The 253,983-nt window shown below is 44.3% G+C and overlaps 2 protein-coding genes and 2 long non-coding RNA genes across 11 annotated transcripts; all 4 read right to left on the bottom strand.

Moving 5' to 3' along the window:
• Positions 1–36,777: 36,777 nt before the first annotated feature.
• Positions 36,778–150,060, bottom strand: FBLN2 (fibulin 2). Of its 3 annotated transcripts, none has more exons than XM_051627463.1 (17): positions 149,899–150,060; positions 113,901–115,366; positions 72,436–72,547; positions 68,297–68,426; positions 64,855–65,041; positions 63,243–63,449; positions 60,662–60,775; positions 60,104–60,205; positions 52,351–52,485; positions 50,117–50,254; positions 49,660–49,803; positions 45,705–45,833; positions 45,075–45,200; positions 44,337–44,453; positions 43,459–43,587; positions 39,148–39,271; positions 36,778–37,513 (listed from the first exon to the last, which is right to left on the bottom strand). In XM_051627463.1, the coding sequence occupies exons 2-17, from the start codon at positions 115,282–115,284 to the stop codon at positions 37,156–37,158; spliced, it is 3,636 nt and encodes a 1,211-aa protein (XP_051483423.1). In that variant the 5' UTR covers positions 115,285–115,366; positions 149,899–150,060; the 3' UTR covers positions 36,778–37,155. The 3 variants fall into 3 exon arrangements, with proteins under 3 accessions (XP_051483423.1, XP_051483424.1, XP_051483425.1); XM_051627464.1 differs by lacking the exon at positions 149,899–150,060 and adding an exon at positions 141,401–141,441; XM_051627465.1 differs by lacking the exon at positions 43,459–43,587.
• A 6,492-nt stretch (positions 150,061–156,552) lies between these two features.
• On the bottom strand, positions 156,553–168,022 carry LOC127388212 (uncharacterized). Of its 4 annotated transcripts, XR_007890336.1 has the most exons (5): positions 161,530–161,933; positions 161,321–161,406; positions 160,322–160,367; positions 158,727–158,949; positions 156,553–158,000 (listed from the first exon to the last, which is right to left on the bottom strand). It is a non-coding gene; the product is annotated as an uncharacterized LOC127388212 (long non-coding RNA). The 4 variants fall into 4 exon arrangements; XR_007890335.1 differs by lacking the exons at positions 160,322–160,367; positions 161,530–161,933 and adding an exon at positions 167,983–168,022; XR_007890334.1 differs by lacking the exons at positions 160,322–160,367; positions 161,530–161,933 and adding an exon at positions 161,974–162,543.
• A 4,949-nt stretch (positions 168,023–172,971) lies between these two features.
• LOC127388213 (uncharacterized) lies at positions 172,972–182,048 on the bottom strand. Of its 2 annotated transcripts, none has more exons than XR_007890338.1 (6): positions 181,902–182,048; positions 181,115–181,185; positions 176,204–176,394; positions 174,450–175,786; positions 173,356–173,512; positions 172,972–173,178 (listed from the first exon to the last, which is right to left on the bottom strand). It is a non-coding gene; the product is annotated as an uncharacterized LOC127388213 (long non-coding RNA). The 2 variants fall into 2 exon arrangements; XR_007890337.1 differs by having other exon boundaries at positions 181,115–181,188.
• A 21,630-nt stretch (positions 182,049–203,678) lies between these two features.
• Positions 203,679–233,130, bottom strand: HDAC11 (histone deacetylase 11). Of its 2 annotated transcripts, XM_051627476.1 has the most exons (10): positions 233,073–233,130; positions 231,600–231,748; positions 228,650–228,750; positions 222,987–223,103; positions 217,997–218,039; positions 216,544–216,620; positions 214,673–214,735; positions 212,478–212,574; positions 209,350–209,528; positions 203,679–205,664 (listed from the first exon to the last, which is right to left on the bottom strand). In XM_051627476.1, coding segments are annotated over exons 1-10 (1,071 nt in total). In that variant the 5' UTR covers positions 233,075–233,130; the 3' UTR covers positions 203,679–205,421. The 2 variants fall into 2 exon arrangements, with proteins under 2 accessions (XP_051483436.1, XP_051483437.1); XM_051627477.1 differs by lacking the exon at positions 222,987–223,103.
• Between the last annotated feature and the right edge of the window lie 20,853 nt (positions 233,131–253,983).

Below are 253,983 nucleotides of genomic sequence, written 5' to 3' on the forward strand. Positions count from 1 at the left end.
GGCTGGGAACAGGTGGGCCAGAACTTGCCTCTGTTTTTTCACCTACATTGTAAGGTAACTGCTTTTGACTAGTCCAACCTGAAACAGCCTGGGTCTGACCCACCTGAGTTACTGCTTTTCTTCTCATGGCTTCTTGCCAGAGTTGCTGAACCCTCTGATTATAAAAAAAGCAAGGAATGGGTGTTCTTTGGGTGGACTCCAGGATGTTGGAATTAGTTCTTTATCTTGGCCCACACCACTGAATTTGTTTCCCTGCTAGGCATACTGGGAATAAAAAGGTTTGAAGCAGGTCCAGTGCTGTACCCCCAAAGATTCAGAGTAAAAAGGCCTGAAGAGTCTTTGAGCTGTCATCGTCCACCCACTTCAACCCAGGTTAGTAACAGCATTTTGTAAGATAAATGCTAAGAGGGAAGGGCAGGCACTGACAGGGTGGGTTCATGCAGCAGGGCACAGGGCCCAGCACCTCTCCCAGGTCAATAAGCTACTCATAAGACTAAGACAGCAGGCATTAACCAACTGAATGGTACCAGGGGGGTTTTATTTGTGTTGTTATTGCTGAAACTAACACTCTGCGTTTGAAACCTGGAATAGCTTGGAACCTGTATCATTCTGAACAGATTCCTACTTGGCATGAGTCTGAGCGAGTCTAGATTGCATAAATACTGAAGGAACTGGGTAGAAGCAACAGGCTGGGGGTCCCTGAGGCTGTGCAGTGTGGCTGGGTTTGCGTGTCTCGGAGCGACTTCTGAAACCTCTGACGTGACCAGATGTAATCTGGCTTGTTCTGGTGATGCATGCTCACAGGTCACATCTTGTGCGTAGCACAAGGTGACAGTTTTAAGGAAGCAGGACATATTAATTATCCCAAATCAGCAGATTTCATTTTTAAAGTTTATAATGAAAGTTTCCTTTAGAAATACCTCCTTTTTCCCCTCACTATTTTCATTTGGTAGTGAAAAATATTATGTGCTAGGGTCAGCAGTGAACTTGGCACATGCCTGTCCCAAAGAAAAGGATGATGGAATCATAAACACAGCCTCCCAGCATGGAAAGGACCAGATTACAGCCCAGTTCTGAGAAGACCTGTGTGGCCATTTTGCTCTGAGTCAAGCATCTCTATGGCCATACTCATTGAAACTAACTTTCCCTATAGTCAACACAATAGCATTAAAAGCATGGCTAAGGTTGAAAAGTGCTCCAGAAATACCAAATGCCTCAGTCCCAGTCAGTGTGTTGCACAAGTCAAGGGGAAGAGACACCACTGGTTTTGGCAGGGTTTTGAGGAGTGTGGTGGTGAGACAGCATTAGGACCCCAGCTGTCAGGGCAGGGTGGTGCATGCCAGCATACCCTGCCTCAAATCTGTTAGCCTAGGATCTCTTTTAGCCACTCAGAAGATAAATTTATAGCACTTTTTCTCTAAGCTCTCAGCTGCCCATGGCCCCCTCTCTCCTGCTCCCCAGCCAGGCCCTCCCATTACACAGCCCCAAGCTGCTCTTTCCTCAACCCACCACCATTTTGGTCATTCCCTCATGTGCTGTGTCCCCACTGAGGGGGCACCTCACACAGAGAGGGGACCCAACACCCCTCATTGAGGGGACACCTCACATGGAGGGATGGAGGGATGTACCCAACACCCTTCGCTGAGAGGACACAGCACAAGTCCTCAACTGGGAGCACATGAGGGAATGACCAAAAACACCAGAAAGAGTCCAAAAAAAACCCAACCACCACCAAATAAAAACCCCGAACCAAAAGTAACAGAAGAGAGCCAAAACAAACACCAAAACCTCAACACCCACCCCCCCCCCCCCATTACAGAAACGTGTGGTTTGAGGGTTTAAAATAACAGACTTAGCATAAATACAATATTCTCTGTTCCTTCCTCTTAAAAATCCACACAAGATGCCATGTGGGTGGCAGGCAGGTACGTTACCCATCCTCATCCCTGGTGCAGAATTACTGAGAAAACCCCGTGGGGACTATAGAACTTTTGCAAGCTGCAGGAAGGTGCTAGGGACCTGCACTAACAGCAGAAACCACCAGATGTCACGGCTGGTGCACAAAAACCCCAAGTATGGCCAGTTAGTGTTTTAGCTGAAAATGCTCTACTGCTTTAAGCTACTGCCCGTGTTGGTAACATTATTAGAGGCCACCCAAGGACATCTCTGCTTCCAGGAGTCCTCTCCACACACCAGTCGATGCTTTTGCCACCTCTGTGCTCCTGCACGGGTCTGGGAGCAAAGGGGAGTTTTGAGTGTTTCTGGACTGCTTAGCTGAATGTGTTCTGGCAAGACTGAAATTATCACTCAGGCTTTAAATGGAGTTGGCCATCAGGTAAAAAAGCAATGTACCTTCTTGGGGTCTCAGGTACTTCAGAGGAGGTTGCCTCTCCTTCCCTAGCTGGGGCCCTGAGCCACCTAAACCCCTCCTGCCACCCCAATCAAGCACGTATTTAATTTGTTTCAGTGGGGGTAAGCACTTCTTCCCCCAGGGATGTATATTACATCAGGGATGCTGAGGAAACTCTTCTTGATTTCTTCTTTTCTAGAGTACAGCTGAGGAAGAGGACACTTGCAGAAAGAAGGTCTCAAAGAGAGCCCAAAACCAAATGGCATATCCGTGCACCAAGGAGCAGAAAAGAAGCAGAGGGGGGGAAAAAAGGGGGGTGTGGGGAAGAGATTTTGAGGGATAAAATGAGAGAAGGATGCTGCTGAGCAGAGAGGCAGGTTAGGAGTGAAAGCTGACAAAGTGATACACGCTGGCAACCCCTCTGATAGTTTGACATGGGAAGCAAGGATAAGGTGGCACTTGATGTGTCTCATGACAGTGAAATGCTCCAAATAGTAAAGGCTAAGATTGGCATCTCAGTGAGATAAGAATCCGTCAGCTGGGAGAGAGACCTGCATCTGGAGGCTAGATGTGCTTGGAAAGACAAAGAGGGACAGGATGATTCCTTTATCTTCCTGATAAAGGAGGTGAGGAGATGGCAGCAGTGGCAGTGAAGAGCAGCAGCAGAGCTTGTGGGCACAGGCAGCTCATGGGAGACCAATGCACAGACCACAGGTTCAAACTAGAGACTGGAGAAAGCAGAGGTCACCTCAGGCCAGTCTACAGGGAGCAAAAAGGATGAGTCAAAACATGATGATAAAAAAAGGAGGCAAGTACTGTCCTTCACATGCTGTTCATCGAGGGGTGGAAAACAGGAGCTACACCCATAAAAGGGACATTTTCCTGCACAACTAAAGTGTTCATAGTTACAAGTGTTCCAAGCCCCAAAAGCTAAACTGGGACTGACTGGGACTATCTCCATCTTACAGAGGCACAGCACCACATAGGGTAACAGGTCTGCAGTTTCTACATAAGAAGGTCCAAACTGAATTTTAGTTCTCAAGCATGGGGGCATCTCTGAATCAATGCAAGTCCTTGGCCTCATCTGGAAGAGATCCTGTGACTCGTTGAAGCAATATGCTTCAAGAGGCTGAAGCAGTAAGAACTCAAAGCAAAATATTCCCATTAAGTCAAGAAAATATATTACAATTCATGCTGCAGAAAGGGAGCAAAGACCTTTCTATATTCATTTACACTGATAATTCACATTTGAGAACTACGCTGATATAAAACTTTCAGTGAGAGAACTGGCCTTGTATTTTGGTAACCTTTTTTCTTTAAGTTAGATTTCTATTGCTTGTCTAATTGTTCTGCTTCCTTTTCACCCCTGAAGTCTGATTGGCTTCACATTAATTTGCTGAAAGCCAGAAATCTAGTAAGATGTACTTTTACCCTTGTTAACAGCTGGAGAACCAAAATCAATCTCAGCAGCTTACTGAGTAATGAAATTAGAAGACTCAAACCTGACAGAAACCTCACATGACTGAGTTGAAGAGCAGTGCCATCTCTTTTATTTCACCCCCTGAAATCAGACACCCTTCAGACACAGCTCAGAAGGCAGCATGAAGCACATCTTCTTAATCTTAAAAGAAGTTTCTATTAAAAGAATATGCAATGGCAGGTCACAGAAAGCCTGGTTTGAACTAACTTATGATCTAACATCTGCACAGCTTGCATCTAACTCCAGGAGCAGGAAAGGTTCACTGGGTGAGCAGTGGTCATCAACAGTGTCACCTATTAACTGAGTCAGCCATTTTTAAAGTTAGTACCTGCATTTTTTCTTCCCCCAAATTATTTCAGAAGAAATTGGATAACCTGCACCATTAAGGCAGAGTGCAATTCTGTCGTTCCTTCTGGGGGAAGCTGCAATGATATCCTCCTCTAGAAGACAACTGACTTGAGTGAAACAGCTCTCACAGTCACAGCTGTCACTGGACTTCACATTGCTACTGACCTACCACCCTCCATAAAGTTTATGAGAAAAATTGATTAATTCTCTATTCAGCAGTGGTCACACAGCCTGAAGTGAAGGATTTGCCTTCAGTCACCCAGGGCGATGAACAGATAGAGTAAAAATATCCCCCTGAGCAAAGACAAAGGTGTCTCCATCACTGATTCAAGAACATTTTTTTGTATTTTTTTTTTAAAGACCCATGATTTGCAGATATGAGATTGCTGATGTTATCGCTGCCAGGTGAATATAATTACTCTGAGAAGAGGGAAGGCTGATATTCAGACCTGTCATCTCCACTCTGCAAAGTTGAAAGCTGAGCTCAGAGCTCTTCAAATGCGAGGCCTAGAAAGTCAACAAAAGCTTTGGTGCTTGTACTGCTCATTTGGCTCATCCCCCTCCATCCAGAGGATCCCAAAGCCTTTGCAAGGATGAGCAGAATAAAACCCTCAGCTGTCTGGGATGGGTAGATACATAAAAACCTGGTTGAGACCGGCAGAAGCAAGAGAAATGGCTCACAGAGAAACAAGTCTGACACACCCTTGCTGCAAGATCCTGGTTATTTGGAAAGGCAGGGGAATACAAAGGTTTTTACCTGTCGTGACCCCCAGGAACTGCAGTTCTCTCCCACCACCCTCGTGCTCTCTGGGACGAGGTTTTGCAGAGCAGGGCAGCCACCCACACCTCAGCCACCAGCCTTCCGGAGAGAAGAGCGGGAAGACGTGTCGGTCAGAGGCAAGAATGCAGCCTGGGCTTTCCCTCTGCCTTCCTGGGTATTTGGCTTTTTGGTGTTTTTCAGGGAATGTAGGAAGGTTTGTGTTTTTGAGCAGCTGGGGCATCCTGGCTAGGCCTTGCTGCCGACCGGCTTGTGCTCAGCCTTAACGCAAGAGCCACTGCTTTTAGAAGCATCTCAAGTACAATTCATTTGGAAGAGGGTGCTGAAAGTAATGAGCAACTTCAACTTTCATGCCTTGGAAAGTAACTGAGCTTTATCTAGCATATCTAGTGTGAGATGTGATCACCTGATTCGTGTTAAAATGGAAAATCACAGGGTGAAGAATAATCTTTTATGGAACAATGTTAGAGTCATAGAATGAAGAATAATCCTTTGTATATAGTATCTTTGCTTGTGCTGCCTGCTTTTGTATAGTGTGACAAAATTTGTATCTTCTGCTTGCATTGCATGAGATTTTTGTATTGTGTAGCAGACATTGGGCAAACATCTTAAAGTTATTTTTTAGCATAGACCGGCTTTGTTGTAAAACAATGAGAATAGTATAAAACAGATTCTTGGAAATAATTAACATATGCCGACCCTTTTCTCGAAATAGTAATGCATAATTATTAGTCAAAAAGGATAAAAACTGAGAGATGAACTGTTTGGTGCAGGTCTTGGTGGAGCAGAGACTCCCGGCGCGCCCAGCGCTGTTTGCTGCTTCTGTTCACTTAATAAATTACTAACTTGAATAAAGATCCCACTTGGGAACGAGTCATTTATCACGCTAGTATCTTAAAGACTACAGAAAATGGCTGCTGTCAGGGTATGGCCTGTGCTGCAAGCAGCTGCCCTGTCCTTCCACATAAAAAGAAATAAAGGGACATCCAAAGATGATTTTTTTCTTCTTCAGCAAAGAAACCCTTCAGAGCCAGCAGTTAGCACAGCGGTGCCTTCTTGCCTTCCCTCCAAACACTAGAGCCAACACCCTAGCAGCTCAGCAAACAGGGCTAACAAAACACGCCGCTGGTACCAGCAGGACTGCCACTCTGGGGGCTGGTTTTAGTTTATCCTCACCTAGAGTTTATCTTCACCTAGAGCATGACGTGCCACATACTTGGTAATACGATTTTTACAGCTGCTTTATTTTGTACTGACCACAGTAAAATGTGATATTCTGGTTGGCAGCCTCTTAGGAAATGAGGAGGAAGGAGCTGATGTTCTGTAAAAGGATTAAGGGATTTAAATGCAGAAAGGGACACTAAAATATGATGGCTTTTATTATTCTCCTGGTTGTATAGCGGGAAAGGCTCAAGGACTGGTTTAGGGATTAGAAAATCTGCTATTTGAAAGTGGCTGATGAGTTTGTTAATTTTTTTTAAAAGCAGCTTCTGCATTTGCATCTTTCTACAGGCAGCTGAAAGCAGCCTCACAACTACAGTCCTTGGTCCTCATGGGAGATTTTAACTATCCCGATATCTGCTGGAAGACTTACACAGCCAGCCTTGCCCAGTCTAGGAGGTTCCTCCAATGCATTGATGACAACTTCTTAATGCAAGTGGTGGACAAGCCAACTAGAAGAGGAGCGCTGCTGGATCTTTTGCTCACCAACAAGGAGGGCCTTATTGAAGCAGTGGTGGTCAATGGCAGCCTTGGCTGCAGTGACCACGAGATGGTGGAGTTCAGGATCCTGTGTGGGAGGAACAGAATTTCCAGCAGGACCAGAACCCTGGACTTCCACAGAGCAAACTTTAGCCTCCTCAACCAATTGTTAAGGGAAGTCCCATGGGACAGAGTGCTAGAAGGTAAAGGGGCTCAAGATAGCTGGACAATATTCAAGGACCACTTCTTGCAAGCACAGCATCAGTGTGTCCCAATGGGTAGAAAATCTAGTAAGGGAGCTAGGAGACCAGCGTGGTTAAAAAAGGAACTGCTGGGGAAACTCAAGTGGAAGAGGAAAATCTATAGATCATGGAAGGAGGGGCTGGTCACTTGGGAGGAATATAGGAATGTTGTCAGGGAATGTAGGGAGGCAACTAGGAAAGCTAAGGCCTCCTTGGAACTTAACCTTGCAAGTCGGGTTAAGGACAGTAGAAAGGGCTTTTTCAAATACATAGCCAACAAAACTAATACCAGAGGCAATATAGGCCCACTGCTGAATGAGGTGGGTGCCCTGGTGACAGAGGATATGAAGAAGGCAGAGGTGCTGAATGCCTTCTTTGCCTCTGTCTTTACTCCTGCAGGCTTTTCCCATGAGCCCCAGATTCATATAACCCCAGAAGTAGTCAAGATAGGTGAGGACATAGTAGATGAGGATTGGGTTAGGGATCAGTTGCATAATCTGGACATCCATAAATCGATGGGTCCGGATGAAATGCATCCAAGGGTGCTGAGGGAGCTGGCGGAGGTCATTGCTAGGCCACTCTCCATCATCTTCGGTAAGTCATGGGTAACTGGAGAGGTGCCTGAGGACTGGAGGATAGCAAATGTCACTCCAGTCTACAAGAAGGGCAAGAAGGAGGACCCGGGTAACTATAGACCGGTCAGCCTCACCTCCATCCCTGGAAAGGTAATGGAACAACTTGTCCTTGGCACTATCTCTAGACATATCAAGGAGATGGGGGTCATCAAGAGCAGTCAACATGGTTTTACCAAGGGTAAGTCATGTTTGACTAACCTCATAGCCTTCTATGAGGAAATTACTAGGTGGATAGATGATGGTAGAGCGGTAGATGTGGTCTATCTTGATTTCAGTAAAGCATTTGACACCGTCTCCCACAGCATCCTTGTAGATAAGTTGATCAAGTATGGGTTTGATGATCAGGCAGTGAGGTGGATCAAGAACTGGTTGAAAGGAAGAAGTCAGAGAGTTGTAGTCAATGGGGCAGAATCTAGTTGGAGGCCTGTGACTAGTGGAGTCCCTCAGGGGTCGGTACTGGGACCGGTGTTGTTCAATATCTTCATCAACGACCTGGATGAGGGCACAGAATGTACCCTCAGCAAGTTTGCTGATGACACCAAGCTGGGAGGAGTGGCTGACACACCAGAAGGCTGTGCTGCCATTCAGAGAGACTTAGACAGGCTGGAGACTTGGGCGGGGAAAAACCTGATGAAGTTTAACAAGAGCAAGTGTAGAGTTTTGCATTTGGGGAAGAAAAACGCCATGTACCAGTACAGGTTGGGGGCTGACCTGCTGGAGAGCAGGGTAGGTGAAAGGGACCTGGGGGTCATGGTAGACAGGAGGATGACCATGAGCCAGCAATGTGCCCTTGTGGCCAAGAAGGCCAATGGCATCCTGGGGTGTATTAGAAAGGGTGTGGTTAGTAGGTCAAGAGAGGTTCTCCTCCCCCTCTATTCTGCATTGGTGAGGCCACATCTGGAATATTGTGTCCAGTTCTGGGCCCCTCAGTTCAAGAAGGACAGGGAAGTGCTTGAAAGAGTCCAGCGCAGAGCCACAAGGATGATTAAGGGAGTGGAACATCTCCCTTATGAGGAAAGGTTGAGGGAGCTGGGTCTCTTTAGTTTGGAGAAAAGGAGACTGAGGGGGGACCTCATCAATGTTTACAAATATGTAAAGGGTGAGTGTCAAGACGATGGAGTTAAGTTTTTTTCAGTGAAGACCAGTGATAGGACAAGGGGTAATGGATACAAGTTGGAGCATAGGAGGTTTAAGATGAATATCAGGAAAAATTTTTTTACTGTAAGAGTGACAGAGCACTGGAACAGGCTGCCCAGAGAGGTTGTGGAGTCTCCTTCGCTGGAGACATTCAAAACCCGCCTGGATGCCTTCCTGTGTGATGTACTCTAGGTGACCCTGCTCTGGCAGGGGGGTTGGACTAGATGATCTTTCGAGGTCCCTTCCAACCCCTAGGATTCTATGATTCTATGATTCTATGATTTGAACTAACTGTTTTATATGGCAGATTATTAATTTACCAGCAACATGCGAGAACCTCCTTTTTACATCATCAATTAGTGATCTTGACAAAGTATGTACTGAGAGACATGCTCTTTGCAGGAGAAGTATGTTTACAAATGGGAAGAAACCCAGCACTTTGTCAATTACCATCTTGTGAACTGATGAGCATCAGCAGCAATGTTACTTCCAGACATCTGATTTATGTGGCCATGGAACTGCTCATTATAACCCATAATGTTTATTTGCAATATGCAGCTGGCAAGGATTCCCTGAGACTCCGTTCTGCCAGCAGGTATAGTTTTCTGCTGCCTAAGAGCTGCCTGTCATTAGCAGGCTGAACCCAGTCAGTTTTCTATGCACCTGAAAGGCAGACGAGCAGCGTCTTTATAGGGAGAAAAAAAAAATAGTAAAAAGTAATCTGTGCAGCTATAAAGGCCTCACCATTTTGCCCCCACCTCCTTCCTCAATATTGAGCAAAACGAGACTTCTCAAAAAAAGTTCTCTGCTGCCTTCACTCCTAGTGCAGATGGGTGAAGTAAAGGCAAGTGCAGCACCCAAAGAGACAGAAATTTCCTCAATGACGTATTTATATTTTGATTTCATTCAGGTCCTAACTTAACTGGATGTTACACCTTGCTCCCTGTCCCTAATTCCCTGAATTATGTTTTCCTCTTCTGCAGAACAGATGGATTCCCAAATCCTCTGAGCTCATCTCTTGGCACTAGCGCATGCAAAGTGCACAGAACAGCACAAGCTTTATGCTGTGCAGAGCACTGTGCTCCTCAGGGGTTCATTTTCCCCACACAAAACAACTTTAAACACAACGTATCTCAGGCTATTCAGGCAGACAGACCCTGAGAGAGGGCACAATATGGGTTTCAAATATCAAGTTTTTACTGCAGCGCAGAATTTGATCAAGGGAAAAAAGTCCATGAGGGAGCACAACCCCTTTACTGCTAACGAATGCATTGGAGGTACAGGATAAGACTTAGCTGCAAGAGACTGGAGTGCCCAAGTACTGACCATCTCCACAGCAAATGCTACTACGTGGTGGCAAGCAGAACACAAACACAAACAGCATGAAGTTCTGTGCAGGCTCCAAAACCCTTCCAGGACTTTGTGGATTCAGCCACGTGTGACTGACCTCCATGGAGCTCCATGCTGCTCTGCTCAAGCTGCCCAGTTAGAAGCTGGCCGAGGATGAGGTGTGTGTGTGGCTGTCACACTTTTGATTGCAATTTAAACTTAACCATCCATACCATTTTTAGCAGAAGCCCAATGTTTGAACTCTTGAAAGAAAAGCCTTGCCAACAAAAACCTTTCATATGAAAGAGGAAAGAGGATAAGCAGTTCTAAAGAACATTAATGCTAACACTACTCACTCTATCAGCCTCAGTGTTCTCTCCAGCCTTGTTCCTGCCTGTTTCCTTACTCCAGCACCTTCTCTCCTGCCCTTTGCTTGCCTGTATGTGTGGAGGGAGGACACTGCCTCATGGGTTTATGTCACCAGCAACACCAGTCTGTTGGAGAAAGGCCTCTTACTCTTCCTGGAGTTTGTCTTACTGTGGGGAGGAGATTCAAAACTAATCAAACAAAAAACCCTACCTGGCCAGTGCACCTGTCCTGGTCTCATGCCTCTACAAGGGATAAAAAAGAGGCTCTGAGTAAAAATCAAGTTTTAACCTAAGATAAAAAAGCACAGAAAAGCACTTTCACCCTCCAGCAAAAGCACTGGTACAAAGCAAAATCCTACGTGACAAACTCTGGCTTCAAAGAAAGCACAGTCAGACTACTTCTAGTACTTACTTTAAAACTATTACCAGGCAGTAGCTTAGTGTAAGTGTAATGCAAGTCTAAGCATTTGCATTAACTTCTTGTGCCTGGAGGAAGAAAAATAAAGGTACTAAACAGCATTCTGAAGGGTATCAGAACAACCTTACCATGACAACAGTGATTCTGTCTCAGTATCACCAACAGAAATCCTTAAGTAAGGAACTCTGTCTCTAGGGCATCTCCCATGTGCACCAAAAAAAAAAAAAGACACCAAACAAACACAAACCAATGATAACTACAACAAAATATATTTAAAAAAACACCCTCAAAATCCCAAAACAAAAAAAAACCCAACTCAAAACCAAAATACATCCCACAAAACCTGTAAAAATCCACCTCCCAAAAAACAAGCAACCCAGAACAAAATACCCCCCTCCACCCAAAAAAACCCCAGACAACTATCATACCAGACAGTGGATTAAGTGCACATGTGGGCCACTTAAATCTAAGGGGGAAGAAACAAGTAGAATAGAGCAGAAGTAAGAAATTAACTCACAAAAAGCATGGAAGTGTTTATGCCTTTTTAAGAGAGTACAACACACTCAGGTATTTCCTTCAGACATGGCCCTTATTTATTTTAATGAAATTTCCATTCTTTGTAGGCAAGAGCACCTTGCAAAATTTGGGATGTTTTCCCAGTTTAATTCAAACCACTTCAGCATTTATTTTCTAAATGTTTTTTTTTCAAGATCGATGCAGATGTATTTATTTTTTAACAATTAAAAAAAAAAATAATTAAAAAAATTAAAAAGGAGCTTGTCATTCTGGCTCTCAGCCCAGGAGCTCCTAAAAATGCTTAAAAACAAGAATCCCTTGACTCTGTAGGTTGTAAGCATGTACAAATACAGAAGTTTACAAATAAGAAGGGAAATCTGTGAGGCCCTTCAGATCATTTCCTTCATTTATATACCTTTACAGTAACAAGGAGGTAGCCAACAGGGCCCTGAGCACAGAGGCTTGTCTCTGAGGAGCTGGACTCACACTGAACCCTGGACACGGGCAGCTCATCTGGCAAGGCAGAAAGCTCTGCCTGCTGCATTGTTCTCCCTTTTCTTGCCCAAACTTACAGCTAGATTCCACATCCAAGCACGCTAGGAGTTGGGAGGGGATATGCAGTGTGAACTGACAGCTATTCCTTGGAATAATGTTGGAATAGGAGGGCTGTGAGCAGGAAGAGCAGGAGGCAGCTTCAGGCCTGCAAGGCAAGGCAGAGCTGCAGTTCCCAACTCTAATAACTGGCACCAAGAACGTTCACCCAACAGCCCAAGTGCTGTTCAGTCGGCATCTTTATTCACGCACGGGGGGCAGCTCCTCCAAAAATGTGCACCTGACAGGGTAAGGTGAGAGAGATACATATTGCTGAGACTTCATTATGTGTAGCATTTCTAAGAACCAGCTTACACACTCATTAGTTTCCCGATAAGTCATTTACATAAGTGTCCGCCCATTATCGCATGCGTGTTAAATTCATTATGGTCTCCTGGGGGTCGTTTTCTTCATCCTTGAGTCTTCCTCACAGGAACCTCTGGCCGAGCTCTGTCTCTTCTCCCGTTTATCTCTGCTGACTCCACCTGAGAATTGGTTACATCCCTAGTTGCAGCTGAATGGCTTCTTTCTTCTTCAAGGACCCTTGTATTTCTTCCCTAAAACTACAGAGGAGCTCACGCAAAAGGCTTTTACAACTCACGAGCAGCAGGCCCAGATGAGAGATTTACACCCTACAAGCAGTTAACTAGTTGAAGTCAGAGTTTGGTTAATGCTCTGTTTCATAACTGACCACTCTGCTGCGAATGGCACATTTCTAAAGCTGTCCCACCTTCAGGGCTGCTCGAGTCTCCGTCCTGCCCAACAGGGCAGATTCTCTTGGGGGATTTATTTCAGCAAAGTGGCCTGAGGAGAGAGATGGAGCAGCTTCTGGCACACAGCAAGCTGTCTTTGTTTTGAGTTACTGTGGAGGTGGGCCTGCTTAAGATGCACATACCTTGTAAACTACGGATTTATGGGGAGCACAGGGTGTAAATGAGCATTATGTTTTCATGAGCATGAACTTTATATTCATTGTGATTTAAGCGTGTTTTAATATGCATATTTGAAAAGTTTCCAAGAGGAAGTTGGATTGATTTTGCACCATTTGTGATTCTCTGTGCATCACTCACCCTAGCAGCCAACGTCTGCCAAATTTTAATCTGCCTGGGATTTTCAAAACTAAGTTTTGAATAAGTAAGGAACTCAATAATCAGATTGGATGGGCAACATCCCAAGGCATGATTAACCTGCCTGAACCATGAAGCAGAACTGGAAGTACTGAGCTGCATCCTGCACTGGTCTGATCTCCTCCCTTGCCCCCCCCCACTCAAGAAAATCTTTCAGCAATGAGATTTAGGTGACTCTTGTTTAATGAGTTAATATAAATTCCTCATCATCTTAGCATGAAAATCAGCATGCCTTGTGCCTCCTTGTGTCTCAGAGGAGCACGTACCTCAGCCCATCCTCACTCTTTAAGATACAATTTCAGTTTAACTTTTCAGTGGAAAAAAAATGACCAGGAGTGCACATCTGCAGTTAAACCCCACCCCATGCACACACTTGTTGGGCAACTTATCTTGAAACACAGTTAGATTGAGAGAGAAAGATTTCAAATTCACAAACCAGGCTTTTGGAGCTTCTTTTCTTACCAAATCACTTCATCTCTGTGGCAGTTTCCCATCAGACTCATCTAAACAGACCTGCATGTCTTTTGGAGCAGGACAGTCTCTAACCATCTTTTAGAGATGGTGATAACCTAGCCTAGTTATTCACAAATTTTAGTTGACAATGATGTTATAATACTAATAACAGGAAATGCAGTCCTACAAAATAACCTTCCACTTGTTTCTAAAGAAGAAAGAAAAGCCATTCCAAACTGTTCTAACATTTTCACTGAAGTGTGATTTCAAAAGCTTTTCATATTGATTTGTCAGCCTTGTAGCAAGTAAAGTCAATTCTGTTTTAGCAGTAAATCACAGCTTTCCTCTCATAGCTTCCCCTTCTCATTTTTCCACACTAACAATACCTGTAAAATTACTAGGCAGATAGTCCTTACTAACCTGCTTCTGCTATTAACACACCACTTGAAGTCAAAAACTGTCCTCTGTGCTTTATTCTGCTTGCAGCTCTGAAAGTCACTACAGACACATAAGCAGGATGTAGGAGCATAATCATAGAATCATAGAATCATAGAATCATAGAATCATAGGGGTTGGAAGGGACCTCAAAAGATCATCTAGTCCAACCCCCCTGCATATTTTTAGTGCTTAATCCATCCAGCCTGGAAGTGACCCCTAGTCCCTAAAACAGCATTTCATGGGCACTGCTCAGGGCTGGCCCACTTTAGGCCAGGTGTCCAAGTCTTCTGTGGGCTTCTCAAGATGATCACATGGTTATAGGACATTCCTACAGTTTGTTTCTGGATTTAGCTATTGTTGTGAGAATTTTATTTCTTTTTCCAAAGCATTTGAAACAACATGCTGCCTTCCTGGCAGGCCAAAAGGGTGATAGGTTTTTGGCATGAATCTGAATATGGGTACTGTGTGCTTTGCACTTGAAGGTGCAAGTCTTGCCAGGAGAGCAAGAACTGTGCAGGGCAGAAAAAGCCAGACCTGGTCTGGTCTCCTGCACTCTGCACACTGAGGAGGGTACCTGCAGTGAGATGCACCCAGGCCTGCACAGTGTCCATCTCAGAAAGAGCTAAATGGTTCACAGCAAAAGCAGCACCCAAGAGTGAACACGTGCACAAGAACCTCAAAACAAACAGGAAGATTAAGATCTTGCCTGTACAGACATTCCCCAAGGTCACTCCTGGTGTTTTGTAGCAATGCTCACAGGTTTTGCACCATCTGGATTTGAACAGGTAAAGGACTGAGCACCACAGCAAAATAACACCTGAGAACAAAAAAATAGTATTATTTAGAGCACATTTCTACAGAGACAAATACTGATCTGCCCAAGAAAAACCCAACACACGTGCCCTTACAGGTCTTAGGTCTCCTAAAACGCTGCTGCACACAAGACTGAGCTTTCTTCTGAAGGGAGCAGTGGAGCAGGACTGCTCACTAGGTGGTGGTCGTGAACCACCACAAGAGCCCAGCTACCGCCTGGTGAATCTTGAGCTCCAAAGCACAGTAGAGGGGAGGGGAATCTAAGTATTTAAGGTAATAACATTTAGCTGGTAGGTGTAGAGCTTTATTTCAGGATCCGTTGTACATGCTGGTGAGCTTGTCCTCCCCATGCTCACTAGTACCCACCGGTAGGGAGGGTGGCTCAAGGCTCAGCCAGGAGCTCAGCTGAGAAAGATCTCCAGGAGGGATCACGGTCTGCAGGCTCTCTGGAAGAAGAGGAGGCACATGCTCTGAGCACCATCTTTAAACCAGCAGCTTGAAGGGCCTCTCTTAGCATCACAGCAGCACCAGTAGTTGGGGTGAGGGGAAGAAGGCAGGGCCTTCTCACTGCTTCATGGCCAAACATCTACTGGACATGATGACAAAAGAAATGCTGGTGTGGTGGCTACATGAGGCGGGGTTACACCTCCCACAGCTGGAGATCAGCTGTGTGTTAGTGTTTTCCTAGCAGCCCTGGTTTAGGAAGGAATAGACTCAGCTTTTTGTGGAATCCCTCAGCCTTTCATTCAGAGTAACAAACTATGTTTCTTTGTCAGATAGAAAATTATTTTTCCACCATTAGCTTTTTCACACTAAAACTGTTGTTTATTTAAGACTGCCCTGTAAACCTTGCGTTCTTCAAGGAAAAAATGTGTAGACCATACTTGTCAGCAAGCCCTTCAAAAAACCTCTGCTCTCTTCCTATTTCTAGAAGCAATGTGGTTTTTTAAAACGTACTTTTCCCTAACTCATTTGGGCAATCAGTGCAACATGAAAAAAAAAAAAAAAGAGGGTACAGGTGCAAGCGATGCAGTAAGACTGCAGCATGAAGTTAAATGACAAAAGCAATCTGTTTGGCTTGATTTACATTTCAGTCCTCATTAGAGAAAACAATAAAGCTGAAGGTCAGGAGCTGATGAGCGCAGCTGAAGGGCAGCCTGTGCCCTGCCCATGACACAGCAGCAAGGTTAGAGCAGCAAAGTGGTGTGGCAGCCATGCCATCCCTCCCCAGAGCAGCTGCTTCAGCAGTGCCTGTAAGAGGGGCAGGAAGGACACCAGATGGGGACAGCCAGGTGCTTTCCTCACTCACCCACTGGGGCATCTTCCACCCTACTTGTTTTTTTTCTCCACGTAGGTGCTGGGTTGTCTTTCTAGCTTAGTGACAGTGCTCCCTGCTGCAGGAGCTTTCACTTCCTAGCCATCTGCCCACTGAAGCCAGCTGAGAAGACAGCAGACATCTGGATGTCTCAAAGCCCAGCGAGGATTTTCAGCAAAACAGTTTTTCACACACTCCTATTCTGTCTTCTGATGAAAGAAATTCTGAAGCAGAGCCCGTTTAACAGCAGGAGTAGTAATGGGAGTAATAGGGTAGCACGGTGCTAACTGTGGTGCTTACTGACTGTGACACTGCCTGACATTGATTGATTAAGAGGCTGAAACTCTGACTGTGGCACTGGGCTGTTCAGAATAAAATGAACTTTCACTTCTCATTGGTACAAATCCATCAGCAGCAGACAAGTGTTAGCTTCTGTAGTAATGACTGTGGTTCCTTCTGTGAGAGAGATGCACGAGTAGGAGATGGAAATGCAGCTTCCTCTGTGCTTTCCAAAGCATTTTAATTCATCAGCATTTTTTTTGAAAGGATCTTTAAAGAAGAAATAAAACTCTTTGGTAACACAGCTGGGTTTCAGCACGTTCAGCTTGTTCAGCATCTCAGTTATCAAAGACTGCTCCTTGTGTGGCTGAGAAGCCGGCGGGAGATCTTGAAGCAAGTGGCTATCTGCTCCTGGTCCCTGGGGATGCAGCAATGCAGGACATCTCAGCACCTACCAAAACACCAGCCTCTTGTCTGGGTGTTCAGAGTTACAAATACTCTGAAACCCTGCCTTGAACAGAGGGCAAATATGGATACTATAAGGGCGCATCTATGGGATGAGCTGGTGTGTTACAGGGTGAGGGTGCTCTCCTGCTTCTGTGCTACCCTAGCTGTGCATCTCCAACTGTCTTGGCTTCAGGATTGACTATGATGGTAGCCATCTGATACAGGGCTTGGCTAAGGAGAGTGCAAGTGAGGAAGGACTGTTTATCAGATGTTGCCAATTTGAAGACAGAAGGAGGCTCCCCCTTACTTTGGCCTTAGGGGACCCTCATGCTAGCAATTCTTCCTGTGACTAATGTGGCCATGGTATCTTGTGGGAAGATGCCCGAGAGCTTCAAGACAGCAAGTCATGCCAATGAATCAACAGCAACAAGTCAAACCATGCTTCTAGAATATAAGGATTATCTTTAGCAATAATGACACTACCACAAATTTCTGAAGAGGTAATTGTCCTTGGTAGACTTAGGAAGACCATATTGCAAAGTGATTTAATGCTGCCATTTGAAAGGGTGACTAAATAGAGACAGTGAGTATGAAAGCACAAAGTCCAACTCAGCTAAATGTTTAAACAAACACAGTCATCAGTTGAACCATATACTGCCTAGACTGGCTCATATGCAAATGATTTGCTGAACCAACCCTCTCTGCACAGTTGGCATTGCCATGTAGGAGCCATGCTACAGTTCCCAGCACTGATCTCTCTTCTTCAGGTCATAAAACGACTTGGGTTTTTGCAAATTAGCTTCATATTTGCCTCAGCTGCATTTGGCTGCAGTCAGCTTTGACCTCTCCCTCTTTCTATGTCTATCCCAAGCTTAGCCTATCTTCCAAAAAATAGAGCTTTAGATTGCAGTCAATTGAAGGCACATTGAAACATGACTTCTTGGCATTACCAAAAATAGCAAAAAAACCCCAAACCTGCTTAGTTTCCCACTTCATCCTCCTCAGTTCCTCATTCAATCTTTCTCATCCACTTGCTGTATCTTGTCATAACCTGTACTCCAGCTGCTCCAGCAATGAGCAGCCTGTCTCATAACCCCATCAGATATCATGATGCTCCAAAACCCCCTGCTGGTACTAACGAGCACATGAGCTGCACTGCAAGTGAAAAATGGAAGCTCCCAAAGGTGAAATGCTGCTTCATTCAGACCTCTATTAGCCTCAGACCATACGCCATACAAATGTAGATGTCAACTAACAGCATTTGAACAATTAATTTATTTGCCATGTTTCACTACTGTACTAATGAGCTACCCAAACAGGTAACAGCAGCCTCAGCTCTTCCCAAGACACACACGTTACTCTAGTTTCCTAACAAGATGAGCATAACTTTTCATATTCTTGATCAAAACAGACCTCAAAAGCAAAATTAGCAGCCAGATTTTGCTGCTGCCCATACTCCCAAACTAAAATTAGCTTGCAGCAAGTGTACCCACAGCAAAAAAAAAACCAACAACACCCTAAAGCCTGTATGTTCATACAAGGGGAAAATACAAAGGGAGTGTGAGCACAGCCAGAGCTTACCCATTCAGAAAGTTGAACAGCTGTCTGCAGAATGCTTGTTTGCAGCAGTGGATCAGCACAGACAGCTACAATGTTTTCCCCTTCAAAGAATGCCAGCCTTTCATGTAGGCTGGCTTTGTGCATAAGGGAGTATTTTTAGCAATGCATTGAATTATTTGACATTGAGAGAACTGAGGGACATTGTCAAACTGGGAAAACTTGGATTGTTAGTACTTGTCTTGTACTGAAGACTTTCTGGGCCTAGGGAACAGTTTTGTCCTCTGGTACCAGTCTGGAAGCATTGGTAGATATTATAATTACATTTCTACATCAAACATAAACTCCCACCTCAACCCCTTACTCTCAGAACATTGTCCAGTCTTCCCAGAGACTGCTAAAATATTCCTGGGTGAGCACCCCTCCTTCTATTTCAGATTCAGGATTTAGGTAGACACAAGGTCAAAGATGCTGGAATGGGAAATTGGCCTGGTGCTTTAGTGGGTATAAAGCACAAATAGAACCAAATTTGTCTGCAAATAGAATCCACCTCCCAGGGGAATACAAAGCCAGCACAGTAGCTGCACCCTTGTGACACCTGCAGTCTCTGCTACTGAAGATTTCATGAGTAAAGGTGGTTTCCACAGAAAACCTCTGTTCCCTGGGCATCCCTATTGCAGGAAACAAACCTTTGGAGCCACAGCAAACAGGGAGCTTGACCTGGTGTGGGCAAGAAGCTGCCTCATCCCAGCAGCCTCCCGAGGTGGAATATAGAGAGGTGGGGCTGGAGGGTCTCCTTCCCTCACTGCCCTGCTCAGCACCACTTCCCACTCCCAGAGATTCCTGACCTGTGCCTGGAACTAAGCAGGTGCCACAGGGATACCACTGCACACTCATACTTTACAGTCTTAAACGAGATACCAGGTAGATGTAGACAGCTTCTACAGTTACAAAATTATCTTTTCACCTTCACCACCAAAGCTTTTACCTATGACATTAATATTCTGCCACTGCAAATCCTGAATTCTGTACTTAGCTAATTAGGAGCCAAGTGTTATCTATACCATATAAAACAGATGTATGCCTTTGCTTGCTGTTACATGATTAAAACCTACAGTCCTTAAAAAAAAAAGCAACAAACCTCTTCAAAGCACAATGTGCTTAATGCAGAACTGAAAAATAAGAGAGGACTAATCAATATGCACAGCCTTTCACGAACCAGAAGTTTCAAATTATGATTGGTATTAATTTTATATAATTGAAATTATAAACTCCATGATAAATCATGCCTCACTTGTAAATCTTACCAGTATTTTATCCTAACACTTATAAATAAACTCCCATTCACAGATTAATGCAGAGCTATGGATGTAATTTCTTTGCAAATGAAGCTATGTCAATGTCACTGTTATTTATAAATCTCTAGACTCCATTTTTTTTAATCAAGTGTAACAGGCTATGAATCAAGGCATTTTTTGGTGTGTTTGGTGTGTAGGCCTCAAGAATCAGGCTCTATAATCTCATTTCCCCAGAGATTAGGTAAGAAAAGTGATAAACTTACAGTTAGTGCAGCAATGCTTTTAGCAGCTGTCATTTTTTTGCCCTCAGAAGAAAGTAATTTGAATTTAGATTATAAGGAAAGTTATAGTGATGTGTCTTAAACTGTTGGAGTAAGTTTCTTGATTGCTCTGTATGAACATTTGCCAGAGTGAATCAAAATGTGGAAATAAAAAATGTAGGAAGAGAGGAGCTTATGCATTCCATTGACCTTTATATTAGTTAAGCATTCGAATTTTAATGTATGGATGATACACACTTTAATTAAACTGTAAATCAGAACTCTGAATCCCTCAGATTTATGAGCCATGTATCACTGAAGCTTCATTCTAGAACCTTGCAGCCAGCAGGCTCCTTTGTGGCAGAAGCACCGTTGCCATATGACACACTGATAGATGCTGAGAGTAGAAGAGCATCTGAGTTAAAGATGAGAACCTCTGGATAGTTGTTTAATTTAAATTTGAATACAATAAAAAAAATTCTGGCTCGCTGTGCAAACTGACAGGCACAAAAGAGGTGTTGTGTTCTCTTTCTGCCTATACTTAAGAGTGTTATGGTCTGGTGCTTCCCCCAGCCACAGGGTAATGCACAAGTGCTCATCTTCTTGATGTAGTGTTTACTCAGCTCTTAGTGCTGTGCTTAAGTATATTGAGGTAACAGGGGGTCTGCTGGCTTCCTTGCTGCCATGGAAGGGACATTGGGAAGGGACATTCCTCCTGCTTTCAACACCATTTCATAGAAAGCTATTCAGAAAAAGACAAAAAAAACCCAAACAAAAAAACCACCAAACAGACCCCCAATCCCCCTGCCAAAGCCCCCAGCCCCAAGCCAAAAAAACATGCCCACAGCACAAACGTGTGGAGTACATGAGGCTCAGAAGCCTGCCTAAATACAGCCTCTAGAGAAGTGGAACACAATGAGCACATCTTTCACAAATAACCACTCTGAGGGATGCTAAAAAAATAAAATTGTTCCTCAGATCAGCTGTTTATTACCTTCCCTTGCAGATCTTTCAAAGCTGTATATTAAGGTGTATATTTATAGCAGCTGAAACACATTCAGCACAATTACTGTTACTCACTACAGCGTTTCCAGCATTTTCCTTGTCTCTCCCACATTTTGTTGCACTGCAAACCTGCACAGAGCTCAAGGTGCTAAAAATTAACTCTGCTGGAGGAGACCTCATTCTGCATTCCCATTGACTTTAATTAGATTACTCACACGAACAACTGAGTTCTAGAACAGCAGTTGGGGTGGAAGGATTCCAACAAATTGGTTTCTTGTTTGGATGGCACCTCTCAAGAGAGCAGCCAGGTTTATGCAGGACACAGCACCCTTGAACCCCACTGCTCCCAAAGAAAGGGCTGCATGGCTTACACAGACCCCAGGGGCTGAAGTACCCTGCCCTGAAAGCCCTGTGAGCAGCTGTGTTGTGCCAGGAACTCAAGATCACAACAGAAAGGGATCTCTGGTTGGAAATACCTGGAAGTTTGCCTAATTCTGAAAGCAACCCCTGAGGCAGAGTTTGCTATTGCTTGTACTTCCTGGGCACAGTGGGGGAACCCATCATCTTGCTGGCAATTTCTGCTGATGAGTGTAACGTAGTGCTGTAAATTTTATCTAGTTTTAGATCAGCTGATGTTCCTCTTTAAAAAGAAGCCTTTATCCTCTGAAGCTGAGAAACAGTGCCCCAATTTATCACGAAATTACAAAATCTTTCTCAATACTGTTCTCATCTGGCCTATCTGTAATACTGAGATGTTGTTTTGCCTCAAAACGACGTTACCTGAGAACCACAGAACCCTTTGGTTGTGGTGCTTTGAGGGCAGACCCAGCAGCTGAGCCCCCCAGTCCAGCTGCTGCCCCAGCAGCCTGGTCCTGCCCCTCAGGCCAGGAGATCATGTGGGGAAGGGACAATGGTCTGTGGGCAGAACTTTGGGGATGAAGGAACTGTATGGAAACGTATGCTACCAGGAGTTAAATGACAAGTAACAACTGGCACTGCCCCTCGCCTTTGTTGCCCCTGGTGCCTCCTGCAGGTTTTGCCTGCTTGGTTCACAAAACAGCAGTGGCTCAGCACGTGCCCTGCCCTGCACGTTGCTCCACCTCAGCAGCTTCATGTCTGCTGCCAGGCTCCTCTGGTTACATCCATTTATGCCATCCCTGAAGGCAGTGGCCATCAGCCACACTTTTATTTTTGACTTGTAAACCACACACTTTCACACAGCCAGAGGGAATGATGGAAGTAGAAGGGGAAGGACAGCGGGAACGTTGCCTTCTCATATTCCTGTGCAGTACAGGAGCACGCCGTGAGAGCATCACTAACTGCCCACGTGTGAAATCTACCTCAAAAGTTAGTGCAGCACCGGTTGGCTTGCAGAGTCTGATTTAGCACCAGTTTATGCAACACAGGGAGATAATTAAGCAAGGTCATTGTGGGTATGACCCTGGAAAGAGGGTGGGTTACATCAGGACTGACTCGGTGTGAGCAGCTCTGGCACACGCCAGGGCTGACTAAGGGACTGGGGCTGCAGCCAGAAAAGGTGAAGAGGTGCAGGTGCAGGATGCAGCTCCTGTGAAAGCGCTGCTGGAAGAGAACTGCTCATTAGTTCAATACCAAAAGACTTGCTTAGGTGGAAGGCTGCTTCTGTAATCCCTAGAGATTGAAAGAGCCAAACTGCAGCTTCGACATTGCTCTGAGGTTCAGGCTCTTTGCTGAAAGACTCCAAGATTGTCATCTTAGCACACAGTGAGATAACTGCAGATCAGCTCTCCTCTCAGCCATCTGTGCTGTGCCTGCTCAGCCCACGCAGCAGAGCTCCTGCCCTCACAGACAACTTCTCTCTAGGAACTGTCCCACTACCCACCTCCCTGTCTCGTTCATGAGAGCCCCTCCAGATTCTCATCTGAAGGGAGCAGAAAACGTTACTTTCCCTTCCCATACCTGTGGGTAAAGAGCAGGTCACTGACACTGGCTGATGGCAAGCCCCCAGGAAAGTAAAATAAATTGATGAGCTCTGGTGTGCTCAAAGCCTTGAGAAATTTATTTTATGTAACAAGTCTCACTTGTCTCTGACATCTGAAGGTCAAAGTCCTCTTGTATATTAAGGTGTAAGGCTTGTTTCCTTGGGCAGGTCAGTTTTCCCTGCTATCCTGTTCCTTCCTTCCCACCCACCCAGTCTGCTATCCCTGCTCTGCTGGCAGAGCAGTCCCATCTCATCTGCAGCCACTGTTTCTTTCCTTCCAGTTCCCAGAATCCAGTTTTGTCCTGGAAAACCCTGGGTGGCTCAGCTGCACCAAACACCCCTTCAAGAGCTGAAATACAAACCATTATTTATTTTTTTAAATTGATTTCTTCCCAAGTCACCTTTCCCCAGGCTAGTGCAGAGGTACAGGCAGTGTTTCAGAAGGGCTCAGCTCGGGCACGGTTATTCCTTCCATTTCCCACAGCCAGGGAGGAAACCCCAGTGCAGTGACCCTGGTCTCTGCCCTGGGGCCACTGGGAGCTCCCGACTGGCACCAACCCCTGTGCCTTGTGCCTTGCCCTACCTGGGCTCAGAGCCACTGCAGAATCCACCCAGCTCTGAAACCCAGAAAATGCAGGAGACTTCTGTCAGGTTTGCACCTTGCTACCTGCTAATGCTTCACACAAAGATGGAGTTTTGAAAACTAATGCAAAACATCTAGTGAGTCCCACATTTTTCCCCTCAAGTTTTGGAAACATACCTGACGTAGAGAGTCCCTGAGGCTCTCAGCTCAATCACTTAGTTTGGGTATGCATTTTTATTCCTTATTACTATTAATTCCACTTCTGTTCTGTGGAAGATGGATAACATCAGGTTCAACTCTTACAACTGTACAATTCTGGAGCTTAACATCCAGCCTGAGTGGATTTTTACAGCACTTGTACAAGACATTATTATATTTCACTGTGTCTGAAATAGTGAGGCTGAGGGAGCTGACAGACAATGAACACTTTTCAGTCTGAACCTTTTATCTAACTGGAGGGGGAGAAGAAAGAAAGAATCCATCTTGAAAATACTCTACCCTCATAAGCTAGTTGCCTAAGGTTGCACAGGATCCAATCTTCTGTAAGAAGGAATCCAACCCAAGTCTCCCAAACCTTGTGAGCATCTTGTAAGCTGTCCAGCCTGACAATCCTCTGTGTAAAGAGCAAATAAACACACATTGCCTAGACAGCAACCATCACCTCAGGGACAGCATTTAAAGGAGAGAAAGGAAAAACAAAAACGAAGAGGCAATTGAGTTCCTTCCTTACTTATTCCTTGAAAGAAAAAAGAAAAAGAAAAAAATAAAAGCAGCCTCTTTTTCACTGTCATTTTACCCATCTGTTCTGAAATCCCCCAGGAAAGCTGCTGATTGTCCTTGATGGCACAGGCATTTATTTTTGGTCCCAGCTCACCCAGCAAGATCAGGGACTGCTCCAAGGGGCTAGAATGGATGTGGCCCCTAGCAGGGAGCAGCACAACTCACAGCAGTGCTCAGGGGCAAACAGGTGAAGACAGGAGTGTTCACCATTTGTGTTTGTGTTTTTACTGTACAACACATTCTTTCTAAAGATTCTGCATGTTTGCCACAGGGAAGACAAGTCATGCTAAAACTGGAGCCAACTTTGTCTCCAAGAAAACACAAACACTCTCTGCATCCCTCATTGCCCAGGGAGGCCTGTAGGACAAAGCCCAGGATTCAGGAGAAACTGGAGGGGGCTGAGGGACAATCACCCTGGAGTACAGAAAAGGTCAGCCTGACCCATTGCTCTTCCAATGAGGCTCATGTCTTCCATCAGGAAAGCAATGAAGGAAAAAACTAAGCATTCTTGTTCTTTGAATATATTGTGTTGCTCTGTGTGATGAAGATGATATGATCATTAAGCCAGTTTCTCTTCTTGTCACTTGACATTACCCAGTGCAGCCCTAACTCTGTTCTACCCACAGATTTGGTGGGAAATAAAGACAACAACAAAGTGGAGGAACGTTGAGCAGAGCTCCTGCAAGGGTCCCAGTTGCTCCTGCAAGGGTCCCAGTTGCTCCTGCAAGGGTCCCAGTTGCTCCTGCAAGCCTGACTGTGCTCTGAAGACTGATATTTTGCACAGTCTTATTTAGAAACATCCCAACATACAGCTGACATTAAATGCATCTATTTAAGTTAGAGCTTCAGTGTTTTTCAACTCTTCCACAAAAAAATAATTAGATTGGTGTCCATCATTCAGCATCCTATCTCTGCCTGTCCTAATAAGCAACACACTGCATTTATCACCACCTTCTGTCAGCCTTTATCATGGTGCAGGCCATTATCAGCCATGGGCAAACCTCTCCTGAGCACTGAGGAGCTGCAGGATTTGGACCACTTAAATTGAATAACACATTCTTTCTGAAGTCTTTAATGTTGGTGACTCAAACAGTTTTCTTAAGATTTGGCCTTATTGCCTTGTTTTTAAGGCTCAGATAATGAATTAGATTTATATTGTCTTACTTTTAAATTTATGCCTGTTACTTAAAACCTAACAATAAACAATGACATTATTCCTCAAGTACTTAAGGTATCCATAATCCAGATTAAGATCCAGTACAAATGATTGCTTATTCTGACCCATGGATAAACAAACATTCAGCAATCAAAACAAAGAGGACAGCAAAGAAGCCCTTACTCTCCCATCCTTTGCCAAGTGTCAGGACAGACAGCATGTCTCATAGGTGGGTAAGTGCAGAGACATCAATATCAACTCTGAGAAGGCAAGAGAGGAAGTCAAATCTTACTCCTATAATTTTGGACATGAAAGTCCTGGAATACAAGATGTGGTGAAGAGATAACATCTTTATTGCACATCAGGATAAACTGGTAAAAAGAAATAAGTATTCAGGCTCAAAATGCTTTTTCAGGTTGCTTGCTCTGAAGCTTGTCTGCTTTTTTCAAGTATATCATTGTAACTCAGGAGTGATATTATCTCTCCCTACAGACTCTACAGTGCTTAAAATGTCAGCTCTTCTTGAAGTTGTCTGCTTTGCACCTTCCATCTGTTCCCAGAGATGAAGCTGCTGCCCATCACTGCTTCTCACCCCTCCCACAGCAGCGTGGGGAAAGGTAACACTTGTAGATAAGAGTTTCTAAATAAATTACAGCTTTTAGACTAACATTAACCTCATTCCCACAGCTGAAACTAGTGGCAGAGAGCAGAAAGCAGGGGAATTACACACTTACCATACAAAATCCTATTTATAGGGCCCAGCTCTCAGAGTAGGCACAAGAAAAAGTTAGCAGTTGTTCCAGTGCAATATGTACACAGTCAAACCAGTCTGAAATCCTTAAAACAAGTCTTTTACTATTTAAAAAAAAAAAAAAGGGGAGTTAAGAGGTAAGAGTTGGTGGGTGTAACAAAATTAGTTTCATTTCTTCCCCAAAGAAATAAGAAAAACTAAAGCAAACAGGAAATACCTTGAAGTTATATTTCAGATGCTTCAGGAACATTTCTTTCTACTTGAACTGGAAAAAAATAAAATCAGCCTTTTCTGCTCATGCCATGTGGGTTGAGGGACTCCCATGTTGGAGAGGAAAGCAAGGCAGAGGAAGTGGAGCTGATTGGCCCAGTCCCATCAAGTCCAGAGTGGCACAGGGAATTAAACCTTTATCTCTTCCCAAGGAGGTACCCACACCACAGCTGGTCTCTGTCCCGTGGACAGGGCATCCCCAGGAAGGGTCAGAGCATAAACCACTCTCTTGGGTAAAGTCCCACCATGTTTCTAGAGAGGACAGAAGGGATGAGAAGACTTCTGGCCAATAAGGCATCTTTTACACTGAAACCATTTTGCATCATTCCAGCAGGGTGAGGAGGCCTCATGGAGAGGACAGGTACAATTTATATCCACTGAAATCCATTTACACGTGACAAGGTGGGGCATGGTGGCCTCAGCATCAAGGGAAATGAGGCTCAAAAGCTCTGTTGCCATCTTCTGGGCTGACCTCCATCCCAGCAGCACACGGGCAGTGCCACCATCCCAACATAAGGTGATGAGGTCACAGACAATCACAGGCTGGCTTGGGTTGGAAGGGACCTTAAAGATCATCTAGATCCAACCCCCTGCATGGGCAGGGACACCTCCCACCAGCCCAGGCTGCTCCAAGCCCCATCCAACCTGCCCTTCAACACTGCCAGGGATGGGGCAGCCACAGCTTCCCTGGGCAACCTGGGCCAGGCTCTCACCACCCTCACAGCAAAGAATTTCCTCCTCGTGTCCAACCTCAATCTCCCCTCTTCCAGTTTTAATCCATTCCCCCTCGTCCTCTCACTACAAGCCCTTGTCCCAGGTCCCTCCCCAGCTTTCCTGTAGTGTTCCTGCCAGGCACAGATGGAAAAGATGCAGCCTCCAGGCCACGGCTGCTACCTGGGGCAGCCCAGTCTGAGCAGCCCCTCAGGCTGTGCACTCCCCTCACAAACACCAGCCACGCTGCAGCAAAACACCCACCCACTCTGCTGGCTCCTCTCTCCAGCACCAGCCCAGCCAGGCAGGCAGGGGTGAAGCCAGCAAGCCCCAACAGAGCCTTGTCTGCTCCTGCCAGCTTTCAGCAAGGGGCAGTTGTGCTCTGCTCCATTCCTGAAGCCAGCACGTGCCACCCTGCCAGGACTTCACCAAGTCTATAGAAGCATCTTGCCAAGAGCCCAGAACTAAACTGCATCTGCCGAGCCAGGTAAACCTGGGCACTCAGGGACTGAGGGATGTCATTCCTGGCAGTGAGGTCCTAAAATGGTGCTTTCCAAGTCTCTGCAGTGGAAAGCCTCCAAGAGCAGGTCTGTCCCAGCACTCAGCCTGGCTGTGCACAGCAGGAGCTGGCGCTGCCTGCCTGGTGAACAACCCATCCCTCTGCCCAGGCTCCCCCGACCTGCGGCTCCCCTCTCTGAGGCTGAGAAAATGTGGGCACTGCAGAATGGAAGGGAATGCCTGGAGGGTGCTGCTTCCCCGACTGGTGCTAATTAAAAGCAGGTTATGAACCATTCAGTTCATGGGTTTAAGGTCCTTAAAATGTGACACAGTTAAGGCCAGTTTTGAACATGTATCATGCCTGCTAGCTGGTCGTTAGCTGCCAGCATGGCCAGGGGAACTGCAGCTGGGTCAGTCAGTGCTTTCACCAGCTGCACTTAAAAGAAAGTCTTCGTTTTTCCATGGGTGACACCCCCTATTTGTTTTCCTTTTTATGGGGTTCTTCCATTTACTCCTTTATGCTGTTCCTCTCTGGCAAACTGATCATGTTCAGGTAAACCATCCCAGGGAGCAATTTTGCTTCCTCTGCTGTTTTTCCATGCACCAAGGCTAAGACTGAGAGTGCTCAGAGATCCAACCTATTCCCAGGTGTTTGCCTCTTTATAAAGTAGAAATGCTGCACTGATTTAATCCCTGTCACAAGTTTGTTGCCTTCAGCAATATCATATTGGAAAGGAGATTGACCCTCTGCTTTCCCAGGATACCCACAGAGGAATATTCCTATTCATCCGTGCAGCTCCCAGGCAGGGAGGACTGCCAGGCTCTGAGCTCTGCTGCTGCTGCAGGGGAAGGGATCACTGTTCAGGCCACAGCAGAACTGTGCCACAACACCCCAAAGAAGGCAGGAGCCAACTGGAACTGTGGGGCAGGGCAGGTACAGAGGGTGCTCATGATTCCAGCTGGAGTGGAGTCAGGTCATCAAACCAACGTCCTCCATCCTCAGAGAAAAACATGGCACCACCTTGAATGACTGAGACTTTCAATGCCCCTTCTCTTCCAGTAACTAGGTATTAACACTTGCAGACACTTTCCCCCTTTGTTCTCAGTCGAGTAGTTGCTCATTGTTCCTAAGATGGCTCTTAAAGTGCACGAATGAAGAACAGGAGTAATTTCCCCAGGAAGTTCAAAAATCCTCTTTTTGTCTATTCCAGAAGACTACTCCAAGAAATAAGAAGTGACTCAGAGCATCTCCCACATTTCTGGGAATCTTTACAAGTATCATGGATCTTCAGATGATTAAATGCTACTCAACAAGGAGGCTTCTACCAAAAGAGCCAAGCTTTATTGGAGGTAAGTTACCTTTCACCTCAGCCTCAAATTAAAAAGTGAGGCTCATCGAAGGTGCCAACTTTTCTGTGAATCTGGAGTGCATGACATGAGAAGGGGAAGGCTGCAGTGCACAGGGGGGACCAGCACCTTTGGGCAGAGGCTGCTCTGCTGTCCTCATCACCCAGCCCAAACTTTCCCTGGGAACTTCACCCCCTCCCAAGGGGTTGTGGGGAGTTCCTGGCCCTTTGCCACCAGCACAGGATTTTCTTGGCACAGTGATAAGGGCACTTGCTCCAAATAAGGAGAAATCTAGAAACTGGTTTATCTCTGCACTCTTGGAGCCAAGCAAATCCACCAAAACTCATGGAGCTGGACAAAGCAGAGGGGGAAACCCACAAAAAAACCACAAACACACCCAAATGAAGTAACAAAGTGAACTTATGACTGTCTGTCCAACCAGTACCAGAAAAATCTCATTATAGAGCAACCAAGATGAAGTACACTGACAGGAAGCAAAACAGATCTGATGAAAGACCTTGAAATGTTTGTGCAGTTTCAAATTCCATACAAGCATTTCAGTCAAGAACAGTGCCAGAAAACATGGAAGAATGATCTTCAGTTTTATATTTAAAAAAAAAAAATAACAAAACCCAAACCCGAACACCAAAGCCCTGCTCTCCAGTGCTTCATTACAGCCTGTGGAGTTTGCAGGACAGGTTAAAAAGGTTTCATAACTGGGAAAAAAAACCCCAGCCCGTTGCTTCTGAGATAAAAACCTTCCTGAGAGCCCCGTGCTCACATGGCCATGCTCTGCATCGTGGAGGAACCACCCTGCTCCCTCCACAGCTACCACATCTGTGCACCAGCAAGGCACCCGGGTGCAGAGTGAATAATTTAGCATTTTGAAAACAAAACAAAAACCCCAAGAAAGCTCTAGTCCTGGTTCTGCTCCAAACATCTATTATTTAGTCTGCCTGTCCCCATTTCATTTCCTCCACTTTGATCAACTAACGGCCAAGAAAAGCAATTACCAGCACAAGAAAAATATATTCCTGCTATCTTTGAACTGCTGTGGCAAGTGTAAATGCATTACTTTCTATGAGAACTGAGAAAATATTTCTTCAGTGGCTAAAATGAGAAATGAGGGGGGAAAAAGGCTAGGAGGAGGTGAGGGAGAAGCTATTATTTTATTAACTAATTAGATCAGTGTTAAAAGAAAATGAGCCTGCCTGCAAATCTCTGCGTTATTGATTCTGAAGAGGAAGATGTAGCACAATGGAGATAATGAAACACTTTGATTTGCATTTTCAAATGGCTGGTCCTGCCTGGGCGGGGTGATAGAGAGATCCACAAAACCATCTAGTTGGTGTAATGAGGGGAGGGGACACACTCACACAATAATAATTTAAAAAAAAAATCACTGCCAACTGACAGGTCCAAACCTGTGACTGAAAACAGTGACTGGTCAGGAACTCTGTTTTTCCAAAGTCTTCCAGGGCCAGCACAGGAAAGAAAAAAGGAAATTCCTCCGTAATTCCCTTAGGTTTTCTGACCAGCTTATGAACCAACTGTTACTTCTCCTCCTGCTCCCCACGAATGTCCCACCTGCCCTGGTGTAGGCAGCCAGCTAAGCACCCACCAAGCAGGTCTGCAGTGACAACAGGGCCAAAACTGACTCAACTAACTTGAACACCAACTGTGGGTTGGGCAAGACCCTGCCCTGGCAAAGCCCCCCAGCCTGCCCTGAACTGTCCCCTTTTGTTGGCCCAGGGAGAAGATGATGCTTCAAGAGAGAAACTGAAAAATCCAACAGCCTCTCAAAAACAATGTACCTGTAAACATGTGGAAACAAATAGTTAACACTAAAGTCTACATTCGAGTTCTTCTGCACGAGCACTCCCAGAAAGAAGGAAACATAATGCTGTAAAAACAAGTAAATAAATAAATAAAAAATCATCAGTGGAATTTGGGAAAGTAGAAATAATCTTATATGAATGATTTCCCAGGGTGCTCACTCAGCACCACACTCTGCCAAGTCCCAGGAAGCAGAAAAGCTGCCTCCCAAACCTGCAGCTCTGCCCGGCTTCGAGCCCTCGTGTCGTTTGGAACCACCTTGTTCTCCAGCTGCTGGGCTGGCAGCTCAGTGAGCTGCTGCCCTGGGGCAGGCTCTGAGGCAGCAAGGAAAGAGGGTTGACGGATTTTTGGGCGTTTCTCCTTTTGACCTGTGTCCTTTTAAAAGGGAGAGAAGTGATGAAACAAAAACCTCCCGGCACCAGGGGGGAAAGCAAAACAACCCACAGGAGGCAGCTACGGAAGAGGAGAGGCTGCAAGTGGAACTCAGAGAGGTGAAGATCATTGCTGGGTTGAAAGCACCAGAGTTACCAAATACACTGGGAGCTTCAGGGATTCCCAAGGAGGGGAACGTTGGGAAGCTGGGCTGAAAGGGGCTTTCACAGTCCTGAGCTGGTAAATACTACATGTCTGCCAGCTCCAAGTGTCCTTCCAGACCCGTGGCCTGGCCCTCACCCTCTTCTGATTTACAGGCTGAAAGAACCTCTGAACAGTCCCTATATGGACTAATCATAGTTTTAAATGGCCTTCACCACTATAGATGTCAGAGTCAGATGTGACTCAGGCAACAGTACAAACATCTGATGCTTGTGTCTTTGTTCCTCTCCCCAGAGGAAAGTTAAGTTCTGATGAAAGCTGTGTCTTCACCTCAGCCCGGCTGCCATGGAGCTCTGCATCAGCAGCTGCTGGGAAACCACAGAAAACTCCTCCTTAAGAAAATAAGGTATTGTTCCTAGGAAATCAATTATTTTCAAGTTTGTTGAGGTTAGTTAGGTGGGTTTTTCCGTTTCTGCCTGGGGGCACACAGCACAGCCCACAACAGCTGTGTGCTTGCCACCTTCATCCATTGGGCAGATCCTTTGCTTTGTTATCACTAAAAAGCAAGCCTTTCATCATGGTGTGTTCCCTTCAAAAGATCACTCTCTGTTTATCAGCCCAGTATCACCAGTGTACAGAGTTTGTTCAGACTCCAAAAATGGCAACACTCCAGTTCAGATGCAGCCCATGGAAGATTATCAGTCTTGCCCATACTGCCCATATTCCACATACCTTTTTTCCCTCCTGGCCATCAATGCTGGGGAGGATCTGTCCTCTTCTACCATGCATCTGGCTGCAGCCAGTAACCCTGTGACCACAGTGAGACACAAACCGCCTCTAGAGCTCAGCCTGGTAGAGTCCATGTTGCTCTGAGGCACCATCATTGACACAGAGAAAGGCATCTCCACCCTCCCCTTCTCTCAGATGTCTCCATTTTAGATGTATTTCCCTTAAATCACATCACCTGCTGGTACCACCATGTTTCACAATTAGTTTCTAGAAACGGTGGCAAGGAGGAAAGCTTAACACTCTGCACATTTTGCTATTATTAAAAAAATAAGATTTTAGACCTTTTTCCTTCCCTTCCTCCTTCCTCCCCAAGGACAGCATTCACCACATGCTATTGGGACCTATTTCTTAAAGAACTTGTCCTTCAGATGGCCCTTCCCACAACCAGAATTTCTCTTCAGAAACTTGGTATTTCACAGAGAAATTCGATGTAAGACTTCAGTGAGAGACCATTACTGAAGCACCTCTCCAGGAACCCCAGACAGAACTGCTGTCCATCTGCTTCCCTCACATTGTACACTGACCAACCTACCCCAGATGACTTGTAAACAGAAGGTCTCTCACCCATGGGCAGCTCTGCACCTGGGGTGAGCCTGGGGTCACTTCCCCCAGGGCTGGGCTGGCTCTGTTGAATCAGACCCCAGGTTCTGTTGCAGCAGCTCCCTGAGCCCTGCAGCCCCAGCTCAGTCCCTGCAGCCCACCCTCCCCACGACACCATCCAAGCTCCAATTAAACCCCCTCCTGTTAATTTGTGCAGCTAGCACAGTTCCTGGCTGCCAGGCAGGAGACTCACTAAGGCAGGGAGGATCTCCTCTGGTCCCCTCACAGCAGGCAGGGCACCACCACAGCAGCCTCTTCCACCCCAGCCCCAGCTAGAAAAGTAAATTCCCCAGCAGATGTTAGAATCTCTAATCCCTCCATCATGGGCCCTTCAGCTCACAGGGAGTCATTGTCACCTCCTTCCCTGGAAAGCCACCTGGGCTGAGGGAGGCTCTGCACTGGGGTGCAGCTGGAGGAAGCTCCCACTGGGGAGTGAGGCTCAACCATCCCTATGGGTCCCTGCCAACTTAAGACATTCCACGATTCCCACACATCCAGCAGCAACAAGAGGAGCCTGTGAGGAAATGGGGGGACAAGGAGGACACCAAGCTGGCCTGCTGCTGCCAGCCAGCTCCTCCAGCAGCATGTGGGACATGAGGCAGGAGCCCTGGAAGTGTGAAGCTTATCTAAAGGGCTCCAAAGCTCTGGAGCAGTCCCACACAGGGGTCACTATTTACAGAGAACGTGCAAGAGACAGGGTTGTGTTTCAGAAAAACAAAAGGCTCAAGTTTGTGACTTAAGTTTCACATCACTGAAACTACATATAATTAAATCCTGCTTTTCAGAACCCACTTCAAAACAAACATCTCTGTGATGCAGAGAACACTAAATGTGAGAAGATACTTTTTATTTATCCTCAAAATCTATTTTTACTCCAGAATCCTCATTCTCCCTGGCTGGAACTTTCACATCCTTCTGGCATGGGTGGGAACAATGGGAAAATGAAGAGGGGAAAAAAAGAAAAATGAATGGGGAAGAACAGCCAGGACCTCTCACACAGGCTAGAGAGAATGAGGGAGACAAAGAACATGCAACAGAGCCCCTGCATCCTGGAAACCAGATGAAAACAACTCACCCTGCAAAGCTCTGAGGGGAAGTACAAGTCTTACCCACAAAAGACACCAATTTTATCACATATACTCAACTCTTTACCCCAGGACCACACAAAAACCCACATTCAGTTCTACAACCATTATCACAGCACCAGAGAACTGGAAATTCTTGCTTCATTTTTGTTGCTTTACTCTTCTTCTCCTTGGCTTTCCACCCTGTGCAGACAGAGCCCAGCACTCCTGCTGCTGGCCAGGCTGTGGGGAGCAGCACAATTCCCAGCAGCAGAGCCCCCAGGGCTGGGGGAGGCAGGGAAGGTGCAGAGGAGAAATGTCCCCTCAGCAGGACCCAGCTACAACCCAGGGTCACCAGGTGGATCATGTGTGAAGCTCTGGCAGCTGGGGCAGGGAGGCAGCCCAGTGCCTGCCCCCCCAGCAGGCTGGGGCTGCTGGAGCCTTTCTCTGCTCAGGGGGTCTCCAAGGGAGCTGCCTCCCCCAGCAGACCCCAGGGAAGAGGGGCTCAGCTGTTCCCCTTCCTGAAATGCCAAGATTTGTGCTGACAGAGGAGTTCTGAGTGGGACCTTTGCAGAGACTGAAATCTGCTTCTGTCCTAAATCAGGAATAACTAATGTGAAGAAGAAGAAAAAGAAACATGGATTAAGTTCTGTTTGTGGGATCTTGGAGCTAATATAACAACTCTGGCCTGTTACAGTTGAGTGCAACTGGCCCTGTCCTGCAGCTCCTGCTGAGCTGGGCTGGGCTGCTCTGGGGGGTAAGAGGGAAAAGATTCCTCTGGTTATTTTGGGAAGAGGACAATGTGAAATGATCTACCCTAAGACTTTGCTTTGACCAGTTGCACCAAGCAACTATTTCTAACCCCCCTGGACACCCACAGGACACGGTGCTGATGAAGACACAGGTTTTTGTAACAGTGTTTGTCTTGCAATGATCTGCAAAGCCCTTCCTAAAACTTTCCTCATCAATTACCCGACTAGAAAATGAGGAGTCTGTGTTACAAACTGCCAGTTCCTTAATGTGATTGACTGGGGCTGATTTTAGTCAGCAGAAGGTCTCCAAGTAAGAAATGGCTTGTCCGTTTGTTCTCTGACAAGAAAGACTCTCGAGGCTTGAACATCATTTACAGTCAGTCACTAATGGTGATGGAAAACTCGGGGTGTTGGTGACTCCTGATGCCCCATGGGGACATGGAGGAACGTGCCACCACGGGCACTGCACCCTGGGCTGGAAAGGCTCTGCTCTTGCTGCCACCCTGCAGCTGTAAGATGGGCCCTCAGTGAAAAGACTGCATCAACAGGTGCTTCTCAGTTGGCCCTTCCCTGCCAAATGCTTATGAAACTGTTAACTATGGAAAAACAAAAGATGGATGGAAGAAGATCACATTTACAAAATTATTTTTATAGAAAAAAAAAAAAAAAAAACAACAACAAAGAGAGGCCTGATGTATGCAAACTCACCAACATCCTGTGTTTTACAGCAAGAATTCTTCCCTGGTGATGGGTCTTTATGGTACCAGATACAGAAAGATTTGCACTTCATTATCACTGAGAGTCCAAATGAAAGAATTATGGAACCCTAGAGTGCTTTGGGTTGGAAGAGACCTTAAAGATCATCCAGATCCAACCCCCTGCATGGGCAGGGACACCTCCCACCAGCCCAGGCTGCTCCAAGCCCCATCCAACCTGCCCTTCAACACTGCCAGGGATGGGGCAGCCACAGCTTCCCTGGGCAACCTGGGCCAGGCTCTCACCACCCTCACACTCAAGAATTTCCTCCTAAGAAGAAGTGACTTGAAGTGGCAGGAATTCACCTTGAGACACAGAGAATACAGAACATCTCCCCTTTCACCACAGAGGTGGTGTTTACAAGATTTTTGGGTGCAGTTCAAACAAATGTTTTAAAATAGAATAACATGTACAAGTGTGGCATAAAAAGCCATAAGATTTTATTTCTCCATTCTTTGAGTGTCCACACTGGTCAAAATAAGATCAACTGTAGAAAAGAACAGCCTATTATTTTGTCATGAAAGGTCAGACCAGATGATCCTTGAGGTCCCTTCCAACCTGGTATTCTATGATTCTGTGATTATTGAACTGCAGTGCAGTAAACACCAATATATCGTAGCTATGTTTTTCCTTTAAAACATGTTGCAGAATAATTATAGCTGGAACAAGGGAAGCTCAGAACATTTCAACATTGGAGCTTTTTTGCTTTTTGGGAGAAGGGGAAAGAAAAAAAAAAAAAAGGAAACAGACAAAAAGAAGTTCTGATCTTCATTTCTAAATTCTAACAAATACTTCCATTATACTGTGCTCTGCCACGTCTGGCCTTCAGCTCTGGACCTCATCCAGGTTCCTGTAGAACTAGAGGAAATCCAGCTCAAAACTTGGGTCGTGTTATTTTCTGAAGGGCATCATGCAAACCACCAACTGAACCAGCCTTTTCCTCTGCCTCATTCTGCAACACCACTGAAGTAATTTTCCTGAAGAAGAGAAGCAACTCCCCTTGTTCTTTATTTAAAAAGGCAAGTGGTTCCTCAGTGGCACACCCAAGCTTCAAAATAAGGAGCAGTAATTGATTCTTTCATTTTTTTTCCTCTTGGACATTCCTTTAAAAATTATAAAGCATCTAATCTGCACTTACAGTTACCTAAACAGAAGGAGTTTGTACCAAGAGGAATCCCAGCACCTACAAGGACAACTACTAAAAACATGAGCTTTTACATGGTCTTGCAAATACCTGGTATATGAGCAGTCCTACTAAAGCAAGACTCATTCATAGGGGTTTTTTTTCACTGGTGGAGTTTTCTTTTATTTGTAGATATATTTTAGGCAACATATTATGCAAGTTGGAAGGAGGAAGGAGGAAAACAAAGGGGTGCTCTGAGGTGAGCCAGCAGTGGCCACCTACAGCCTTCAACACAGCATCTTAACACAGAGGAACCTCAGAGAAGCCTTTGCCTCAACACCAAGAAACCTTGGGCTGAGCCAAACCATCAGCTTGTGGAATTCCTCAGGGTTTATTCCCTTAGTGGCAAAAAACCAGCACTCCCAAGTGAACACCTTTTCTCCCTAGTGCAATACCCTGCAGGTGTGACTAAACCTAAAAGTAATTTCTAAGAGAAGGTTCCAGCATTTAGCACAACGTATGTGCTGCCTTTCTAACCCTTCCTTCACTCATTGTCAAATGTTGATGTGAAGAATTACGTAAGAAAACCAACAAAAGGTAAAAATTAACTTAATTTACACAACCAATAAAAAAAAGTTTAAAGCAACGACAGAAAAAATAATACACGGGCTAGATAGATTAAATGCCAGTTCAACAGTATTAAGCTTTGGTAGGAGTTAAAAGAGCATAGCACCAATAAAATCCCATCTCAGAACAGGCCTCAGTACGCGTGAGCTGTGATGAAAATGTAAATTTTGGCAAGAAAAGTGGTGTAAGTTCCCTGGCGCCAGAGCTTCATCTCCACATCCAGCAGGAAGTCCTTGGGCTCCTTCACCTGCCGCTGCAGGAAGACGATGCCCGTGTAGGAGTTGAGCCTCCGAGTGCTGAAGTAGTTCTCTTCGTTGCCCTTGTTGATGGTCAGGATGATGTTGTCCCCAGCATAGGCAGGGGATGGGCCGATACGGAAGATGTGAGCTGGGACCACGATGTTGGTCTGGAAGTTGAGCTGGTAGTAGGTAACGCGCACCGGGGTGTTCTGGCAGTCCAGGTAGTTGAAACAACTGATCCGTTCACACCTCCTGAGAGATGAGAAATGAAGCACCTTGAGTGGCCGGTGTGACAGCAGGGAACACACAGGTATTTCTGAGTAGGCAAAGGTGTGTGCTCAGGTGTCCAAGAAGGCCACCAGCATCCTGGCCTGCATCAGGAGCGGTGTGGCCAGCAGGAGCAGGGAGGTGATCCTGCCCCTGTGCTGGGCACTGGTGGGGCTGCACCTCGAGTGCTGTGTGCAGCTCTGGGCCCCTCAATGCAGGAAGGACACTGGGGGCCTGGAATGTGTCCAGAGAAGAGCCACCAAGCTGGGGAAAGGTCTGGAGAACAAGTCCTATGAGGACAGGCTGAGGGAACTTTGTTTAGTTTGAAGAAGAGGAGGCTGAGGGGAGACCTCATTGCTCTCTGCAGCTGCCTGAAAGGAGGTTGTAGGGAGGTGGGAGGTGGGCTCTTCTCCCAAGAGAATAAGGACAGGACCAGAGCAAATGGCCTGAAGCTGCACCAGGGGAGGGTTAGACTGGAGATTAGAAATAATTTCTTTACCCAAAGAGTGGCTGGACACTGGAACAGCTGCCCAGGGAGGTGGTGGAGTCACCATCCCTGGAAGTGTTTAGAAGAAATACAGATGAGGTGCTCAGGGACATGATTTAAGCACTGAATGGGTAGATTAGGTTATGGGAGGGGGATTTAGGTTATGGTTGGACTTGATGATCTTCAAGATCTTTTCCAACCAGGATGATTCTGTGATTCTGTATCAGACAAACAGGAGTCCCAGACTTCAGCTAATTACCAGCTGCTTGTGCTGCTTTTACAGTGCCCAGAAAGCATTTATAAATGACACAATTGTCAGAGTACAACAGGGTAAGAAAAAGATCATGGACACAGAGAGCTGTGCTGGGAAGCTCCACCATGAAGAAAGAGCCAGAGTCATGCTGCAAGCAGCAGAGAGCTTGGAAGAGGGGTCTGGGATTCATCACTGACAGCACAAGCTTGGGACAGCACTCCAAGAAAAGAAATTAAAAAATAAAAAAAATCACACTTCAAAAGGTAGCTAAAATGTGGGGATGGGAAACAAGCTCCTCAAATTGTAAAGCTGCTCAGTTCTGCAAGGCAGGACAAGTATGGTCTGAGTCATAAGCAGGTAACTATGGCCTCTCAAAGCACTGGCTGCCATTGAGGCAGGAAAGGGCAGGGAGACTTTGGGGCTCCCCAGCCTGAGCTGCTGAGGAGCTGGGACCTGTGGGGGATGTGCCATTCATCCATGGCAAGCCCATCAACCCACCCTCTTCAACAGTTCAGCAGTCTCTCAGGAACTGCAATCCAAATATTTCTCAGGGAGCCCCAAACCCACTGTACGAGTGGTGCACTGAGCAGCCTGGCAGTCACTGCAAGGATAGAACCAGCAGAGAACATCTTACTTTTTAAAATTGCAATTACAAACAGAGCCCTTTCAGAGCTGCAGGCTCTGGTGGCTGCTGTTACAGCAGCTGGTGAGGTCAAGGGGGGCTCCAGGGCTTGGAAGGAGGAAGAGGCAAAACCAGACAGGAGCTGTGTACAGGGGAGGTCTGTGTGAAGCCTCCAGGTGGGGCTCTGGGCACTGACACCCACCCGTGGCTCTGCCTGTCACCTGGGGCTGCAGCTCCTGGGCCACAGCCATACTCACATGTCAGACACCTTCCTGTAGTTGGAAGGACACTCGAAGGACAGGCAGCGGAAGCTGCCCTGGATGTTATAGCAGGTCTCTGCTGTTGAGCAGTTATGGGTTCCCAGGGCACATTCATCCACATCTAATGGGAAACACAAGGAAAGAGACACACCGAGTTAAAAAACAACAAACGCAATTTATGGGCTGTAATGTCATAGAATCATCAAGGTTGGAAGTGACCCTACAGATCATCCAGTTCCAACCCCCCTGCCATGAGCAGGGAACCACCAGATCAGGTTGCACAAAACCTCATCCAACCTGGCCTTGAAAACCTCCAGGGATGGGGCATCAACAACCTCCCTGGGCAACCCATCCCAGTTCCTCACCACCCTGATAGTGAAGAATTTCTTCCTAAGTGTAGAATATCTTCCTTATGAGACTCTGTGTGCATGAGAACAACAGGAGTCTGTGGCTCTGGCTCTGCAAGCTGTGGGCTCTTGTCTGACCCCCCAGTGGCTGTGTCACCACTGCCTGTGCCTGCAAGAACCCCAGAGCAAACACATGGGGTGTGAACTGCACACTCCAGTGAGGTGTGTCAGGTTCACCTCTGCACACAGACCCTTCTTGGCACTAGGAGTGGCAGGGTAAAGCACCTTGAATCCAATCTGCTCAAACTCCTATGTCTTCTGCAGAAATAAAGGTGCTTCCTTGACATTCCCAGTTAGTGAGAGATGACAGCACCACTGGGCAGTGTGTGCAACAACCAGGGAAGCCCTTCCCAACAGGCAGCCCCTGATCCTCCTCATGCTGCCTGACAGTCCTTCCCCTGCCTGGCAGAGCACAAGGCCAGGGCTGGCTGTCTTCACCTGGGCTTTGCAAACATTGGCCTCCTCCTCTGAACCCAGCTGTTCTCAACCCAAACACATCTGATGCAACAACATAGGGCTTAACTTTCAGTGGAGAATGAATATGAGAAGAAAAAGAAGTTCTCAGAACCCAAGATCCTCCTGCCCTGCCCCTTCCCACTGCAATAAAAACCAAGCATGAACATGTTTGGTTGAAACCAATTACAAACATCTCTACAGAACTGCCTGTGTTGTCATATCCTCCCTTGCTCCTGTGGAGTCACAGATGTGTTGGAAGGAATATTATAAACTAGGCTGAAAGGCAACTGAATGAAGTAACTAGATAGTGGTTGTCTAAGGCAGTGGAGCCCTGAACTTCTCCGAGCAGCCAACCTGTCCATCCCTGAGCTGCTGTGTCAGCTTTCCACAGCTCTTCTGATTCAAGGTCGTTTTTAAATAGTTTCCTGAAAGAGATGGGCCAATTTTTACAGCTTCACAGGTCACCGGTGCTCCCTGAACCACAGTTTCATGCTCAGAGCTCACCTGTGTCACACCAGGTGTTTCTAAACAAGCGTGGTGCTCAGCAGGTGAGCACAGCACATGGGCAGTGACAAGCTCAGTGGCTGGGGAAGCATCTCCCAGGTTCCAAGCGGCAGAGCACGTGCAGGCAGGAGGGACAGTCCTTGCTGACAGGTGGCCACTGCTACAGATCACTCCTACCCTGCATGGCACGTGTGGTGGCCATGGCTCCTTCTTCATAGACAAGGCCAACCAAACCAACACTCCCCCATCCCCAGTCTGCAGAGGGGCTGTCCCCTCCCCAGCGCCAGCACATGTCAGGGATGGAGGGACACCCTGTGTCTGCCCACACGTGGGCCACTTGCAGCCTACTGTGGCAGAAGCCACCCCTCAAGAATGAACAAGCCCATCACAAAATGACCAAGCCCTATTAAAAGCCAACAGGACCCTCTGAGGTCCTTTGAGAACTGAGAAAGCAGGGCTACCATCAGGGGAAGGATGTATCTAGACATGGAGGGTGCTCTGGATTAAAGCAGGGGGCAAAGACAAAGCAAAGGAGCCAGTGCTGTACAGCTGCATGACCCTAAGCTCCACCAGGCTACTGTGAAGCATGGGAATTTAAGAACAACACTTCAGAACAGGGCACACACAATCGAAAATTTAAGTTAAATATAAATATCTCCCCACAACGAGGAGTAATGTTGCAGAAGACAAAAAAATAACACTTCAGAGTTCAAAACCACTTCCTGGCCTAAAGCAAAAACACGGTTACCTACAGAACACACGTGCCTAAGCCCATGCCATGGGCCCTAAAATGCTGAAAACCAGATGCAGTAACAAGGATCCAGCTTGAGCAGAAAATATTGGCAAAGATCTCGGAGTCACATTGTGTACTCCCAAATGTCTAGACAACGCACGGAGGCTTTAAAATGAAATAAACGCTAACAGACAAACCATGTGGGCTGTGAGGGCTCTGCAGCTCTGCCAATTGTCACAGAGGAGAGAGACTCTTAGAGGAAATCCACAACCTCCCACTCCCTCCGTTCCCCTGGGATGCGAGCTGAACTTGTGCACTGAACTGACTGGTTTAAAAGTCTTGCAAAGAAAAGTACACATCAGGGAGTAGGAGAGAACCAGAGGAAACGTCATCTCTTGTGGCTCTCAGAAGTGCCCCAGGTGAAAAGACAACTTCTCCCATCTTGCAGTGGTTGCATGAAAGCAGCCCTGTCCCCCTGTGGCTCAGCTCACCACACCACAGGCAGCTCCTCCAAAAGATCCACATGCTGAGCAGCTATTACATGTGAGGCTGTTTGGAAAAAAAAAAAAAAAGGTGCAAAGAATGTACCCCCAGTAACTCTTAAGAACTGGTCAGATGATGAGCAACTGGAGCCAGATCTTTTGCTGGTGGAAAGCAGTATCATCTCCTTGAGTTCAGGGCAGCTGACATCAATTTGGACTGTTCCTCTCACCACGTTTGCAGACACCTCAGCATACAAGCCTGCCCAAACTTGTAACTACAAACTTGCAGAGCTCAGAAGAGGGCACATACCAGGGGTTACTTCCAGCACCTGAGTAACTGCAGTGCAGCCAGGGCACCCAGCCCTGCACAGAGCTGCCACTCACCAGCCAGGTTCTGCAAGTAGAACAATTCTCCCCTTGAAGGAAGGTACAGGCACCAGGTGGCACAGGGACTGGAACAGTTCTTCCAAGCATCCCTGTAGCTTCCTTGGCAGGGCTAGTCTATCCAGCAGGAACCCTCCAGGCAGGGTGAGAAAGCAGGGAGGATTTCACAACACACACACAACCACAGGGCTGTGCGGTGGGACCTTCTCCCTGCAGCACCTGGAGCACACTTGGGTGCCTCCAGCTGAGAGGGCTGGGCTGGCCAGGTGCCTCACACGATGAACTCTGGATGTCCTCAGCTCAAATCTCACTGCTGGCAACTAACATGCCAGCACTCCAAGTTAGCAGGGCAAAAATAAAAAGCCCCTGGAGAGTTACAGCTGCAGCTTTCTGAAGGTGGCTTGTACAGAAGAATGTAAATGCACGTGGATATGGCTGCATTCTGAAGTCATGCTTAAAAACACATTTTAAAAAGCAGCTTTTAACATCTTTTAAAAATATTTGCATTTTCATTCAAGTCTGTTGCTCTGCTCCAAGGTCAGGTTCAAGTATGCTAATGCCATTTGTGATTCACACAGTGTAAATGCACTGCCACTAGCACTGAGAAGGGAATTTAAGCCTAGGAGATAGAGAACCAAAAGTTACTGAAGGGTTTCTGAAAAACGAAGAGCAGGAAATGCCTGCTAGTGACTGTAACTGCTGCAGGGATGCAAGCAGAGTGCTTGAAGGTAATCAGATCCTCAATCATCCTTACACAGTCCTGCATCTTTTGGAGCTGGGGGGTTGTTACTTCAAAACCAGACAGCTGTGCACCAGATGAAAACCAGCAGACACCCAGAGAACATTTCTATGATTCTGAAGAAAAGGTGCTGGGGGGGAGGAGGATACATGTCATTTACACTAACGTTTACTAATGACAACATATTTAAGCTTAGGTGGCAGATTTTGGGATGTCCAAATCCCACATCTACTCTCCCAGACTTCTGGGGCAGGAAAGTGCAGCTCCTAAGGAAGCCAAGGATTTCTCCATCTGGCACCTCCAGACAAGCAGCTCGCTGGCTGCTGTGCCAGGGGCACACACAGCTCCCGTGCCCCAGCCTGGATGATGAAGGGGGCTCCCTTAGGAATTCACTTTAACAATTAGTCACCACAGCACATTTCCTAACCCGGGATAAAGCTGACACTGCAGATACCAGTACTTGGCAGGTTTGTCAAATTCTGGCTTCTTAACAGAGACTAATGCAGGAAATGGAGACTTGACTGAATAACCATAATGGCTTAGATCTTTCCAAGGATTAAAGCTTCAGGATAGAATTCTTTCAGTTCCTAAACTCCTCATTACCTCGACAGGTTCTTCCATTTGCTGCCATGGTGTATCCCTGCTCAGGACAGGCACACTGGTAACTACCAGGAACATTGACGCAGCGGAAGGTGCAGAGGATGCCTGCACTCTGTGTGCACTCATCAATATCTGGGGAAGGAACACAGTTGCAAACACATGACAAAAAGAAAGGCAGCAATCTGAAAAGGGAGGCTGAAGAGCACAAAGGAATTCTTATCTGACACGTTTATGATATATTCTTAAACAAGAATGCAGCCATGGAAGTTTGACCTCGGCCAATGACCAAGGATGGTGCTTTCTGAAAGGCTGAACACAGATGGCTCCCAAAAATACTGGTTCCAAGGAGTATGGATTGATGGAAAAGAACAGTAAGTCTAGGGCACATCTGAGTTTGAAGAAGTCTCTCTGGTACCTCTGTAATTCTTGCAGGATGGTTGTGGGGGCTTCCTTGTGATACTGGCACCCTCAAGAAAGAGGCACAAGCCGTCCCTTCTCCATTCTGATTGCTCTGCTCCTCATCCACCCAGCACCAGCAGCAGTTACAGCAACCTTTCACTCAACTCTGGCTGAGTGGAGGCTTTAATTGGTGCAATACAGGTAAACACATCTTCCCTTCTGTTTTTTTCAGTCATAAACTCCAGCCCCACGAAACAATAACCTCACTGGTTCTGCAGTCACACAAGCATGTTTCAGCCCCAAGGAGGAGGCATGAAAATCAACTGAATTTTCCAGTAGCTGAAGTTACCTTTTGCAGCAGGGTAACTCAGACTCATCCTTAGGCATCCCCCACACAGTCAGGTGCTGCTAAGAGTTTGACAGCACTGCCTGTTAATGAGAATGCAGATACTGAACTTCAGCTGACAAAGCAGCAGCCTTACCTTTACAAGAATGTCCATCTTCTGCCAGCTGGAAACCTTGCCTGCAGTAACACTGATAGGAACCATAAACATTGGCACACTCCTGGCTGCAGGGACTGGTATCACATTCATTCACATCTGTATCAAAAAACAAACCCACAGACATTGCGACAATGGTTCAGAGCAGGATCTTCCACCATTTCTTGCCTCTGAGAACAGCTATGACATTCTTCCATTCTTCTGGTCAGAGGGAAAAAGGATGGACTCATTTCTCCCACGATCTGTCTGCTCCCTAGGCAGCATGCCAACAAGCATGAGGATGTCTCTTGCACCTGATTTTTATTTCTATATATGCCAATCAAAACACATGCACATGCAAGCACGTGTTTCAGACCTTATATGTTACAGTTGATTAAAACCAGGTAATCATTGCCTTAAAAAAAAAAAATCACAGAGAGCTTAAAAAATTTCCATTGAACTCCAAATACATTTTTTCAAGTTTTGTCACTACCAAATTTCGCCTTTATTAAAATTTGAATGAAAAGTCTCCTGTTCTAACTTTGCTATGTTCTGCTTTTCTCCCATCTGAAAGGAAAAAGTATGTGAAGAAAAGGAAGAAAGAGGAGAAACTTGTCAGCTCTTCTCTGGCAGTCTGAGTGTCCCATTGAATATCTGCAAATCTCAGCACCCACAAACTCCTTCTCTAAAGTCCCTTAATTCCCACTGCAATTTCTTCTTGATGGAAGAAATGCTGGGTACCTTCACAGTGCTTCCCATCATAGGACAAGCGGAAACCAGAAGAACAAGTGCAGTGGTAGGAGCCAGGGGTGTTCTCACACGTGTGCTGACACAGGCGGCCCGGGTAGTTCCAGCACTCATTTATATCTGCCAGCATAACAAGCACACAAACCATCAACTGAGAAACAAAAGCATCAAACAAGGTACAGGAGGGTATTTTTAAAAGTGTCAGAGATTAATTTGTAGAGCTGCAACCTCAGGTTTTGTGCTGACTTGGTGCTCTAACTGGGGTACAGTAATGATAAAATACAAAGTGCTGCATCCTAATCCCTTAGGAGGAAATTTGTGAAACCTTCAGGAAGATGAATTCTGCAGCAGAACAAGCATAACTTGTAGCAAAGCACTTTGCAGATGATTCTAACTGATAACCTGCAGCTAAACCACACCAAGGGCACCTGGTCTGAAATCCCAGCATGGAGTGGCAGAGCTCTAACTGGCCCTGCTGCACAACGGCTGCTTTGGAGGTGACTCTGCTACCTTCTGAGGCACTGCACTGCAGAACTGCACACCCCAGTGGGACTAAACACTGCCTTGAGGTCCAAGGCTCAGTCAATCAATCAGTCCTTCCATCTCCTCTCACCCTGTACATACCAATGCAGCTCCTGCTGAAGGCATCGTACTGGTAGCCCAGCTTGCAGTCGCAGCGATAAGTCCCAGGGAGATTATGACAAATCTGCCCTTCGCCACAACGGTGGACACCAGTCTGGCACTCATCCACATCTGCAGAACCAGAGAAAGCCATTAGCTTCAACAGAGCTGCCTGAAAATCAACCTTTCCACAGAGAAAAGAATTAGTAACAGGAATAGAAACTGTTAAGGTTGTTTCCCGGACAGAGCAAAGAAGATCGGCTTTTCCCACACTGCTCTCCTCAGAGTCCCCTTTACACACCTCTTAAGTCAAACTTTTGAAAAGCATCACATTATCCTAGAAGTGAAAATAGTAACTGTATCTGCAGTGGAGCCTTCCCAGCACATTCTGCATTTCAAGGTAAACACATTTTGATTCTGATCAAACAGTGACATTTAAACACCCTGTTCTGCTGTTCTGCCATTACGTGAGTCACAGCAAGCCACTGACAGCAAAACCAGAACTAGCCAGGAATTCTGCTCATCCCTTCAATTAAAGCAATTGCTATTTTCATCTCCAGTTGCCCTTTCAATCTCGCTTCTGCTGTCTACCTTTTGCTCTTTCCCAATGTTAATCTTTTTTCTTCTTTCAATCAACTCACAGTTTGATATTCCTCATGGCCCCTCATCCAAAACCAACACTGACAAATTAGCTGCTTCTCCACTCACATGCATCATTTCCAATCTCATTTTAAAAATCCTCAGATGAAGATGAGAGTTTTCAATACATGCTGATTTACAAGACTTGCAACATGACTAAATAGCTCATCAGTATCTAACAAATCCCTGTTACCATCTGTGACAAGAAGCATCAAAAAAGTCTGATTAACCCTCAGAAACTTGTGCTTCTTCAAGTACTCTGAGTTCTGCCATCTCCTAAGACAGCAGATCCTACTTCCTTCCTGTTACTTCAACTACTTTTACAACCCAAACCCCTGTTCATGTAATTTAATTAGGACAGTGGTCTAAGGCTGGAGGTCTAAGGCTGCCCCACTTGAAGTGCTAAATTTCAGCACTATTTCATCTCAGAGTGTTCCTGGGCAGTTCTTCATCACTTAACAGCCTTGGAGAGGGCTCTGGACAAGCAGTCACAGACTGAAAAAATGATAGGGAAGTGAGAGCAAGTTCATTATCATGGAAACTTAGGCCTGGAAAAGTGGAGGTTGTATCAAGCCCGATGAGAGGCACCAGCAAAGACTTTGTTCAGTATTTCAGAACAGGTTCCCACCAACACAGTCCCTGCTGGCACCAGGGCTGTGGATGGCAGGGAATGCCACTTGCCAAGCAAGGAATTCCTGACAGGCCCATGGATTGCTGCTGAAACACTCCTCATTTTCTTTTAAGGTCAGAGGTAGCATCAAAACAAGGAAGTTTCTGATGCAGATACAAATTTGTAAAGTAGCAGTTCTATTTGCAGTGAATTAACGTGTGCAGCCATTTCATTAGTTTGTCCAAAATTATATATTCCATTGTGTTCAGACTTCAACAGTTCCAGGGCACTATTTTCTCAGAACTGTGCTACATTTCACCATAGCTACAATAGTTTTCAGTTAAAGGTAAGAGGTATTCTTTAAAAACTCATGTACTAAATCAGAAAATATGGCCATTTTCAGGAGAGATGAATCCTCTAACCAGAGGAGATGGCCACACAAGTGTAGTTTTGCTGGAGAGACATGTGCAGATGATGTATTTACTGCTGTGGAAGAATCTGAATCAGGAATCTAATTAACTATTGTAATGCCTAAAGAAACGAGTCTTTATCATAGAGGGGAAATTAGGACCATATGCTTTTCTTCTCCATGCTGTCTGCCTACTTACAGAAAGTCACAGCACAAAACCACCAAAAGATACAGACTGCAAACAGTGCATGCAGCACAGACAGAGCAATCATCAATTAATATTAAACATTTGTTTTCCCAAAATCAAAATAGAGAAGCTTCTGTAAAGCTGCTCCTTAACAGCATTGTCAGTCGTGTGAAGTAGAGACAAAGTATCATCAGTAATTACCACACATTGTGTTATCTCATCATGCTTTAAAGACAGAAATGCTGTCTGAATAATGGCAATTTCCTCTTCCATCACATGTTTACACACAGTCACTCTCTTTTAGCAACAACTCGGGGGAAAAAAAGCTGGATTCTTTCTATAAATCATCAGCTGGAAAATTCAGAGCATCATTTGCCCTAGCCATTAGCAGGGCCTGAAAAGAAAGACCATGGGAACTACAGCCAGGAGCTCTGAGCTGGATGGTGGCTGCTGACTTGTCAGAAAATGGCACTGATGGAGCTGCTGCATGGTGGTAACCCTAAAAACTAACTCAGGGTCACCACACTTCCACTAGTGCAAACTTCCTTAACCCAGTTGACTTTGCTGAAACAGGACTGACCATAGAGTACCAGACTGAAACCAGCTGAAGGACTGTGTATTCACTACAAGAGAAGACAGGACTTTGAGATCTTCCCTTTGCAACAGTCAAAACATTCCAGGCTGCTACACAATAAAGCAGCAAATGAGACTGCACTTTTTTGCTTAGGAACCTTTCTGTTTCCTCAGTTACACACATGAACTGTCCCCATCTCCTGCTACTTCCAGATCTTCCCCACTGGCCAAGCATGGTCTGGACAGTCCTGGGGGTAAGATCATGCAGGAAGATGCAGCATAACAAAGTGCAAAAGGGAGAATCTGGAAATTTATGAGAAACTGGATCTTCTAGCTATGCTGAAACTTTACTCTGTGACTTGCTAGTCGTGACCAACAGAGCTTCCACCCACCTGCAGCATCACAAAAGCATCTTTTATTTTTTCAGCCTTCCTAACATAACCAGGAATTATTAGGATATCAACAGTAACCAAAATACTGAGGTGTCATTTCTTTCCTATTTTTTTCCTACTGTTGTTTTATGATTTCCTACTTCATAGGTAACAGAACTTTGGGAATGTTTCACAGACCACAGGGAATACAGAAATATATAGCCATGCCAAGGACCAAGCTTTCCATTCCTTTGTGCCTAGCGTGCTCATTTAGAGAGCAAGTCACAGAATCCCACACTGGTTTGGGTTGGAAGGACCTTAAAGACCACCCAGTTGCAACCCCCCTGCATGGGCAGGGACACCTCCCACCAGCCCAGGCTGCTCCAAGCCCCATCCAACCTGCCCTTCAACACTGCCAGGCATGGGGCAGCCACAGCTTCCCTGGGCAACCTGGGCCAGGGTCTCACCACCCTCACACTAAAGAGTTTCTTCCTAATGTCCAACCTCAATCTCCCCTCCTCCAGTTTAAAGCCATTTAGCCCTTGCTAGAGATGCAATCTGCTCTTCCAAGTCAGCAACTCCATAAACACATTGGAACAAGCACCAATCAGTATCAAGCTGCACGCCAGCCTAAATGAGTATTTCAACATTCTTTCAACAGAGAAAGCAATAACTTCTCCTGAACATACACACAACTGGGTGTGTGTGGGGAACACCTTCCACAGTGCTACAAAGAACATCCCCTTAATTCTACTTTCCTGAGTTCACAAACCCAGTGCTTCTCATTTGCTGCATCCCGTGGCTTCAGATCACATCCCTTACAGTGAGATACTGTAAAAAATTGCCAAGGATCATGGTTTTGACTGACAGCGTGAGGCTGAAAAGTAACTAAATCACATTTACTCTAGAACAGAAGCCAGTAAATCCCATATGTGGACTAATGTCACCTCGTGCACCCAGAGGAACTCCATGCAGCCACCAGGGGATCAGTGCAGCATCCTCTAGTGCAGGGAAACCACCGAGCTGCTTGGACAGCAAATGCATACAGCAAATTCCCATTCCTCAAGTAAATTTAGGAATCTGGACGTAGCTCAAAACCTCTTTCTAGAAATGAAATGTCCTTTTGCCTCTGAGAAGGCACCTGACCAGACTCTGGGGTCTGCCCTTACCGACGCATCGAGTTCCCTCCTCGTTGGAGTGGTAGCCTCTGCTGCAGGTCAGCATGTTCCTTTGGCAGGTGTAAGACCCAACAGTATTGATGCAGTTGAATCCTGGTTTACATGGCTCAGGGAGAGAGGTGCATTCATTAATATCTGGCAAAGAAAAATTGATTAGAAGAGTGAGAGAAGCTATTTAACCTTTCTAGTCCATTTTCTTCCAGCTGTCACTTCTTTTTTCCTTCAGGTCTATTTATTGTGCTACAAAGATGAGGCTGATGAAGGTCTGCTGTGGTAGCACCTTTGAATTCAACATGCAAATCTTTAAAAGGACATTTAATGTAATGCCTACATTAAATTCACAGCAGGATTTAGGGAAAATTGCAGGTGATCAATATACACCCCTCGGACAGGCTAAAATGAAGAGGAGCTGGCAAGTGCTGCTGCACGTGTTACTGGGCACACTTACCCACACAGTTTCCCTCAGGATCTTGTAAAAACCCATCCATGCAGCGCTGCTTGGACTCACAGTAGAAGGACCCTTCTGTGTTCTGACAAACAAAGTTCACTTTACAGCTATGAGTTCCCCTCTCGCATTCATCAATATCTGTTAATCAGATCAAAATACCAAATCAAGAATTCATTAAGCTGTGATTTTCAGTCGTTTTCATGACTAGTTTATAAGTTGTTTCCTCAGAGAGGAAGTTAGGAAGCATTTAAACCTGACACCCAACATAGCCTTTGGGAAATCTGCTCTTGGAGATCTACTTCAGCACAGGCTCTGCAGTTTGTGGGGTCCTGCAGCAAATCTAGCTCAGGCCCCTACTGCTGTGTTCACAGCATCTCTGGTAAACCACAAACACTCACACCTCTGCAGCCTTCAAATCCTACAGGCCCAAACTGAAACCAGGAATAAGGTACACATAATAAAATATGCACCACATTCTTTCAAAAGGAGAATGGTCTCTTATTCCTTGTCCACCTCAGGAATTCTAGCATCACTGAACTTGATACTAAAAGGGCACCTGAGCTGAACAGGGCTGGGACTTCCCTGTGTACACAGGCACACGTGGATGCACAGATGTACTCAGGTACACAGAACAAACACCCAACTCTGAAAACTGTTCTGGAAAAAATCTCCACAACAGGTAGTATTAGTAACGAACTTTGCTTTTTTGCTTACTCTGCAGCCAGAGCTCAACACAGCTTTCTCAGTTTTTATCCTGTATATGAAATCATTTCTCAAATTATGCTCACCAACTTGAGGCTTGCTTTCGAGGCACACAGAAAACACCTCCTGCAAGTTTCAAACTTGGAAAGTTACACCCAACTGATCTGTGTGGAGCAACTGCATGGATGAGCTGGGACAGTGGCACTGCGTCCATTTTCCAGCTGAAGAAACCCCACCTAGGAACAGGCTTCAGCTGCAAAGATGTTCAAAGTTCAGGGCCTGTGAATATTTTCAAATGCTACTTTGACTTACGCAGGTCCCTGAGAAAACAATGAACATCATTACTGGAATATAAGGACACAAGGAGGAAAGTCCCTGCCTGAGGAGTCCCAGCTCCCCAGGCAGACAAGGTCAGAACTGCTGGCACTGCTCTTTCTATTCTAACCCCTCCATTAAATGTCAAGGCCATGAGGGAACATCTCCAGAAGGTTCTGTGTTAGGAAGTCTTCCTACATATTTATTGACTGAGACCAAAAAATGTGGAATTCAGTATTTCATAAACCTCTGCAAATTCAATAGTGATGTGTAGGCAGTGTTACACAGTTCTGGAATTTTAGTCTTTCTTATAAGCAATTAATGTAAAGGCTACTTTAAAACAATTTGTACATTTTACAATCTGTTATAATGTAACTTTGAGATTAGAAAGCAATTTAGATTAGCAATAAATGTCAGAAATGCTGTGGAACCAGACAAGAGAACAAGACATTCACAAAGAGGCTCCTCAAGTAAACCAGGGTTTATTCATGACAGCTGTATACTAAGCAAGCTTTCTGATCACTTCTATTTTATAACCCTATGTTACTTGGTCAAGAGCTAAGTTCTCTCCTTAGAGATCTCCTACTCCAGCTGTCAGGAAACTGTGTAAAAAATTCAGGAGTAAAGAACAGTGACTTGCCCTGGGAGGCAGGGCATGTGTCCCTTGCACCCTCCTGTGCTGCAGAGGAACTCCTCTGTGCTGTGGCTACTGATGCTGGCTTCTCCACTAAACCCCTACAGAGACCGGGAAGGGGGGGATGAAGATAAACTTCTTAAACCCGTGACCATTCCAAATGTAAATAAACACAGAGAGACCTCCTAAACACAGGAAGGACCAGACTGAGGCAGCTCCATGATCCATTCAGGCTGTGCCTCAGTGTTTAACAGCAAACAGTATCACCCCTTCAGGGAAAAGCAGAGCTAGGCAGAGGAGCACCAGGAATTGCTCCATTCAGTGAGATCTCTCTTAGGGACAGGGTAAATCCTAATTCAGGAGGTTTCATCAATTTTCCAGATCCTCTCTAGTTATCACTGGAAAATATTTCAAATAAATGAATGTATGGAAGGGCCCTATGATGCCAAACATTTCCATGATGATCAGCCTTTTCTAGTTACAACCCTGATGTCACAGGGCAGCAACGACGAAATGCTTTGCAATCCCTTTCCTTTCCTGTTTGGCAACAGCAACTGCATCAGCTGAAGAACACGTGTCTTACCAGCACATTCTCCATCCTTAAGCTCATAACCTGGCTGACAGTTGAGTTCCTGGAGACATGTGAAGGATCCCATGGTGTTGACGCAGTGCTCCCTCCGCTGGCAGGTGTGCCTTTCTGTCACACATTCATTAATGTCTACAAGAAAGAGTTAAACAAGTCGGTGCCTCGTATTTATCAAGGGATCTGCCTTTTCCTGCTCTTTTGGAAGGAGTCAAAAGCTCAAGAGAACCCATTTCTTCCAAAAGATAGTCAGTACCGACTGCTACAGTGGTCTGATGAAAGATGTTTTATCCCAGGATCTTTTGTTAACCCAGAGTAACTCCAGAGACACAAATCTCAGGGAGATTTCCTTCTCCTCCCCTCTTCCCAAACGTGCAGTGGGTGGTGCAGGCATGAAGGACAAGCAGTGGACAGAGCTGATTAAATGCAGGGTGGGCACAGGACTTGACATCATCAGCTTCTGGTGTACTGGACAGAAACCTCCTGGACAGCTGAATGAGAAAGTGATGGATGCTAATTGCTCATTACCAGGTTTTCACAGCTCAGGCACACACCAGCCCTCCTGGGCTGTCCAGGCAGACTGGAGCTGCTGCAAGAGACCTACTGACACACCTACTTAGGTCCTAAGGAATGTGCCACTGGAACTGGATACACACAAGAGGATACAGAGGCAATCCTGAAGGCTCAATCAAGTTTGTCAATTTGCATTTAAATCTTTAAAGAGATCTGATTTCAGCAGGTGGAGTAGTAGAAAAGTTATTTTAAAAAAACCCCTACAAAACACTTAGATACCAGATTTTGGAATGTAGGACACAGTTTGGAAAGGCATGTGCTACACCTTTGAAATGATGTTCTGATAGGCCTGGAGGAAATTACCTCAAATTCAGGTTTTGCTTATTTTAATAATGAATGCTGAGAATAGCATGAGGAGCAACAGAAAAGGGGTAGAGACTGGGAAGAGAAACTTTCTTGCCAGTCTCCACAGAATCTTATTCATTCACAGTTCTAAATAAAGTATTTCTAGAGCTAACAAAAGCCAAATGTGACCCCAACCATTACCAAGCATCCAGCTTCTCTGCACATGAAGCTGTTTTCATACACCAGAATAAAGCAAGTATTGTTTAAATCAGATTTTCATTTTGGCTGTAGAACCTCATTCCCAGATAAGTACCACACCAGATATATTACTTCCCCTTGTGGAATATGAAAACAGGAAAAGCCATTTTAACAGCCTTTTGTCTTAGAAAACATGTCAGCTTGTTTTCTACCAAGCAGAAGAAGGGGAGCACCAAGACATTTCAGTTCCTGTCAGCTAACTGGTGATGTGCACTGAGTTTTACAAGACCATTATGTCAGCTTGGTGCCATCTCAATGCTCATTTATTTCTGTTTTCTTTCTCTTTGCCACTGCTGTTCTCCCTGGGCTGGGTACTGTGTAAGGAGCTGATTAATCCACAGCAAGGTCACCACCAGCAGCTGGATATCTTTCTGCCTGTCCCACTTGATGTTTGTGTACTTCCACTGAGTGGCAGGTAGTTGCCTACCCCAGAGTTTTCCAGGGGTATGTTCTCCTGATGCTTGTACCATGTCCCAGCTTCTACACATTAGATTGAAGTCAAGCAGCAATATTCTCAGAGGCTGTCTTGGAAAAAAACCAAAACTAACCACAAAGAAAACAAACCAAAAAAACCCCTCACACAATGGGAGAAGAATATGAGCTGCTATGGTAGATTTCTCCCATCTCCTCCCAACTAACTAAGCTCTTAAATAAATTTGAGGGTTTAAAAACAAAAAAAATTGAGAGCAAAGTGGCTATGGACAGCTGAACAGCATCCAAACTGGTGTGAGACTTCCTACTGACTTTAGAGGCCAAAAACCAGAGCTGAGGTGATCTTCTCTTGCAAAGCACAACAAGCCTTCTCCTGTCAACAGCCCATGAGCACTACACTGCATGGTGTGACCTGCAGTCAGATCAGCTCTGTGCCAAAAGGGCCACTAGGAGGAAAACCTGTTTGACCAAAATACTTGGTCCACGGGGGTTCCACCTGCTTAGCAGCTGTAAACAGGTAAAAAGCAGGTTCAGATGCCACAGAGAGAAAAAGATCTATTATAATTCCATGATCTGCCCATATTTTTTTTAATTCAGTTTTCAAATTTCTGAGTACTTGAGAAAAGAAGTAGGGCTGGCCAGCATGCATCTGTGAAACCTACATTATGGAAACTGGAAGGTTACAAGCAGAATTTTTGCTTTCAGTAAAAGGCTTGAATGATGAGGTAGGCACCATGTAAGGTTCTGCTCTCTCCTATCCAGTATTAGGGCATGAATCTCCAGCTCCTCTACCAGGCCAGTTGCCAGCCCACCAAAGTTCCCTTTTCACTGTTATTTAACAGACATGTCCTTTATTGTTCATTCTTCTAAACAATTCCCTACATGACATGAGATCTCAGAAGATTTGCAGCATCTTTCTCCTGAGCTGCCATCAGCTGTACTCTGCATCCAACACAATCAAGACTGTGAGGCAGGGCACAATTATATTTATAAAATAACAGAAATAAGAGGAAAAAAATAATTCAGTAATGTATTCAAAACAATCACACAGTTAATGTTCAAAAATGTGCCAGGTCTGCGTGTGGGGCAACAACATTCCTCACTTCATGTCAGGAAGTACCAGAATGAACAGTCATCACATAATATCTTCTTTTTTTTCCCTGGAATTGTTGAAAACAGCAACATATACATGGTCCCTGAGCACATCTATTGCATCTAAGAAACTGACACTTTTGCACAGGACTATCAACATTTACCCACATTATGGTTTGAGTGCCCCTGGCACGGTGTTGACCCCTCTAAGAGGAACTAGAGAGGGTCCTTCAGACCCTGAAAGCCCCAGGAGGGGCCAGGATGCCCCCCACCTCCTGCCTTACACTGTAAGAGCAGGAGAAACAGCAGCTCAGCCCCTTCCTTGCTGCTGCTGCTTGGAGGGTCTCCAGCTGGCCAGGAGCTCTCCAGAATCCAGCTCCATTGGGGCCACAAGGGACTCTCACCCACCTCCTCCTGCCTCAGCCAGACCAGTTCTCTCTGTATTTGTCTGGAAGTGTCTAGATCTGTTCTCTCCCCCACCTGTTACAGAATCACAGCATCACCAAGGGTAGAAAAGACCTCCAAGATCATCAAGTCCAGCCTATGACCTGACACCACCACATCTCCAGACCATGGCACTAAGAGCCACATCAGCCTTTCCTTGGACACCTCCAGGGATGGTGCCTCCACCACTTCCCTGGGCAGCCCATCCCAAGGTCTGATCACCCTTTCCATGGGAAGTGCTTCCTGATATCCAACCTAACCCTCCCCTGGAGCAGCTTCAGGCCAGGCCCTCTTCTCACTGGTTGCCTGGAAAAAGAGCCCAGATCCCCCTGAGCACATCCTCCCTTCAGGTGGTTGAAGGGAGTGAGAAGGTCCCCCTGAGTCTCCTCCAGCCTACTCCCTTGTCTGTGTTACAGTAAATTCATTCCAGTTTCAGTTTCCAACCCCTAAGTCTCTCTCCCTCATTCCCCTTCTCTCTTCCCTTGGGAGGATGGACAGGGGGTGATAGGGAGCAACTCTGCCCTCTGGTTTGTGGTTTGCCCTTACTCTTTAAACCAGAACAACCCACTGCTACATTTTTCAATACATACTTCAACATTAAAAATAATTTTTCTCCACATTTTATAAAAATACGAAATGGAGGCTTTTTTTATCCTGCATCTGTAGTTTCTCAGGATTTTTTTTTTCTTTCTCTTCAGATTACTTCAGCTCAATTTGTTTTATGGAATGCACCTGGTTTATTTAGACCCATTGTTGTTTTGCAGCCACCCATCCTGTGCTCAGGCACAGTCCCTGTGATTCTAAAACAGAAGGGCCACTTGCTGCCTGCTCTGGCAGGAGGGAAAATTTAGACAGGAGCAGCAAAGAAAGCAGCCAAGTAGTCTCCTGTCAGTGTGCATGTGGGTGGTGGTAATGACTTTGCCTGAAAGTCACCAGGAAAAGCAATCCAGATGAAAAATATCCAACCTGGCTCTTATCTCTGAAGAACATGGAGCTTTCAAGCCTAAAGACATTTCAATGTCTGGTCACCAAGTTAGACAGAACTGGTGTGTGCAAGCTATTTAAACAGCTGGTGACTCCTCATTGTGCATGGGTGGCTTTCAGGTGTTCTGGGTATCTGCTCCTGAATGCACCTGGAATTATAACTTCCCACAGTTTGATTAAAGGAAATTCAAGAGATAAAAGGTCATCAGCTGTTTGTTGCTGTGCAAAGATTGTTCCTCCCCACCCTAAAATATGCAAAGAGCAAGAGCATTAAACAACAATACTTTGCAAACACATCACCAAGGTTTTCCTCGTGGTGTCTGAGCAAGCTCAAGATGGAGCACGAGAGCAGTGAAGCTGGAAAAGGATACCTCAGGAGAACATGGCTGCAAGGAGGCAGCTCCACAGAGCACAAACCACAGCCTGCTTGTGGCTTTCCCCTTTGCTAGAGGCACAGGAAAAATGTTAAACACAGCAAATGTTCTCCAGGCACCAGACACAGAACAGAGCTGTGCATGGGCAGGGAGCACACAGGGCACACCTATCCAAAAAGAAGGAGAAACTTCCAGCTTTGCTAGATTATTTGCAAGGATGCCTGTAAAAACCTGACAGAGAGAAACACAGAGGCTTGTTCTTTAGTGAGGGAGATCTTGTAGTTTTACAAATGAGAGTCGTATCTTTCATTTTTTTAGCAATGCCTGAGGTTTATCTTCTAGCACTCACTCTTATAACTTCATGGCCTAGAGGACAGGAGAGGAAGAAAGTGAATAAAAGGAAGCACTTGGCATCTTCTGCAGCACCTTCTGGCAAAGCTGCTGACAAACATTCATTTAGCTTCAAAATGCTCCTGGGAGATGGGAGAAGAACCACTGCACTGTCCAGGAAAAACACAATTAAATGGCAAGATTTTCAGAAGCAGAAAGCAAGATGAGGCAGTTCCTTCACTCTCCAGACCTCATACTGGGAAGTGTGGTCCATGCAGCAGGCTCTGGGAAAGCCATGAAATGCACCATGCAACTGTGGCCACCTACAAATACTATCTTCCATCTCAGTCTTGTATTTTCTCTGTATTTTCATCCTTCCTTCCAGGGCTGCTCTCTCAGCAAATCAATTGAAACTAAGTAATTTCATTAGTTTTTCATGCTTACCAGTATCCCTGATTTAAAAATAAATAACAATTTTAAAAAATCAATTGTTGACAATTTAGTAAAAGCCAGAAGATAATAAATCACAATTCCACTGCAAACTATGACACTGCATGAACCTTCCTGCTCATGCCCTCATGCCATGTGATGGTCATCAGTAAGATGAGAACACAGGGCTTTAAAAGACAAGAACAAAACCAAGGCTGCGATGGTCCAAAAACCAACATTATAAATGTTGTCTGTGTTATAAATGAGAAGGACAGGGGTGGAAGAAGGCAAATGCATTCACACATGACATTATAGTCACAGTTTTGCTTTCATTCATGCCTAGAGGTCTCTGGGTGCTCCCTTTTTCCAGGCGTTACCACAACAGCGCTGCAGCTCAGGGCCCTCCTACACCAGCCTCGAGAAAAGGTCCCCAAACAGACACTACTTTGTAAGCTCAGGCCTTGGCTTTTTGAAGCAAATTAAATCCTCATAAATACACTTGTAAAAATAGATTGTGTTTTTTTTTATATGAACTTACACAGCAGGGATGATACAGCAGAATTATGATGGTCCTTTTCTTTTACAGAAAGAAATTTGTGCCAGAATCAACAAAGTACTAATCTGAATTTTAAAATTCCACCACTTTGGAATGGATCTTTTCCACTGCCCAGACTTCTGCAGATTTCTTGAGCTATATTTATGAAGTTTTGCTGTTTCATGATCTCTGGGGACTTGGCAGTATTGAGACTGTCCAGAGAGACCAACTGCTGTGTTTTCTTAGTCCAGTTTAAGAGCCATCAGCCCTGCTGTGGTCATCATACCTATGAACTTTTATGACTTTTGAGCAAAGATTATATGTATCCTGAGACTGTACTGCTAGAGAAAAAGCTAAATAGCATACAACTCATGATGTTAAGTGGCTGAGCAAATGGTGCACATGTGTTTTTACTAACTCATATTGAAATGTCATATGCAGAGATGGCCAGAGAGCCTTTTAGCACAAATGGTTTAAATCCATTGCAGAGCATGAAGAATTATGATGCTGTGGTGAATGGCTTATACCTCTCATCTTACCAACACATTTTCTATGCCTGTTGAGTATAAAGCCCTTTGCACAGATCACTCTGTGGTTGACACAGTAGAATGATCCCAATGAGTTCACACATAATTGTCCTCTGGAACAAGCGGGAGCACCTGTGAAGCACTCATCCAAATCTACATCAACATGTTGCAGCCAAGAGGGAAAACAGAATTCTATTAGAACAATTTCTGAAATGAAGCAACACTCCTTTCACACTGGAGATCTTCAAATGAAGTGAGTTGGAGCTACCACATCAGCACCAGGCTGTAACATAGAGTGTTACGCTGAGAACAAGGCTGGAGCAAACCCTTGGAGATCTCTAGTCCTTGCTCACACCCCTATGCTTTTGTCATTCCAGGAAGAGCCAGTCTTAGAAAACAGGCAGAGCCAACATACACTCTTCAGGAAACCTGCTGCACTGCACCCATCCCCTTACCATCAAATACCTACTTTACTATCCATTATAAATGTCCCTTGCTACTTTTAAACTCACTACTGCCACTCATGTTTCTGAATGTTTTCAGCCCCTCCAGGAAAATTATTGCCCTGAAATACCCCTTTATATTCTGACAATAAACAATGCACAGTGCATATTTTATCTGGTGGTATTAAACTCCCATTTTCTTCACAGACTATCTGGAACTTCATGACAATGATTTGCTATTCAATAAGGTCTGAGATGAAGAGTGACGTGGATCACTTGTGAGCAGTTCTGAGTGTCAGAGGCTTCTACCTGCATCTCCCTGCTGGCTGTTATTGTTCCCATACTTGGAGATTTATAATTAAGGTATGTCACAGGGCATTCCAACCCCTGAATCTTTTCTGGGCAAGCACATCCTTTGTCGCTACCCAAACATGTCCATTTAAAATGTATATAAAGTGAATGATCATGATGCAGCTTCGGAATTCACTGTTTGGAACTTCAGCGTCAAGTGAAACACGAGGAGCTGAACCAGCTCACAAGGGCACACTCTGCCCAGCAGTGAAGCCTCACTGCATTCACATTTTCAAGGCAAGCAGAAATAAACGCAGACAAAACGGGTGGTGGGGCAGGGCTGTAGCTCTGAGTGGGTTCCTCAGGACAGCAAACAGGTCCACGTGCTGCTAGCTGCTCCCACCCTCAGGAAGAAAAGCTGTGTCCATGGCTCAGTAGACAGACTCTGGGGAGGAACAGTAGTGGGAAGAGAAACCAAGAGGGCTGAAAAAAAGCCTAGCATGTCAGAGGAAAGGAGCACATATCCAGGCTTGCCTTCACCTGAAGTCCCCAGGCAACAGGCACATGAAACACATGCTTCGGGAGTTCTGTGAAGCAGATCTGGTGTTCCTTCTGGCAAATGTCCTTGTACTGCCACTTGCAATTCACAACACTGAAAATAAGGAACCCTTAGAGAAATCCCCATGGTTGAGATCCGTGAGATCTATATAAAGTGTTTAACCACGTCTCTCTCTGTGGTGAACTCAAGCCACTTACCTTCACAAGAAATCCCATCAGCCATGAGAGTATATCCAGACAGACAAGAGCACACAACACTGCCCTCCACGACGTTGCAGATGTGCTTGCAGGGGCCACTATCTGTGCAAAGCAAAATTGCCAAATGCATTAACATGCACACCACAGATCAGCTGGACTTACAAACCACCAGGTCACCCAAATATAATCCTAGTTTAGACAATGGAGATGCAGTTTGTAAACCATCTGTCCAGACAGCCCTAATCACTACTTACAACCCTTTTACTACCCAGAAACACACCTATGCTGCTCCTACCTGCATTGCTCAAGCTATGCTGTGCAGGTGCACTGCTCACCCTACCCTGCACTAACCAGCTGGTGTGTAATAACCCTGAAATCAGAGCAGAACCTCCTACTACTTCCTCAGGCTTCCCCTGACAATTCCTCAGCGTCATGGCAGAGGGAACAAATTAAGGATGTGCCTTGAAATCAGACTGGTGATGGGACATGTGGAATTTCATTCAGGCTCTCTAAACGTTCCTCACTCATTTGCATCTGCAGTTTACACCTCCAACATACCTTTACACTTATCCTGCTCTTCTTGTAAGGACACGATGAGAAGAGGCTGAGGAGAGGCTGCTGGAGGGATGGTGGCTTCTGCTTCCAGCCTTGTCACCTGTCCTCTGTCAGGATCTGTAAGGCAAGGGTGGCAAAGATGGGTAAGGGACAGCAACACCTCCACCAGGCACCCCATGGCAAGGCTCCCAGTCCCACTCATCCCATTCCATCAGAATGAACATCAGGAGGAAACATGCTGGTGACCTGGACAACTGTGTACACATGGAGGTGAGCAGCCAGGTTTGGAAGCTGCCACTTCTTTGATAGGACCCACTGTCCAACAGCAGGGAAACACCAAGTGCTGTGTGCTAATGGAGACAGCACAAACAGCATGGATACAGGTCAGGGAGCTTGGGGAAAGTAACTTCTGTAGGGTAAAATATTGCAACACCTAATTCATCAAACAGAAGGTGTTCATTTTGGGTTTTTTTAATGCTGCTATATTGTAAAGACAGTGGCTTTCCTTCATTTGGTGTATGATGGGGAAAAAAGCAGAGCCCAAAATAAGTCTTTACACTTACTCTGTACATCCTGTTTCAACACAGATGAAAAGCAGACACTCACCTTTACAGGCACAGGACACTCTGGAATGACTTTTACACAGTCAAGTGGAAAACATGACAGCAGCTATCTGCCACTAAGGCTTTCAACAGTAATCTTAAAGGTATCAGAATAGTTAAAAAAAAAAAAAAGCAAGCAAAAAAAAGCTCTGTTACATCAATAACAGTAACTCAGTTCCTCAATATCCTCAAAATAGAAGCTTAAATCCATAAGGCTAAAGTGTTTCTTAAGAGTGATGCCTCTTGTTCCTGTTGATTTCAGTTCAAGTGCCACCTGGAGCAAAGTGTGAGCCACCAAACAATGACAATATTAAATGGCAAACTGACTGTAATACAGGTTTGGGTCATGGGAAGAGCCATTTCATTAAAAAAAAATCAAATTAAATCAGACATACAATGGGCTATGAGATAGGGGCAAATACAAGCCACTTGCTTGTGGCATATCCTGAAGGATTTTTCCAGAAAGAGAGCAAAGAGGCAAGAAGAAGCTTTGGAGGTTTCCTCAATGTGTGCTTTCCTCCTGCCTCACAGAGCCCCTGCAAGAACACCACTTCTGCCCAGCCTCATGAAAAGCCACATGTTTTACAAGAGAGAAGTTAAATACAAAAACATTCCCAGTCCAGCAGGAAATGTCCTGGGGCAGGTACAAACACAAAAGCATCGCATCTACTCACACAAATAAAACTCACCCAGTGTGAGACGTAAAACTGCCTGGTGTGGGTCTCCATGCACAGACCACATGGCAGAGATCTGCACATCCACAGAGGAGAAATGAGAAATAAAAAGGCCATTGTACCACGTTGGCAGGTAGAGTCAAAGGGTGAGTCGTCAGGGTTGGATGGGACCTCTGAAGATCATCTAGTCCAACCCCCCAAGAGCAGAGGTCTGCTCTTCCTCCATGGCTCAGGTGTCTTGCTCACAGTCCCTTGCCCTCAGGGCAATCCTCTGCCTCAGCCAGGCTCTGGGAAGCCCTCTGCATCTCTGGGCACAGCCAGAGGCACTGCAGCCTTGCACATCTGCCAAGAACACTTACTACCCAGATACAAGATGTATCAACCCAAATCTGCACTTCAATGGAGTCATGGGAGAAGCAAAGCAAAACAAACACAGCCATATGCTCCAGGTGAGCAACCAAGCCAAACTTTGCAGTGCTAAAATAAGAACCATTTTCTTTACCTCTTTTGGATGAGACTCCTTCCCCAGAATTTTAATAAAAACAACAGAGCAGGCAGCTGCTGCAGAAACCCTGCCCAACACATTATTGATGTAAGTGCTGTAACATCACGTTGAGAAGAATGACACAATGAATGCTCATTGTTTGGCTTGGGCAGAAACATCTGAAGTGTGAGGAGTTCTGTCACTAGGATGACAACACTTTATTTTGCTTGTTAAATAACTGAAAGCACTTGTAACGAATATAAGGTTTCAACTTTTTGGGTTATCTGATTTGAAACCTTGCCAGTGGAGAACTCTAGACATCAAAACAATTACAACACCATAGACTTTCTTTTCAAGACTTCCACCACACTAGATATATTTAGATTTTGTATCACTAGAAGATGTTAATCTAAAAGATAAAAATCCAAGTTCAGGAAGCAATGCTCTCTGTCTGAACTGAGTCAAGTTTACCTAGAGGAAAGCTAACTGAAATACAAAATTACTCAAAGAAAAAAAAAGGTATTTCATTAACAGCCTTTACAAATCCTCCTCTGAGAAGTGAAAACAGACTTGGTTTGTACATATTAACTACCACCCTGATTTCATGCCACCAATACACGAAAAAAGAGGCATAATTAAGTTTCCTAAATGGTTGGTTTTCTTTACATCATGAACTTGTCTGATTTCCATGGAAAACATCCGTGCATCAGCACCCAGAAAAAAACCTCACCGAAACTACAAAGAAACTAAAAGAAAACCTTGGTGGGTCAGTGCAGGTGGCACAAAGACACATCATTCATGGTGCTTCCTGCCCATTTTCTTACCTGGAGAGCAGCTGGTCCCATCATCTTGCAAAGTGAATTCTGGAAAACAGGAACACTTGTAGGACCCCACGGTGTTTATACACAAGTGCTGACAGAGTTCCCCACCATAGATAAGACATTCATCCAGGTCATCTCCAGGCAGGCTGTTTGACAGTTCAGCTTCATTACTGATGGACAAAGCTTCATTGTGATCTTCTGTCTCTGAAACTACAACAGAACAACACTTGCTGCTTCTCTGTCAGGTCTTTTGGCATTAGGACTGTACAGTATGGAGCATCTGGTCACACAAACTCCAGATACAGTCAAAACTACCCAAAGCAGCTTCTCCAAGGACAAGACAGAAGGAACCCAACCTGAAGATACGTGCTGAAGGTCCATCACCTCCTTCCATAAGGCTGGAGGGACAGACAATTCAGATAAGCCACCAAGAAAAAGGGTGACCCTAGGAAGTCACAAGCTCACCTCTCTCACTAATGCCACTGCTGTTATTTGAGCTCAGGTGTTACATTGAAGCCCCATCTGAACCTGGCCCCACTGAAGAACCGCGCTGAACTTCTCATTTCAGGACAAAAAGGTATCCAGTTGGTCTGGAAACTCTTTCCCAACACCACTATGAATTTATTAGCTGATTCCATAGCTAGATGACATTCCAGGAGCCCCTAGTGACATGGCCACCCTACTCACTGGTTTTGAGCACTGACAAGAGCACCATCTTTTTCATTTCCTGACCAAGTTTAACACGAACATCTGCCAGACCAAAATGAATTGCGCAGCGAGTTTCTCAGTCAGCTTTTCTTAAACACAAACTTCCTTGCTCAGTGAGGTCTCAGCCAGATCGTAAGAAACCCTGACATTTGCTAGAGACAGAAAATAAACATTTAGATCATGAGAAGAGAATGGACAAAAATTGAACCCAAGCATATGCAGGAGGTTACTATGAGACTCATGCATGACAGGTGGCTGTAGAGTGATGCTGGAAGGAGCATGACCTCGGGCTGAGGGAGGAAGCCTAGCTGTCCAGGCTCCACATTTGTCATGTTCCCTTTGTCATGCCTCTTTGGCTGCAGGGATTTGACTTTGCTCTTCAGCACCACTATGTTTATACACTGAGTGAAAACAAACTTGCAGTGCTCTGGAGCTTCTCCCGAGTGTCCCGTGCAAAAGCTGCTGTGCTGTTCAGCAGTACATCAGGAAATCTATTCCCAGGGCATTTCGTTGATATAATAATCCATGGGACTACTTTGTCTGGAAAAAAAACTCATAATTTGCTTTAAGCAGAGTCTGTCAGGATTGCTTCTGCTAAAAGACAATGACCAGCTTCAACTTTTCTTCTTACAGGGGCTATAGCAGCAGGTCTCTACTATGTGACTCGGGGCGGGGGGGGGGGCGAAACAAGAACTCAAACTACTAAAGGAGGCATGTTTCAAGGATCAGAAACACCCTCTAACTTTTTTCAATTTCAAAATGGTTTTCAGAACAAATATTCTATATGTGATCTGAAAGGGAAGGCAACAGGGCTCCTGCAGCCTGACTCCTTCCAGCACCTCCCCATATGACCCTGTGAGGCACAGACCTTATCTGCAATGTCTTCAACCCATAAACGGACACTCACCCTTCTCAGGCGTCACTGTTGGCAGAGGTTCAGGATGCCTCTTTATTTCTGGATGGATAAAGTGATCACCCCCTTCACAGCAAGACAGCATGACATGACTGCAGGGGTAGCCCAGGTTTATGTTGGACTCGCAGGTTTTCCCCTCACTCCTCAATCGCAGGCCCAGGCTACAGCAGTCACAGCATTGCTGCAAAAGGAGGAGACTATCAGCTACAAGGATTGAGCACACCTGGAACCCATCTGCACTCTCTTTAATAGTGGAGCATCTGGAAAAGGACCACGGGTTTAGACAGCTGCCAACTTCAAAGCTTTCCCTGGGCTTGGCTTTGCCAGCCTGCACAAAGGGGTCAGCTGCCACCAGGCTAAACAGCTTCACTGTGATTTCAGAAACATGGTATGTGAGGAAGGAAGGGTGCAGAACACAGCCACTGCTTTGTATACAGTGTATTATAAACAAAACAATACAGATCTATACCTCTTCACACCTCAAAAATGGTGAGTTATTTGAAGGAATGGGAAAGGAACTGTAAAGTAATCTTGCATGGACGGGAGGATCAGAGGCCACATCTGAGCTCTGTCAGAATGTCAGTAAAGATCCTTCTCCACACACCATTGCCCTGCAAACGTGCTATGTTTCATTACCTGCCTGTCCTGGGCAGCGTCCCTCCCAGGCAGTGGCTACAGAAAGGCCAGGGTATATTTCATAAGCTGTTTGCCTTCCTTCTCTTTTCTCAGGGCTTCCCTGCCAGGTTGAATCGTACTTTTCTCTCTTGCAGTTTCCTCTGCTGCAGGTGTCAGACAAAAACTGTGCTGTGCTTTACTCAAGTCACATCCACATCGATTGCACGGTCAGGACACAAAACCACATCAGATAAATTCTATCAAATTGAGAAAGTCCATACTGCCTGTGCACGGTGGAGACTGATGAAGCAAGGAAGCTGAGGAGCTACATACAGGGGCCGTGTGGGAACTGAAGGTACCCATCTGGATTTAAGCAGAAGTGTCCTGACATCCCTAACACACAGATGTATCCAGATGCTTTCACTGACAGAACAGTTACAAAATGCAGAGCCTCTTTCCCTCTGCAGCTCCTTTGCCAGCCCAGCAGCTCTCACTCTCAGGCTGCAGCTGGGCTGCACCAGGCTCTGAACCCAGGGAAGGGACTTCAGCCTGTGCAAAGGCCTCGGACATGGCAAAGGAAGGCTGGCATTCCAACTGGCACCAGTTACCTACAGCAACAGGAAGCCCAGGGATGGAAAAGAAGCAAACTGAACTAGGAGACACTTCCCAGGAGACAGATCTCCAGCCTGAGGAGAACAAACAAGAGCAGCAGTGTTGGGAGGGCTGGAGGCAGCACGGAAAGGGAATCGCCTTCGGTAATCAGCAGTCCCAGATGGGCAGGCACATTAAACCCGGCTGTCTGCCCTGGGGAGGCAGGGAATCCTGCCCTCCCACAGCTCCATCTGCAGGAATTGCTGCTGAGACATGGTTCTCAAGCTTCCCACCCTGCAGCTCTAGGGCTTCTGAAGCATTTCACATGCACTATGTACCCACCACGTGTCCAGCCCCCTACCTGTGACTGCAGATCATGTCTGATGACCCTGCTTTCTCATCTAGAAAATCCCCACAACTCATAAACAGTAGATATTGATCACATTTGCAAATACATGCAGCCAGAGAGAGCTGCCTTTGTGTGCCCAAATGTTTGTGAAAATTTGACAGTACAGGTTCTGAAGATGCCGAATTATTTTTTATACCAAATGGGCTAAATCCTCTTTTCAAATATCTTTGATGGAATCCAGCACTGGATTTACCACGGTGGTATCTCTATCCACTAGGAAAAAGGCCCTCAGCATTTGCTCTTTGTATTAAATAATTAAAAGCAGCCTACGACTAAGTTGTATTTAACACAAGCTGGATACCTGGATCTAAAGGACTGGCACTGGGTCTCCTGGCTTTTGACAGGACAGTGTAAGATCCTGCAAAGTCTTTGGGGTAACACACTGATCCTCCCACGCTGTGGACAATCACCTCTGATTTATGACACCCAGGCACAGCAGTCAGAGCAGATCAGGGAAACACTGCCATACACTGACAGCATTTCCTGCCAGGTCACCTCTGGAACAATGTTTAATAAAATCAGAAAACCTTTCTTGAAGTCTCAACAGTCTCAATAGTAATTAATTGTTATTATTTTTTCCAAGCAGCAGCTGCAATGACTAAAGAACTTAAGGAGCTAAAGAGGAGGGCAAAGCTGTTCCCTCAATAATTTTACCACTTCAGATGGTTTCTCCTGAAGGAAAACACTACATTGGAACTGGCAGGAGGAGCTATTCCATGAGAGTTCACACAGAAATGATGGAGCTTTCCCTCACGACATCTTTCTGAGGAATGGCATGTGTTATAAGACTTACTCTACAGCTTGTGCTCTGGTCTGGCATGCAAAATACTCTCTGTGAAAACCTAAGAATAATTATTCTGTCACACTTCAGAAATATTAATGTCTTCTTCCAAATGCACAAATTCTCTTTTTATTCTAATGGTAGGCTCCAGACCCAAGGAAATGATAGTTCTGAAAATGACAAATTGGTATAGCTAATTAAACTTTAAACTCTGCTGTAGACATCCATGTGTTTTGCTTCTCCAGTGAACAATTATCCACAAGAATCACCGATGTATAAGAACAGACAGAACTAATCAGCTTCCTGCTGAGACAACGGAAGCTGCACTTAAGCTTCCATATAGCTATGTAAATTATCATCAGAGTGAAATGCATTCTGAAATGCACCCTTCTGGTAAAAACAAGACAAGCGAGCAAGCAAGATGCTGAATCTTCAAACTGGTTTAAATTGGTTTGGCTCCACTGATTCTCATCAAGCAAATCTCATTTATATAAGCCGAGGCTGTGGCTCACAGCTTGTGATTCGAACCATTCGTTAATGGTCTGCCTTTATTTATGAACAGAAGCTTCCATCATCATCTGGAATGCTTGCTCCTCTAGTCCATCGTTTTATTTAACTGAGAAACGAGGCTGCAGTTCAGCACTGTTGCCAAGCAAACTGTTCAGTAATGGCTTTTGCATTATATCTTCGATTAGATCTTGCCCGAGTGTTTTCTAAATTCTTCTACACCATAGATATAAAAACTGAAATGGTCCTTTCAGCTACTTCCAAAGCGAGGAAGGAAAAGTAATACAGCAAGTTCAACCGTAAAACTGGAGCTGGAAATAATTCCCAACAACATTACTATGAAGTTTTAGAAGGGGCTGCATCACCAGGCAATTGAAACCTAAACGCAAACAGTGTCATTTCCCTGCCACGTTCCTGCAACTTTATTATTTTCTGTGTTCAGTAATAACATAAGAAGAAATCACCCCTCAGAGCAGGAAGTTAGGACACCTCACGTTCAGAACAGAACCTCTAGCAGCATCAGAGCAACTCACCTTGTACGAGGACCCCCCGCAGGGCTCGCTCTCCTCCGGCCCGCACGCGTCGCCCTCCTTGGCAGCCACCATGCCCGCCAGGCAGCTGTTCTCCTTCACGGTGGAGATGCAGCACTGCTGCTGAGCTACCCTGCAAGGGAGCAGGGGGTCAGACCCCTGACACTAAGACATCGGGATGGGAGGCAAAACACCCCAGAACTATCCGAGGCACGATCCATCCCGCAGAGAAGCTATCTCTGACCTGTGTCAACACTAATTTGCAGAATTTTATGGTTTTTTCTTATTCCTCATAGGAAGATGTACTGATAAATGCTCAATATGTTTTGTGTTTAGGTCACTGTTTCTCCAAGTCTGGTCACCATTATCCCTCACAGCTCATCCATATTTGTGCGACAGTCCTTCTCTTCCCCATGTTTTGCTGCTCAGAAGTCTTCAGAAGATTTCAGAAATATAAAAATGGCAGAAACCCCCTTTCCTGGAAAGCAGGGAAGAGGAAACACACCTGTGCACACTTCCTGCTTCACCACCCAGAGGAATGAAGCTCCAGACAGGCCATAAGCAAGTGTCACATCACAAAAACCCTGCGAACTCTCCCGTAATACCCTGCAGATTGTAACCCAAAATTCAAGCTTTCTTCTAACTTTGGTTATGAAAGAGAAGCTTTTAGGTGACTTGGTCACTGCACATGAAGTACTTTGGAACGTGCATTTCCTATCTGTGGCTCTTCAAATCAAACATTTTAACAAGATTCACTGAAGGTTGAAATGAAACACATTAAAAATCTAAACAGCAAAACACTCTTGCCTACTATTTTTAAGACTATAATGGATTTCCCCGCTGCCCCTTCAAAGAGGCACCTGCTTCCTTCATTCATAGGCAAAAGGGCAGACAAAATCCCATCTCCAGCAGGATGGAGGCTTAGCAGCACCCAGGAGGGGTGTGTGTCAGGTCCCAGGGTAGGGAAGGGCCCTTGGGAAGGGGAAGAGCTGCAGGCCACAAGAACTCTCCTGAGGGGCTGAGTATGTGACCTGGACGAACATGTAAAACTCAGGTGAAATAGTATGTTTTGAGTAAGGGTGAATTCCCGTTCTGGCCAGATGTTGTGGCATGAAGGAATTAAGCAAAGTTTTTCTTTTTCCAAGGATAACCTCAATGCCTAACTATCTTTTGCTGGTGCAGTGTCAGAGGGCACTGCCTTATGGGTGCCCTGGTAACCAGTGGGAGGGTGATGCATTTTAACAGCTACTGCCTCACAGCAAAGCACTTCTCCTGCAACAGAAATATTTCCAAGCAAACAACTTTTCTCAGTCAGAGATCATTATGACTGCAACAAAATGCAGTTATCCTAGGAAAAAAAGAACTTTTCTGAGAAGAAGACATTTTCAATCCTAATGCTTCAATTAGGAAAAAGAAAAAAAGGAAAGGGATAAAGGGATGTCTCTTATTCCAGTAGAAACCAGCCAGGAACAGCCCCTTGGCCACTCCCCTGATACCAATGGCCTGTTGTGTCAGCTTCACATTAACATTTTTATGCTGGATACCATAAGAGATGCATTCAGGAAGCAGTGGTTTGGGTGTGATGCCAGGAAGGGGATTACCACCCCCATATGCCTTGTTTTAAAGGAAGTGAGTTTTCCAACCCAGTGTTAATTGCCAGCTGGAGAAATACAGTTTTTTGAGCAATGAATAGTTGCACCCAAATGTATCCACATACCAGTAATTTAAATATCATTGCTTACATAAGACATCCAGACGTTCATTAAAAAAACTAAATTAAAAAAAACCAACAAACTAACTGAAAGTTATTATCGTTTCTAGAAATTACAAAAAGCTCCTGGAAGCATTTTTATACATGTAAAGTGTTTACCATACACTGAAATCTCTATAGAATAATGTTCTTCTGCAATGTGACATTTAGTCATGAGAAACTCCTTTCATGTATGGAATACACAGTAGAACCAGTATTGCCTGGAGCCCTGGAGTATCACTGGCTATTTTTATTGTAGTATTTCTATAACTATCAGCTCAGCTCAGTTTCAGTTACTGTATTACCAGGAAATTAACTGGGAACAAAGAGCATTAACCACATTTTGGTGTTTCTTTTTCACAAACCTGCTCTTCAAAGACCAGATAAATGAGTTGTTGATTTAAAGGTTCAGAACATTTATACTTTAGGGAAAGAGTTAGTGAGTTAAGATCAGTGAAATGACATCAATGTTTTAAACTGAGGTGAGTCTCTAAATGGGACAGAGCATCAGCAAAAATGAAGATTCAGCTTTGCACAGCTGATGTGAATGACACCCAGATAAACATTGCTCAGTTATGATAAAATACATATCAGTTACGAGATAAAACCACTAAGCTGGCTCAGATGAGATTTCATCTAGCCTAACACCCTATTTCTGACACAGCCAGTGGTACCAGCTCTGGGGGTATTTATTACCTCTTGCTATCAGTGGGCTAAGCATTTCCTGTAACTTGCTTTTAGTTCATTCATGTAGTTACTACATGTGATCTCTTTTAAGTAGTTCCAGTTCCCCTCCTGCAGTTAGTGTTGCTCACAACACAGACGTAGGCCAAGCTGGTGCATGAATGTCCAGAGACATCAAGATATATCAACAAGTAGCTTTAAGTTTTTGCCACTTGAAAACCCCCAAATGGCAGGTGGAATCAGCAGAGACCTCAAGCTGCAACATCTACAGAAGGCATATAGAGGCTCAGCAGACACAGAGGAGGCTTCACTCCTTTGCCTCAGCTGAAAACATCCATCCTTCAGTGCAGTGAGGGTCACCTGTAAAACCAGCCACCCTGGCAGAACAGTAACTGATTTTTGCAATTAGTATCTGTCTTCTGGTTTTATAATCTGTAGATCCTGAGTCAAGTCAGTGGCTGGCCCATGGGAGCACGCATGACTTGCAGACACTCTGCACCCCAAACGGTGCACCTGAGGCTGGGGGGTGTGTGGTGACCAGCTCTGCACGTGGCACATCCCCCTGGGGGAGCACTCAGGTTTTGTCCATGCTCTCAAGGTTCTGAGGTTGTGGATTTCAATAATTTTTTTTACACTGAATTTTTCCTTTACAGAGAATATTTAGAGGTGGTTTTAAATCTTTAAAACAGGGACACAACTGAAACTTTGCTAGTAAAACAACTGAACTCCTGATCTCTCATTCTTTCAAATCCTAACAGATTCACAGGGGCTGAATTTAGGATCTGGCTTTTTCATCAACACCCAGCCTCACATGTGCAGGTGCAACTCATTAATGTAGTGGATTTACACCTACTTAGGCCAACACTGGAATTTTTCAACTGTCTTTACTTCATAGACAGTTGGTACGTGTCAGTTACTTCATGCCAGATCCCAGTGGGGGAGATTTTAATCTCCCAGCAACTTCAGAAAGGCACAATGATACTAACTTCGATGGAACTGACTATGCCAAACTGTTTTAATGTTGAAAATGTTGGGATCACTCTTAAGAGAAATCCACCTGGCTTATGCTGCACCATGTGAGACTCAGATAACCTTGCCCCCATCCCTCCCTAAGGCCTGTTTCAGACTGGGATGGGAGGAGAGGGAGGGGGAATGAACTGCAGCCAATATAATATGTTGTCCATGTCACTCTGCACCCATTCTTCACTTCTTGCTGTGCAGTTTGAATCTGGCACCCTCACTCAGACCAGATGCTACTGATAGCAGGAGCATTACCAGGGCGTATGGTCCCCCCTCCAGCTGAACACAGACATGGGAACCAGCAGCCATTCATTCTGGACAATAAACACATCATTTAATGAGAGGGATAATCATTGCATTTAGCATTTGCCAAATGGAAGAAAGACTCTGCCCTTCTATTTATCTGCAGCTCCACAGATGTGCATAAAACTGGGAAATAGCAATTTGTGCTCTGCTCGTGGAAGAGAGGAAAATAAACCTTAAAAGGCTTTTGTTTAGATTAGATTTTGGGGAAAGGGGGAGGGAAAGCCTCTTTCTATTTTTCCATAACATCCTGCCAGTTTACCCATAATTTATACAATGAATGAAACAGTTCCCAGTCTCCTGGACATCCCATGGATTGTGCAATCATTTGATTTCTTCTAAAGGGCTTCTCTCTATGTTAAATGCTTGCTTTAGCCTTACGTACCTGCAAATATCACCATCCATTCCACTTACAGGCATTTCAGTGCACTCCCCGTTGTCTATAGCCCACTGCTGTCCAGCTCCACAGCAGCTCTCCATCAGTTCCTTGGTGGAACCTGTACAAAACACACACCCAGATTTTTTGGTAGGGAATAGATTTGCTTTTAGCTCTGTTTTCTTAACTGAGATGATCTTTAAAATAACAACAGGTTAGCTTTTTCTTCTTTCTTTTTCTTTCCACATTTCATTATAATATGGTAATCAATCACCTGGTAATGTCTTTCAGGAAGGAACAGCAGAAGCAAATCAGAGCTTTAAATATAGTAAGACATATAACTGGTTTGAAGGCAGCTCCACCTACGACATCTCTGAACAAAAAAGACCCTGAAAAATCATGCTTGGCCACTTAAGTTGATGTAAGAAGGCATTGCTGCTGTTGCACCAGTGCCTTCACTACCACCAGCTGGGCTGGCATGAAGGTGTCCAAGCACAGGCCACAACAAGTGACAGCACACAGCAGGTACACAAGCTTGGCATGTGGCACGCACAAGCTTCAGTAGTTCTCAAACCAAATTGTAAATATGGATTTCACCGGTGAGTAACAACTGAAACACACTCCTTGTCACGGTCCCTTCCACTTCTCAGCATTTAGCAAGGGAGCTTCAGCAGGCCTGGCACGTGCAGCACTGAGAGATGGCTTCCATCAGACAGGTGAAAAAACTTCACTCCTCAGCATTTCCCAGAGTGCCCTGAATTGGAGGTTTGGCTGGTTTAAAAACCACAATGGAAAGGGATTTGAGAGACCCAACTCTGGCTCTGCTGATGAGCTGATGCAACACACTGGCATGGAGATGGAGTGAGAGAGGTGGACACAGGGAATGCTGCACCAGGTTGTGCATTTATGCTGTGCATTTCCACTAATGATGTAACTTTTGGGGTCACAGTGAAATCCAACTCAAACAATCAAATCTGCAATATGCTGCACACCTGCTGCATAGAACAGACTCAGGTCACAGCAGAAACAGTATTTTTTGAGTCTGCACAGAACTGTATTTCATGATGGGACATCTGCCAAGCTCCTGGGGTGCAAACACCAAACACACATCAACATAAGGCACCTAAAGGGAGGCTGGAGCCTGCTGGGTGGCAGCAGCTGCACGTGCTGAGGCATTAGGAAGCCTTCTCCTGTGGCTGCTCAAACCATGGGTGGCTCCACCACACAAAGCACGTGGTCTCCCCCATATCAGCTCACGGGTCCACAGCAGGAGCTGTCTGCTTTGGGAACAGTTACACAGACATCAGATAGGAAAAGGATTAAGAGAGGCCTTTCAGAGAGACATGAGATGCATTACAAATGCTTGGGGGCTGTGATTTCAGGGTATTGAGATACATGTCAATACACATAATAAAGGTGGTCTGTCAGACCACAGGGCTCTGTGTGCTCCACAAAGAATCAATGGCCCTTTGCTGATGAGTTGGAGCAGCTCCCCTGGCTCATCTGAAGAGCTCCAGCTCAAAGCTGTTTTTATGGATGTAAGGAACATTTTGTGCATTTTACTCAACCTTCCAGGCCAGTCTCTGGCATGGTTTGATGTTGCTATTAAGAGAAAACAAGGCAAAACCACCTCAAAGTTGAGCTGTAGGAGATGTGTGGGTGCAGTGTCCACATCTGAGCACTCTCTGACCAACACCCAGCAAACCACCTGTGGGAAACTGTTCTTTTCTTCCCCACTTAAGTCTAAACAAGCTGGTAGCCCCCCAGTACCAGCTTGCGACACCACCCCACCGTACAATGAATTTTCAAGACCCCTCAGCCAGTTTTTAGATAAATCCCTCCTGAACCAGTTCTACTTACAGCAGGAAGGGGGAACCTCTTTCTCTATGAGGGTTTCAGGAAAAATGCCATTCCTGCAGAATGGCACTGCTGGAGGTGCAGAGTTCCCTGGAGAAGACTTGGCAACCAACACTAAACATTTGGAAACCAGCTGCTGCTGGACTGGCCTGGCACAGGTTTGACCTGTCCGGGAATTGCATTCAGGTTGGCAGGAGGGACTTGTCAGTCACCCCATTTGAACAGAGAACTCTCTCCTCCTGCATGGCAACAGCAGTGGTGAGATGGCAGCTTCTTCAGTAGGCCAGGTTTGATGAAAAAGTTCACAGAATCTTCTGCTTTGTCTGAAATTAGTACATGGTAATGAGTCAAAGAATTTTTCTTTGCAAAATTGTAACACTTAACTCCACCTGAGGCATTTTTAGAAACTGCTACAATTCAAAACATCTGGATATCCATGTTGCAATGCCAAAGAAACAGTGATAGCCTACCTTACCAGCACACTTCTGCTGTCATGGATTTACAACAGTTTTCTGCTTCAAACAACAGTAGAACTTCACATCGTGTCTTGTTGAGTGAAGCAGTCATTAGATATCAAGGGTGAGAGGTTTCAGTGAAGTGCAGTGCTATTTAAAATGTTAAAAGATACTGGCACTTAAAGAAACAATACAAACTTCCTCAGTAGAAGATGGATGGAAGGAAACAAGGAAGGAAGGAAACAAGGAAACAAGGAAACAAGGAAACAAGGAAACAAGGAAACAAGGAAACAAGGAAACAAGGAAACAAGGAAACAAGGAAACAAGGAAACAAGGAAGGAAGGAAACAAGGAAACAAGGAAGGAAGGAAACAAGGAAACAAGGAAGGAAGGAAACAAGGAAACAAGGAAGGAAGGAAACAAGGAAACAAACAAGGAAACAAGGAAACAAACAAGGAAACAAGGAAACAAGGAAACAAGGAAACAAGGAAACAAGGAAACAAGGAAACAAGGAAGGAAACAAGGAAGGAAACAAGGAAGGAAACAAGGAAGGAAACAAGGAAGGAAACAAGGAAGGAAACAAGGAAGGAAACAAGGAAACAAGGAAGGAAACAAGGAAGGAAACAAGGAAGGAAACAAGGAAGGAAACAAGGAAGGAAACAAGGAAGGAAACAAGGAAGGAAACAAGGAAGGAAACAAGGAAGGAAACAAGGAAGGAAACAAGGAAGGAAACAAGGAAGGAAACAAGGAAGGAAACAAGGAAGGAAACAAGGAAGGAAACAAGGAAGGAAACAAGGAAGGAAACAAACAAGGAAGGAAACAAACAAGGAAGGAAACAAACAAGGAAGGAAGGAAGGAAGGAAACAAACAAGGAAGGAAGGAAGGAAGGAAGGAAACAAACAAGGAAGGAAGGAAGGAAGGAAGGAAACAAACAAACAAGGAAGGAAGGAAGGAAGGAAGGAAGGAAACAAGGAAGGAAGGAAGGAAGGAAGGAAACAAGGAAGGAAGGAAACAAGGAAGGAAGGAAGGAAGGAAGGAAGGAAACAAGGAAGGAAGGAAACAAGGAAGGAAACAAGGAAGGAAGGAAGGAAGGAAACAAGGAAGGAAACATGTTCCAGGAAACATGTTCCATTACTGACCAAGATCTCACAGGAGGAAAAATTACCAAATTCCATTTCCTTCTGTGCTCTCTGGTCCCCACCATGGTTCCTGTTGGTTCCTGTCACACACTCTCTAGCAGGGCCTGAGCAGACTGGAGTTTGCTGTGGCTGAGCAGTGTTGACCACTCCAGCAGCCAGACAAAACTCAGCCTAGGGGGGAGACTTCTGCTGTGGTTCAGCCAAGGACAGGTAGGAGCACTTTTGGCAATATTACTTCATTTTCTTTAAGGCTTTGAGGAGAGACAGCCCAAACCAGACCGGAAGGCACTGCACCCTCCCCTGGCAGCCCAGCTGCAGAGGGGTTTTGCTGTCCAAGGCCATTTCTATGCTCCCAAGGGCACACAGCACCATCAGAAACTGCAACTGGGCTCCAGCCTATGCCAGGCTTTCGTTTTCTGCAACATATGAACAATGTTAAAAATATACTTGAGCCCTGAAAGCTGTATTACATGTAAGGGTTGCTGTATGACATGAGGGGGATGATCTACACAGTTAAACTAGGCAGGAAATGCACCTGGTGCCAGATAATTAGGAAACATTGCTATAAAACACTTTTTCAACATAGTTTTAATTCAGTCCCTTGGTGGAAACTCCATTTGTTTTACCAAGTGCTGAAGCACATTTGTTGCTAAAGCATTTCTAGGTTTAAAACACAAGAATACAGCAGAATTTACTGATCTTTCTTGCAGTAATCTACATGATTTATAATTCAAATAAAACTGAATTACTCATTCCTCACTAAAGATCCAATATCAGATTGCTGTACTGGAGTGCCATACTATTAAGCAGTCATATTTACAAAATAGATTGCCTTTTGTTATGATCTTATGAATAATTAAATCTAGAATGTAGCTATAATAAAGTGAACAAACTATTCCATTTTATCTCAATCAGGAATTAGAAAAACTGAATAATTCATAATAGGACTCAGTCATTAGCATGGATTTATGATTTTTTGATTATACATTAGCAAGAACAAATATATACAATGAGATACAAGCACATGACTGAAGATCACATAGCTTCTACACTGGATGGAGACTATATGTATAACAGACTTTGAAATACTTAAACATTCAAATGGAGCTTTGTTTATTTGGGGCTTTCATGGTATTAGCAGATTTAGAAGTAGATTTGCATCTGCTCATGGAAAACAAAGTCATTTTATTTGAGAGCACCATGAATATTTGTTGTACAGTGTGCATCTCTGATACTTCATAGAGTCATTTAACAAGACACCTGTTAACTGATAATTTGCTATTTATTAATTTCTTCACTAAGGAAAAAAAAAAGTAATTTATTTCAGGCTGTACTATAAAAGAGCATCATGTCTCCTCACTTGTTTTTAATTTAGTAACTTATCTCCAACAATTATCACTCTACATCACTCTGAAGATATAAACTAAAGTACATTTTGGCCTGATCTCAAAAGTTTGTGTATTGACTTTTAGAGACATCTAGAACTTAATTCAAATATTTAGAGAAACATTTTCCCCCCAGGGAATTTTAACTCATCCCTGCCTGTGCCTTAAAACATCACATTGCCTTGTTGCCTGGTCCAAAGCTGGCTCATGGGATGGCCTCCCACTGACTCAGGGTCACAGCAAGGTTCTCCACAGCCTCATGACATCCACACAGCTTTCACATGCTGCTACCCAGGAAATTCAGCTTCCAGCTAGAAAAATCTGCTGGGGGGTGCATATGTATTTTAAAAAGCTTGGGTGAAGTTCAAACATTGCATTGAGGGAAACACTCAGGTAAAGGCTACTAAATTATTTCCCCCCACTCACACAGTGAACCATAAGTTTGTTGGGTTAACAAGGAGACAAAAGGGATTTTTTTTAAAAAACCCCTTCCTTTCCTCCCCCAATGTTCATCATGATGCTTCATGAGATAAAACATCAGCCAGCTCCATGACTGGTCAAGAAGGGATAGAATATCTTGGTTTCTTGCAAGAGCTTTTTTGCCACTGAAGTATCCCTGATTTCAGCTTCACCTGAGTTTCCACCCAGCACCCAGAAGCACTCTAACACCTCTGCTTGCATGGCTTGCTTCCACTCTGCTGGAGTCTTGCAGCTCTGCAGAACATTTGAATCGATTGACTAACTCCTATTGTGCAAATATCCATTCTTGGAGCACATGCACTGACTCCCTGGCTGAGCTATTAGGTGTGTTTTATCCCCCGTTCTCCTGTTTTACGCGTTTCTTTTGTCTAAGTAGAACACAGACAAACCTGAAGGCTTCAGCACTTCCTCACTCTCTGAGGGCAGTGAGCACTGACCCCTCACACTAACCAATCCATGAGTGGAAAGTGAGGGGTTAAATCCTGGCCATGAGCTTTAACGGTGCCAAGATTTCATTCAGTTAAAAAAACAATCCTTCTCCTTTATACTGAAATTATTATAGGGGTCATGATGTATTAAAGAGTCTTAGATAGTGATTTTTATCTACAGACAGATCTACTGAGGCAGACATTGTGCTGGGGCTTGGATTTGATCCAAGATACAGGTAAAGTTCACAATTGATACTACTCCCAAATAAGGTCACCTATAAGCCGGGGGAAGCCAGCGCACCGTGTTCCAGATGGAGCATGAACCACCAGCAGGATCAGCACTTCAGGGGCTGTGTGATGCTGTCAGCCCCAGCAGCTACATCTCTCCACTGCTGGCTTTAATTTAACCTGTTAATTGCTGGACCAGCCCTCACATGCAGTGGTCAGACCTCCATAACAGAGCTGAGCTCTTGTTCTCATGACAAAGCAGGCTATGCAGTTCCTGTACCTGAGGAAAACAATTTCTTTCCCAAAACTATAGCACTTACTCTCTGGGAGGTCTGGGGGGGGACCTAAAAACCAACTGACAACACAGGATCTTGCAAGGAAATGAGTTTGTGCAGTAAGAGTAACTTGGATGTGGAGCCTTCTAGAAATGAGGCAATCCATTAAGACGCATCTTCATTTTGAGGATCTCAAAGCTCATCCACACAGGAAGCTGCCAGCTGGGACTCTCCAGCTAGAACATAACTTGGAAAAAAGCAACTGCACAAACTACCCAAGTCCTGAACCAGCATAAATCAGCCACCCCAGAGCCCAGAATCACCTGCACAACGGCAGCAGCAGCCTCCAACACGTTAAGGCAACAAACCAGCCTCTGAGAGCACATAGTGAGTCTCCCCAGCAACACCCGTGGTGGATAATGACTTCCCAAGTAGCAGAGCATGAAGGCTGGCTCCTGAGGTACTGGAGTACACCAGCACCTTCTCACACCTTAAATAAAAGCTGATCCAGTTGGATAGGTTGCTTTCACCAGCTGCAACCATTCGCACCCACCAGAAACAAGGGGAGAAAGAAGAAAATGGTGCTAGAGCAGAACAGCAGCAGTTTCCATCACCAATCCATGAGCACGCAGGGAAGGGATCAAAGCAGAGTGCTGCTCTTCCTGTCTAGTCAGTGCTCATGACTTGTCTCCCACTGTCTTATAAAAAAAAAAAACAAACAACAAAAAGCTCCTTGAAAAGATGTTCATAGTTTTATACATGTCTGTCTTTCCTTTTAAAGGAAGGGTATCCAGTCCTGCAATGCACTCAGCACATACATTTCACAAGAACTGTTTGCTCCCACTGGAGAAAAAAATGTTGTATTTTCTTATCAAATACCTGCCTGAGAACATAAAGCCATCTCTTACAGCAAATAAGAACTTCACAGAACAACAATTAACTTGATGGAGTTCTTCAAATACTGAAAACTACCTGCTCCAGTGGGTCTTTTTTCTGCTCCAATCTGTTCATAATTTAAAGCTTTAATTAAAAAAATTAAAAAGTAGCCTTACCCCTGAATAGGTTGTCATTCCTTATCATCAACAGTCTGAGAGGCTTTCTGAAATTCCCTCATTGGATTCCACCATTTGGTTGAGCAGTGCAACACGTTCCTAACTTGATTTATCTGAGATGGCTAGGAAGACATTTTAATGAGTCAAGGTGAAGAGGAGAAGAACGTTTATCTTGGCAAAGACAGGGGAGGGGAGAGTGACACCACAGCCCCAGAGCCAGCTGCTTTCACTTCAGCCTGAACTATCACTTACGTCAGTAGGACTGGTTAAGCTTTCTCCAGGACCTGGTCCCAGATAAATCAGTGTAAGGTTTATTCTGTGCAGGTTACTACTGCAGGCTCCTCAAAGAGCCTCAGTGTTCAGGAGCATATTCAACTCTAAATCTCAGTGAAATGAGAGTAGTGCTCGAGTGTTTCCATGATCAAATCCTCAGTTAGCTCACTGCTGGGGAAGGGGCTTTAACCCACATGCACTCATTAGACTTTCAGGCTCCTCTCATTAGAAATAATGAAAAAGGAGATTGCAGGAAAAATACAGGCTGAGCTGAGAGTTCAACACACATCTCATGGCTTTAGTCCAGTACCTAATCCTTCTCTCCTCTTTTCCATCACCCCCTTCCATTCCTACTGGACTCCATTTGCCATGCCATCACCACAGCAATGGAAGGGAGGTCCATCACACTTGCAGCAACCTGCCTTCATTTTAAACTTCATACAGCAAAGCATTTTTCTGTGCTCTCCTACTGCCTCTGAGGTCACCTGTGTCTCTTTAGAAATCCATCTAGGACAAGTTCCTGTTATATTGCCTTCACTCCTTGGGAGGCATCTGCTTTCCATTTCAACCTGAAAACACTCTGTTTCCTACATTATTCTTTTTTTCATAAATTCCTTATGCTGGCTTGCTTGGCAAAATATAAAGAGTTGTGTCTGCCCAAAGGCACAATGAAAAACTGGATAAAACAAACTGAACGTTCTCCTTTTACTATGCACTGTACGACACAGACATACATCAACATAACCTCAGCCAGGATTGTTTGGCAGGTTTTGTTCAAAGTGTGAATGAATAGCAACCTTATATTCCCCCTGGCTTAAGTTCTGGATAATCCTTGTAAGTCAAAATGTGTATTACCTGTGCCAGAGGTCAGATAATTTAGACTATGTTTGGTCTTTTACGTTTCCATGACAGCACCCTTTATTAGCTCCAGGTTGAAAGAAGGGGAGAGGGGGAAACAACTAAATACATTCTTCAACCTTTTTCACCAGCTAAAAACCTAAACAATTTCTTTTCCTGGCTTTTAAAACTGTGGCTCATTTGGATCCATCCTTCTGTCACTGTGTTTAAAGTGAAACAGTTCATACACAATCACCCATCTATCAGCTACAACACTAACTCAGGGCAGGCAAAAAGTTTCTTGCCCTTCAGCATAGTCTTGGCTGTATTTTCCTCCTCAATTTTCCTTCCCCCGATATTGCACAGAGTATGTTTATGCTGTCCATTAACTTTCAAAAGAGCTGAGGCTTTGGAAAGCCTGGTTCCGATTACCCTTGTAACTCCTGCCTGAAGGATTTTATCTCGGGGGAGAGCATGGTTTTGCATGCTCCTTTGTGTGGCTAGGTAGGCTCCTTTCTCCAAAGCCAGCATTTCCACCAGCCCTGTTTAATGTTAAGGTTAAAAGTAAGAGGCAGTGGTTATCAGGGGATGCAGACTGGGACTGTCAGAGCACTTGGGCATTTTGGGCACAATCACTGAATCTGCTGCAACTCAAGCATTTAGTAACACAAGCACTTTCAGTATGTTACAAATTGAGCTGAGGTTGTAATTATAATTACAAAAATAATAGTTTTTCTTAAAAAAAAAAAGCAAACAAACAAAATGGACATGTGTGTAAAACCTTGATTTAGCTTATATGCTGCCCCTACTTCTGTGTGTTTATCTACAGAAAAAAATTAATTAGTTTTATCATGTAACTCCTCACACCCACAGACTGCAATGCCAGGGACAGGCATCCATCAGGACAGGTTGCTGCTTCACATTTTAAGAGTGTAGCAGTGAAAAAGGTCTTCGTTTTGAAGTGGGAACACTGATCAAGGACAAGCCAAGCTACTGTGCCGTTTTGAGTTCACTTGTTTAACAACACTAGATACGCCTTCATCATGCAATATGTAAATACATAATTTGACCTCACACCAATCACAGGAAAAACTGAACTTCTGTTTAAAGACACCAAGGAGGATTGTACACTTGTATCTGAATTTTATCTTCTTCACTGGGGCACGAATTCCAGGTGTAGATACTGCACACACAGGTTAGGAATGGTCACATGAACCAACCCCAGAGTCCACTTGTCCTTCAGGTTCCAGTGGTGAGCTTTTAGGTAATTGAGTTTTGCAGCTTGGGTAACTTAAATAAAAACTCCCAAGCAGATGACCAGGGCTTGATCTGCTTCCATCAGTACAACAGCACACAGCACCACCAATACACACCCATAGCTGCACTCTAGAAGGGCCCATCCAGAAACTCTTGAACAGTTTTGGGGAAAAAACAACAACAACACAACCAAGATTTTCTTTCTCTTCACAACCAATTCATGCAAAGTAGAAAGCCAGCAAAATTCATCAAAGAAGTTATTCACTGTGAATTGAATGCTCATCTCCATTCAGCACATTACTGACACGAACTGGGAAGATGTACCCACTGACTCATCACCAGCTGCTGGTGTCAGCTCCTTTCCTCTGCTTTCCAAGTAACTGAGGGCAGTGTGTGCACAACAGGCACAGCAGCCCTGGCCAAACACTCCTGCACTCCTTGAAAAGGTAAGAACAGGTAAGATTACACGATAGCAACAGTCAGGGATCTGCAGCACCACCTGGTCCTGGTGAAGTAAGTGCCCCCCAGTCCGGTTTGGACAGGGCTAAGGACTGCTGAGCAAACAGTTCTGAACATCAGAGGAAGGAAACCCCTGAGTTTCAATGAGTTTCTAATTAATGCCTAGGGATGCTTAAAATGAACAGAGAAGTTGTTGTAGGGCTCCAGCTTTCCTTATATGGGTACTCTACTGTACTCCTTGCTAGTCCTTGTCAGGTTTATAATCCTAAATTACATTGTTTATTTATTTTATGATGTTCTGAAGAGCTCTCTCATTTCCTTTGGCTTTTCTTTATGAAATTCTGCAAACGGTGTTTGTGCAAGAATTTCAGCAATAATGACTGTGGCCCAGGGCATTTCCTGGATTAATGACAGGCTGGAAGAGTCCATGGCCCACGGTTCTGCTGTGACCCATTAACCCCAAGGAAGTTTAAATTCTCCAGGAAGTGCCCAGTGCCAGAGCAGTTATTGCAAGGGAAATTCAGTGGGATACTTGAGTCAACAGCAACAAAACAATCTTCCTTCTAGCCCTCACAAATGTAGGAGGAAATACTAATTTGAATGGGCTGATAATGACGTTTGGAGTGTTTCAGGGGGATTTAACAGCCTCTAGCAGGAAGCACAGCAGGAAATTTCTCTTTTGCCATGCAACACACATCAGAACCAGCGCTGTTTGGAAACAAGGTTTTTCAATTCCCTAAGAAATTAATGATTTGAGGTGGAAATTAATTAGGAAAATTGAGTTTTTAACTTGTAAATGAAGCACCTTGTTTGAGACTGTTACTGTGGTTTCACACAGGAGGTCTCAGATGACTCATTTTGTTCATTTCCACTTCAGACTTTACCTCCAGCTCAAACTATCTGTAACCCCCCTGTAATATTGGCCACAATATACCAATGACACGAAGAGTGCAGTTCCCTAATTCCTCCCTGTCAAAGATCGACACCATTCAGATCACACACAAAAATCATGCTTTGTTTCAACTCATTGTTCCTAATTAAAAGGAGGGAGTCGAGCTTGTATCTGTTCATCAAGATTAATGACACTATTGTACACTTGCAAGCACTGTTACTGAAGTCCCCTCAAAGAAATCAACCACTTGCAAAGTATTGTAAACCATGTCAGAAGTGGATGTTTCCACCTAAACTTAGGGTTTGAGCCAGTGCCCACAGAAGCCTACAGTGCCTCTCTGCTCCTTTACTAAAAATTAAAGCACAAGGCCCTTGAATACGTAGAATAACTATGAACATGTGTACATTAAGGCAAGTCCTTAGTTCAGCAGCACTGATGAAACATAAGACACGTGCTGAAGTCATTTGCTGACTCAAGTCCTGTACGAGGCGCAGTGAGATGAAGTACGACACAGGGAACATCCAACAAGTAACATCTGTCTCCTACAAAGTATGAAATAATCATAAGGATGTTGTGAAAAGATCAGCATTTCATTAGCCAACAGCTTGTATCTGTCCCTACAGAAACTATTTCTTCAGCCATCTCAGCATTTTGTGCTTTCTGTAAGCTGCAGAAGTACTTGCAGTACTTTTCCTTTGCAAGGGAACAGTTCAAGAGAGGCGCAAACACTGCTGGAAAGACGGAGCCAGGGTCCAGCTAACCAGGCTCTTCACACACAGATAGGAAGGAGAAGCCTCCTTCTGATCCTGAGCAGGGGGAGGAGAGGACTGCGTGCCACTGTGGCAGGCTCCACCACCCTGCACTGCAGCACCTGAAACAGGCACAAGTTAGAGCTCAGCTGGGACCTGATCTCCCGCAACAGACTCTGGCTACGCTTCCTACTTGGAAACTGCAGACTGCAGCCAATTTTAAAGGAATTTAAATTCCTGAACATATTTTACTTTGGAACCAGAGATGAAGAGAGAGAAAAGGGACTGACTTGTGAAAAGCTCCAACTCTGTGATTTAAATGTGTTTTGGAGCATTTGGGATTAGGTGGGAAACTAGTGAAGGGCGGAGGAGTCTCTTCATCTCTCCCACCAAGGCCCATGACAGTTACTGCAGGAGACATCTGAGACTGAGCAAAAGAAAACATTATGAGAGGCAGAACTTTACATACTGCTCCATCAATACATTTCCAAAAAACAGGGTTTCATTATTTGTATGTAAATTAAGAATCCACTGCTCATTTTCTTTCTTTTTCGGTATTCAACTGCAAGCTTGGAAAGCCATGGCCAGCTACAGCCAGCACCCGGCTGGGCTGAGGGAACGGGAGCTAGAACAGAGGTAACTGAAAAACAGAGCAGGGAAGTGGCTTCAGTGCTTTGTGGGGTGATGGGAACTTCTTGGGGGAGTACGTAAGAAAGGAACTAAGTGTTTCTGTTCTGGACATAGCTGCAAAAAGATAGTAACTTGCCGAGTCATTGTCCATGAAGAGGTTGAGACACGGGGCTGGGCTCTTGGCAACCCAGAAGGTTTGAGCTCTACCAAGTTGCAGAGGCCCACACAGAGAAGCACAGTGCTTAGGAAGGCCAAGGTCCTTTACATTATTCTCTGAGTTTTGTTAGCCTAACAACTGTGCTCCATGAGCTGAGCTAGCCAGCAGCTTCAAATGGGACAGTGTTTGTTTACAGTCTTAGGCTACAAAATGTTGACACAAACTTTTTAATGTTTGCATGTGTTTAAAATAAACTTTTTCTTTCACCCTTCCTGAGTTCTCAGTGGCCTATTGATTTCTAAGGAAAATTAGCACAAACCTTTCATCTGCACTTGGAAGGGATATGCCCATTTTTTTCTGGAGAAAGGAAAACTACATTTAGAGCCCAATAAAGCATCCATTTTATCTTCACATGAGGTCATCCCTTCATGCAGAGCTGCTTGCATGCTGAAGAGCTACAAGCACAACTGTGGTAACTACTGAGCCCTGGTTAAAAGCATGGTTTGCATAGTCTGCATTCAGCCTAGAGGGGCTTCACAGCCTGAACTCTGTCTGAAGTACGTGGTTACCACCTCAACAGTGTTTCAATAATCCAGTTCCATTTCCAGCCCTGAAATCAAAGGGACATATTTATTTCCTGCACAGAGACCAAAACCACTAGGCAGATGATTTCTTCAGTGCTTTCTTTCTTGCATCAATACACCTCGTGAAAAACAGATTCTTTAAATAAGGTCAGAGAGAAGTGAGACAATGAGTGAAAGATGAACTCACTCCCTTCTTGGTTTTTTAATAGTTCCAGGCCAAGAGGAGAAAGATACTAATGCTAAGTTGTCATACCCTATCTAAACACATTGGCTGTACTACTTATAAACACTGACATCATTCTGCAAAAGGGCCTGCCATGTAGGCTTTCAATTATGTAGCTGTTTTAATCTAATTTATATTGCCATTTATGTACACCAAGGTAAATCTGCACCAAAAAAAAGGTCTTTTCTAAACAGAAGCAGAACTGCAGAATATTTGGTCTCTCCAGAACTTTTAAAATGATGACTTCTAGCTGAGATCAAATTTGTTTTAATTTGGATTTGCCAATGACACCTTTGTATGCTGCATCTTCAATTTCAAACGGATGAGAAATGGATCTTTAAAAGCAAAATGCATCACAAGGGAGCATCCACAGGCAACCCATAGATCTTGATAAAGTGCCAGTGGCATCCCCTCATTTTCTTGCCCTCAGCTCCCTCATCAGATGCAACTTCTTCCCATTAACCTCCAAACAAGCTTCTCTTCCTGAGAAAAGTCTCTGGTACCCAAGGAGCACATCCTGCACATCCCACATGGGATGGTGGAGGCAGGAAAGGAGGCAAGTTCTGTGGGAAGGATCCTCCCTCCCTCTGTCAGGCTCCAGGTCACACTTATCCAGTAACTCAGTAACCTGAGAAATCCTCTCCCTTACAGTGCTAAAACTCCAACGTTTTAAGATCTCAGAGATGAAACATGATGTCATTCACACAGGAACTCCCAAATAACGTGCTTTCTGATGACACCTGTGAGATCAGAGCTTCAGCCCTTAGTACCAGCTGCATTTCTACAAGGTCCAGAAGCTGCTACTCTGCTTTCCAGCCTCCATTGCCCCCACCACTGATAAACCCAACTAGACCTCAGTGGGAAGGAGAATGGGAGAAGTGTTTGGGACAACACGGAATAATACAGCACGTTCTTGGCAGTGGCCTGGCACCAGCCAGACCCCTCCCCCAGTAAGGAATGCAACTTTCCAAATCAAGGGAGAGGCTCAACTTCAAACTTGCTCCTTCTCACGCCAACAAACACTCCTCGTGAGCTGTCAGCTGTTTCCTAAGCACTGCGAGACATCAGCTTCCACGAGGGCCACGCAGGGGTGAGAGGTGAAGAAATGTTCCCCTCTACCAGACAGTTGGAAACATGGGGTCAAAGTCTGACTTCTGGTGTGGCTTTGCCACTCTGTGAAGGGGGCTGGAGGGAAGATGGGGCATATGGCTACAGCAGAGGATCAGCATGTATTTCCGCAGCGTCTGCAAACCAAAATGAAAGCCAGAATTTCTTATCCCATCAAATAGGTGAGTCCTTATAAAATTTGAAGAAAAAATGTGCCTGTTTCCAACAGAGGAGTTTTCTGGAAGGCCACCAAGCCAACCAGCCCAAGCTGCGGGTCCCTAAGATGCATTTTGCTTTGAAGGATTTCCCAGTCCTCTCTGCAGATGAGACAGAAAGCTTCCTGAGGCCTAACCCTGTCCCTGCAGCTCTGGTGTTCAGTGCAAGGGCATGGGAGAAGACTTTTCTGCAAGGGCAGCCCAGCCGAAGGTCAGAGCTGCCATCCCAGGGGAGCTCCCAAGCTGCTGGGAGAACCACCCGCTCCGAGATGTGCTCCCTTCAGCAAAGGCCAGGACCACCAACAGAGCTTGTTGGCAAGGCTGCCTTTAGGGAGGAGTTGTTTGTTTTTAAATTCAAGTGAAATGCACTGCAACCACATTGCAATGAAAGATTGGCTATCTGGCAAGAGACAACACAAAACCTCTTGGGATCACCAGCTTTCTAGGCATTTTGTTACAAAAATGTTCATACAAAATATGAATATTTAAGCTTTCAACAAAAGAAAAGTACCATCCACATGTTTCAGGTTAGGACCACTCTCTTCAATCTTCTTGTCTCACCCAGCTGACCCTGTGCAGGCAGCTGTGCCATGAGTTGAGCCTGCTGCTGGCCTGGTGCTGCACCATGTTGGTAAAGCAGCAGCCACCCAGCTGCTGGGGCAGGCAGCACTAGCTGCAGCAGCCACAGCCCCCTGCAGCACCAAGGAATGTCATCTGTGTCCAGCTGGCTTCCTGTAGCTCTTACCCCAGAAGGTTTCACTACTGGTTTTCATCACTGAGTCCCTCAGTCTTCCTTTGCTACCTGCACTCATTACTCCTACTTTTCTTGACTTTTTCCTTATTCCCCCCTCCAAATGCTGTCTCTGTCCCCCCATCTTGTCCTCTCGCTTCCTGCCCTTGTCCCAAGCCCCTCCCCAGCTTTCCTGGAGCCCCTTCAGGCCCTGGAAGGTGCTCTAAGGTCTCCCTGGAGCCTTCTCTTCTCCAGGCTGAACATCCCAACTCTCTCAGCCTGTCTCCAGAGCAGAGCTGCTCCAGCCCTTGGATCATCTTGGTGGCCTCCTCTGGACTTTCTGCAGGAGCTCTATGTCCTCCTTATGTTGGGGGCTCCAGAACTGGACAAAATGCTCCAGGCTGTGGAATTCCCATCCCTAGAAGTGTTCAAGTCCAGGTTGGATGGGGCTCTGAGTAACCTAACCTAGTGGGAGGTGTCCCTACCCATGCAGGGGGGTTGGAACTGGATGATCCTTAAGGTCCCTTCCAACTCAAAGCCTTGGATGATGATGATGATCTTTTTTGGAAATCCTCTAGCAGAAAAAAAAACCAAAACTATCCCTTTCCCAGGATCAGGTGTTCAAAACCATCCAGTGTGCCCACAATTACTGGTGCCAGAGTTACTGGCCCCCACACTGCTCCTGTGGTCTACGTGCTTCTCCAGCCCTTTATCAGCCCTACACCTCTTCTGCACATTTACTCACTGACTCAGCAAAGCTGCTGATTACACACCCAGAGCTCAGAGCATTCAAAGTGCTCTTCAATGTGCTGTTAGCCCTGAGCTCGTGTGCTGCAGGTATTAAGGGGCTGAGAAGAGCAGCTCCATTATACTGCTGGCAGCACCAGCAGAGTGTCTGCACCCCCCCGTACAATTCCTGTTTGCAGCTACCTCAAGCCAATGGATGAAATCAAAGTAATATGATATTTGCTTTGAATTTGAACCACTGGAAAAATTTTCTCCCTGTGCAGCAGTTCATTGACTTTTATATGACTTTTAATCTCCAATGTCTGCACATGAACTGACTAGCACTGAAAATGAATGAATAATATTTCACAAACTTGAGAGAACATGGGAACTGGAGTTCACAGTTTCATGAATACATAATGATGTTAAGATAACTTACATTTACAGCATGTGAAGTAGAAAGCAAAACTGCCTGGCACGCCGTAACCATTCGTTATTGAAGGCTAATTACTTTTCCACACCATCATCTGTCAAAGTAATGATGAGTGCAACTCTATGCACTTGATTTGTGGAATAAAGTTATTTGGTAAGGAAGTAATGATAAATGCTGAAAGGAGTTAAAAGCAGCCTTCTGAATACCACGTTGCCTTCCACATTCTTTTCTAGAAAATATCTTCTAGAAATTCTCCTGTATTATACTCCCATATATTCCCTTAAGAGTTGTTTGATTTCCTGGAAGTGGGGAAACAGTTTTGCCACTTCCAGCTTTCCAAGGCTTCATGTCGATTTACACCCACGACACAAAAAGACATCAAACATCACTGAGAATCAGCGGGAGAAAATGTTACTTTACAAACATCTGCACAGTGGGGATGGCACATAAAAACCAACTGCAAATGAGGACAATACATTGGCATTTAAACACAGAAGGTTACGTTAATTCCCAGGAGTCAACATCTGGCTACAAACACAATCAGCCCAAGACCAGCAAGAGCCCAAATTGCCCAGCTCTCTGCCAGCAGCACACAGATCCAGCTTGAACAGAAAGAGTACCTCCAGGTAAGAATTTCTAACTGCTATTTCCATGGAATAGTTCCAAAACACTTCATATGTTTAAGAAGTCCATTAAATTTGATACATTTGCTTGACATCCAATGATATTTGCTAAAAAGAAAGACTTAACATTTTTAACTCTTGATATAATATTTCCACAATCCAGTCCTGCATAAGAAAACAAATTACAAGTTGAATTTATGAACTATGTACCCAGCACCATCCATTCCCAACTCCGCTGGAAGAATGGAAGTGAACTGAGATTTTGCAAAGATATACTTACAATCAGCAATTTAAAAAATTCTTATTGATGATACCTACAGGCACAGCTCCACAAAGGCTCACCCTCTCAGGATTTTTCCCCATCGCAACATGTTCACTTTCTTAACAGCTAGTTTTATTTCTTTAAATTCTGAGGAGAGACTGACCTGACACTAATTAGAATTACCTCAAGCTGAGGGTACTTTCCCTTCAATACAGTCACAAATTTAAATCCCAGCAGTCTAACTGATAATCATCTCTCTTTCTGTATATCTTGAAAATCTTTTAAATGCCTTAAGAACTGTTTTGGCTGCTAGAATGAGGCATTGTCCAGTCTATAAAGTTATGTACACAATGACTAAGGTCATCTTCAATCTATAGAGATCTCCTGCTCAGATAGCTTTTTCCTCCCTTTGTCACCTCAGATAAACAGATTAATCCATCACACTTCACCTTTACAGAATTATTTTTTTTTAAGTAGGATCCAAGCTAGATTGTAATTTTTATATTTTTAACCATCTTATCAAGGTACTTTTCCTTTAACAGTGGTAATCTACACTTACCAGAGCTGGTGCAATACAAATTCTTCTTTCCCCAAAAAAGAAGAGATTATGTAATTTTTCATGTTTTATGAAAGAACACATTTTCTTTTTGGAACTGGCAGGATTTGAGGAAATGAGGGTACAGGGATAATGACAAAAGATGATAACTCAGTAGGGCTGACATCCCCTGGGCTCCTGACGGCAGCAGGGAGGGACAGGCTCCTCCAGACAACAAGGCAAAACATTGAAATTGAATTCCTGCTCCACGTCACTCTCAAGCAAAGGCTGCCAACTCTCATGCCAAAAGCCCTCGCAGGTGCCAAGTCACATCCAGTGCTGAGCCAAAGGAGGGGAGGCTGCAGGCCTGGCTCCTGCACAGGAGGTGCCAACAAACTCCCTGGAACTGGATGGATGGACCAGGACAGCCAGCACTGACCACAGCCCCGTGTGCTGCTCCCAGGGGTCAGGACCCACAGCCCCCTGCCTGCCCAGCGCTGCAGGGGACTCCACGGGCTGGCTCTGCTCTGCAGCAGCCACATTCCTCCTTCAGCAGAGGAAGGAGCCAACAGATCAGGGTCTCCAGGCTGCAGTTATCCTTTGTGAGCAATCCCCAGCTCTGCTGACACTGAGGAGCTCCTGCAAACCCTCTGCATTGTTCACCTCATCTACTGCAACTGCGCAAGACGTTCCTGCCTCCCCCCGGGAGACTTGGCTCAGCTAGCTCCAGCTCACAGGTATGAGTGAGAAAAAAGAAAATAAAAGCAAAAACACACACAAAAAAAGGCCAACCATATGTCTCATTAGATCCTGAGGATCACACTTCCTCCAGCTTAATCTGACACTGTGAAAAACTAAGATCTCCCTTGTCTCACAGTACATGGCTTTTGAATGACATTCCCAAGGATGACGTTTCTGATTAAGTCATAATTGGAGTAAACTGAAGGTCACAGGGGAAAAAAAACCAACACAATTCCCTGGGAAGAAGCCAAAAAAGAGTGAAGAACTACATGTACTACTAAGTTTCTTTTTGGCTTCCTTGAAAATAGATAAGGATATTCACCAAAGATCCCCCACACAACTCACTATTCTGTACTTCTTTGGAAATATTTGAGGACTCGCAGCGCCAAATACACCCATGTCTGCAACACAGAGATGAAGCAGCAATGACTTCCCCATTTCTCTTACCCTGACACGATACTCCTTCATTTTCACAGGGTCTCACAACTGCAAATGACATGAGTAGACTTTTTACCTGCAGGGTTTGGTGCTGCTTATCACAACACAGTACCCAAAGGTCAGGTATTTCGTGTCCCTTAATTCACTGATGGAAGACCAGCCTTAAACCTGATGACAGCAGAAGCAGGGAAGCTGAGCACATCTTCACTCCCCCAGCCTCTATTCTGTAAGCCCCACGGCAGCTTCAAGCCCTGTGTGATGCAAAGCTGTTTGCTTTGCCAGACTGGAAGCAGAGTTAGCTTTTTCTTTTTCTTTCCTGACCCAAAAGCCTAAGTGAATGACCTTACACCTGACTGTGCAAGCAACCCACACAGCCCTGTGCAGGCCTCCTTCCTACTCATGGCTCCCTCAGCCCACAGCCCTCATCAGCAGTGGCTTTTAATTTTAAATTTCTGATCAGCAAAAGAAAACCCCAGCGTGCTGTTACGGGACCCCACTGGAACAGCACACATTCTCCTCTGCTCTTTTGACTTTTTCACTTTCATACCTCACGACAAAAAGAAATGCCCCACAAAACTGCACATCACATGTCTCTGTAACAATTTCCAGCCTCAAACATATTTTAAGCGGTTAGCCAGACTTCCAGTTGAAGCTGTCAGAAAGACAGGGATACCAAGGAAGGCAAGCTCCTGGGAAGAATGTGAGGATGGCTTGGCCAGGTGGACAGAGGCAGCCCCACTGCTGTGCCCAGGGAGGAGCAGCCCAGTGCCAGCAGGACCTCACTGCCAACACACAGAAATCTCCTCTAGAAGATTGCTTGAAATATCTTCTCTCCTGAGACTCAGCTTGCACAACGAGGATTTAGAGCACCAACACCATATTTAAGTGCAAATAGGCTTTTATAATTCTAAACTTGGTACATCCACCCCTTCTCACACATACTTTTTTTTTTTTTTCAATTTAGAGTCAGGAAAACCAGCTTTGCCAGACTTTGGAACCCCCGTTCCTGGAGCAGCTTCCAGGGTCTGACTAAATGAATGGTTGAACTAAATTCGTTTGGCCAAAAGGAAGATGATGCTCCCTGGATCTGCAGCAGAACCTGCAAGAGCCCAACGCCCATTTGCTGCTGAAGAGGCACCGAGTGCCCAGGTGCTGAGTTCAGCCCTTGCAATTCAGGTCAGTTCCCTTCCTGCCTTTCAGAAAAGCTCAGTTGCACATATGAATTGTTCCAGCAGCATTCAGAGAAATCACTGCTAGGGTTGTTAGTTAACTAAAACTCTTTGTTTTCCACTCAGACACACCATGTTGCTCATCCTCTGTCTCAGTCACAGAAAGCCTTATCCCACAGGAGAGACCTGGTGCCTTGGCCCTTCCCCAGAGAGGCATTACATGTGCCAGGTCCTCTCCTCCCAGGGGCAGAATTTTGTACCAAACCTCTCTCAGCCTGGAAGCAGCTCAGGGCAGAGTTACCCCTGCACGCCACTGGAGCCAGCCCTGCCTAAACCCTTCTTGGGCACAGATGCCATGCAGCCACAAAACTCCCATGTCACTTTGCAAAGCAGCATCCTGTTTACTTAATTTATGTTTGTCAACACACCTTTGAGTGCTCCTTTGGATGGTGACACTCCCCTGGTGATGCTGCAGGACCATGGGAATTCACACTGCACTGGAGCCCTACTGGGCACGAAGCCTTCCTGGACCCCCTGCTGCTCTAGCCACAAGGACAGGTCTAGTGATGAACATGTTCAAAATACTACAATAAATGTAACTCCTTCAAAAATAAAGATATTCTTAAATTTTCTGACATAACTGCTTCTGCAAATGGCAAAAATAACAGACTTTCACAGAGCTGGGAATCTTTTAGGGGTTCATTCTGGTTGTATTCCATCAAGGATCAACTACACAGTTAAAGAAGTATCTCTGTACTAGAAGAGAAAGTTTCTTACTCTTTTTTTAGCTAATGGGGTATTTAAAATCAAGCTCTATTAAAACCAACAGAAACTACCACAACAGCCTGCTACCTATCCAAGAAACAATTTCCATTTGTAAAAGCACAGCCCTGAAGTGACAGCCCAAAGTCCCAGTGTGATAGAGAAACCTGCTTATCTGCTCATTAAAAGATAATTAAAAAATAAATTTCCTTATTCTGGTGAACCAAACTACTAGCAAACAGATAGCTATTAAATGCTACTAAATAAATCTTCTGCAAGCCTCAGACTCTTAATTTCTTGATTGCAGGCATAATAAATACCAAGAGCTTGAGGTAATACAATATGCAAGACAGCTGAATCATTTTTTGGCCATACAAAGAGGAGATAATTCAAAAACTTTACATAATCTCAGCAGACTGACAGCTGAGGTAACCACCTAAAGTGACAGATATATCTGAAGAACCATATGAGGCACAGCACTATCCCAAACCTCCTTTCTGTCATCAGTCCTTGAGTGAAAGCTATTGTCAATGTGCAACTTTTAATATTAGAACCTCTTCTCAGTACAGAAAGAAAACCTTTATCCAAATATGATCTAAGAAGCTTAAATAACTGCCAATGATATAGAGTGTGAAAGAGTCCATTAAAACTAAGGATGATCTGCTCTCACGAGTCCCATGTCCATCTTGCAGTACAAGTGACAGGAGGATGAACCAAGCAGCACAACAACAGTGCCCCCTCAGAGTGCAAAACTTAAGTAATGAAAGCGCTAGAAAAACAAGTTATTTATTCACTGCAATGCACTGTATATTGAACAGCAGGTTCCATTTTGCTCATAGGAGGATGAGGGAGGCTTGAATAAGGAAACAAAAGCTGACCTGTACAACCCAGTGCTACTCATGAGTTGGACAACAAACCTCCTGGGCACCCATCCAACACACAGAAGAGACACTGAGGGGAGAAGGGAAGACTTAGGGTTAGGGCAAGAGGCCTTTGGTTCCTCCTTCACACACTCCCATCCCCCACAGGACTCCTAGCAGAGACCTTTGGCATTGCTTCAGGATCAAAGATTTGTCTTAGCCTTAAACTAAGAACAGAAGTTAGTCTTAAATGCATATTTATGGTCAGGTAACTCTTCACAGGAGTTATACCCTTATGACACCTGCCCCTTCCAGTCCCTCATCCTAAACTGCACAGGGAGAGGCAGAAGTGGTTCTGCTGCATACCCCACACCTGACCAACATCTCACACTGGCAACACAGACCTCCCAGAGACCTGTCCTGCTGTGCCACAGCTCAGGGCTTCCAAATTTAAATGTGCTAGAACATACTGCATGTAACACCTCAGTGTTGCAGCCCTCTGAGCTGCATATTTCAACAAGGAATTCTTTGAATCCTGAGGGTTTATTGCTTCGTACACTATCCACCAATTACCTTTCCTAAAACTTTATATTTACCTATAAATTTCAGTAACAACCTCAAACCTTGTTACAAAGGTTATAGCTGACACGCACAGAACACCACCCAGCTCTTAACCCCTGAGAGTAAAGTCTAATTGAAGTTACAGGATGCACAGCTCATGTTGGGAATTTATTACACTGGCAAACCACTTGCCAGGGAGAAGTATTTGTTCCCATTATAGCTAGAGATCAGGACTGAGAGAGACATACTTTTTTGCCATCTGGGCTTCTCAGCTGCAGATTCAAGACTTGAGACAACCTGAAAACATCAAATATGGATTTTTAACCTAGAACCTTCTTAAAACTGGAGTTCAATTTAGAAGTGTAGCCAGCAGTGCCAGTCATTTTCAAGCTGGAAGGAGAATGAAGTCCTTAGTGGGGCATACATTTTCACAGCATAATAGCAACGAGAGAAGATGCTGATGATAAAGAAGCTGAGTCAGTTTGGGAATAGACAGCTTGAGAGCATCTGCAAAGCAGAATGGATGAGATCTCTGCTGTGATGAGTCACCAGAGAGATGCAGGAAATGAGGACTACTCAAAACAGGAACAATTATCAGAGCAACATAATGCTTTTAATGGGAAATTAATGTTTTATTCAAGGGATGTTTGCTAGATATAATTCCTTGTATCCAAGCAAGTCTAGAACTCCAGCTCCACCTTTCAGACTTGGATCTGATTTTTTGCTCAAACTCCCACAATTGCACAAGCCTCCTGAGTGACAGACTGTGCCTCTTCACAAGCTGGGAAGCTGAATGGTATAAATGGGATTTATCATCCATAATGTGATACAGACAGGGATGAATGGGGGTTTTTTTAATAGATAAAAGCTCTTTGGGAACAAACATTTATCCCAGTATATAGTATAAAATATAAACAAGCATTATAAAGTCTTTCATAGATTTTGAGAAAGACTGAATCACAAAGAACATTCAGCTCCTGCCTTATCCAGAAATGTAAACAGTTTAAGGGGGCTGGTTGTTGTCCACAGCCTGCAAATAATTAAGCACTAGTTCTCTACTACCTACTGAGCAAGAAATTGGAGAGGAAATATGAGACAACACTAAGTATGTGCTTTTCAGGCCAGACTCAACTGATGCATTCTGTGCATCTCCATCACCTTCACAGGACCAGTACTGATTTGCCCTCCCCATCCAGAAATTAACAGATGAAACTAGAAATTGCCAAAGGCAGAATGACAAATTTTTATCTGAAAGTGAGGGAATACCAGGGTCAGCTGAAATTGTCCCAATACATCCAATGCCACCCACCAAGCAGGACAGGGTGAAATGTTTCCAATTCCCTTAAGTGGGGCTCATTCTTGATAACCAAATCCTTGAAAAGACCTTCACACACTTCACCAAAACATCTTCCACTTTAGTTGCAGATTCTTTTTCACTGAAAGAAGATGAAAGGCTCAGTTGTCTTATCTGTAATTAGACACACATTTGCCACACATTCCTGGGACAAATAAGCTGAATTCACCTTAACAGGAAGCTTTTACCCAGCTGAATTTATTTAAATTTGCTGCTGCTTTGTTGCACAGTAACATTTAAAAAATAAAAATCCAACCCCGTCCCAGGAAAGCAGCATTCCATGGCATCTTCCCGAGTTCTACAGACCTCCTGGGGCAAGAAAAAAAGTAGGAAAACATTTGAAGCATGAAGGATTTTTCCCTTCTCAGAGTCTCCAAGCCCTTCTGAACCCTTGCTGGAGCTGCTCAGTGACATCAAACTCATCCACATCCTCTCTGGTGGGGCTGGAGCAGTGACTGCAGCAGCCTGAGCTCCTCAAACCTACTCAAGTCCAAGTTTTGCTTTGACCAACAGGCTAAAAGCTTGGTCCAGACCTCAATTTTCAACTTAGAGAAGTATCTATGGCAACTACCATACTATTTTAAACCATTCCTATTTAGCTGCCTCCTGGTTGAAAGTGAAATAGAAAAAATACCCAGCCCACCCCATCACCCACTCCTCTACCAGCTCATTGTGTGCAGCAAAGTAGGACATCCCTGTCTGCTCATCTCCCTTGCTGAAAACTTCTGCAAGGCTCCACTTCCCCTCCTTAGTGATTTCTGTGGGTCTCAGCATGAGACATGTCTTAATTTGGCTCTCATACACCAAATTTGCCTGGCTCCTCTTTGGTTTCTCCTTGCTGCAGTGACCTATGAAGTACCTATGAAGGTACTTCAGGGGCAGCACAAGGGCCTGTGCTCAGAAAGGCAGCTCCTCCAACCCACACCCACCATGGCCACTCAGCATGACAGCTGGGGAAGGACTGCAACAGGTTTGAGATCTTTTACTTTGCTATCTGTTTACAAGGAGAGGTGAGTTTTGCTTGTTATTAAACCCTTGAGGTTCTCACTTTACAGCAGGCTGTAGGCTCTCCTACTTTAAAAAAAAAAAATAAAATCTTTTAAATGAAAGGGGATGTTTTGGGGCAGCCACGTCGCTCCAGGAGATGGAACCTTGCCAATAACCTCAAATATCAGATTATTTGAAACATGTTGCAGGGCTTGGCACTCCCTCCTTAACTTTGTAGGTGATGTCCAAGGCATACATTTCCATGCTGGAAGTCTCCTTCACAAGCATACATGGCACAACACTTGCTGAGCAACTTTACCACATACTAGGTATTTACTCTGCTTTCTTCTGAACATGAATTGCTACAAAAGACAGCAATTTGTCAAATGAATCAATTTGCATAACTGGCAGTTATGGAAGAAGAAGCCAGGCAAGTCGTGAGAAATGCTGCAGTTCAATGTGAAACCATGAAAAGTCTGTTTACAGGTCCTTGCTGTCAAGGCACAGGTAGAAATGCATGTGCTGTGTTGGTTTTGCACAACAGGACCTACTCTGCATTACTTTGAGGGTTTTCTGAGCCCTGGGGCTCAAGCCCAGCACAGGCTCCCTGTGTCCCTGGGGACATCCCAGAGTGGCTCCCGCTCCAGCCTGGGGCTCCCTGCAGCACTGCACTCTTAAGGGATGTCAATGAAGTTTCCATCTGTCTATATGCAAAGTCTTTCTACCGAGCTAGCAAAGATCCCTACAGCACCATGAGAACCTGTGGAGTCGTTTTGCCACTTGGAAACTCCTGCACACAAAACCTTCTCAATCAGACAGGTTGGCCATGGCGACCACAGACCTGAACTCTCCCTGCGCGACCCTGAGAACACGCTAGAAGTAATTCAGTGTCTGACTGAGGTGGGTTTTAAAATGTACACAAGAAGTTAAAAGTTGTTCAGCAGTTTGAAAGTTAGTAACCTAGGGAGTGGCAAAAGAAGCGAGCAAACAAGATAAGGGCATTTTCCTATCTTATCACACAGCTTCCCACACACAGCTGGAAGTTACTTTGCACCTTTTTTAAGGCGTTTGACACCCAGCAGAGTCCCACACAATCTGTCCAGCAATCTCGGCTGTATTTACACATTCACCCTGCATGCTCTCAGTGTGCAAGCTCTGTAATGAACACCAACTTTCCATTCCACGCTGTAGCTCAGCCTGCACACCTGTGCACGCAGGTACAGCCGTCTCCTTATTCTCCACCAGCTGCAGGCACAGACAAGCCCTCAGACTGGTTCACAGGAGCCCACATCTGCTGCATTCTCCTAATTAGACCAAGATAGAGCATGGATAAAGCCTGAACTTTACCTTTTCAGTCCCAGGAGAGGCACTGCTGAACAAACCTGCACTGTACCACCAGCACTACCCGAGCAGCAGAGAGGAGACAGGTTATGAAAGCAGATGAGCTGCTTTGCACAGGGAGAATGCACAGAGAGGGCAACACACCCACAGTGCTGAGTGTGTCACGGGCTACTATGCCAGAAATACCAGTCCTCCTAACACCCACTGCTAACTTGCATTCTCCTTGCACTGCACCAACACGTGCTCCTTCTTGTCATCAGCTTTGGCTGTTTTCAGGTTCTGAAGAGTCTGGAGCAGATTGAAGCAGCAAAAGAAAAATCTCAGCAAGGTGGCAGCAAACAGCCAGCCAAACCAAACACATCGGGTTTGGAAAAACCTCTCCAGTTCATCTTTGAGATTAGAATCAATCACCATTTCAGCAGTGAGGTCCTCTGGCCTTTCAGGAAGAGACCAATTCCTTAATCCTGCAGCACAGATGTATATACTTGTTTCTTGCACTTAAAGAATACCAAATATGAAAGTGCTGGGAAGATTTCTTTGCTAGTACCAGGCCCACCTGTGTGGCAATTGCACCACAGTAAGCCAAGATTTGCTCCAGAACAGCTGTATTCTGAGCTAGTACAAAGGCAATACACAAGGACAATTCTCATACTAACTTCACTCTAGGCTTATAGAGCAGCAAAATAATGACTTGGTCTCTCTCTAAAATCTGAAAGACTGAGATATATTTATTTAAAAAACTGACCATAACCCAGATACTGATGGTCAGGTGCATGATTAACTCCCTCAGGAAGTCTGGGCTTTTCTGTGTCACATCTGAAACCTAGCAGTGTCAATCTCAGTTCCATCACATGAGCATGGATGGGGGAAGCATATTCATTGATCAACACCAGCTCTTTTTTCCTAAAGGAATGTGGTTTGTGATGCAGGTCAGCAGGCATCAAACCCCTTCCTGCCTGACGTGGGAAGAGGGGCTCATTCACCACCTCAGCACCGTGTCATGCCTTGGGCTCCATCAGTGCCATTGACTGCACCTCCACCAACATCCATCACCCAGGCATTCCATTTGTGGAATTTACAAACAAAAAGACAAATTGCTATAATAATGTATTTGTATAATGATCACATGCTTTATGAGGTATTCGTTTACTACAAATTAATGGTAAGATCTGGGGGATGAATTTGAGTCTGACTGAAAAATGTAACAAACAACTGTTATTTGTGACTGCACAGAAAGCCCTGTGAAGGCAAACCAGCTCTTGTGTGCTAGTGTGAGATGTAAGGAGTTCTTTCTTAAATATAGCACAATTTACAATGTCTAATGCTTAACAGTTGCCCTTTATAATTTCAAAGTAATTTAGGAAGAAGGAATATGGGTAAAATGAGTGTATACCTTCCTGAAACTAATGGGGTTAATATGGCATTGACAGGACAGGATTTGGCCTTCAAAAGTCTTTTTTTCAGGATATGTTTCTGACTCCATTTGAAAGCTGACTAGAGTCAGTAATCTCTGCAATATCAGGGTTAGACTTCAAGACCACATAAAGCTGTTCACCACACCAAAAAGGGATTTCAATATTACCTAATAAGGTCCAATCCCACAGTCCAAAGGAGGCTCTGACATTTCCTTACCCAGGAGCTGCCTGCTCTGCCAGGCTGTGCCAGCATGCTCCAGGGTCAGCACTCACCAGAGGGAGAATTGGGACTGAAGGTTGAAGGATGCTCAGTTTCAGCCCCAAGTATTAACTCATTTAACCTTAGCACAGGAGTGTGACCATGAACAGTAAGCTTAAGCTGGCCTCTCTGACACATGCCAGAATTTGTCAGCATTCCAAATTATTCACACTGAAAAGCAAATGAAGCTGGTTGACTCCAAAAGCTCCTGTTCATTTTAACTGGTTGGCTAAATAAACCAAGAATAAGGAAACCAGTTAGTATGACTCTTTTTTCATCTAAATTGGTTAGTTTCACCTAACACCAAGGCAGTGAGAGTCCCCACCACTCCCGCAAGGGATTCTCAGTCACGCTACAGTACAAACCTGACCCTCCTGTCCCCAGGGCCAAGTACAAATGAGAAAGAGTGAAGACTCTACCAGAAAAATTGCTACCCTAGGCAGAACCAGGCAAACGTCTGTATTTCAAAAACATATGTAAAGCACATTCATTAGTGTAATGCAACAACTGAGACTTCTAAGACCAGTGCACAAGATTTTGGACAGTCTCCATGTTTATCTTCCACCTCACTCCAAGATACAAGCAAAAACAGAACTTGCTTGTGACCACAGTCAATCAATCCAGGCTGATTGAAATTAAACATTTGTGTAACCTTCTGATGTAAAGCCTGGTCATTGCTGGTGTTTACTATACATTTCTTTTGATTTTAATGCCATAAGTTAAGACAATGCTTATCAACTTTTATGCAGAACCAGTAAAAGTACAAATTTTATCATTATTCCACGAGACGTTACTTAAGGGTATGTTATCTTCAATGAAAACAACTCCTCAGAGTAAATCTCTTACAAAACCATTTGGCTAGAATACTGTGGCTTTGAATCTGGAAATAAAAACTACTAGTAGTCGCATGCAAGTCAATTCTAACACAAGGAAAATTAATGCACACTGCAGAGGACGAATCCTTGAATCAGAGGGAGAACGATACTAATCTTCAGCTGCTTCTATAAGGCCATAAGCAAGATGTTTTATAGAGGTAGATGAAGAATTACAGTTGGGTCTGCTTGAACTTTAGAGAGAAATAGCTGAAAGGTTGACAGCCAAATGCTGTCAGTACTTGGCTGAGTTGGTGGGTGGGTGTAAGGCTTTCCGTGCCACCAAGCACTTAATAGTTTCATCTAAAAAGGCCTCCTCCTTGTGACTTCTCAGAATAATAATTTTTTTTAAAGACACTTTAAACACCATCCAACTAGTTCCAAGTTTCTCACTCTGCTTGTTCATGGCAAAAGAGCTCTTTAACCTTATGGAAAGAGTCCTAAGAAACCACCATTATATATCACTATATAGAGAGTAAGCTCCATTTTCAATAAAAATACGTGCCTTCAGTAATTAACTTCACTTGTTTAATGACAAACCAGGTAAGTCTGAACATGAGACTTCTAAAAAGGCCACCCTCTCAAAACACAACGCCTGTTGGAGAAGATGACATGCTTTTTATTTCAGTGTTTGCTTTTCAGGAAATTCTGTTCCTCATTGCAGCAAGGTTTGTGTTTCTGGAATTTCTTTTGTGTGTGCCACGTGCTATGAGCACACAGTAGGTTTGGTATTAAGTGTGATAAACTCTATGTTACAAACCACCAACAGCAAAATACAATTGTTTCCTAAGTCACTGTAGAACATCTCGATCAGAACACGAATACAAGAAGCACTTTTGATGCTTCACTTCATACAAGATGTATAATTCAATAACATTAACCAATTTAACTTGCGCTCAGAAAATTATTTCAGCAAATAGCACATACAGTGTCTTTCAAAACTCAGACAGAAACTAACAAATCAATAGTGAGTGGTGAGAAGAAAAGGAAACTGAAGTATAGCCAGATGTTCTTGTTGCAAGAGCTCACACAATTTCTTCTCAATTCTGTTCCCTGCATATAAGCCATGTCCAGCCAACCTCCATCTCCTCTGCTCCAAACACAGCTGATGCTGTAGCTCACAAGAAACACAGGGAGGAGGTGAGTGCTAGTGCAGCCCAGTACCAGACTGTAGCCCTCACATGGTGCTAGTGAGCTCATTACTCAAAAAATACACCACAAGCATCTCAGTGACATACTAAGACCCAAATATCACAGAATCACAGCATCTTAGGGGTTGGAAGGGACCTCAAAAGATCATCTACTCCAACCCCCCTGCCAGAGCAGGGTCACCCAGAGCACATCACACAGGAACGTGTCCAGGTGGGTTTGAATGTCTCCAGAGAAGGAGACTCCACAACCTCTCTGGGCAGCCTGTCCCAGGGCTCTGTCACTCTCACAGGAAAGAAGTTTTTTCTGGTATTTACATGGAGCCTCCTGTGCTCCAGTTTGCACCCATTGCCCCTTGTCCTGTCACTGGACATCACTGAACAAAGCCTGGCTCTGTCCTCCTGACACTCACCCTTTACATATTTGTAAACACTCATGAGGTCGCCCCTCAGTCTCCTCTTCTCCAAGCTCAAGAGACCCAGCTCCCTCAGCCTTTCCTCATCAGGGAGATGTTCCACTCCCTTCAGCATCTTTGTGGCTCTGCTCTGGACTCTTTCCAGCAGTTCCCTGTCCTTCTGGAACTGAGGGGCCCAGAACTGGACACAATATTCCAGATGTGGCCTCACCAAGGCAGAATAGAGGGGGAAGAGAACCTCTTTTGACCGACTAACCACCCCCTTTCTAATGCACCCCAGGATGCCATTGGCCTTCTTGGCCACAAGGGCACATTGCTGGCTCATGGTCATCCTCCTGCCTACCAGGACCCCCAGGTCCCTTTCTCCTACCCTGCTCTCCAGCAGCTCAGCCCCCAACCCATACTGGTCCATGGGGTTGTTCTTCCCCAGATGCAAGACTCTACACTTGCCCTTGTTGAATTTCATCAAGTTCCTCCCCACCCAACTCTCCAGCCTGTCCAGGTCTCTCTGAATGGCAGCACAGCCTTCTGGTGTGCCAGCCACTCCTCCCAGCTTGGTGTCATCAGCAAACTTGCTGAGGGTACATTCTGTACCTCATCCAGGTCCTTGATGAAAATACTGAACAGCACCGGTCCCAGTACTGACCCCTGAGGGGCTCCACTGGTCACAGGCTTCCAACTAGATTCTGCCCCATTGACCACAACTCTCTGACTTCTTCCTTTCAACCAGTTCACAATCCATCTCACTGCCTGATCATCAAGACCACACTTCCTTAGCTTATCTACAAGGATGCTGTGGGAGACAGCCATAAAATTGGCTTTAAATGTCTTGGACTATGTATGGTACCCATGGCAAATGCCATTTTTTCCCCAATCTGTTCCTTTTCAGCAGTGCTTACTGATGGTCCCAGACCGAGCACTTGCCTTTTCAGTTCATTTACTTTCTGCTAACCTGTCAACTTCCCTAACGCCCCTGGAGGCACTTCTTCCTCCACTTATTTCCCACAGCTCTCCCAGAAGAGTTCCTGTACTGGTGCCTAATGTCTGGTGGCTGACACCAGGCTGCCAAGTCCCCACGCTGGGCCACAGCCACCCCAGCCACTGCAGCAGTCAGGGGCTGCCACTCCAGCTCCAACCTGCAGCCACCAGCACGCCACAGAGACTTCAGGCGGGAGGATTCATTTCCTCATTGCAAAGCCACCAAAGGGCTATGGGGAGGTGAAAACAGGCAGCGAACAAGAAGGGGGAAAATCCACAGTGATGTCCAGAGACAGCCAAAAAAAAGGTTCACCAAAGAAAGGCGAAGGTGCAGCCCAGAGGGCTATCACGGGAGAGACAATGCAAATTCTTCCTCTTGAAAGAAAATTGCTAAATGGTGGCCTCATACAAAGTAAAGCTTATCCTAAGCACTTGCCTTCCCCTGGAGATGTGCTCACGTGCCCAGCTCACACACCCTCAGTGGAAGGGTGTGCAACACAAACTCACTTGGGCAGCACTGTCACTAGAGAGGCAAGGCAAGGCTTCATTTGATTATTTGCATTACTTTTAAGATGTGTATTATACACAGAGCAACAGTTCAGGACAGCATCAGTTTTTAAATGTTACTGATGCAAATCCTCCCCTTTCAGGCAACTCTTCATCCTGTTAAAGGTTTTAAACAGCAGAGTTGTTGGAACCATAAACATTTATTTTACTTGGTAATTCGAAATTCAGGTCAAACAGCTCTGAGCCCTCCTGAATGAAATCAGCATCCCTGTGCTTCACAACAGCAACACAAACACACCCAGCACTCACAGAACAAGGGAGGAGGAATTGCTTTTCTGTGTGGTTTTCTAAATTGCCCCTTTTTTGGTGCAGGAAGGGGCTGAGTTAAGCTGCAGGCAGGGTGAGCAGGCTGCAGAGGGGCAGGCAGGGCAGTGGGCACTGCAGCCTCAACACGCTGCCCACGCACCCCACTCCCAGGAACACCCTTGAGCTCCTACCTCAGCAACTGCCACCACCTAATTAGGTGCTCCATCACCATCAGGGCGTCCCAGTGATGGAGTAAAACCCTGTAATTCCAGCAGACAGTGACTGATTGCAGACCCAGAGGCTCTGTAATGGTGCTTCTTAAAATTCCTTCCCTGCCGGGCTTGGGGAGACAGCCTCTCCACAGGCAGTGTCAGAGCCAAGGCAAGGGGGGTACTGCAGCTCCCTGCCCCCCCAGCACAGGCAGGGAAGGGGAAAACGCTCAGTGGAGGATTGCTGGTCCTGGAGATTGCACAATGACTATTTATCTCCTGTTCTCCTCTCAGGCTTTGGCTCAGTGCCAGCACCACCAGGGCTTTGGGGTGGCAACTCAGGACTTCTTGGTGTCTTTGGAGGAGAATCGGTCATCTCAGGCACAGCACAGACTGGGAACAGTGAATGAAACACAAAACCTGCTCACGCGTAAGGGGATCTTTATAACATTCCAATTACTGCTGGCTTGTTACCTAAGAATCCCTAAGAGGTAAGAGATATTGCTGACTGTGAGGCCCAGGGTAATGAAATTACAAATCCTTTCATGAGTAAGCGTGTGCTGGAAAGCTACATTTATTTGGCCTACATATTTGAAACTGTTCAAAAGGTTATTGTCTCACAAAATTTGGATCAGAAATTACTACTTGTATTTGCCTTTCTCTAACAAGGAGCTATATTCAGAGTAATTTTTAATTCCTCAGTGATCGATTAGAATAATACAAACACTGCTGCAAAGAGGTCTCATTAAATTTCTGTTTTCTGAAGAAGTATCAAACATGCATACAACCAAAACACTCTCAGATCTATACTATAAATAACTAGCAAATGCAGTCCCCTTGAGAAACCTGGTGGGCCCAACAGCCTTTTCTTTTCAAGTGGTTAATTAATTTGTACAAGAAAACTCCCATCTTATTTCCACAGCTTGTCTCCAGCATGCTTTAATACTCAGAATTAGGATCAAATGTTCCTGTTGCAAACCATGGACGGAGCTGCCTTTTCACAAATGACAATGTTTACCTCTCCCCAGAAATGTTCTGATGCCATCACAGGTTAGGTGTGCAGCTCCAGTTGAATTTATTACTTCAACATGTAAGCTTAGAACTACCTTGGTAACTACATCCCATGAAAAGGATACCTGAACCCCCTCTGTGCTCAATGTCACCATCCAAAGCAGACACTGCCCTTTGGGCTTGAGCCAGCACCAGCAGTGCTGTGCTCCTCCAGGGCAGGATGGGACCCCGATCCTGCCCACACACATTCCCCAGCCAGGTGTGAATGCTTCGTTCTGTTTCACTCTTTCTTCCAACATTCTCTGCACCTCCCCTCGGTGCCAACACTTCAGACAATGAATTCCCTCATAAAACACTGCTCCAGCCAACTGCATGAGTAATAGTCCTTGTGCTGCAGTAAAAAGGACTGGGTGTGTACATTTCTCTATCAGCAGAGGGGAAAGCTGACCACACCACATCATGGCAGCAGATGCTGAGAAAGAGATGTTCTTCAGAGGGTGTTTATGAAGGCAAAACTAGCAGGATCTGAAGGAACACACATTTATACTTCCTTGCACCACGCATAATACCTGCTTGCCATGGTCTCCACTCATTCCTAACCTTATCCATAAGATCACACTGAAGTGAGAAGCTGCTAGCTTCATTTTATGGGTAATTCAGGAAGACACAGAGCCACATTCTTAAACATCTCTAATTACTAGATTGGCAGATCTAGGGTTTAAAAAGAAAAGACCAGGAGACCTGAGCAGTTCTATAAGTTGTTTAGGCTCCTAAAAACGTGCTTAGATCAGCCTGTGACAAGTTATGGCAACAGCTTTTAGTAAAGCATGGCACTGATGCTTGGCATTGTGCATACCAGGCTTGTGCTTGCACGGCTCCACAAACCTTCACATTTTAAAGAAAAGATCCTCTAGCTAAAGATCCTGGTTCAACATTCAGCTATTTAAAATACTCTACAGCAGTTAAGGAGCAAAACAGCACCATGAAAGCCTGACACAAAAGTGCTGCTAACCAGGAGCTCATCACCTTTGGTTACAATCTCCGTCCCAGCAAGGAAATGGATGTGATAAATGGAAGAAGGTCTGTGGTGAGGAGGGCTTGGGCTCACCAGGGGGATTCCTCCAAAGAAAGAGTAATGCTCCAAGCTGAGAGCCCACAGCTTTGAGAGGCACACTGAAGCCCAGCCAGCTGGAAAACCAGCAGCACTGCTCTGACCCACAGCAGGCCACAAACCACAGACAGGCAAGCAGCATTCATGCAGCAACCTGTCCAGAGAGATCATCTAGAGACAAACACCAAACCATCAACACTGACCCCAAAAGCGTGCTGCTGGGTAGGGAAGTCTGGATATTCCAAATCCAGCTGCTGCCACACGCCTGGGCTGGCAGGCTGGATCAGCCCTTCTGATCCTTTCTCACATTCCTCAGATGGGAATATTCAGAGCTCTTGCTACAGGCCTAATACTGCATCCACTGAAAGCAGGAGCTCTGGAAACACAGAGCCAGGCTGTGTCTGGCCTCCAGTGCCTGGACATTTGATACTTTTGGCTACTGTTTATTTCAGAGTCTGCAAACAATTAGTTCAAATACACTCCCCCATGTCCCTGGGGCAGGCTTTGGTTTTCCTTGCACCCCTGGCTCACAAATCCATGCCACAAGCAGTGTCCAGAGAACACACACCTGAATTACTGATCTGGTTAAAACAGAAAGCACCTGCTCATGGCTTCACCACCAGCTGGGCCAGTGGGGCTGGACCAGGAGGAGCTGGCAGCTCTTGGCCATCAGCCCTGGGGCCACAGCACTAAGGTGAGCAAGGGAGGGCTCCAGGAAGAGCCTGTGCACCAGAAGCCATCAGAGGATCAGCCCCCACACACCATACATGCTAATTTTTAATCAGGAAACAGGTTCATTTTTTCTTTTTCCTCCTAATCTAGCACCCAGCTGCTAGATAGATAGATCTATTTTGTGGTTCTCTCCTAAAGCACTTCTTAATTTTATAGCATATTTCATTTTCCTCTTTTTGTAAGGATCTCAGCCTGCCTTCTACCCATTCACACTATCTTCCTCTGTAATCCTCCCACCTCAGAACTTTAACTCCCAAAGAGATAACTGAATGCTGTCCCCAGGCTGTAATTCATGCTTATTCACACTTGCTGGCCCAGAGGCTCTTTCTCCCCTTACCCCATTTTCCTGAAGTTTATTTTTATTCCTCTGCTATCCTAGTGTGAGGGTTCAAAGCCGATTTCTCCTTCTTGCAGAGAGAACTGGGATGAAATAGACAACATAGGATTAACTCTGAGGTAATTCAAGTAAATATGAAAGAACTCTTCACCTGATACCAAAAAATACAAAGTAATTGCAAATAGAGTTTGTAGTTTGTGTTTTGGAAGCACCATCCATAGCATTCTCCCACCTCCAGTGCATTTTATGGAGGCAGTAGGAGGGACAAAGGGTCACTGTGCTCAGGGAACACCTCGGAAGCCCTCACTGCAGCTCTGCTTTATGGATCTCGTTTCCTGCTTGTGCTCAGTTCAGAAATTCAAGGTCATCTTTCTTTGTGAGCTTCAGTATCAGCAAACACGCAGTAGATGGGTTGGTTGAAATCTCAGCTATATTCTCAGAAAGGAGAACCTCCCAGTACTTCCTACCTGATCAGGATTCACATGCAACAAATGCCATTCTCATCCACTGATCACGGCTTACAAATATTTACTTGGTGCAATTTACTTCAGTTGGAGAGCAATTATCCTTAACTCTAAAAATTACCAAGATAAAAAAATCAGTTGTGGATGAGTTTTAAGAGGAAAAATACCTCCATTCTGAACTACAATTATTCCAGCGAGACACAAATTGCTCTTCAGCCTGCCAAAACTAGAATGCAAATTGTAATACATTCACAACAAGGCTGTTTGCTACCTGAGGTACATTTATCCAAGAAACAGGACTCCACTGGCAGAAAGATCTTTAAAGATGTTTTACCCAAACCTCTCCTGTTCAGGGCATTTTTAGGATGAGGAAATAATAAATATAGAAATTAAAACTCCCTCTGCTGCTCTTGCAGTAAGTGACAGGGTAAGTAAGATAAGTGTTTGGAAAGAGACTGTATAAAGAGCATAGTCTCCATCAATCTCATCCTTTCCTTTGGTGAAAGTGCTTAATTTACACTTTCTCAGATGAATAATTACCTCTGCTTTACACTTGCAGCTCCTTTAGGAATGGAGTAATTAGCATCTGCCACAGAAACTTAAGAGATGTCTGCATGTTGCTGAAGAAAGTTGCTCTGTAGTCTATATTCAGCACCTGTGACAAGCAGACTCACACGTGGGGCAGGAGACAGCCACTTCCACAGCAGAACATCCCCTGGGCTCACACAGCCCTGCGGAGCTGGCGCTGTGCTTCACACTTTGCAAACTGAGAAGCCAGCAGTGGGTTTGCAGCAGGTCCATTGCTGTGATGGCAGCAGCACCTGCATCCTCCCCGGGGGCCGCGAGCGCTGCTGCCCTGGGGAGCAGCGAGGGGCTGGCCTCACACAGCACCCAGATCATCAGCAACACGCTGCTCCAGAAAACCTCAGAGCAGCCAAAGGAGGACGGGGAAAAAATTCACAAAACAAGTGGCAATTCACATCCAGACGGGTTTGGAATGTCTGCAGAGAAGGAGACTCCACAGCCTCCCTGGGCAGCCTGTCCCAGGTCTCCATTACCCTCACAGGAAAGAACTTTCTCCTCATGTTTAGCTTGACCTTCCTGTGCTCCAGCTTGTGCCCATTGCCCCTTGTCATTGGACAGTGAGGAAAAGAGACTGGCCCCAGCCTCCTGACACCCCCTGTAGAAGCACTGATGAGATCCCTCCTCAGCTTTCTCTTCTCCAGGCTGAACAGCCCCAGTCTCCCAGCCTTTCCCCACTGGGCAGATGCTCCAGGCCCCTCAGCATCCTTCTGGCCCTGTGCTGGACTCCTTCCAGTAGCTCCTCATCCTTCACAACCTGGGGAACCCAGAATTGGACACTGTACTCCAGATGTGGCCTCACCAGGGCAGAGTAGAGGGGGAGGATGGCATCCTTTGACTTACTGGCCACACTCTTCTTGATGCACCCAAGAATGACACTGGCCCTTTTGGCCACAAGGGCACATTGTTGGCTCGTGGACATTGTCTACCAGTTCATCGGAGCTCATGAATAAAGACACTAAATAGATCAACTTAGCTGGCTGACTCAAGTACAGTGCAATGTTCCATCTCACTGTATGAGCTTGTGTCTAACAGCAGCAGCTTTTCAGCCGCAGAGTTATTTCAGGCCCTGGCCCTGGCAGAGCTCAGCACACAGCCCAGGGCAGCCCCACCAGGGACCGACCCGTGCCTCAGCGAGCGGGGAAGCAGCACGTGCCAGCCCCAGCCCAACTGCAACGTGGATGGAAAACCAAGTGCAAAATGAGAATGAGAATCAAACCACAAAATTCACCTTTCCCGAGCACCAAAGTACTCCACCTTGTTTTCATCATTAGATTACATATGAGCCATCAGACATTTGGGAGATGAAAATTCAGCTGCATATAAAACCAAACTGAGATACATAAAGTATAAGTAATGAAGCCAGGTTTTTAACCAAAGGCATCAAGGATCCAACCACAGCTGAGTTCTGGTGCCAGGATACAGCTAATAGCAAGAGCAAAGGCCACAGCCATTTAACTTGGGCTGAATTTTTAGTGGCACCACATGTTTCTGTGAAGCCTCCAAGACTTCTAAGCTCTGAAGAAAAAGAGACAAAAAAATAATCTAGAATGTCCCTAAAGTACAAAAATGTACCTCTTAGTGACTCGGGAGCCTAAATAAGCATGTGTTTCCAGAAAAAAGGCTATTAAGATGAAATGTTAATAACCATATCGACGATTTCAAGGAAGGAAAAACCCAAAATAAAGAAAATCCGTTCCCACACACAAACTGATGAGGAAAACTGCACAAGGCAATTAAGTGCAAAACCCCCAAACACTCCCCTATGGGGCAGCCACTGCTGGAAAGGCACAGCCCCTTCCAGCCCCAGGGCTGCATCCATCTGCCCCGGGCACTGTGGCCCCCACACAGCCCTGGTGGGGCCCAGACACCTCCCCAGCCACCAGCAATGGCCTCTGCACCCACCCAGAGCTGCACAAGGACCGTGCCTGCTGCTTTCAGGGCCCCCGGGACAGGACAGGGTGCAGCCCTGGGAGCACCTGCCTGTTTTGGGGACAGGAGTGACCCTGGGCCTGCAGGAGGGCTGGCTCACCCCAAAAGGCTAGCCAGGACCAGAGCCCTGCCTCGGGGCCCCCCGTCGGCACCCAGAGGTGCAGCACTGCCCTGCTTTCTGAGTGGCAGCCCCTTTGGGGAACAGCCAGAGTACCCCACGGGTTGTAAAAATGAGGGCACTGATGCAGTTCACATCATGCTGCTGATCCTTGAGGGGAGAAGAGAAGTTATTTGGCAATTCTGGTGGATTACGCCACTTCATAGCTAGAAATACGTGTACAAAAATTATGTTTTCATTCTGTATCTGAAGGCAAAATTAATTTTTCTTTCAAGTCTGACTAATATCTTCACTCGCCCTCTCTTGCTGGCTCAGGAGTCACCAAAGACAGAAGATGTATGTGTGTTATTACTTGAAACATACGGATCTACTCACATGAGTCACAACCGCATCCATTAAAACAACAACAAAACCAGTGAAAATACAGCTGTCCTGAAGCATGAGCACTGGCACAAGCTGTGTCAGGGGAGGCGAATTTTTGGGAAGGTTCTGTAGTTCCTTTACAATGCCTGCACATGTATCTGCTCCCACCAGCTATTCCTACAGGAATGGTGGAGCAGGTGGGGCAGGGGCTGCCTGGCCAGGGGTGGAGGGTGATACAAGGACACCAGCACTCACACCCAGGATGTGCAGCATCTCTGTGAGCTGAATGGAGCACCAGGAGCCTCAGAGCTGTCTACAGCCCAACTGTGTGCTGAGCCCAACAGCTATTTATTTTCATTTCTACTTCTATTATATCTAAAGGAAGTTTTTATATATATTTATGTCTCAGTCAAGGAAAAAATGGTACCCAGTGATTTCCAAGCCAGCTGCTCTAGGCCAAACCACTCATGCCTGATGTGACATTCATCACATTTTGCTGCCACCCAATAGGCACCCTGACCTAACCCAAATCCCAGCAGACTTGTCTCAACCAAGCAGTTCCCAGGAATCACAGATTGGAAATCACTCGAGGAGACTCTAAAATGTAGTAGTAACTCTGCTGCTAAACACTTTAGACTCCAGTAGACTTTCTTAATCCCTCTCAATGAAAATGTAAAGATAGCCCACCTATCTCTCTTGTTTTTTGTTGTTTGGGTTGTTTTTGAGGAAAAAAATAGTAATTTTAAATAGATTGTTTTCAAGTTATATCAGGAGACAGGTTACTGCCTGTTAGTTCTAACTCAGAACCATTATGCACAGCCCAGCTCAGATTTTGTGGTAGCCTGCAACAGACAGAAGAGTAAAACCTGCCCACAGATGAGCTCTGTGCACCATGTGGGGAGATGCTTTTTGCCCCTTCCATTTGCACAGAGCAGACCAAGGTGTTATGGACAGACCCTCTTACTCAGGTTACACAAACTGGAAGGCTGTAATCTGTTCACTACTTCCCCAGGATAATCAGCCAGTCATCCCTGTTTGATCCATCATTCACATAATAGAAGGAGCTAGAAGCAAAATAAAACAGGCATCCATGAATAAAAGGTAACATAGAGGTGAGGCTTGGAGCACATTAACTATCTATTAAATCACTTCTGAAAGTCTGCTCTGCTTAACAGTGTCCCTCTGGCTGCTGTGTGCACTCAGCTCCTGTTTTCTCACCTCAAGGTGCTGTGTTCAATCACTGCTGCTTGGTGTGCTGAAAGAATGCAGGGAGGATCTGCAGGTAAGGCTGGTTTCTAGAGCACTGCCTTGGTGAAACCAAGAATTAAGGTCTGACTCGGATTATAGCTGCTGTCACTCATTGGGAGGCCAATATTCACAATAAAAATCTAAGTGGAAGTGAAAGAGAAAGAAAAGGGCCACCATCTCCATTCATGGACCTCATGCATCTGTTGTTTGGTGAACAACTCTGAGGTGCTGCTTGTGGTAGGACCTAGAGTCTCTGCTCCAAACCCATCCTCCTCCTGTCTCCCTTAAACTTCTTGAGTAGATGGTCTGGGCACCTCAAGATGTTTAAGGGCTACCTAGATAACCCAGGAAGACATACCACTGTCTGGGGAGTAATGAGCAATCTCTACCCAGACTGCAAGTATCACACAGCTGAGTCTCATGAGAATATTTTGTGCCACATCTTGATAAAGGGGGTATTACTCCTGGTTTGATGAAAAACAAATTGGAAATGCGAGCAGTATACATGCTAATTTATAGTGATGAAGTTTGCATTCATTACAGTAATGAGCACTGCATAAAGCAGATAATCAGCATTCACTGCAGATGTTGAGAGGAATCCAGAGGCAGAGAGGAAATATGTACACTTGCCACAGTTGATCATAAACATCATAAACCTCCAGCCCCCAAAAAACACAAAGCAAGAGGCAGTCTTTTTTCTCCCTACTAGTCCTTAGGGGGATTTGAACATATCTATCAACTTCTTGTACTAACGAGCTTAGACAGCCTTTCAACCAAGGGATAAATATTACAACAAGTGCTGTAAATATTTTGGTAGTAGAAGCACAACTGTTTTACTTTCTCTCTCAGAAAAAGACAAAAACTACAAATGTGATTACATTCAGTTGGTAACTGGAGGATCCAAGCAGATAACTAATTAAATCCAATTCCTTTTGTGTAGAGTAAGATGTTTTGCATCACACTAGAAATTAAAAGCAAGGAATGGAAGGGAAAAGTTGGATTTTAACAAACCATTATCTGAAACAAAGTAAAAACTTCAGAAAACACCATCCACAGCCTGTGAAATCAAAGCAAGGTAGGCAACAGTGAGATGGTATCTATTATGTCAAATGAAACTCAAACCATATTCTGAAAGAGATGAAAGAAGGTAACTGGGAGTTTGCTTGATTTCATGCTCATGTGGAGCAGTGAGAACAGTGGATGTGCCCCGATGTTATCATGAGTAAATGTTCTCCAGACATCTAGACTGGAACTAGGCCTTACCTTCTGGTAATCTGGGGTTGGCATGAATAGAGTTGGGGTCCCCCCCATCTTCCTCGGGCTGGTAACGATAAAGCGTCTGGGACTGCTTTTGGGACGGCTGGCTGCGGTCCTCCTTCAGAGCAACAGGGGGAGAGGTGGTTGCACTGAACTTCACCTTGGGGAAAGCATTTCCCTCATGCGCTTCATGGGAAGATTTTGACCAACTTGGTGCTGTTAAATTCACCTCTTTCAAGGCTAGATGCACGCTGCTCCCTGGGTCTTCCTTTCTGGCATGCTTTTTCATTTTAGAGTGGGGGCCTCTCTCCTGCTCGTGTCTCTCCTTGTCCCCTTGCTTCCCCTTTGGTCTCCTCTCCATTTCCCCCAGGTGCTTGGGTGTCTCAGTGGTGGCTGTCGTGGGCTCTGGAGGAGCACTGGTGGTTACTGGTGCTTCCTTGTGGGTGGTTTGCTGGAGGGATGCTGCAGTGGTGCGGGGCACCCTCCTCCACTCACTCCTTTCTGTGGCACTGTGAACTTCAGAGGGGACATGAGGCACCGATGTGGTGAGTGGCACAGCTGTCTCCTCAGTGTATGGGTCTGCTGGAGCCAAAGGTGAAGGAGCAACGCTGGCCGGTAGGTAGTCATAATCCTCACTTTGCTCTTGGCTAATGCTCTCTTGCTCTAGGTGGGATGAATAACTCCTGAATTTTTTTGGAGACTCCACCTGGGTGCTGTCTCCTTCCGGAGCCTCCTGGTCGTAGCTGTAGGGATCGTCGTAGTGCCTCTCTGCTTCCCCATCTTCAGCATCTATTGGGCTTGCAGTGTTTAGGGCAAACGTGTTGCAGTCTGGGAGCTGGTAGCACATCAGCTCCCCCCCAGCGTTCGGGCAGTGGCAAACCTTGCAGGGGGGCATGTGGAAGGTGTGCCCTGCTACGTACTTCTGGCCCTCGTGAAGGCAGCCTATCCTTCCACACTGAGGACACCCATCAGCTGGCACCACCGCATCGATGCAGTTTGGGGGCAGCTCTGGGCACAGCATGAACTGGCAGCTGATCTTGCCTCCTCCCTTGGGGCACGAGCACTCGGTGCTTCCAAAGTCCACGAAGTAGGACTGCCCCTCAGGCACCTTGCCGTTGACGAAGCCCACGTTGACGCAGTCGTAGTACTGGTAGCCCTCGCAGGGGCAGCCGTGCTGCAGGCACGTGGCGCAGCACTCCCCGGGCTCCAGCACCTCCTCGATGCAGTTGTCCAGGGGCTGGCACTCCATGCCCGTGCAGTCCCTCTGGGCACGGGAAATGCCAGGCCACAGCAACACAAGGAGGATGGCATTCCAGCACTTCAGCTGCCAGCTCTGGTGCCTATCCATAGTCTTCCCAAACAAATACAGCTCCAGTCCGGTCTTGCACATCTAATGGGGTTTTCTTCCTAGAAGGCTGTAGATGCAGCTCCCACTCTGCAGGGCTCTCCCAAGTTACCTTTTCTCACAGATCCTAGGGTTATGAAAGAAAACTCTGTTAAAGACTATACTCAGCACACATCCTGTTAAACATTAGAGGGCTTTAAAAGTTGGGACAAAATCCAACATCTGGAAACCTAAGTACAAAATTAATCATAATGTCTTCCAAGCATTGTAGGCACTAACTTTGGAATTGCACGATTCCCCCCCTACCCCCATGTTGAAAAAGAAAGAAAGAAAAAGAGGAAAAAAAAAAGGTTGTGACAGTTCTCTTTTGAATCTCTTCACAAAACGTGTATCTATATGAAAATAAAAAGAAGGTCCTCATACTTCAATGCCTTTCTGTTAGCCATTCTTTGTAGCTAAAGAGAGAAAGATTTTTTGGCAGATAATAAGTAAATACACAGTTCTTCCGCTGCAGATGTAAGTTTAAGATAATTATTCTTCATGCTTTAATTACAAAGACCCAAATCTGAAAGATCTTTCTTAGACAAAACTTAGCCTTGAGACGTGAGAATCTGTCTGTGCACACGTTAACTCAAAATAAAAGAGTTTTTTTTCTGGCTCCTTCCCCCACTTAGCAATCTTTTGCACTTCAGTCTTCGGCATTAACAGGGTTTTTTTCACCCCAGCAGTGCTAAAATAGAACTTCTTTGTATATTGTGGTTACTGTGTGGTTAAACATCATATTAGCTATCCTGTAATACATATTAGAGGCCGGATCCACAGCTCACAGAAGTTGGCACAGCTCCACACCAGGCCTGCAGTGCACAGAGGGATCAACTCTGACTTCTCCAGAGCTACAACCACATATGGAGTGGATGTTTCCACCAACTGAGGATATGCCACCACTGACAACCACTTCTTTTATTTCTGACAGCACCAGTAATACTTTATAGTGCATAGTACACTGTGAACAGAAAAACAATATCTAAATACATATATCTAAACTGGCATAATAACACTTCATTAAAATGCATTGAAGAAAATAAAGTTGTTTGCTTTTTAATTACTCAATCCTTTGACCAAAGAAAAGTTTAAGAGTTGAAGTAAGTCCACTGTTATCCTTTTTATCAAAAAAGCATGCTCAAAAAGCTACACAATTAACATGGAGAAGCAGTTAAACCAGCAAAAAATAGCCTATAGAATTCATATAGAATTAGAGATCTGATTGTTTTCCCAGAACCTCTCCCACCACCACAAAAAAAATAAAGTCCCTAAAACATTTATCTAGGGGATTATATGTAGTCACATCACCAAGAACAATAAACCACACACGCAACAGGAATCCTGCCAGAAAATCCATTCAGAAAGATTACTTCTCCCATTCAAACTGGACTTCCAACAAGGCTGCTTCAGCACTGCTGGAAGGCGGCCAGGCCGTGGGAAAAGCACGCCTGGTCTGATAAGATAGGGACTGACTGTGCTCAGAATTTCCACAGTTCTGCTCTGCAGTTTGAATCACTTCAGTACGTTGTACAGAGATACCCTTCTTAGACTCTAGGCTTTCTGCTACTCATTTGAGTATTTTAGTTGAGTCTACTTAAAGATACCGATCGAAGGAAAATTGTCAGAAAGTGTAATCATAGCTTGGAAGAACAGAATTTTGTCAGACCTGCTCTCCAAACTAGCATATTTCATGTGAAGGAGAATTTTCAATACGTGGTGCTGAAATTAATTCTTCAGAATCCAGTCTGGGAATGAATAATTTATCCTACTCTCAGCAGCTTTTCCAGGTAATTCAAATTGGAAATCATTACATCGCTTTAGCTGGGAAATAATGAATGGAAGGACAATTAAAGATAAGTCTCTTCTGTAAGGGTCCCACAGCAGGATTTTGTCACCGTCCCCTCCCATTGGTACCTCCTGGCTTTAATGCTTCAGCACACCTAGGTCCCTTGGTCAAATTGTGCTTGCAAGAGCACTGCTGAAGGCAACGGAGCCCAGCTCTGCCCTGGCACACTCCTCCCTCTCCTACATCAGTGCTCCCCAGGCTCAGAAAGCCCCAGGACCCCAGCATGGGCCATGTGGTTGTCACAGCCCCAGGTCTGGCCAGCCTCTGCATGCACAAAGGGAGTGCACAGCCTTGCCTGGGTCATCAGCACCCATGGGCCATGGGTGGCCAAGCTTGTGTGCATCATCCAAACAGCAACTGCTCCTCCCAGCCAGCAACTGCTGTCCTGGTGCAGCACAGCCCCTCAGGTCAGTGTGACAATGGGAACAGGACACCCCCATGAGCTATGTCTGCCTGACCTGCTTGTATGCACAGCCTTCCCAAAACAAGCTCTCACTTCTCATCCATAAACTTGAACTCCCAACAAGAAACCTCCAAATCAACTCGTGTCCTGAAGCAAGAAGCAGAAAGCCTGTCATACTTTAGATCTAGCATGGCTACAAGGTCAAGCACAGCTGAAGGTTTATCATGGGACACGTCCTGTTTTCCTGAAAGGAGTTGTTTGACTGCCCTCCCCTGTACAGTTACTTCCTCCCCTCCTCATCTGCACCCCCCTTCTGTCCACAGGTTTGTTTGCTTCTCCAGCTCACCCCCAGTCTTCCCTCTGCTCCTCCCCTTGCTCCCTTGCCTCTCACCCGCAGAGCAGCCCAGAGAGTTCGTGGCCCCCCTCCTGCAGTGAACCCCATCCCAGCTCCCCACCTCTCACACCTCCTGCTCAATGCCTTACTCAGTCCCTCCATATCCTTTCTCTTTTGATCATTTCCACATCCCACAACATTTGGTTTCTCAAGCTACCAACCTCAAACTGATAAGGCTGAAATCCTTATAAACCCCCTTTTTTTTTGTGGCTAACACCACAATCTTTGCTATCTGCAGGCTCAGTTTCCTTCATCAGAAGCTCCTCATTGCTGCTGTAAAGATTCCAACAGAAGTATCTCTCTTTATTCCTCTAAACCACTGCATTTTCAGCAATGCACTTCTCCATCTGCTCCCCACACCCATCACTTCCCCCACCAACCCATAAACTTGCGTATCAAAGACATAGGCTCTACTTCAGGCACTGACACAGCCTGGAGTGAAGCCCTCAGACACGACTACTGAGCCCCACTGAGAAGAACTCGTGTGTGCTCTTGCCAGCCCACGCAGCTGACGTGCAACTGCCCCTGGATCTCTGTCCTTCCCAGTGCAGAAATGATGCTCTGGAGACAGCAGCTAATTACTTGGCACCACAAGTGGTGAAATAAAGGTGTCGACATCAAGAGGGAAAAAATGCACCCTCTCTGGAGGACAGGGAAGCTTAATACCAGTAGATATTATTGCCATAATTTGTTTCCATTAACTATTTTAATGTTTTCTTTAATATTCTTTTAAAAAACCTGGGACAATATGTAAGGGCTTCCCTAAAAGAGAATCAGGTCTTTTTATTCTTACCTCTGTCCTTCACCCACTCTTACCAATGTCACTGACTTTTGCTGCTCAGTTGGGTGAGATGTCACAACAAATTAAGCCCTGCACAACCAAATCAAAGGTCTTTCAAAGTCCTTGCTGAAACCTTCACAGAGCTCTACAGCAAGATAACCCAAGTGTCACCCCAGTCCTCATGCATTGCTTCATGACCCAGAAGGCTTCATTTTCTGTCCTTTGTGGAGTTTCCTGACCTGCTGTGCTTCATAACCTGGTCCAAGTGCTAACCCTGTTGGCTTTACTGGGGTTCTACTGGGACACTGGTGAAGTAGCTGCTGCCAGCCCTGTGCATCCTGAGACACACAAGTGCCCATGCAAGGGAGGGTCAGTGCTCTGGATTGGGACTAAGTCCTTCAAAGCCAACAGAAGTAGACCTGTGAGGTGAATCAGCAGCAAACAGAGGATGGTCAGACCACAAAGAAGTTCCTTATCCCTCAACTCCTTCTTCAAAACCAACTCCTAGAAAAGGCAAAGCAAAGACACTTCATGGAAAAACAGCTTAAAAAAGCAAGAGTCCAAATGAGCATGAACTGCAGGCACACATCTTCATGGAAAAGGAAATGAGAATGCTTCACATTGCAGATGAAACCAGTATTGGTGTAACAGGACTTCCAAGGCCAGTAAAGAGCAGCTACCATCAAAATTGTAACTAGCACTGGCTGCAAAACATCATATTCCTGTCTCCTGGCATGGGAAGTGGGTAGAACAAAACAAGATTTCAAAATGCTTACTTCAATTCAGTTTGGGGCCAAAAAGCTATAAATTCTGGCATTTTTGCAAGACAATATACTGTGAATGATTTACTTCAATCAAAGCCACAATATAAAGTCAAAAGGAAGAATATTGACTTGATTAAAACAGTTCATCTGTATTACTTGAAAATGTTGATGAAACCAGTGTGTTCCCCCAGAAGATCTAGACATTTTAAATGTGCAACTTCTTTAAATTAAGAGGAGTATTTTATAGGGAGATCTTTCTTCCAGATGGTTTCATTTCAGTGCTGAACCAGAAAGCCTATTCTAGGTAAGCAGAGGTGACAAGAGGCACTTTCCTACAAAGACTTCACAGGAACATCATCTCACTGTGTGAAGGTTGTCCCAGAGACAGTGGAGCAACTGCAGAAGGCGTGGAAGAGATACTGCAAGATCAAGAGCATTCTTTCAAATGTTCACTAAATGAAGAGGCAATTGTTTATAAACAAAAAGCAATCAACACAATAAATTCAGCCAACTGCAGATAGCCACACCTGCATGAAACCCACTGACTTCCAGCTCTGGAGATGTAACGGTGATTTAAACAGCTGCAGATCCCTACAAACTTCTTTAGATAGAACAATTCTCTTTATCCTATGTCACGATTCCTCACTAAATCACCCTTTGCAAGGATGGTAAAAATAGGAATGCTGTTTTGATATAATTCTTCTCCTTTTGAATGGTGTGCAGGGCCAGATGTGAAAGTAGAAGGTGGCAGAAGCTGTGTGATCCCTCCTGTGCCACAGACTGGAACCCACCAACTGTGGGGCGAGCCACTGAACTGGGCTGTTCATCTGCACCCAGGTTTTCTGACACAAAGAAGGAAATCTGTCTCTGCAGTAAGCTGCTGGAAAGCCAGGGCAGCAGTGGCACTCACCACCTGCACACAAAGCAAGTTCATCAACCCAGAGAGCAACAAACGGTTCTCCTCATCTCCCAGTGACACACAGTCCAAACTGGCTCTCCAGGCTCAGGCTGTACATGACCAGGGACCAAACACAGCCCTGGGCCGTGATGCTGAATCTCTTCTCTTGTCGCCCTGGTGAAAGCATTACAAAAAGCCCAGTTGAAGCACAAGTGCACACCCACACTGACCAACACAGCTCATGCATTTCACCAGCTGATGTATTCTAGCACCTCTCCCCAGCCAGACTTCTCTGGGCTGCTGCAGCTGCCAGAGCTCTTAAATGGCTGCGGTCACAGTTTAGACGAAGGGAGGGGACGGAAGGAAATATCAATTTAAAAGCAATCCCTTTTAAATGCAAGAGAAAATGGAAAGATCTTGTTTGATGTATGAAAAGCAGAAAACCCCCTAAGCCCGGTAACTCCTGACTGTGCTGTGCCAGGCAGTGGATTAGCTCTTCCCTTCACACCCTCTGCCTCTGGAAATGCATGATCCGTGCGAGCGCTGGCAGGGATCGCTGCTGGCTGCTCCGACATCTCCAGCAGAGCTCACTGAAGTGCTGCTCACCAGCTGGATGAATGGGAGGTGGAGAAGGGTTCCCTTTACTGCTCTTATGCAACGTACAGAGCACAGAGCCAGGCATTTCTGCCTGCTAATTAACGACATTTGAGAGGAGCTGAAGCCAGCCTTCTCAATCAGGCACCTGGGCTGGGAAGAAAGAGGAGCAGGATAAACCCCAGGGTAAATCCAAATTCTTATCAAAAGTAAAGCACGAGATGCTTAGTCACTTCAGTGTTGCCAACACTCCAGTTCTTTGCAAAATCAGCCCATTTTCAGAAGTCATAGCTTTTGAAGGCAGTTTTCCTCAGCTTTGTTTGCAATAAGAAAACAGTTACTGCCTATCTCCTTTCCACGGAAAAGCTTAAAAGATGGACATTTGGGACTCTGGAGGATCATTACTTAAATCAACAGAGAACTCAGGAGTGGGACAGACAAGGAGCAAGCAGCACAGGATCAGAACTCACGCGGCTTCCCATAAGCGGCTCCGGTAAGTGCTCCCTTCCCAGCAGGAGCGCCCCTGGGCAGAGATGCTCCTGACGCTCTCCAGGACATTCCCCACGCTCAAATCCAAACCGGAACCTGACACGCTGCAGTAATGGAAAAGCATCACCCAAGGTATTTCAGCTGGAGTAGCCAAGCACTAGCAAGAGCGAGCAGGCAGCTCCGAGACGTATTCTTCCAGAATGTGCAGCTTTTGAAGCCATTTTTGATGTCCTGGAGAGCGGCAGCAGCCTTTTTCCAAGTGAACGATAGGCAGAGCTGGGGAGGGGAGAATCATGTCTTGGGTCTACGGTGTCAGTGCTCGCCCTCGCCCCAGAGCAGCCCAGAATTATAGGGCAGGTACTTGGCTCACTGAAAAGTGAAATTCCGTCATTGGGAGTCACCACTGCAGCAGATCCAAAGTGACTCAGTGGGAGGATGACAGCTGCAGAGGAGCAAAAACGACTCACATGGGGGAAAAGAGGCAAAGAGAAACACCCTCCCGCCCAGCGCACGTGGCTGCTCCTCGGCCCAGCTCTGAGCAGCTCAAGCAAAGGGGCTATGCCTGGCCAGGGAGCCAGAGCAGCTGGAACATGCCCCGAGTGCTGCCACGGAGCCCTGGCAAACCAGGACCCTCCGGACTGTGCACACACCGTGTCCGTGCACAGGAGGCTCAGCCTGTACTTGCAGCCGGGCCAGGGTCACGCAGCTCTGCTGCAGAAGGAGCCCAATTCCTTCTTTTCAGTGAAAATGTGTTTGTTATTGAAACACTTCTTTTTCTTTTACATCACCAAGTTTCAGGTGACTACATACGCACCTCAAAAACACAACTAAATAATCCAGCTATTTCCACGACAGCCAAAAAAAACCTGGGGAAAGATTAAAGCAAACTCAGCAACAGCCATTCAAAAACGTTTCCCAAGGCACAGCCAACAAAAACTTGTCAAAGCTCATAAGTTATGAACCAATTTGCACAGAGAGAGCTCTTTTGGCAGCAGGAAGGCAGAGCGTGTCCCTCGGCTCCACTGCACCTCAAGCAGCTGTGCCCATGTGGGGACAGCCTCAGGACATGTGGCAGCACAGCTCCAGGGACAACTTGTCCCAGGGGCCAGCACCAGCACCAGTTCAATGCTCTGGACACTGTAAATACTGGGAGCTGCTCTGATGAGTGAAGGAAAGAATTTTTTCTCGTTCACTTGAGAGAGCTGCACTCCTCCCTCCTGTCTCAGGAGGAAACAAATCCCTAGTTTCCAGTGTTTCCCCATTATTTTGATACTTCTTTTTGTGAGAAACCGTAAGTAACTCCAGCAGAACACACCCATGTGCAGTCCCATAACTGTGCTCCTCAAAAAGCACTCTTTCCAGGTCCTGGATTGCATTTATCCCTCTCCTTTCATTCCCTAATCATCCTCCAGGGTACTCCAGCCCTCTGCCCTTCCCAGCATTTCACAGAGCCCATGTATTTGCAGGGCTGCTGCTGACTCTCACCAAGGAACAACCAGCTGCCAAAGCCAGCACACAAATCTGAGCCTCTCATTTCCACTCCCTCTGCAGTCCCCTCTCCCTACTTCTTCTTTCCTCAATTAAATGACTACAAAGCTACTTAAAAATTTCTGTGAGCAACAGATTCACACTTTGGGTTTGTCTTCTTAATCCTCTACGCAAAAGCCCTGCCAGCCAGTGACAGTCAGCAGCAGAGACCTTCTTTTGTTGGGAAACGTGTTGGTTGGAGCATCTGAGCATTAAAGAGAAGCACACCAGGGTACTGTCCACCTAGTTTAGGAACAGCTGAACATGAACATTCCCCCACATTAAAACACAAATTAGGCAACAGAAAACCTACTAGTTAACTGACAGCTTGGCAAGTGGCCTTTGCTGCCCTGGGTCAATTTGGAAATAATTAACAATTGTTTTCATTGAGGGAAGACTGAAGGGAACTGCAGGAGAGTTTTGCACAGTCTACATGTGAGGCAAAACCACTCACCAGCCAGAGGAGCAGTGGTTCCTCCATGGCCTGAACTTCAAGCTCAGAATTGAAGAATTTTATTTGAGATGCTCCAGAGTAACTCTGAGGGGTTTGCTTCAGTCTGCCAATTAATTCCAAAGGAGTGTCAAAACGTTACTAACAGTAAGTTTGTAGTAAATAATTTTTCAGTAAATGTGTCCTGGTCTTGTCATTGTCATAATTAATATTGAAATTCTATCTGCTGATGAGGTGAAAATAACACATATTGTACAGGGGACATTTTATAGTCTCTTGCTAATTTGGGTCACAGATTTTTCATCACTTTTACACAGAGCTCTGTCAATGTATCTCTTTTGATCCACAACACACACAGCTGCTGTCTACAACCAGGATTTGCCTAGGAGCAGGCTGTGCATCTTGACATGCTTCCTCCAAAAGGAACAATGATTTTTCGCAACGTAGCGAAATCCCCAAAAGGACCCAAGATTAAACTCTTTTGCTTTGTGACTCAGCAGGATCCAAATCTGTCCCCCACGAGAGTAAACGCGCCCCCAGTAACCAACTGTAGCAACAAACCAACTCCTTTCATGAGTTATCTCTGCAGCTGAGAAAATACATCTTCTGCTCTCCCAGCTGCAGAGCACACCTAGCTGAGACTCACACGACAGCGGATGAACTTGTGCACCCCCCTGTTCTCTGTGAGCCCCCACTGTGCTCTGCCTCTTCAATCAACACTCAGAGACAGCACACAGGGCCACTGCTGTCATTGCTCCACACAGGGAAGGCATACTGCTCCTCTGGATAAAGTCTGGGGGGAAACTGGAGAAGGAAGATTCCATAGCTTCTTCTGTCTGGTGGATAAAATGCCAGCTCAAATTCACCCATCACAAACCACAGCTCCACCTCATACTTGAGGGAAATACCTGTCTTGAGTCACTAGGATTACATTTCCTTTGTCAACTGTTCTCAGAATTTTTCATTTACATTTTCAGCCCTCTGTGCAGTCCTGAGCACCTTGTTAACTGCTGGAATCATCTCACATTTGCTAGTTCTGCACTTGACAGTGACCCGAAGAGTTTGCTGTGCTCTAAGCTGCACAGAGAGTCATCCTATCGGAAGGAAGGGTCAAGAATAAGCAGCACATGAAGAAACACCTCTCCTGAGTAGCACTTCTGCCTGTAACACTTCTCTGGAGTAAGGCTGGCATGAACCAAAATCTTCAGACTTCACTGAGGGACAGGTTGTGTAGGGCTTCTACTACCAGAGGCCAGTCTGTGCCTGAACCTGCAGACAAGAACCACGGACACAGGATGAAATGGAGGTGTAAAAAACAAGGGTGGGTGCATCTCCCAACAGACTCTGGTACCAGTAGCTCTAAACAGTCAGCTCCTTTGCTCTGCCACTGCTCAGCCCCATTTCTCCACCTCTCAATCCTGTGGTTTTCTACAAGCAATGAAGGAGGAGACCCAGTTCAGAAATCAACTACACCAAACAGGCTGGGTTACAGATCCAGCCTTGTAATTTTGCACTGAGAATCGTTCAGCTAGTCAGTCTGGTTGAGCTTCTGCCCAGATATTCTTTGGTGTGAAGAAAAGGAACCCGGATTGATTTCAGCACCCTCACCCATGCCCTCCTCCCTCCAACCAGGAGAAATGGACTGCAGACAGAGCATATCTGTAGCCAGAGGACTCCACGTACCATGAGGCATATTGCCAATTACAAATTAATCAAGTCTAGAAAAAGCAACAATGATCATTCCTCAGGAACAGTCTCCTCTCATATGGCCACACAAAAAAAATTATCTATCAGACTTATTATATATACCAATTAAATGCTTTAGCTAAAGCAAAAAATTATTATTTTAATGGAGGAAAAACTAGAACATTTGGTTAAAATGTTCTCACAGAAATGGTAATTACCACAGGCATTAAACAAATGGAAATCAAAGCCTACCATTTGTTGAGCACTTTGAAAAGTTTTAATGCAAAAAACGTGCTGGATAGAAACCTTCAATTTTTCCTCATGAATGAAAGCAAATCCTTGTAAACGAAGCTACATCTATCATGTTGCTAATCAGTCAGCAGCCGCAGATGTAATCCATCACTCCAAACTGTTCCTGCACAAACTTTCCATAAAAGATAATGGAATTAATTTGGTTTGTTGGATATCAAAATGTGAAAAGATGCCTGCTCTGCTGTTTCATTGCAGAGTCTATCATTCAGAGACAACAATAATGCCAGATGTAACTAATAGAAGTTACCCTTGCAATACCTCCCCGTCTTCCACCCTGTGATCACTCTTCACTGATCCTCAAAGACTGTGAAGAGTTGTGTAAGAGAAACTGAGAGTTGCTGTGGGACTCCCAGTTTTGGGAAGTAAACTGTTCTGCTGGGCATGAGCCTGAGGATGGTTTTGCTCCTCAGCAGCCAGTGAGTTCTTGAGGTGATGGGACAAGCCAGCCAGTGTCCCGTGCACCCAGCACACACACATTGCCTGAGACCTTTTCTTGGATCTGCTGTAGCACACAATTATATGACCTGACCTTGCTGCTGACCAGGAAGATGCCTAACTCCTACAGACAGACAGAGTACTCTGCCAGGGAGGATCTGGATGGAAAGTGCTTTGAGCCCTGTTTATCCTTCAAGAGAAGCCAAGGCCAGCAATGCTACCTCATTTACTGAAGATTAAAATCTAGAGACTTCGGAGCTTCAGAGGAGGCATTGCACTAGATGTTGGAGAAAGTCTGGTTCATTTCTTCAGTGATGAGACCTGTTCTCTCCTGGGTAACAAATTATTTATAGCCAACCTGAAATAGATTTAAAGCTATTTAGAGGCCATAATAAAATCAAGCCACTAACCAGTATTTTGAAACTCATAAAAGCAAAGTATTTAGAATTAATTATTGCTGAAATGTTTCAACATAAGCAGATACAGAAATGTATAAATACACATAATTCTTGGACTCTCCTGGCATGTTTTTGCTCTCCAAGGAAGGTGAAAGGAATGCACAACCCTTTTGTCTGCTGCACATCTGGAACCCCAGATCCTGAACTCTTTCCATTGATTTCAGTAGCCTTGGACCAGATTCAAATTGGCCAAGGTGTAACCTTGCACTGGAGGATAATTCCTGGGGAGAGGAGCTGTGTTTTTTCTGTATACTGCACACAACCTCAAACTGACACACTCGGTGATCACAAACAGATCATGTCCAAATACATTTAGACAACTTCTGCTCTCAGATGAACGTATGTAGTTCTTGTGTTCATAAAGATTTGTGGTTCTGTACCATATTTACCCTACAAACCAGAATGATATTAAAAGACCAAGTCTTGTTTAGTTTGGAAGTTATACATCACATTTTCTATCACCACAGGAAACTAGTATGGTCTATTGTGTAAATATGTAACCCAAACTCCCAAATACTTTAACTTATTGATTATCAATAAATACAAGTAAACCCATAACTTGCAACTAAAGGTACAACAATCAAAAGTAGAAATCTCAGCAATCCAGAAACATTGATAATGCAAAAGCTGGTTTTGTTCTGATGGGGAACATATTGCAGTTGTTAAGGTATCTTAACAAAATGGCCATTTCACTTTAATTGCTGCCCAGAAAAGAGCAGGTCTTATTACTGAAACCAAATGGACTTTGTTCAACACCCATGAGAAAAAGTCAGACCCTACCAAATATACTGAAAAGGAAGCTAGCCCCATCTTCTGATGGAAAATTTCAGAAAAATGAATATATTGATGTAAACTTTGCTTTTCCTGGTTGGCCACACTCAGGTATTCCTCCTATGCTGGAGAAAGAATCCAGAGCAATGAGAGCTCTATCTTTGCATTAAGTCCCTGCAGGTACACCCGCTAACATGAAATGCTGATTGAATATTTTTATATATCACATTCAGAGGCGTGTACAATTTAAATAGCAAGAATATGTCTTTTCCTTTGACATCTAGTTTTGTTGAATGCACTAACCAAACAGTAAATTGAGTCTGATTTTCATTACAATGAACAATAATTCAAGAAGGCTCTACCGACTAGTGAGCACAATTTGTGTTGGACTTGGTGCAGTTAAATGCATATACATGCTTTGGTCAACTTTCTTCTGGAAGGGGAGGAAGTTATTTTCCAGCTGAAGAAATCCTACAACTGTAAAGAAGATTTATGCAACAGAAAATAAATCTTTAATACATCAGAAGAAGAATGATCTGATATTCTGTCCCTCCACACTCATTATGCACAGTCCAGCACATGACTGGCAAGAAAAATTAAGATGACAAAGTCACTGATACACAAAAGATAAAGTGTCCCAAAATCACTGAACATCTGGTATTAAAAAAAAAAAAAGGGGGGGGTGGGGGGGAACCCCAAACACCAAGGAAAGGAGAGTGAAATGAGAGGTATTCCTGCTTTCCAGCATTCTCTCCATCAGTGCCTCCATGAAGCAGCCGCCCGGCAGGAAGAGGCACCTGCAGAGAGCCTTCCTGTGGCACAACCTGGCCTCACCCCTGAGTGATTTTAAACACTTTGGCAGCCCAGTCAGACGTTCACACCCAGCTGGGTTATTTTGGAGGCTGGGAGAGGGGAGGTTTTAATCAGATTTCCAGTAATATAAAGGTGCTGCAACTTTGAAGGATCCCTGTGAGAAGCAAGCTGCTGATTCAGAGACCTTGGGCCTTCAAAGAACAAGAACAGTTCAAAGGACACCATGAATTTCAACTCTCTACATACCACAGGTTCAGTTTAATTTCAGTTTTCTAGAGGTAACCTCACCAATGAGGCTTCCTCTACAGTCAGTGGAGAGGTGGGTAAAACTAATTGCACCTATAACCTGTTCTGGGATGGATGGATTGGCCCTAGATGTGAGCTTGTCTTCACACACTGCCCGGGGACCACACATGATTAATTACCTCATTTTCAAGTAGATAAAGCTGCAGAGCCTGTGCAGAGGAGAACTCTGCAGGGAGTATGAATGGCATTTATAGAACTGTTAAGAGAGATGAACTGAAAGGGGTATTCCCTCCCCAAATGTGGATCACAGAAGTGCAAAGGCCCGTGAGGAGAAAGCAATCATTGCCCGCTCAGAGGAACGAAGAAGGAAAGTGGTGCAACATCTGACAGTTCTGCCAATCCTCTGTTTGACTTGTAAGCCTTTTACGGAGGCTGCAAGACATGCACCACGATGCAGATGTTCCACTCAGTTCTGAAGTGTTAGCTACGTTATGTATTGATGTGATGGGGACTGTCAGGATCTGGATCTTCATTGCTTCCACACTATTCTCAGAAAGCCAAAGGTCTATAAATCAAATAAAACAGAACTTCTTTATTGCATGGACACAGGATGAAGACACAGCCAATCTATCTGACTATAAATGTAACACACCCTTGTTAGACACAGACCACTGTCAGTATACACTGACCATGTCATGTATTGACCACTGCTTTTCTAATCCAGATTTTTCACCAAAAAAAATGTTCACCCTTCAAATAAGGTTAAGTGGTAGTTTTCCATGTTACCTACCAATGCATACTACCACCTCAGCCTGGGGGCACTGGTTTTCTTTCAGTAGAGGATTTCAAGTTGTTAGACTCTGCCCTGTTTATTTTACACAAATGCTATTCCTTTCTTACAGACGGGTATGATCTGTTGAAGACCTGGAACTTTTTATCCCGTAGCAAAACTCATTCAAAAAGTACCATCTGTTCTTTCTGCAGGGGCACAGTAATGCCAGAAACTGTCTAACATTCCATAAATTAAGACCATATAATGGATAGTTCATTGTTAAAGAGAAGCAAAGAACTGTCTGGAGCCTGATGACAGACATTTTGCTGGGATTTTGCCTTAAAAATAGTATCCAATTTATTATTTTTGGTTTGCTGCTTTAAAACTTCACATACAACACTAAACAGCAAAGGCATGTCACAATCTAGACCATCTTAATGCCTGGCTTTACTCCAACTTCCAGCAGGGTCAGCAGGGTCCCTCCTATTAACTTCAGTGGGGCTTGGACTGGGCCAGTGGTTTAGAGAAGACTCATTGAAAAACCTAACTCTGTTCTCTGTTACCCTGGTATGTGTCTGTTGTACCTCTATGATACATGTCCCAAGAGGACAGAATTCAATCTTTAAGAGCCATTAAAATATGTCCTATTTTATAGATGTTACACTAAATATTACACCCATACACACATCACCCCCCTGCCCTTCACTTACTGGTAAGAAATCCCAGTCAGAAATGAGCAGCCATTTACTATCCCTTTCTACATCCTAATGCTAAGACATGCAGAAATTTAATCAATAAAAAGGCTGGACATAAAGTCCTGCTGTGACTATGTATCATTTGAGTCAACATTCAAACAGCCCTCATTTGCCATCCTTAGAAACCACAGATTTTTAAAAAGTCTACAAAAAAAAAAAAAAGAAAGGAAAAAAAAAAAAGGCACAAAAGAAACCTATAGTGCTTAATTGGAAAAAAATGGCACTATAAAATCCTCCACACAAGAGTGGGGCTCCAGTGGCATTCTGCCCAGTTCCCTGGGCTTCCTGGGGACAAGCAGTCCTCCCTAACATGCAACTCTTGTCACACGCACCGGGAGCTGCGTGTGAGCTCTGCTCCAGCACTTCACTGCAGAAGTTACACTTCTTAAATCAGAAAACTACTACATACAGTGCATATCAAACCCTGTTACTGAAACAGAGAAGTCGATGACACTTACGTGCTCCAAGGGAAAAGAATTATCATTGAAAATTTGAGCTATTTAAGCCCAAAGAGTTGTTACTTAAGGCTATTTATGGATTATCATCATCTCTTTGTGAAGCTCTCACACTGCTATAATAAAATTCACAGAGGCAAAATACTTCTAGCCCAACCATTACTATTCCCAGAGACAATGCATATATTTTTCCACCAGATCAGATCCTGGATGGTGGGGGAAGGGCAGGAGTGGCGGGGAGGGGGAAAGGCAACTTGAGAAGTGGTAAGTGTGTCAAAATCTAAATTACTTGGAGATATTTTGCAGCACAATCATCCTTTATGCTTGTGCAGCTCAGCTCATATGGCTCACATTCAGCCTGTCACACTGAATCACTGCTACTTCTTGACTTACATTAACAAAAACAAACCTAACTTTCGCTTCAGTATGTGAGGTAAAACACTCTCTGAATTCCCAGTCAAAAGGCCAGAAGCAGCACTAAAAATAATTGGTTTTGTAAGAAGCTCACTTCTGAGGAGAGGACAAAAAGAAGTCGGCGAAGATCTGACTAACAGCACAAACACATGTGCTGCTTACAGAGCATTTTGCAAAAAAAAATAAATTCATGCTGCAAAAAAGCTTTGTCTACAAGGAGAGCAGGCACAGCTTCAGCAGTTTTAACTAACAAAGCAGTTCCACCCCTATCTACATCCCTCTTTAAATTGTATCAAACAGAAGATATTTAACTAGAGCTGAGAGTCTGATCAACAGTTAGTAAATCTAGAAAACAGTAAAAAAAAAAAATCAAAGGGAAACACAGCCAGATACAATCCTTGCAACTAGCAGCACACAAGGCACAAAGCAAAGCCAGCACTCAAACAAAGTTATTTTACACTTCTCCCAGTAAATCTGCAACAAATGTCCGGTGAGGAAGGATTTGCTGACCTGTGGGTGTGCAGCAATGTCCATGCAGTGAGTTTTCCTATCACCTTTTGTTCCCAGCCATGTCAGCTGTGCTCTGCTCCAAGTGCTGCTCACACTCCCAAATCCCCTTTTCCAGCTCTATCTTAGGAACTGCCCAGATTTTGTAGTGTAATCTGAGCAGGGAAGTACCATGTGCCTATGATATGGTTAATTCGCTTTTTGCTCCCCCCCCCCCCCAATGCCTAAGGAAGCCGCTTCGCATTTCAAAGCCCTCCCTGCGGCTGCCTGACCCAGGTAGGGCCAGGGCAGCACCAGGGCTGCCTCCTCCACCCAAATGGGCCCCTTCAACAGCTCTTTCCCACCCACCCAAACCTGGAATGGGGGAATTCACCAGCCTGCTGAGGTCTGTGTCACCCAGCACAGAGGGGACCACAGCCCCCACGCTGAAAGGGAACAGCCTTCCTTGCCAAGGGCCACCACCACAGTGCTGGGGGCACTGCCATCCCCATGGCCAATGCCAGAACCCTGCACAGATAGCTCTGGTGAGGCCCAGTGAGAACCCTCAAGAGCCAGCAAAGCCTGGGCATCTGCTCTGGATTTCTGAGAATGAAGGTGTTACATGGAGTGAGCTTCAAGACTCGCATCCCTTCCTCTCCAGTGTTGCCATCCAGTAAACAAGAAACCATCTCAGCTTCTCCTGTTAACAGAAGAAATCTTTCTACTACTATTCCTACAGGAGGAAAAAAACCAGACACAACAAAACAAACAAAAACCACAACAAACTCTGATCTTTCTTCTATTGATTCTGTTAATACTCTTCTATTGTTATTGACAGTTTCTGTTCTGTGTTTGCAATCATCATCATGCTTAATGATGAGAAGACTACACTTTAGAGAAGCAGGAATTGCCTCTCCTTCCCAAATTCTGCACAGGGAAGAGTTAAACCAGTTGTGAAGCTACCAAACACACCTAACACCAGAAGAGGCACAGAGAAGAAGGGGTAGAGTGGTCCTCAAGTCCTGCCACTCCTGCTCATCCAGCCCCAAACACCATCAGCTCCCAGGCACTGCACACCAAACCCCAGGTGATTAACAACTAGCACACATCTGGTGTAAGCTTTCCCTCAATGTTTAGGTATTGTAAAGGGTAAAGTGCAAACTGGCAATGGTTGTACGATTCCCCAACTTTCCTGAAAGTGAATTCCATGCAATCCCACTGTCAACATTGTCATGTCTCAAACGGAGCTGAATCAAATCACACAGGGAGGCTGAAGGAGCCCCAGCTGGCAAAGAGATGGGAGGATTCTATTACTGTCTCAGCCAACCCCAGCGAGACGGGGGATCAACCACTGAGAGGGAGCAACAGTCAGGGATCTTGGTAAAGGAAGGATCTAAGACCAAAAGATGGCAGAAAACAAGAAAAGTTTGAAGGAACTTTACCTCTTGGCCAGAAGGTAGCAAAGCAATTTCATATGGAGAACCTGCCTGCCAAATTCTTAGCCTTGTGAGTAACACCTGCAAGCACCTTGTGTGGGATTCCTATCATTGCATTAGGCATCTACAGAGTTTTCCTTTCTGTAAACTCTAGACCTTTGGATAAACCAGTTTATCCTAAAGCAAAGGTGCTAGTTACATGTTCCACACTGCACAATTACCTAAAACCAGTTGTGTCTGAAATCAGCATGTGTGTAATATATATACTCTCTAATATACTCTGTATTTCAGAGAAAAATATACACTCTCTTCAATGATTAATTCAAGACCTGACCTGGGAAATCTGATCTTGATCAGTTATAATGATGTCTGCTTACAAAACAGTAACAGAAGGGAAGTGATCTCAAAGGTTAGGAATCACAGCCAAGACATCCCTTGCTGGCTGGCTGCACCCATGTCCACAGCTTGTACCTCTGCCAGGCACAGGCATCACCTCCACTGTGCCCTGGGCACTGCTCCGTGGTCCTCACCCCATGAACATGGGACTCAATGACCTCAGAGGTCTTTTCCAACCTAAATGATTCCATGATTCTGTGACTCGACGCTCCCCATCCCTGATTCATGCTGGCAGCTCCTCTGATTTCTCTGCACCCCAAGCCCTCCAGGCCCGGGCTGGGTGGTGAGGGCTGCACAGCTAGGGCAGGGCACAGCCTGCTGCAGGAAGGCAGCTCCTCACTGCTTCATCTTGTTAGCCCACAGAACAGGCTATAATTTGCAGAAATAATGATAAATCAAACCTTATTTTTCTCTAAGGCAGTTAATGAACAGCCAATTAAGTGTCTCAGTAATTCTCAAATAACAAAGGAACACTCTCTGAGTGACAACTTTACAGAGCAAGCATCAGTAAAAGCCAGTCTGGCTGAAAGGGCAGAAGATCCATGCCTAGAAAGTCCTTTCACCCATATTGTCATGAAGCCACCACTTTTTTTTATGCTTCAGACAGTCCCTTAGAGCTTGAAGGCCCTGTCCTGGGCACAGAGCAGGCGCTGAGTGTGCCAAGAGTGGGTGCACCACCACCTCCCCCCTCACTGCTGGCTTTGCTCTTTCCTGCTGCACCACAAGGCTACAGACACCCCCTCTGCAGCTCTGCACCCACAGCCTGCCAGTTCAGCAAGGCAGAGACTTCAACCCTGCTGCTCAATTCATATCTTTTCCAGACTCCAAACAAATCCACAAAAGCTTAATTTTGATCACATAAATCAGGGTAAGATTAAGATACATAAACACAATTTAGTACCATCCTCAAAAAGCAAGGAATGACATTTTTAAAAGAACCCATAATCTTGTCTTTTGAAGTATTCCTTCAGTGGGAATTGTGCTGGAGCAAAGAATGCAAAACTTAGAAGCTTCCAAGAGGGGGTCATGTGAAATTCCTCTATTTCGAGATTTTTCCAAATCACCAACATTTTGATTCTGAATGCATTTGTAAGAATCAGCCAACAAACAATCTTCCACCATCAAAAGAGACAACTTCTTGCAGTTTCTAACTGCCCTTTTTTCGGGTTTAAAAAAACCCAAACACTTTGTAGAGAAGTTTTGCCATTTATGTAGAAACCTCTGCAATCCACAGTGACACTGCAGATTTTTCAAATAAAAACCAACCCCCCCCAAAAAAAAGAACAAAGAACTGCCTTTGTTTCAGACAAAGAATTTCAGGAGAAACCACAAAATGTTCAAGCAAAACATTAAACATTTGATTTTTCCACCCATTTTGCCAGCAGTCTGAGTTTTCCCATAGTTTAATATCAGTGTCAATAGGGAGGGAGGGGAGGCAGGTCAGATGGACCACAGTCACTCTGCAACTTAAAATTTGTGCTAATTGAATAAGGATGAAAACAGGATGTGATTTGCAGAAAGCATTTTTTCTTATTTCATGGAGTGTTTCTTTTAATGAGGAAATGAGACCTACTTAATCTACCCAACACGGAAAAATGCCATTGAAAAACAACTAGAAAAAGTTAGCAGGGCTATTACACAAATCCTGGGCTCTGCTCCTGCCCTGGTGCTTGCCTGCAAGGACCCAGTGCTGCACCCCATCCTACAGACCAATGTGAATGTCACATGCTTTGTGCTCTCAGAGCCCAAACCTAGAGATGTTACTGATGGCAGATGTTATTTAGGCTCTTTAAATGAGTTTTAGAAAAGCAGGCTTAAAAAGAAATGGAAACATTTCATTTTAAACCCAGTGGAGACTATTTTATTTAAAACACAGACATGCCTGCCTCACACTTCCCTGCCCATTTAGTGCTTTTTTTCCAGTGCAAACAAAGCATCTCACAATGATGGCAGCACCTGAAGCCTTAACATGTCATGGTACCACAGTGTGCAGCATTGGGCTGTTTCCAGCCTCAGACACAAGCAAACACAAACCACAGAAATGTAACCAAGAATTAGAATTAAACAGATTAAACTGTCTGCTCTGGAGATATGCTTCACCTTCATGACAAGTGCTAATATATTTTTCCACTCTTTAGGGAAGGAGAGATTTTAGTAAATATAAGTATATACCTCTGAGCTTCTTTTTTTATTACTAGCATCTGAATTCATTTTATTTAAATGCAGGAATAAAAGTGATGCACTCAAGTTAACCCATTTGCCCAGACTATTATTACACATTTGTGGGGTTTTTTTACACATCCTAAATATTCATACACTTGCAGCACCCCAGGGCATAGTGTATTATGTCAACATGTTGAGAAGAATGCAAAAATCTTAATAAAAATGAAGAGAGATGGCTTATCATGTGCTTTTGCTATTAGTGTCTGCATTTTATAAAAGCTCACAAATTATTACACTTCCCACAGGACATATCCTTCTGGGTATGCAAGCAGCCATGCCAGGAACCAAACAGCCTGTCAGAAAGCAGACTGCATTTTTTGTTTGCTTTAAAGGCAAACAGTGATTTTTCAGAGCATGGGGCAGTTCCTCTGACTGGAGGATCCATTTATGCCATCTACCAATTCAGGAACTAAGGGCTAACCCCCCCAAATCTATCTGCCCTGTGCACCATCAGATTATATCCTTTCCAAGTGGCCATCCAAGCTTTACACATTAATCATACCCAGCCTTTCAAGATCACCAGGCAGTATATTGTATTGGCTACGTGCCAGCTCCACGCATGAGGCAGGTCAGTTTAGAACAGAAGGACATGTGAGAGAGACAGTGACCAAGCACAGACAACACCAGGGGACAAATTCTGGTCGTGGTCAGTGGGGTCAGATACCTGCACTGATGCCCACCCGTGACCCCTCAAGGGGTTTCAGAAGGTGGAAGGCAGGTCCAATTGCTCTGCCCAGTAGAGCTGCTGGTACCTTCTCTGCCAACTCCATTAAAAGCCAGTAATACATTCTGCAAAGAAGCACTGTATTAAAAATAAAACAAAATCAGGTTTTGGTATCAAAACTACAATCTGGCAGCCTGCTCTCATGCGAAATCCAGCGTGAGTGATATATTTGTGGAGGACAGCTGGAACAAATCCATAACATTAAATGACATGGTAAAAGCAAACCTTGAGCAAACAACTTTAAATCATTTGAAACACTACTGTGAATAGATGAAACTTTACGGCTCTCATATGTTACAAGAATGAATAATTTCTAACCAGTTGTTCTTAATTCTTAAAATAATCATCATTTGCAGAAGTGATTTTTTTTTTTTTTTCTTTTCCACTCCAGCCATATATTTAAAGTAGCATTCTCCTGTGAAAAGGCTTCAGGCTACACAACACTGCAGTTTTAAATGTATTCTGTCTCCCTCCTATCCAAAGACTCATGGCACCAACAAAACAGTACTTTTCCACCTTCCATCTTCTTTTTTGTAAGTAACCTGGCCTCCAAAGCCCAGTGCGCAGTACAGAAAAGCAAGTCCTAGAAGTTTTTTCTATAAAACATTTTAAATAGTATTGTCACAGAAACACAGACAATAAATTACCTTTTAATTTAAATGGGAATTCAAATCTCACAGGCATCCTCTAAGGCTCTGTCTATGCATATCTAGCATCACTCTAAATGGTTCACAAATCCTCAGGTAAAAGGACTGTCCATCCATGGGTAAAATAGCTGTTCAATCTGAACCACACAGGTACCCTTAAGGAGTTCAGCTGGTCCCACTCCTGATGGCTGCCACAGAGCACCAGTGACCTGTGAAAATTCCCAGAACTGCTAATGGGACCTGAGCTAGGATCTGGGGGATAGGTGCCAAGCTGAAACAACTTAGGACAGCACAAACGTGAGTACAAGGAGCACATCTTAAGCTGATTCTCTGTGACAAACGTGGTTAAGTTGATAACGGGATAAATGGCTCAGGTCTCACTGAAGTAAAGCCTGGGGGACACAGAGACAGTCTCTCCTGGATGTGGCTATAGCAGGAGTTGGCTGAGGACCAGCAGCTGGCTGGTAGTCCCTCACTGCCTGTCTGGCAGGAGGGACAGAGAGAACATTCACTGCGCTAGTGCAGACTCAGCTAATTTCAGTCAAACACAAAGGTGGCTTGAGCTAACCTGGCTGACTTTGCAATGAGGTAGATTAAGAACACCCATAAGACCTCTTCTGCCAGCTCTGCTGGGGATATAACCTTTGCTGGTTATATTTTCTACTTCCAGAAAGTCATGCATCCATGCCCAGGAATTGCTTTTTCTCTCTCTCTCCATGACAAGTCTAGACAGAACCACATTAAGATCCTTCTTGGACTATACATGTACAGGTGTAAGGGGTCAAGCAGTTGCTAAGTTTGTGGAAAACATGAGCTCCTTGTCTCCACGGTGTGTTCACTAGATAGAGTCAAGACTGAAAACCAGAACTGAACTAAAAGAAGCATCATGCTAAGGTTAAAACGGAAAATAATAAAAACATCCATCCAAAATAGGTAGGAAAGAGCCTGTGAGGTGAGAGGAGCCACTTTTTAATCCTCCACTTCACAAAAAGGAGCGTGTGATGTACTTCTCCATGACTTTACCTCTCCAGGGTCCCCTGAGCCCAGACCACCTCCAGCCCTCAGGAGCAGCATCTGCCCACCCCGCCAGGGCAGGAGCCCTTCCCACGCTCCCATCCCCACCCACGTCTCCACGAGACCGGATTCCTGGCACCGGCCTGGACAGCTCTGCACTCGCTGCCTGCCTTCATTCATAACAATGAGCCCACGCTGCTGAAAGCCACAGGCTCCAGTGCAGCCAGCAATAAATGCCAGTGACATCTCCTGGTCACACATTCCCTTCCACAGCCACTGCTGTGCGGGAAGCCTGGAGGCCACAGCTGGACACAGTCAGGGCAAGTTGCGTGTGTGGATCTGGGACGGTGCTTCATCTTCTCCCCAGTTTTGGATTTGATCCACAGAGGTCACCAGCAAACAAGTCAGACAGGAATGTCTGTCTCTCTTAAAGCAAATCAGGAGATGTAATTAACACCGCTTAATCTTCCCAAATAATATATTAAACTTTGTAACACACAAGAATAAAAGGTAACTGAAAGAGTCTGGTCTTGCTCTAACCATGTTCAACAGGAGTGGATCCAGGCCACAAGTGAGCTGGAATTTCTTCCTATCTTAGTGGGATATATGTTTGTCTCAATGGTTTGATTTCATACAAAAAGACCACAATAATGTAAGCAGGAGAAAACACACCACTTTTTGGAAAGCCCCTCTCAGAAGTCTCTTTCTTTTAGCTCCTGATCTATATGAACATGGAATCAGAAAAGGACCTCTTGGGATATTCAATCCAGCTCCCTTAAAGGCAACATATTGCTTCCAGCAAAAGGAAAGGTGACTATTATGCCAATGAGCTGGAAGGAAATCCAGATTGCTAATGCAGAAGAATGAGGGGAAAAGCTGAACAAAAGTAAATGCGTGAGAACATATCACTATATCAGAGCCTTATTCTAAACACATGGGCTGCTGGTACCTCTAAGAGGAGATAAGAGGCAGAATAAAAGAGAGTTGAGGTTCTTTCTGCCACTAGGGATCTGCACACAACTTAGAAAAGAAAGACCTCAGTACAGTTCAGCCCTGGGATAGAGGAGGAAGGGGAGCTCCCAGCAGGCCCACTCCTGGGGCAGTGTAAGGCCACCTGAAATCATGGTTGCCCCAAGGTCAAAGGCTCATGGTAGAGGCAAGCATCCCCCAGCACTGGTGAGCAAGCCAGCAGCAGTCTGGTTTCTTCAGAGTATGCTGCTGAAAAGCCAAAAGGCAGCTGCAGGAGAGCACGTGCCCACTCTAAGTCTTTTAACAACCTCAAAAATATCTGGATCATTTAAGGGACACCTCTTGTTCTGCCAGAAGCAGTTAAATTTCACCTCTTACTCACAACCAGGGGAAGAAACTCCCAGGCATGGAAGAATTCCCAAAGAACAGTTTGAAAGAGGAGACCAACACTGTAAACATTTGTAATCTCCTGGAATAAAGACAAGAAGGCAGCTGTGAAAGGCATGGCTGGCAGTAGGCTTGGTTTGGTTTAAAAGGGATGCAAAATCCAAAGGCACAAGGGTGACAAGGAGGGACAACCTGGAGATAGGATGCAACTACTCTCTGCTCCTGCAAATCCAGAGGAACACACAACCACAAGGCTGGAGTGGTCTTGGCAGTGTGGAAACGTCCCAGCACTGTCCATCTTGTTGTCGAGGAACTGTCCAGCAAAACAAAGTCTTTCCAAAAAGTGCAATAACAGGACTGAACACCAACCAGAGAGAGCAGTTGAGAAGATGCCATCTCCTCACTGTGCTGCTGCTCTATAGCAATCCACCACCAGAGCCAAAAGTCAGGCTGGGTGGGCTCTCTGGTGGGCTTCACCTTCTGCACATGTGGGAGTAAAGCTGAGCTCCTGAGCACTCAATGCAAACTCTTGCTCACCAGCTGCTCCAGTGGGCCAACAGATCCCCAGCCACGCTCACACACCAGCCCTCAGGTATGTGGGTTGGTGTTGCTCTCCCACGCTGCATGCCTGAGCAGGACAGACGGTGTTGACAGCACTGGAATGTCAGCTTTAATGTCACCGTGGGCCTCCCTGCCCATCATCACCCCTGAAAGGCCACCTACCACTCTGCACAAAATGGAATAAAGACAGCTTCTTCCAACTTCACACAGATCAGATAAATTTGGAAGTACATCATGCCACGTGACCACCTAATGCAACTGAAAAGGTGTTAGAGTGGATGGACAAATGGAAAGAAAAGAGTGAGAGATCTCTCCAATCACAGAAAGTGATTTGAATTCAAAGAGGTTATTTAAATGTACTGCAAGGCATCTTCACCCCAGAATAGCTTGCAAAGCAGCTTCCTGCAGCATGCCCAGACCAGCAGGTCCACAAATGTGGACTCCTTGAGAAGCCCCCAGGACTGAAGGCTTTGCCATCCATTTCTTGTCTTTACTGGAGAAGGTAAAGCTCCAGCAATCACACTGAATTCCATGAATCTTACTCAGAGCCTTGCCCATGAGACAGAATATGTGGATACAATTAAAGTAACATGGCTGTTGGAGAATCAGGCAGCACAAGGTTTGCCAACACAGTAATGCCAATTAAGGGTGTGATTTTTGGATGATATTCTTAGGCCAACACCAGCCCTATTAATGCTGGTGTAGCTGTTTTGAAGGTCCAGCTGACTCCATCTGGGAAATGAAGCCATTAAAAGATCCTGGTTTGCCTCTGTAGGCCCCATTCTGCCATTAAGGGAAAATCTGTCGTGCTAAAAATAGTTTCATCCATTCCACTACTAAGGGTGTTTGATGTCTAGAAAGCTGTCTTTCTCTGATAATTTTTCACCCATTAACCATATATCAGAAGCTGTAGTTTTTGTTGGGAAATCACAGTCTAACCAAGTTATAAGCCATGTTTCTGGGACATGCCCACAGGCTCCCTCTGCAACCAAAAAGAAAAGGAGGACTGAAACAACTATGTCCCACGATGAAGAGCAGGAAAGCAGAGGATTGGGGTGCACGCTGCACGTTAGCAAACCCCAGGAACAGATACACTCTCAAGCACCACCTCGCTACCCATCACCTGTGGGTGCAAAGAAACAAAACTCAGGACTATTACAGCTGAGCGACAGTAATATCTTCCTTCAGTACCAGAAGACCCAGAGAAAATCCTCAACAGCAGCGTGGTGCCAGCAAGCTCCAAAGACCTTCCTGCAGGTGGTACAGCCCACGCAGCAGCCCCACCTGCTCCAGCCTCACTCCCCACAGCTGGCTCAGCCCAGAGGCTCCAGCACCAGCCTCTGAGTGGCAAGAAGAGCTAAGGGGAGGGGAGGCGTGGGGGCAGAGGACAGGCTGGCTCTCACTCAAGCCCTGAACGCGTTCCGAGTGATTCTGGTGCCAGATGCTGGATTTCTCCACCAATCCGGCAAGCCCGGTCCCCAAAAATCTCCCCAGCACAGCCCCCTGCCCCACTCTGGCAGGAGGCAGCTGGTGGCTGTGCCCAGCCCCGCTCGCCCCAGCACGCCGGCAGCAACAAGCCCTGCTCCCGGTTATCCCACGTATTCTCTCCCCTCTTCCCTTCCAACTTCCCGTCGGTTTTCAGGACGGCCGGAGGAGCCGGCACACCCGGCAGAACGCGCTCCCGGAACGGCTCTGCCAGATCTGCCCCCACCCCCCGCTGACACTGGATTTGCAAACGCTCCCACCGCACCACGGGCTGCTCCCGCCTCCACCCCGGGAGCTGCGTGCACCAAAGCAACAGCTCTGAGACATCTACAGCAACTTTTGTTTGGTTTTTTTTGGACAATCTGCCGCTTTACGAACAACGTAAAAATTAAAATTAAAGTCAATAAAAAGGAGAAAGAGAACCAGCGTAAGGAAACAGGCGCACATTCGCCCCAGGAGCGGGAGGAAGGGGTTGGGATCGCGTCCCCCCCCACGCCGAGGGGCTGCAGCCCGGATCCGCCACCTACCGCTGGGCTCCGCGGGCTGCTCCGCTCCGCGCTGCCCCCGCTGCTCCGCTCCGCGCTGCTCCGCGCTGCCCCCGAGCTGCCCCGCTCCGCTCCGCGCTGCCCCCGCTCCGCTCCGCGGGGGAAGGGGCGAGGGGACCCCGGGAGGCCGAGGGAGGGGCCGGGAAGCCGCGGCGGGGCTGCCCGCCGGCGCGGGGGCTTGGCTGAACCGACCCCGCGCTGCGCTCCGCGGCCAGCGCAGCCCGGGCCGGGCGGGGGGCGAGCGCCCGGGAGCGGGGCTGGACACACGGAAACAATGAGAGCGGGGCTGGTTTGGTTTTTGGTTTGTTGTATGTTTTTTTTTTTTTACAAGGCTCAGGCGGAGGAGAAAAAGTCTCGAGTCCTGTTTCCTGCGGTTTGCAGTTAAATAAATAAATGAATACATAACCAGAGTGGGGGTGCAAGCTTGCCGTGGGGCAGGGGTGCCTCGCACCGCCTGGATTTGCCCGGGTTGAGCCCGCTCGGTCCATCCGAGGTGGCTTGAAAATTGTACTAAGAACTGCCCTTAGATTCCTTCTGGTCCCACGGCTCCTCAGGGAGGTCTGAGCAGCCCCAAACATACCTGGCCAAAGCCCGGCAGGGCAGCATTTGGTGGCTCTGATCCTAATCTCTACAGCGAGAGGGTCCGGTTGTCTGTCTGATGCACATGGCAATAGAGACTGTTCACAGAAACTCATTCTGGTAGAGACAAGTCCTTAGAAGAACAAAGTCGCTGCAGCACTATGTCATCGAGAAAACATCCCTCGGAGGGTCTCGAGAATAACCCCGGGTGCCTCCTCCCTGCAGGCAGCAGGGTCTCTGCCAGGGCAGGGGCTCCCCCCGGCCCCGCAGGGTCAGAGGGAGCCTGTCTTGCCCTGGGTGGGAGCTCCAGGATCTGCCTTCAGGGCACCAGACTCAGGTCCTCCCTGCATTTCTGCCCCTTCAGCACAAGCCCTTTCCAGCCCTCGGCCTGGCTGTAGGGCCAGCCTGGAACCTGGGCAACAAGCCCCTGGAGCGGGTGTGTGGCACCAGGGGAGGCAGCGGGGCTGTCTGCACACTCCCTCTCCTCGGGCACTTAGTTACGGGAAGGAGGGACTGGCCATACATCCCCAGCACATCCAGGCCTCCCTGCTCATCCTGCTTGATGCCCACCAGAGCCATGGACCAGAGGACAGCTCTGCCCCAGCACACGGGAAGGGTCACAGATGATGGCACTTGGTGCCCTGCCAAGGTCCAGCTGCCAGTTCAGCCCGCAGCAAAGAGGCTCTGCCCCACCAGCCCGCCCCAAACACCCGCACAGAGCAACCAGCTGGCAGAGTTAGCAAAGCACCCATGGCCTCGGCCTTCCCAGCAACCAAGGGAGGAGGCAGCACCTACCACTGCAGCCAGAGGTTGTGGTCCTTGCAGTGCTTGGTCACCTCCTCCTGCCACTGCCACCCTGGAGGAGGGGTGCCTCGTCCTGCCCTCCTCCTCCTGCACTCCCCTCCTCATAGCAAACGCAGCTCAGCCCTGCTTGTGACAGTAAAAATGCAACATTCTTGAAGATACTTTTGGGCTGCCTCTGGCTCCCAGCAGCTCCCATTCACAGACAAGCTTGAAATCTGCACAGACAAAATGTGCGTACAATTAGGGACAAGTAGGAGTGTAAGAGTTTCCATTTCTGAGTGCTGTGGTATCCTGCCTCTGACACAGCCAAAGCCTGGGAAAGCAGGACTGTCTTATTGTGCCATGTTGCAGCATGTGGGGAGGGGGTCTGCTGCTGGCTGCTGCTGGACACCCTCAGGGCTAGACCAGCTCTACAAAATTGTGTAACTTTAGCCAGAGAGAAAAATGCTATTTACTTTGTAAGGAAACAATCAACCCTCCAAAACTGATCCTACACTGTCTTGAATTTCATCTGAAGGAAAGAAAAAGCAAAGAAAGAGCAAAGGACTCCGATTTCTCTCTTAACTGTGCGAAGATACGACTGAGCACTGCTGCTCTGAAGCAGTGTTTAGTGTCCTTAACTCACCTGGAGTCAGGCCATGAGTGCCACTTGCTGTCACCCAGCTACACCATGGGCAGATGGGCAGCAGAGCCAGCAGTAAAGCTTCCTCTGGACTTTGACTGGGTTTGTGGCCAAGCTGGGAGGGAGCTCCACATCCCTGAGTCACGTGTGTTTGAGGGAGACCAGGAGAGACCAACGGAGTCAACTCCAGGACTGTGAGAAAACTAAAACAGGAATTACATGAGGCTACTGAAGTCACTCCAGCAGCTTTTGCTGACAAAGTCATGGTAGCCTCAGCAAGGCAAAATCTCTCACCAGACCAATGGATGCACATGGAAAATACTTAAGAATCTTCCAGGCACACAAATCCTTCCTCAGGTACAAGAGGGGGGTGCAGCTGCACCCCTGGCTCTGTTAGATGTTCAGCATCAGGTTTTCTCTCCCTGAAACACCCACTGACTGTTACCACCATTTTTGCTCCAGCAACACAGGCAGAGGCAGCAGGAAATCTCAGCAACCAGACCCATTACAGACAGAAGTCAAAAATCCTTCTCACCACTTGTACAATAGCATTTCCAGAGCTGAATGTGTAGCAATGGGGGCACTTCAGAAGGAAATATGACCACAGACTCAGTATTTGCTGATGCATGTTTAGGAGGGGAAAGGTGTGGAGAAGTCACATTCGGGGTTTTGTGTCCAGGATTGAGCTGGAGGAGAGCAATGGACAACTGGGACACCCTGCTCTGCCAATGATCTACTGACACACCACTAGGACAAACTAATTTATCCCTCTACATACCAGTGCAAAACAGCACTAAGAGGTGCAACATGGCCCCAGAGGGCCTTACTGTAGAGGACAGAAACTCCTCAGCACAGCAGGGCAAAATGGCTGTGAAGAACCTGCCGGCTCAGCTCTGCTGCACATCACCACTCACCTGCATAAACCCACGAAGTCCTAAACCTAAATCAAAAGCTGGATTCCTACGCTGGTGGCCTGTCCTCAGGAGGTGCTTTCACTCGATTTGCCCAAGTAAAATTATGGCTCCGAAACACAGTAATTTTTTTAACATCATAAGATCACTTAAAACATTTTGTTTTAACTTCGAGTGACACTGAAGAGCTCATACATCCAAGATTTCATTAAATGAAGCTAAATGGAAATATCCATCATTTCCGGATGAAGGAAAACTGACAAAAATATTGTTTATGGATGGAAAGGATAAGGCAGTTCGTGTGAATCTACACAAAGACACAGAGCAGCCATCATCACTGGTAGGATTAGCACACACCCACTCAGAGGCTAGCTTTGGAAAGCAAAACTGACTCTTTGGAATTCAACTTATGGAGGAAAAACGTTCTTTCAGACTTTTATTCAGCCATTTTTTGCATCTCCAACACTCCTGAAACTCTGAGCTCTGCACTGGGCACCAAAGGGGAGAGGGGCAGCACTGCCTCCTGAGAGACCACAGCAGACCACAACACATGGAGAAGCCTCTGTACAAGGTGTAGTTGATCCTAGAGAGCCTGACCCACCCAGAAGCAACTGGAGCCTTTCCAAATAAAAGCCCCAAAGAAACTGAGCCACATCAGGAGAGAGAAGATGGAACATTTTAGAATTCTACAGCTAACACAAAGAAGTCTTCAGTTTTTCCTAAGCAGCAATTTTCTAATTGCAGACCTACCCCATCAGTGTCCTCTACCCCTTTTTTTTCTGCTACTGTAAATTGCAGGAACTCTTTAGCCACATTTCTCCATGACTCTCTCTTCCACATGGCTATGGTATTCCCACTTAAAAGCACTGCTACTCTGGTTGAATAACCAGGGAGCAGAACAATTGTCAAATGTGGGCAGATATTTCTTCACATGTCCTCATCCAACCACAGTTTTTCAGAATTTGGGAAGATGACACAAAGCAACAGAAAACAATGCCTGCTTGGCCAAAGTCAGGCCATTCAACAGCATGCCTTCTGCTGCAGCGTGCAGCTGATGAAACACAAGGAATGTATGGCTCACACAGGAAAAGCTTCAAACAAATGCTGTTGCTTTGAAACAGCAGAGTCAATATTCTAACCCAAGAAAAACTGCACAGTTTACAGACTACCTCAAGCCAAACAAGTTAATTACAATATATGACTGCTCTGAACCCAGTGGAGAAAAGCTCATACTGATCTGGAGATTGCTGATGACCAGGCCTCGCCAAGATTTGCCATGACCTGCATGGCTGAACTTTTAACAGTGAAAAGTTAAAGAAACAGTTTACAAGAGAAGTGCCTGCAGTGCTGGATGAATGCAGGGTGAGAATCACTCACTTGGAAAGCTTAGGAGGAAAACAGCATTGCCCTTCCTTTACCATCAGCCAGTTTTTCTGCAGGTATTTGGTCAAATTCAATACTCTGCTGTACCTCTTCAGTGCCCCTGGAGGAAATACAGTCATACACATCAAACACAGTAAAAAATAACTCTTCAAGCAAGGACCAACTGTGCCTGACAGTGACTTGCTGTTAATTTAATGTACTGACAAATCAAGAGCACTTATAAGCAGCATTTGCTAAGTTATTCTTTCAGATTCTGACATTGCACTGCAAGAGTCTGAGAAATGCACCTAAATCTAAGAACAAAGAGCTCTTCAAGACAAATGGCAGGAAAATTATCTTTCTCTTGGAAACCTGACTCGAAACTCAAACTTTTTCACCATCAATAAGTATGCAAAGGAAGGCCTGGCTCTTAGAAATGAGCACTGATGCCAGCAAATGTCACCTCATCGATGAACTTTCAGACTGCAAATGCTACTGAGACAAATCCTCTGCCTTCACCCCACAGAGACAGGTACAATGTGCTTTTTACTTTCATTTAAGTCCCACGTGAAGTTGCTAAGAAAGCCCAGCTGAGCACTTCAGAGGGACTTTAGTTTGGACTGATTTCAACTTTACAGCAGTGGCTCAAATCTGACACCCATGCAGGTGTGCAGCAAGCAGGCAGGGTTGTGTTATTCCTGTCACCCCTGTTGACACCTCCCACTTCCTACTGGCCATCCCAGTTCTCACAGGATCTTCTGTACCTGGAAATTCTAAGAGTGAGGAAGTTGAGGATGCAATTGAAAAAAGTTTCTTTTTACCACTTTCTTTCTTGAAAGTGTTCAGTGTGGACCTTGAAAGTTGTGAAAAATCAGACGAAGCTTTAGCTCTTGTTGTGGTGGATGAGCTGGCTAATGCAGACTGTTAAAATCCACTGCAGCAAACTGCATGCAAGTTGTAAACAAAACCAAAACAAATCTCCAAGATAAAAATGACCACCAACACACTGTATCATGTGAAGCTACCCTCCGAGTAATGCTTCTTGTTACCATTCTGAAACATGTTCTTAATTTAGAAAGGATAACAGCGTTGAAATGTCATTTCAGTAGAACATCACAAATACTTCAGGTTGCCAACTAGGACCCAGAGCCCACGGGCTCTTTCTGTGTGGGCTCTTTTCATGTGGGTTTTTGCACCCCCCATACAGCTCTGCTGATGTCAGCAGGGTTCTCTGTGGGTGCAGAGGCCTGTCAGCACTGCGCCCAGCCCTGCAGGATACAGCAGCAGGTAGGATGCAGGACAGCAGCCAGTGTGAGAGCCAGGATGGCCACAGGTTGCAAGAAGAAAGCAACCAAGGGGGAGCCTGGATGGTGAGTAGGGCTGAAATGCCCTGCAAAGCTGTGCATGATCTACAGTGCTGCTCTTGTACAGAGCCCCTCCAGCCTGCAATGTCTGAAGTCCTCTTACAGTGCTGTCCCCTGATGGTACAAACAAATAATCATACCAAGCCAGACATTTGTCTGGAGAGCACTTTCTGACACAGCAAATAGGTGGCCATAGCCCAGAGCAATTCAGAGAAGAGGAGGAATTAAGGATTAAGGCATCTCCCAAAGGACATCAGCTGAGCAACTGAGCAGTAAAACCAGGAAGAGGGACCAACAGCAAGGGAAAGGCAGCAAAAGAAGCAAAAGGCCCCTGATTACATTGAAGCACTGCTTTTCCAGGCCCAGCTAGGACCTGAGCACACAGCAGGGGTGCAGGGTGCTCCCAGGACAGCAGGACTGCCAGGCTCTGTGCATAGCCAGGAGCCACCTGCCAGGGAAGGAGAAGGGATGAAACTGGAGCGGCTGCAGGGGCGTCTGGTCAGCCCCAGGCAGGGCAGCCCGGATAACTTTAAACTCTCCCTTAAATTTTTGTGGGCTTTTTTTTAATCACTTGCTCTTTCAGGGCAAGCAAGGACTTGACAGGCTTTTAACCTGAAGTAAATTATATCTCCTGACATTCCTCTTCTTAGATATTTAGTTTACATACCCCCCAACTACTGAATTTGACCTGCTCACCTTCTACTGCCAGTTTTTCCCTTTGTGGAAATATTTCTGCTCACAGCAGTGTGGTGGCTCATCTTTGTATGGCCACCTTAAAATTAATAGTTCTTGCATTTCCTTCCAAGATGAGCAGTATCCATCTCCTGCTGCAGTGTCCTGTAGCTATCAGGAGCTGTCGCTGGACTCAGCCTCTTTGTCCATGTGCACAGTGCCTGCACCACAGAATTCCCCCCAAAACTGTGTGCTTGCTCACCACAGCACAGACAGCTTCAGTCCTTTTGCACTCATATTTCTGTACTAGTAAAATCTGGGTTCATTCCCACATCCACAACGTTAGTTTTCTGCATGCTTTTTAGACACACCAGCCTATGCAGGATCCCCTTCTTTGCTTTCCAAACTATGAATTATTTTGTGAATGTTTCATTTTGGGCCAGCATATTCCCATCTAGATTGCAATCACAAGCTCTTCATTCCCATAACAAACTTCATCACCAACCCAAAATGGGAAGATAGTGTCTTCACCCCTGAAGCAATTCCATCTGATATGTCTGTTTCTCACTGCATGAGAAGTCCCATTTTCCAAGTTTCTGCTGGGCTATCTGGAGGTGCCCACTGCCTTTGCCCACTCCCCAAGCTACTAGAAAATTGCCAGAAATGTACAGCCCTTCAGAACCACTAAAAACATAAACAATATGACCTCTATCTTGTCTCTAGTGCTCACAAATGCAGAAGGAAACAGTTTAAGCCTTCCACAGTTCCCCACTTTCTATCAGCATCTCAAATCCCAGCAGTACTTTACACCACCTAACCAAGGCTGTTCCTCTGTCCCATCTGCTCCAGATGATGCTCGGTCCTCACATATGATTCGTGCACAGGAGTCTGTTCTAACAAGCACCTGATTTTCTGTGAGGAACCTGATGTAAGCCCAGCCGGGGTGACACAGCAGACAAAGGCAGAAAACACTGCTGATGCTGAGAGGTTTCTGAGACCTGCTGCCAGTGAGTGCAGGTCAATGACAATATCCTGTGCATTTGGGAGGTACAGTGTGGTCCTCTTTGACAAATCAGTCCTTAAACCCTTACAATTACTTGACACAGATCACTGTTTTCCTCTGGTGGACGGCTCAAATAAAAATATTTGCACTGAGGCCAAGAATGCAGGGTTTGAGCTCCAGTAACACTCTGCATCTGTAATAAATACCTACTAAACAAATAAACCACCCAAATGGCTTTTCCCCCAGATGCCAGAGAGTTACCCCTCATATAAGTTGGTGTTTGACACTGCCTGCTATCCCAAAGGAGCAGGACAGGCAATTCCTTGCCATAGTATCTTTCAGTAGCTATTACAAGAAGCCATTATTATCATTAAAGGATCTGAGAATCTGCCCTGGTCCAGGTGGCAGAGCTGTGCCACACTGCCTGGCTCTGCCCTCCAGTAACTCACTAACATGGGAACAGACGTGGCACAACCTCCTTGCTTTACCACTAAAAACTGTGTGTTGAACCCCCCAGGGAGTGGCAGCCACCAACAGAATCCTGCTTTTCAACTTTTTTCCCCAAAGCTACTTAGTAAAAGCATCAGCCTCAGGTTTTCAGCACCTTTTCCACAGAGAACTAACCTTATGTCAAAATAAACTGATCAGGTTAGAAAATAACCTACTGTTATTTAGTATAAGACTGTCATCACTGATTTCCTTGCTTGTTTTAAAACACAAATGATCCAAAGAAGCAACCGTGGGGAAATGGGTGAGAGTCACCAAGTGCTGGCAGGCCATACTCCTCCTCCTCCTCCTCCAGCCAGGAACAAGGCCTCATATTAGAGGATTCCCAAACTGGACAAGGTGTGGAGCTAATAAAAACTTGAATGATTAAACCTGCTGATTGAAACCTGATGATTAAATCTTGGAAAGCTGAAGGCTGTGTGAGCCGGTTAGTACCGACTTCTACCATGATGGATCTCTAACAACAGGTGAAAGTTACCATCTAGTGAGGCAAAACACCCTGTTGTTGGGCAGCACAGTCACACAGGCAGCCAAGTCCTTAGCAAAACCATCTCATGAGCCTCACAGGGACTTTCTGGAGATCTCACACTGCACAAATACACCTAGTGCACACAAAATCAACTCAGTTCAAAGTTAAAAAGTAGTCTCAACGTTACCTGCTCTGGAAAATCCAACTGAAATGTTTCCTTGTCTTTTTTTCCACTGTAGCTGAAACTGCAGCTTTGGAGCTGGATCCATGCAACAGGCATCCACATACAGCACATACTTCTTTGCTGAATTTATTGATGTTGCTGTGGAGGAAAGTAACAAGGCTGTAATACGACGTGGCCCTGGTTAGTTCATACTCAAAGGCCAGCTCATTACTGCCTTGGACGTCGTTCTTCTGTTAGTACTGAAGGGAATAGATGACCCTATAAAAACAGTCAGCAGCAACGCCCCTTTCACAGCTGTCTCCAGTTTCTCTCCTGAAATTTGGCTGGGTGTTTTCTTCCAGATTCAAAACACAGATGTAAACTATTTAGGGATACCCCTATTTCTCCTAAACAATGCCAGAGAGGTTGAAAACTGTAGCCCATTAGTTTTATAGCCATCAGAAGAAAAAAAAAATAAACATATAGGAAAAAACCCCACACCTCTACAGTGAGGGTCTGACCTGTAGCAGCCTGGTCTGCTTTCTCAGCACATTACAGTTCCTCGGGAAGTGCTGCTCTGAAGAAGTTTTCAGGCAGAGAGGGGGCAGATCCCCAACTGCCCCCAGATCCCGCTCCAGTGGTCTCCAGAAAAAGGTCAAAAAGGAACACTTGTTTGTCTGGGGTTTTGCCATGGCTAAAATGAGGTCTGTACCGTGAAAAACGGGATTACCAAAGCGCTGTGGTAGCTGCTGATCAGAAAGGCCCTGCTTGCCTGTTCAGCTCCAGAATTTTCTGAAGGAGTTACAGCTTTGCACGAGGGACAGAGAGAGAAGGAAAACAAACCCTGGAGCCCACATATGAAGCCTGTGCAAACGCTGCCACCACAGAAGGAAGGAGGATCTCATTTGTCCCCCCCAGTTTCAACACAAGCCAGGCGTGAGGGGAGGGAAGGGGACTCAGCGTGGCTGCCAAAGGGCTGGCAGGGTGACCCCTGGGGACACGGGCTCCTCTGGCCGGGGGTCTCTCCCTCCCCAGCACCACGGCTGTGGCAGCCCCACCTGCCCAGGTGGCAAACCCGCAGGAGCAGGGCTGCCCGCCGAGACCTGCCTGGGCTCAGGGGAGGAGAGCGGGGAACTCATTAACGAAGGGAAAATGAGGGCTTGTGGCCACCTGAGGAGGAGAGGAAGCCTGTGAGCCTCTGGCCACAGGGCTAAGAGTTTCAGACCAGGGAAAAAGCGACAAGCAGGGGGACAGCCTCCCGAGGTGAAGGAGTTTCAGCTACAAGTCCTGGTGTGGAAGACAAAGAGAAACAGAAGCGGGGAGATCTGGCGAACCTCTGGTGTGGGGCGCGGGGCCGGGCAGCTGCTGCCGTCCTTCCCGCCGCCTGGCACTCGCTGCTCTGCCTGTGAAGCAACTCGGAGAAGGACGGTGGATTTCACTTCCTGGGGGTTCCACTCTAAACCCCTTTTTTTTTTTTTTTTCCCCCCAAGGGTGAGAAACTGCCCGTGTGACACCCAGGAGCGAGGAGGAGAAATAGAGTGGGTTTGTCCTTTCTTTCTGACATCTGTTTTAATCAGCGATAATTTCCCCCACTGACTTCAATGCTAGTATCTTCAGTAACAAACAAGAAGCACCAGTTACCCAGACACAGGAACAGGCCATGAAGATTTCCCCCTTATGTGTTATCTCCGTGAAGTGGCACAGAACAACGAGATAGCTGGAAATTATTGCCATGGATAGAAAACCATTTGTGATGAGAGCGGCTGCACCTCCTGAGGACTTCAGAGGAAGCTCTTCTCAGTGATGACCAGTGATAGGACAAGGGGTAATGGGTGTAAATTGGAGCATAAGAGGTTCAAGGTGAATATCCGAAAAAAATTTTTTACTGTAAGAGTGACAGAGCACTGGAACAGGCTGCCCAGGGAGGTTGTGGAGTCTCCTTCACTGGAGACATTCAAAACCCACCTGGATGCGTTCTTGTGTGATGTACTCTAGGTGACCCTGCTCTAGCAGGGGGGGTTGGACTAGATGATCTTTCGAGGTCCCTTCCAACCCCTGGGAGTCTATGATTCTATGAAGCCAACCCAACAGCCTGCACCAGCATTCCTGGGCACCTTCAGCCACCCTGCTGCTGAATTTCACCCCCAGGTGCTGCATGCAAGGTGCGGTTAATCTCTTACTTATCTTACAGGGCAGCTGCGATGTTTGATTAGAGCTTGGGAACTGCTGGGAGATCCTCTGGGGCCAGACCCTGAGGCAGAGAAAGTGCCACGCACAGATCCCTGCACCCAGCCACTGCCTCACATACAGAAGTTTTTCAGCAGAACTTGTAACAGTCTCTGCATGAGATTCAGAAGGGCTAAAGTTAAGCTTGCTGTTATTTAATTTTATTTATTTAATTAGACATATCTGTGTGCAAAGCACTTCGCAGCAAGTATGTGTAGGTTTGAGGAGTGGGAGAGAGCTGTGAATAGATTCCAGTTCCTCAGTAGTCACCAGAAGTCTGCTCAGGATGTAAAGCCATCCTTAGACCTCAGTACTGAGATCTTAAAAATTCTCAGGTGGAGACCTGAGCTGATGCTGCTTTTTTATTTTGTGTGGACATTAATCTTCAAATAATAAAGCAATGCTTTGGCTTATGCAAGGCACTGCTGAAGAGGGATATTAAATGTCTTTTATCTGCTAAACTGTTGTTATGTGGCATCAACACAACATTTAATAAAAAGCATCTTGATATAATAATAGTTGAAAGTTTGTTTTCCAAACAAAACTGTTGTTTGCCCATAGTAGTGTAAATTTGCAATTCTCCTTTACACTTCACAGATGACAAGAGAAAAAGATTTTAGACTCTCCCCAAAGGAGAGATTTAATTGTAAAACAAAGCACTAAGTATGACATTTAGCTGAGATTGTAAAGGCTACAGTAATTATAAAAGACTAAAACATATGGTGCACCTTATGAGGGTGGTTAATATGATCTCCCAAACGGAAATCTATTACTGAGAAGAAAGAGGAAAATACAACTGTTCTCCTCAATCTTTAATCATAAAAGAAGGCTTTGCTTTAGCTCTGGTGAATCAGGAAAGGAACTCCCATTTTAATTCAGTTAATCTGGAGGAGAATGATCTCCTTTCATCTGCTAAGCAAGATATGAGCTACAGTTGTGATCTATTAATGCATTTAGAATATGATACGAGGGAAGGAAGTTGTCATTAGTGACTTGTAATAGTCTGGCAGCTGATGCCAGCAGATGATAGGGCCACGCTTCACCTGGAGGAGGTGTCAGATCATCACCACTTCCATTAGTTACACAGGGGGCACCCTGTCTGCTCGCCAATGCCAGGTCACATTTCAGTGATGTTACAGATGTAATATGGAGCACAAGAAGACCTTTGCCAGCAGGCTCTTTGACAGGCTTCTGGCTGGAGACTGTTCTGTTGCAATGCAGTCAAATCCCATAACAGCAGACCTGGAGATAAAAACAAAACCCACAACAACAACCTCGTCTGATCAGATAATACATAGAAGCTGAAAGCCAAACCCTTGGCTGGTGTTAACCAGCACTGCTCTAGTACATCTGTACTCACATTCTCCATTCTGGGCTCAGTTCTCACTGTTCTATAGCTTTTAAGCTCTACCTTCCCACTTCAAGGTGCAGAGAAACAGACGATAAACTTTAAGATAGCAGTTTGAAACTTGTCTCTTGTGAAAATCTGTTCTTGGTTAAAGCCCATGAGTGTCTTCTCCCAACATTTATATCTTTTGCTGCTGGGCATTGATTGGGTACTCACAGCTTGGATTGGTGAAGTGTCCTTTTCTGACAGTATGTCAGTGTCTGCTAGCTGTTGAAGCCTTCCAGCCAAAAGAGCACTACAAATTAAACTAAATGGGATGAGTAGTCACAGCTTTTTTTGGCTTTCAGGAAGATAGTCCAAAAGGAAGCCAAGGAAGATGGCAACCATCATACAAGCATGCAAATACAGCACTGACCAAGAACCCTCTTCCTTAGCCTGAGCAGCCACCATCACATAAAGCTCCTTTTCTGGTCTCCATTTGAATTGGCCCCAAATCCACAATTCAGCCACTTTCACTCACTGATAGACATCAGCACCCAGGAGCACATGCTACAACCACGCTCAGCTTAAGGGCAACATCTGTTCTCACATCCCAGCAGGCAGATGAGCTGCTCCATCCCACACAAATTAAGTTGGTTGCTCCATGGATTCAAAGTGCCACCTTCAAAGGGAAGGAGAGGAATTTTGGCACATATTCCTTGGAGGGAAGCCTAAAACTCATAGGCTTCTGCCAGCAGTATTTCTAAGACATAAATTGCCCAATTAAATACTATCACTGGTGGAGAAGGGTGGGCTGGTCTGTCAGACCAGCAAAGCAATAAATGTCAGTGACAACAGCAGCTAGAAGGCCAAGTGCATAGCAACAAGCAGCCCAGATCTTTAGCAAAGGATGGAAAGTTCTTCCCCAAGACACACCTTTCCAGAAGAAGTAATAGCAAGCTCAAAAAAGCTGGTGGTTTGTTTTTCTGTTATTGTTTGATTATTCTGTGTAAGTAATGTGAAAACAAAACAGCAGAATTATTTATCTGGTATGAAAGTGCTTTCTGACTGCAACTATTTCTGGATTCCCCAAACGACATCTGCAGTTTCATCCCAGGAGAAAATAGTGTGGCTTGCATTTCTAGGAAAAAAAATTCTCAGATGAATGTATGCAGGTTTGGTTCTAGAGGAATGCCAGGCTCTGCTGCCATCATGTTGGCAATCCTGTTTGTGACTCCCCAGCTGCCTGCAGTCTCCAGTCTCTGCAGCAGCCTGTAGGTGTTCTCTGAAGTTGGGTTTGCTTCATTCATTGCAGTAGGAGCTCAAAGGCAAAAATATATTCTCTTCTATCAGATACCTTATTTAGATGTGATTTACATAAGGGAAAGAAGTGTGAGAAATATCAATATTTGCATTTTGAACATGATTTCAGGATGTCTGTTGTGGTTCATTCATCTGCTTTTTGGCTCTTCAATACATTTAGTTCACTTTTATTTGACTGCACAAGCATATGGGTCGTATTAGCTTAAGAGCAAGCTTATTTATTCTTCATCCATGCTGGCATGTTTTAACTGGGGGGTTGGTGAACTACATTTATATTCAGAATTGGCAACTCATTGCTCCTGGCTAAATATCCAAAGAAACTGAAGTGATTATAATGTTGGTTTTCCTCTTCTCAGGTAAGATGTGGTACCTTTCTTCTAAGCAGAGGCTTTGGAGAGGGAAGGCCATCAAGGATGGCTGGACATGTTTCCTGAAGCTGGCTGAGGATTCACAGCCTTCCAGCATTCCTGCACTGAGCAGGCTGCCACACAAGAAACCAGGTCCAAATATTCTTGTGACTGGACAGTGAGAGAACATGTCCTGCTTGAGCAACCAGGCAAAATGCTGCAGGGGAGAGGCAAACTCCAGAGGTGCTGGATGTCCCCAGGTCAGCACGGGCATTCCACGGGCTGGTCACTGCCCCAGTGGCTCTGGGGGGCCCTGGAGCTCAGGCCAACCTCCTGTGCAGACACAGGGCAGGTCTCACATTGGTCCCATGGCCACCTCTAGCTTCAGTGTCAGCTCCAAGGCAGGTCCTCAGAAATCTCTGCAGGTTACCATGCATGGCTTTACCTTGAGTAGTGTCAGAATAGCAGATCTTTTACCTTTTCTCCTCCCTGAAGTAAAAGAGATCTAGATATCTAAAATCATGATACGTCTAAGCCAGCTCCTGGGATACAAAAAACCCAGTGTGCTTAGATATGCTCAACATGCTCTGAACCCCTCAGAGAGAAGATGGGAAAGGAAGGAGTGCTGCTTGGAAAAGCTGCTGAGAAAACCAAAGGAGCTGCCTTTGCTAAGGAAACAGCACCAGCCATTGACCCTCCAGGCTGAGCTCCCCCTCGCAGCTCACACCAAGACCTGCCAGATATTTGCAGGAACACCCCCAGCGTGTAGCATTGTTCACTCTAATCCAACTGATAAAAACAATAAAGCGGGTTTGACCTCCCTTGTAAAATGTTTACTGCTTCCATTGCTATTTGCCTTTCTCTTTTCTCCTCCCCCTACCAGGGCAGCAATGGAGCTCTGCAGGATCACAGGCTCCCTTCCCCCAGCAGCTCCACTTGGTGCCCTCCCAGCTGCCTGCCTGGGGTTGAGATCCTGCTTAGACTTCTCTGTCCTTTGTAGCCGAGTCCCTGTGGTGGTAACAACTTGAAAGCATTAACACCCACCTGACATGCCAGAGACGAGAAAATTGCTGGAAAACAGAGCAATTGAATTTCCTAGCTTGTCAAGTCGTGGTGTTGAACAGCCTTCCCCCCCTTCAGGTTTCACACAGAAGTCTCGATGCTGACAACTCTTAAATGTGAAGCAGGCTCTAGCCCTGGAGGGCTGGTTTCCCAGCTCCCACAGCCCCCCTGCCACTGGGGCTTTCTGGCAGGGGCACTGAAAAGTTTGGCTCACCTGCCCTCACGGTGCTTCCCAAAGCAGTAACTCCCCAGAGCTCACCTTATCAAATCCCATGTTGTAGCCAGCCAAAAATATCTTATTTAAAGTCTACTTGTTACATTATACACAAGAGCACAATTTCTGTAAAGAACTACTTTGCATAATACAGAAAGAGAAATAATGCACGAGAAGGATGAAACAGAAAATTGGTTTTATTTCAAGAAATCAGTTCCATTACAAAGAACCATCAGCTTCCAGAAGTAAATGTATTGTTTCCTTTCAAAATTCTGCATAAAGCCAGCAGGAATCTCTAAAGTAATTGCACAAAAATAGAAAAAAAGAAAAAAGAGAACAGGACTCCCCAAAATGCAAGAGCAAGTAAAGCTGAAAAATTTGTACAGCAAAATTCACTCTGCTGCAGAGGAACGTCCCCAGGGATTACATGGCTTATCCAGCCTGTCCTACTCTTTGCTCCATCCTGCAACTTCCAAAGCAGAGTCCCCCTCAGAGCTTGGGGAGTTGGAGTTAGCAGGAGGTTTGTTTCTGAGCCCTGCTGAGCAGTGCCATGGATGCTGGGCAGACGCTCCAACACCAGCTGGTGTTTGGCTCAAGAAGACAAGGCAGAATTCTAAACCTTTCTTCACAGGGGTGCTTGGGTTTGCATTAATCAAGGGTTACGTCCTAAGCAGATCCCAGAGGCAGGCTCTGGTCAGCTATTCCCACCAGCTCAGACTGAATCAAAAGGACCAGCTGATGGAACTGTCAGGGATGGGGTGCCACCTCCTCCACTGGAAGCACAGACCTTCAGGGACTGTGAAGGAGGCATGAGGCAGTGGGAACCCGAGATGAGCTCCAACCAGCCACTGCCTGGGCTCCATTTTTCTGCTGCCAGTTCCATGCTGCATCTCAAGGCAACCTTAAAATGCAGGGCACCACCTGTCCAGAAAAATAACCTAGTGAAGCAGCTGGTTACTGACATGCTCCAAACTTTTTCCAGCTAAGAAGCCTTGTGCACAACGATCAGTGTCACAGGAGCTGAACACGAGCAGTAGAACAGTAGGTAACATCATGATGTACAGATGTAAAGAGAAGTGAGGCTTGCTTGAAACTCGGTTTGCACTTCTGGCAGAGCAGGAACAAATGCTGAGAAAATGCCCAGGCAGCTCGAAGCCTGGAAAAGGGGAGAATCTCCCTGCAATATCAGAAACTAGAACCAGAGCAAATGAATGCAGCTGCAGTCCCCATGCCATCAGTACTGAGGCTGCACTCCCTCCAAACTCAGGCTTGCAGGCCAAGCTGGTAGTGGTTTTAGTTATAGAAGGAATGCTGAGCAGAGCATTAAGTTGGTCAGCTGTGACAACAAAATCCTACATGGGAGTGGAGCAATCTGAGCATTAACAATGAGATATTGCAGTTCTGGGCCAATAAAACATGCAGACACAACAGCGCACGACAGAACATCCCAAGATCTCTGCCTGAGCCAAACAAGTCTCTCCTGCAGCACCAGTCCCACCTTGGTCTCCTGCCTGCCCTCAGGAGGTGGATCTGCTCAGCTGATGGTGCATTCCCCTTGGTGGTTCCAGCTAGGCAAGCTGCTTTGTGTCTCTTTAACGGAATACGGCCCAATATGAAGAAATGTTCCCTGAAAACGTTGAGAATTAATGATGCATGAGTAATGCAGTAGTCTGATCCAAGAAATGTTCCAGTAATCTTTTATATTATCGAGTTTTTCCAAACACCTAATTTCACTAACTACCCACAGCCCACTGGAAGTGACTGGCCACCATCTGAGGCAGCAGTGACCGCAGCTTGAGAAGAAGCAGCCGAGGCCGCTCCGGTCCCTGCCAGGCTCACGGAAGGCAGAGGGGATCAGAACAGGCATCTGCAGCACAGTCCCTCACTGGCTGCAGGCTGCACGGCTCCTGGAACCCCCTGGAACAAGTTCTTTGCATTCATGTAGAGTCAGCAAAGCAGCTTCCCCGCGGCAGGCAGAGCTGCACACAGGCAGGGTCCCCCCGTGTCTGCAGCAGCATCCCCACCCAGCAGCTGCCTGTGCAGCACAGCCCTGCCCGAGGAGCCACACTCCCCTTTTCTTCTGCTTTGTCAAACCTCAGGATTTCTTTTAACTAAAAGCCTCCTCCTACTGTCCATTTTTTTTGGAGTTAAAGAGTTTTTGGAACTCGAAAAAATCATATGGGGCTACATAATGAATCGCATGTTCTGCCTGCTGCTGCTAGTTGATTTAACATAACAGTCACTAGTTTGCCTCGCTCACCAGTGCTTGTCAGCTGTGCCTGACCTCTTACCAAGATGTTAATGTGGTTGGGTTACAGTCCAGTCAGCTTCCATCAAGCCTGAAGCTTCTTACCTGAAGAACAGCAGCAGGTGCTCAACGTGAAGAGTCTGATGTGCTTGTTGTGATGAAGGAACCAGAAAACAGGATCGTTACTCAGCAGGAGTTAGCACACAAGGTGGTCAGGAACTGATCACCTCCAGTTGAGCTGCAATTCTCTTTCCCTTCACAGCCTCTACTGACAAGCTGCTGAACCTTGTGGTGAGGACAGCAGCAGTGTCTGTATGAACTTGCATGCCTGTTTTCAGAAGAATGCATAGATTTGGGCCTTTTCACAAATATTAGCGATTTTAAAGCAGCTTTTCATGCAACTCTTGAAGCTGACCTGCCTGACCCTGCCCAGCAGCAGAGCTGGTGGTGGCAGAGGTGAAGCTGGGCTTGCACAGCCCCTGTTCCACACAGGCAGCTCCACCAAGGCCCTCGGTGCTGCTCTTCCAGCTCTGATCTCCTGGTACTGACCTCTTTTTTCCAGTGCAATTCCACTCAGCAGTTTGACACTGGGAAGCTGGCCTGGTGGGGTTTCATAACGGTCTGGAAATCCATGGGAAATGCTAATGTGTGTACAGTTCACAGGGGGATTTTTTTTCTTTCTTTCTTTTTTTTTTTTTTTTTTTTTTAATTTATTGCTAAGACTACAAAACCAAAACTGGGATCTGAAAGGCAAGCTGGATTCCTTCCTTGTCATACCCTAGCAATAAAGATCTGTAGAAAAAACTCACTTAACCCTTCTGCCTAATGAAAACCATGCAGAGCTCTTTCTCCTGAAGCTCCTTGTGCTCAGCAGTTGGGAGGGAGGAAAGGGCAGGGCAGGGTAACCAGCACAGACTGAGATTCTGCCTTTGTTAAATTTTCACCTTCAAAAACCAGGCAGGGCTTGAAATAATCCTAAATATTTTTTAATACATCATTTTTTCAGCAACAAAACCCAAGAACTATTTCTAGTGAAAATGCAGGTGATTATTAGATTCTCCACAGTTATTTAAACGGCCTGGATAAAAGACAAAAGCTTTAACAGTGCAAACCCAGAGGTTTCATTCAGTTCTCTCATTTCCCTGCTTTGGTCCCAATCTTACTTTCAGGTTGCATCACTCCCCAAGGATTTTATCTGCTGCTGACTGATCTAATTTATTTTCTTTCTTGCTTTCTCTGTTTCTACCCAATTTCCCATAGTAATTCTCTTGGCCACCCTGAACCTCAGCTCTCTCCTCGACCCTCCAGTCTGGTTGCAAGGCATTTAATACATCTAATCCTCTTTCAAGACCTTACTATTTAACAAAGGTAAACGCTATGGCTGCACTACCACCTACCCCATTCCAACTGCCAGACTGTCAGAGCAGTAAATAGGCAAATATTTTGCTTGGCAGCCCTGGTTGCAGTAGGAACATTGTTTTGTAAACTGAATTTCATGTCCAGAGCAATGAGTTCCTTTTTATAATGCAATACAAAGTGTACGGAAAAGTATACTCAGTTTTCTGGACCTGGTGTGGAAAGAGCATTACTATAAACCCCATAAAAATATTAAATCAGTACAGGAGTTGGTGGCATTGCCCCTGTAAGATGAGGGACACTCCAGTAGCTGCAGTTTGGGTATATATGTATGGAAGCCATACCTCATCATCTTCATAAATAAGGAGATGCGATTGTTTGAGTAGATCCCTGAAGTGCAAAACAAAACTTTGTGGTAAGACAAAGATGACAAATCAGTTAACAACTGTACTCTAAAGAGGTGTGCTGAAAAAATGCTGAAGCTGCTGGTGTGACCTTGACAGACAGACACAAGCATGTCACCATCTCCCATAAATCCTTCTGCGGCGTGAAAAATAAATGTGGTTTATTCTGCTCCTGGAGAGCTAAATGAAGCATTGCTCCATCTTTACCCCAGAGAAGCTTGCCATGCTGTTGTGCAATGGAAAGACACTCAGCACAGTGTAAACTTGCAACTGGAGCTCAAAAATGTTGGGGTTTTTCCTTCATGGTTAATGCTGCTGTTATGCAAACCAAAACAGCCTTTGCTGGCACCAAACCCCTCTGGGCTTCACAGCCCGGAGACCTTGGCATGGGAGAGATGTTTGCTACATCACACACCCACTCAGCTCCTTTCACTTGGAGGTGAGGAGCAATTCTTGGGAGCCTTGTTAAGCAGGAACTTAGCATGGAGACGTGGATGATTGTGCCATGGAACTGCTCTCCACACACATGAGTAATCAGTACCAGCCAGAGGTGCCTGTTTCACCAGGGCAGTTAAGCACCTGCACACCTGCTCCAGGAGCCCCTGTGGGGACCCTCCTGCTCCTCCCAGGCTCTGCAGCTCCTGCTGGGAGACAGATTCAAAGGCACAGCCCTCCTCTCACCCACGTTACTTTAAGAATTTTTTCTGCATTAGTTTAAATACCAGTGGGTTTTCCCAAGATGCAGAAGTGGCCTTCTTGTCTTTCCTTTGGTCTAACCAGTCACAAGAGTCAGAAGGGCAACTTAGAGTTGAAGGCACTTGATCAAACTGATTAACATCTCATAGGAACAAAAGAAACAACCATCCCAACAACCCACCAGATTTTTCATTCCTCCATATATGATGTGCATTAACAGTTGTATTTGACCAGAGTACTCACAGCTTCAGTAAGTCCAGGGTTATCAGGTCTAGTTCCCATTTCCAAGTAGCCAGCTCTCTGCAAGACCTCAGAAATCAGGCTGCTGCCTGCAGCAAAATAAAGAGGAGATGTTTTGGTAAGACAAAGAACAAGTTGAGGGCAGTTAGGTCAATAATCCATTCCCAGAGTCACCCTCATCCCAGCACTGTGACAGTGGCTGTGTTCCTCACCCTGACATTTCTAGGCTCAGCTGAGAAGTGGTGCTCCAGAATCCTTTCCAGTGCCCCAGGAGAGTTCCAGTTCTCATTTCCTCCAAACAATCCCTCTCCTCCTTTTATGTCCCTTACCTAATTCTCTCTGCTGCCCTCAACAGCAGTGCCAATGAAGGCTGTCCCTAGCAGCTCACTGCCTCTTGGCTGTCCCTGGACACCCAGGGCAGGGAGCCAGTCCCTCATGTCCTTTTCTTGCATTCAGGTCCAGCCCTGTGTAGGGTGGTGGGGTCTCATTAGACTTGCAGCCTCTCAGGCTGTATTTTGCACCTCTCCTCCCTCACTGCTTAGCTCCTGGGAGGAACTCTGCCTGGCTGACTCACCAGAACAAGCACCTTTAAAATGTACTTCGTGCACACAGGGCACTTGGCCCTGTGACCCCCTGCAACTCCTGGGCACACTCACCTATTTTCCTTGCTGCAGGCTGACTGCACGGTGGCCATCCTTGCAAGCTGACCCCATCCTGGGCAATACTGGGAGGACATGGCCACCACTGTCACTGCTGGCAGCTGAGGCACCCTAGGGCACCAGCCATGTGAATTATGGGTGTCTCCTTATTCTGTCCATACAGCTCCAGGAAACGTTTTGTGGCTGCAGCAGTTTGAATACAACTTGACTGAGGGTCTTTGGGCTTGGTTTTGCTTCTTTCTTCATGTGGTGTATGGAGAAGTAGGATGTCTGGAGGAAGGAGGTGGCTACGGAAAGCTTTGCCATACAGCTGGTTCCAGAGCCACAAAGGTTTCTGGAGGCAGAGGAAAGCTGAGGCTCTGCACAGAGCATGTCCTGAAATCCCTCTTTATCACATTCCCATTCCCCACTAACAGCAGAGGCATTTCTGGCCCAGCAGTGGCCAACTGGCAGGCACAGCAGAGATCAAAGGCTTTCCTGCAGCTCCGTGGCTCTGCAGGTCAGGCCAGTGCTTTGTGCTGTGAATTGTGTGACCCTCATGAACCTGCTGAATCAGGACCAAAAAAATCTTTGTCCCATCCTTGCATCTGTAAAGTCTACAAAGAGCAGAGCTATTTTTCATTAATTGCTAACTATTCCTCTTGGCAAGCTAGTTTGCCTCCCACTTTTATTCACTTTGAAAAAATGATCAAGAGCCCATTTCCTCCAACACTACAATGGGGCTGACAGTATAACCCTAGTTTCTCTTCCAAATTCCCATACTAGTTATCAAATATTGGCACATAACAACTGATCCAGCCTATCATCTACTTGAAATCTGAGATAACTATGGTTTTCAAGTTAGCAGCCAGTCAAAAACAATCCTCAAAGAGAGAGCTGCCAGCCCAGCTGTAACCAGACACGGTGAGGAAGAGCAGTCAAACCCATCTTTCACTTGCAGCAAGAGGAGACTGTTCCTGTGAGGACAGCACAGCTACAGGCAGGGGGGCAGGATTTGGGAAGCTGGCTTTTGTGAGCCACGTTTGCATCTGGGGCTCTCCAGGACACTGGGCTCTGGGGCAGCTCCATGTCATGGGCTGCGCTTGACCTGAGGCTGCTGCAGCCACCTGCATCACCAGCACCAACCTCCCACCACCTCTGAGCTCTGTTTTCCACCAGGCAGCATGAGATGGACAGGAAAACCCCCACCAAGAAACACTGGGACTGTGCTTCAGTGGGAGCCCCTTGGTGGTACCCACCTCTTCCTTCAAGGTTTCAAAAATTAAATGCTTGGGGCATCTCTGGCATTTTCCTGCTAATGCAGAAATATTAAAAAAATGCTGCTAATTGGTGTAAACCAGCAGGCAGAGCTCTGCAGCCTCCCCAGCAGTGCAAGTGCTGACTTCTGAGCAGTTTTCACCACAGCCCAGTATGTCAGTCTGTGAACACTTCTGATATAAAACATGAATTTCCTCTCTCCTTAATTTCATTATAATTTGCCTTTTTACTTTACATAATTAGTTTCTTCTCACTGGTATTTGCGAGTTTGAAATATTTGTTCCATTTTAGTCATCTATTAAGTGTTTGGTTTGTCTTTACTTAGAGTGGAAGACAGCACAGCCATTTCCTTGTTGCCTGGGAAACACATCTAAGAGTTATCATCAAATTAATGTGTCAGTGAGGTCCTCTCTTAAGACACTGTCTGGAATTCACCCTCCCCACTTCTCAGGAGCAAGGGTTACACCCAGTCCACCAGACCAGTGATGCACTTGATCACTGGGGAGACAGGAGCCATGCTCAAAAGGTCCATATCATGGCAAGCATTATCTGACCAGTTCTCAGGATAGTCTAACCCACAGTACCTTGCAGGTAATCTCTTTTCCCCCCCATCCTGTTCCACGAGACTGCAATCACAGCCTGCAGAATCATAGAATCATAGAATCCTAGGGGTTGGAAGGGACCTCGAAAGATCATCTAGTCCAGCCCCCCTGCCAGAGCAGGGTCACCCAGAGCACATCACACAGGAACGTGTCCAGGTGGGTTTGAATGTCTCCAGTGAAGGAGACTCCACAGCCTCTCTGGGCAGCCTGTTCCAGTGCTCTGTCACTCTCACAGGAAAAAATTTTTTCTGATACTCACCTTAAACCTCCTATGCTCCAATTTGTATCCATTACTCCTTGTCCTATCACTGGTCATCACTGAGAAAAGCCTAACTCCATCTTCTTGACACTCACCCTTTACATATTTGTAAACACTGATGAGGTCACCCCTCAGTCTCCTTTTCTCCAAGCTCAAGAGACCCAGCTCCCTCAGCCTTTCCTCATCAGGGAGATGTTCCACTCCCTTCAGCATCTCTGTGGCTCTGCCCTGGACTCTTTCCAGCAGTTCCCTGTCCTTCTGGAACTGAGGGGCCCAATGGTTTGGATAGAGCAGAAGCTGTGCCTCCAAAGAGAGGGTGAGGCAGCTTCCCTGCACCCCATGCAGCTCAAGGCTTTGTTTTAACTGGTTTATTTTTATTTCTTAGTATCCTCAAAGTAATCTCACATAATTTCAGTATAAATGGTTGGGTGGTTGTTTTTCTCTCCCTCATTCACAAGTTGTCTCTGGATCGACCAGTTCTTTGCACAGGCTGCTCCACCTTCAGAGCTGCCTGAACAGAACTGCCCTTCTCCCAGCAACTGGAACTTCAGTTTTGATTCTGATTTGGTAAATCTGGGAGAGACATTTCTCTTTTAACTTACAAAAACCTGAGGGGGGAAAAAGCCCAAGTTTAATTAATAATTGCTTATCCTGAGCCCCTCCTAAAGCAGCAGGTAAATGTGTCTTCCCCAAGGTAAGCAGATTGGCAAAGATAACCATCAGCTCTTTGTGGGCAGCTGGCTGCTCTTTTCACTGGTTTGTTCATCCAAATAAAGGTCCTTAAAAAGCAGTGACCCAGGATAAAGGCATAATTAGAGATGCTGTCTGTTTATGAAATGTCATTTGATATTCCTGAGACATAAGCTCAGAATAACCTCTTTTTTAAATACCCATGGAATTTGTCACTGATTTGTAACATTGGCAAAGTGATAGAAATAATGTCTCATATGTAATATTACATCAGGATCCACTGGAAAGAGCAAAAAACCTCTCTAAGTTCTTTAAGATAATTGTAAACAGAATTTTCTCAGTATGCTCATTGAGTGATTAAAACAATTCAAATTGAAAATCACAAAAACCTATACAGGGAATAATTACACAGAGAACACATTAAAAATTGAATGCAAAACCAGTGTGACTATGTGAGCCAAAACCACAGCACAACAGTTTGTAAGAGCATATTGTGTACTTGTGTTCCAGTCTAACCCCCACATCTTTGGGGACAAAAGAGCACCTGCCAGAGCACAGGACAGTGTTGCATCTCTAGGCACCACCTTTGGGTAATATGCCATGCTCTTGTCAAGTTTTATATAGGATCATAGAATGGTTTGGGTTGAAGGGGACTTTAAATATCATTTAGTTCCAACCCCCTACATGGGCAGGGACACTTTCCACTGGATGAGGTTATTAAAGATACAACATGAAAGATATTGTACCTAAAGAATGAGAAACATACAAGAAAAAAATCGTGATTATTAGAAAGAGAAGTTACATGTTTCCTATTGAGTCAGCAGTTCATGAAATGACTTCAAGACCTATTTTGGGACCTAGTGCTGGAAGTTCATGCAGCTGACAGAGCCACGAGTGCTGTCTGATCCCAAGGCCCTCTCTGCTAGACAAGACTGGGCTTGGCCTTTTTGCCTTTTTCTTTCTTTTTTTCTCCCTTCACAGCCAGGGCTCCTGTGCTCTTCAGATCTCCCTGCTGACCTCGTCTTGCTGCAGGGCACACAGGAGCTGCAGAGTCACCATCAGCTGCCCCTGCAGCAGAGGAACGTGGTGCCAGGAGCACCGGGCTGCTCCTGCGGGGAAGCACCCGGGAATGCACACAGAGCCTGACCCAAATAAAATACATGAAACATTTAACAAACAGCAGCAACCAGACCTCCTGTAGCTGTTGATCAGACTTACAGAGAGGCTGGGAGGCAGGGCTCCCTCCGGGCACCTCCCAGGGACCAGCAGGGAAGTATTTCCCAGGCAGCTCCTGTTGTTGCAGCGTTTGCCCTCAACTATTGGAAAAGCCAGAGGGGTTTTTTCCCCTTTAGGTTGTTTGGCCTGCTGAGGTCCTCAAAGCTGCCAGGGAATGGCTGCAGCCAAAGAGTTGGTGGAGATGGAAAAACACCTCAGGGATGATGCTCCACTCACCTCCACACCTGCTAACTGAGGGTCCTCCATGGGTGTAAGAGGTTTTCTTCTTTGATTGGGCTATTACATGTTTTCAATCTCCAACTGAGTTACCTAATTTAATGGAATTCAGATATTACTGGAACATACATTTTTTTTGTTTCTTTCATGAATGGTATTTGGCCCCTTTTTTCCTCACTTAGCTTGACCATTGCATCCTGCATTCCTTGCTGGGAGTCTGGAGCGCTTGCTGGTGCATCTCCTTGGAGCTTTAAGGCCAGCTCACTCTTTATACACCTTTGAAGTGGTTATGGTGCTGCAGCTCCACTCAGAACAAAGACATTCTCAGCCCTTGACACGCTGCACTGTTGAGGAATTTAGTCTCCCAGATGGACTGCAAAGTGAAGAATCACCGCAGACAAGAAGTAATTTATGGTTTCCATTAATTCCTGCCACCAACCACACTGGCTGGTGTTTATCAGCAAGAAATGGATGAATGATTAGTCACAGGAGTAAAAACGAGGGAGCAGACCCTTGAAATGCAAAGAGGATTACTACAGTTTAAAAGTCAAAATTATATTGGCTCCTTTTTTAAGTGATTAGGTGAAGGATTAAGAGGAGACTATGCCAAACGCTCAAATGTGAACCTGCTTCAGTGTGGGAAAGTTATAATGGGTCTATCTGCTTTGGGGGTACTGTCAAAGTGCTGCTAGAATCAGACATTCTTCCAAGATTTAAGCAATGAATTTTCCTTAGCCCTCATTGCCAAACAGTCATTAATTTGTACAGTTATTATGGAGGAATTTCAGTGCAAGAGGAGGATGAAATCCAGCCCTGGGACAGGCAGAGACAGCAGCACCGGCCCTCCCGCATTCGGGAGCGGCCCAAGTTCCCACAGCCTTCCCTCAGAGAAGGATGTGCTCAAGTTCTGCTGCACTTGAAGGCACTTAAACATGGCTCCAAGGAGCAAAAATACCTACTTCAGAGCATCAAGCCCAGGCAGAGCCCAGGCAGTGGCAGGGTCCCCCAGCTCCACACCACCCAGCTGCGTCCCAGGGGCTCAGCAGAGCTGGGCTCCAGACACACGAGTTGGTTTATCCCCAAAGTTCTGGAGATTTCCACAAATTACACTCAGAGCACAGTGCTTCCAGGTGAAAAGACTGGATCTGTAAAAATGTTGATATGAGAGGAATATTCCCTGTGGGTTCCTAAAAGAATTAAGAGTCTTTCCCTGAACTATGGTTTTATATGATTTTCTTAATCGAACGCAGCTGTCTTGATGAATAGAAATATTCAAGAATCATTTATTCAGTGACTGACAGGGAGAAGTATCTCAAATTATTTATATTCTGTGAAGCTGATCTATTAATGAAGGCATTTATTCATAAGAATTATGTTCAACAATGATGGTGAAAACTAATCAAAAAGGTTATTAGCAATTATTATTCCACCATTTCTAATTGAGAGAGAAAATGTCTTTTAGCTACAGTTCCTATATAAAGTGCACAGTGAAGTCATTTTTCAGGTACCCGTGCCAGAAATAGTTCAGCAGGTTGCAGGGGCAATGGATGCATCAAACAATATAAATTAAACCCATTCTGGCTAAAAATTGCAGTGTTCTCCTTGGGGTTCCTGCTACTTTCTGGTTATTTTGCATTATTAATTTGGAGTAATGCTTACGCAGAATGCCAACAGGAATTTGACAGGAAATTAATGTAGAAACTTCCCCCAGAGATCTTAGATGTTGCTAAGCCCATTTTTCCTTACCCCAAGTTAATGAATAATCATCTCCTTGGCAATGGTTCCTGGATTACAGACTTGTACTTTGGTTCCTGTTAAAAGACAGAGAAATGAAAAGTGTCAGATAACGTGAGCATCAGGGGGATGCATCTAAAGGAACTTAGTGAGTAAATATCCTCCAATCCAGTGAGTCACTTATTGCTCCAAACTGTTAGGAATAGTAGTATAGCTGCCTTCAGCTTCAAGGAGAGCTTTAAATACAACTAACATTTAATCCTTTTAATTCTAAAGACACCTTGATGTCTCTTTCCCACCCAGAAGCAGCATTCCCTCCTCCCTCAGTGTTACAACCAAGTCATAAATCCAGGGGTTTCTTTCAGTCTTTCCCAAGCTGCAGGACAACTTCTTCCCCAGGTGCTTTTCTGCTATTTCATCACTTAACTTACTGCAGTCAGAAAAGGTGAGCACTGGAAGTAGTTCTTGTGCTAAGGAGAAGCTGACCTCTGGGGCCAGATTTCCTTGAAAAACCTGAAACTCTGAGCTAGAGCTTCACACCCTTCAGAAAAGTGATTAATCCCCCCCTTCCCTCACTGATTGCTGCACAACAGGGGCTGCTGCAGCTCCTGGAGCAAGCTCAGCTTTTCCCTCCTGGACGTGCAACCTCCCCAGCAGGGGCATATTCTGCAGGCCAGGCTGGGATTTCCACAACCTCCCTGCTGCCTGAGCTTGGCAGTGACTTGTGCAGGACCGTGAGACCAAGGGAGGATTCAGGCCATGGTGGGAATCCCCATCTCCATCCCCTCCAGCACGTTGCAATGGGACCAGCAGGACACACCAGCCAGGACACACCAGGAACAGAACAATCTTTACAGGCTGATCTGCAACATCCACCCCACAGAGAGACAGAATTACAGACAACACTACAGTATTAGGTAGATAATGATAGGTATATAAGTATAGCTATACCTAATATAGGTTATATATATTAAATACTAAGTAGATAATACTGTCTTGTCCCAAGTATATTTTCCATTGTACGTCTGCAATGCCACAAAATGGTTAACACATTGAGCTCGAAGCTCCAGAAAAGATATCAAACCATTTTTTCCCCAACCATCTAAACACTTAGTGCCAAATTAGATCCAAAGTTAAATTTTTTTTGCTCAACTACCTCCAAGAAATCCCTTTTCCCTTTAGGCAGACCCTCAGATGCACACAGACTTGCCTCACCAGTCCCACAGGGACACAGTTCCAAAGAACAAAAGCTTTTCCATCAGTTTTCCACATGGAATAAAAAAGTGCATGTAAACTAGATCAAATCTCAGAGACCTTTTGCATAGACCAGTGATGTGTGATCTAGGATAATTTTCTCCTTTTTTATGCATTAAAGGGTGTGCTAAACCCCTTGAAATCCTTGTAATTTTAATGCACAGCATAAATGAGTTTTTTTTTGAAAATGTTTAGAATGGTGGTGCTGCCATGCAGAAAGTTCTACTTACAAGTCCCATTTCTAAGCCCTTGATCTGCCCATACTGAAATTATCAGTGTGCACAAGGACTGCAGCAGCAGCAAGTCCCAGAACACACCCCAGAAAGCAAAAAGTCTGATTAGGAATACCAAGATAAAACACACACACAGCTTAAAACGTAGGCCCAGATCTGGAAGAATAATTTTACACATGTAGAAATGTACTTCTGTCCTTAGTCTTAGCACCACAGGAGACAATTCACTGCCCCTGTCCCTGAGCACCAGAGGTGAAGGGCCCAGCACCAGCCCCAGGGACCTGCAGGGATGGGGCTGGTTTGTGGGAGCTGGTTACTGCAGCTGGGGCTTCTCATGCAAGCACTAGAAGCCATTTCCCAACATGTCTCTTGCAAGGATTATAACAGAGGTTTTCCCCTTTGCAAACTGTTTTCTTCCTCCCTTTTTTAAATAATAATGCCTCTCTCCTTTTTTTAAATAACATTCTACAGTTGCACTTGGACTTTTGTATCTAGCAAAGGTCCTGGTAAAGCCTTTCTATCTCATGTATGTCCACAAGTAACACTTTCAGGAACCACTTCTGTTAGAACTGGTCCTTGAATCACTTTGATGTAGAATTATCTTATAAAAAAGGCAAAAAAAGTAGGAGTCTCCATCCTGCAAAGCCTTCAGGTTGGTTTTATCCACTCTGAACTGTGCTGAACCTGTGCCTGCGTGAGGACCAGGCAGAATGAGCCCCAAGGGGTTTCATAGTCTAGAAAATGAGCTGCAAGCACAGGAGAGGAAGGGGCAGAGAGATGTTCATCCCTGCTGTGGGGCTGCACCCCCTGAGGGAAATCCTGGGGCCCCCCTGAATGGGGCTGAGCTCCCTGCCCTGCTGGCTGACACCTCCCTCTGAAGAGGAGTGAAGGCTCCTGCCCAAGCACACGCAGCCTTTTGTAGGATGCCAAGAAGCAAAGGTGGCTCCAACACAGATGTGCACACTCAGCCCCCTAATCATGAAGAGCAAAGGACACATCCAGCCCCCTGGGGACCAGGGATCAGCCGTGGGCACTGCCCTGTGTTTGATAAGCTCTTATTGACATCATCAAGTCCAGGTTCCTGTTTGGAGAGTTCAGTCTCCTCCTCAAATAAAAACCAAAATCAAACAAAAAAGGTAAATGTACAGAAAGATCCAGCTTATCCCAAGGCCTCTGGTGGGCACCAAGGACCTCCAAGAAATTCAGAGGGCAGCTCTCCTCTACATTCAGCTTCCCCCTCCCTGGGCACAGCCTGGGGAACATTCACCTTTGCTGTAACTTCAGAGAATACTGGGAATTTGTGCAACGTTTCCACCGTTTCTGAGAGCTCCCTTGCAAATATTAGCACATGCAGAGCCAAAATGGGGATGTTTGCAAGGGCTGCAGGACAAGATTGGCAGAGCTTGCTGAGATGCCGGAGATATAAACCGAGTCCCTTGAGGCAGCCCCAGTGTGTGACTGAGGCAAATGCTAAACCAAAGCCTATCTGTCCTCCCTGCAAGAACATTTACCACTAGAAAAATTTGTTTCTAAAACAGTTTGGAAAAATCGTGGTCATGGAGCCACTCAGCCAAAGGGGGGTTTCCAGGCAACATCAGTGCACCTTTCAGTGTGGGTCATAGAATTATAAAATTGCTTTGGTTGGAAAAGACCTTAAGGATCATCAGTTCAAACTGTTCCCCCAGCCCTGCCAAGGCCACCACTGAACCGTGTCCCTCAGCACCACATCTACACAGCTCTGAAATCCCACCAGGGATGGGGACTCAGCCAGGGCCTGACAGTCCTTCCCATCAAGAAATCATTCCCAATATCCAACAACTTGAGGCTGTTTTCTCTCATCTTGTCACTTGTTTCTAGGGAGAACAGACCGACCCCCCTGGCTCCAACCTCCTCTCAGGCAGCTGCAGAGCCACAAGGTCTCCCCTCAGCCTCCTTGTCTCCAGGCTGGACACCCCAGCTCCTCCTCAGCAGACTTCTTCTCCAGACCCTTCCCTGGACACGCTCCACCCCTCTATGTCCATCTTGCCCTGAGGGCCCCAGCCCTCTGGCTGCTGCCCAGCCCTGCCATGCAGCCCCTTGGAAGAGGAAAACTTAAGGAGTCAGTTTGTTCTGCAGCAGGGAAAGGTGAATATTTGGGCTGCAGGAGGTTGGATCATCCCTCTTCGGTTCAGGTGAAAACAAAAGACATATTAAAGAAGATTTGCCTCCTGCAACAGCTCCCTCAGTACCTGCCCAGACCAGCAAATGCAGACTTCAAAAAAAGCAGTAATTACAGAAAAGGGGTTTTGGGAAAGCAGGAGGTAGAAGAGTACAGGGGAAAGCAGAGAGTGGATGTGATGTAAAATGATTGTATTGTTTAATTGATATACTGCAGGATATTGTTCTAATGGTACAGGGAAAGAGAAATAATGATCAGTTAACTCATTATTAATGTTCATTTTCTTTTCCAGAATCGCTGGTGGGTTCAGTTAATTATTAAGCATGACAGTTGGGCTTTAATATATCAGCTATAGATTCCAGTCACAGCAGTCTAGTTCAATAATTGGGTTTCTTTCTGCTTCATTTTGACTAATAGCATACTTACAGCAATTATTAAAATTCATCATAGCACAAAAATAGGCCATTTGAGACCTCACCAAACATGGCAGCACAGCAGACCCCTGCTTGTTTCTAGCAGCAAATTCAAAACAGTGACTCAGAAAACATCAAGCAGCTTCTCTGGTAGCTTTTCAACCACCACAATGTGAACATGGACACCCAGGGAAAGCCAAGAGAGCTTCAGAAGAGCCAAGGCAGTGACAAACAGGCTGCTGCTGCTGCTGAGAGTGCAGTGAGGCTTCACTGTCCTCTGAAAATGAAAATTCCTCCATGATTCTTTAGCCACAGGTAGCTCAGCCAAGCCATGGAAAACTGCTAGTGTTGGTGGAAAGGTGGATGTTTTAACAGTATGGTCAGCCTGGAGGAGAGAAGGCTCCAGGGAGACCTCCTAGTGGTCTTTCAGTACCTGAAGGGGCTCCAGGAAAGCTGGGGAGAGGTTTTTGCAAGGGCAGAGAGTGAAAGGACAAGGGGGATGGATTAAAATTGGAAGAGGGAAGATTGAGGTGAGACATGAGGGAGAAATTCTTTGCTGTGAGGGTGGTGAGACCCTGGCCCAGGCTGCCCAGGGAAGCTGTGGCTGCCCCATCCCTGGCAGTGTTGAAGGGCAGGTTGGATGGGGCTTGGAGCAGCCTGGGCTGGTGGGAGGTGTCCCTGCCCATGCAGGGGGTGGGACTGGATGAGCTTTAAGGTCCCTTCCAACCCAAACCATGCTATGATTCAATGACTGCTCACTGAGGCTCCACGGTCTCCCTTCAAAGCCCAGGTTGCTCCAAGCCCCATCCAACCTGCCCTTCAACACTGCCAGGGATGGGGCAGCCACAGCTTCCCTGGGCAGCCTGGGCCAGTGTCATTTGCAGCTGAAGATGTTCAGCACACTTGACCTTTAGTCATGAAAGAATAAGTACATTGTCTTCACTTACTTCATAGCCCATGAGCCTATTAACAAACTGACTGAACACAGAGCAGTTGTCTGCTGTGACATTTTGCTCCCCAAACAACACAATGTTCCACCTTTCTGTCAGTTTTCCTGTGCTTTGCTGGGTCAAAAATCCATGTCCAGCCCATGGGAGGTGAGTCATTTCCCACGTGCTTCACTCCTGCTGCAGCTGCAGCCTCCTACAGCCTAGAGGATGAACGTATATAAAGAAGAAACACAAAGAAATATTATAATATATTGAGATATTTAAAAAGGGAATTTAAAAAGGGAAGGTGGTTGACAATAAGGGTATTCTTATGTAATCTCATGCAACCATATTTAGTGGTTTCAGTGTTGCTATCCATCATCCCAACTGGACATTACCTGACTTTCTGGTCACACCCATCCCTGGAGCTGAGGATCACACCATCCCTGGGTCTCGTCATGGCATTCACAGCAGCAGGATCTCAGAAACAGCCTCATCCTGAGCACAGCAGTTTGCTCCAGCTCTCAGCACAGGGTCATCCCAGCCTGAAAACTCCTGAAGGATAAATTACGAGTATCATTACAGCAGGAGCTCTGATGGCTATCATGAGATAATCATCACACATCTGCATTTCTAAGACACAGGGCAGTCTGGTGCTTCCTATTCCTGAGTGACATGACCTCATACTCCCCACCCCCCCGGGGCTGCAGGGAACACGGAGCTTCATGGAGGGGGGAGGATGCATTTCTGAGCTTGAAGAACATGCACTTGGCAGCTCCTGGCTGTGGTTTACGCAAAGCTCTTTGTTTCTTGTACACAGATTCCTTTCCCTGCAGCAGTGGGGACCCAGGAGACCCACCAAACAGCAGCACAACAGAGAGCAGCACCTTGCAGAGCAGTAGCTGGGAAAGGAGGGACCTTCCAGCACAGGCAGAGTGCTCCTGTGGTGGGTGTTGAACAGAGGAGGTGCAGTGACGCTGCACTGCTAGATCAGGTCAGCACATCTTCTGCTGTGTGAATGAGCTCCTTGCTATTCCTGCTGCCAAGGTTTCCAGGCACCCTGCTCTAGGGCTGGGCTAATAATTCTTCCCAAACGAGGTGGTGCCAGGCTGCTCATTCTCTGGCTCTCTTTGTAACTCTGGTCATCCCTCACAAGCTACAGCTCTAGCCCAGCTCTCAGCCTTCTCATCAGTAACCAGCAGGGTTAAAATGGCCCTTCCCCTCCACCCAGAGCAATCAATACAGACCCACACTAGCTCTGGGAAAAACCTGTATCCAAACCATCTGCCTGACAAGACCTCAGCTGATGGACCCTCCGTGCCAGCCCGAGCCAGGCAGGAAGGAGAACTCTGGGGGCTTGAGGACCAACACCCAAACACAAACTCTCGAGCTGCCTGTCATCTCAGGCAGCCATGGGGCAACTCCCCCCCTGAGCCTGCCTGGGTTATTTTATCACTGGGTTGTTTGGTTTGATTCAGGGGAACCAACAAACCTGATTTATCAATTTTTAAGGTTGCCCAGGATGCCAGCAGCCCGGGTGGCCGCTCCTGGAGAAACCAGAAGTGAAGCAAAGCAGAGCCAGCAGCTTGACGGGGTGCTGTGCCAAAGGCCCTTCCCCACTCCAGTGGCACACACACCAGGGCTGGTGCTCAGCTGGGAAACCTGCTGTGGATTCACCAGGCCACTTTTGCAGCTGAAATAATACACCGACCTGTGTGAACCAAATCTTCACAGTGGGCACTTTTTCTCCTACTGTTTCCAAACAAAAAGCAAACATAAATAGTAAGACATCAGCCCATCTCTACTAAGGAATGGCAGCGTGAGAACATCAGCAAAGTTTCAAGTGAAAAATCTTTATGGTGCCCCAAATTAGACTTTTCCTGGAGTGGAGCAAGAAGCTTTGTGCTTGAAAAGCTCACTTTCCAGTAAATCCAGTGACCGTGGGGAGAAGCAGCCTTTTTTCTTTTTCTAATCCCCACCTGGCACCAGCATCCTTCAAAGCAGCAGAAGGAAGGGGCTGCAAGAAATCTCCCCCCTTGCCTGTCCTGGAGGGTGTATGATGGGGCTTCTTTCCTGTTCTCCTGTCCCTCTGGATCCCCAGAAGGACATGCTCCCAACTCCAGCCATCCAAGCCTGTGGACTCTGGGTGTCTTCAAGGACAGCCTGTGCAGTTGCTGAATGTCTTGGTGCAAAGCCAGTGAATCACCTCTTCCCAGGACATGCTTGCAAATAAAGGGGAACAGGGACGAGCTGACCTGAAGGGCTTTCCATAGAAACAGGAGGATCTGGGGAGAGTATCCAGGCAGGCCAAGGCTGGGGTGATGGAAAGTCCACGGTGGGAGGGAAACAAGAGAGCGTCTGGTATTTTGAAACATGGTGCATCCAGCAGCAGGCTGAGAAATTCCTGTCCCCGAGGGCCAAGCTGTAGGGTGCAGCTCCAGGAGGAGACCTGGGAGAGGCCCTGGAGTTCCCTGGGTCAGAGCCCCACAGTGGGATCCCACCCTCAAACACAACATTGGGTGTTGTTCAGGAGACACATCCCCGCTCAGATGGGTGCAGCCGAGGTGCCTGGAAGAAGCCCGAGAGCACAAAATGGGCTTTCCCCAGAAGGAAGAGAGGCCCAAAGCAGGCATTTCAGCAGGAAGAGCTCCATCCCGGGAGGTGTCAGCACTGGGAGCAGGCAGGGCAGCAGAGGGGCAGTAAACTAATGGTAACACCTGCTTCAGGGAGCCTGTTGCAGAGTGGCCGTGTGTGCAGGGCAGTGGCCAGCTCCTGGTTTGGGGGGAGAAGGTGGCTTTTTGGTGTCCTCTCAGCCCTCCTCAGCAGCACCTGCAAGAGAAGGGGTGAGAGAGGCTCAGCTGGAGCCCTCGGCTGCTCCTACAGCAACCCCGACGGGACAGCACAGCAACATGAAAACACCCTTGGAAACCTTTAGTGTCCTTCCCAAGGGGCTGAGCAGGGAAGGGCTGGTGCAGGGTGTGTGCAACCCCCCCGCAGGCACAACGGGCAGGGGATCCCGCTGGGGTCAGGACCTCACCTGCTGCATTGCAGCAGAGCTGGACACGGGTCCCTGCTGCCCACAGAGCCCCCAGCTCGGGGCCACAGTCACACAGCCCAGTGACAGCCAAGTGACAGCTGAGACCAGCCCTGGCAGCAAGGATCAACGGGTCTCCACACCCCAAACTTGAGCACGGCATCCAACAAACACCACCCTCAGTCCCACAGGAATGTGAGAACAGTCCTTACCAGGGCTGATGCCTCTTCTTGCTGTTCCAGGGTCCCCCCCTCCTCTCGAGCAGGGTCACTCAGGAGTCCTCCAGAATGGGGACATGGGGACAGCTGGACCGACCAACCCCTGCTCCGTGCATTGCCAGGACCCACTGGCCAGTGACTGCAGGTCACCCTTCATGTCACCCATCACCTCCACCGTGTGATGCCTGGTGAGATACACACAGGTGCTGAAAGAGCAGAAGGAGGCAGAACCCAAATTTTTACTCTCAAAACAAATCTTTGAGGGGTACACCAGAGATCTTAGAGTTCCCGTGTATCAGTGTGAGGTGTGAGCTCCTGCTCGTGGCTGTAGCACATCAATGAAGAGTGAGCAGCTGAGAAGGCTGCAATAAAATCCACCTGCAGGCCCACAGTGAAAAGAAACACAACCATTTTTTTCTCCCAGAGGTGAAGCCAGCATTTCAGAAACCCTGAGCCTGCATTTCTCTGAAAGGCTGCCTCCTGCTCCCCAGGAAATTCCTCACCTATAGAACTCACTCTCTGACTACATCACAGAGGTGATAAGCAAGAGAGGATAAATTAGTACCAGGAGATACACAAGCAGATAAAAGCAGGTATCAGCTGTGCAATCCATCCACACAGTGAACAACAACTGCCCATAAACAAATCCCACTACCTTACAACCTATTTTTCTACAAGAAGGAGGGGGTTTTGCCACCAATAATAAATTATATTTAGGGACAACTCCCAAACACAGAGGAATGCACTGGGGGGAGAAAATACTTTCTGCATATTGCCTGGGAACCAGGTAATAAACTGTAAACCAGGGCCCCCCAGGGAGCTAATTTGCAGAGTAAGGATTGAACAACAGCATTAGCAGCTGCTTTGGTTTCATAGGATGACAGGGTGGTCTGCATTGGAAGGGGCCTTTAAAGGTCATCCAGTCCAACCTCCCTGCAGTGAGCAGGGACATCTTCAACCAGATCAGACTGCTCAGAGCCCCATCCAACTTGACCTTGAATGTTTCCAGGGACGGGGCATCTACCACCTCTCTGGGCAACCTGTGCCAGTGTCTCACCACCCTCTGTAAAAAATGTCTTCCTTATACCTAGTCTGAATCTCTCCTCTTTCAACTTAAAACCATCATCCCTTGTCCCATCACTAGGGCCCTGCTATAGGGCCCCAGGTTTACAGGCTGCTGTCGAGGCTTGGAAAAGCAGGACAGGGGCTGCAGTGGAGCTGTGGCTGTGCATGGAGCAACAGCTGTGAAGGGGCCTCTCTCACCATGAAACTGCAGCTGACCAGCAGCTCTGTACCCCAGCAAGATCCAAAGGCTTCTCCTACCAAGAGGGAAAAAAGAAACAAAGAGAGCCCAATAGCAGCATACATGGCATGGGAGGACGGAGCAGCCTCATCCCTTTCCTCAGCTTGTTTGTCCCTGTCACTGATGGATTCCCTTCTCCACTACTAATGCCACATCCAAAGGTTAACAGAGAATTCACGGTCAGAGTATGGGGACCTGTTTTTCAGGAGGACAGATGGAAGTCCACATCCTCTTCTCTGTAATGTTCTCTCACAGGATTTTATGATCATTTCAGGAAGAAATTCTTTACTGAGGGTGGTGAGAGCCTGGCCCAGGTTGCCCAGGGAAGCTGTGGCTGCCCCATCCCTGGCAGTGTTGAAGGGCAGGTTGGATGGGGCTTGGAGCAGCCTGGGCTGGTGGGAGGTGTCCCTGCCCATGCAGGGGGTGGACTGGGTGGGCTTTGAGGTCCCTTCCAACCCAAACCCTTCTATGATGATTTGTTGTCCCTCAGATCCTGAATCCTACAACAGGCTGCAGGCCAGACCAGCAGTGCCCAGGCCCCAGAAATAACCCTGGGCCAGTAACACCCTGAAACACATTTCCCTGCCCCAGGCTGGGCAGCAGAGTGAGACAGACCCCCCAGAGCCCCAGCCCACCAAACCAGGCCATCCCAGTGTCTGCTGGGCAGCCAGACCCCCCAGGGCAGCCTGCATCAGGGGCAGGTCCCCAGCAGCCCCCCTAAATCCCTGCAAGCAAAAGCAAGTCAGTAAAGCACAAACCCCCTGGCTGCCCTTGCCTGCAGCCTCCCTCGGGGCGTTGCTGGCAGAACTGTCACGACAGTGACAGTGCTCATTTAAGAGCATCAGGCAAGTTCATTACTTGCCTTGCTGTGCCACTGTCCCCTTTGTGGGGACACATAAGAGGAGGGGACACGCTGGCAGGCAGCAGCCCAGGTTATTTGTGTGACAGAGCAAAGCAAACACACGCTTCAGCCGAGAGCCAACAAGGAGACACTCATGTCCCTTGTCCTTAGGCACCATTTGTCTGTGGGAGTCTGATGCAACCTCTTTTTCCCTTCCAAAAAGTAATAGGAGAAATAACCTTCCCTATCTAGTTTTACATCTGTGTTGACTGAGGTGAAAGGAAAACAAGCAACCTGGGAGCGCCGGCGGGTGTTGCCCAGCCGTGGGCTGCTGCTCTCAGAATTACGTCCCAGGAGCCACACGCTGAGACTGGAATTCTCCCTCCGTTTCACACTCATGTCCTGGCTAAGCCAGGCCCCTCATGCCCTGCACAGCTGGTTTCAGGACACCCTCCTTATTGTAACTCAGTAGCTTTTAATTAAATCATCAGGGTGTGTGTGTGTGTGAAACTTCACCGTCGGTAACGCACTCCAAGATCATTTACAAAAACAAGCCACCCATGAAAAGAAAAATACAATTAAAACTTCTTCCCAATAGATGGGTTTAGCTACTATCTTTGTTTTTCAAAGAAATGACAGATTAAATATCTATTGTAGCAAAAATAAAACCCCAAATGGTTATCCCTTCCTTTCCTCACCCATTCAGTGCTCCATTGTCAAGATATTTGCACAGTTCTGGGAAATCAAAAATATTCTGACTTTTCTGTAGCAAAAAAATAAATCACATGTAATGCTTAATCTTTATTCTAGGAAGCACTAAGGGACCCTAGTGAGAATCAACCTGCTGGAAAAGCTCCTTTCTGGTGGGAGACTTGTACCTAATCATAACCAAATAACCTCCAACCCTGGCAGTTCCAGTCCTTTTCAAAGGTATTTTTAAGGGCTTTTGTTCTTTTAGGCGTTTGCAAAATCTCTCCACGTACAGGACGTTTCTGACAAGGTAACCTGTTAGTATGGAGGGGAGCTTTAGGCACAGCAGGAAGCTCTCCAAGACACAATCTTGGTTTGTTTCTGGGTGAACTCGCTGTCTTTCCCAGCACGGGGGGCTGCTCCTGCTCCGGGGCCAGCCCCGCGGGACGGTCCCGCTGCTCCGGCCGGGGCCCGGTGCCGGTGCGGCTCCCGGCTCGCTTTCCCGTGGAACTCGATTTTAGTGCTGTAAAAGACATTACCTCTGCAAAAACAGCTCAGCAGGATTTGAGAAGCTTTATAGCCTTGTTTACATTAGCTTGTTGGATTCTCCGAACAAGAGTTTAGCTTTTGTTGAATGATATATTTCACCTGGCAGAAGACCTGATGCTCCGTTTCTTACGGAGGCTAAACTCCCATTGACTTTAATAGCTGTCTGGCCTGCATCAGACCTGGAAAACCATTTAATGGAGCCATTTAGTACTGAAAACAGCCCAATATATGTATGAAAAGAAGCTTGTTTAAATGTTGGAGCCCATTAGAGCATCCCTTAAATTAGTCAAGGGCAAATCTTTCCCCCTCCCCTCTGATGGGCGAGCAGCATGTTTGACATAGTTCTTTTCTCCAGAAACCAAACTGCCCCTTTTCAATCTGGAAAAATAAAGTAAATGTGTTGTGTGTCCACATCATTACCAGAACAAGCTGCCTTATAAAGTTAACTCAGAATGTGGCATTGTGTCCTCAGACTGCAACCCTGTATCTGAAGGATTTCTGTATCTGGTTATCAAGCAGGCTGTGTCCCCACCAGGACGTGCAGCCCTGGCTCAGGAGGCAGCCACAGCCACATGCAGGCTGGGGTGATTTGGCCTGAACTGATACCAATGTCTGCCTTGCACCTGGAGCAAACTGCACCCAACCACTTCCTACCAGGACAGAAAAGCAGCAGGCAGAAAAGCTGGAGTGGGGCTGTGACTGCAGCCACCCCTCGCTTTCAGAACTAAGACCCTCATCCTGCTTGGGGACTGGGCTTGGATGGAGACCAGAAATAATAGCTGGCAAAAAAACACAACACAACAAGGCAACAGAGATCCACGGAGGCCCCGGCAGACTGAACAAAGTGCTGCCCAAGAATGTTGGGGTGTAGCCAAAAGAGTCCCCCTCAAAAGGGCTGCCCTGGTCACAGCTCTTCTGAGCAGCTCCTGGAGCTGCTCTGGGTTTGAATGAGCCCAGAGCTCAAGCCTTCTTCTGAAACTGCAGCAGTCAACACAACCCCAGAGAAAATACTGCTCAACTATCAGGAACAAGTCAAACCAAGATAGCTTGGAGCCTTGCTGCACTGGTCATCTGCTTAAGCTAGGATTAATCCCAGCTGTTCTCTAAATGAGAGCAAACTGCTTCTCTTTTCTGTTGATGTGCTACTGTCATGACACTGAAACTCTGAATCAGTGTGAGCAGCAAGAGGGAGCCCAGCTCCATGGAGCAGACACCCATATCTGGAAGATAACCTTCGGATACTTTGAGAGTACAAACTGGCAGCCCTAAGAAGGGAAATAGAAGTCCAGAGACACACTGTCTCATTTTATCAAAGACACTTGAGATGGGGATGAGGAAGCCACATTCTTTGTAGCTAAAGCTCCTTTGCCCTGTGAGGACAGGAGCTTTCTCTTGTTTTTTTTCTGACCTTTGCTTTCCACCAGAAAAGACAAGAGTGAAAATATTTGTTAGGCATCTTCAATAAGTGAGCTGTGAGCCAGCTGCTGTATCCTTAATTAACAACAGTGTTTAGAAAACTCACCTTGGCTGTTTCCCTGTATCACAGAACATCAACGGTCTGCAGCAAATCCCCAACTCCAACACCTCTCCCGGCTGCTGTCCAGGAGAAACAGAACAAAACTGTTATGGATACAGATGTGCAATCTCTGCTCTTGGGCTGGGAATACAGAATAGGGCTGGGACTCTGCATCTGACTGAAGAGGGAGATGTCTAGTGCAAATATGAGACACCCTGCCCTTCAGGATTGGGAAGCTTGCAGGGTGTTGGTTAGCTAAAGCTCACCTTCCATGTATTTTTACAGACAACCCCATATCTTTTCACTCTTGTTCCTGTATGTTTCTCTTCCTAGAAGTCAGAGCAATACAGGTTGGAAGCCCTGGGATTACAGTTTCAGAAGCTGTCTGGGGTACAGAAAGATTTGTGTCAGCTTTTGGGCTGTACACTCACCAGCTCTCATGCAGAACTCCAGCTTAGCTTTCCTGATCAAAGGAGGTTGTGTGCTCTGGGAACCTACATTGCTGCAGAGAAACAGAGCTTTTTCTTCTTTTCTTAGTAAACTTTTAGTATTGCTGAAAGGGGAATTAATATTTTAAAAGTTAAAATCTTCCCCTGACTGTCCTAGAGACTGGAAAATCTCCCCCTGCATGCACAAAACCACAAGTGGGGAATTCCAAGTATGAAGAATCAACTGAAACACCAAGATGTGAAATGTTTTCTGTAGAAAATCTTTTCCTTGTTTACCAAAAGCTTAACAGTTTCCTAGAACACACAAACCCGAGCCAAATGACAACCTCCCGACCCCCTCTTACCCAAAAGGGACCTGTTGAGTTCAGAGACTGATCCTCTCCTCCTCCAGAGCATGTCCCAGGCTGCCATCTCACCCTGCTTTGCAGCTCTGACTTCTGACAGACTTGGGGTTCCTGTGCAAGTCACAAAAAGGGGCCTGCAACCACTTCCCTCAGTGAAAAGGCAGGTGGCACAGCAAGGATTACTGAAGACAGACTGCATACCCCTGTCCTACCTTAAAAACCTCTTGAGGTTTATGTATTTCTTCCACTCTGGTGTTAAAGAAGAAAACTACATGGGACAACTTTGGATGTGAAAGAGAAAAGCCCCAATGCAGCCGTGGTGTCCCTGCAGGGACCAAACACTTCTGCCCATGAACTTGGTAGGTGAAGTACCAGAAGGGTCAGATTTCCTGCCAAAGGTTCATGCTGCCTGTCCAGACAAAGTCAAAGTATTTATTTAATAAAAAACAAACCCAGGAACTCTGATAAAAACCTGGTCTTAGCTGTGACCAAGGTAAATGTAGACGTGGAACAGAAAACAGTGTTGTAGTTGGACTCGGCTGCGAGGCCAGAGCACCTGAAAGCAAGTTCTTGAGGGCACTTTAAAATGCGTGTGTTAACTTTGAAATGAATAATGAAAAACGTCTCTTTTCCTAAAAAGACAGCTACATTGTTGTGTAATGAAGAGCAGATGTCACCAAGTATTTCAAAGGCTTGAAAAAAGCATAGAAAAATAGCAGAGAGGCTGCAGTGGGTAGCTCTGCCAGAGCTGCTCTGGCCTCCCTGGCGAACAAGGACACTACACGTGTTGTCACTTTGCTGAGCACAGTCCCCAGGAGCTCTGGCATCTGTGATCTGAGCTCTTCCACCCCTCCCACTGCACTGACACTTCATGAGCTGGGAAGTGCTTCCCAGCAGTGGGAAATTTCCTGCAGTGCAACTGGCAGCAAAGAGCCCATCCTTCCGAGGGGGAATTGCAGGCCAGATGTGAAGGGAAACTCATCTGGAGGGATGAGGTGTGAGGCACAGCCAGGCCCCAAGATGCAGGGCAGGGATGCCCCTGGCCCTGCACGTGGCCTCAGGCAGCCTCCCCACAGAACCACAGACTGGTTTGAGTTGGAAGGGACCCTAAAGATCATCCAGTCCCACCCCCTGCATGGGCAGGGACACCTCCCACCAGCCCAGGCTGCTCCAAGCCCCATCCAACCTGCCCTTCAACACTGCCAGGGATGGGGCAGCCACAGCTTCTCTGGGCAACTTGTTCCAGGGTCTCACCACCCTCAAAGGGAAGAATTTTTTCCTAATGTCTAACCTAAATCTCCCCTCTGCCAGTTTAAAGCAATAACCACACATCCCATCCCTCCTGCCCTTGTCCCAAGCCCCTCCCCAGCTTTCCTGGAGCCCCTCCAGGCACTGGAAGGTGCTCTAAGGTCTCCCTGGAGCCTTCTCTTCTCCAGGCTGCACACCCCAGCAGCACTCATCCTGCTCCTCCTCTGCACACACAGCAGGGGCCTGGGTAGGAGCCAGCACTCTCCCACCAAGAGGAAGGGGCTGGATCCTCACGGGATGTGTCTCAGCAGAGCTGCTGTGGCTTTAGGCAGCGTCACCAGTTTGCACCACTGAGTAACCGGCTCGTTTTTTAAGTGTGTTTAAACCACAAAACTGAGTTCAAGTTTCACATACAGTTTTATTAGAGGGCAGAATTGCAGCCAACTGTTTATCTGGTGTCTGGCCTAAGTGCTGATAAAGACTTGGCTGAAACTTATAGAATCTGCCATTAATAAATGCAATTTATGATAGTTTCAAGGAACGACAAGACCACTGCTGGCTCCATCCATGGTACACTCAGCAGAAGCCAGGGATTCAGTCTGTACAGAGGCAAGATTTAATTAATTTCTTGTCCCTAAATGCTGGTGATTTAGGCCAGGCCCAAGACAGAAGTGTATGTAAATCTAAAGGCTCCATGTCAGATCTGCCAGACTTTGCCCAGGAAAAAAAATCAGTTGCTTTATTACAACCCAATACCCTAATTTATAATTCCAGCAACCCATCTAAAGCAAATGTTGCCTCCAATAACCACACTCCGGTTGAAGTGATAAGCCCTGAACCCGACTTGATAGATGTGTGAGCTTAATTTTACAGAGTAGAAGCAGCCCTGCGGAAGTGCAGCGGGGCAGAGCGGAGCTCGTAAACACCTTCCCAGCACTGGAGGCATCGAGAGCAGAGAAAACCTGTTACACCGTGCAGTCCGTGACCCCTCTCTCTGCCCTCCCTCCTCCCCTTTTTGTTGTTTTTTTTTCCCTGCACTTTGGTAACTGGTGAGGTGGCACAGTCTGACTGTGCTGTGCCTTCCCCCCGCACGCAGCCCCAAGGCAGCTCCAGGCGCCCGGTGCTGCTGCAGGGCTGATGCTGAACAGCCCCTGCAAAGCCCTGCCAGGAGAAAGCACATCCAGGCTGCCCAGGAGTAACTCTGGTTTCCATTCACGATGCCTGATCAGAACGGAATTGATTCAAGGCAATAAATGTATTTGGCAGACGCTGCTGTATTTAAACCCAGCTTAACAGAAAGGTGCATGTTCCATTGCCTGTGAGATGCTTAAAATTTCAAGTTACCATCAATGGAATGCATACAAATCTGATCCTTACGTAAGCTCTGCATATCTAAAGGAGCCTCTATTTAAATGTACTTACACTTTATAGTTGAAATTCATCCTTTAAAAAATTCCACAGCCCTATCTGAAAGCCAAGAGACGTTTCTTTTCAAGATCTGTGATGAATGAGATCCAGACCCAGGACTGTTTCACAAAGTATCTTCTGTGCCAAAATCTTCATCCAAAGAAAAATTCCAAGAACAATTACGAGGACCTAAATATCAAAGACCTAGTTCTGCTGTATTCCAAGCAAAAAAATAAATGTATAAATGCATGGATAAATCACTTTAAAAGTACATGTCAGAAGACATTAAGAGGCAGGCACCTAAAATAATTTGTGAAGCCCTACTAAATGAGCACTTTTTGGATTATCTTTTTAGTGTCTAATATAAAATCACTGTGATCCAGTGCTAACAGCTCCCCCCAATATGTTACTCATTTTAACATGGAATTCAAACAGAGTTTAATTCCCCCAGATAATCTGACTGCAACAGGGCAAAATTCAAAAGAGACAATGCAAACAACAGCAAACACTGCAGGATTTCACTGAAAAACATTTTAAAACTCATCTAGGCTGTTTCTCTCTATATCCCAACTACTTTGAACTACTCCAGCACTCCCAACCAGACAGGACAAAAACTCTTGCCATCAAAGGGGATGCCACTGCTAAACTTTGGCTCCAGGTATGAAGTTTTCTCTGGCATCTCTTGCCAAAAGACCTGGTTCCCAAGACCTCTTCCTGGTCTGTCCTCCCTGCTCCTCACCTCCATTTCCCAAACACCTCCAAGTGCTGGGATCCCTGTGCCTGCTGCCTGGGGGGTGCAATTCAAGCCCAAGCACTTCCAACCTGCAGTCCTGCTGCTGCTGATCTCCATCAAACATCTGAAAACACCAACAACGGATGAACTGCTGAGCTTGGGCCACTTTCTGTCATCAGCTGCATCTAACCCAGGGCAGTGCAAATGAAGCCATGATGAACCCTGTTTGCAGCCACGAATGAGAGAAGAAGTTGGTCTTTTTTGAACCCAAGGGGAAACCTGATGGTGTGGGGGGGTGACAGAGCACACAGGGTGCCCTGCTGTTTTCCAAGGAATGGTGCTCCTGCTGTGGGGTTTTCTGCCAGACACCTTGACCACTGTGCTGCTCAGCCATCCCCCACCACAGCAATGCAGGCAAGAAGTCCCATGAAAAAACTGGATGGACAGAGCCCTGAAGACCCTCCTCAGTTTGGCTCTCACAAAAAGGGGTCCCTCAGGTGTGAATGAGACCACTTGATGGCAAACCCAGCAGAAGGGCCCAACTGGGGGGTATTTCTCTGCTAAAAATCCCTCAAACGATCTTTGACTGTACCTATAACTATTTTTACTACCACTGATGAGAAGAGATCCAGTTAAAAGACAGCAAACGTGACAGTGCTGGGGCCCTTACCCTGTGACTCCAGGGTAGTGTCTGTTTAAAGAACAGAAACGGATGATGAGACTTAGGTGAACTCAGATGTCGAATCATTAAAACACCTGATAACAGCACTATGCTTGAAAAAAACATTCCACAGCTTCAGTGGTTATAAAAACCACTGCTTGTAAACAACAAGGTTATTCCATTTGCTTTGTGTTTGTCACACGTGGCAGAGGTGATCTTCACTCCTCTGCTTCACCCCCCTGGCTCGCTGCTCTGCAGTAGGTGAGCACCCCTTGGCAAAAGGCAAAGAGAGAAGCCAGGACCCTGGTTAAGAGAATTACACATTCCTTGACTCACAGGGGGACCAACAACATGTTTGGTTACACAGAAAACTGATCACCATAAAGAAATGATATGGCCTTGAGGAGAGCATACAGGGACAGAGCCCCTCACCCCACAGTGGCTGCCCAGACCCCCAGGGCTGTGCCAGTGGCCCCGTGTCCCCCCAGGAGCAGCCCCATCTCTCCTCTGCTTTGCTTCAGGGGAGGGGTTGGGGCTTCACCCATGAAACAGTGGAGATCTGGGCGACCTGCCCATTTCTGTTTGTGGGGGGAATTTATTGTTTTCTTCTAATTTTGTGAACATATGCAGAATCTATTAAACATGCCCATGGAAGGCTGTTTTCATCACAGATTTAACTTGAGTTTGCTGTACTCAAGTCAACTCCCCTGCATTAGCTGCACTTCAACAAGGTCAGCTGGAGCACTAAGTACTCATCAGGCTGCAGGAGATGGCAACAGCAGCTGGGGAGCTGTGCTAGCCCAGGCTGAGCAACATCCCCAGGGAGAGGAGCCAGCTCAAGTCCAAACACACAAATAACTGTTTGCCTGTGCAGACAGGCCCGGGAGGTGTACCTGGAGGGGAACCTGCAGTGAATGCAGCCTCAGCAGAAATCACCTATTATCTGCTCTGGCACAGAAGAGAGTTTGCTGCAGTCCTCGAGCAAGTTCTCAAGACAAACACAAACACGCTCCTCATAAAATGAACAGAAAGTACTTACAGTTATAAGCCATAATGTAAGTTATTGCTTGTGTAACTGAATTGGGTCTTCAGCTGTATAAAACACTCAAGCTCTATAGATTTCCATGCACAATCATTAGCCACCCATTCTTGACACTGCCTTGTTCCAAGCAGAATTGTGTTCTGAGCTCCCCCCCTCTTTACCCGCAGCTTTCAGGCACCTGTCAGTCAAAAATGTTTCCCATCTGGCTGCCTGTCAGTCAAACTGGAGCCTCAAGAGGCCTTTGCACTAAAACAGTTCCTCCAACAAGAGAAAAGCTGTTCAGAGTACAAGGAAAGAATTCACCACAACTCTAACAACGGAAATTAATAAAGCTATTGTGCATTTGTAAGGGAAGTGGTGCCTGCTGGCAGCATTCAGCAGGCAGATCTGCACAGGCACTTTCTGACTAGAGCACAGAAACACTTCCTGGAAAGTGAAAAATGGGCCAGTTTACCTTCCAGATACAGACTCTGCCCATAGTGTTTACTGGGGTTCATACATCTGGACTGCAACCTTCATCTACCTTCAGAAAATTATACTATTTTGACTCCTTTTTCATTTCCCTAAGGTTCCCTCCACCTCTGTTATTAATATAACATTACCAGATTTTCCACAGAAAAGGGGCATTTGGGATAGCTGGTATTTATGGGGGGTGGGCACTAGTATGAATATTCCTCATGGAGGGAGCTGCTGAAAACCAGCAAGAGGTGTTGCAGATAAAAACAGTTTTTATACAAGGCACAGGGGTGCACCAGTATTGACACTGCCTGGGAACTGACTGATGAACACTTCCAGTCTATCCCATCTCTGCAGGGTTATTACACCACTTTATCAAAGCTGAATTCACTCTTAGACATCTCAGTGATTCACAGAGAGACTTAACCGAGCCAATTCCATGACTTAACCCAGCAAATTACCTCTTTCCAATCTGCAGGGTGTGTGATGCACAAGGTACAAGAAAATAAGCAGCTCTAGGAAGAGATGCAGTTATCTGATTCATTCCCAGCTCAGTAAGTTCATGATGCAATGGAAATGAGTTGTGGGATTTAAGACAAGAATACCTACTACTACATTCTGGTATTCCCCATGGCTATAGCAGCTCTGTGAATGTAATCACAATACTTAAAAATCTAGACACATTCCTGCTGCTGCCATGGAATGAGGTTACAATTAAATACTCTGATCAGCAAAAGCAAATTTTACCTTGAAGTGCCTTTGTATTCTCCTGTTTGGATCCATCTACAGGGGAACAAACCCACTTTTTGATGGACAGCCTACTTAGGAACCCCTTCTGAGATGAAAACAGAAAAATAATTGTACTTCCCTCCCTGCCTTGCCAGAGGGAGTGAATTTCTGTCCCCGAGGCCCTCACCTGCCAGACCTGAACACAACCATTCACTTGGTGGCTTTTGCCACAGCACAGGAGCATCATGGGCTGGTATAGCACGAGATCACCACACCAACTCTACCATCACCAGTCTGCCCTTTTGAGAGAGTCCCAGACCAGGAGAACACACACCTTCATACTCCCATACCTTTGAGGACAGCCCTTCAGAGCAAAGGCCAAAGCTTACCAAGCCTGAAAGAGTCTGTAACAAGAAGCATGAGCTTGACCAACAGCTCACAGATGAGCTCACCTAACTGATGCACAGCTCTTCACATTGCAGGGTTGCTCTGCTTTCTTGGAGGTGCCCAGCAATAAGATCAGGTGTTTGTCTTCTGGGGAAGGGCAGCAGAGTTGGCTGGTTTTGGGCACTGATTCAGCTCAAGGTAGGATCTGAGCACATGGCAGCACTCGGAATAGTTACGGTGCAAAATCAATCAATCAATGGTACCTGAGGTTAAGTTAAGCCAACAGAAAGACAACCTCTGTAATTTGGCATTTTAAATGTGCAATGATTAATTTCTCTAATAGCAATGAGGCAGTGTCCTCTAGTGGTTGAAGCCCTGGACATGGAGCTGGGAGCCCTGCAGGCCATTCTTTGCTCTGCAGGTTACTGACGTGGAGCCCTTGCCACATCAGTCAGGTGAGTTCCACCAACATGCCTGTGATTCAGCTGGATGAGCCAAGGGTGCCAAGGATTGGCTGGGACACTTACTGATGTCCTGCATGCAACATTCAGGGCTTTCTAAGACCTTGTGCTTCTTCAGTAGGTCATGAAGACACAGAGACCCCCTCCAGTGCTAGCGCAGCACTTCCGTAAGGACAGAACAGGCAGGATACTGAAAAGGGCATGGACAACCCTTCAGCACATGGAGAAGCTGCTGGGAGGCCCACAATGTGGGTTATTCTAGCTCTGCATCCCAAATGTCTCATTTAAAAAACTGACATCAAGCCACTCACTGTGAAGACTCAGGAGATCAGCTTCCCATGCTCATCCCAGCTAAATGGGAGTCTGGCAGATCCAGCACGTGATAGAATCAACAACATTGAATACACTGAGACTCCACGGAACATTAGTGCCTTGTTTTACTATAAAATAACTGTATTATCAACATCCTTAGACTGGAGTGGTAACAAAGGGAGAGGTTTTTTGTTCTGTGTGCAAATCATACTGTTCTTTCAGATGAAAATGATTCATTACATAATTTGCTGGACTACCTCTTAACAACTTGCTGGAAAACACCAGGCCAAAGCCAGCAAGGTCTACTGAGATATTTCAGTTATGGTCTCAGCCAGTTTTAGGCCCCAGAACAGGTGCAGTGCAAATCTGAACTTGGATTAAGTGAAGCTTTCTGTATTTTCCCCCAGAAAAGCACAGTCCATACAAAGACCAGCTAAATACAGTTCTCACAAAGATTTAAAGATTGGATATACTGACCTGAGCCACTAGAGCTCCCAATTAGTTTGGTTGTAAGAAGATGACTAGCTCAGGGATTGTTAACATCTCCTGCATATCCTGCTTTGAATTATGCCAAGTACACTTGTGAAAGTACAGCTGATTTCTGCTTTAGTCCAGATTTAATTGATTGGATCCTGAACATCCTATACCAGCTTAGGTTGAATAAAAATTTTGTCATTAATAGAATTAGACTAGACAAATACTCTTGTAACCAAACTAATCTCATCCAAAGCACGTAACACACAGTAAAACAACAGCATGTAACAGCAAATGCAGTCTGAAACCAGAAGGGATGGAAATTATTTTCATCAGGCCTCTGTGCTAAGAGAATGCCATCCAGCACATATAATAAATACTCTCAGCTCATTGCAAAGTTGGTGGATGTCCAAGAAATAAGGATTGTGATACATGGAGACATGTTACTAGGGAACTTGATGAAATGCTACAGTTGAGAGAAAATTTTTTGACCTAGTGGGAGTCCTGGAATTTCTCAGAGCATTGCATATTTCTATCTACATTTCAGCCAAAACCAGCAGGCCAGCCTTCAACATTAAATGTTTCTCCAGAGCACTTACAGCCTCTACAATGGAGACAGAAAGCCTAATCACATTTTAATTGAGCCACATCAGACTTCCAAATTCAACACACATTCAAGAGATATTTCCTCCAGTTAAAATATAAAACCACGAGGCCCTTCTGCAATAAGTAACTTAGAAAAGACCAGAGGGTTCAAATATGACCCCGCACACAGATGAAAACACATCTTCTAAGAGCATTACTGTAATGAGGACAACTGGCACTGCTGTCTCTTCAAGGCACTGGATTTTCCTCTCCAAGATTATGCAACCTATCAAACCAGCTGGGTTTCCCATCAGCTTCTTGTAAACACTGGTCATCTTTCCCATCACCATGGTTTTTCAGCCTCTTCCCTGGAGAGAGGTTGGAAGAGGGATGGTGGGGAGATTTCCAGGGGGCCAGAGAGGCCATTTACTGGAAGCCAGCCGGGCCACACAACTGAATTACATAAAAGAGATGGACCAAGAAGCAGCTCGTGAAAGGTTTTACACAGTAGCTCAATCCCTGTTAAACTGAGCCCTTTCGGTTTTTTAACTGCAGAGTACTCAATTTGTTGCAAATGCAATAAAAGTTTAAATAACTTAATTTTAATAATCCCCCTCTTGTGTTATTTTACCTGATCCTTAGGCCTGCAACATGTCTGTGCTGAAGCAATGCCAGCCCAGGACTGCTCACTTCTGATGGGCTCCTTCCTACCCCCTCCTGACTGCTCCTGCCATAACGTGTACAAAGATGGTTTTGATTCCCAACACAGACCATTCCACTGAGCTGAGGAACAAGAAACAACAAGGAACACTTTTGTGTGGGAGCAGGTTTTAAGTGGGTCACTGGAAATAGCACATTTGCTTCAACACAATGTAACTAAGTCTCCCAAAACCAAAAGCAAGCTGGACTGAACCTTCCCTTGTATGTTGCCAGGAGGGAAACCTGCCCAAAGCCAGTCACGGTAACTCCCAGAGTCCCTGTGAGCATGAATCTTGCTTGGACACTCAAAAACCAGCTGCTTCCATCCTCAGAGGATGCCAGTGCTGTAGATGCTGCTCCTGAGCAGTGCAGCAAGACCAGGCAAATCTCCAACACCGAGCAGCTTTGGGACCTACAAGTTCACTTGGCATCCCACCCCAGAAATTTGAACACCCCATGCAGCATCAACTCATCTCTTTTTCTCAGGCTTCAGTAGTAAAAATGACCAGAGACATAAAAGGCAGCAATGATCATTGTTGATGTTTAGCTGTGTATCTTCTCAATCCCTATCACACCTGGCTCTCCATGACACAGCAAAATCTCTTCCCAGCCACAGGCATTTTTAAGGCTACACAGAGAACTCAAGATGCATTTGATGCTAAGAGAAGCACTAAGACATCGTGCAGATGTTTTCCTGTCTCACCTCTGCACAAGATGCAGTTGGAAAAGTGTATTCCATGCTGAAGAACATGGATTTCAAAACCCTGGCAAAAAGCTCAAATGCAGAAACACTGCTGTCACAGCACTGCCCCCCAGTTACCTCCATTACTTGAAGGAACAAGTGTGGTTTTGTGCAGGCAAAAGTCATGGTTAGAACTGGTCTGAGAGTGCAGTGACCACGAACCCAGCTCAGATGCTGATAAACACTTCCATTTCTTTTTCTAGGGCAGTTATAAAACATCTTTAAAAAGAGGAAAAATGTGATCCTCTGCTTGTTGTCTAATATAACCACCTCCCTGTAGACAGCAGGTTGCTTTAACACACCTACTTTTTCCCTCAAATGCTTTGACACAAGTTGAGAGGGAATTTATTTCCCTGATCATCATACGACTACGTTTAAAGGGAATTTATCATTTGGTTCAAGCAAAGCATTGCCATTTCCTCTATGGAAATGGAAACACTAAATCATACATTTTTCTCACATACCATGTTTTGAAAGGTCTGCATTCTTTCATGCTTCAGGCTGAAATGTTCCCACAACTAAACCTTCTTACAGCACTCCCACCTCCAGTAACCAGTCAAACCAACACACCCCCCCGTTTTACATGGAGCCTGATTAATCCAAAATAAATAACTTGGTGTGTTCACTGGAGATTTATTATCTTAATGTGCTCATTTCATTGTTGGCCTTGGCAGAGATGTCCAGGTTTAGAATGAAAGATAGCAAAAATTGACAAATCTTAAATCCCAGTGTTACAAAACTCTGTTAGGTAACAGATGGAAAAGATAATTAGCCACAACTCAACCATCACATGCTTAATTAGGAGCCCTACTTCCATCAGACACATTTTCTCAGAGATTTTATCTTCATGACAGTAACAGCTATTCATTTCCACCACGGGTCTTTGAACTGGCAAAACCCAAGGGGAGCTCTTGAAATCTTGAGAAGAAAAACCCCCTTTATTCTTCACTAAATTCAGTGGTTTGCTTACACCTTAACAATTTACAGCCATCAGCAGACCCTGGAGGAGGTTATCTTGGAGGCAAAAAGGCCAGCTCAAGAGTTTCCTTGCCAGCCTCTCTGCAAGAGAAGAGGACTTGGACAAACCTTGGTGGCAGAACTGTGTTAAAAAGTCACCATGCAGTGCAAAATAAACAGATGTATGCATACATGTATCAAATACAGTTTCTTTTTTAACTTCCATGCAGTCAAAATTTAACCAGATTCTTTCTACCTCTGCTGACTGTTGTAAAGAAACTGAAATAGATTTGTGCATCTTGGTCACCTGTTACACAGCTCTGCACTTCATGAGAAAACAGTCAAAGGAAGTGTAAAGAAATGAAATGTCTTTTAACATTAAACATTATTTATATAGGTCAGACCAATTTTCCTCTGGAAAGGCCTCTGGTAAAAAAAAAAAAATAAAATCTTTCTGGGATTTGTGGCCTCATTCTCCCTCAATGAGTTATTTACTGATAGGACAAAACCTCCCCAGCTGCCAGACTCAAACTCCTCAGCCCCTGCAATGTCTAGAAGTTTTCTATCATCTTTGTGATATTCTGTATTACTAGTCATATTTTCCCTCTATTTGTAAAGACTTACAGATTAATAATTACATCTTTTGAAAGAACTGTGCACTGATTTATTCATACACCACACAGATGATGCAGAGGCACCCAATTAAAGCAGAGCAGAATACCACACATCTGGAAACACACAGCAACTTTCAAAGAGAAACTTCCACACATGGTCCTCTCCCATTTTCTGTATTAAGTCACTAAAAATGACCTGACTGCTGGTTGGTGTCACAGAGATTGCATCCACCCCTCTTCCACTGAAGAGCAGCTTGAAGACCACCTTACAGAGTGCAAAAGCAAACCATTTCCACAGGAGCAGGGCAAGTACCATTAGGAAAGCAACATATTTTTTTTCAGATCTACAATTTCATTTTCAATGGAATTCTTCCAAGTAGTCAAAGAAAGAACTGAACCAACCCTTTGATTTGCAAAAATCTTTTCCACCCTCTTTTAAGTAGAGGAACTGCAAAACTGCTGTAGCAGAGGAAGAAAGATTAAACACCACCAGGGCTCTCAAGATTAGATACACCAGGAGCCCAATTTGGCAAACCTGAGATGCTGCCAACAACAAAAGGGAAAGACTAGAAACAAACAAAAAAACCCAGAGCATTTCAAACAATGAATTTCAACTCTGGAATAAGCTTTGCCAGCTGCCAAGGCTCTGGGTCTTCTCTCTGTAGAGGACTGTAGACTTTCCACCTCCAGACAGCACCAACTAGCAGGACCAGGGTGAGCAGCAACAGTGCTTATCTCCCAGAGCTGAACTGCTATCAATAAGTCCCTTCAAACCTTGAGCTGTTCCCAATGACTGAAATGACCCCAGAATTCCCTATACACTTATTTAAAACACTTCTGGACATTATAAGAGTTCAGTTCCACATTCCCACACGTCCCCCAAGGGATACCACCCACCTCCCAAAGGCCACTCACCTCACCTGCTGCAAGGACAGCACAGGGAGAAGGTGGACGTGCCTTTTCTAGGGACAGGAACATTGTCCACTGTGGAAGCACAAACCTCCAACACAGCATTTTACTGAGACATGCTACAAGACTTGATTTCCCACCCTCCGTAAAATTTCAAGGTCTTTGAGCATGCCTAAAAAACAGAAGCAAGAAGTGTATGTTTTGTGTGGCCACTATTCATTTCCTCACCTCCACAGCACAGGAATGTGTGGAGTTGTAGGCTTTTTTCCCTAGCAATGCTTTGGTGGTGAAAACTAAATCAAATCCAACCCTCTAAACTGGCCTTGTTGTGGAAATGAACAACAAATCAGGCCCGAGTTTATTAGCACTGACCTTGACAATTCTTTATAGGTTTGTATTGTCCACATCTAAGTTGAAATATTCCTTGTCCTTAGCTGGGAAAGGACTTGTATGCGAAATAAAGCTCATAAACTCTATTTCTTAATGACTATAACCTCTAGCCCCATCCCACTGGGTTTTTTTAAATAAAATTTACCTTAAATCATTCAGATGTCAGTGTACCAGACACAGTTTTTTTATTTTCAACTCCAGTAGGTGGGGCCTAAGTAAGGACTGCTCATCTCTGTGAGAAAAATAAACCTCAAAGGTTAGTCTTTGGGTTTACCTGCACCCTGAATACGTGTCATTTAAATCTCCTCAAATTATTTACCTAAAGATTAGGAAAGGGAGACACGATACACAATTCTCTAGTTGTAAACAACATGAAAACGGCCATGCTGCAACACAGGAATGTCTGATTTTCATGGCAGCATTTGGGACAAATCAGCCTTCCAGTTTTAACGAGGAGGAATATAAAAAAAACCAGATGGCAGTTGTTTTGAATGCAGTTTATTGCATTCTTCATTTGGTGATTCAGCTTCATTTCTCAAGCTGTGTAGGCCCATCGCATCAAGAGCCTCAGGTATTTAAAAATAAGGTAGAATTACTGCAACTACACCATGAAGAAGAGATCTCTCTTACAGCTTGTTAAATTTCAGACATACATATTTACTTTACTGAGGTCAAAGTGAGGTAAACTTTTTGAATTCTTAATACTATTCTCAAGAAAATGCAGTCAGCTCAAAAAAAACCCCCACGTCTGCAGTTGATCAGCTGCTGCTGCCACACTTGGTGAAACTTTTCATTCCACCAGCGGGCTGGCATGGAGAGCTACACATCCACAGTGCAGCTCTCACCTTTCACATTCCTGCTCTGCATACGCTGCTGGGCTGTGCAAACATTTTCATGAGCAGACAGAATAAACAATTCGCACATTTTAAACGAGCAGCACTGAAATGAGAAGGCTAACAATGATTATTTGTGCTACATCTTCCTCTATAAACTGAGAATTTCTATGAAATGAGGCTACCCAGCCTTTCTTTCTGCAAATCCAATAAAACATCTTAATTGCTAGTTCAGACAGTCACTATTTCTTAAAGTACTGTTACTATTTGAACAGTTGTTAATAACCATCATTACTTTCATATTGCAGTGCACTCCATTTTCCATTTACACTAACATATGAGGTTACAACCTCACTACACTCAACATCATTCAATGAGCTGTAGCATTCAGACTGACTGCTACACTGCTCGCTGGGCAGTAAGAAAATGTCTGTCTAGAAATACTGTATAAAACCAGATGACTGCTGGTGAGGTGGTCTGATCATAGAAACACAGAATGCCAGGTTGGAAGGGACCTCAAGGATCATCTGGTCCAACCCTTCCAGGTACTACTATAGTTTATATGAGGTGGCTCAGCACCCTGTCAAGCTGAGACTGAAAACTGTCCAATGTGGGGGAATCCACCACTTCCCTTGGGAGACTATTCCAATATCAGACTGTCCTCATGGGGAAAAATTTACCCCTTGTGTCCCATTGGAATCTCCCCAGGAGCAACTTGTGCCCATGACCCCTTCTCTTTTCCTTGTAAATAGGGAGTGTCCATCTTCTTGGGAGCCACCCTTTAGGAACTAGAACATGGTAATAAGGTCTCCCCTGAGCCTTCTTTTCTCACAGCTGAACAAACCCAGTTCTCTCAGCCTCTCCTCATATGGCAGGTCCTCCAGTCCTCTGATCATCCTTGTGGCCCTTCTCTGGACCCTCTCCAGCTGTCCCATCCTTTTTGTAGAGCAGGGACCAGAACTGAAGGCAATGCTCCAGGTTTGGTCTGACCAGTGCTGAGTAGAACAGGATGATGACTTCTTGATCTTTGCTGCCCAGCATCCCTGTGGCTTTCTTTGTCCTGCAGTTCACTGTTCACTCATGGTGAGCCTGTTACCCACCAAGACCCCCAGGTCCCTTTCCACAGGGCTGCTTCTCCAGCCAGATGGATCCCAGGCTGAACTGCACCCCTGGGTTACGTGTTCCCAGGTGCAAGACCTTGCACTTCTCCCTATTGAACTTCAGAAGGTTCCTGCTCGCCCACTCCTCCAGCCTGTCTGGGTCATCCTGGAGGGTGGCCCTCCCTTCTGGAGTGTCAGCCTTTCCACTCATCTTGGTGTCATTAGCAAATTTCCCAACATCCAGGTCACTTCTGAGGATGTTACACAGCATCAGGCCCGATATCAATCCCTGGGGACCCTATCTGTGACCAGCTGCCAGTTTGAGGAGGAACTATTTACTATCACTCTCTAGGTAGGGTTTGTCAGCCAGTTCCCCACCCACCACACAGACCATAACAAGTCGGTTCTCCAAGAGGAAGCTGTGGGGACTGTATCCAAAGCCTGCTGCTGGATGTAGCAGCACAGCAGGAGACTCATCTTTGGGGCTGCCATTCCATTCTGGTCATTATTTAAGATACCACAGAACTCCAATTCCATGGCACAAATGGATACAGGGAACACTGAACCATCTAAAATAGCCTGCTTTTGGGAGTAAGTCCCAGAGACTCTGCAAACAGAGTGGAGCTGTGGGCCCTGGACTGCTTGTCATGTAAAATTCAGCACAAGTTCTGTAGCACTTTAGGAGATGGGCTGTAATTTCATTAATGATCAGCTCCTCCCTGTGTGCCCATGCATGGCTCCTCTACACCTACACACAGCCTGCTGCAACTGCCACTGCCACAGCTTCTGTGAGAAATCAAGGATTCTAGGAAGGGTTTTTAAATAGCATTAAATCTAGCTTTGCTTTTCATCCCTTATGGCTCAGCAAACTCCACATTCAGAAAAATGTCATCGTCTTTAGACAGCTTTTTTTTCCCCACAGCATCTTTCTTTGAAGTAGTTTTTCTAGTTAACTAGCATAGAAATACAGTTCATATTTTTATTAACCAAATGGAACCAGAGAATTCAGTTACTTTCAGGATTTTTATAATGATAGAGGGAAAACTATCCCTAGCAGCAGATATGGCTGAGGCAGCATTAGCAGTTATATAGAGTTGTGTTCAAGTCACAGTTACATTTGGTTTTCTAATTAATTTATCAGCATACAGTCTTGTTTCCAATCACAGCAAACAGTGTGAAATCTTCATGGACCAGGGAGCCTCTACAACTCTTATCACTCACCAGCTTTGTGTCAATATCCTACTCCCTAAAGAGTAAATGAAAGCAGGCTGGGGAAAACACAAAAGGCTTCTCTTGCCTTTTCAGGCAGCCACTGCACATTGTTCTTATTTTTCTGTCATGATAGCTTTTGCCATGTTATTTGTAAAGTTTGTACGTACTTAAGGATTGCATAAAACATGCATCTGCTCTCCAGGTCACTGAAAGAGCTAAGTCTGAAGCAACCCAGGTGTTTCCAACTGGCCAACAGCATTAAAAAAATAACTCTTAAAGCTTTCCTAGTGCTATCAACTGTGAACAGAACCAATCAAAAGGGAAGTTGGCTTGAGGTACATTGGTTGCTTTGTCTATTCTTTGTGTTACAGTGAAGTGTTACTCCACTGTCTTACAACTTAATGTGTTTACAAAAACAGAATATATGAGATGAGGAATTGGAAGGAATCACCTGGGAAGCAATTCTAGGGTGATTTTCCCTCTGGAAACCAAAACATGGCTGTGTTACTGTGGCTGCCACTCCAAAACTGCATCTGTGTGACACCACAGTTACATCTGAAAACAGTAATAGGAAATAAAAAGAGGCAAAAGATCAGCATTTCCAGAGCTGAGGATGCTGCATACTAAGAAAGAATGAAAGCCCAAGTTTGGCTTTTCTCCTTCTCAAACTATGTTTTTATTCTACCTTCTAAAATAATTATTTGGTTTTCCATACTTACGGATTGCCAATTCTGTTCAACAGTCTGATATTAAGCTCCAGGGTATCTATCTAATCAGAGATTATTATGGCTTTATAATGTCATCACAGGATACTTCTTTGAGCTGTGAGTGCATCTAATTTCAGTTTGTGGAATTTTGTTCTCTGATCTTAACATGGTACCAGTAGCTTTAAGTGTATTATTTAATTGCATACCTAAGTATAAATCTTTACAGCATTTTCTCATAGTTCCTGTGAAACATTTAGCATTGCCAATATAAAGATGCCCAGAAGTTTGGTGTTTGGGTTTTGGTTGTTGTTGTGTTTTGTCCTTTTAATTAACAAAAGGTGACTTTGAGAAACAGTAGCCAAGACAAAGATAAATAACCTCAGAATGAATTTCAGAGACAGCATACCATGACTAATTTCATCAATATTTCTGGTTGCAACTTCCAATAGTCTAAACACTTCCTCTAGGAGTATTTCAGGAAATTCTTAGAAATCCAATTAAGAGATATGGATAGCAATAAGCAGTGTATTGCACAATCTCAAAGGGGTACTGGAAAATAGACACAGACTTTCCTGAGCTCAGAACTGGATGCCTGGTGTTCAGAGGTGTTGCCAACCAGCCTCTGGCAGTCAGGCCCAACTGACAATGCTCCTGGGCACTCCTGAGCCCCAGCCTCTGCTCAAGCTCTCCATCAGACCATAGTTGAGTTGTGGCCATTGCTTGTGATGCCAATTTTAAAAGTCTTCTTATAGAATCTGTATAAATCAACACTTTGTTTTTAAAAGAGCACTTGAATCTCTCAAATAATTATGTTTTAACTGTTACAGAGAAAGTAAGTCAATTGGAATTAGAATCACTTACCTGCTTCAGAACTTCACCCTGTTGCTTATGCTGCATCTTATTATGCCATTACTTGCCCTGCTAAGCCAGAACAGTGCTATCAAGAAACAGAATGATTATAGCACTTGAATCACAGCCCTTGCAGCTATGCCTTTTCCTCTCTGCTTTCCATTAATCTGCACTTCTATGATTATCACAGGATGCAGTCTTGGCAAAGACTTAACTCATCTAATTTACAATAACACTTCAAGACAATCATAATATCTTAGCATTAAGAACCATCAGAGTCACTAGTTCTTGGGTATCCCACATAACCTTCCCCCTCCCCATGTCTGTTTATGGTATTTGTAAACTTGTTGTGATTCTTACAGGAATCAAATTAAAACCTGATTCTGTTTCCATTCTTGAAGAAGCTATCATTAATTACTTCCACTCAGGCAGCAATCAAACATCTCTTTCTGGTCTGGGACCCTATTGAGCTGTTTATCCTGAAAGGCAAACAGTTGCCATCACCAGAAGCTGCTGGGCACACCTGCCACGTACTCGGATGCTCAGATCCCAGACAGAGGTTGTTGACACATGCTAAACAAGATCCAAACTCTCATGTAGCCACAGACCAAAGGGAGCAAGTCCAAATTTCACTAAGCCCTAACACTGAGAATTTCTAAGTAGCTGAAGACATCTATAAAGTGGAAATAAGTCAGCAAGAAGCTGTAGCACAGAACAGTGCCCACCCTGAGCAAGGCCTGGTCACCAGCACAAAACTCCAGAAGGTTCTCAATGACACTTTTGGTGGATGGTTGCCATGGGGAAGATTACAAAGGATGAAAAGAGATAGAAGCTAGCATAGAATATGTGAAAGAAGCAAATAATTATGCTGATACCTACATAGACCAGGAAGGATTCTACTTGGTTCATGCAACAAGCAGAGGCTGTTCCTGGCTGCAGCTCCAACGCCAGCTGCAAGGAAAGCAGAGAGCAGGCTGCAGCTTTTTGTTTAGGAAATCTTCAGACCTAAAGAGACCTTAAGTCCACTTTGTTCTCTTCTGTACCTATAGCAAATACAGAGGCAAAAAAAAAAATAAAATCACAGAGCAAATGACAAGCTTTTGGCTAACAGGATTAATTACCTTTCTTAGGTGTCAAAAGTGAATGGAGACATCTCTGCTCTCACAAAGCACTGTTATAACTCTACTAAGGACATACATTTAAGACACTATAAAGACAAGATGCATTATTTTAGGTTGACTACTTTATTTCTTTTTTATTTTTACACAAATAAAACGTGCATTTCCAGATGAAGATAATCAGTTCCAGTCAAGCTCAAAGGATGTCTGCTCTCAACATCAAAATAAAACAAGAGTTTGGATCTTAACAGTGAAATGTATAATGAGCCTTATATCTGACAACAAATAGTTCAACTACATCTCTGTCATGTTACTTTAGAAGAAATGATTTATGGAAGTGTGCCTTGGCTCCACAGACCACTGCACTGGCAAAATGTAATACTGCAGGGCTGGTAATTTTACTGTCAGCCCTTTCATCATTTCTGTACTTAATTCATTCCCAACCAGAAGTTACAGCTTACTTCACATAAAACGTAAGGAGGGAGGTCAGACCTGCACCAGGCTGGTAGGTCAGAGCCAAGGCCCCACCACAATAATTTCCTGTGTCTATTCAATCTTTTCAATCAAAATGGCATTTTTGTCTTACCCCAATATTATTAATTTTGTTTCAGGAAGTCAGTTTCAGCACACGCAAAAGGCTGTAGGAAAGTAGGGCAGAAATTACTTGCTTTGTCCTCAGGATCATCTACAGGTCAGTACTGTGCTAGACAGGCCCTGAGCAACACAGACCTGCTCTCACTGCCATGGTTAGCCTGGAAGAGAACCAGGTCTAGCAACAGGAATTGGTCCTTCCTGTAGCTTGCCAAAACACCACCTCTTTTTAGAAGAAATTAAATCTATTGACCTGTGGTAAAAAGTGATTGACTGCAGCAAAATTGCATGCATAAAGGTTAAGATAAAAGAGGGGAAATGACATGAGCACTGAATGTGAAATCTAAGAGATTACCAGAAGTGTCAGGATCAAGGAAAGACCAAAAACCTGAAAATCCCACCTATTTAAAGTCTAAGCTAAAGGCTAGCAGATCCCAAAAAAATTTGCAAGCTTGCCTCTAGAATGGCTGGAGAATACATGACATTCTACATCCAAGGCAAGTTCAGGACACAGCAACACTTGGGATTAGGCTTTGAATATGTTCTGCATTTCTCAGTCAGCCAGGGGATATATGGAAGACCATGTTCCACTAGGCAAAGACAGCAAGTGAACCTTCCTCTTCATCAAGGGATTGCAGTTTCCTTGAAAGAAGAATGTTTTCCATTATTCAGTTCCAAAACTGGCCTAGCAAACAGCACCAAGATCCTAGACCCTGTAGATTTCGGAACTCAGCAAGCTCCTTCAGCTCCTGGCAGCACAGTGTGAGCAAAGTCTAGATCCAAGAATCCTGACTTCGTAATTTCTGGATTTGTCAGTGTTCTTCCCAAAGTGGCTGTGTTACATGCAGGACACAATTGCACAGTACAATTTGTAAAGCACAAGAAATTCCTAAGTATCACTTCCCAGACCACAAAATACCCCAAGCAGCCAGCACTGAAAAGCATTGTGTGCCTTGTTGTACATGCAAGAGGAGGCAGAAATACTGCTGAACACCTTCACTCTGCTAGCAGGACCAGAGGTACCAGGGAGTGGTTTCAGAGTCATTAGGTTCCTCAAGCTGTGAGGAGCAGCAAGGAGTAGAGAACTTGGAAGCATGAACATTTATTATTCACCAAACAGAAGCACTAACCTGCCCTCCACACAACAAGCTGTATACAAGCATTTCTCAAATTCACCCTGGTATTCATGAGACAAGTCTGGGACTTCCTAACACAGAGTGTTAAAAAGCATCAAACAAACAAGGAAATAATAACTTGAATATGAGAGAGGTTCCTATCACCATCTAAAGCTCACATTTAGTCAGTGTAAGACTCCAACCACAACACCCAGTGTTTTTAATGCCAAGTTCTACACTGTGTGTTGACTATCAAACAGAGGCAAGGGGGGCTGGAGCTCAACGCGCCAACTGTCAAATCAAAGAGATGAGAACACCTACTCTTCTGTTTATTTTTCCATGCATTTCACACGTGGATGACTAACAAGACGTGTGTTCACTAACACTAAATCAGCTATTGAACAATCCTCACTATTTCTCACTTAAGTAACTTTGAGTCAAAACTGATGTCTTCATAACAAGAAGACAAGACACACTAGGTCTGCCTTCGAGGCAACTTTCTGGTTGCAAGAGAGGGCACCAGTTCTGACACACTCCTTCCTGTTATGGGAGGATTTTATACTTATAACTGCCATCAAAAATAACCAATTTCCCCATTAAATTTGTGACTACATGGCATTCTCCAAGCAGACCTACACAGGTCTTCGCATTCCACAAAGCCAAAAATTTTGACAGTGGTAGGTCCAGGCAAGGTTTCCATGACAAAATGTTCAGAGAACCTTCAGAATAATAACAGTGTATTAACTAGGAATCATATAATACTTATGGTTTAAACTCAACTCAGAAACAGTTTCACTTAATTTTTAAAAGCAGTACACATTTATCTTGGAATAGCTTCTTTACATGTAGAAATTAATTTTTTGGTTTTAAGGCAAATACAATAAATAAAAAAATAATAATAGGAAGCAGGAGTTGTCTGTTTGCAAATTCTAACTTCAGAACAAACACTGCAAATGCAGTCAACATGCCACGTGCTTACCAATCCCCAACTTTACAGATGAGTCTTTGAAAGCTGGTAGGCTCTTCTGCAAGCAATTAGTTCTCTCTGAAAGGATGCTGATTTGTAAAAGAGCTTCCACAAACTACTGCAGCCTTAACAAAAGCTTAGTTTACAGTTCAATACCTGCAATGATAAAATACTTAAAATAGGAGTTACAGTATTAGAATGTAACTTGGAATAAGAAAGTGACTTTCACACCTTACAATGACTTCTTTAAAAGTATTTGGATACAAAAGTTCCAAGATCAGTTCAAGAGGCCAACACATTAACTCAGATAATTCATCTGCTGTTGACAAATCACCTAACTATTTGCCCTTAAGACTCACTGCAGTTTCAGTGACATTTTAAGTATGAAAAACACATCATCTTGTATTTTCAACAAACTACTCAGTTAAAAAAATTTTGACAGTCAAGATACATGTGAAGTGAAAAAAAAAGTCAGTCAGCATTGTTCAACATCATTTTAATCTCCACCAAGGGAAAATAATATAAACATGTTAACACAAACAGAAAATGTTTTGGAAAAGATCACATGGGTACTATGACAGGGGTTAACTTTACAGAAATGTAATTTATAATTTTATAAAAATTATATGAAAGAAAAACATCTCAGTAACATCAGACAGCTTAGAAAAAATAAATCTGAACATTAATTGTACTCTCATGGTCCTTCTAGTAAGAAATTTAACAGTGCTTTTTATTAACAGTGTGTCAACTCAAGATTAGTGCAATATGTCAAATCTGGTTTAAAGCAGGTATTTCTAGCAATTGTGCAATTTCTTACAATTAACACACCCCATCAAATCTAAAAATTAACACAAAGTGAGGTAAGTATTCTGATTAGAATTAAACAGCTTATATACCAATTCTACTACAAGAAAACATCATTGTTCCTTCCAAGAAAGGCTCAGACCTAAACATGACATGAAACTTGTACTACAAGTCAGTGAATATTTGGAAGTTAAAAAAGCTCGTGCAAAATACCCAGTTTAGTAGGTTTGTGACCCACTGCTACAAACAGTACCTAATGCAAAATATATCAATTTAAATAAAACTAAACACAATTAGCATACTGAATTTGCTTTTGAATACACGTTTTTGTCCTGGTATCCTCCTAGAAGCTCCCACATAAAGTTAGCACATTACCTTAGTGTGGAAATTTCACTGTATGTTGATCTGTGAGTACCAACAATTGGATTACAAACTATGACTGCACCTTTACTCATTCAAGCAAGTGAAGCACAGCACTGGTTGGAAAAAAAAATATCTAAAAAAAATTATCAAAATTTACTCTTCATTGTTTTATACATGATAAGCTGACAATAATAAAAGATTCCTTTTTGTTTTACATAATATTTTCTGCAAGAATTCTCAGAACTCTAAAATTAGTTTTAACTTTATTGTAGTTTCTTTATTCTGATCTACAATGCATAGTAACTATTGCCTTTTATTTGCAGGTCTCATTTTGAGAGGCCAAAGCCAGACTGAATCCTGACCCCTTATGGCTCATTTGCATATGAAGTCAAAGGCATTTCATATTCTATTTCTCGGGGTGTTTATAAGTAGGATTTTAGTCACTACCAACAACAGGAGTAAAATGTAAATTAATGAACTTTTGTTCTAATAGGCTATGACTTAAAAGCCTATCAGCTGAACTGTTTTTTATAGTATTGCACTTAACTTCAGTGTTAAACTGACAGGTGAAGCATGCACAGATTAGCTTTACAACGATAGTTCAATTTAAAAAGCAATAAATAAAATGCAAGATCTACAAAAAACAAACAAAAAAGCCAGTAGGTTTAGTCCACATTTCTCCCACTATAGTCCAGATTGCATCACCCGAAATAGGCCTGGACAGTCTTTGGATACTAACTGCATAGTTCTTTCAACATAACACACTAGCCATAACAATATGAGAAGCAATTAAAGCTTTCTACAGTAGTACCATAAACTGAAAGACAGTACCCTTGAGTATATGTCTCCATTAGCTTAAAAGAGTTAGTTATCTTTGCTCAAGAGAGCTTCAGAAGTTAGACACCATTATTCTGTGACTGCCTATTATATTATCTCTACTGTGTTACTTTACAGAAGAGTTGAGTCCTTTTAAAAAGTGTTTATTAACCCTGACCATGATGTGGAGACTTCCTGCTCCTAAACCAGGAAGTTGGTTCCTAAAATACAGGAACTCGTCATTGCAGTGACAAGTTGCACAAGTCTTTAGCAGAGTCCCTAATCATCTGTTCCACCTTGGGATTTCCAGCCCCACTGGTTGCCAGCTCCTTGTCAATAAGGCCCAGGTTGTGCAGATTGAGGATGGAATCGGCAATAATCCGTGCTGTCCTCTTCTGGTAGCCTCCAGATGTCACCATCAGGATGGGGATCCTGCGGCTCCTGGCAGCCTTGAACACCACTTCATCTCTCTTCACAATCCCCTGCAAGTTTACAAGTTAGCAAAAAGTTCTATTGATATGGTATTTTAGTATTTCAGCCTATGGTTTATGGGTTTACAAGACAGGCTCCTTGATAGGTGATTAAGCCTTTCATTTTACAATCACAGAATCCTAGAATGGTTTGGGTTGGAGGAGACTTTCACAATCATCTAGATCCAACCCCCCTGCATGGGCAGGGGCACCTCCCACTAGCCCAGGTTGCTCTGAGCCTCATCCAACTGTACTTTGTTACCGTACTGAACAGTGCAGCTGAGCACTGTTAGCTTCCAAGAGTGCTGGGACTTGTTACTAAGTTCTTAAGGGTGTTCACAGCCTCCTCTAAAGTCTTTTTTTAATCAAAATAAATCAGTGGGCCCTTATTTCTAATTAAAATCAAATCTGACAGTATCTCTTCTGCTAAACAACAGAAAATAGTACATGCATACAACAGTGACAAGAAATCAGGGAAGTCAGAGACTATTAGAAGGTCCTACGAGTTGCAGGATATTGGTTCCTATCAATCTATTCAGTGAGAGCTGAACTGCAAACACTGCAAATCAGAAATAGTTGTTCAGAAGTAGGAAACAGCTCTGCCTCTGCAGGCCTCAGGTGTCACAGACACAGCATTCAAAGACATTTATACTTGCTCTAACACAGAAATTAGCTCACACTATAGAAATAAATACAGGAATAATTAGCTCTCACAACAGGAATTTAAAAAATCATTTCCAAGTCCTGTCAGCAGGTTTACCTGAATAATCATAGAAAAAAAATATAAATAAACACAAATCAAAAATCCTTGACTTAGTTTCAGAGGATACAGCAGACAAAAGTCTGTAGTTAATACTAAAAGGATCTGTGGCTGAACAGGGAGTTGCAAAATATAAGTAATGGCAAATCCATAAAAAAGGAAAATAACTCTAAATAATTTCTTACTAGTAGACAAGGGTATGGAACTGAAAAAAATCCAACAAAAAACAAGAAGTGCTGACCAAGAGGTACTTATGCTGTTGTTGAACCCATACAATAGCAGACTTCAAGTCTCTTGGTTTCAAATAAGGATATGTGGGGGAAAAGAAGAGAATTCAGAAATAAATGAGAACAGAATTAAAAATTTACTTTTGTGGAAAAAGGAAAAGCAGAGTTCTGGAGGTACATAGGAGGCAGAAATAATACATAACAACTCCTCAAAAAATATAAAAAACAGTAACAACATAATAGACAACAGCTTACAATGGATAGTTCAAAATGTAAATAACTGCTAAAGCTGTAGAAGGGGAAAGGTATTAAAATGCAATGAAATACAAAAAATTTAGAAAGCATCAGCAAAATCTTTAGAACAAAATGAATATGCACTAGTCAGAGTGGTTAGAGGAAGACTAAACACATCAAGAAAAATTACCCTGCTGTTAAAATAAAATTAGACCACAAACAAATGGTAAAAGGAAAAGAATAAAATTCAAACGTAGTTGAAAAAATATTTTGTAAAGCCATACAACAATAATGGGTTTTATATCATTTGACACAGCCCTGTAAAAGAACAATGGGAATACGGAATAATAACTGAAATATAAGGCCAAGAAAATTGAAGGATTATATTAGGAACAGATCTTTAAAGGAAGTAACAGAATTGCAGAATGAGCTGTAGGTCCTTTGGGAACCCCCATTGGATGCAGCAAGCATTCTACCACCCAAGAACTGGAAGCAGTCACTACATTCATGGGAGTCTAACTGCCTCATCCCTGCTCCAGCATCTCTAGTGCCTCAGCCTGGAAGAACTGAGGGGAAAACACAGGGGCTTATGCCAGCATTTGTGTGTTACCAGGAAAGAAACACAACAACAAAGAACGACAGCCTGATACAGTCCCACTCACACACACAGATACAAAGGACCTACCTGCTGCACTTCAAGTTTGTGGCTATAGCCTCAAGCACCAAAAAAACTACCACTTATAGCACTCAGAGGAGACATAACTGTGAGTAGAATTAACATTGCAGCAAGATTTTAAAATAGGAGACTGGATTAATGAACCTTGAAGACATTAATTATCCAGGCGCAATGCCTTCAGTTTTGGCATTTCCAGTAGCCTGGGGTTTCATGCCTGGTTGAACATGTCATTCATGTACTGAAGCCAACAAGATCAGACAGACAAGAAATGCTGCTTTCAGTTCAGAAAACAGAGGCATGAGCTACAGAAACCTCTTCTCAGGCACCTGAGCACTGGCTGCACAGAGAAATGGCACTCTCTGCCTTCCATCTCTACTGTGATCAGAAGAATCACTTCACGTTTCCTTCCCCATCCCTACATTATGTCCCTTTCCCTACACAGCACCAAACAAACTATATGAACTCATTTTTCTTGGCAATTAACACTGGTCCTTCTCAAATGGCAGAGAAAAAATATTTGAAAAGACACATCTTAAAGTACTCTCTGTCTACCACTAACTTCCATTTCTATCTGTGGTCATTGCTTTCCACCAAATGAGATCTCACATCTCAGGTTCTATCTTCTCCAAGGTCAAAACCAAACAAGTCCAAGCCCCACAGCTCTTCATTTCTCCATAGAAGCTTTTACATTGCCAAGGAAACAAAACCTGGAGATTCAGAGCAGCCCCCAAGTCCTTCCACCTTGAGTCCATCAAGGACTTCATAGGCAGTCAGCAAGAAAAAGGCTTCTCAGTGACAGAGATGGTAAGAATAAGGAAATACATAAGGGAGCCAATAAAATCCAGCAAGAAACTAGAGTACTGGGCAAGAGGAGGCATTTAAGAACTAAAATACTGCAAAACAGAATGAAATCTGAACAGATCAAGTGATGGCTCAATTAAGAGGGGAATCAGAGGGCTTACAAATCAAGAAAGTATGTTTTTGTATTGAACTGCTGGACACTAAAAGAGAAACAAATGTAAGAACAGGAGAGAGAAGGAACCAAGGAACTGTCAGAGAAGGAATCATTAAGGAAGGAAAACCAAGATCTCTACATTTTTGTTTACTTTCAGAAAATGGGAGATGAAGACTCCAATGAAACTATACAGAAGAAATAAAAATGTAAATCTGGCACCAATCTGGGAAGAGAAGGTAAACTGAACTAAAAAAGGATAATGATACTTGCATATAAAAGAAGGGAAAGGCAAAAAAACCTGTTAATTTGCTAACAATATACAGGCTACACAAAATTTCTAGAACTGGAAGAGAACAGCAGCGGGGGGCAGGTGACAAGAGAAACATATCACCAAATGGATTATGTGAGGGGAAGAGAAACAAAAATAAATAATTAACCAAAGAGGAAAAATAGGAGTCAGGTCAAGTGTGAAAATAATGCCCCTGTGGTTACTGTCTGGATGTTCAAAATCAGTACAGTTTCACATGATGAATGATACTGGAACAGGCACCCAAAGAAGAAAAACAGAATCAGGATGAGACATTAAAAAGCAGATGGTGAAAGAGCAAGTATCTGTGTGTATCCATAACAGTGAGATGCCCTGGTTTCATGGAAAGTTTGCACCTTATTATCCACCTAACAAACTGCCACCAGTCACTCTCAGAAGTGGCTTCAGTATCTATTGAGGAGTGACTGTAGATATTTTATCTGTAGATATTTTATCTGTAGATATTTTATCTGTAGATATTTTATCTGTAGATATTTTATCTGTAGATATTTTATCTGTAGATATTTTAGTACAATACCTGAGGAGAAATAGCAAGTCCTCCCAACGGGTCGCCATCCAGAATATCTGTCCCAGCATTATAAACAATGATGTCAGGTTTTAATTCATTTAAAGCTCCTTCCACGTGAGTATGTACCTTCTGAAGATACTCTGTGTCCTCTGTACCCCACTCTAATTCCACCTTGCGTTTTATGGCACCTAAAAAAAGAAAGTGTTTCAATGAGACTGAACAAACAAAGCATTGCTTTGAAAGGAAAGGCAAGATTTAGGGAAATGAGAAAGTAACATTTCTGGAAATGTTATAAACACACTATATTTTAACACAACGTTGAAATAAAGAAAATTATTCAATTGTTTTTTTCCCAGCAAATGTAAACAAAATGACCTTGAAAAAAATCCATTGAGGAGAGAAAATTGGATGCAGGGTTGGGGGAATAAATCTGAGACACAAGCAGAAAATGTCATTGAAAAGCAGCTGATCTCCATGCCCATTTACCAATCAAAGAAATCATAAAGAAAATTATTAACTTAAAAGTAAGCTAAACAAAGCATATAGGAAAGAAAACACTGAATTGCTCTTGCAGAGAACCAGTCTGGACAAAAACCTAAGATAAATATCACTGAGACAGATTATTAAGATGTTTTATTTTTATCATAACACTCCAAACTTAACAGCAAGGGATCATGAATTTATGTGAACTGCTTTATGAATGTGTAACAAGATTCAGCTTTGCCCCAAGCATTTTCAATTTGATGTTCTTACCCTGTAATCCTACCAGGAGAGCAAATATCTATTCTTAATTTAAATCAAATTATTTCTAATGCTTCTAATAAAGCTTTAGAAGAAGAAGATTGAGAGGGCAGAGGAAAGAAACCCAAGGCTAGGCAGCCTAGCTTTGGGTGCTTTTACACAGTTCAAACTCTAAATCTGCATTAATCAAAACCATGCCAGAAGTGTTTCAAGGTATGCCTTCTGCCTCACCACACCTTGTGTCTTTAATTAAATGACTTGGAGTCTTAAGTGTGGATTCATCACCTACCATGTGTGTATAAATACATTCAAGACAGAATGATATTTATTCCCATAATTTTTTTCTGCTTTCATCCTTTCTCAACATTAGTGTTTTTCCTTCCTTCATTTTATTGAATGAACATTACTTCCACAGATTTTTGTTTGATATTCTTCCTGAATTATTTTCTTATTGTTACATAAATGTACATGTAGGACTGCACAGCTGTGCTCTTCTGAACAGCACTCAGAGCCTCTTCAGGGTAAAGAACCCACTAGTTGGAGAGAGATTCAGAGACAGGAAAACACATGAACATGGGGAACAAAGAAGTATTGTCCTGATTAAACCATTCAAGAGTTGAGAGTATAGTAAATAAGATTCAATGTCTCTGCAGGTCTCCTGCCTTTATCTCTCCCACAAAACACACAATTACAGTGATTAGTTATTACCCAGATCAGGGACTGGTGATGGACACAGTGAGGAATCTGTAGGTTAGACTGAACACACTTGAAAGCCATTTGTCCATCTCTTGCTAACTGGTGAATATACTTTGCAATCAGGTTAAATGACACTCAGCTCAACAGCAACACTTTTTTTAAAGCCTGAACTTTGAGTTTCAGCTGTCAGCTTTTTCTGCTCATTCTTCAGGGCACTAGTCCTCTTCCCTATCCATCTTCCCCTTTCCCTCCTAAGCCTCTGTGTGATTCCAAACTCCTTCCCCCCAGGAACTCAGTATGCTTAGGGCCAAGCATTAGGGAATGTTAGCTAGACTTTTTTTTTTCCTTATAAAGTGCATAGGGCAAGAAAAATGTACAGACTCCTGTAACAAAACATGAAGAAAATTAGCAAGAAGACCAGGGAGACAGTGAGAATTTACTCAAAGGATTCAAACTCCCAGGTTCAAGCCCCTGCCTCCCTTCAGAAAGATGCCCTCTCTGATCTCACCTTCTCCTGGTCCCCTAGCATGAGAAAAGTGAAAGGGGGAAGTCCTGTGGAGACACCCTCACTTTGGCTGCAGCCTCAGCACCTCGTGTTCCATCTGCAGAAAGGGAAGTATTTCCAGCTTCCCAGAAGAGGGGTCAGTATTTCAGATTTACTAACAAGGGCTTACTCTGCTTTGCTCTTAATCCATGTGTTCAAAAATTTGCAATTTCATATATGAATAGACATGCTTTTCTTAGAAAAAACCCCTTAACCTTCATTTTCTTGTAACCTGTGTGCTCACAAACATGATGTGTTTTAAGTCGTCATTTTGTAGTTTAACACCTTAAAATACAGACACTACAACTTTCAAAATCTTTACTAGCTAAAAAACAGAAGCACAATGCACTGAACCTAATTCTTGCCAAGAATCCAAATGAAGCAGGCTTTTCAGAATGAGAGGGTCATTGAAGACACACAACAGCAGAACATCTCCCCCATCATGCAGTTAATGAATTAAGCCTGTAATAAATGACAGTGTAACAGAATCAAAGATCAAATAAGTTTTGGGCATTTGCATTCCAATTTAACCATTATCAAAAGCCCACTAATTAATTGTGACAGGTCACCACACAACAGGCACATCACAGTAGGGAAAAACAAACAACAACAACGAGAACAAAAACCCAACCACCAGCTTTTAACATTCCTATGACTTCGTTTTGCTTCCCAACTTGTTTCACATTCAGATGCATCTTGTTTTCTAGATGCTTATAAAAAGTTCTATTGGAAAGAAAAAAACTAGGTATGTTATGGCTTCTAAGAGAGCATGAAACCTTTTTGCACAGTATGAGCTAGTCCTGTGTGAATCCTTTTATAAGACTAGTGTAAAGGAAAGATTAAATTCTAAACTACCTTCAAACCAAAAGGATTATTTATCTAATTGTTCATTCTTCTCCTGGCATGAGCTTTTGAATGGACTGCTAAACAAAGGCCACCCAATACATCCCCCCTTTCAGTCCAGAAATTCATTCCAAAACTGAGGGAAAACACCACAGTATTAACCCTACGATGATATAACAGTGATCATTGAAAATTGTTATGTTCAATGTGAAATAATAATAATAACAAAATCTAGTTAACATTGTTGCAAGGAAACTCTGCAGTAAACACAGTAGGTCTCATATTTTGGAATAAGAATTTCAATTACACTTACGTTTAGCAAATCCATCCCCTGGGTAAATGTATCTGTTGTATGCATCCATAATGTACACCCGATGATCATCCATAAAGTCCCTCTCATGGCCATTTCCCTGAAGGAAATTAACAGTTAGCTACTCCTGGCACAGTAACACAGGACTAAATCATCTGCAAAATCTAAAGTAATTAAAACTAAAAAGATCTAATATTTCAAACTCCTGTGTCATTCTCTTATTTGTAGTCTTGAAGGTTATTTTGAGGTGTAGAGATTTGAGGGCTTTGACAGTATCTGTTTGAAGACTGCAGGTATTTTCAAAATCAACATCCTTATATCTCTGTGAAGGTAAGTATAATGAATCTCATTGCACATATAAGAAAAATAAATTAAAAGTAGAAGTTTATTGCCTTCAGCAACATCCCAAAAGCTATTGTAACCACCAAATATCTCTCTCATCTTTTAATTGTGTAAAAAAATTCACTTTCAGCTGCTGTAGGGATACTCATTCTTACACAAAGATCAATAGATAAATAAACAACAGATTACAGTTTGGTAATAATTCAAACCTCGGCGAGATAAGTAATCCCTGAAAATATTACAAACACTAAAACCCAAAAGTTTAACAGCAGAGATTAATTTAAAAAACCTGTAATGAATGTAAAAATTGATGTTCAAGAGAAAACTCAATCTGAATATTTCCCTCTCCCACATTTCTGAATTTAAATACTATTCCTTTTGCTCTCATTTAGACTTTCTTCACCTAGCATAAAAATAACCTTTGCACAGCAATCACTAAGATATTCTTGGTAATATCATTGCATCATACAAGTCCCCAGCCCTGACCCCCAACAGAATTTCATGTCATCTATAAAAACAGACATTTGCATGGATATGTAACTGAACTACAGAAGATACAACTTATGTCTCTGGACAGCTGAGCTATTTCTGATCCAACTTGCCCTCCTGGAAACAAGTAAACCAAACAAAAAAAAAAAAAAAAAAAAAGAAGAAAGAATCACTGGGCTAAAGCTAGTCAACGTGTGTGAAAAAGGGAATGAGAAGCACCAGAACTGCATTTCTTTATGCTAAACAATGGGAATTCCTACTTATTTCTTCAGCACCTCTGGTCCACAAACAATTCCTGAGCAGTAAATGTAGGAACAAGAGCCTCTGGGTGAACTACTTTCTTATCAAAGGTGCAACTTGCCAATGCACCAAGAATTGGAACACTTACAAGATGAGAATATCTGCATTCTCACAAAGGATCTGCTGAGCTACCACTTCACACAGCTCATTCCCCAAAGAAGGGAAGATTTAGTGTGCAGGCTGGGATTACCAGCATGATACCTGAACATCAAAACACATTCCAAGAAGTCCGGAAAAACTAAAACAAAAAACACCCCAAAAAACCACAAAAAAATCCCTACCCTGACAGAGATGGCTGAGAGAATCATCAATGCAGAACATTGGACATAATCTATGTCCTTATTTCATGGCAATTTTAGGATGCCTGAATTGCAGATAAGAGAAATGAGAGAAGATGGAAAACTTGCAGCCATTAGGCTTCCTCAGGGCCATGGGGTACTTAAAAATGGTTTATTTACACATAACAAATTATCTTAATTGCTTCCAATGGGTGCATTAACTGCTTTTCTAGAAACACTACTCCCCTCCTCTCAGGATTTCTTTTGGAAATCTTACCCAAGATGAGATTTGTTCTCAGTACCCACAGTAAATCACTCTACCAGGTGAAGAGTGATGTACTCTTTCCTTCATCAGCCTGAAGCTAGGTTTTCCATGAAACACTGAAAGACAAATTCATCCCCTGCAAAGGCTGCTGCAGCCATCACACTCACTGAACTAACCATAATTCTGTTTCAAGAGATTCTTGTTTCTTCTGGGATACTGACCTACTCTGGAGACTGTCAGGCCTCACATCTGTATGTAACTCAAAAATATTTTTACATCTAGCCACATGATGGAGCTACAACTCAGTTTAATTCTATTAAACTGGCATAACAGCCTTTTAAAAACAAAACAGCCTAAAAAAAACATAAAATAATGACTAAACTGTTCCCAGTTTCTACCATTTTGATTAACTCTGTATTCTGTGAGTTGACAGTATTTACTACTAATGGAAAACAGTGGTATTTGTCACACACTTGTATTGCAAGCTAAACATCTGCAGCACTGCATACAGGTAAGCTACTCACCTGATGAGCATCCAGATCAATAATTGTGGCTTTAGACACCCCTGGTACTCTTTCAAATAAGAACTGGATAGACAAGCAAAGAAAAAGATGGAGAAAGTTATCAAGTTAGGTGACACTAACTGGAGGCTTGGTGCTTGCAGAGTGTATCACTGCTCTGACCTGAAAGTGGCACAAGTCTATTAATTTCATTCACCAAATAAACAGCTAGATTATTCTAATACACTTAATTGCAAAAGCTCTACTTATTCCACATACAACATGCATTTCAGAATCATCTGTGCAGGTATCTGCCTACCTGTAGAGAAAGTTGGTGGAGAGAGGGAAGAAGAATTTCTACTCATCTCATCTTTTTCCCACCAAGTACCAGACACAACATAGGATCAAGGATGTGCCTCCCTACAGCATCCCACACTAACTAGTAAAGAGGACTCCAGAAAAGGGGCACAAGTAAGTACCACACTGGACCCAGGGTAATAAATCCTGTGGCAGTAACCCTGGCTCTGCTCAGGTGAGCCAGCACATCTCTGCATCCCACAGCAGCCAGCCTTCAAGGGACAGGCCCAGGCCTGGAGTGGAACCAGTGACAGCAGGGTGAAAGCAACAGCAACAACTGTGGGCTGGGACCAGGTGAAGCAAGAGCTGGTCCCAGACATGGAGGAGCCAACTCACAAGTGAGGCTCATCAGCAGGGAGGGAGAAACACCCCACTGTGGTGGCATCCAACTGCACAAGCATTCATTATTCACTAGGAGGGTGGTGAGACACTGGCCCAGGTTGCCCATGGTTGCATCCCTGGAAGTGTTCAAGGCCAAGTTGGATGGGGCTTGGAGCAACCTGGTCTAGTAGGAGATCTATGCAGGGAGCTTAGATCTAGGTGGTCTTTTAGGTCCCTTCCAAACCAAACCATTCTATGATACATGATTCTATGAAAATCCACCACTTAGCAAAGGCTGCTGTAGGGACTGTATGCATTGAAGTCACTTTTATTAACAGAATTCGTTCCATGTCTGTGAAGAAAAAAAATATTTACCAATTCTGTGAGTCTGAACTTTGACAAATTGCCTTCTGTAATACAGACATGGCAAAACCCAATGATTTTGTACAAACTGTCACCTGCTATAATTTCTCAATCTGTACTTTAATGATGGGGAAAATATAACATTGTGGATTACTTTTCTGCAAATTACCATGTACAGAAATTAGAATGTTATGTCATACAGTGTGCTGCAATCAATAAGAGCTTTTTTATGTTTGATTATTACTAAAACTTTATAAATACTCCAGTGTACAAATATACCACAGCACATTTGATAAAAATAAGCCCTAATTGCAGAAGGCTCTTGCTTCAGCCTTTCAACAGCTAAATACCAAATGTAGTCATTCCCTTTCAGTGATTATTTTGGTGACATTCACATTTTTATTCATGAATTTGAACCACTCTGTGCAGTGTATAAGTACAGCTGATACAGAGAGAGGATTTCTGCCTCTGCATCCATCTTGATTGTAACCACTGAAACTCATGGAATTTCAGGTTCAACTGCAAGGCTAGGATAATGAGCAGTGAGGATATTAAAAGACAATCTGGTTTGGTTTTAATTTTTTTTTTTTTGCAAGAAGATGTTATTAATACAACTGTAGTGGTTCATATTTACCTACATCATTCTGACCCCTGCAACTCTTCCCTTCCACTCAACAATACTGCACACACGTTCCGTTCTGCAGCATCAAGCACCACATCCACTTCCCCATTCCTACCCTTTTATAGATGCCTCTATTTTCTCCTATTCAGATGTAAATTAGTGCTCATCAATTTATGTGGATTTTTTTCCATTTGCATAATTGTAGAACGTACCATTTAAGAGTACTTCTTACCTTTATAGCCAGAGTGATATCAGCATATGCACAAAATCCTCCACCTTTGTCACTTGAACAGTGATGAAAACCACCTCCTAAACAAAAATCATTGGAGATTAAAAGCTAGATAGGAAGGAACATTGATGGTCTTTGCAAAGAGACAGAGATCCCTTACATTTCAGGCACTTTTTTTCTTTAGCAAATTCCGTGCCTGGAGCTGTTAAACCCCTACCTAGCAACACAAAATATCTCACTGGGTTTCTGTAATTATCTTATATATGGCCAACCAGACCACCAGGCAAAGGACCTGCAGGTGCCCAAATTGAAGGGAATTGTCCCTTTCATCTAGCAACCATCCACAGATCTAAGAAATGGACACTGTAACACACAGTGCCTCCATGACAAGGCTTGGAAAGTTCAGGTCCCCCAGGCATGTTGGAGTTGTCTAATTGCCATTATGGGGCAGGTGGAAAGCTCTTTTCTAGGCTGAGCACCAGGTCAAAACAATACCACACCAAGAACTACAGTGTTAGCACTGTTTGCACAGGTCTGCAAACACTAAGACCAGAAGAAACTTCAAGAACTCCTATTGAAAACACAAACATATGTGCTCCTTACTTGAAAAAAAGTACTTAGACCTCCCCCTCTGTTTACCAAGAAACCTGCTACAAATATCTAAGCAAGAAACTGAGCAAGCTCACTTTATGTATCAGTAAATATGGCAGGCTTGTTGCTAAATATATATTAATTTTTAATAGTGGATATTCCCTTTGTAGAAGATGTGTGAAAGAAAGAACAGAAAAATCCCAGAATTGCTGAGATTTATGAAAGCAACAAGCCACACCTTGCATGACACACAATATTGCTTCAGTAGTTTACTGGTTTGCATTGCTATGGGCTGTGAGCAGGACAGCAAATTTATAGTCACTATATTCTTCATCATTTGTTCATTCAAATCTTTTTCAAGAAAAACTGCACAGTCAAAACCAGACACTAACTGGTACAGCCCTGCTCCCCAGCGTGCCCACCAACCCCTCAGTTTAGTAAAACATAAATTAGCTCCATGAAAGTGAATCTTCAAAAGTTAGTTCATAAGTTAATGAAATCAAATATTTTACTGAAACATATTGAAATATTTACATTTTCCCTTAATTTTTTCACACTGGTTCAATCCAAACACTTTTCCATATATATATATATATATATATATATAAAATATCCAGCTATTTGTTTTCTTACCAATAATGATTTTATTTAATGGTAAAACTGCAATACGGGTAATAGCAGCAGATGAGAAGACAAATCCACTATTTTTTTCCTTTTTTTTTTTCCTCCTTTAGAGGTGATTTTAGTTAAACTCAAGCCAGTTACTTTCTGTTATCAAGAACAGAGTAGACATCATGCTAAACAAAAATAATGGCTTTAAATGCACCATCTCAAGGATCATTTATTGCACCACACTTGTACTTACCCACATTGATTGCCCAGCCTCTGTCCACAGCAAGTTTTCCTGCCTTAAGGAAATGACAGTGAGAACTTCATGAATGGATGAGGCAAAGGTTCAGCACTGTCTGCTTCTACCCCAAATGCAACCCGTGGCACTGGGACATGCCCACTGAATTTTTGGATGTTTTACTATTGCAGGTCATTCTGAATCAGATCTCTGAATATGAGTCATACAAAACTATCCTCAGCATAACTAGCTGAAAAAAATATATGCTCTCGTATCTGTATTTCATTCTCTGGCAGTTGAACAGATCTAAAACTCACTGTGCTTTGCAGAGATGAACACTGACCCCCCTCAGGCAAATGACAAAGGGAAAGTACCAATGTTGGTAACAGTAAAAAATTAGCAATAATCTCCTATATCCTTCCTCTTAATGTAAAAATAGGAGACACATAAGCTCAAAACTCTGAAAATAGAGATGCACATAGCTTCAGCTGGGGGCTGGGGCAGAAAAGTGCTAGTGTATTAAGTGTCCTGGGACTTTTTTGTTTTTAAAATTATATAACACGCACAATATAGAATACTACTACTCTTTTTCCCTCCAAGACAGAAAAATTGTCCCTGTACCTCTCCTTTGAACTCAAATGACATTCCAGGAAAGTACTGAGAGACAGGAGATAGACAGGGCTCAAATTATGGCATTTTAATAGAAAAAAAATATTATTTTGGCCAGGAAGAGTTAAGCAAGTGTGTAAGTTCAGTATTCCTTAAATGTCATGTTTAAAAAAAGAAGATATTACTATCTATAATTAAAAAAAAGAAGAAGATAAAAGAACATATTATACATCATGTACAAAAGGAGGTTTGGATATTTGAGAATTCTTATTCACCAGTATTTATATCTGAACAGTTCTAATTTAGTATTAAGAAAACTACTGGGAAGGTAAACATTGTCCTGTTATGAACACATTAACTTACTTGCACAAATTAGATCTTCATAAAAGATTGTAGTTTCTGAACCATAAAACCCATTAAGGCACAGAGAAAGCACATTACCTCTGATTTAGCATACTTCCTAGGGATTCCTCACCAAAAAACAATCTTCCTATATTGCTAAAAATCATTAAGAAGTACAGAAACTCAACAGGAATTTCCATGACAAACAGGACCACCAGGAATAGCTGGAGACTGTCTGTACTTCTGCCGTGTACTGTACAAACGTCATTGTCTGATGAATCAAAATTGCCTTTGAAGTACACACCTATTTCCCCATAATGAATGATAAAAAAGGTAAACATAACCACATATGCCCCCAAGTTCAATGCAAAGGCTACCAGTGATGCCACCTGTACTTCAGGGGACATGATCCAAAGATATAACTGACAACTAGTGGCTGTCTCTTCTCCATGACCATATTTTTAACTAGTGAACACACATTTATGAAATAAAGGTAACACAAGCACAATGAAAATAATCACAAATATAAAAGTATTGGCTAGTTAGAACCACAGTGAAATAGATTTCTCTCAAGACCCTCAAGAAATATCTATAGCAGAATATTAGGAAACCCTAGAATCTTTCCAGTTATTTTTCTCTTCCGCCATTTCCTTCAGCCCTCATTACTACTGCACAAAAAGGCAACGGGGCTATGGGAAGAGAAGGCCCTGGATGTTCCTGTTCAGACAGGCCTTTGCAGACCAAAAACCCCCACCCCAATAATCACAGCTGACTGCAGGAAGAAGCAAGAGGGGAGAACTGACCAGGAGTCTGCAGTGATGCTGAAGGACTACATGGAGACTACATGGAGCTGCTACTTTGGGAGTGACAACCAGGAATCCAGAATTCTCTCTCTACACTACTACCCAGTGTATAACATACGGGTGGGTTTTTTTAATTAAAAAAAAATAAAAATAGTGAAACCACCCCCAACCTTCCCAGCAGTCCACTGAAAGCAGGATGAGTACAGAGCTATCAGGAAAACCAGTGTGTGGCTATTTCCAGCTCCTCCTGGTAAACTGCCAGGAGAGAGTGTTCCAGGTGGTTTATGCATGTTTGCATTAGGGGGATGCACAGTGTTCCACTTCTATCATCTCTGCTTGTGCCAGTTAACACCTACTCAAGGAGGCAGCACTTTGTTATCTAGCTTATTACCATAATCCAGTAAGTCTAAAGGTTTATACAGAATCTAGCATGTTCTTTCCAAACTCATACACATACACTTACTTTGTCCTTAAAGGTTAGTTTAACCTTTTCAATAGTTTATCTGGTTCTCTCACACTTACTCAGACTTTCAGACTTCAACAAAAGCATCAGACATGGCTGCACTGCTCAAGCACTTCCACGTATTTCCTTACCTCACTGTTCCTTGAATAACATGCACATCCAAGAAGACAGAGCAACACAAGAAAATTAAAATAGAATTAGGAAATGGGGTTTAAGAGGTGAGAACAATAGTTGAAGAAACAGAGTCCCAGGTGGGCAAGACACATCCAACTTTTATTTTGTAAGAGAAAGCCATTTATCACTCAGGTCTGAATAAAACCAGACTCAGCAGCCTGCAAGGATACCTAAATACAGCAAATGTCACGGGACTTGCTATTATCCTAATGATTTAGCAAGAAATCACTGGCCATTTTTATTTAACAGCTCAGAGAAATAAGCAGCAATTAACTTGCTTCACACACACAATTGCAACATCAGGGAGGTGACTTTTTGCTCTTTCCCTCTATCTCCATGTTCAAAAACTTACTGGAAATCTTCCTTTGCTGCTTCTCTGCTATGATCACAACCCTCACCTTTTCCTCTAGTCACAAACAAGACTTTTTTGGTCACCTGCATATTTATGTCAACACATTTTACAACTAGTCTGAGTACTTCAAGTATTGTGCAGCGTTACTGGACACAAATCGTGCTGCCCTACATTACTGCATTCCCTGTTGTAAATTTTAAAAAGCACCAGTTTGCAACACAGTTCAAACATAATGACACACTCAAACTTTTTGAAGAGCTCCAGACTTAAATATCTAAGACCAGGATTTTGAGTATTACAGAGTGAGTTAAGATTACATGCTTAGAACATTTAAATTGCACTGGTAGAAGATGTTCCTGAACCTTAACGGTAGCTGTTTAAACACAGTCACAAGCTGTCCAGTCCATTCTATTCCTTTCTCTACTACCTTTTGGTAACAAGTAACTGGCAGAGAGTTACTTTTACATACACACTTGCAAATCCAGCATCTGGATGGGCCGTAGATTTAACAGAGTACTCAAATACTGAAAGAAACTGCCATTTTTTTTCTGATTAAAAAAAATCAGGCACTGAGTAGATCTATCATTTAAAAAGTAAATACAACAGAAAAGCAGGATATTTCATCTTGCCTTAAAAATCTGGTAACAACTGGCTCTCTGTTTTCATTTTAGCAACACCCAAGAAGGCTGAGACTTACTGGTGCCCAGATCTTTTGAGCTCACAAATGACAGTAGCAACAATTCACTCATGTCAGCCCCATGAAACTAAGGAAAACTTTGAGAATTGTTTCACCAAACCCAAACCCTTGGGCTCACTGCCATCATTCTCCTAGGTCAGACTCACAAATTCAACACTTTTCATTGTTCCTGAAAACCATACTGCACTACCTTTTATGCACTAGTCATAGAAGAGCTCCTCCTATTATTTAAGTCTTTAATGAATTCTTGACATATTCACAAAGGTAAGCATTCAAAAACAAGAAATCTTGATTCCAGTGCACAGATTACCAAGTACCCACATTTCTGTTGATGGAAAGGGGAAGCTACCAATTTGCTTACTTCTAAAACAATGCCATTACTTTATCATTCATTTATGGCTTCCCAGTCTCTCCCACTCAGTATCTAGTGGTTGCAATAAATTCTATTCTCATATCTGCCACAAACGTACTCCAAAAGGTTTGCCAATTCTTCAATAACTAGCATCAAATAGATAGAGAAAAAGCAATATGGGCTTATATGCTATACACATGCACCTACTGTAACAGCTATCTTCAGCAACAGCAGCTAAAATGCAGCAAAGATCCATTTGTACCATAATATTGATGATTTCAGATAGGCCTATTTATCTCTTTATGTAACTGTTACAGCACAGTGTGTGTGAAGAGAGATCAGGCCTGCTACCATCTTCTCCCAGCACCACGTTGCACAGTCCCTGAACTCTGGCTCTAATATGACAAGGAAATGAAGGGCACAAAAGGTTCTGTGAGTTACTGGTTTACCATTATGAAGGCATCTTTTCCTCAGTACATGGTTTAAGTAAATCATTCCTGGCTCCAGCTATTAAATGTTTTCGTTCCTTCCACTTCCTCAACATCTCACAATGGCAGTTGTCAGGCAAAATTACATGTCTGGCAACACTTGCATGGCTCTTCTGAGCAGAGCACTAATTAGAAAACAATTCTGCTGAAGAACAACAGGCTCTCTCTCACTTGAGTACAGCTGGGCTGCTCATGTGGTATTTACAAGTAGGTAAACTAATGTTAATCATTAAAATGAGCAAGGTGATAAGATTTTTAACTTTAAACACCTGCCTAGTCTCTAGAGCAACCAAACCGTGCACCTCTTCCCATGCAGTACCAAGGCCATTTGGTAAATACATGTTTTAATAATACTTTCTGTATTATCAGTTTTGAAACCTCCCTGAAAAGGAACTTGCTTATATTTGAACACTATTCAAAACTAACTTGGTTTCTGTATGTGCCAGAAGTCCTGTCACATCTATCAGCTTGCTCAGGTTGCCCTGGACTGACTCCCTTCACTTCTGCAAACTATGGACCATAAAATCAGGTGTGTCCTTCACCTTGGCAGTCTCTAATAAGTGACATACTTTGCTCATGTTTAGGGCTGTACACTAACTCACCTCCCTCTACAGGGCTCCAGCCTTTGAGTTCTACAAAACAAGAAAACTCACACATTTATATATATTCAAACTCACATTCACATATACTAGTTTGACTATGATAGAAGTGAATCAAGAGCACCTTACCATTATTGTTCCTCCTGTCTGGGTTCGTAGAGGTTTCAAAACTTTCCTCTGAACAAGGAAATTGGGAAGAAAGGCAACAGGTGGGATTTCTGTGATTGTAGCCACAACAAATGACCACTACAAGGGGGGGAAAAGAAAATTTCAATTCATATAGCCTGTCTTAATGATGGCATTTAGATCTCTCCTCAGTGGCTATTTACCAAAAAGGAGCTCGCAGGTCCTTAGAGAGATTTTAAATAATTTTAGACTAAGGTAACTGCAGCAGTCCTTATTAGCAACCACCAACTAGGTTCATCCTCAAGCTGTTAACTATGAGAATCATCACTTTCAATCACCATCACCAGGTTTTTCACAATTTAGTATCAAACTGTAATACATCAGCAATTTGTCAGCCCACTAGTAATTCAGAAAATCTAATATCCCTGGTATTAGAAGGAAGACTGGTAGGATGTCCTTCAGCAGTATTAATAGCAAGCTACACTTGATACATTGTTCAAACCTAAAATAACTTTTCCCCTTCAAGTCAAAAGGATATACCAAGGAGAAAGGAAAAACAACTCAACTAAGAAGTTCAAGTACTTAAGTGAACACAAAGTGCAAATTTTACCATGGAAAATTGATGAAAATGTATACAGTATATTAAACACTTCTGGAACATGTTTTAAGGAAACATTTTGTTAAAAAGTTGTATCATCAAGAATATGATTTGAAGGTTAGCACATAAAATTTATGCAATATGTAAATGCTTTTTTTACAAACACATATAGATTACTTCAAAGAACTTCCACTAACCTTCTAGTGATAACAGTCCAAAATATACTTCAAAGCCTAAGTCACAAGCAGGACTATACCTTTTCATCCAATAGCAAAACATTCAGGCACCAAGATTTATGGATTTGACACCTTGTACAAAGATTCTGAATAGATCCTATTTTATTCAATATTAGGAAATTTAGCTAGTGGTCCATTCTAACCAAAGACAATTACATGCCAATCTCAGGGTCCCTCTGATACTAAGAAAAAAAAAGAACAAACAAACAAAAAAACCCAAAAAACACACACACAAAAACCCCACCTTAGGCTACTTTGGCTTCTCAGTCACCAGTGTTTCAACTACAAAGTACCATTGGGTGGGGCAGAGGGGTGGCTTTATTCTTAAAATTCTTTAGTACTAATTATATCTTCATGATTTTAAGCTTACTACTTTTATATTATAAGAGATTAATCTGTTACCATACTATCAGCTCTCCATCAAAGTGCTTTGATAGAAGTCCCTCTGCAAGGTATTTTAGCACTTAAACAAGCATGGTGTAAAACACTAGATTCAATCCTGTTGTTCTAAAAAAAGGAATTGAAAAGGTCACATTTCACAGTGTCACAGAATCACACAGAATCACAGAAGGGGTTGGAAGGGACCTGGAAAGATCCTCTAATCCAACCCCCCTGCCAGGGCAGGATCACCCAGAGCACATCACACAGGAACTTGTGCAGGTGGGTTTGGAAAGTCTCCAGAGATGGAGACTCCAAAGCCTCTCTGGGCAGCCTGTCCCAGGGCTCTGTCACTCATTTAGATACAATAAATTTTGATCTCAAATGTGAACAAAGACCACAAAATTTAAGAAAGTTTTAAAACAACAGTTAAAAAAAAGTAATCTCAACAGGAAGCAGTGGGAGCAATAAAGATTCAAATCACCATATCTGCTGCTGCAGATTGGTAAGTGAACACAAGAAATGCACACATGGTACGAGCAGAGTGAGCAAAGCTTTCTTGGCAGCTGAGGACACTTCCAGAACAGTGCCAAAGACTTTCACTGCTTCAGACTTAGTCCTTCACTGTATTTATGTAACTCCTAACACATGGGAGAAAAAGTCATTTGACTGTGAGGAAAGTCTCGAGCTTTAAGAATGCAGATACAGGCTAATGAAAATGCTTCTAAAAATCGCCACTAAAATATCTGAGAAATGTGTCACCTCAAACTGGGGACACTACATTTTTTTCTTCAATGCTTTTGTTATCCAATGTCATGCAATAAATTCTCAGAACAGCTATATATATTCTTGAAAAAGAAACTAAAAGGAATTGGTTTATAAAATGGTATACTTTTTCATATTGTAAAAATAACTTTGAACAAAGACTACATTGTGTTGCCTTTTGTGTTATGCATTCATTGCATTCCACCATTTTAAAACAGCCAACAATACTTAGAAAACAGGCAATCTTATTCTCTAATATTTAAATTTAAATTGCATTTAAATCTTTGATAAGGTTCTGGAGCTTGTCCCAGCTTCAAGGGAAAATTAAAATTCACAGACTTACAAATCCAACACCAAGCAACTAACATGGTTTTATATTTAGAAGCTTGCTAGGGACAAAACTATTTGAGCCCATTTTCAATACATAAAGTATGTTTCTAGCTTGAATTAACATGAGATAAAATCATAAAGAAGAGTAGGAAGCTTGCAGTTTCCACAGAAGGTGAAGGTCAAGGTATGACTGCACTATTTTCAGTAGGAATAAGACACCAAGCTGGGAGAAATCAATGACAGCCAGGTCATAAACCCAAGAAAACCAAACAACCACACAACTTTAGTGCACCAGTCTCCCCAGTGAAGAGCTGGAAATTAATATTAAAGGAAAGACAAATCACTGTAAACCAAATGCTGCTTCACTCTCAAGAGGTTTAATATGTGGTTTTGCTTCAAAGAATGCCCTGCAGCATCACAGGGTGGTATAAATACTGAAACCTGTCAAACCTCGTTTCCTTGTTCAGTGTTTTCTCCAAACATACTTAAATATCATTACCTTTAGAATAACCTTTTTATATATTTCTGCAGACCTTTACCTAACACATTACATGAAAAATGAATTTGATCCCCTTCACCTAACTTATCTGCTCTTATGACTTTTAAATTAACATTTCACAACAAAACACCACTCGCCTTCATAAATTTTTCACCAATTAAGTTTATAAAAATTAAGCAAGGAGAAAACATGAAGTAGGAAGTGAAGAGAGAAAACAGATGACAGCACAAGAACTGCTTGAGTTGAGGAATTTTAAGCACTTCTGAAGGTGCCCATTTCATCCAAACCAAAACCACAGGTTTTCAGCTGCCAACTCACCTGTGGTCACTAGCACAATGCACATAGCCTAAGATGCACTCTGTGCTGGTTTATCTGAACATCTAAAACAGCCACAAGTGTCACAGGCTGAACTGATTCTTTTGAGCCTGCTCCTACTGCCTTCATTCCCCAGAGACCTGCTGCCTTCCCCAGGCATGCTGCCCACAGCATCATGTGACAGGGAGGCAGGTACCCCTGGTCTCATGCCAGGTGCACTCACACAGCCAGGGAAGAGCCACAACACACAAGCACTTGAGCACCAGATAACACTCCCTATAATCAAATCCATCCACTTTTCCCCAGGCATAAAAATTCACATTTTTAATAAAGTGACCAACTTTTTATTTTTTAAACCAACACAATTTGCAAATATAAAAAACAGATCAAAATGTGTAGCTCCAATGGGTTGATCACCTGCTTGAGATGACTTTCAGAGAAGACCATCTTGCATTTGGCTGGGGCACAAGCATCAGCCCCATCACATGCATTTCAGTACTCACATTTGTTACCACAGACCCTCTCGCAGATCAAAATGGTTCAAGGGAAAGACCTGGTCTGCAACTGGCTCTAACCTTGCTGCCTATTGCCTTGCAAAATTTCAGAATGCTGCTGTGCAGGAAATTCATTATTTTACATAACACTAGAAACAGGCAGTAAGTGGAAAAGTACAGCAAGCAAATTGGCCAAATTCTTCAAAGGAATAACTGAGAGGGAATCAACTTCATTGAAAAGGCCAAGCTTTTTTGTAAGGCCCAGTCATGTTACCTCCAGCAGGGAAACAGGGAGACCCTGCCTTCCAACACACAAGTGATTTCCAATACTGTTTGATCTATTGTGTGCACACCATTCTCTTTTCCTTCAACCAGCCTCGAGTCAGCTTCTTCAGCTGCTGCCAAAGACACCCACCATCACCTCCTCTCACAAGTCTATGGAATTTCCTACCAAATTCATGCCCACATTTTAAATAAAGAATACTCAAGTGATCCATTATTTTAAGACAGCTAGGCATCCCCAGAAACACAAGCACCTTTGTAGTCTTCAGAGCTGATCTAACACAAAACTGTCATTTTTTGGTAGATCTGTATTTATCTGGATTTAAAAAAAAAATACAGGCTTTAGATAAGGCAATACAGAGGATACCCTGAGTCTTCTCATGTCTACCCATGTTATTTTGCATTTGCAACACTTATCTTTGCTGTTTGGCAGGAATTTGCTGGCATGACCAATACAACTTCTTCCAGTTTCTACACTTGATGGAAACACTCTTTCAAGGGGAACGAGAGATAGACAGGTAATCACACCTGAATGCACATGACAGGACTGGTTTTGAACACCAAGACAACAGGTATACACCCAGTTCCCTGTGAAGCCATCCTGTAGGTGCTAAAAATATTATGGTATTCCAAACTGAGCTAGGCACATTACAGCCTGCTTCAAAGAAGTTATTCAGTAAAAAAAGGTGGGTGGTTCTCAGGAATTAAAAGCCCAGTATCAAGAATAGATGTAATAAGATCAAATCTAACAATGTATGAAATGGCATGTAATTTTACAGCAAAGAATGAAGAAGCCTGAGAGAACTCAAGAAAGGAGTAAGAGTGAAAAAAGTTCACACAAATAATAGATTCCTTACACAGAAAAAGAAAACATTCCAGAAATAGCAATACAAGGACTCTCACTGTGGAAGGGCAAAGATGACTCAAAATAACTTTTTAAATTATGAAACAGAAGATTATTTCTAATGCAAATCCCTCCTCTGCCCTCCAACCAGAAAGCTGCAAAATAAAAGCAGTACCACCTGCACTCATGCTCCACCTACAGATGACTGAATATATTCAGAAACAGAGATTTTACACATTTGTGTTTTAAAGTTACAGTGAAGTTTGACAAATGGAGGTTTAACTTAGAAATATCCAAGAAATGCTCTTTATCCCCTGTTGAATATATAGTCCTGTGTGAGCTGGTATTGGAAACCTTCACACACAGGTAACATGCAAGGTTGTGCCTCTACATTGACCTTTCAACTCTCTCCATATTCCACTGACACAGGCAGTGTCAAAGACTGAAGCCAATATTTCCCCCTGCAACAGACTGAGAACAGCATCCCTACATGGATGCTCTTTTGAGATTACATAAACCCCAAACTCATCAAGCAATCCTGGAATTAAAAAACATTAAAAAGTACTCTATTTAGTGCTCTCCAATGTACTTTCAATTTCAGACCATATTTGACTAGACTAAAACAAAACTTACACATCCTGGTACTAAAGAGAATATCGGAATATACTGCATCTCAAACATTAACATTTTCCTTATTTTCATTTGACTTTGTTGACATACCTTTTCAGGACACCTATATAACACGGCAGACCCTCTTTCCCCTCTGTGAATTCCCTTCTAAGTCTCTGTTTTTCTTTCAGTATTACCAAAGACTACATCAAATAAAAAATACACAACTCTATAATCTGTAGAAGTTGATTCTATGATAAATCTAGACACTAATGCTAGACAATTTAATTGAAAAACACATTAATAAGTACAGCACCTTTAATTTATTAAGGTAGCGCCTTGTGTGAACAACCAAGAGATCTTCATCAGTAGCTTCCCGTGCCTGTACAATCAAGTCATCTGCAATTAGTTTTTCTTCTGAAACAGGAGAGAAATAACAATTGGCATTTTATACCATCACTTAACTTCCCATATCCCACCCTGTCAAAGAGGTTACTTTGACCTTGATATAGTAACTTCCTCTGTAACGTAAATCACTGCAACAACTTTTGTTTACTCAATGTTTACAGATTTTCCAAATACATACCCACCAGACAGCTAAGCTATTAAGTTGGTGGGTATATGATAAATATTGTTTAGAGAAAGCTTTCAGAGTGCAATCACAATAACTTCTTGTTTAAACTAAAAGACAAGACAGATGGTGACAGAGGATGGACAGGCACAAAAGAACCCTTACAGTCTAGGGCTTGATACCCTGGGGAACTCTTGGTGCTCACATCATCAAATATTCACCACTCCTTCACATGCTTTAAGAAATTCCATGTTTGATATTAGTATTTTGTTCCCTATATCAGAGGGGAGTAAAAAAACCCCACAAAATTCAATATAATTGCTTGGATGCTCATGGAAGCAAATGCTTATACTTAATTCAGATATTTCTGTCACAACCCTACCTCCACTTAATTTCAAGAAACACCAATGACCAGCTATTAATTCCTCCCCTTAGAGACCAAAAGATAGATACTTTTAAAACCTAGTTTTATAAGAGCAAGCTACAAAATATCACTCCAGGATTTCAGAATGTGATAAAAGATAATACTTTTGAATGTATTCATCTGGATATACTTGCCAGAAAGTTCAAGTTAGGGTCAACAAAAAAAGCCAAGCAGTGCAGAAAAACAACATTGCTTCACAGATGATCACTACAAGCAACAAATATAAGGCCCCATGCTGATCTTCCCAGGCAAATTTTGATATTTAATTGTTGCATGGCTCAAGTCTTTTAAGACTGCACCTTGTCTGTAATTTATACTTGGAGGAGCAAGAAAACAACTCACAACATGAGAGACTTTATTCTAAAGTTACACAAGAACAGCACCTGCAACAGTATTTTTTTTGGCAAGCTTCTGTTGCTCCTGAGTGAGGCCTGAGGAACATTTTCAGGCATTGGTGGCAGACAGAAAGCCAGCCTGCCAACAGCTTCCTTGTCAGGAAGAAGAAGGTAAGTGTAGAAAGATTTTCACTGGTGATTTTCCAGAAGATAAGAGGGAACAGCGGAGGTCAGCTGTTGCCAGGAGTTGCTGCAGAGCCACAGAAAACCAGGAGTGTCCTGGTGTATCCTGTGGCTTCTTTCTCCTTTACAAAGCAAGAAAAGTAAACTGGCCCAGAAAAAATAACTTTCCGTGAAAGACTGAGACTAAAGAGAGGACAGTTCATACAGAAAAGAGCTAGAGGAAAAGACTTCACACACAGAACAGCGGAAGTTTGAATTAATTAAGAAAATGGTCATGGTGGCACCCAACACTTTCAAATAATTAAGGCTGTAAGAGGGAAGACCCAAAACTCAGCTACTAAGCTACTCAGACTGCCATGACCTCTCAAACATGATGGACAGAGGCTCAGCAATTTCATCCACCAGCTCCCTCAGAACCAGTGGGTGAATCCCATCAGGTCTCCTTGAGGTATCCTTCATGTATATTTTTGATGTATAAGTTCCTTGATGTATTTCTGCCTATATCTTCCAATTTGTTCAAACAACAACAATGAGCACCATCACAAGTTCTGCCTGTCACCAGAAGAGTCTCAAAGCTCCTCCCAAACATTATCAGAAGAATATCATGAGGTTGACAAAGAATGGATTTTTAACAAGCAGTGCTGATCTTTCAGCCTGAAAAGTACCACTTGCCAGCAGGTTGTCTGCAGTTTAAGTGGAGTAACTAAGCCACATCTCACAGCAAGCAGGTGACTAACACCTGTAGTTTCACAAGCCACGAGGAATGCGCTAGTTCTGGTCACACCAGGTGTAAAGCAGTGGAAGCACAAGGCTATATGAAGCCAGACACAGTACTCCCAAACTGCAATTCAGGTCTTGCAGCTAATGTAGAAGGAGTTCCATTCAGTGCTACAAAACTGAAGTCTGTGTTCTGTCTTAGTTCCAGGCTTGGTGCTCTAAAGAAAGGAGAAACCAGAACTACAAACAGCAGCTATCCTCAAGAGGGAACACTGCTTTCATGCCTTCATCTCCAACTGAAAGTGTCTGAATATCAAGACACAGCACGCGGAGTGATAGCCACAAGGCTCCAGCACTCTGCACCTAACTTGGGCTAGGCTTAAAGTCAAAATTCTGGTGCCTGCTTCAGATGTGGAAAGTGTTCAAATACCCCGCATGAACATTCCTCATAAAGACCAAGCAATTAAATTCCCCTCCATGCTTTCCTTCAAACTGCAAAGACCAGAAATACTTAAGATGGTCTATGTTTCTCCTCACTCCTTTCTACTGTCTTGTAATGCTCTGGGCCAGTATGAAGTGAAGCAGTTACTCTAACTAGTATTATTCACACCTCTGCAGAGAGCATATCATTTAATGGAGCTTGAATTTTCAATCACATTTAGTGAGTTTCATGCTGCACAGACACCATGACTGAGACAAAAGCAAAACTGTGGGTTTATTTAGTCAAGTGTTTGCTGTAACACTACAGTTTCACCTTATAAATATTTCATAGGCAACATCTTCAACAATGTGCACCACATCCAGTCACCTCAGAAATCCTACAATCAATTTAACTGGCTAAGATTTAATCCACCAATAGAAGAAAACACTAAAGTACTCCAAATATGACTACAGAGCATAGCTTAAATCTACATGATGAGCAAGGAAGACGTAAAGTCACCATTATATTGCCAATTATTCACATAAATGTGCCAACTACATAATTCCTATCAACTTCTGTGCAAGCAGTCTAAGAGGCACCTTCTTTTACTTTTACCTTTCAAGAAATTGATTACTTTTCCCCACTTCCCTGCATCAAATGGATGCAGCTTCTCAAGTCCCACGAAGGTGATGTTGTAGTCTGGAGAATACACGATAGGCCAGCATGCTGAGGGCGGATCCACGTACAGCTCAGTTCTGTGAGGCCTTGAAAAGCAAAAACCAACCCAGTCACCATCCTCAGCAGCAACTCGCAAAGCTCAAAGTTTTTCACTGAAACCCCAAATTACAAATGTGAGTCCTTTTAATAACTAGCTTTACATTAGGAAGGATTCCTGAAGACGCTATTTCCCACTGTTACTGAAGGAAAAACTTTGTTGTTCAGCAGGAGGGTCAGAGAGAGTAACATCCCTCACCTCAAACCAGCACAGCTAAACTCTTTAATTAATCAGTAATGAGGGGAAAAAAGAATAACCAAAGAATACATGCTAATGAAATAGGCATCACAAGTTCATTGCAGACATTTAATAGAAACATTTGCTTCTCTCCCCTTGTCTTTCCAAGTTCATTAAGCACCTCTAGCTTAAAAGCTTTTACAGACAACTAAACCTTCAACAAATATGTCTGGACTCACATCTTACAGTCTGTATGAAAGCACAACAGGGACAAACCTAAACCACACTGCTCCTATACGTGATGCTTCTAACAACACAAGGTTAGAAAGGTTTCTAGGCTCCTTGCCTACGAGCAGCAGATTACTCTGTGAGCAGCAAAAGGAAAGAGGGCTGGTGTTGTACCTGTGCAGCACACAAACACGGGACGTCCCTTCCAACTCCAGATCTCGTGCCCACAGCCTTTAACCAATACTCTCCTTTCTCCCTGCTCCAAGCACCTGTATTCTCCAAAACCCGGCGGCACAGCCAGCTCGGAGCCCTCCTTAACAACCTGCTCCGCAGCTACCAAGGCTCGGGCTGAGGACTCGGGGGTGGGACCAGGTTATCCCCAGACTGCTCCGGGTCCCCCCCCCCAAAAAAAAAAAACACCCTTCATTTCAGTTTGCAGACTTCGCAACTACCTGCGCGAAACAGAAGGGTCCCCCCCCCCCCCCTTTTGTCGGGTGAATACGAACAGAAAAAAAAAAAACCACCTCTTTTCTTCCCGGCTCACAAACACCCTCGTAAAATCTGGTTAAAAACGAGACCAAAGATGAAGATAACGAAGGTTTCTCGCCAGCACCCGCCGCCCACAGGCGCGGACAAGGCTCCCCCGTCCCACCCGCAGCCCAAGGCGGGTTTTGTGCAGCACCCAGTGAGGGAAGGAGACGCTTCCCGGGCTCTCCCTCCCTCCCTCCCTCCCCCCGGGGACACCTCAGGCCGCAGCGCCAGGCCGGGCCGGGCCCGGGGGCTGCCGCAACCAGCGCCCCGGCTGTGCGGCCTGCGCGGGCCGGGCCGGGGCTCCGGCAGGGCCCGGGAACCGGGAACCCACCTCCCTGCTCCCCGCTGCCCCCGGGCCGGCTCCCCGCGGTACTCACATCCCCGGGCGCCGGGCAGGCCCGGCCGGCAGCTCCAGCTCCGCCCCGCACGGGCGGGAACCGGTGTCATCACAGGAGGAGGCACCGGGCGGGGGGAACGTCGCCAGCGGCCGGGAGAAGCAGCTGCTCCCAGGTAGGGGTTAGGAAAAAACCCGCAGCCCAGAGGTTCTGGGTGGTTTTTAGCATCGGCTGCTGGCGTGATTTCGGATCAAGGGCCTCGAAGCGATTCCAGGCGAGTCTTTCCCGTCTTTGGAGAGGAAAACTCGATTCTTGTTGTAAAAGAAAGCTGACAAGATAGCCGCTAAGTGAAGAGACACGGCAGCAGAATGAGGAGAACCAAGGTGAAACAGGGGGTGAGTCTTAACCGGGCAGCAGAGCTCCTGGTTTTGCCAGGGTCACCCCAAGAACACCGCCCCTAAATTCAGGCACACCAGAGAAATAAGCTAGTTTCAAGTCAAAAGGCAAGCTCTAAGTGTACTAATCCTGCTTGAATACCTACAAAAAGCATTTCTTATACCATCGTACAGCTAAATCAATAATACCACCGTGAAAAATGGCCCATCGATAGCAGCGAGATCTATCAAACCAAGGATAAATGCACAGAAGTGTTCTTTTCTCAGGAGGAGTAATGTCTCTTTATGAGTGCTCCAGATAAATGTCTTTCTTCATAAAATATGCTGGCTTTGGCTTGGCATTCAGTTTTGATGGATGCCTGGACTTCACCTTGGTATTTATTTAGCAGCAGGAGACTGTTATCCCAAGAAAACATTCTATCCCTTTGACATTATCTTTTAATTAACATTTCTTTTTGTTCTGGCCTTTCATGCTCTTGCCTCAGTATTAGTTCAGCATATCTACCTGCTATTCCTAGTTACTGAATACTTAATGCTTGGTGCTTAATTAGAGTTAGGTGTTTGATTGCTTGGTTAACTAGGTACAAAGTTATTTAGCAGGTTATTTCATTTTAGTTTAACTATTAAGCTGAAATTAAACGTGTACTTGCAGACCAGTTTCCATATTTGTTGGATGTTGTAAAATTGTTTTGGAATGCCCTGTCCTGAGAATCATTCACATCTAAACTATGACATCACACTTCTCCAAACGGGAAGTTTGGTTAGTCATTCCTTTTTGCAACCCCCAAAATCAAATGGAAACACCTACTGGTGTGTTTGGGCCAGCTGTGACCTTTGTCGCTGTCATTCTCCTCATCCTCATCCACGCTAAGCTGGGTCTCACCTGCAGGCTGGTGCCCCCCAGGCTCCCAGTAATGCCTTTCCCTCTGGTCAGCCCTAGAGATGTGCTCTCTTGGAGGCACCCTGAGAACATGCTGTGCTTATTTAGCCTAAGTTCACTCTCGCTGGGGTACGATTCTTTTTGTCTCCAGCAGAAGAAAGACAATCAAGACATGGACCTATTTCCATGTAGGACACACTACTTCAGATACCATCAATCAGAAAATATTTGTAGTATGTATTTATCCTTTAGACATTCTGCAATTGATATTCTTGATGCTGCCGTAGTTCCAGGGAGCTGTAGTTGCCAACACTGAACACCCAACCAGGGCATCTGCACAAGGTCAGTCCTCACCCAGAGGAGGCACAGCCCTGCTGTGGAAACCTCCACAGTTAGCTCCATTATCACAAGTAGTTTTTAGCAGCTTTTAAACAAACCATACAGGGCATAATGTTGTTCAGTCATCTTTTTTGGGTAGGAAGGTAATTGTTTTCTCATTAATTAGATCCAAGATATGAAAGAGAATGACCCATGCTGTGTTTTGGACATGCTGAGCTCCATTTTGCTGCCAGCAGACTCTTCAAGGCAAATGGATTAGGAAGCCTTATAGCATTATAGTATTTCTTTATTAACTAGTACTCTGAAAAAAAGCTTTTTAAAAGCAAATTATCTTTTTACAACATTGCAATATTTAAAACTAAGTGAAAAATAAATAAATAAACATGGCCATGGCCATGGAGCCATCGGGCACCTGGTTGTGAAGATCAGCAGACAAGGACAGTGATGTGTTCCTTCCTGACAGTGAGTCAGGCCTGTCCTCCCCACCACACATAAATTTGCCTGCTTGTCAGGTCCAAGGCCAAATGCCCAGTGAAGCACTGCTCATCTCACACTCCTCTGCACAGCTCCTGCCAAGAAACTTAAAGCACAATCCAAGTTCTGTTTTCTCACAGTTGTCAAAACCATTCTCAACAGAAGCAATTTAGTCTGGGTTCTGTAGGGTCTGTAACAATTTTCTGCTTATGATGAGTGTGTGCTTTTATTGTAACAGACTTAGGTCATCTTATCCTATTTGCTGAGGACTTATGCTTGTTGCCTTACTTTTCTAATTTGTAAAGAGAAGATTAGAATTCCACAGAATTTTAAAGGAAATATCTTTCAACCAAAAGTGTGGATGAGCTATTGCAGAACATTTTGTGAATGTGAATTAATTTAAAAGTTTATTATTTGTTTGATTCTGATTTTTTTTAATCAACATAGTTCATATTTACATATATAAAATACAAGTCTGTTAAGAACCAATCCATACACTAGGTGTGACCTAAGGCCCACCAAAAAGGTAATAAATTAGTCCTTGAATCCTCCCCTGCAGCAGGTTGACAGGGCTGATCCTCTCTTCTTCCTCCTCAGGCAGGGAAGCCTCCTTGGGTGAGATATTTTGACCTTTTGGGTATGGGTGAAAGCATCCCCAGGTATACTGTGTATTGTATACTTTTAGTATTGTTGCTAGCAATATTAACATCAAGTAATAGCACTGTTGTAGTCAGAGGATTTATCAACAGCTATCTCCAACTTGTTGTATCTGTCAATTTATATCTAACTACTTTGTCTTTGCCACTTTTGCAGATCCTCACTGCAGCCCTCACTTTAGGACGGTGGGACACACGCTAAGTGATCACACACATAAACACACACAATCCTTTAGTGTGAAACCACTGAATAAGACCTGGGATGTCAGACTGCAGCCCAGTCCCCCCAGCACCCCAGTGTAGCAGGGTTGTTGGGAGAGCAAGGGGACTGTGGTCTGAAATACTGTGGCTTTAACAGGAGGGTCCCCTCAACCACACATGTCACACACACACACTTCACAGCTTTTTGCCTCCTTGTGACAACAACATTAAGGATGATGCTGGGGTTCTCTGGTAAGGGAGTTTATTAACTGCTGCATCCCTGAAAGCACAGGCCTATCACTGTTGTAATAAATAACCAGTAAGCTATTGACTCTTAAGGTTTGGCCTTTTTAATGTGATCTTTGTCATCCTTCATGTTGAGAATCATAAAAGCATCTCTGAGGTTTTTATGCTGCCTTCCAAAGAGAAATACTTTTTAATAATGTGTCTCCAGCTTGGAATTGCTTCAGAAAATGGCCCTGTCCCTCCAGGGAACTCCTTTCAGGCTGTTCATGTGATTTGCCTCTTTAAAGTTCAGGAATCCACTTGTGTGGTTCTTTCTGAAGATGGGTGCCAGAGCGTGAGGTGCTGGCAAAATGAGCTGCTTTCAGCAAGCAGAAAAACAAGTCTGCCCAATGTCCCCAGTGAAAGAGACTGGCCAGTCAGGCCTGCTAGTAATTGTGCCAGTTTATTAAATCTGTTCATGTAACTTGTTGTACATTCATTCTTTAGTAGAACGAGGGAATCTGGCAAAAGTCCTTCATCAGCTTCTTGACCTCCCATAGAATACAAGATTACTTTCTTAGTTGTCATTTTCCATGATGGTGAAATTACTTAAGCATGATGAATGTTGAAACATGATTTCCATGTCAAGGGACAGTGAAGTTAGAAACAAAAGTCAGTGGTAGGAAATTCATGATACCATGAAAATTTGGACTACAGATCCAGGTATCTGTAATTTATACCAGTGATGTAACCTTTGGGTCACCTGTCTCACAGGATGAAGCACTATGATGCCAAAGGAGTTGATGCAAGTATTTTTACTCCCTAGAAACTTTCCAGTTACTGCCCAGAGCTGGAATAATGCAGGAGCTGGAATAATCCCAGTAGGTCTGATGAGGTCTGATGTGTAGTTATCCTCTTCCTCTATATGGAGGCAGCTGAGCTACCCCCAAAGCCTCACCCCCACTTCTTGTCACCACAACCTGTTCCCTGTAGGAAAAAAAAAAAAATCAGTGTGCAAGTCAGCTCATCTTGTGTCACTTGTGAGATGGGACTGAAATAAGAGCCACGTCACAAATAGCTTGCTGTCAAACAACTCTGAGCTGAGGATTTTGAAACAGGTAGCAGGACAAAATGTGCCACAGGTAAATTCAGGGATGAAACACTTTTAAAGGACCATACATAAAAGGGATTTTTTTATTTACATTGGGATTGACTTCTCCTGTAAAAAGTTTTAATAGCAACTCATTCTCTGAATTTCTACAGGAATTTTAATTTGTGTTTTTCAATCAGAAAATAATATCTTGAGATCCTGCACTACTTCAATCTCTTTGATCCTGAGGGCTTTGACACGCCTCGTGGTGACATGGCTGGGATCAGGCATTGACTTCCATGGTGTGTAGAAAATGGGAAATTACTGGTTTCTGTCACCCAGCAGAGCAGAAGAGGTCTGTGCGTTTTATAGCTCAGCAACTGATGCAGTTTTGTTCCCTTGCTGTTGCTCAGAGCAGATGGAAATGCAAGGCCTGAATATTCCTTAAAGATACCATTATTCTCCTCACAGTCTCATCTTCACTCTTACTAGCCTAAGTCCTTCTCCCTCGCTGAATTACATCTAACTGAAACCCTCAGTTTTTAAAACAATAGAGCATGATACCACTAATCACCACTTTGTGCCTTCAGTGTCATGTGATTTTCAAACTGAGAGACACAGGCTACCACAACAGAATTCAGATTATACAAATCTCAGCAAGGGTTTAGCCAAAACAGACTTAAAATAGCCTCTTCAAATTCACTGGAAGTATTCAGCTTAATGCCTTGACACAACAACCAGTGAAGGAAGCCATGAGATTTGATTTACTCCCTTGCACAGTAAACATCTGCAAGTCAGTATCAAAATGGAGAAAACTGTGTTTAGTGCAATGAAGTGCTTTCTGAAGCAAGAAATGTTTTCAAACAAGTGATTCATTTCCAGGTCCCTTCAGAGGTGCAGCTAGCCACTTAACTGGGTCAACATAATGAGTATAGGAGAGAAACACAAGTTAATTAATAACACATTCTCTGCTACCTCAGATTTGTCTCCAGATTCATTTTTATCCATTCTCCAAGAGCATTTATAAATGTATGTGTAAATGTATGGTATATAATTTTGTGGCTTCATTGCCAGTTACTGAGACTACCTGAAGTTTAGTGCTCTGTCATCTATCAAAATAAACACAGCTGTGTGTAACATGTACAGTTTTCATAATATTCAGTCCTAAGAACAACCAGATACAGAAAACTGTTTTTATCTAATATTTAATATGTTAAACTAAATACATGTAGTTGATATTTGCTCTGTTCTGATTTTTTAATCAGAACTGTTCTGCTTCGTTAATATAAGTGACATTTAATCTGTTTATAACACACAAGAAAGTGGTGAAGTAGAACACAAATTTCTGTGCTGTATTATCCAAGTACATTCAATAGAAATACAGGCAGAAATCTGGTACTCAGGTAGTGGCAAAAGTGAAACAAACATTGGCAAAATGTTTAGAAGTACACTACTTATAATAGCAGGAAAAGACTAAATCTCAGCTTTTGGGATATTTTTTCCTTTCTGATGGCCTCAGGCACCCTCCCCATTGATAAGGTAACAATTGCTACAATTATCAATGTAACAATTGTAACCATTTCCTAGTAAGTAATATTATTACTTATTCAAATTGTGAGTGGGGAAGGAAATGCAGTTTTACAGAGTGTTTCTAAATATACCAGTAAGTAGTAAGGAGAATTCCCACTGCAATTAACTCTAGGAAGGGACTAAAATGTCCAGTCCAACAGTTTCATGACAAAAGGCTAATCAGAAACATGACTATGTCTTATATTACACACTTCTTGGCATTATGCCATTCTTTAGAAAAATACTGTACTATTATTAAGGACATCCAAGCTTATGCTGGAAAATGAACACATGAAAGTTCAAATTCTCTTGAAAGAATCTTCTCTTAAAGATGAGTTAATATAGAAATCTGGTTTAAATATACAGGATGACTAAATTTGACTATTACTTTGTTACAGCTCAAAGCCAAGTGCATAAAGCAAAAGAAGCAGCATGAATTTCCTGCTACCAGCAGCACAATTAGCATTTACAAGGACTAAGAACACTCCTACTGCCCCAAGAGAAGTCAGGGGTTCAGCGAAGGAAGTGAAGTGTGGCTGGTGGGAAGAATCATCGTGACGCAAAACATACTGAAACACTTCCAGATCCACTAACCCTTGTCAATATTTTCATATTTCTGTACTTGTTTTCGACTATGTCATAAATTGCAATGTAACAATGCCTCAGGAGACATCCTGAAGGCATTTCACTATCAGTAATCACCTGAGCACAGTCAAGAAAAGCAAAGAAACTACAACTATATGAACCATCATTATGGTTCATCACCTGGCTCTGTTCCAGGCTGCATAGGATGGACAAGCTCAGAACTATTCAGAAGCTCTCCTTGAGTCAAAGGCCTTCAGCTGAAATGCCTCACTGACCCCATGAGATGTTTGCACATTTAGACAGGGTTGTCTTGTGCTACCTAGACTGGACACTTTCTGTGTTCTCAAATATCATGGCACAACCCAGAGGCGGATTATCAGATAATTTGCACTCAAACTGTACTAGGCATCAGGAATGAACATCAACATTTTGTTTTAGCAAACAAACAGCTAGTACAATCCAGCTCCTTACATCTGGCATTGCTAAACAGATGTTTCAGTTGTTGAATTACAGTGATGATGCAACGATCACCAGAAGACAGACATGGCAAAACATGGCTGAATGAGGCCACAGGGCTGCTGAGATAACCATCCCACATCACTGCATTCAGCTAAGCTGTGCTTTGCAAAGGAAAGAATTAAACTGTCACATGAAGCATTTCAAAAGAAAAGTGGCATATGTGGGAGGCTGCAAGGGATATTCAGTGGTTATTTTTTAAGGGTGAAGTACACACCTTCAAGTCACGGTGACCAAATTCCCTGTGGAAATCCCCCATGGTATTTTGAAAGCCATTTGTCAGTTATTTTAACCAACATTTAAAAAAATGGACTTACTTACTATTGATCCAGAATTGCATGTACTGCTCACAGAAATTAGAGAGAACAGACAGGCCTCCACAACACTGTTCACTCTGCTTTGTAGCCAGGAAACTCCTAAGGAAGCCAGAAACCTGTGAAACATATACTAAGTCCCACCAGTAAGAAAATAAAGTGCCAAAGGAGAGCCTGCATAGGTTCTGTGCAGCCACAGCACAACTCTGGTTGCTCTGGTGGGTGGCCAGAGCAGCTGTCAGAATCTACCCAAAATCTAGTTGTGACAAATATTACCACATCACACACCTGCATCTAGGATGTGATCTCTATTTATTTTCCTTAGAACAAAACCACATCTCTTGGTTGTATTGCATTAAAAATCCCTACTACTGAAGAACCATAACAGATACAGAAACTTCCCTTAATGTGCAGGGAACAGTTAATTTCTTATTTTTATTCCACAGGAAGTTATTTTGACATAGATGTGCTGATCATCAAGGTGATAGTACTAAAACCTCCCTCATTTCTAAGGCTCACAGGCTGCTCATCAGTTGAAGTATCTCAATGACCAGCAATTAGTGGCCTTCTCATTTAGCAACTGTGATTACACCAGTTCTTGTGATAGTGCTGCATTAATTGCAGCTTATATAATCTTGATTCAGGGGTGTGGTGGTTTAAAGCAGCAACAGGGGGTGAAGACTTTCTTACTTCCCTGAGTGCTAGAAAAGCTGTCAAAAATCCCCATGTTAGGTAAGGCAATTCATCTCCCTGCCTGCTGTGTGTCATGGGCTTCCAATTATTTTCCCATTCAGTCCTTCCCTTAAATCAGTGAAACTCATGAGTGTATTTGCTGCTTTCTCAAGTGTAATTTTTTTAAAAATTATTTTTCTTATGAAATAAGGGATTAACTTTAAGGTCAGTAAGTTCTGCTGGGTCAGCCTGGTCTTTTCCAGTGCTTCTGTTAAAATTTTCTCTGTAAAATCTATACAGCCCTGGGTTATATGGCTGCTGTGAGGAGGACAAAATTTCCTAATTGGAATTTGGCAGAGCTGCCAGGAGTTTGCAGCTTCACTTCTATGTTAAAAAACTGTTATGGCCAAGTATGGTGAACCCAAATATGCTATGAAATGTATTCATTCTGGGCTCTCCCCATCTAACAGCAGTATCAGCCTTGCCTCTGAAACAGAGCTCTTAATTAGGACCAAATTTTTCATCAAATTCTCACGAATAATGCACTGCTTAAGGGTGCTTGAGGTTGGCACTCTGTGGTTGGCATTGCAGAATTTTTATACACAAAATTAACAAAAGGAACATCTCAATGTCAGAGATCCTCGAGTACACCCCTAAACCAAGGCATTTGGAATGAGTTCTGGTGAATTGTGCACCTGTGGCTCCATTACCCACCAGTGTATTTAGTATTATTAATACTACTACTCCTGTAATTCTGACTAAGACAATTGGTTGGCTTGCAGAAACGTTGAGCTCTGTTCATTAGTTGGTGGCTCTTGGATGGCTGGATTTGACAGAAAAGAAATAAGTTATTCTTCTCCAGAGCATGGTGTGAATCATGTGCAGCTGATAAGGTTTCAGGGCACAAGTTTGAATTATGAGGAGAAAACAAAATAGCTTCCTATCATCCCTTCTGTGCCCTGGACTAGAGCAGGGGTCCTTCCAAAAGGTTCCTGTCCATATAGCAGCACTGTCTGAACAGGTAATTAATGACTACAAAATCTTATCTTTGAAAAAGAAGCCTATTAGTTTACCCAACTAATCCTATTCTGGCATTTAACTTTTCAGTGTTCTGTTTTAAAACTATTTTTTATATTTTTAGCATATTTTATCTGACCTTGTCTGTGTGTTTTGTAGTATTTGCATGACTTCACACAGCATTTGGTGAAAAAGAAAACAAACCAGGTCATTTTGTGTTGGCCTTTTTTTTTCCCCCCAGAATGGTTACGCTCCTTGCAAAACACAATATTCCCCCCTTCACAGTGCAAAACTAACCCAAATTGGAAGCCACCTTCCACTGGAGGCCAGCTGAACAGTTGCAGTGCATTTCATTCATTTCAATTGTAAAGAAAACTAAGCCTTTGGGGAGACACCTTCTTCATACTTTCAAATGTGCTTGAGCTTAAGGCCAGAAGCACAAGATCAGTCATCACAAATTATTTTTACTCGACTGTAAATACTCCAATCATTTGGTATGATGCCAGCATCCTACTGAGAAGACCACAAAACCTCAGAGCAGATTTTGGACTCGAGGTGAGCTGACAGATATGCCAAGTTACAGATAATTAGAGACCAACTCCCTAGTAGCTCCAGACTCAAAAGATTGTGAGTAACTCTGGTGGGGACTGAAATAAGCCACACATAATATTTACAGAGATTGATGCTGTCTCCTGGCAGTGCAATATGTTTTGGGTTTCACTAAGCTTCATCTTTCCCTCTTCCTGGAGTGCTCATACAGAGCTGACTGACTAGCAGTAATGTAGGCAAGGAGAGGTGCTGTTTATCCCTTTCTATTTTTGGCAGCATACACACTAATTTGACCTCTCTAGAGAGTGTTCCTCCTTCCTGGTGCCTGCCTTGCAACACTGAGCAGTTTACACACTTTGTTAATTATTAGGCAGTAACATTTGTCTGCTGTTTCTATTAACCAGGACACAAAGGATAGCAGGGAGAAAAGGAAGGAGGAAAAGGGGTGAAGGACAGTGCCCTGTGAACACAAAACTTGGGGGACCTTCTGGTTTTTCTGCATCAGATTTATGAAGCTTTATGAATCCTTACACTTACAAAAAGCTAAATTTCAGAAGCTGGCATGTATATCTGGTTATTTCAACTGCATTACTCAGCCAAGCATGTAGCACCCATTTGTAATACCACAGCTAAAATGTAATTACCATTATTCATTCACTATCCTTGTAGGCTAGAGTGCTGGGGATCTGCTCTGCTAGCAGGCAAAAAGGCAACACAGATGAAGAGTAAATTATTAACTGCAGCAAAATGCAAACACATAACATATGTAAGCACATAAACAGATATAATCAATAGCCAGGTAGAAATTCAAGTCAGCAGCCTGAACTAGGCATCCCAGCTTGCAGGTAGATAAGCTGTGTTTTGGGAATGATGTTTTGTCTCCAGTTGTCTCTAATGTGTTAAAAGACAAACTTTTTCAAAATTTTTCATTTTAGTAGAGAAAAACATTAAAAACCACCTCCTTCCTGATTGTCAATTCATCACAGTCCCCTCTGGCAAAAAAAAAAAAAAGAAAAAAAAAAAAGAAAAAAAAAAAGAAAAAAAAGGCCTTCTAAGGCAGCGAAATTTTTCTTTAACTTTGGTCTCTGCCCACACACACCAAGCTGGTGTTTGTGGAAAGGTTGTGTAGCATGGCAGGACTCAGGGCAGTATCTGCAAACTGTCAGCATAGCCCCTACAGATCTCACAACTCTGGATCAATTTATAGAAAAAGATGCAATTTACCTATAACAATTCGGAGGGGATGCAGTGTAGAAAGGTAAGTTCATGACTCAATCTGGTCAGGGGCAGAACACCTGTCATTATAATGACACATTTTTAAAAGAATTTAGAAAGTCCATAAAATGCCTTTTCAGATAGCTTTTGCACTGAACAATTATCTTGGGCTCTACTGAATCGTTTTTTAATTAAATTATGTCCTTAACAAGAGGATGTAGGATTAAGAAAAGAGCATCATTAAATGACTGATATTGCTTAATATTTGAATTCTGAAGCAAATATCTTCTGCAAACATAGAACTTGCACACACACATAGCCCTGCAATATAACTCATTTGTTCAGCTCATTGCAAGATAAAAATCGGGCATAAATTAGAAGGAAAATAATTTTATGGAGTTTTCAGCATCATTTGTTAGTGGAATAGAATTACAGTCCTTAAAACTAAGCAGATGCAAGATCAGATCCAGCAAAAAACTCAGTGAAAGTCAAACACAATGTGTTCTGAACTGACAAAAACAAAGTACATCTTACTACAAAGCTACATGATAGTGTTATGGGGGTTTTTTTAAATTGGGTTTTAAATTTCAAAATAAGGGCTATTAATTATTTATACAGAAAAATCTGATTTGTCTTCTGCTTTTCAATTTGAAAGGGTCATTTGATTTGAATTAAGCCAAATGTTAGTGAATAATTCACTACCTTTTTTCCTTCATCCTGCCCTATTAATGGGTTGGAGGCAAAAGGCTCAAACTTTCAAATAACAAATGTTTATTCAAGTAACTGCTAATAATCAAAGACTGAAAGCTGTTACAGCAGTTAGTTATGAACAAAGAAGATTCTGCTTGTGGAATGAGAACTAATAAGTGAAAAATCAATTTTTCATCAACTGAAATATTTCCAAAAACGTAGGCCTTCATTCAGCACACTGCTGGAATCTCTATGTCATGTAACTGGATAAACACAGAGCTAAAATTGCCATCCTTGTAATTAATTTACACCATTGCATAAAAATATGGGGAGAATAATTCACAAAGAGAAACTACATGCTGCAGAGTTGCTTTAAATCTTTTTTTCTTATTTCTATGAATTACTTCAGATGCCTAGTTATATAAACCAGCATGGCACTTTCGTGGGCTTTTATAATCTGAAATACTTAGAGAATTTTATGAGTTCGTGATTGTAAAATAAGTCAATCTTGGGCTATATGGAGATTCTTCTAGTATTATTCATGTGTTTCACACATGTTGTTGCAAACCTCTTACATGAGAGAAGTAAGAACAAACATAGGTCCACTGCTACTAAAATGAGTCAAAACTTAAACAGAATCACAGAATGACAGAATTATTGAGGCTGGAAAAGACCTGCAAGATCATCAAGTCCAGCCTATGACCTGACAGCACCACATCTCCAGACCATGGCACTAAGAGCCACATCAGCCTTTCCTTGGACACCTCCAGGGATGGTGCCTCCACCACTTCCCTGGGCAGTCCATCCCAAGGTCTGATCACCCTTTCCATGGGAAGTGCTTCCTGATATCCAACCTAACCCTCCCCTGGAGCAGCTTCAGGCCAGGCCCTCTTGTCCTGTCACTGGTTGCCTGGAAAAAGAGCCCAGACCCCCCTGAGCACAACCTCCCTTCAGGTGGTTGTAGAGAGTGAGAAGGTCCCCCCTGAGCCTCCTCTTCTCCAGGCTAAACACCCCCAGCTCCCTCAGCCTCTCCTCACAACACTTCACCATCGCATGCCAACCTGTTGACAAACACCTTTCTGTGGTTTCAGTTCTGGGTTACCACTACAACAACAAAGGCTTTTTGGCAGTTCCATGCAAGAAAAATAAAACCTGCAATTTCAGGCTGGAGGAGTGTTCATCTCACAAAAATATTTATTCTTGTAGGATTACTGTTGCTTAGAGTGTAACTAACCTCGGCTCTAACCTCAGCATGTGTAATGCTAAGGGACCTAGCAGTGGATCTCCCTGTCTCTTTATCCCCTGATTAGTGTGCTCACTATGCAGAAAACTGATCTGAGATAGTGAGAACTGACTCAAAAGGAACCAAAACCAATAAGAAAAGCCAATGGAGAAAAGGAAGAATACAAATGTGTCTCCAGAATCCCAAGAGGAAACATTTCTAAGTAACAGAAAAAGGGTGTCATCAAGATGCCAGCTAGTTAGGAGAAACAAAACGGAGATTGATGTCGATGTGCTTAGGGTGATCATAAGTGAATAAAATTAGACTGATAACATCTTGTAGAGAGTAGATCATGTCTTGATAAATAGACACAAGTACATTCCAGAGAGTATCACCAAATGGCACAGAGCCTGGGAATGAAAAGCAAAGGGAAGCAAACTCTTTTCACAGATTCCTACACAACCCAGCATGTGTTATAATAATGGGCTTCCAGCTTTGTGTCAGAAACAAAACAGACTTGAAGATGGATTTAGGAATTATTAGCGAGCCAGCCCTCTCCTCTCATATCTCACATGAGATGGAATGACCCTTGCTCATTGTAAAGTTTAGAGCAAAACTGGAACTAATACTTTTCCCACTGTATTGTGGATCTTTTCTCTGCTTTTTTTTTTTTTAAAAATTATTATGTTCCTTTTGCATTACAACATCTTATTTAGATTTTGACTGCTGCTGGGCATTGAGAAGAGTTTTTAATTGTGCTGGGTGCTCTTTTTCCCTGAACAGTTAGCAATAAGTCAGAGCAGGGCCACGTGTACAAGCAGTTCAGATTTTTCATTCTAACGTGCTCTACCCTGCATTTGTCAATGTCTGAATTTCATCAACCATTATGCTGCCAATTTGTCTTGTTCTGTTTCTGTGAAGTTCATCAAAGCCTTCTCTTACAAAGACTTATGCTAAATAATTTTTGTCATCTGCAAATGCTGCTGACCTCATTTTTTTTGTTCTACCCCTCATTTCTGCCTTTCTAGATAATTAATGAATGTATTAAGTACTACCTACAGTGTGGATCCTTGGGACATACTAATACGAACTCATACTGAAGTGAAAACCAACAGCCTAATAAATTTAATTCTGTATATAAGAACAACAGTGTTGATGGTGAAAGTCAAGATGACTTGTGCCTTATTCCTAATTTGAAGAAAAAAATCCCACAAGCACCCAAAACTCTACAAGTACCTGCAATTTACACTGACTTTTACGGGACTTGTGAAAAAAAACAGGCTGCTTAAGGAAAAACCAAAACCAATTTTTAAAAAGTGGAAATATCACCTCTGTATGCCTGCTTCACTTGCTGATTACAGAATCCCTGAGCTATCCAACAGTCACAGAACCATAGAGTGTCAGGGGTTGGAAGGGACCTCTGAAGATCATCTAGTCCAACCCCCCTGCCAGAGCAGGGTCACCTACACTGGATCACACAGGAACACGTCCAGATGGGTTTGGAAAGTCTCCAGAGAAGGAGACTCCACCACCTCTCTGGGCAGCCTGTCCCAGGGATCTTGTACCATCACAGTAAAGAAGTTTCTCCTCATGTTGAGGTGGAATTCCCTATGTTCTAGCTTATACCCATTGTTACTTGTACTATTACTGGGCACCAACAAAAAGAGACTGGCCCCTTCCTTCTTGACACCCACCCCTCAGATATTTGTAGACATTAATAAGATCCCCTCTCAGCCTTCTCTTCTCAGGACTAAACAGCCCCAGTTCTCGCAGCCTTTCTTCATAGGAGAGATGTTCATGTCCTTTAAGCGTTCTTTCCCCTATGAAATTGTTCAAAGTGCATTGTCTAGGATATCCTTGGAATGTCAAAACTGGTTTACGTATTTGATCCAGAGAGGACAAGATACAGAATTTATAGCTAATCAAGCCCGAAGTAAAAGATGAACAAAATGAACTAAAGTGATGACTTCTATAGCTACATCCATGTTGGCAAGACATGCTTCCTTGTCAGTCATTTAGTTTTTTCTAGACATCAGAAAATTTCTCACATTTCTCTGACACTTTTACACAGTATCTGTTTCAGACATTTCTTTAAGCAAAAAATGTATTTTGCCACACCAAAATGGCAGTTTCTTAGTATTCAGTCACTGTTATAAAAACTAATATATTAAAACTTAGATGTGTTATAAATACAGAACATCTAGAGTTATTTCTGAAACTATTATACTTCAGCATGTCAAAAGGTGTAATTTATACATCAGCTTTACAATGCACTAATTAGTGTCTTCCAAATACAAATTCTGTGGTTTGAACATTATACCCAAGAAGAGGTAGAAGAATAATACAAAAAATACTAATGAATATTCACATGCTCTTGAAGTGAACCTCATTCAGTTATGAACATTTTGAGAGATCAAGTTTCATTAGCACAAATGTTCACAAAAAAGTATGCATTTAAATTATCAACATTTGAATAAGCTGTATTACTGGGCTAATAAGCTTTCCCTAGGAAGCCATGAAGTTTTTTGGGAAATATGCCTTGCTCTCACTACAGTTTTCAATATTGGTTCTAGTCAAAGCAGATTACTTAGGTTAGAAAATTATTGTACCTGAGGGCAAATACATGTTCCTAATGTGTGATGGTGAGAAAATTCTGCTACAGTTTAAAAAGAAAAGAAAAGAAAAGAAAAGAAAAGAAAAGAAAAGAAAAGAAAAGAAAAGAAAAGAAAAGAAAAGAAAAGAAAAGAAAAGAAAAGAAAAGAAAAGAAAAGAAAAGAAAAGAAAAGAAAAGAAAAGAAAAGAAAAGAAAAGAAAAGAAAAGAAAAGAAGGAGCATTCTGTCTTTTCAGTCCTGCTGGATGCTATCTGCATCACTGGGTACACACTCACACTTAGTAATCTGGATCACCAACTGTAGAAACTAAGACCCAGTCTCAAAAATAAATTAAGGGCCTAAAAATAAGTGAAGGTCCTTGTAACCAGACAAGACTGTACTTTCAGTGGTGGTGCAGAGCAAGGCAGGATTCAATGGGTCCCATTTCTTCTCCATATATCCACCAGGCAGTTTAAATGTTTGCTGTTCAGTAGAACATGGGGCCAGATGGTACAGTCAGAGTTACTGTACTCAGATCTGTGCAGGAGATTTTAGCATATGCAGCAGCTGTGTGTAGGGTTTTCAGGTGCCCAGCAAGAGCTAATGCTACTGTCCTGTCTGAAGAAGGTCCCAGTCAGCCTCCAAATTTCACCCAAATCACATTTCCAGACGTGATATAGGAAACTCAAACACATATGAGACCGGGCAGGTGCTTGGTGTGTTAGACAGGGATATTGCACATTAAGAATGGCTTTTCTAGTGTAATCTCAGATTTTTGTCATGGGTTTTAGATGCACATCTGCAAAATGAGAATAATGGGCAGCTGTGAAAACACAGTCATTAAATAGCTGTGAAATGCCCTGTGCTGGTAGTAAAGTGGCAATGTAAGATTCAGGATTGAAAGGGCAAAAAGGAAAGATCTGAACGTAAGTAGGATGAGTCAGAGTCAACAGAGAAGAGAGAAGCTGTGTGCATGTAAAGATGGCCACAAGCAGCAAAATTCAGACCTCATTTTCAAAGGCCATGGAGTTTAGCTTGCTATGCCATACTCACCCACCCTGGGCACAATTTTACTCATGCAAGCTGTGTCTGTGTTGCTGGGACTAGACCTTGACTTGCCAAGATTCTGAGAGTATTTTTAAAAAAACAAAAGACCTTTAAAATCTTTGTCCAGTGCCTCACTTTCTGCAGTGAGTTTGTCTCAGTGACACTGTATTTAACCTTTTCTGTTACAAATCTGCAGTGACAAATTCATCCTGATGATAACTTTATTGCTCCATGAATAACTTTTTAAAATGTTGAATATTCCATTCCCCACAGTAACCTGATTGATAGGTGGCCTGCCTGGAAAAGTGACCCTGAAAGCAGACAAAACAGAATTCAGTGCAGTGTGTACATGATCTGTTACATTCTGTTGTATATTGCAGCACCTCCTGCTTTTCTACTGACTTTCTACTGCAATCAGTGAAATGTCCTTTGGAAGGACTTGTTATAACAAAAATTGTGTTGGGCTTCTTCAAGGTCAGCAAGAAGTGCTGAATTTGTTGTACTCTATATACATATTAGAATGGAAAAACTGAATTTATTTTGAAAAAAAATTATACAGTTGAAATGCATACTAGATAATGCTATATATATGTGCATACTATATATATATATATATATGGAGAAAGAGGAAGTTTGACAGTCTTGCTGTGTAGGTAGAGAAGCCCTCCAGATCACAGCCAGTACTGTGATAAGTGAGGTCAGAAGATGACAGCAGGAAGAGAACAGGAAAAATAGAAAAGATGATGGAATTTTATAAAATGTTCCATGCTGGTCTTTAAAGCATAGAATATAACAAACCAATTCAGATCAGTGTTTACATCCAAGAAGAGTCGGAATTATTGTACTTGATTGTTGACTTGAAATTTCTGAGGTATGCATACCACAATGTGCAACCAAGCAACCTTGAAAAGATCACAAGTCACTTTCCTTAGTACTAAGTCATTAAACATGTCTATTTATAAATTGTAGCCATTATTTTCCAAGATCTAAGACTACTGCGTTTTCCTCAATTTCCCTGATGTATTTAAAGCAGAAACAGAGGTTGGGATTTTTGTTTGTTACTTGTCTTGTGAATTCTCCTCACTCATGCATTCATTCAGTTATTCAGTGAATAGCTCATTAATACAATTTCTATCTGTGCATAAAGGCACATGGCAAAAGCACTGTTATGTAACAGTTTGAAAAGACAGCTATAAATAACCTACTGTAATAACCATAAATTTACATTAGAAAGGTAGATAAACTCTGAAGTGAAAAATGTTTATTTTTATCTGATGTTACTGTTTCATCATCTCAGTGTTATCAGACTCATCCTGAATAATTTAGTAAAGTCTTGGGGGTTTATACCATTTGGAAAGTATTGCATAGCAAATGGATTTATATGACAGGAATAGAGATTTAAAGGGAGCTACATTTCTCTTGTGGGACTCAATCTTACTTACCTGGTACACATTCAAAAACTCCCAGTGACTTCCCTGGCAGATTAGACTGTGCAAAGAATGGCAGGTTTGGCCTTTATTTTACTGATTTTCTAAACACAAGTGCTCCTTTCTGAATAAACTGAAGGAAATCAACCATGATGGAATTTTAAATTTTCCTTATTACCTTCACTGGCTGCCTTGATTTTGGAAATTTACTGACTTTATGCCTTAGTTTGACCAGACATCTTCTCTTGGAAGGAAAATACTGGCAAGCATAACCAAAGCTTTCAGTTTTGTGGTTGCTATCAATCCATCATTATCTCTGTAGAGAACAGTTGTAAGGCTGAGAGGAGGTTCTCACAAAGTCTTTAATAAGTGTATGAAGATACAGAATGTCCAATACAGAGAATTGAAAGTGATAACTCTACTATTAGAGAAAGTGATTAAGAAATAATGGAAAAAAACAATGTTGTTTAATGTACTCTGTAAGTCTATGACACTTATTTTGAAGTAAAGAAATGTATTTTCCCCTCTTACAATTCAATCTCTCCATGTAGGCAGGAGCAGCTGAACAGAGACAGAATGCAGAGGCAGGAACCTTGCCCATGCACTTGGGGAGTAGGATCAATTTCTAATTAATGACCTTTGCCAGTCAGGCTTAACAGCTGTGTACATCTGTATGTGTGTAAGATCTTCCACTGAATTGTTGAATAATGGATGGTTATAACCACATGCTCAAACACATGTTAACATGGCTCTTAACCACTAATTCCCATGAGCCTTTTGCTAGTACTAAGGGACACCAGTTGTAATCTTTTCCCTTTGTTAACTGTTTGTAAGTACCTTTTAAAATACGTATTTGACTAATGTTTCTTTGGTGGAGATACTAGGTAAGATTCTGGATCTATAAGGGTGGAGCCACACAGCAAACTAAGCAAGAAAAAACACAGCAATGAAAGCCAGAGAGCTGGTCAGCCAGGAATTCCATGTAAAGCACTGTACTCAGAGGTCAGCCATGGGTAAGACAGACACAGAGGGGGCAGCTGAAGTGTTAAGATGCAGCCTGATAAGGAGGAAGGAGACTGACCATCTTTCCCAGTGATTTTTGCAGGATGCTGTTTTATTCTTCAGTTTAAACACAGACAGCACCACACACACAAAAAAAGATCCATCACTGTTCTCACACTAAGTTACTATTCCCAGACCACTTTCTCTCTCCAAGTCTGCTAACCTGCCCTTTGCATCTCCTACTCAGCCTGGTGTAGGCAGCTCCCCCTTTCTTCTCAACCAGAGCTTTATCCCTGGAGGAACAGTCTGTTCATTAAATCTGTTACTATTATTTGCCAGCCACTCTTTAGCTTTTAAGTCAAATATGATTTTATTTGAGAGGTTCATGAGAATGACAGTGCAGAATATTTGGCATCGTTCTACTGTGTGAGCCCTGAGTCTTCCAGTTTAATGAAACTGTTCTTGCAATTAACTTGTATGCAATGGGTTTACCTGCTGAAACTACACAGAGCTGGCCTGATACTGTTAACACAGGAGTATAGACACACCTGCAAGAGTTATGGTTAGAAGTGGTTTGAGTTAGCTTGACCCAGCACACTCTAATCTTCCATACCTCATTGCCTTATCATTGTACTGGATTTTCACCTTCTGGGTTGCAATTATTCAGAGTTGGGTTTTTCTTGGGGTGGTGGTTTGTGTTTTATTTGTGAGGGGCTTTTTGGTGTTTGTTTTTGTAGAGAAGCATTTTACAAGATTTTAAATTATTCATACATTTTTAAATATGAAAAGCCTGAAAATAAAGTCAGGTGTCCCTTGGCCTGATGGCTTTTGAGTAACCCTCAATGCTCTAAATGGACTCTAGAACTTGAGGTTTTCTTCAAAATATGTCAGACTTAGGCCTCAATCCAGGAATGCACATGTGCATAACCCTGATATTAGACACGTTAGTGCTCACATCAAGTTGGTTTAACCTTCCTGAACATGATGAGCCCTGCAAGGCCTTGTACTGCCAAAAGACACACATTTTGTTCACCCTTGAGATCTGAGGGCAGGGGAAGCACTGAGGAGATTTAAGGGAAGACAGGCAAATAGGCACCATCATCACTGTGCCATTCAAATACTGCTTTGAACAAGGATTTAAAATTATTTCACTGTGAACAGCAGGTGACCTCACATACTCACAGAGGTTTTCTCTAGCTTTATAAACATATTGTTCCAGCAGAAAATTCTTAATATCAAGATTTAATCCAAGTATAGGTCTCCTTAATTCCTTGGGAGTGTGTTCTGATCTTCAGATCAGACAAGTGAGTTTGTAAGATCTTTCAGTAACTCTCCCCCTTTTATTTTGTACTTCAGTTCAAACACTATCAGCACCTGATGTTTTGTTATTTACTGCATGTATTTTGATTGCCTCTTACATCTTTTTAAAACATAATTCTTCCACAAATGGTTCAGCTGCTTGGAGGAAAACCACTTATTGTTTGCCTTTATCCCTCTCACAGTTAAGCAGCTCATTACAGTACTCCCTCTGTCGTTCTATAATTGCATTCTTTGTGGCCAAGCAATTTCCATTTTGGTTCTTTATCAGAATTACTCAGGTGTACATTGATATGTGCGTAAAATGATACTCCTGATACATCCATCCTGTTCCAATTCCCTGCCATGCCAGCCATCCCACCAACATTCTTTGCATTGTCATTTGAGTGTGAGAAGGATGTGCTGAATCTGTGCTGGTCTCATCACTGCAACATGGAAGAAGAAAGTAGAGCACTGCAGCAACTATGCAACGTCACCCCATGATTTTAGTAACCTCTCACAGAGCATCCAGCTATACTGCCTGCCTCCCAGCCTACTCTACCCAGAATATCTGTAATGCTAACACAGTGCTGCAAGGCATGACTTTCATTTCAGTAACCAGAAAATTCACTTCCTAATTTTACTGTGTAACGGAAACTGCAGAGTTGCTCATCTCCTGCCTTATTGTACTCCTACAATTGCTTTGTATGGTTTTGAGTATGCTTTGAAAGATTTGTCAGACTTAATTGCTGTACTTACCTGTCATGTTTCATCAATAAGCTTTAAGGTCCTAAGTGCACTTTGCTGCTCCTTATGAATATCACTCAAGTCTAAGAAGTATTTGAGAAACTATAATTTTCCAGTAACACACTGAATACTCTTCACCATACACTACTGATGAAAGAAAGTAAAGACAAATTGAGATTGCAAAACCTGCTTCTAAAAGCCAGGAAGCACTGGGATAAAGACATTTTTTCACC

Source organism: Apus apus, chromosome 9 (genome assembly GCF_020740795.1).
Source record: "Apus apus isolate bApuApu2 chromosome 9, bApuApu2.pri.cur, whole genome shotgun sequence".
In the NCBI taxonomy this organism is placed as follows: Eukaryota; Metazoa; Chordata; class Aves; order Apodiformes; family Apodidae; genus Apus; species Apus apus.

Coding starts and splice junctions, on each gene's coding strand:
- FBLN2 (XM_051627463.1), bottom strand. CDS start 115,284: ATGTGCAAGACCGGACTGGAGCTGTATTTGTTTGGGAAGACTATGGAT. Junction 52,486..60,103: donor TGATGGGATTTCTTGTGAAG/GTAAGTGGCTTG, acceptor TCTTTCTTGTAG/ACATTAATGAATGTGTGACA. Junction 43,588..44,336: donor AGATGGACATTCTTGTAAAG/GTAAGGCTGCTG, acceptor TTCCTTCCCCAG/ATATTGATGAGTGCACACAG.
- HDAC11 (XM_051627476.1), bottom strand. Junction 218,040..222,986: donor AGACAGGAGGAACAATAATG/GTAAGGTGCTCT, acceptor CATTTCCTTAAG/GCAGGAAAACTTGCTGTGGA. Junction 212,575..214,672: donor TTGATCTGGATGCTCATCAG/GTGAGTAGCTTA, acceptor AATTTCCTTCAG/GGAAATGGCCATGAGAGGGA.